General features: G+C 37.7%; 1 protein-coding gene and 1 pseudogene across 6 annotated transcripts; both read right to left on the bottom strand.

Annotated features, from left to right (window-relative positions):
• Positions 1-6,883: 6,883 nt before the first annotated feature.
• LOC101711330 (serine/threonine-protein phosphatase 2A 65 kDa regulatory subunit A beta isoform-like) lies at positions 6,884-33,233 on the bottom strand (annotated as a pseudogene).
• A 51,510-nt stretch (positions 33,234-84,743) lies between these two features.
• Positions 84,744-271,030, bottom strand: Megf10 (multiple EGF like domains 10). 6 transcript variants are annotated; one of them, XM_087180555.1, is made up of 26 exons: positions 263,022-263,124; positions 261,658-261,713; positions 228,774-228,907; positions 212,708-212,809; positions 211,244-211,344; positions 171,435-171,527; positions 150,754-151,000; positions 149,151-149,271; positions 145,165-145,301; positions 138,749-138,961; positions 131,396-131,570; positions 130,003-130,123; positions 129,027-129,190; positions 126,867-126,969; positions 108,066-108,212; positions 106,765-106,899; positions 106,117-106,245; positions 103,851-103,979; positions 101,602-101,730; positions 99,399-99,527; positions 97,116-97,352; positions 95,955-96,082; positions 94,539-94,662; positions 90,954-90,998; positions 89,534-89,740; positions 84,744-88,180 (listed from the first exon to the last, which is right to left on the bottom strand). In XM_087180555.1, exons 1-26 carry the CDS (start codon positions 263,038-263,040, stop codon positions 87,969-87,971), a joined length of 3,537 nt encoding a protein of 1,178 aa, XP_087036681.1. In that variant the 5' UTR covers positions 263,041-263,124; the 3' UTR covers positions 84,744-87,968. The 6 variants fall into 6 exon arrangements, with proteins under 6 accessions (XP_087036681.1, XP_004854504.2, XP_004854506.2 ...); XM_004854447.3 differs by lacking the exons at positions 261,658-261,713; positions 263,022-263,124 and adding exons at positions 245,582-245,731; positions 247,824-248,002; XM_004854449.4 differs by lacking the exons at positions 261,658-261,713; positions 263,022-263,124 and adding an exon at positions 270,337-271,030.
• Between the last annotated feature and the right edge of the window lie 17,328 nt (positions 271,031-288,358).

Raw genomic sequence — 288,358 nt, 5'->3', positions numbered from 1 at the left:
TCCTTTGTTTTATAGAAGCATTTTAATTTGATATAATCTAATTTATTGGTTCTTGATGTTATTTCTTGTGTAATTGGGGTTCTTTCAGATAGTCCTTGCCTACACCTATGTCTTTGCCTACACCTATATGAACAGGAGTCAGTGATAGTGGACATCTTCATTTTGTTCTTGATTTTTTTTTTTTGGGCTTTTTGAGGCAGGGTTTCACTGTGTAGTTCAAGCTGGCTTTGAACTCACTGTATAGCCCAGGCTGGCCTTGAACACATGTGATCTTCCTGCCTCAGCCTCCCAAGTGCTGGGATTGCAGGCATGCACTACCACACCTGGTTGTTCTTGATTTTAGAAGAAAATTTTTCAGCTTTTTCTACTTAATATGATGTTGACAGTAGATTTGTCATAAATGATTTTTATCAGATTGATGTGAGATCCTTCTACACCTATTTTCTTTAGTGTTTCATGAATAAATGTTGGATTTTGTCAAAGACATTTTCTGTGTCTATTGAGATGATTATGTGATTTTTGTCCTTGTTTCCATTTATCAATTTGCATATGTTGAACCATCCTTATATCCTTGGGATAAAGCCTACTTGGTCATAATATAAGACTTTTTAAGTGATTTGTTATATTCTGTTTGCCAGTATCTTGAGGGCTTTTGTGTTATGTTCTTTAGAGAGATTAACTTAGTTTCCTCTTTTTGAGTTTGAGTCCTTGTCTAGTTTTGGAGTCAGGGTAATGATAGCTTCCAGGATTGAGTTTGGGAGTACTCCTTACTTTTCAATTTTAGTAAAAAGTTTGAGGAATATTGACATTATATCTTCCTTGAAATTTTTGTAGAATTCAGTGGTCAATCATCAGGTCCTGGGTTTTTCTTAGTTACTAAGTTTTATATTACTACCTCAATTTCATTGCCTGTGATTGAATTATTCAGAGTTTTTATATGGTTTGCTCAATTTTGGTAATTCATATATATCTGGAATCTAGCCATTTCTTCTGGATTCTCCCATTATTGGAGTACGTGTGTTGAAGCAGTTACTAATAATCTTTGGGGTTAAGGTGGCATCCACTGTGATTTCACATATTTTATTTCTAATTGCATTAATATGGATCTTTCCTTATGTGGGATAAAGTTGGGTAAGCATTTTATTTATTTATTTATTTATTTATTCATTTATTTAGAAGAACCATCTCTTTGAGTCACTGATTCTTGTATAGTTTTTTAGTTTCAATTTCATTAATTGTTTCTCTGATTTTTAAAAATTTCCTTCCTGTAATAGCTTTGGGTTTGAACTATTCTTGGTTTTTTGTGACCTTAGTTAGGGCATATTCAGATTATTTATTTGGGATCATTCTGTTTTTTTCTAATGTAGGTGTTCACAGCTATAGATTTCCTTCTTATGACTGCTTTTGTTGTGTTCCTTAAGTTCTGGTATGTGTACTAACATTATCATTTTATTCTAGGAGCAGTCTAATTCCTTCTGTGATCTATTCAAGAATATATTGTTTATTCTCCATATTTTTGCATAATTTCTGTGATATCTTTTGCCATTGCTTTCTAGTTTCACTGCACTATGATCTAATAATATGCATGGGATAATTTTTTATTCTTTTATATTTAAGCATGTTTTATGGGCTAATGTGTGGTCTATTTTGGAGAAAATCCATGTCCTGCTGAGAATAATGTGTATTCTGTTATTGTTGGGTGAGACACTGTGGAAACATCTATTAAGTCAATTTGTTCAAAGGTATGGTTCAACTCTGATATTTCTTCGCTGATTTTCTGTACAGTTGACCTGTCTATCTATGATAGTGAGATATCCAGATCCTCTACTATTATTGTATTTATGTTTATCAGATCTTTTATGTCTAGTAGTGTTTATTTTATGAAAGTGGGTGTGCCTGTACTTAGTGCATATATATTGTTATCTCTTTCTGTTGTTCTCTTAACAAATAAGTATTGACACTCTTTGACTCTTCTGATCAGTTTTGGCTTGAAATCTACTTTTTCTGAAAAGAAGGCAGCTGCCTGCTTGGGATTGGGCTCTTGGTGCATGGAATATTGTTTGTCATCCTTTGATAATTTTATCTATGGACTTCTGAGTTAAGTTTTGTATGCAACATACTATTGGGTTTTGTTTTTTGATCCAACTTGCTAATATGTATTTTTTGATTGGGGAGTCAAGGCCATTCACGTTAAGAATTATTATTGAAGGGTACTGACTTATTCCTGTCATTGCATTATTTTCCTCTTGCTAAATCCTTTTTGTCCCCTTCTGCTTAAGTGCTCACCCTATCTGGTATGTTCATTCCACTAGAGTTTTTGGCATTGTTGGCTTCGTTGTCTCTTTCTAAGATATCTTTGAAAATTTTTTGGAATGCTCATTTGGTGGTCATGAATCTCTTAAGGTGCTCTTTGTCATGGAAAGACCTTATTTCTCCATCAATTTGATAGATAGTTTTGTAGGATAGATCAGTCTAGGTTGGAAGTTATTTTCTTTTAGGGCTTGAAACACTAAACCACATCTGTCTTGGTCTTTAACGGTTATGTTGTGAAGTATGCTGTAATTCTAATGGGTTTTCCTTTGTAAGTGATTTGGGGATTTTTTTGTCTTTCCCTAATAGCTTTTAAGATGCTCTCCTTGTGTTTGACTTCTGGGATTTTGACTATGATGTGTCATGGATCTTTTTTTCTCTGACTGTGGTTATTTGGGGTTCTATGTACTTACTTGTATGTTAAATTTTTCTCTGTATTTGCAGAACTTTCTGCTATTATTTTTGTAAACAGGTTTTGAATGCCATTTGTACTGTCCTCTGATTTTTCACCAATTCCATTTAATCTAAAATTTATCTTTTCTACATCATCTAGCAGCTGTTGGATTCATTTTTCATCTTCTCATTGATTTTAAGGTATCTCTGAGTATATGATCACCATCATCAACTCTATCTTCCAGTTCTGACATTCTGTCCTCATATTGGTCACTTCTGTTGCTCATACTTTCAAAAGAATTTTTAATCTCTCGAATTTCTGTTTGACATCTTTTCATGGACTCCAGTTCTTTGCTAAACTGGTCATTCATGTTTTGCATCATTTTGTTTAGCTCAACTAGCTTTTAATTAGTGTCTTCTATAAGCTCACTAATAATTTTTATTAAGGCAATTATCTGTATAGTTATATTGTCTTTGAGTTCACTGAACACCTTATTGATCTTTTATTTCCTCTTTTATCACTTTGTATAATTTAGCTGTATGGCTTTTAATTTTCTCTCCCCTAATTCTCTGTGGAGCATCTATGGTGGAGTTGAGAGATTTTGGAAGCACTTTGTTTACTTGTTTTCTCATGTTTCTATTTGTGTGTGTGTGTGTGTGTGTGTGTGTGTGTGTGTGTCTTGAAGCTTATAGGTTGATTATACTAAAAAGACTTTGTTGCTAGTATGAAGATCTCTTTAGTTAGCACGTTTTCCAGTTATGTGCTATGGGCATTGCCTACTACAGGCTAGTGGTGGCCAACCTATGGCACACATTCTGCAGTGGGCCATTTGTTATCATTGAAAGCTCTAAAAGTTTTGCCTCTGTCCCAGGATCTGACTACCTCCATTAATTTGGGGAGGGGAGGGTATAAATGTTATTGGCCCAGCACTCAGTTCTCTTAAAATGAACCACAGTATTGTTGATGACACAAAGACAAACTAAATATTGACATACAGAAAAAGATAATTAATAGCAACAACTATTCACCCTGGCAATAGCAACAAAATCAGCAATGCAAATATAGTCAAATAGAAACTGAATTTTGACATGCTATAAAAACCAATGAAAGCTACCACTATACTATCCTTAACAATAGAAAAGAGATCTGCAATAATAATACAGACACAAAGACAAACCAAATATTGGCATACAACATATATCTACTAAATCCAACAACTACACCTCTATTAACAATAGAAAATAATTCAATAATAATAGCACAAATTCAACTAAATATATAAAGATTAATAAAATCTAATAGTAATACTAATAAAAATGGAAAGGGTGGGAGAGGAGAAAATATTTGAAAAGTAGAGAAAAGGAGTATGAGAAGGAAGAAAAAAGGTGAGATAAAAGATCATATTAAGGAGGAAATGAAAATTAATAGAATTATATAAAAATAACAGAAAAAAACCAAGAGCAAAAAGAGGAAAAAAGAGGGGAAAAAAGGAGAAAAGAAAAAAGAAAAATAGAGGAAAAAACCCCAGCCCTCACAGAAACAATATAGAAAAAGAGAAATGAGTCCAAAAAATTCTTCTGTGTTTTGAATGAATGGTTTCTTTCCAGGTTCTACAGTATTGGTGACCACCGGATATGGGGTAGGAATACTTAGTCACTACTACATTTTGTTTCCATGCTGACATTTTTTTGGTGGGAATACTGAGTCCTTCCTCCTCCTTTACTGCTGGGCATGGTTAGTCAATGACATCTGCTCTATGGCTCTATTCACAAGCCACTCCTGGTTTCCATGTCCCTATGTGTGCCCCAAGTCATTGCTTTTGTGACCTATGTTTACAGCCTGTGGATTTGTGAAGTGCCCTCCGCCATAGGCCCTTTTGTCTCTACACCCAAGGGTGTGGCAACTATTCAAGCCAAGGTATATCCATGACTATGCTGGCAGATGGGGAAAGCAAACAGACTACTGAGTTCTGTGCTAGATGTAGGCAGTGGGAATATGGTAGTGGAAAGGGGTAGGGTCAAGCAGTTTTCTGGACTTAATCCCAGAACTTTCAGACCAAATTCCGTCTGAAAACCACACACAGCCAGTCTGGCTTCTCACCACATAAGGCAGGATCCCCTGTCCTTCCTGGCCCAGGCTTTAACTTCTTAGGGGGTCTATGTCTTGCATGCACCCTCTCTGCAACTGTCTGTTTTGGCAGTCTCCCACTTAGTCATTGTGGTAGGGAGGTCCCAGAAGGCCTAAAGTGTAGTTGTTCTGTAGCTCAGTCTTAAGTGATTAACTCCTTCCCAAATGGCTCTTGATTAAACACTCTCAAAAAATGGCAAATGCTACACTGAATTTCTTTTCCGCCTCTAGCCTAGTGAGAGGAAGGAGTTACTTTCAGAGTAAAATTCCATGCTGATTTTGCAGTTTACAATAACCATGGTCTTTTCTTGAGGCTATTACTGCTGGCCCAGTCCATTATTTCTCCCTGAAGCTACTGACCCTCTCTGGTTTATCTTGTGTTAGTGGAGACAAGTCCCCCTCTCCAGTAACCAGAGTTTGTGATCCAGACTGCTTTGTTCTTTTTTCTGCATTGTATGCATTTTCTCCAGTTTCTCTGTACTTTCTCTTTTCCTGTTGATTTTTTTCTTTATCTCCAGAAATCTACTTTTCTTTTCTTTTTTTCTTTTTTTTTTTTTTACTATGTTGTTGTTTTCTAGGTGTCTCAATTCCAGGTCTTGGAGAGGCTATATATATATATATTTTTGAGATGCAATGTGCATAAATTTATAAGAAAAATATTTAAATTCTCCATGAAATACAAATGTATATATTCCAGGACAGAAAGTATACTGAATTTTCAGGCCAGGGATTTAGCTCAGTAGCATCATGCCTGTCTCGTAAGCACAAGGTCTTGAGTTCATTCCCTGGTACCAAAAAACAAAAACAAAAACAAACAAACAAACAAAAATATATATATACACACACACACACACATCAAAAAAGGTATACAACCCCTTATACATACATCTTCAAGGGCAGTGTGTGATACAATTTAAGAGTGATTGGTAACTTTCATGTCAGCAGGTAAATGGGTGCATTCTAAAGAGAGCACTGGAATGTATTCTTTACATACTGTTAATTTGCTTCAGCAAACCCTTTGGCTTAACCCAATATCTTATATTTCAGAAGAAATTAATGAAATTTTACTGTAAAAGTAAAAAATCAAATGTTTTAAGTAAGATTCCAGTATCACCCACACCAAAAAATTAGCAATGAAACTTAAATTTGGAAAAATACTGTATAAGGTAGCAAGGATAAATGCTAATCTACTGGAAGCAGAGTCAGGTAAAGAATAGGAAATCCACACGATATTATACCAGTGGTCCCTATACTCATTCAAAAGACAAAAGTGCAGTCTTATAATGAAAGTAAAACTTCTGCTTATTAGGCATGGAAGTTAGTTTCTTAGAAGAGACAATTTTTGAAGGCAGTCACAGAGTTAAATTTCAACATAACATGCTAGCTGCAACATACATCAATACTTTTGGCTTGTCAGTGACATGACTACAGTCACAACTGAGTAAATAAAAAATGAAGGTAACCAATACATTAATCCTGAGCTTCCATGTTCCCAGTTCATGTGCGATACTAATGCAGACCGTCTTAATCCAGGAAAATGTCTTTCACTACAGTCATTTCTCAATGTATCTCCCAAGTAGAGAGTTTATAAAATGTTACTCTAAACTATGTACCTTTAATTTTGTAATGATGGAGAGGCACCCAGATATATGTAAGAAGTAAGATAGTCATTCCACTTCATTTACCAGTCCAAACCATCCAGGCTTACCTGGAATATCAAGCAGCTGGCACCTGACTGGACCCAACAGTGAGAATGTAAGAGCCCAGATGGTGCTAGAAAAACATAGGGAGATAATCAAGAGATGACCGCATCAAGTATCAGGAACTGGTCAATAAGAATGGCTTAAATAATTATAACAACAGTGATGAGAAAAAAAAAATCTTGTTCTATGTTTAGAAAGAGTCATGTCAGTGAAATTTTACTTTAAGTGGTTGCCATTTGTTTGGATGCAGTCTTGAAGGTTTCCCATTTTCTCTGCACCCCACTTAAGAAAACATTGACTAGAAATCTGTGACAAGAATTTAGTAAAGATTTCTCCCTCATGTTCCTCATTATGCCAACGCAAGAACACTTACAGCTTCCTGTGCAAAATATTTGACATCCATGTCTTCACTTTGACCTAACTTTTGTCGTACCAGTTTAACTTCCCCCTGCAAAGCATCAGTGTCCAGAAGAGGTTCAATTTTTTGAAGAGATTTAGCCACACTGAAATGAAGATTTGCTACTTGGTCTCCTGCCATTTTTAATACAATGGGTAGCATTTGCTTAGTGGTTATTTCCTGACCACAGGCTTCAGACAGTGCATTAATCCAGAACAAAGTGGTCGTTCTATGCAAGTAATTAGGATCATCTGCCATTACCAACACTTTGGAACTATGGCATTTTGAGCCTACTCTGTACCAAACTTCTGAACTAATTTCTTAAGGTTGTTGGTGGCAGCTTCTCAGATGGCATACACATGGTCCACAAGCCAAGCCATGCATAAAGAATTCAGTTTTTCATCAAAAAATTCCATAAATAGCTGGCCCAGCAGCAATGGCATATACTCAATGATAGCCAGCTGCACCAGTCACTTGGCATCTTCAGCCAGTTCCACTATGGCAGGAAGGAGAGACTGAGAGAGTTGACAGATTCCAATAACTTCATTAACAAAATCCAAATTGGAGATGATATTTAAACGTACTTCAGAATACTCACCCTTTAAGTGAGCTAAAAAAGAGGTAGATGTTCAATAATATTCTCTTTGCCTCAAATGGTAGATAATCCCATAATTACATAAGCTAGAGCTCTTTTGACATGTTGATTGGTGTCAGATACTAATTCCTTTATATATGGCAAAATTTAATTCATGATTATGGTCTCTCTACCTTCAGTAGGCAAGTTCTCACAAAGCTCTTTTACTTTGTGAGCAGCAGCTGCTCAGACTTCATCTTCCAGTCTTTAAGCAGATTCTGAAAGGCAGGGATGAGGTCATTTAAGGTGATTTTAGGACCTACGGATTTCTGGAGCTCTGAAAATTTGTCAGCTACCATATAGTGAACTTGCCAAGATTTATCTTCAGCTGCTTGTTGAAGGGAAGGCATTACCAAGACCTCAAGATCATCCTGAGACAACAATTGGGCAATACTCACACAAGCTTCCACAGCTAGCAGGTGCACTGAGTCCCGTTCATCTGAAGCTAAATTAATGAACAAAGAGATAATTTCAGTTTTCACAGTGTCTAATTCCAAACCTTTGCAAATTCACCTAATCTGGAAGCAACTGCATGCCGTGTGTATCATCTGAGCACAAGAAACCGAAATGCTGTCTAATTTCTGCCTCGACAGCATTTGAAGCCCTGGGATAGCAAATGCTGAACAAACCACATGCAGATGTACCAGAGGAAAACCAAGCCCCACTCTCCAGGAGTTTCACCAGAGGTACAAGATGAGCTTCCCCAGCAACAGGAGTATCGTCCTGAGAGATCTGCCTTAGGGACTCCACAGCCTTGTCTCCAACAACAGTATCTTCCAAAGTCGCTAGACTTTCCAAAGGAAGCAGCAGACAGTAGGCAAAGTCGGGATCTCCCACCAGGCCAGTGAAATTTCCCAGCTGCCCAGAAAGAGCTAACATCTCATCTTCATCATAAATTGTATCTGTAAGGAATGGCAGCGGTTCCCTTGGAGTCCCTTCTACTTCAAGTGCTAGAACAATTGTTGACAACTTTTTAATATTGTTGAGTCAGAGCTGCACGTCCTCCTTGCGGAGCTCGTCGATTAAAGCTGCAATCGGATACAGTGAATCTTCTGCACCCCACCCCCCACCCCCGCTGACCCTGGCCACGCCCGCGATGATGTTCTTCCTCTTCAGGTGAGACACCGCCTTCCGCGGTGCATCCAGGCCCCGCCCCACGCCCAGCTGGAGAGGCTATATTTGGCTGCTAGTCTTTATCATTTTTAATCCTCTGTATAGGTTGAAATTTGATTTTTCTAGAATTGGGTATGTGTGTGTGTTGCCATATAGAATTTTTAAACATTTTTCTAGAGTCAATTTTATTAGACATTTATAATCATTTCATCTATATCAGATGACATTTATGGAAATCCTAGTAAATAGATTTCATTAGAGAGAATTGACATTTTTACAATGCTATGTCTTCTTATCTAAAACTCTATATATCCTGATAGCATTTAATGTCTTAAAAATGTAAATATTGATTTTTTTTCCCTAAGTTTTTCTTATTCTGTTGTTTTTCTTGCCATTGTGAATTATTTTTTCTATTGAGTTTTTAACTGATTATTGTCTGCATATGGGAAGGATATTTATCTTCTCATATTAGTTTTATAACCTGTCACTATTGAACTGCCTTGTTTCCAATAGCTAATGAACTAATTTGATTTACTTACTCATCCTTTACAATAATTTTGCTTTGTGACTCAATTGAGACTTTAAAAAATCAGTTAATCAACTTACCTTTATGTGAAAGTATATTGTTTACTTTTAATCTGGTACATTTCATATTATAATATACATCTGTTATATTTCATATTATATTCTCAGTCTTACTGATTTCTTTTTTCATTATTTTTATTATATAATGTATAATGTTTTGCATATGTATGTATTGTCTGGTATCCAGAGAGTTCATGTCTTTGTTCTGATGGTTATCGTTATAGCTACTATTTTTTATAATATATTTGAATCTGCATATAGCATCTATATAAATGTCAAAAGAGGTGAAATCGGCGTGTGCTCATGACCTTACCTGATTACTACCACCCCATTTTAGTTGATTATATATTCTGTATTACCTATTTTCATATTTTAAATCAAACATTGTGTAACTTGATTTATTAGGTTAATATAATCTAAAAACTCTTCTTAGTTTTCCAGCCTCTATCTCATACCTAATTTGAGAAGCAGAATTAGAGCCTATTACAAGCCCCAAATTGAGTCACTGAAGGAAAGAAATCTGAGCAGGGGAAATGCAAAAGCTATGGGCAAATCTGGGACTTTTATTTTCAGAAATGTTGGGCAAAGAGGAACATGGAAGTAGTATAAGAAACAATGCTTTCTAATTAAATTTGGAGATACAAAATAAAATGGACTTTACTTTTGAGAATGTTCCTGAAAATGTTCTCGGTGGAGTTCATGATGTTAGAACCTATGAAAGTGCTAAGTGAGGCAAACTCCCTGTTCTGAATGTGAGGTTTCTGCTGTTACTATTTAACAAAAATAAGGCTTCTTGTTGTCTGATTAAACATAGTAGTTGAGGATTAAGAGGTAATGTGGGCCTTCTTCATTTATGAATACCAGAATCCTTCTGTCTGGATAAGGGCAAGGTAAACCCCCACAGAACCAGGAACTTCTCTCATCTCAGAAAGTACAGTAGACAGAGTGATATGTTCTACTGTAAGGTTTGTAGATTCAAAACAAATAAGGAGTTAGGACCAATAACTTTCCCACTGTAGAAAAAAAAGTGCTTGTGGGAGGAAAACACAAATTCCTTACATATTTTATCACCACTGCTGTGTTTTGGCTAGAAAAACCAATCAGGCAGCCAAAGATGTAAGAAGATAAAACTAAAATATTAAATTTCATTGTTTCGGTTTTTAGGTCTGAAAAGTTCCTGGCAACTGGAGAGACGACTCCTGCCAAATACTCCCATGATCTGATTTTATCACCAGATTTTATTTCTCTTTAAAAATCAGTAAGAAATCTTAGTGATTTTTGGATTTTAAAGGCACATTTAGCTTTAGAAACCACTAATCTATCTTCCATAGTGACTGAGCCATTTAGATTGCTCAAGGCCATGAATCAGGACTCCTTTTGCCGTCCATCCTCCTCAGCATTTGGTGTTGTCACTATTGTGGATTTTACCATTCTCATAGGAGTACAGTGGTATTCACTGTTGTTTTAATTTTCAGTTCGCTAATAGCATATGATGCTGAGCATCTTTTGTATGTGTATTGGTCATCTATACATCTCCTTTAGTATTGTGTATGATCAGATACTTTGTCCATTTTTAAATTGGATTGTTTTCTCTTTGTTGAATCTTGAGAATTTAATTTTTACGACATATATTGTGTCTTTGAAGCTATTGTTCCGCTTCATCTAGGTTATTAAATTAGTGAGCATAGAGTTGATCATAATATTCCTTTTTTAATCTTTTTAGTATCCATGGAATCAACAGTGATGGCCTCTCTTTCATTTCTGATATTAATTTATCCTGTATCTTTTTAAAAATCTCAGTTGACTGGCTAGAGTTTTATCTTATTAATCTTTTCAAAGAACTTTTAGGTTTATTGATTTTTTTCTATTAATATTTTAAATTTTATTGATTTCTGGTTTGATTTTATTATTTTTTGTATTACTAAGGATTTCACTTGCTCCTCTTTTTCTACTTTTCTAATTTGAAAGCTTAGATTACCAATTTTCAGAGTTTTATTCTTTTCTGGTAAATGCATTTAAAGCTATAAATTTCCCTTTGAAATTTTGCCTTTGCTGCCTTTGCTGCATACCATAAATTTTGATGAATTGCATTTTCATTTAGTTAAAACATTCATATTTCTTGGGAATTCTTTGACCTTAGTGTTACTAGGACTTTTAGTGTTTAATATCAAGTATTTTGGTATTTTCAGGTATCTTTCTATTATTGATTTCTAGTTTAATTCCATTGTAGTCAGAGTATACTTTCTATGATTCCCATTCTTTTAAATTTGCAATTGTGTATTGTATAGCCCAGAATGTGGTCTATCTTGATAAATATTTCATGTAAGCTTATGAAAAAATCTGTATTCTATTGTTGTTTAAATATTCTATATTTGTCAATTAGATTCAATTGATTGATGACACCATTCAATTCAACTGTTCCTTTATAATTTTCTGTTTGCTGAATTACTGAGAGAGGGATGTTGAAGTCTCTAATCATAATAATGGATTCACTTATTTCTCTTTAAAGTTTTATCAGTTTTTGAAGCACATCTTTTGATGTGTTGTAAGTCATACACATTAGAAATTGCTATGTTTTCTTGGGTATATGATGCTTTTAACTTATGCAATGTCCCTCTTTATCCCTGCTAATATTTCTAGCTCTGAGCTCTTCTTTGTGTGACATTAATATAGCTGCTCCAGCTTTCTTCTACTTAGTGTTTGTGTGGTATATCTTTCTGCATCTCTTCACAGGCATCTGATACCTTGTTTTAAAATATTTGAAGTTCAATTCCAGACAGCTCCAATAAAGCAAATATCACAACAGAGAAAGTCACAGGAATTTTTTCATTTGCCAGTGCATATAAAAGTTATGTCTCCATTATGCAATAGCATGTCTAAAAAAGATGTTTGTATCCTAATTAAATCCTCAATTTAAGAACATTCAAGTTGTGAACTTTCACAGATAGGAATGGACCTTGCATTACAAACTTTTGTAGATGCAGTCAAATTGCTGAAGTGGCTCCCATGTCTGCGACATTGTCACAGTTGTGCTGCTGTGTGCTTACTGTATGGTGTAATAGTACACAGTAGTGCAGTGCTCAATCAGGGGCCAGGATGTCCAGAAGCATGAAGAAAAAAAGTGGTGATGTGGAGGGGACTGCTAGGAGGCACAGTACAATAACTATGGAAACAAAAGTGAAATAATTGAGAGATTGGACTGAGGTGAAGAGATGGTAGGTATTGCTTGTTCTTATAACATGAATCATTTAACCATTGGCACAATTCTAAAGAACAAGGACAATATCATGAAATGTGAAGTTTTTTATGCTTTACATTATATTCTGTGTCAAAGGTGTGTAAGACTCACTTTCTCAAACTTAACAAACCAATCCAACTTATGAATGTTCTCTCAGAATGGAACTTGTTTGTAAGTTGTGTTGTTCCTAAAATGTCAGTTATCATCCAAGTCTTCAAAGAGTCATGATCTTTTTGCTGGTGGTGGGTCTTACCTTGATGTTGATGGCTGCTGACTGATCATGGTGAATGGTTGCTGAACTATGGTGGCAGTTTCATAAAACATGGCAAAAGTTTGCCACATCAATAGGCTCTTCCTTTTATGAAAGGTTTCTCTATAAAATGTAATCCTTTTAATGGATTATTATTATTTTTATGCATAGTACGATTCTTTCAAAATTAGAGACATCCTCTCAAATGTTCATGTTACCTTAGCAATTAAGTTTATGTAATATTCTAAGTCCTTTACCATCATTTCATCAGTGTCGATAGTGTCTTCCACTAGAGCAGATTGAGTTTCAAGAACCCACTTTCTTTGCTCACTATAGGAATCAACTCCTCATCTATTAAAATTTTACCATGAGATTACAACAATTCCATCATATTTTTAGGTTCTATTTCTAATTCTGCTTGTTTTGTTATTTCCACCACATCTGTAGTTCTTCCTCTCGTTTAAGTTTTAAAATCTTCAAAGTGATCCGTGGAAATTAAAATCTACTTCTTCCAAACTCTTGTCAATGTTGACCTCTTCCTGGGAATCATGAATGTTCTTAATGATATCTAGAATGGTGAATCTTTCTCAAGAGGTTTTCAATTTACTTTGCCCAGAACCATAAGAGGAATCACCTTTGTGTCACTACAGTCATATGGAATTTCTTTCTTTCCTTTTTTGGTACTGGGGATCAAACTCAGGACCCTGCGCTTGTGAGGCAGGTGGCATCACCAATGAGCTAAATCCCCTACCCAGGGATTTATTTCTTAAATAATAATATTTAAACATCAAAATTGCTCCATGACCCATGAAATGCAGAATAGATATTATGTTAGCAGGCACAAAAGGAACATCGATCTCATTGTACATCTTCATCAGAGCTCCTCAGTGACCAGGCGAATTGTCAATGAGCAGTAGTAATATTTTGAAATGAATCTTTTCTTCTGAGAAATAGCTCTCAACAATAGCTTGAAATATTAATAAACTGTGTTGTTAAAAAATGTGCTATCATTAGGCTTTATTGTTCCTTTTATAGACCACAGAGAGAACAGGTTTGGTATAATTCTAAAGAGCCCTAGGATTTTCTGGTAGTTACTGTAGTCACCTTCATCAGGTGTCCTAGCAAGATCTGGATAGCTTACTGCAGCTTCTACATCAGCACTTGCTGCTTTACCTTGCAGATTTAAATTTTAGAGAGGGTTTCTTTCTTTAAACCTCAAGAATTAATCTCTGCTAGCCTCAAACTTTTCTTCAACTTCCTTACCTCTCTCACCTTTCATAGAATTGAAGAGAGTTAGGGCTTTGCTCTGGGTTAGGCTTTGGCTTAAGGAAAAGTGAGCCATGACTGGTTTAATCTTCTAATCATACCACTAAACCTTTATCCATATCAACATCTAGGATATTTAACTTTCTTATCATTTGTGTGTGCACTGGATGCACATTTAATTTCCTTCAAGAACTTCCCCTTTGCATTCATGACTTGGCAAACTGGTACAAGAAGGCAAGTTTGGGTAAGTGTGGTAATTTCTCATTAAGGTTAATCATTTCTAGCTTTTGACTTAAAGTGAGAGACTTGCCACTCTTCCTTTTGCTGGAACACTTAGAGGGCACTGTAGGGTTATTAAGTTGCCTGATTTCAATGTTCCCATGTCTCAGGGGACCAGGGAACTGGAGGCAAAGGAGCTGGAGGGAGGAATGGCCAGCTGGTGGAGCAGTCAATGCTCACAAATTATCAATCAGTCCACTATTTTATATGGGCAAAATTGATGACACCCCAAACAATTACAATAGTAATATCAAAGACCACTGATCACAGATCACCATAACAGATAGAATGTGTGGAGAGCAAGCTGTGTCCTGCTGTGAGCTATTCCATGGTGTACAGAATAGTAGCTTTTAGGCTAGGCTTTGCCTTGAGTGATTCTATTTTATGAAAAAGCAGTTTTCTCCATTTGAGTGCAAATGCTGAGGCAGAATGACCTGATATCTTGTCTTTGCAAATAGATAAACACAAGGTATGGACATGTTAAACACAAAACAAACAAGCAGCATCCTGGCTGCATAGCATAATCATAAGACACAAACTGATAAATAAATCTTGCTAATAAAAAATTGACACCTGTAAAATTATCAAATTAAATCAGCAACACATGAACACATGACATACCTCAGTTATACTGGAGAAAACTGCCTGCAAAATTATTGGACATGGCAGACCAATTAATGATGCAACCCCCTTTCCTGTGTCATTTAAAAGAAAGGGCACTCAATATATGGTTACCTCAGTGGTAACGACACATCCACCTGTCATCTCATCAGACTACCTGGTGAATACATCACAGGGCTGATAGGTCAGAAACTCAGTTCTCCACTCCCCAGCTTCAGCTCAGCTCAATCTTCCCTCTTGATGTGGCTCACTTAAACTGCCTACCTGCCATCCAGACTTAGGCTTTGAACAACTCTGCCCTCTCAACAGGCCCCATACTTCCTCGAAGAAGCTCCGCCCAGTCTATAAACTTATCCAGCCACCTGAGGTAACTTTCCACATCTCTGTAGACTCTGCCTTGGTTTTCAGTTCTGATTTGAATCCTGCAGCCACTGTTAACCATTTCATAGCCATTCTATAACATACATATTATTAAGTATGATGTGTGATGCAAGTGTTATAGATATTAGTAATTACAATTGGAGAAAGAGAGCCTGTGGTTGTTCAGCTCACTGACAGATTTATTCTGCTAGAAAAGCCTGACAAAATTGATGTAGTTCATGAATCTATAGTTACTCAATAAATTCTGACATTGTGGGAAGGCACAAATGTGTCTGGTCCATGTTACTGACATAGCTTGCTCATGACATAATGATAATGAAAAGTTTGTCATATTGCAAGAATTATAAAAATGTAACACAGTGCATGAGCACACACTATTTGAACAATGATGCTGACAGATCTGCTTTACACAGGATTGTCAGAAACTTTCACTTTACATAAAATGTAGTGTCTGCAAAACATAGAAAGTAGCATGAGATATGCCTGTGCTTTTCATTTCTCCTTATCTTTATGTTTAAAATAGATTTCTTGTAGACAACTTATAGTTGAAGTCTTATTTTTTATCCATTATGATACCTTCAGACCATGATATTCAATGTAATTATTGCTATAATTGGATTAATGTCTTTCATAATTGTTACTATTTTCTAATTATTGTCCTTGTTTTGTCTTTTTTGTCTTCCACTGTTTTTCTATCTTCTGTGATTTTATTTGAACATTTTATATAATTCCATTTTCCCCTTCTCCTGGCATATAAATTATAACTTTACTTAAAAAATGTTTTGTGGTTGTCCTAGAGTTAGTAATTTGCATTAAAATTAATTCACATAACACTATACACTTTACAAATGATATTAATTCCTTTCAGTGGCATATTCCCAATTCTTCCCTCCCATTTCTTACAATGTTGCTATTATTTATTGCAACTATCAATAAGGTATAATCTTGAAATACATTATTTTTCTTTTATTTATGCCATCTGTAATGTTCTTCCTTTTTATATAATTCAGAATTATGACCTGTTATTTTCTTTCTGAAGAACTTTAAATATTTCTTGCTAGACAGGTCACTCGATATAAATTCTCGTGTATAATGTTTATTGAATCTTTCCTTTCTACCTCACTTTTGAAAGGTAATTTTGCTGCTTATACAATTTTGCCTTGGTATGGGTTTGTTGGTTTGTTTCAATGCTTAGAATATTTCACCACTCTCTTCTTGCTTGCATGGTTTCTAAAGAAAACTGTAGTGTAATTCTTAACTTTGATCCTCCACAGGTAGAGTGGTTTCATTTCTTCTGCTTTCATACACAATTTTCTTTTTGTCTTTGATTTTCTATGGTTTGAATATATAGCTGAGTGTAAGGATTTTGTTTGTTTACTTGTTTATGGTGTTTATCCTGTTTTCTGTGCTCTGAGCTCCTAGATCTGTGGTTTAGTGTCTTTCATTCATTTGTGGAATTTTCAGTCATTGTTCCTTCAAATATTATATCTGTTCCTTTCTGTCTTCTGCTAGTATTCCCTTGACATATATGTTATACTTTTGGTAATTGTGTCATAATTCCTGGGTAGTCTGTTCTGTTTTATTCTTTTTGGTGTTTTTTATTTTTTACTTTATAGCTTGGGAAAGTTTTATTGATATATTTTTAATCTTACTGATTTTTTTCTCAGCCAAGTCCAGTCTACTGATGAGTCCATCAAAGGCAATCTCTGTTTCTAGCACAGGGTTTTTCATTTCTAGAATTTCCTTTTGATTCTCTTCTAGTTTACACCTCTCTGTTTACATTACCCATCTTTTCCTTCATGTTGTCCATTTTTTCCATTATAACCCTTATTATATTAATCAGTTATTTCAAATCTGATAATTCCAAAATCTCTGCCAAGTGTGAGTCCTAATTCTTGATCTCTCTCTGTCCAGCCTGTACTTTTCACCTGTTATCATTCTTTGCCATTGTTATGTAAAAACGTGTGTATCCTGACTGATGACAGTTTTTGTGTTGTTTTATGTTTACCTGACTAGAAGTTTAAGGCTTAACTGTGTTTATTGTTTGCAGTAACTCTAGATGTCAGAGGTTAAAATTTTCTCTTGTGTCTTGTTTTCCTCCTCTGTTGTCTTTGGATTTCTGTAGATACTTCTTATATAAGGCCTGAGATTTGCAATTCTTTCTGTTGTAGTCCCTATTTGGGCCCTGTTGATACAGAAATAAGATGTGGGATGAGGAGAATTATTTTAAAGTACCAAAATAACTTTTAGTGAACTTGTGCCCCCAGGTAGGACCAGTGCTTATCAGTTGTAGTTTACTCTTCCTCCACCCTTAATGAGAGAAGGCAAGAAGGAGCTTGAACTGGGTGTTTTCTTCTCCAAGGTTGTTTAGACACTGGTAAAACTCAAAGTGGTTATGTTCTGGTAGAATAGTTTCCCTTGAAAATAGAATGTTCAAGATTATTTCAAAATAGTTATTTTTCCTGCACCTTGCAGGGAGCAAGTGAAAATTTTTCTTTAAGAACTCAGCAGGGGGCCAGGGATTTAGCTCAGCACCATGCCTGCAAGTGCAAGGTCCTGAGTTCGATCCTTGGTACAGGAAAATAACTTAATAGGGTTCATAGAGGTTACACTAATGAAAGTGAGGTAGAGGAAGATAAGACTGGGAGCTTCTAGACTTTTTAGTCTTCAAGATTTTTCACATTATGGGACCAGCAATTCATCAGTTTCAGCTTTATTCCTTATGACTTCTGGGTCTCCAGGGGTGACTTTCTGGTCTTGGCAAGCTGTAATTTTCTCTATTCTCTCCTCTTTCCAATTTTTGGAGTATCTGTTTGCCCTAAAAATTCATCACTTCAGTTCTCTGATGTAAGAACAGTTGTTGAGTTTTAGTTTGTTCAACCTTTTTCTGGTGAGCAGATGAGTGGTATCTTCCAAGCTCCATGCATGTTAGAGCATGTTAGACCACAGCCCCATCTCTTTCCATACGCCAAAACGAGCTTGCCTGAAATAAGTACAATTCTTATTTTTCTGTTCTGATCTCAGGCATTAAGGATTTTGTGAGTTAATATGGTTTCATGAGCACTCTGACCATGATGTTATCAATTCTATGACCTAAACTTGTTGTATATTTACTAATTCCTAACTTCTGATCCAAATATTACGCCTAGATTATACACTTGTCCCAACAACTCCATGAAGTAGATATTATTATTCTTATTATTGTCCCCATCTTATAGCAGCATCACCTGAGGAAGTAAGTAAGTTTCTCAGGTCACAGAATGTATAATGTTGGGAGCAGGCCTCAACTAACTCAGAATAGACTGTGCTTGGCAACCAAGTTGATAAGAGAAGAATAACTAGCATACTTACTGTGAAATACTCTTTATTTCCCTTTTCAATTTTCATGGAATTAAAAAATATTAATGTCTCTTTCCATTAGATTATAGGGTCCACAAGTACAAAGACTTTATTTATTGTTACAGCTCAAGGGTCTGCCTGCTCAATAAATATTTGTTGATTTAATTGAATAAGAGTATCATGACAGTTTACCAATAATTACAAACTTTAAAAGATCATTAAAAGAAAGGTTGATCTCATTTATTAATGAAAATGTCTGCACATTAAATAAACAATGTAAATGAATTTGAAAATGTAACAATTTTAAAAAATATTAAATACCAACATTTACACATTGAGAAGACACTTTCTTTTTGTCAAACATAAATTTGGTGTATTTCGTCAAGTACAAAAATGAGACATTAGATTAAATCATGTTATCCAGTGCTAAGTTCTACTCTTATAGTAATCTGGAAATATTGCATTTTTTTCGCAAATATTCACTGGGGAAGAGAGAATGTATCTTATCAGTTATGATGGTGGGAAGGCAGGACATTCACAGCCACATTTGGATATGCTCAGTTTTTCACCACTGTGGACTCACCACTTAATGTAGGCAGCAATCATTAATACTCATGAGAATTTTTTGACATCTATGTTGGAGATTTATTACTTAATTGAAATTGTTTTTATTGTGTCTGGGAATTTTCTTTTCTGGCCAGGAGAGGGAGTACAAAACTTATTTTTTGTGTTTTGTTTTTTCCTTTATGAGCTTTTATTGTTTTATTTCTATCATTGGCTCTTCATTCTTTTAAAAATTTGTATAGATCGCTCTCCCTCCCTCCCTCCCTCAAAAATAAATTGAAATGCAGTAAATTATCTTCATGTGTCTTCTACCCAATTATAGAGAACAAATTGCTTTTAAGGAATTATTTATTTTAACTGTATAAAATATTTTATCACAGTATTTAGAGAATAATTCATTTTAACTTTACAAAGAATAAGAAGTTATTTTAGAGATTTTGAAAAATTAAAATAAAAAGAATTGTTTTTTCTAAAAAGGCAAAAGAGTATAAATGATCTAAGATAACAAACTCTATAAGCAATATGCTAATGGTGTTTCATTAAAGGTTAAAATCTTTAATCTACTCAGAAAAATGTTTTCCTAGTGTATACACATAACTTCCTTTTAAGTTAAATTACAAATGTATAAGTTTTAGCTCATGAGGAGTTTTTATTTGTAATACCCATTCTAATTATTTTTAATTTCAATTGTTCGTTGATGTGACCTATTTAAAATTCTGTTTTTAAATTTCCAATCATATAAGGATTTTGCTTTTTCATTTATTGATTTCTAATTTATCTCATTGCGGTATAAGAACATTCTCTGTGTCATGTTAGCTCTCTGGTATTCATTGAGACGTGCATCATGGGTTTCTAAGGCTTTCTAATTGTAGTTCCAGCTAGCTGTTTATGTGTGTGTAAAATGGTGTGAATTATGACTCTTTTCGTTGTCTCACAATGTTTCAAAGCCTCGTGGCTTCTCAGTGTGCATCTTTGCTGAGTATTCCATGACAGTATGAGGCAGGTTTTATAAGTATTGGATCGGGGCCGGGATGTAGCTCAGTGGTGCCTCTCCTGCCTGGCAAGTGCAAGGTCCTGAGTTCAATTCCTCGTATGGACAAAAACCAACCAACCAAACAAACAAAAAAACCCAAAACAAAAACAAGCCTTATATCAGTCAATGACTTCAAAACTGAATAAAATAAAACCAGGCCAGGAATTCTTTATGGAATGGTGAAATGATCAAAAAAGAAAAATATCTCTTTAAAGAAAAAGCTGAAGAGGTGTGGTATTTCTCTTCTCCATTCTGAGATGTTGCTAGTGTTACCCACATTTTAATCAAAGCAAGGCACACATTTCAAAAGAACTAATCACAGGGCTAGACAGGTACCCTAAGTGTCCCTAGAATTTGCACACAGGAATTGGTGCTTGACTCCTGAATAAATATTCTGAACTTCAGAGCCTGGCTAATCTGATCTGTCTAGAAATGGACTGCACTTTGTGAGTCTGTTAGAGCAAAAGTGAATACACAGTTCTCTCAAGATTTTATGGATGCTTGAGAAGAAACTCAAGAAGGATGAGGTAACCACACAGAAGGGTGAATTGCTAGGAACAAGTAGCTAAGTTGGAGATTCTGTAAACTGTACATAAAAGCAATAGTAAGGGGTCTCTAAACAAATTTCACACCAATGCCTCTTAAAAGAAAGAGCCAGAATTTTGGGTGTGCATGCAAAGCAAAACTTCATACCACATATTAACCCTTTGAGCCTTGAAAATTGTTCTCCTCTCCTTAATCCACTTTTTATGCCCCTTCTCCTCTCCCCACTAGCAGAAAACACACCTAGCAGAAGAAGGGCAAGTACCAAGAAAAAGAAAAGAAGCCAGTATATTATTGTAAGCTTTTGAACATATGGTATTTGAGTTGGGGAAGGAGAATTATCTAATTTGGTTGAAGGTGCAGAGTTGTTTTTATTGGACTGGACCAGATTTTTCTTTCCTGAAAGTAAATAGAAGAGTTATAAAACTTCTGGAGCTTTCATTCAGGAGAAAAATTCTTAGAAGTTGAAAGATCAGTTTCTCCATGTTCTCTATGACAAACTTGAAACTTTAATATGCCATTTCTAGACCCAAACAAATAAATTTGTATCTTTATAACTACACCAATATATGCGCGCGCGCGCACACACACACACACACACACACACGTACATGCCTAAGATTAATTACATTTAAAAAATACATTATATTGTTCCCAACTTTTGACATTTTCCACTTTTCCTTGAAATTCTCTCCATTTTTCTTTACATAGTTTGAGGCTATCTTGTTATGGATTCAGAATTACGGCTTCCAAGCTTATAATTATTTTGTATGTGTGTGGTATTGGACCCAGAGTCTTCACACTTTTTAAACTGTTTTATCCTCATCCTTATAACTGTTTTATCCTTATCCTTTTTTTATCCTCATCACTTTTTAAACTGTTTTAAAACATTGGGATGGTCTTACTAGGTCCCTAAAGGCTGGGCTAGAACTTGCCAACCTCGTGCCTCTGCCATCCAGAGGGCTGGGATTGCAGCCGTGTGCCCCCATGCCTGGGTTAGCCTTCCTATTCTTAAACCCTACTCCTTAGAAAGAACCTCTTTAAATACTTTAACTTTTTCTTCTAATAATTATCTATGTATCTCTAAATAAAATTTTAATGTTAATTTTTAATTTTTTAAAAAAAAATTCAGACACTGTTTATGTGCTGCTATGGTATTGTCCAGGGACTTTCTCTTTACCATCACTCTGGCATTTCTTTGTTGATTATCTTGCTTTTACTGTCTTGTATAGAGAATAATGGTAAGAATGACACTGTGCATGTTCAGTAAGGTCACAAGTTTTTTCCAAATATTTTTGATGAGCAATTGGTTGAATTTGCAGAAGCAGAACCAGTGGATGCAGAGGGCCAAGAACTGGCCAGTCCCTGTTTCAGGTGCTGGTGATAGTACTAAGCTGAATGGGATTCTTAGAGCAGGAAGATAAGAAACTTGTTGTAAGTAACATATCTGTCAACCAGTGTAGATTCATGGCTGGACAGGAACAAAGAACAAGTAAACTTGGCAAAAATCTTAATGTAAACCATAGAATTATCTTTGAATATTTTAAGGGAAAGTAGAGTCAGCTCTTACTACGTGTATTAATTCATGGAAGGAGCAGTGGTAATGATAATCACAAATGGAAGAAGATCTGAAATTCACATCTGTTGACTTTGGAAAGTACAATGACATTCAGGGGCTGACTTGTCTTAGTGTGTTTCATTGAAATCAATATTAAACAATTTTTCATTTTATGAAGACTATAGTCCATGGTTGAAGGAAATAGCACACACCTTGGCAAGAGAAAGGCAGTCTGTATCATTAACTGGTCTTAGAAAATTCACAAGGTGTATGATACAGGCAGCATTAGTAAACAAGCATGAATAAAATCTCTCAAATGAAATAGTAATTCAACATCAGTGTAAAATCATTTTTATTGAGGAGGGATTAAAATCTGAGAACCTGTTATACTATTGTATTAAACTAAGTTCTGTATATGAATGAAGTTAAAATTTATATTTATTTAGTATAGGTTAGGTTACAATTTTTGTACTATTGCTTTAAATCATGCTTTTAGCAGTTGACAGGACTATATAATTTTACAATTTGTTTTCTTAATCCTATCTAAACTATCTGCGAAGTGATACAGAGAAATAGGTTCATATTGAATTAGAAGCTTTTTAATATGATAGTAGAAAAGATCAATGACAGGTCTAAAATATAGAATAATGAAAAGTTATATTATTTTTCAATTGCTATTTTTCTAACCTTTATTTAAGTGAAAATCTTTTGAAATGTAGAATTTAATGTTGATATAATTTAGATCTTTGTTCAGAAGATTCTTTTCCTTTTTCTCTTCATTTTTGTTACAACTGATTATTAACTAAAAGTGAAACATTATATGAATCGCCTGCGTAGATATTTTCCATTTTTACCAACTGAAAACTTAAGAGGATCAGCAGAGAAACCACCTAACAGTTGAATTTTTTCCTATTTATTTCTACCATATTCACTAACAATAAATTCTAATCACAAATTAATTTTCAAATATTTCTAGTGCTATTAAGTGAATGAATGCCAAACAAAAAGAGAGTAATACATCGTGGAGAAGACACAAAATCTAATCAAGAAATTTTTTGCCAAAGTGTAGGAATGTGATGAAGTGGAAGTTCATTTTAAAGCTAAAGATGTCAAAATTCAACCTGAGGTTTTCCGAAGCTTCTCAGGGAAATCTGTCAACTGGAGGCCTACTAAAACAGTTCTTTCACAGTACTTATAATAAGCTTTATATTTCATACAGTTAAACATTCCATGTTGTTTTGAAGCATGGAATTCAGAATTCCAGAAGACAATGCATAGAAACCAAAAGATCCGTGTGTTTCTAAAGGATTATATTGCTGCCAATGTTTCCCAGACTGTTTATTTATTGTGAGAAACTTAACTTCTTCAAGCTTTTCAGTAATTCACCTCCTTTGTCCATGTCAAGATGAAGTGGCTCTTGTTTCTAACAATGGACTGTTTGATGATTACATCATCAAAGCCACTGGACGCACACAAAGCAAGGAGGCATGTCACACTGTGTGAGTGGCCTTCAGCTGGCCACCATGGCACAATCAGCACTGTGTCCCAGGAGCCCTAAAGCTAGGACCACAGATGATACAGAGATATCAGGCCAGGCCATTCACCAGACTGGAGAATTCACTTCAGCTGCACACCCACTTATGACCTCACCCATAGAACCTACTTTAATTATTGATAGCAGCAAACTATAAACCTGATTCTCAACCCTGCATGAAAGCTGAGTAGAAATAAAAGCAGAGAATGACGGAAAGCATGAGAGAAGACTGTATTAAAGAACTGTTCTTCCCACAGTGAGAATGGTGTATTCTATTTAGAAACAGTTCCTCTGGAGTTTTTGTTTACATGCTTTCTTTCATGAGAATTTGTCAGTTTTAGGCACATTTGAATTTGACATTTTAAGTTAGTAAAATGAGATTTATTTTCCAAAAAACTTTGGCTGTTAATAGGATGAAAAAAGGGGGCACTATTATGTGCTACCTTTTTCACATGTAGAAAAAAATAGCTATTGTATGAAGCACTTCCTCTACACACCATCTGCACAAATCTCTTTTATCAAACTATGTTGTAATTTTGATGCAAATGCTTATGTATTGCATATCTTGTAAACTCCTCATAGGCAAACATGGTGTCTTTCTCATGCATTTTTTTTGACTTTTAAAAATCATTTGCAAATCCAGTATTTGTACGTGGTTAACAAATACCAGTACAGGCACATTTATAATGAAAAACAACTTCTCATTCCCACTCCAGAATGACTATTTCTTCCTACTAGAAAAAAAAACATCATTTAATTTTTTTATTTTATTAGTACATGTTTGCAATTTATGAAATTTACAATCATGTAGGGGAGTGGTGACATGTACATATTATGGCTTATTTCTTTCTCAAAATCCTCTTTCCCTCTCCCCTCCAGTTCTCTTATCCCCTTTTTTGTTGGTATTATTTGTCTTAGATCATGTTATGCAATATAGTATTTACATTAATTGAGGTTATTATGTTCCTGTACGTGGCACATTTTATTCCTCTCATTTCCCCTTTCCCTCTTCCTCACCCCTCACTCTTATTCCCTTGGACCACTTCCCTATTGCAAGAGATACTTCCCTTTGTCACTTTCTATCCATCCTTTATTATTTTTTTGTTTGTACTTTGCTTCATTCATATGAGAGATGCCATATGATATTTAAGCTTGTGTGTCTGGTTTATTTCACTCAACATTATATTTTCCAGGTGCAATCACCTTCCTACAAATGCCTCAAATGTGTCATTCTTTATAGCTGAGTAGTATTCCATTATATATAGATACCACATTTTCTTTATCCAATTGTCTGTTTATGGGTATATAGGCTGCCTCTAAGATTTAGCTATTATTTATTGTGCTGCTATAAACAATACCATGCATGTATCACCATAGTATGATGACTTAAGTTCTTTGGGGAAGATATGTAGTGGGGAGATAGCTGAGTCATATGGAATTTATAACTTCAGTTCTTTTGGAAATCTCCATACTGATTTCCATAATAGTTGTACTAGTTTGCATTCCCACCAACAATGCAGAAGGGCTCCTTTTTCACCACAGCCATGCCAGCATTTGTTATTGTTTGATTTCCTGGTGATTCACATTCTTTCTGCAGTAAAATGAAATCTTAGTATTGTTTTAATTTGCATTTCTCTAATGGCCAGAGATGTTGAATATTTTTTTCATATGTTTATTGATGATTTGTATTTCTTCCTCTGTGAAGCATCTGTTCATTTCTCTTGCCCATTTCTTGACTGGGAGGTCTTTAACTTTAGGTGGCTTAATTTTTTTGAGTTCTTTGCATATTCTAGATATTAGTTCTTTGTCTAAGGAACAGCTAGCAAAATTTTTTCCCATTCTGTAGGTTTTTTCTTCACTCTACTGATTGATTCTTTTGCTGTACAGAAGCTTTTTAGTTTGATATAACCCCATTTATTGAGTCTTGCTGCTATTTCTTGTGTGATTAAGGTTCTATTTATAAAACATCTTTTCCTACACGTATTTCTTCAAGTGTTTTACTTATTTTATCTCCCCGAAGGTTTAATTTTTCTGTTTTAATGTTTTGATCTTTGATCCATTTTGATTTTAACTTAGTATATGGTGAGAGATAATGATCCAGTTTCATTCTTCTACAAACAAATAAACAGTTTTCCCAGCACAGCCTCTTGAATATGATATTTTTTCCCCAACACATGATTTGGAGCCTTTGTCAAAGATCAAATAGCTGAATGTGTCTGGGGAGGTTTCTGTATTCTCAATTCTGTTTCATTGATCCACATGTCTGTTTTTAGCCATTTTTATCACTATTGCTTTGTAGTACAGCTTGAAGTCAGGTATTGCTATGCTGCCTGCTTTGTTCTTATTGCCCAGAATTACTTTTCCTATTCTGCATTTCTTCTGGTTCTACATGAATTTTAGGATTGTTTTCTCTATATCTGTATTATGCTCTTGGTATTTTTATTGCAACTGCATTGAATCTCTATAACAATTCTGGGAGTATGGCCATTTTGACAATATTGGTTCTGCTTATCCGGGAGTAGGGGACATCTTCCAGTTGTCTGATGTCCTCTTCAGTCTCCTTTATCAGAGTACTGTAGTTTTCCTTGTAGAGGACTTTCACTTCCTTGGTTAGGTTAATTCCTAGATATTTCATTTTTTTGGAGCTACTATGAATGGTATTTTCATAATTTCCTTCTCATCCCATACACTGTTGGTATACATAAAAAACTAATGATTTTTGTGTGTTAATCTTCTACCCTGCTACTTTGCTGAAGGTGGTTATTAATTCTAAGAGTATTTTTGGTGGAATTCTTTGGGACTTCTATGTAGAGTATCATGTCATCTGTAAATAATGATAATTTGAGTTCTTTCTTTCCTATATGTATCCTCTTTATTTCTTTCTCTTGCTCTGGCTAATGTTTCAAGTACTTTGTTGAATAGAAGAGGTGAAAGTGGATATCCTTGTCTTATTCCTGATTTTAGGGGCAATGCTTTTAGTTTTTCCCCATTTAGTATGTTACTAGCTATTGGTTTGTCATAAATAGTTTTTATCATATTCAGGTATGATCCTTCTAGACCTATTTACCTATTTTCTTCAAGGTTTTTATCATGAAGAGGTGTTGGAATTTGTCAAAAGCTTTTGCTGTATCTATTGATATGATCATGCGGTTTTTTACACTGCTCCTATTTAAGTGAGTTATTACATTTGACTTACATATGTTGAATGATTCTTGCATCTCTGGGATGAAACCTACTTGATCATGATATACCATCTTTTTGATAATGTGCTCCATTCTATTTGCTAATATCTTGTTGAGGATTTTTACATGTAGGTTCATTAAAGAGACTGGTCAATAATTCTCTTTTATAGTTGAGTCTTTATCTGGTTTTGGCATCAAGGTAATACTGGCTTCCATAACTGAATTTGAGAATACTCTATTCCTTTCAATTTCTTTGAAGAACTTGAGGAGTATTGGTGACATAATATCCTTAAAGGTTTTGTAGAATTCATTAGTAAATTCATCAGGTCATGGGCTTTTTTAACTTAGTAGATTCAATTCTTTATTAATGTGTCAATTTCATTGCTTGTTACTGGGTTGTTAAGCATATTTATGTCTTCTTGGATTAGTTTTGGTAGTTGTATGTGTCTAGGAATTTGTCCATTTCTTCAAAATTTGCTAATTTGTTGGAATATAGTTTTTCTAAGTAGTTAATATCTTCTGGGTTTTGACAGTGTCTGTTGTGATTTTACCTTTTTCATTTCTAATTTCATCAATGTGAGTCTTTTCTCTCTTCTTCTTGGTGAGTTTGGCTAAGAGTTTGTCTATTTTATTTATACTTTCAAAGAACCAGCTCTTTGATTCACTGATTTTTTTTTTTTTTCTCTGGTACCGGGGATCAAAGTTGGGTCCTTGCACTTGCACAGCAGAAGGTGAAACCACTGAGCTCAATCCCCGGCCCAATTCACTGATGTTTTTACACTTTTTTTTAGCCTTAATTTCATTGATTTCTGATCTCATCTTTGTAATTCCTCTCCTTAATTTCTGTTTGGGGCTGGTTTGTTGTTATTTTTCAAGTATCTTGATATTTCCCATAAGGTTATTTGTTTGGGTTTGCTCTGTTTTCTTGATGTGAACATTGATCATGATGAATTTTACTCTTAGAACGGCTTTCATAGTGTCTCAGAGTTTTGTTGACTTATACAGTCATTGTCATTAACTTCCAGAAATTTTTAAATTTCTTCTGTAAGGCAATGATTGTTTAGGAATATGCTGTTAATTTTCAAGGAGCTTTTACCTTTTCTGAAATTTCTTTCGTCATTGATTTCTATTTTCATTGTGGAGTGATTGGATAGTATGGATGGGGTGATTTCAATTCTTGTATATTTACTTAAGCAGGCTTTGTGGACTAGTATGTGATCTACTTTGGAAAAAGAACCATGTGCTGCTGAAAAGAATGTATACTCTGTTGTAGAGGGGTGGAATACTCTGTATGTATCCATTAAGTCCAAATGTTCAAGGGCATGGTTCAGCTCTGCAATTTCTTTATTGGGTTTTTTGTTTAGTTAATCTGTCTCTTTGTGAAAGTGGAGTGTTAAAATCCCCTATCATGATTGGGTTAATATTCATTTGATCTTTTAATTTCAGCAGTTTTTGTTTTATAAATATATGTGCTTCAGTATTCAGTACATATATACTTATCAATATTTTCTCTTCTTGTTGAATTATAGTGATCTACTTTGCCTCTTCTAATCAATTTAACTTAAAGTTTAGCATGTCTGGTATTACATGTCTGCTCTCCCTGCTTGTTTTTGGAATCTTAGTGCATGAAATGTTGTTTCCTATGCTTTAATTTTTAATCCATGAATATTGTTTGAATTAGATGAATTTCTCTTTTTTATCCCATTAAGTTTATTGGTACATTTTTGGTATAAAATACAGTTACATTCAACATTGGGATCTTATACCATGACATGAGTATCTTGGTTCTTGTTTTTTCCCCATTCCTCTGCCCTCCCTTCACCCCCTCCACCCTTCCCTATTTGCAAAGACCTTGTTTCCATTTTTTTCTTTTCTCATATTTTCTTTTCCCTTTTTTCCTTTCCCCTACCTCTCCCACTTCCCCTGCACCTTTAGACCTTTTCTTCCTGTTACACAATATCAATTATACATTTTTTAAATTACAATATCAAGATCTAAGAGACATTATCACAGATTTTACAGAATTTAAAAGGATATAGAAAGCATATTTCAAAAATCTGTTTTGAAATAAATTTGACAACTTTTAAGAAGTACCTTGGAAGACAAATTATGGAAACTAACTCTGGAGGAAATATAAAATTTGAATAGCACCTATTAAAGAAAGTATATTCCTACCTTGAAAACCTACCTATATGACAACAGCAGGCTCATAAACATTTTAACTGATAAATTATATCAAACAAAGCAGAAAAAAGAAGGAACACTTCTCCCCTCATTTAAGGAAATCAACATTGTGCTAATATTAAAACTGAATAAAGATAATAGAAGAAAAAGTATGAACATAGAAATTTGTTTAACAAAACAAACTCTTAGAAGTCAGATCTGGCAGTATGTAGAAAATAGTTTTATTATAGGGATGGCAGTGCTGGTTCAGCATTGGAAGATCCACCCCCAAAAGTCATCATTTTAACAGAGGAAAGGAAAAAGCCATATGATAATGTCAGTAGTTGGAGAAAAAGTATTGGACTAAATTCCACAGCTATTCATGGTAAAAGCTATCAGGAGACTAGAAGTAGAATAGAACCCTCTCAGCAGATTAAAGACATGTACTCCATACTTCCAGTGAGAACACCTTATATGAATGGAGAAGATACAATGCTTTCTCCTTAAGGTGAGGAATGAGGGCAGATATGCTTCCTCTTTATTTGTCCATTAAACTTTGAAACCTAGGCCCCACCAAAATAGTCTGGCAATAAAATGACACAACTAGGATAGGATTGGCACAGCGGAAGCAAAATCTTTATATGTAGACGAAATGATCATCTACAGAGAAAATACTAAGAAATCTCTAGGAGCCCCTACAGCTTGTACTTGAATTTAGCAGGATTAGAAAACACAAGGTATATATAAAAATTCAGATCTGTGTACATTTGCTACAAATGAAGAATTGGATATTGAAATTTAAAAGTTATGCAGGAGTACAAAGAACCTAGAAAAGTTAAAAAAAAAACAGTGTTGGAAGACGTTTAGTACCTAATTTTAAGACTTCTTCTAAAGCTACAGTAATCAAGGCAGTGTCGGTGTAAGGAAAGACATACAGATCATTGGAATAAAACAGAGAATCTAGAAATAGAACCACATATATATGGTCCACTGAGTTTTGAAAGATTATTTAACATTAGCATTTTATAGAATATAAACTCAATTCAAGAGCCGAGGAAGAGATAGTGTTTTCAGCAAATGGCACTAGAACACCTGGTATCATATATAAAAGTTAACCTCAACCCTTTATTTCCATACATGAAAATAACTTGAAGGGATCTATGAACCTAAATATGAAAGCCTAAAAGTATGAAACTTTAAGAGGAAATTATAAGGGAAAATGTTTATGAATTCAGGGTAGGAAAGAACTACCCCGTATACAAAAGACATGATGTATAAAAGAAAAAAATTGATAAATGGGATTCCATCAAAATTTAGAACTTTAAATGACATCATTAAAATGAAAAGTCCTCAAACAGACCATATTTACAATGCATATAACCTATGACCAGAATATAGAAAGAATTCTTAGAGCTCATTAGTAGACAACCCAATTAAAATGTAGACATAAGAAGATTATAAATAGCCAGTATAGCACAAGGAAAGGTGTGCAACTCTAGAATCAGAAAAATACTAATCAGTACAATAACAAGATTGAATTATACACTCATTAGGGAGATGAGGTTAAAAAATTTTAAAAGCCTTGTCATGACTCTTTCTTTTTGTTGGAGTCTCCCCCTTTGCGTTTAATTTGTCACCCCCAATGGATTCATTCTGCTGGGTTTCCTGGGGTTGTGATCCTCATTGTCTTTTCCTAGGGGATTGTCTAAAATTTTTTGGAGCATTGGTTTGGTTTTCATGACGTTCCTGTGGTGCTCTTTATCATGCAAGTATCTTATTTCTCCATCAATTTTGAAAGATAGTTTTGCAGGGAACATCAATGTGGGTTGGAGGCTGTTTTCCTTTAGGGCTTGAAATACATCACTCCAAGCTCTTCTTGCCTTGAGGGTTTGCATTGAGAAGTCTGCTGTGATTCTGATGGGCTTTCGTTTGTATGTGATTTGTTTCTTTCCTCTCACTGCTTGGAGAAGTTTGTTCTTCTGTTAGATTTCTGGAATCCTAACTATTATATGCCTATGTGTAGATTTTTTTTTTTGATCAAGGCTATTTGGAGTCCTATATGCCTCACTTATTTGATCAAGGCTATTTGGAGTCCTATATGCCTCACTTATCTGTATGTCAAGTTCTTTTCCCCTCCTTGGGAAGTTTTTTGCCATTACTTCTGTGAAGAGATTTTTTTATATCATCTGCACTCTCTCCTGTTTCTTCATTGACTCCAATCAGTCTTATGTTATTGTTCTTTGCATCGTCTAGCAGCTGCTGGATTGATTTCTCATGTTCTTTTACAATTTTAAAGCAATTTTTCTTTTCCTGGTCACTAATTGCAATCTTTTCTTCTATATCTGTAATTCTATCCTCACATTGGTTCATTTTGCTGTGCAGACTTTCGATGGAGTTTTTAATCGCCTGGAAATCTGTTTGCATCTGTTTTATGGATTCCATTTGTTTCTTATGTTGGGATTCCATCATGTTCCTCAAATCCTCTATTTTTTTATCTGTGTCCTCTCTAGATTTATTAATCACGTCTTGCACCATGAGCACAATCTTTGCTGTTATCTGAGTAATTATTTCTGATTTCATTTTTCCCAGATCCTCTTTTGTTGCCAGTTCAGAGAGTCCAGGTGGTTGAGTATCAGATTGTTCCATCTCATTTCCCTTTGAGGTTGCTGTAGGTGACTCACAAGTCTGTTTTTGAGGCTTATTTATATGTCTTCTCATTTCCACGGGTGGCGGGGATGCTTTTGGCATCCGCGCAGCTCATCTTCTGTGCCCTAGGAGCTTGGGATGGCAGCAGGGGAGCTTCCTTCCAGGTGCTGGGACCAGCTCAGCTTCTCTGCCCTAAGAGCTTGGGATGGCGGCAGGGGAGCTTCCTTCTGAGTGTGGGGACCGGCTCAGCTTCTGTGCCCTAAGAGCTTGGGATGGCAGTGGGGGAGCTTCCCTCCAGGTGCTGGGACTGGCTCAGCTCCTCTGCCCTAGAAGCTTGGGATGGTGGAGGGGGATCTTCCTTCTGGGTGCTGGGATGGGCTCAGCTTCTCTGCCCTAGGAGCTTGGGATGGCAGCAGGGGAGCTTCCTTCCAGGTTTGGGACCGGCTCACCTTCTCTGCCCTAGGAGCTTGGGATGGTGGCAGGGGAGCTTCCTTCTAGGTCTAGATGAGTTTCCTGAATGCAACAGATTGTTGAATTTTGTCCTTTGATCCAGACTGCCAATCTGTGTCTTTTAATTGGAGAGTTAAGGTCTTTTAACATTGAGAGATATTACTGAAGTATGTTGGTTATTTATTATCTTTGCCTGCCTTTTTTCATCTGTTGGTGTATTGTTTTGTTTTTCTTTTCCTGATTTTTTACTCACTGTTTACCCATTGGCCTCACTAGTTTCCTCTGTGTTTTTAGCTGTGCCCAAGTTGTTGTTTCTGTGGTGAATATTCTTGAGTATTTTCTCTTGAGCTAGTCTTTCTCACCGTAATATCTTTTGAGCTGGCCTTTTTCATTGAAATATTTTATTTCTCCATCAATTTGAAGGATAGCTTTCTTGGGTAAATTAATCTGGGTTGGAAGTTATTTGTTCTTAGGGGTTGAAATATTCCAAGCTCTTCTTTAGCATTTGTGCTGAGAAGTCTGTTGTGACTCTAATTGGTTTACCTTTATGTGTGATTTTTTGTTTTGCTCTGGCTGCCTTTAAAATTCTGGGGTTTTTTCCGGATATTTGTGAATTTAGTGAGAATAAGCCTTGGTGAACTTCTCCTTTCACTTAATTGTTTAGAGTTCTATAAATGTGGCTTACTTGTATTTTAAACTCTTTTCTTACATTTGGAAAATTTTCTTCCATAACTTCTGTAAGCAAATCCATGTGTGGTATCTTCTAGTTTTGCTTTAACTCTGATTAGGCTTAGTTTGGTCTTCTCATCGTCTAGCTGGTGGGTAGTATTTTTTTCTCTTACTTTCTTTTTGGCTTCTTTGACCTCTTTATCGTAATTCACTATTTTGTCCTCAATTTCAGACACTCTCTTTACATTGGTCATTTTTGCACTGTATGAATTCTATGCTTTTTTATTTTAAGTATTTCTTTTTAACTGTATCTTTTTGAGGATTCCATATCCTTGTTGAATCTGTCACTTAAGTTTTGAACTGTTTTATTTAGCTGGCCCAGTTTTTTACCTATTTCTCTGATATTCACCATGGGCATATTGAGTGTAATTGCTGTGAACTTTTGGTTTATTTCTTCTTTGAACTCATCTATTTTCTTCATCCCTTTTAAGAACCTTTCATAGATTTCTGCTATTGATGTTTGTTTTCTTCTCCCTTTGTGACCCCTTGCTCTGCCTTGGGAGAGTTGGAGGGTAGATTTTGGGAGCTTTTATTTCCTTGTTTCTCCATTCTCCTACATCTATCTACTTTTAATTATATATGGCCTACTCTTTTTTCTCCTCTCTTTTTTTGTGGGGAGTTTGTTACTACAGGTTGGTGACTAAAGAAATCAGGAGAGTTTATGGCATATATGGAGATCTTCTAGTAGGATGTTGCACCCCTGTGAATGATTTTCAGCTATGTATATCCAGTGCTAATATTTACTCCTTGTTATTTAAGTGATATTGACTCTGTTGCTATGTTTTGACAAAAGAATTGCTTCTATTTACAATAGCATCCACAAGTTCAATCTTACAACACTTCTATATGACAGTCCTTGCAGTTACTTTCCCCCCTTTTTCTATTCTGTATGCACACTATGACTGTTTATTATTTAAGGTTGCTCTCCAGTGAGGTAGGTGAGGTGGGGTGGGGAGAATGGGAAGTAGTTGTATGAGGAGAGTTAGATACTAAGGGGGAGATTTGAAAGAGAGAATAGTGATAGATGAGAAGAAAAAATTGATGTGGGGATCTGATTTTATTGGAGTACTTTTAGTTGAGTTGAAGGTTTAGTATTAAGAGTTTTCAGAAAAACTTGGGAGGAGGAGTTTATGTGTTTGGAAAAAAGAATTTAAAAATGTTAATAATACTGTCTTGGTGTTTGAGGTGAAGAAGCTAGATAAAGGGCTTCTACAAGGGAGAGAACCTAGACACTGATTAAATCAGAGCCAATGAAAGAACAAATATACAAGTGTAACACCCTAATAAATGGTTGAAACCATAAAAGAACATATCATAACCCCACATTACTAAATTACTCAAGAAACATACAAAAACTTAAATCAATAAGATGTCTGATGGAAACAAAGATCAATTATTTCAATGAGACATTTCATATGTGATTCTCAAATAGTTTCTTTGCCAGAGAGTCTGAGTGCTCACACCCCAATAACTCCCCTGATCCCTCCATCGCAATACTGAAGTTAACTCAGACTCAGCACCTCTTTCTGCCAGGTTGCAGGCATTCTTGCAGTTTGATCCAGTCCAAGTTCTTGGGTTAGGAACTCTTGCTGTCCCCCTCTTGGGTGCGTTGCTGGATTTGGCAGACAGGCTCACTGGCATTAAATTGTCTACAGAGTCAGGATTATTCCTATGCAATCCATTCAACTACAGCAATAACAGGCTGATCCGTTACAGTGGTATTTAACAGGGCTAGTTGAGAAATAACATGCCATGAGATTCCATTTTGGGCCTCTCTTTAGCAGTGGGAACACCACACCAATGTGAGCTTCCAATCCTGTGCAATTCAGGCTTAAGCTGGCATCTGACCACCAGCCCCTGCCTCTCAGCAGCACTCCTCCCAGTCTGCTCTCCAACTGCCAGCAGTCTCTTAAGACTGTGCTTCCCTCATCCTCTCTGGAGCTTGGCAGAATGAATCAGCCAATGGGCTGTTCTGGACCCAGGTTCCAATACCCAGCCTTCCCTACAATGTCATCCCTGTCAGCTACTACTCTGCACAACTGTGTCCTCAAGTGCTTGTACCACAGACACCTACCAACTGTTGACCCTGAAGGGCCACGCAGGAGGCAATGTCTCATGTTTTTCCTGCTGTCTCCAACTGCATAAGATTCTTCTGGTCCCAGGGCAGCTCTCTTGTTCTCTGTGAGCAGAGAAGTTGTTAGTTTTACTTACCCTCCTGGCTGGCAGCTAACCAGCTGCTATCAGTGGTGCCTCAGTGTCTCTTCTGTGGCATGGTCCACCTCCTCTGTATTACTTAATCCTATTTTCTTCTCCTCTGTCAGTTCCCTCATGGTTCTCATGTACCCTTCTCTCATTTCAGTTCCCCTCCAAGCTGTTGTTTTCCAGACTCTGGACACTGTCCTGGAGAAGCTGAGTTGCTGGCACTCACTGCTCTACCATTTTACCCCATCATTTTGTGTGTGTGAATGTTCTTTAGGAAGTTTTCTGTGCATGTACAAATGGTTATGTGCAAATCTCTCTTTATCCATGAAAGATATATTCCAAGACCCCCAATGGCTACCTGAAACCACAGAGGCACAAATTATGGGATGGGCAAAACATACAAAGAAAATAATACGAAAAGTGGAAATTTTGGTGTCAATATGGAGACAATGCCAAATTTAGAGTAGATAAATTAAATAAGACAAGAAAGACAACTTCTATGAATGAAAGATTCGATAAACTTTATCAGAGTATACCATCAGAATTCATAAACCAAAATAACAAGTACAAGAAGAAAAGTGGAGAAACATAATAGTAGTAGTAGACTTTAACTCTTATAGGTCAAATAGACAAGAATAGAAAGGACCTGAAGAAATTAGTTAATAAGATACACTGAACTTTATACTGCGAAAGCAGAGAATACGGCTTGCATTCTGTGCTTGTTATATATATATTTTTGAAATTTTTTTATTAAATTATTTTACTGGTACATTGTAGGTATACAACACAATTACATTTCTCATTGGGAATTGTACCTTTACATAATGCATCTTGGTTATTTTTTCCCCATTCCTAGCCCTCCCTTCAGGCACTCCACCCTTCCCTATTTACGAAGACTTTATTTCCATTTTTTCCATTTCTCATCATTTTTCCTTTCCCCTCTTTCTTTTCCCCTGCCCCTAGCACTACCGCTACCCCTTTGGACCTTTTCTTCCTATTTTACATTATCGATTATTCATTCTAATTATTGGTACATTTTAGGTATACAATATAATGACATTCATCATTGGAAATTTGCACCTTTACATAGTCTCTCTTGGTTCTTATTTTTCACCCTTGCCCAGCCCTCCCTTCAACCCCTCCATTCCTCCCTATTTACAAAGATTTTGTTCCTATTTTTCCATTTTCTCCTATTAATCCCATTCCCTTCTATCCTTTCCCCTAGCCCTCCCGATTCCTTCCCCTTCGCCCCTTTTCTTCCTATTTCACATTACCTATTATACATTTAGTCCTTATTTACATTTTCAGTTTCTCACACCAGAGAAACTATTTGGTATTTACACATGTGTATCCTATTTATTTCACTTAAGAGTATCGCCTCCATGTGCATCCACTTAGCTATAAATGTCTCTAATTGCTCATTTTTTATGGCTGAGTAGTACTCCATTTTATAAAAAAACCCACATTTTCTTTATCCAGTCTCCAGTTGATGAGCATTTGGGCTGTTTCCAAGTTTTAGCTATTACAAACTGTGCCACTATGAACATGGGTGCACATCATTCACTGTGGTATGATTCTTTTAATTCTTTGGGGAAGATCCCCAGCAGTGGAATAGCAGGGTCAAATGGGACTTCCAGTCCTAGTTCTTTGAGGCATCTCCATACTGATTTCCACAGTGCTTGCACCAGTCTACACTCCCACCAGCAGTGGAGCAGGGTTCCTCTTTCCCCACAGCCCCGCCAGCATTTCTTATTGGTTGATTTCATGATAGCAGCCGTTCTTTCTGGAGTGAAGTAGAATCTCAGTGTTGTTTTCATTTGCATCTCTCGAATGACCAGTGATGTTGAACATTTTTTCATGTATTTATTTGCTATTTCTACTTCTTTGTCTGAGAAATGACTGTTCATTTCAGATGCCCATTTTTGGATTGAGTCTTTAAATTTGGGAGGTCTGATCTTTTTAAGTTCTTTATAGATTCGAGATAGTAGACCTTTGTCTGAGGAAGAGCAGGTGAAGATTTTTTCCCACAATGTGGGTTGTCTCTTCACACTGCTGGTGGTTTCTCTTGGTGTGCAGAAGCCTTTTAATAAGAAGAGATCCCATTTGTTGATTGTTTGTGCTAGTTCAGGGGCAACTGAAGTTTTGTTCATAAAATCTTTTCCTACACCGATGTCTTCAAGGGTTCTACCTAACCTCTGTTCCAACTGGTTCAGACTTTCTATTTTAATATTTAGATCTTTAATCCATTTTGATTTTAGTTTAGTGCATGGTGAGAGATATAGGTCTAGTTTTAATCTTTGGCAAGTTGAAGCCCAATTTTTCCAGCACCATTTATTAAAGAGGCTATCTTTCCTCCAGTGAGGGTGCTTGGCTCCTTTGTCGAAGATGAGATGGCTGAGTGTGTCTGGCATTGTTTCTGCATCTTCTAATCTGTTCCCCTGGTCCTCAAGTCTGTTTCTTTGCCAGTACCATGCTGTTTTTATCACAGTAGCTTTGTAGTAGAGTTGCAGGTTGGGGATTGTGATGCACCCTGCCATGTCTCTGTTACCTAGAATTGTTTTTGCTATTCTGGGTCTCTTTTTGTTCCAAATGAATTTTTGCATTGTTTTCTCGAGGTCTATGTAGTATGCTGCTGGGATCTCAATTGAAATTGCATTAAATCTATATAGCAGTTTTGGAAGTATGGCCATTTTCACTATATTAATCCCTCCTACCCAGGAGCAGGGGATGTCTGTCCATTTTCTGATATCATCTTCAATCTCTCTTTTCAGAACGCCATAGTTTTCAGAGAAGAGGTCTTTGATTTCTTTCGTTAGGATGACTCCTAGGTATTTCAGTCTTTTGGATGCTATTGTGAAAGGAATTATTTGCTCTATTTCTCTCTCAATGAGTCTGTCATTGGTGTAGAGGAAAGCTATTGATTTGTGTGTGTTGACGTTGTAACCAGCTCCTTGACTGAATTTGGTTATTAAGTCTAGAAGACTTTTGGTGGAGTTCTTGGGATCTTCTATATAGAGTATCATGTCATCCTCAGATAATGACAGTTTGACTTCTTCATTACCCATCTTTATTCCTTTTATTTCTTTCTCTTGTCTAATTGCCGTGGCTCATGTTTCCAGAACTATATTGAACAAGAGTGGTGATAGTGGACATCCTTGTCTTGTTCCTGATTTGAGTGTGAAGGATTTCAGTTTTTGGCCATTTAGTATGATATTGGCTGTTGGTTTTTCATAGATGGCTTCTATCAGTTTGAGGTAGAGACCATCTATTCCAATTGCTTGTAGGGTTTTTATCATAAATGCATGTTGGATTTTGTCAAATGTTTTTTCTGCATCTATGGAGATAATCATATGGTTTTTGTCCTTGGCTCTGTTGATATAGTGTATTACATTGATTGATTTTCATATATTGAACCATCCCTGCATCCCTGGGATGAATCCCACTTGATCAGGGTGTATGATCTTCTTGATGATCTTCTGCATTCTGTTTGCCAGTATCTTCTTAAGGATTTTTGCATCTATGTTCATTAGTGAGATTGGCCTAGAGTTCTGTTTTTCAGTTGGGTCTTTCTCTGCTTTGGGGATCAAGGTGATGCTTGCTTCCAGGAATGAATTTGGGAGTATTGCTTCCCTTTCAATTTCATTGAAGAGTTTAAACAGTAGTGGCAGCAGTTCCTCTCTAAATGTCTTGTAGAATTCAGCAGTGAAGCCATCAGGGCCCAGCCTTTTCTTAGTTGATAAGTTTTTAATTACATTTTCAATTTCATTGGCTGATATTGGGTTGTTCAGAATTTTTAGGTCTTCTTCATTCAACTTTGGTAATTCATATGTATCTAGGAATCTGTCCATTTCTTCTGTGTTGTCCATCTTATTGTTGTATATGTTCTGGAAGTAGGTATTGATGACCCTCTGTATTTCTGCTGGGTCTGTTGTCATTTCACCCTTTTCATTCCTAATTGCCTGGATTTGGGCCTTTTCTTTCCTTTTTCTGACAAGATTGGCTAAGGGTTTGTCAATTTTGTTGATTCTTTCAAAGAACCAACTCTTGGCTTCATTGATTTTTTTGTATTGTTCTCTTAGTCTCCATTGCATTGATTTCTCCTCTGATCTTTATAATTTCCTCCCTTGTATGAGCTTTGGGGTTGTCCTGCTCTTCTTTTTCTAGAAGCTTGAGGTTCACCATCAGGTTGTTTAATTGGGCTCATTCTGTTTTCCTAATCTGCATTTTCACTGCTATGAATTTCCCTCGTAAGACTGCTTTTATTGTGTCCCATAGATTCCGATATGCTGTATTGTCATTGTCATTTAATTGAAGGAACTATCTGATTTCTTCTTTCATTTCCTCTGTGACCCATTGGTCATTCAGAAGTGTGTTGTTCAATTTCCACGTGTTTATGAAATTTTTTGAGTTTCTTTTGCTATGGATCTCCCATTTCATCGCACTATGGTCTCATAATATACAGGGGATAACTTCAACTCCTTTGCACTTCCTTAAACATGTTCTATGTGTGAGTATGTGGTCTATTTTGGAGAATGACCCATGTGCAGCTGAGAAGAATGTGTGTTCTGATTTTGTGGGGTGGAAGACTCTGTAAACATCTGTTAAGTTCATTTGTTCAAGAGTTCGATTGAGTTCTAGTATTTCAGTACTTATTTTTAGTCTAGTTGATCTATCTATTTGAGACAGTGGGGTGTTGAGGTCCCCCACTACAATTGTATTAGTGCATATATGACTTTTCATGTCCATTAGTATTTGTGTTATATAATTGGGTGCACTAGTGTTTGGTGCATAGATATTTATGATTGTCATCTCTTCCTCTTGGATTCTTCCCTTTACAAGGATGTAATGTCCTTCTTCATGTCTCTTAATCAGTGTTGGTTTGAAATCTACTTGATCTGCCAAGAGGATAGCTACTCCTGCTTTTTTTCGGGTTCCTGTCGCATGGAGTATTGTTTTCTACCCTTTAACTTTCAGTGTATGAGTTTCCTTTTGAATGAAGTGTGTTTCTTGTATGCAGCATATTGTTGGATTTTGCTTCTTGACCCATTCTGCCAGTCTATTTCTTTTGATTGGTGAATTGAGACCATTAGCATTGATGGTTATAACTGAAACGTATTGACTTGTCATTGCCATGACTTTTTCTTTTTGTTGGGCTCTCCCCCTTTACATTTAATTTCTTGTCATGCCAGATGGGTTCATTCTGCTTTGCTTCCTGGGGTTGTGATCCTCAACGTCTGTTCCTAGAATATTGTGTAAAATTCTTTGGAGTGCTGGTTTGGTATTCATGAAGTTCCTAAGGTGCTCTTTGTCATGAAAGTATCTTATTTCTCCATCCATTTTGAAAGATAGTTTTGCAGGGTACGTCAATCTGGGTTGGAGGCTGTTTTCTTTTAGGGCTTGGAATATGTCACTCCAAGCTCTTCTTGCCTTGATGGTTTGTGTTGAGAAGTCTGCTGTGATTCTGATGGGCTTTCGTTTGTATGTGATTTGTTTCTTTTCTCTGACTGCTTGGAGAACTTTGTTCTTCTGCTGTGTTTCTGGAGTCTTAACAATTATATGCCTATGTGTAGATTTTTTTTGATCAAGGCTATTTGGAGTCCCATATGCCTCACTTATCTGTATGTCAAGCTCTTTTCCCCTGCTTGGGAAGTTTTCTGCCATTATTTCTGTGAAGAGAGTTTTTTATGTCATTTCCACTCTCTCCTGTTTCTTCATTGAGCCCAATCAGTCTTATGTTATTCTTCTTTGCATCATCTAGCAGCTGCTGGATGGATTTCTCATGATCCCTTATAATTTTGAAGCAATTTTTCTTTTCCTGGTCACTAATTGCAATCTTATCTTCTATATCTGAAATTCTGTCCTCACACTGGCTCATTCTGCTGTGTAGACTTTCAATGAAGTTTTTCATGTCCTGGAAGTCTATTTGCATCTGTTTTATGGATTCCATTTGTTTCTTATGTTGGGATTCCCTCATGTTCCTCAGCTCCTCTCTAGATTTATTAATCATGTCTTGCACTAGGGGCACAATTTCTCCTGTTATCTGAGAAATTATTTCTGATTTCATTTTGTCCAGATCCTCTTTTGTTGCCGGTTCAGTGGGTCCAGGTGGTTGAGTATCAGAGTGTTCCATCTCATTTCCCTTTGGGGTTGCTGTAGGTGATCTGGAAGTCTGGTTTTGAGACTTATTTACATGTTTTCTCATTTTGACTGGGGCTGGGGGCTGTTAGCACCTGCACGGATTACCTCCTCTGAGCTGGGTGAGGTGGGACAGGGGCCAGGAGCAGCGGTAGGGATGGTGACCCAAAAGCCCTTTCCTGTGGGCTGGGAGCAGTGGGAGGGATGGTGGCTGGCAAGCCCCTTCCTCTGGACCAGGAGAAGTGGGATGGTGTCTCAGAAGCCCCTACCTCTGGGCCGGGAGCATTGGGAGGGATGGTGGCCCAGAAGCCCCTTCCTCTGGACCAGGAGCAGCGGGACAGAAGGTGGCCCAAAAGCCCTTTCCTCTGGGCTGGGAGCAGCAGGAGGGATGGTGACTGGGAAGCCCCTTCCTCTGGACCAGGAGCAGTGGGAAGACGGCTCAGAAGCCCCTACCTCTGTGCCGGGAACAGCGGGACTCAGTACCTTGATCTGGTGGTCTCGTGTTCTCTGCATCTTTGTAGTGTGGAATCATGTGGGTGCCTGTCTGCAGCGGTGTGATTCGGTGTCTTCCTCATGCCTCAGGACCTCGGTATGGTGTGGGCAGACCTGCTGGTCTGCAGCGGGGTGATTTGGCATCTTCTGTCCTTGTTTTATTTTATTAGACTGTAACCACACTTATATTTACAAAATGCCTTACAAGATAATATATATACATGTTTCTAAATGCTCAAAGTCTTCTATCATTTTATAAAATGCATTGATTTAGACAAAATTCCATGTTTTATTTATCAGATTGGAAAAGGTTATATTTTGTAGTACACCGCATTATCAAGGGTATTGGGAAAAGGGAATATCATGTTTTCCATGGAAATAAAATTTAATGAACCCCTTCAAAGTTTGGTTCAGAAATATATTCCAAAATTAAAAGTCATGTTCTTTTTAATCTAGACATCTTATTTTACAAATCGAACATACAATTATACTTATATATAAGTATAGATGTAAGGAAAAAAAATTATGTGAGTGTCCTCTCTGTTTCTCCCCCAAAATATTTTATATTATGTATCTATACCCACTGTTCTTATAATGATGCAACATTATACAATGCCTAAATGATGAGATGAAGTGAGGTGAATAGCATTTTGCTGCTAGATAGGGCTTATTTGAACACAAGGAATGAGATCTTGAAGAGTAGACTACATTACCTAGTGGCATGATACAAAGCCTATTCTAAGCATTGTTTACTTTCCTTTAATAATTTATTTTATAAAGTTTTCATATGAGCCCATGGCCTGCCTCTTCCTTCTGAGTAATGGTAAAAAGTTCCTTTTTGTGAATATGACATATTTACTTAATTGGTCTCTTATGAACAGGCATTTGAATTGTTACCAATTGTTTTGTTTTGGTTTTTTGTATTTTTCCAGAGGAAAAAGCTTTATTCACCACGGAAAATATTTAGATCAAATTTGAAAATTAAAGAACAATGAGGCTGAGTATGAAATATTATTCCAAAAGAATGTTAACTCAAATAACGGTTGCTTCAAATGACATCTTGTATAATATAAATGCTGGGGTTATCCTTCCCTCTTCAGTGGATTCATGAATCTCTGCAGTTCAGTGATTGGTTGGAATGTAAACAGTGCTAGCAGAGTCACTCATTTTATTTCCAGCACTGATCATAGATTGCCACTATAAACTCTTTAATTTTCTCTTGTTTTTCTTAACAGTTGAGGAGTGCAGTTCTCTTTTTAAAAATATTTAAATATATAAAATACAAAGTATTATATAAATAAAACTATAAGCTACCTAAAACTGTATGAAATGATCATCTATTATTCTAATATGCCAGTGGCTTTACCAATTGTTTTTGTTACAAACAGGAACTCAATAAACATCCTTACATCTCTGTCTTAGGTATTTGTCTCTTTGATAAGGGGAACTCTCCCATCAGGAGAAGATGAGAGAGAAAACAAAAACAAAAGCAAAATTGGCACATTTCATTTAATACATTGTCTACATGTTGATGTCTATTGACAGACATGAGTACTACTCTCTTGGTCTTATATTAATATTAAAAAGTTTTATATAAGACATTTTTGTCACTAATGGGAATAAGAAGCCACTGACACCTTGCTCTTTCATTTTGATACAACTAGAACATGCATAGAATAGTACTAAGCCATCCAGAGAGTAAGTTAGCAACAAGCATCAGATGGTTTTCACTTTTGTGTGTCCCTTGATCCAGAAATTCCACTTTCAAACATTTTCCTAAGACGATAATTAAGGAAAAGGGATGTGTAATATAAGACTGTCTTATTAATCCTGAAAAATTACAAGCAATATAAATATCCAAAGAAAAGTAATTAAATAAATTATAATGGTGAATAAATAGAACAAAGTAATAAAATTATTTAAATTATACTATAGAAGAATATTTATAATATCTAATAATAAAGAAAAATGTTCAATAAAAAGATTTCAAAACAATACACATTATGATTTTTGTGTTGGGTGTTTAAGAAGAAAATGCTACTAATGACTGTCTCTGAAAGGTGATTTTGTTTTTCTTTTCTAAATTAAAACAATTCACTACAAATTGCTAAGTAAAAATAAGGTAAATAAAATATTTTAAGAAAATCATGAGTTTAGATTTATAACATATAATGCAGATAAATTATTTTCTCTAATTCTCTTTTTTAATAGTTTATCACCCTCAACAAATGTTTAGCAGTCTTCACAATTGCTTTGAAAGTATGTGCTTTAAACCGTAACTTTTATGAAGCACCCTCTGTTGTAATGTCATGGGAATACAGAATCCATTTCACTTAGCTCTTGGGAGCTATTACCTCCCTCTCAATGGTCTAAGGTTCCATCATCATTGGACCTTGTAATGTCCTTCTTGAGAGTTGAATTAAACTGTTTGTGAAGTTCATGAAATGAGTATCTCTGAAACCTTCTTAGGGAACATCCATTTATGCTTGTTGGGTTATTTTCCTGATGACAAGACTAGTTTCTTAGGTTTAGAGATAAATACTAATTCCCAATAGCATACAATAAAACAGCTGCTGCACATCCACACTGCAACTTTTGTTTTTAAAAAGTTGGTGTTGGAACTATGAAATCAATTGTCCTTTATTAAAAATTTGCAAATAACACAAAGCTAGAAATCTAAGAAACTCTTTCAATTCAAGCTTTTCTTTTAAAGCATCCCATTCAGACATTCATGTTTTTAGCTAGGCTAGAATAAAACTGTGCTCCTGGTAGGAGAGGCTAAGGCTCAAATCAAACTACTGCTTACCTCTTAGTCTTCTGGCTTGGATCCCTGCTGGGTCAGATGGCACTCACCAGATTCCTGGGACACCTCATCAGATTGGGTGAGTGATCCGTGTGGAGCTGACCCTTTGATTGGACATATTGTAAATCCATGGTGGGAGCTGAGGGTCTTCATTCCAACCCTGAAGGACACCTACTTCTTCTTGAGTTTGTACTGAGGCAGAATTCCACTTTTGCGCACACTGTTGGATTCTGAGTGTAGCTTTGATCTAGAGAATTCAAAGCCTTGCAATGAAAATTGCCAAGTTATCATGATCTTGGACTTTTTGCACTTCATACTGGCTACCTCAAAAAACTGTTATGACTGCCAGGGATTTAGCTCAGTGGTTCCAGTGCCTGCTTTGCAAGCGCAAGGTCCGGAGTTCAATTCCCGGTACCAAAAAAGCCCCACAAAACCTGTTATGATACAAAGAAAAAACAAATAGTAAAGCCATACAACATTGTATCTAGGTGAACATGGTAATGTATTACACTCCAGTGAAAGCTTTCAACAGTGGACTACTTGTGAAAAAAGCCCAGCTCCTTCTCATTGATGTGCTGAAGGATTGTGAAAAAACCTTTAGCTTTCAAAAGTGATAAATGACTATACACCATCTTAATTTAAACCATGGACATACATTTTTTTAAAAACTCACAATGCATCACATTATGATGCCAAGTCTAGGCAAAGAATTCTTTGATCACAGAAGTAGAAATGATAGCAAGTATTAAAAAGTAGTGAGACCATTAAACAAGGTATCTGAGAATAATTGCAGAAATAAAGGTTAATAGGACTATCCAGACTTTGTTTCTCTTGGGTTTGTCTTACCTGTTTAAGCAACTATTTGGATGGCTTGATCAGAGATAAATAAAATCACTTACTACTTAAAATAAAAAGTGATTTATCACTCAGAAATGTTTTGACATGAAAAGATCCAGCCATTATTCCATACATGTTTAGATGAGAAAAACAGAAGGAAAAAAATGCAAAGTTGGACAATTTGTGTGAGTTCTAGGCTCATTTAAGCCAAAAAAAACCCAGCAGGCTGACTTAGGCAGTGAAAGAACATCTCTGTACATTTATTTTAATGACTATTTGAATATAGTGAACCTTATTCTTAGGCTGTATAAGTTGAATTTTAATACTTTAGAACTTTTGATGAATTCTGACGCTAGCAGGTACTGAGGAAAGATGGACAGGAGTAACATTTTTCCTGCTGGACTTGCCATTATATTCCAGGAAGTATGGTTACAGGATGAAAGAAAAAGAGTTCAACTTCAAATAGAAGTTCCAAAAAGGCTTGTTTCACATACCTTATTCCATACAGCAAACTAGGTATAAAAATCATTGCACAAATGATAAAAATAAAACTTTTCAAAATATACATTTATTTTATTATTTTAAAAAAACACCTGAAGTGTTAATCACTGGAAATTGCCAGTAATACAGAGTAGAACTCTTAATTCTGGTATTGAACTAAGGAGCAAGGGCTTTTTGCAGATTCAAGAAGAAAGAATTAATCTGGCACTTATTCTGCAATGCAATTTCACACTCATTATTTTTATGCCATCATTTATTTGACTTCAAAGTGATATTTCAGACTTCCAGTTTCTAGGTTGGTATGGAAGGGAGGTTGAAGTTGCCACTCTTTCTTAACATCAAGTAAAAACCTGAACAAACTGAAAAGTCAACTCTTAGATGCTTCAGAGAAATGAAGTCATAGGGCAAACTGCTGCTGCCCAAACAGGAGAGACATGGGCAGAGGGGCATGCCCTACTGGAACAAACCTTTGCCCATGGGTAGAATCCTCCACCGAAACCAGGGTAGAGCCAGGAAAAGCTAAAGTGATTGGCAAGTTGCTGAGGGATTGGTGTGGACAAGTCACAGTTAGGAACTCCAAAAGAACTAGGTAATAAGGAACCCAGTGCTTTTGTGAGTTTCACTTCTGGGAGTTCAACCTGCTCCACACAGTGGCTATGAAAGGGAAAAAAGTCTCTTTTGCTTGTTTCAGGAAGAGAAGAAAAGTAATCATTTTAACATATTCCAGAGCATTCCTGCTTCACTAGGTCTTCCCTCAGAAGAGGACATTTAACCAGCATTTAACTATTTAACCAGCCTAACTTGGTATGGTTTTGTCAGAGTTTAACCTACTTGGGGAACTACCCAACTCCAGGCCCATCTAGCCATCTTGTCCCATCAAGGAGGGAAAAGGAAACTGAGCAATACGAGTGAAATTCACAGCCCAAAGTTGTGGAGCAAGAGGGATTCTCATTCACTGTAGTGAGAATACAAAATGATACTGCCAGTTAGGAAGACTATTTGACAGTTTCTTAGACAACTAAACATGTTCTTATTATATGATCTAGCAACAGATATCTTGGTGTTTATCTAAATGGATTGAAAACATGTCCACACAAAAATTTGCATGCATATGCTTACAGCAACTTTATTTATAATTACCAACACTTGGAAGCAACCAAGATGCCCTTCAGCAGGTGAATGACTAAACTGGTATATAGAGACAATGGACTATTATTATTCAGTGCTGAAAAAAAAAAAGCTATCAAGCCATGAAAGTTATGGATGAAACTTTGATGTATACTGGTAGGTGAAACAAGCCAATTGGAAAAGGGTACATAATGTATGAGCCCAACTATCCAACATTCTTTCTTTTTAAATTAACTTTATTGAGCACCCAGAAGCTCCCCTGCTGCCATCCCAAACTCCTAGGGCAGAGAAGGTGAGCCACTCCCAGCACCCAGAAGGAAGCTCCCCTTCCACCATCTCAAGCTCCTAGGTCAGAGAAGGTGAGCTGTGTGGGCACAAGAAGCACCCCCCTGCCCCGTGGGAATGAGAAGACACGTAAATAAGTCTCAAAAACATACTTATGGATCACCTACAGCAACTCAAAAGGGAAATGAGATGGAACAATCTGATTCTCAACCACCCGGACTCTCTGAACTGGCAACAAAAGAGGACCTGGGAAAAATGAAATCAGAAATAATTACTCAGAAAACAGCAAAGATTGTGCTCATAGCACAAGACATGATTAATAAATCTAGAGAGGACACATATAAAAAAATAGAGGAACTGAGAAACATGATGGAATCCCAACATAGGGAACAAATGGAATCCATAAAACAGAGGCAAACAGATTTCCAGGAGATTAAAAACTCCATCGAAAGTCTGCACAGCAGAATGAACCAATGTGAGGATAGAATTTCACGTATAGAAGATAAGATTGCAATTAGTGACCAGGGAAAGAAAAATTGCTTTAAAATTGTAAAGGAACACGAGAAATCAATCCAGCAGCTGCTAGATGATGCAAAGAAGAATAACATAAGACTGATTGGAGTCAATGAAGAAACAGGAGTGCAGATGACATAAAAAAAAGTTCATAGAAGTAATGGCAGAAAACTTCCAAAGGAGGGGAAAAGAACTTGATATACAGATAAGTAAGTCATATAGGACTCCAAATAGCCTTGATCAAAAAAATCTACACATAGGCATATAGTAGTTAGGATTCCAGAAATCCAACAGAAGAACAAAATTCTACAAGCAGTGAGAGAAAAGAAACAAATCACATACAAAGGAAAGCCCATCAGAATCACAGCAGACTTCTCAATGCAAACCCTCAAGGCAAGAAGAGCTTGGAGTGATGTATTTCAAGCCCTAAAGGAAAACAGCCTCCAACCCACATTGATGTTCCCTGCAAAACTATCTTTCAAAATTGATGGAGAAATAAGATACTTACATGATAAAGAGCACCTCAGGAACTTCATGAATACCAAACCAGCACTCCAAAAACTTTTAGACAATCCCCTAGGAAAAGACAATGAGGATCACAACCCCAGGAAACCCAGCAGAATGAATCCATTGGGCATGACAAATTAAACACAAAGGGGAAGAATCCAACAAATAGAAAGAGTCATGACAAGGCTTTTAAAACTTTTAACTTCATCTCCCTAATGAGTGTATAATTCAATCTTGTTATTGTACTGATTAGTATTTTTCTGATTCTAGAATTGCACACTTTTCCTTGTGCTATACTGGCTATTTATTACCTTCTTATGTCTACTTTTTAATTGAGTTGTCTACTAATGAGCTCTAAGAATTCTTTATATATTCTAGTCATAAGTTATATGCAGCACACCCAACCGAGGTCCTGAGTCACATAGAAGACACCAAATCACCACGCTGCAGACAGGCCGGTCTGCCCATGCCCTACAGAGGTCCTGAGTCACACAGAACATGGCGAATCAGTCCGCTGCAGACAGGCAGGTCTGTACATGCCCTACCAAGGTCCTGAGTCATGCAGAAGACACCGAATCACACCGCTGCAGACAGGCACCCACAGGATTCCACACTACAAAGACGCAGAGGACACGAGACCACCAGATCAAGGTACTGAGTCCCGCTGTTCCCGGCACAGAGGTAGGGGCTTCTGAGCCGTCTTCCCACTGCTCCTGGTCCAGAGGAAGGGGCTTCCCAGTCACCATCCCTCCCGCTGCTCCCAGCCCAGAGGAAAGGGCTTTTGGGCCACCTTCTGTCCCGCTGCTCCTGATCCAGAGGAAGGGGCTTCTGGGCCACCATCCCTCCCAATGCTCCCGGCCCAGAGGTAGGGGCTTCTGAGACACCATCCCACTTCTCCTGGTCCAGAGGAAGGGGCTTGCCAGCCACCATCCCTCCCACTGCTCCCAGCCCACAGGAAAGGGCTTTTGGGTCACCATCCCTACCGCTGCTCCTGGCCCCTGTCCCACCTCACCCAGCTCAGAGGAGGTAATCCGTGCAGGTGCTAACAGCCCCCAGCCCCAGTCAAAATGAGAAAACATGTAAATAAGTCTCAAAACCAGACTTCCAGATCACCTACAGCAACCCCAAAGGGAAATGAGATGGAACACTCTGATACTCAACCACCTGGACCCACTGAACCGGCAACAAAAGAGGATCTGGACAAAATGAAATCAGAAATAATTTCTCAGATAACAGGAGAAATTGTGCCCCTAGTGCAAGACATGATTAATAAATCTAGAGAGGAGCTGAGGAACATGAGGGAATCCCAACATAAGAAACAAATGGAATCCATAAAACAGATGCAAATAGACTTCCAGGACATGAAAAACTTCATTGAAAGTCTACACAGCAGAATGAGCCAGTGTGAGGACAGAATTTCAGATATAGAAGATAAGATTGCAATTAGTGACCAGGAAAAGAAAAATTGCTTCAAAATTATAAGGGATCATGAGAAATCCATCCAGCAGCTGCTAGATGATGCAAAGAAGAATAACATAAGACTGATTGGGCTCAATGAAGAAACAGGAGAGAGTGGAAATGACATAAAAAACTCTCTTCACAGAAATAATGGCAGAAAACTTCCCAAGCAGGGGAAAAGAGCTTGACATACAGATAAGTGAGGCATATGGGACTCCAAATAGCCTTGATCAAAAAAAATCTACACATAGGCATATAATTGTTAAGACTCCAGAAACACAGCAGAAGAACAAAGTTCTCCAAGCAGTCAGAGAAAAGAAACAAATCACATACAAACGAAAGCCCATCAGAATCACAGCAGACTTCTCAACACAAACCATCAAGGCAAGAAGAGCTTGGAGTGACATATTCCAAGCCCTAAAAGAAAACAGCCTCCAACCCAGATTGACGTACCCTGCAAAACTATCTTTCAAAATGGATGGAGAAATAAGATACTTTCATGACAAAGAGCACCTTAGGAACTTCATGAATACCAAACCAGCACTCCAAAGAATTTTACACAATATTCTAGGAACAGACGTTGAGGATCACAACCCCAGGAAGCAAAGCAGAATGAACCCATCTGGCATGACAAGAAATTAAATGTAAAGGGGGAGAGCCCAACAAAAAGAAAAAGTCATGGCAATGACAAGTCAATACGTTTCAGTTATAACCATCAATGCTAATGGTCTCAATTCACCAATCAAAAGAAATAGACTGGCAGAATGGGTCAAGAAGCAAAATCCAACAATATGCTGCATACAAGAAACACACTTCATTCAAAAGGAAACTCATACACTGAAAGTTAAAGGGTAGAAAACAATACTCCATGCGACAGGAACCCGAAAAAAAGCAGGAGTAGCTATCCTCTTGGCAGATCAAGTAGATTTCAAACCAACACTGATTAAGAGACATGAAGAAGGACATTACATCCTTGTAAAGGGAAGAATCCAAGAGGAAGAGATGACAATCATAAATATCTATGCACCAAACACTAGTGCACCCAATTATATAACACAAATACTAATGGACATGAAAAGTCATATATGCACTAATACAATTGTAGTGGGGGACCTCAACACCCCACTGTCTCAAATAGATAGATCAACTAGACTAAAAATAAGTACTGAAATACTAGAACTCAATCGAACTCTTGAACAAATGAACTTAACAGATGTTTACAGAGTCTTCCACCCCACAAAATCAGAACACACATTCTTCTCAGCTGCACATGGGTCATTCTCCAAAATAGACCACATACTCACACATAGAACATGTTTAAGGAAGTGCAAAGGAGTTGAAGTTATCCCCTGTATATTATGAGACCATAGTGCGATGAAATGGGAGATCCATAGCAAAAGAAACTCAAAAAATTTCATAAACACGTGGAAATTGAACAACACACTTCTGAATGACCAATGGGTCACAGAGGAAATGAAAGAAGAAATCAGATAGTTCCTTCAATTAAATGACAATGACAATACAGCATATCGGAATCTATGGGACACAATGAAAGCAGTCTTACGAGGGAAATTCATAGCAGTGAAAATGCAGATTAGGAAAACAGAATGAGCCCAATTAAACAACCTGATGGTGAACCTCAAGCTTCTAGAAAAAGAAGAGCAGGACAACCCCAAAGCTCATACAAGGGAGGAAATTATAAAGATCAGAGGAGAAATCAATGCAATGGAGACTAAGAGAACGATACAAAAAAATCAATGAAGCCAAGAGTTGGTTCTTTGAAAGAATCAACAAAATTGACAAACCTTTAGCCAATCTTGTCAGAAAAAGGAAAGAAAAGGCCCAAATCCAGGCAATTAGGAATGAAAAGGGTGAAATGACAACAGACCCAGCAGAAATACAGAGGGTCATCAATACCTACTTCCAGAACATATACAACAATAAGATGGACAACACAGAAGAAATGGACAGATTCCTAGATACATATGAATTACCAAAGTTGAATGAAGAAGACCTAAAAATTCTGAACAACCCAATATCAGCCAATGAAATTGAAAATGTAATTAAAAACTTATCAACTAAGAAAAGGCTGGGCCCTGATGGCTTCACTGCTGAATTCTACAAGACATTTAGAGAGGAACTGCTGCCACTACTGTTTAAACTCTTCAATGAAATTGAAAGGGAAGCAATACTCCCAAATTCATTCCTGGAAGCAAGCATCACCTTGATCCCCAAAGCAGAGAAAGACCCAACTGAAAAACAGAACTCTAGGCCAATCTCACTAATGAACATAGATGCAAAAATCCTTAAGAAGATACTGGCAAACAGAATGCAGAAGATCATCAAGAAGATCATACACCCTGATCAAGTGGGATTCATCCCAGGGATGCAGGGATGGTTCAATATATGAAAATCAATCAATGTAATACACTATATCAACAGAGCCAAGGACAAAAACCATATGATTATCTCCATAGATGCAGAAAAAACATTTGACAAAATCCAACATGCATTTATGATAAAAACCCTACAAGCAATTGGAATAGATGGTCTCTACCTCAAACTGATAGAAGCCATCTATGAAAAACCAACAGCCAATATCATACTAAATGGCCAAAAACTGAAATCCTTCACACTCAAATCAGGAACAAGACAAGGATGTCCACTATCACCACTCTTGTTCAATATAGTTCTGGAAACATGAGCCACGGCAATTAGACAAGAGAAAGAAATAAAAGGAATAAAGATGGGTAATGAAGAAGTCAAACTGTCATTATCTGAGGATGACATGATACTCTATATAGAAGATCCCAAGAACTCCACCAAAAGTCTTCTAGACTTAATAACCAAATTCAGTCAAGGAGCTGGTTACAACGTCAACACACACAAATCAATAGCTTTCCTCCACACCAATGACAGACTCATTGAGAGAGAAATAGAGCAAATAATTCCTTTCACAATAGCATCCAAAAGACTGAAATACCTAGGAGTCATCCTAACGAAAGAAATCAAAGACCTCTTCTCTGAAAACTATGGCGTTCTGAAAAGAGAGATTGAAGATGATATCAGAAAATGGACAGACATCCCCTGCTCCTGGGTAGGAGGGATTAATATAGTGAAAATGGCCATACTTCCAAAACTGCTATATAGATTTAATGCAATTTCAATTGAGATCCCAGCAGCATACTACATAGACCTCGAGAAAACAATGCAAAAATTCATTTGGAACAAAAAGAGACCCAGAATAGCAAAAACAATTCTAGGTAACAGAGACATGGCAGGGTGCATCACAATCCCCAACCTGCAACTCTACTACAAAGCTACTGTGATAAAAACAGCATGGTACTGGCAAAGAAACAGACTTGAGGACCAGGGGAACAGATTAGAAGATGCAGAAACAATGCCAGACACACTCAGCCATCTCATCTTCGACAAAGGAGCCAAGCACCCTCACTGGAGGAAAGATAGCCTCTTTAATAAATGGTGCTGGAAAAATTGGGCTTCAACTTGCCAAAGATTAAAACTAGACCTATATCTCTCACCATGCACTAAACTAAAATCAAAATGGATTAAAGATCTAAATATTAAAATAGAAAGTCTGAACCAGTTGGAACAGAGGTTAGGTAGAACCCTTGAAGACATCGGTGTAGGAAAAGATTTTATGAACAAAACTTCAGTTGCCCCTGAACTAGCACAAACAATCAACAAATGGGATCTCTTCTTATTAAAAGGCTTCTGCACACCAAGAGAAACCACCAGCAGTGTGAAGAGACAACCCACATTGTGGGAAAAAATCTTCACCTGCTCTTCCTCAGACAAAGGTCTACTATCTCGAATCTATAAAGAACTTAAAAAGATCAGACCTCCCAAATTTAAAGACTCAGTCCAAAAATGGGCATCTGAAATGAACAGTCATTTCTCAGACAAAGAAGTAGAAATAGCAAATAAATACATGAAAAAATGTTCAACATCACTGGTCATTCGAGAGATGCAAATGAAAACAACACTGAGATTCTACTTCACTCCAGAAAGAACGGCTGCTATCATGAAATCAACCAATAAGAAATGCTGGCGGGGCTGTGGGGAAAGAGGAACCCTGCTCCACTGCTGGTGGGAGTGTAGACTGGTGCAAGCACTGTGGAAATCAGTATGGAGATGCCTCAAAGAACTAGGACTGGAAGTCCCATTTGACCCTGCTATTCCACTGCTGGGGATCTTCCCCAAAGAATTAAAAGAATCATACCACAATGAATGATGTGCACCCATGTTCATAGTGGCACAGTTTGTAATAGCTAAAACTTGGAAACAGCCCAAATGCTCATCAACTGGAGACTGGATAAAGAAAATGTGGGTTTTTTTATAAAATGGAGTACTACTCAGCCATAAAAAATGAGCAATTAGAGACATTTATAGCTAAGTGGATGCACATGGAGGCGATACTCTTAAGTGAAATAAATAGGATACACATGTGTAAATACCAAATAGTTTCTCTGGTGTGAGAAACTGAAAATGTAAATAAGGACTAAATGTATAATAGGTAATGTGAAATAGGAAGAAAAGGGGCGAGGGGGAAGGAATCGGGAGGGCTAGGGGAAAGGATAGAAGGGAATGGGATTAATAGGAGAAAATGGAAAAATAGGAACAAAATCTTTGTAAATAGGGAGGAATGGAGGGGTTGAAGGGAGGGCTGGGCAAGGGTGAAAAATAAGAACCAAGAGAGACTATGTAAAGGTGCAAATTTCCAATGATGAATGTCATTATATTGTATACCTAAAATGTACCAATAATTAGAATGAATAATCGATAATGTAAAATAGGAAGAAAAGGTCCAAAGGGGTAGCGGTAGTGCTAGGGGCAGGGGAAAAGAAAGAGGGGAAAGGAAAAATGATGAGAAATGGAAAAAATGGAAATAAAGTCTTCGTAAATAGGGAAGGGTGGAGTGCCTGAAGGGAGGGCTAGGAATGGGGAAAAAATAACCAAGATGCATTATGTAAAGGTACAATTCCCAATGAGAAATGTAATTGTGTTGTATACCTACAATGTACCAGTAAAATAATTTAATAAAAAAAAGTTATATGCATTGTAAATATGGTCTGTTTAAGGACTACTTTTCATTTTAATGATGTCATTTAAAGTTTTAAATTGTGATGGAATCTCATTTATCGATTTTTTGGTCTTTTATACATCATGTCTTTTGTATCCTGGTAGTTGTTGCCTACCCTGAATTCATAAATATTTTCCCTTATAATTTCTGCTTAAAGTTTTATGCTTTTAGGCTTTCATATTTAGGTTCATAGTTCCCTTCATGTTATTTTCTTGTATGGAAATAAAGGGTTGAGGTTAATTTTTTATATATGATACCAGGTGTTCTAGTGCTGTTTGCTGAAAACACTATCTCTTCCTCGACTCTTGAGTTTATATTCTATAAAATGCTAATGTTAAATAATCTTTCAAAACTCAGTGGACCATATATGTGTGGTTCTATTTCTAGATTCTCTGTTTTTTTCCAATGATCTATATGTCTTTCCTTACACCAACACTGCCTTGTTTACTTTAGCTTTAGAGAAAGTCTTAAAATTAGGTACTAAACGTCATTCAACACTGTTTTTTTAAACTATTCTAGGTCCTTTGTACTCCTACATAACTTTTAAATTTCAATATCCAATTCTTCATTTATAGCAAGTATACACAGACCTGAATTTTTATATATACCTTGTGTTTTCTAATCCTGCTACATTCAAGTACAAGCTGTAGGGGCTCCTAGAGATTTCTTAGTATTTTCTCTGTAGATGATCATTTCATCTACATATAAAGATTTTGCTTCTATCTGGCCAGTCCTATCCTAGTTGTGTCATTTTATTGCCAGACTATTTTGGTGGGGCCTAGGTTTCAAAGTTTAATGAACAGATAAAGAGTAAGCATATCTGCCCTTGTTCCTCACCTTAAGGAGAAAGCATTGTATCTTTGCCATTCATATAAGGCATTCTCCCTGGAAGTATGGAGTACATGTCATTAATTTGTTGAGAAGGTTCTGTTCTACTTCTAGTCTCCTGATAGCTTTTACCATGAACAGCTGTAGAATTTAGTCCAATACTTTTTTTCCAACTACTGACAGGATCATATGGCTTTTTCCTTTCCTCTGTTAAAATGATGACTTTTGGGGGTGGATCTTCCAATGTTGAACCAACACTGCCATCCCTATAACAAAACCACTTTCTACATCCTGCCAGATCTGACTTCTAGTAGTTTGTTTTGTTAAACAAATTTCTATCTATGTTCATACTTTTTTCTTCTATTATCTTTATCCAGTTTTAGGATTAGCACAATGTTGATTTCCTTAAATGAGGGGAGAAGTGTTCCTTCTTTTTTCTGCTTTAATTGTTTGATATAATTTATCAGTTAAAATGTATATGAGCCTGCTGTTGTCCTATAGGTAGGTTTTCAAGGTAGGAATATACTTTCTTTAATAGGTGCTATTCAAATTTTATATTTCCTCCAGAGTTAGTTTCCATAATTTGTCTTCCAAGGTACTTCTTAGAAGTTGTCAAATTTATTTCAAAACAGATTTTTGAAATATGCTTTCTATATCCTTTTAAATTCTGTAAAATCTGTGGTAATGTCTCCTAGATTTTGATATTATAATTTAAAAATGTATAATTGATATTGTGTAACAGGAAGAAAAGGTCTAAAGGTGCAGGGGAAGTGGGAGGTGTATGGGAAAGTAAAAAAGGGAAAAGAAAATATGAGAAAAGAAAAAAATGGAAACATGGTCTTTGCAAATAGGGAAGGGTAGAGGGGGTGAAGGGAGGGCAAGGGAAGGGGGAAAAAAATAAGAACCAAGAGACTCATGTAATGGTACAAGATCCCCATGATGACTGTAACTGTATTTTACACCAAAAATGTAACAATAAAATTAATGGAGAAAAATAAATAAATAAATTAATAAATTAATTAATTAATTAACTTTATTGGGCCAGGGATTTAGCTCAGTGGTTTCAACACCTGCTGTGCAAGTGCAAGGACCTGAGTTCGATCCCCGTTTCCAAAAAATAAAAAATAAAAAAATAAATTAACTTTATTGGTACATTTTAAGTATATATTATGATCACATTCATCATTGAAAATTTGTACCTGTACATGATATATCTTAGTTCTTTTTTTTTCCCATTCTTCTTCCCTTCCTTCCACCCTCCACCCCTCTTTATTTACAAAAGCGTTGTTTCCGTTTTTTCCTTCTTTTCTCATATTTTTCCCTTCCCTCCTTTCCCCCATCCCCTCCACCTCCAGTTCCCCTTTGAAGCTTTGCTTCGTATTTCACATTATCTATTATACATTTTGACCCTTATTTACACTTTCAGTTTCTCACACCAGAGAAACTATTCCGTATTTACACATGTGTGTCCTATTTATTTCAAAGTTTCAAAGTTTAATGGACAAATAAAGAGGAAGCATATCTGCCCTCATTCCTCACCTTAAGGAGAAAGCATTGTATCTTCTCCATTCATATAAGGTGTTCTCACTGGAAGTATGGAGTACATGTCTTTAATCTGCTGAGAGGGTTCTATTCTACTTCTAGTCTCCTGATAGCTTTTACCATGAATAGCTGTGGAATTTAGTCTAATACTTTTTCTCCAACCACTGACATTATCATATGGCTTTTTCCTTTCCTCTGTTAAAATGATGACTTTTGGGGGTGGATCTTCCAATGCTGAACCAGCCCTGCCATCCCTATAATAAAACTACTTTCTACATACTGCCAGATCTGACTTCTAAGAGTTTGTTTTGTTAAACAAATTTCTATGTTCATACTTTTTTCTTCTATTATCTTTATTCAGTTTTAATATTAGCACAATGTTGATTTCCTTAAATGAGGGGAGAAGTGTTCCTTCTTTTTTCTGCTTTAATTGTTTGATATAATTTATCAGTTAAAATGTTTATGAGCCTGCTGTTGTCATATAGGTAGATTTTCAAGGTAGGAATATACTTTCTTTAATAGGTGCTATTCAAATTTTATATTTCCTCCAGAGTTAGTTTCCATAATTTGTCCTCCAAGGTACTTCTTAGAAGTTGTCAAATTTATTTCAAAACAGATTTTTGAAATATGCTTTCTATATCCTTTTAAATTCTGTAAAATCTGTGGTAATGTCTTCTAAAAATCTTAATATTGTAATTTAAAAATGTATAACTGATATTGTGTAACAGGAAGAAAAGGTCTAAAAGAGCAGAGTAATTGGGAGGGGTAGGGAAAGGGAAAAAAGGGAAAGGAAAAATATGAGAAGAGGACAAAAACTGGAAACAAGGTCTTTGAAAATAGGGACGGGTGGAGGGGTTGAAGGGAGGGCAAGGGAAGGGGAAAAAAATAAGAACCAAGAGACTCATGTAATGGTACAAGATCCCAATGATGAATGTAACTGTATTTTATACCAAAAATGTACCAATAAAATTAATGGGGGAGAAAAAACTCTGCCAAAAGACTTCTAGACTTAATTGACACATTCAGTAGAGTGGCTGGATACAAGCTGAACACTCAAAAATCAATAGTCTTCTTGTACACAAATAACAGACTCACTGAGAGAGAAATCAGGGAATCAGTTCCTTGCACAACACCATCCAAAAAAATGGTATATCTAGGAATCTATCTAACGAAGGAAGCAAAAGACCTCTACACTGAAAACTACAGCACTCTGAAAAAAGAGATTCAAGAGGATGTAAGAAAATGGAGAGGCATCCCTTGCTCCTGGGTAAGAAGAACCAACATAGTGAAAATGGCCATATTTCCAAAACTGCTATATAGATTTAATGCAATACCCACTGAAATCCCAACATATTTCAGAGAGCTAGAGAAAAAAATACAAAAATTCACTTGGAACCAGAGGAGACCTAGAATAGCAAAAGCAATTCTAGGCAACAGAGACATTGCAGGTGGTATCACAATACCAACTTGAAACTATACTACAAAGCCACTGTGATTAAAAACAGCATAGTACTGGCAAAGAAACAGACCCAAGGATCAGTGGAATAGATTAGAAGATACGGAAAAAACTCCAGACATACTTAGCTACCTCATCTTTGACAAAGGAGCCAAACACCCTCCCTGGAGGAGAGATAGCCTCTTTAATAGATAGTGTTGGAAAAACTGGATTTCAACCTGCCAAAAATTAAAACTAGACCCATATCTATCACCATGCACTAAACTAAGATCAAAGTGGATTAAAGATCTAAATATTAAAACAGAGACACTAAACTTGATGGAAGATGAGTTAGGTAGAACTCTTGAAGACATTGGTATAGTAAAAGATTTTGTGAATAAAACCTCAGTTACCCATGAACTAGCACAAACAATCAATAAGTGGGATCTCTTCTTTTTAAAAAGTTTCTGCATAGCAAGAGAAACACCAACAGTGTAAAGAGACAACCCACAATGTGGGAAAATATTTTTATCACCTGTTCCTCGGACAAAGGTCTACTATCTAGAATATATAAAGAACTTAAACAAATCAGATCTCCCAAATTTAAAGACCTAATTCAAAAATGGTCATCTGAAATGAACAGACATTTCTCAGACAAAGAAGTAGAAATAGCAAATAAACCTATGAAAAACTGTTCAACATCACTGGTCATTCGAGAGATGCAAATGAAACCAAAGCTGAGATACCACCTCAGCCCAGAAAGAATGGCTGCTATCATGAAATCAACCAATAACAAATGCTGGCGGGGCTTTAGGGGAAAGAGGAACCGTGTTCCACTGCTGGTGGGAGTGTAGACTGGTGCAACCACTGTGGAAATCAGTATGGAGATACCTCAAAGAACTAGGATTGGAAGTTCCATGTGACCCAGCTATTCCCCTGCTGGGGATCTTCCCCAAAGAATTAAAAGAATCATACCACAGTGATATGTGTACATTCATGTTCATAGCGGCACAGTTCATAATAGCTAAAACTTGGAAATAGCTCAATTGCCCATCACCGTAGACTGGATAAAGAAAATGTGGGGTTTTTTTTTTTTATAAAATGGCGTACTGTTCTGCCATAAATAATGAGAAACTAGAGATGTTTATAGCTAAGTGGATGCCCATTGAGGTGATACTCTTAGGTGAAATTAATAGGACACATATGTGTAAATACCGACTAGTTTCTCTGATGTGAGAAACTGAAAGTGTAAAAAGTACTAAAAGGTATAATAATGTGAAGTGGGAAAAAAAGAGGGCAAAGAGGAAGGGGAAGTGGGAGGGGTAGGGGAAAGGAAAGAAGGGAATGGAATTAATATGAGAAAATGAAAAAATGGAAACAAGGTCTATGCAAATAGCAAGGGGTGGAGGGGTTGAAGGAAGGGGAGGGGAATGGGAAAAAATAAGAACCAAGAGAGATTATGTAAAGGTGCAAATTCCCAATTATGAATCTCATTATATTCCGTTGTATACCAGTAAAATTAAATTGAAAAATTGATAAATTTTGAGTACTTATCCCTTTTAAAGATATGAATTATTGAACTGTAAGTTTACATAATTTAAATTTATAATGGCTGTATTTAATGACTAGCTCACAAAATTCCAATTTGGCTGTTCATGCTCTGTGAGATGCCTCAGCAAGCCCTTAGGTTACTACAGTCAAAAGTCTCATCATTCAGGGAGGGATAGGGGAACAGTTTACCATCTCTGTCCAGCCACTGACCTTAACTCACACAACAGAGGAACTGCAAAGGAGTTTGGAGCACATTTCTCCTATCTTTCCATTTTATGTCTAGAACAGTGAATTCAGAAAATTTATATGTTCAAGTAGGCATTTATTTACTGAAAAAACTATGAGCTGCATCTCCTTAAATACATGCACATCTGATTTACTCATTTCCTTAGGAAAAGATTACAAGAAGTAGATTAGATTCCCTCTTTCTTAATAGATCCTCATACCAATTGGCCCTGAAGGAGTCTTCATTAATGTCTTTTCTGAGAAATACTGAATTGGAGGGTGATTCAAAGTCCCTAGGCACCATTAAATATATAAACTCTTAGCAGGAGTGTTTATTTATGTATTGCTATTCAGAAAAAAATTCACTTATGCAGAAAGCTATTTAATTGTGTCATTGTTTATTAGTACACATAGATAGTGTTCCTTAACTGTATGATAGAACACACTTAACAAAGATGTCCAGGATGTCCGCCCCACTAATAGAGGCTATTAAAAAGGATAACTGTGTTTGGAAAACTCTTGTTTTGATCATATCATACCTATTTTTAAAAGATTCACTTTAATTTTCCACACACTAATTACTGATAAATAGCAATGACTGTTCTTTATGCTTGATTGTAGCTGCAAATTTATTAAGTAATATCCAAAACATTTCATTTCTATTGCAGGTAGATTTTATTTCTGGCAGAAAACAAGCTGGAGTTAAGTCACTTGCCAAAGATAATTTAAAACACTAGAATGAAAAGCAAGATTTTTCTTGCTTGAAGTATTGAAAGACAGCCTTGACATGCTAAGCTGAAATGTTGATTTTCAAAAATGTATTATTTTAAAAAGTAGAGAAAAAGAGGTAAGGAAGCAAGAAAAAAATGCAAAGGCTCAAAATATTCCTCTCCCCTCCCCCTCCTCTTCCTCCTCTTCCTCCTCCTCCACTTCCTCCTCCTCCTCTTCCTCCTTGTCTCCTCCTCTTCCTCCTCCTCCACGTCCTCCTCCTCTTCCTCCTTGTCTCCTCCTCCTTCTTCTTCTTCTTCTTCTTCTTCTACTTCTTCTTCTTCCTTTTCCTAGAGAAAAGTATATGATTGTGATGAATACCCTTAAAACTAGAAGAGGAACCATGTGGCCATATCAATTACTAGAAAATAAAGTATTATTAAGAGTGCTTTTTTTCTTGCTGAGGTCACTGTCACTGATTCTTCTACAAGCTCACCACCTGACAGATATAAAATAAGTTCCCATTAAATGCTTTCAACTGAATTAACAAATACATGAATATTACGTATTTCATTAAATGCTGTAGATACTTTTAGGGCAAAAGTCCATATTAAGTATTATGAATATTGAAAGGCTACAATGCTATTAAACGAAGCTTAAAAAGTGAGCATACTTTTAAAATATCATCATGTAACTTTGTTCCATACTACAGTACCAATTTCCTTTGTGATTGTTTTTGGTAGGCAAGGATCTCAGAATAATAATATTATCATCACCTTTTGCTTCAAGGAATATTAACAAAATAAAGGTAGCTTTTGCTGGGTATGTGAAGCAGTTATATGATTCCAAGCCATCAGGTATTTCCTTTTCTAGTAATCCACTCTCACAGGAACTCAGTGGTAGCTCTTAAAACCAAAGCTCAAAATTCCAAATTCCACACAATTATCATCAGTTTTATACAAACTAAATGCCAGATGTAGTCTGGAAGTTAGATTTGCATCAACACAAATTTACTTCTGATGTTGGCAACAGTGTATTCTTCAGTGTTCTCATTTTTTAAAGGGGTAATTTTACCTAATCAATTTCTTGCAAAATAACCTACATGGTCCTGCCATGCTTTAAGAAGTTCTAAGCAACTAGAGTCATCAGGTGTGACTCCACATGACTAGAGAAGATGTGAAGACCAAATAAAGTTGATGTTACTTTTTAAAAAAATGGATTCACTGCTTTTACAGTCAAAGCTCTTCTATTGTTTAAAAAAAAAATCAGTTCAGAGACTAAGGGAGAACAAGTTCTCCAAGTGAAACCTCAGAGGAGTCATGAAAACCAGCAAACACTCAGAGAATCAGGGTGTGCCATGACCCAGGGACAGAGCCGGCTTCAGAACTCTGATCTCACAGGTGTGAGCAGCTGTCCCTAGCTTGTGGTGAATTTCTTCTTAACGTTTTTAGTCACAACTGTTCCAAGCATCTTGTCACTTAAAACTTGCTAAAGTGGAGAATGGTGCTTTCACAGACTCATTACTTTGTTGGTTAGAATAGGCAGCACAATAGTATCACTAAGTAGAACATAAAGATGCAGGTTTGACTTCTCTCCCCCAGCCCACAGAGCCTCATTTTATCCTTTCTTGAATTCTCCCCCTTTGTTCTCATCTCACCAAACACAGACCACACTACCTCTTGCAAGTAACATTGCTTTATGATGCAGAGAAAGTGTGCCAATTATATTTAAGGAAGTTTAATCTCAAATTAATGGATAGTCTCAGTCATTAAGTTCCTATATTTATTTATTTTAACTAATTTCTATATACTCTACTCTCTTTATCATCTGTTTTTGCAGTTCTGTAGAAGTGGCTTTTATTGTGTGTACTTCAAATTCTTTGAAGGATTGAAAGGATTGTATTCCAAATCAATAAATCATTTTAAGAATGATGGAAACAAGAGGGAGTGTAGAGTTGAGAGAATTGTGGTAAGATTTCCAGTTTTGACAATTTGTGTTGTCTTGATCAAGATAATTTATTGCATTTGACTCTATTCACCTGAAAAGAAGAAATATGGACACTATTCTTCCTCATAGAATTAGCATAGCATATAAAGGTTGTTATATTTTAAGGCTCAAAATGAATGTGCTACCTACTGGAAAATAACATAAAACAACTTTAAGACAAATTTTTTCTGTTGAAGCTAGAATTTTTAAAAATGATCATTATAGAAGGATCAAGAAAGAAGAGACATGGTGTGATTTTCTAGAATTAACAGAGTAGGGTAAAATGCATTGCTGTATTGACTTGCTGCTCAATGGATTCTTACAGCACAGGGTCACTGAGTATAAGCATGCAAAATCTAAGGTTTCAGTAATCCTCAGTACTGACCTAACCTGTTCAGCTGTAACATGAACTTTCTGAGAAGCTCTGTTTAGATAACTTTACTTTCCACTTTATGAATGGGATATGGTATTTCTAGCCACCAATCACATCAGAGAAATAAGGATGGAAAAGAGGTATGTCTATAGGATAATTTCTGAAAAACACCTATTATACAGTGTTGTATTATTCTTTTTGGAATAATATTGCTATAAAAACAGGAAAAATAGTTTCAATTCAGAGATAAACTTTTATAAATGAAATATTTTAAATTAATAACATTTATTGTTCAGAGAAGTTTTAAGATCATAACAAAAATTGAGAATAAAATATACAATATTCATATATTCACTTTACTCCCAGATAGACATAATCCTCCCCATTGTTGACATTCTCCACCAGAATGATACACTTGATACAATCAGTTAGCTTGTGTGGACACATATTATTACCCAAAATACTTAGTCTATGTTAAGACTCAATCTTAATATTGTACAATCTAGATGTTTTGACAAATGCATAAATGAAATGCACCCACAATTGTAGTATCCTACAGAATACTTTCACTTCCTTAAAATTCTCTGTACTTCATCTATTTAATTCTCCCTCTCTCAAACGTCTGATAACTACTGATCTTTTTTCTAGATACATAGTTTTACCTTTTTTCAGAATGTTGGAATTCTCATTTGACCCAGCCATTCCCCTACTGGGGTATCTTCCCAAAAGAAAAGCATCATGGGCTAGGGATTTAGATCAGTGGTTTCGATGCCTGCTATGCAAGAGCAAGGACCCAAGTTTGATCCCTGATACCCCCCCAAAAAAGAAAAATAGAAAAAAAAGAAAAGCATCACACCACAGAGATATATGACCACCACCCATGTTTATAGCAGTGCAATTTGTAATAGCTAAATCTTGGAAACAGACCAAATGCCTGTCAACTGATGACTGGATAAAGATGTGTTTTTTAATAAAATAGAGTACTACTTAGCCATAATGAATGATAAACTAGTCATTTATAGCTAAATGGATGCATACTGAAGCCATACATTATCATTATATATTATTATTGTCTCCTCTGGTTCCAAGTGAATTTTTGTATTTTTTTCTCTAGCTCTCTGAAATATGTTGGGATTTCAGTGGGCATTGCATTAAATCTATATAGCAGTTTTGGAAATATGGCCATTTTCACTATGTTGGTTCTTCTTACCCAGGAGCAAGGGATGCCTCTCCATTTTCTTACATCCTCTTGAATCTCTTTTTTCAGAGTGCTGTAGTTTTCAGTGTAGAGGTCTTTTGCTTCCTTCGTTAGATAGATTCCTAGATATACCATTTTTTTGGATGGTGTTGTGAAAGGAACTGATTCCCTGATTTCTCTCTCAGTGAGTCTGTTATTTGTGTACAAGAAGACTATTGATTTTTGAGTGTTCAGCTTGTATCCAGCCACTCTACTGAATTTGTCAATTAAGTCTAGAAGTCTTTTGGCAGAGTTTTTTCTCCCCCATTAATTTTATTGGTACATTTTTGGTATAAAATACAGTTACATTCATCATTGGGATCTTGTACCATTACATGAGTCTCTTGGTTCTTATTTTTTTCCCCTTCCCTTGCCCTCCCTTCAACCCCTCCACCCGTCCCTATTTTCAAAGACCTTGTTTCCAGTTTTTGTCCTCTTCTCATATTTTTCCTTTCCCTTTTTTCCCTTTCCCTACCCCTCCCAATTACTCTGCTCTTTTAGACCTTTTCTTCCTGTTACACAATATCAGTTATACATTTTTAAATTACAATATTAAGATTTTTAGGAGACATTACCACAGATTTTACAGAATTTAAAAGGATATAGAAAGCATATTTCAAAAATCTGTTTTGAAATAAATTTGACAACTTCTAAGAAGTACCTTGGAGGACAAATTATGGAAACTAACTCTGGAGGAAATATAAAATTTGAATAGCACCTATTAAAGAAAGTATATTCCTACCTTGAAAATCTACCTATATGACAACAGCAGGCTCATAAACATTTTAACTGATAAATTATATCAAACAATTAAAGCAGAAAAAAGAAGGAACACTTCTCCCCTCATTTAAGGAAATCAACATTGTGCTAATATTAAAACTGAATAAAGATAATAGAAGAAAAAAGTATGAACATAGAAATTTGTTTAACAAAACAAACTCTTAGAAGTCAGATCTGGCAGTATGTAGAAAGTAGTTTTATTATAGGGATGGCAGGGCTGGTTCAGCATTGGAAGATCCACCCCCAAAAGTCATCATTTTAACAGAGGAAAGGAAAAAGCCATATGATAATGTCAGTGGTTGGAGAAAAAGTATTAGACTAAATTCCACAGCTATTCATGGTAAAAGCTATCAGGAGACTAGAAGTAGAATAGAACCCTCTCAGCAGATTAAAGACATGTACTCCATACTTCCAGTGAGAACACCTTATATGAATGGAGAAGATACAATGCTTTCTCCTTAAGGTGAGGAACAAGGGCAGATATGCTTCCTCTTTATTTGTCCATTAAACTTTGAAACCTAGGCCCCACCAAAATAGTCTGGCAATAAAATGACACAACTAGGATAGGATTGGCACAGCAGAAGCAAAATCTTTATATATAGATGAAATGATCATCTACAGAGAAAATACTAAGAAATCTCTAGGAGCCCCTACAGCTTGTACTTGAATGTAGCAGGATTAGAAAACACAAGATATATATAAAAATTCAGGTCTGTGTACATTTGCTATAAATGAAGAATTGGATATTGAAATTTAAAAGTTATGTAGCAGTACAAAGGACCTAGAAAAGTTAAAAAAAACAAAACAAAAACAGTGTTGTAAGACGTTTAGTGCCTAATTTTAAGACTTCTTCTAAAGCTATAGTAATCAAGGCAGTGTTGGTGTAAGGAAAGACATATAGATCATTGGAAAAAAACAATCTAGAAATAGAACCACACATATATGGTCCACTGAGTTTTGAAAGATTATTTAACATTAGCATTTTATAGAATATAAACTCAATTCAAGAGCCGAGGAAGAGATAGTGTTTTCAGCAAATGGCACTAGAACACCTGGTATCCATATATAAAAAATTCACCTCAACCTTTTTTTTCCATACATGAAAATAACTTGAAGGGATCTATGAACCTAAATAAGAAAGCCTAAAAGTATGAACCTTTAAGAAGAAATTATAAGGGAAAATATTTATGAATTCAGGGTAGGCAAAAACTACCTAGGATACAAAAAATATGATGTATAAAAGAAAAAAAATTGATAAATGGGATTCCATTAAAATTTAGAACTTTAAATGACATCATTAAAATGAAAAGTAGTCCTTAAACAGACCATATTTACAATGCATATAACTTATGAGCTGAATATATAAAGAATTCTTAGAGCTCATTAGTAGACAACCCAATTGAAATGTAGGCATAAGAAGATGATAAATAGTATAGCACAAGGAAAAGTGTGCAACTCTAGAATCAGAAAAATACTAATCAGTACAATAACAAGATTGAATTATACACTCATTAGGGAGATGAAGTTAAAAGTTTTAAAAGACTTGTCATGACTCTTTCTTTTTGTTGGATTCTCCCCCTTTGCATTTAATTTGTCACCCCCAATGGATTCATTCTGCTGGGTTTCCTGGGGTTGTGATCCTCATTGTCTTTTCCTAGGGGATTATCTAAAAGTTTTTGGAGTGCTGGTTTGGTATTCATGAAGTTCCTGAGGTGCTCCTTATCATGCAAGTATCTTATTTCTCCATCAATTTTGAAAGATAGTTTTGCAGGGAACATCAATGTGGGTTGGAGGCTGTTTTCCTTTAGAGCTTGAAATACATCACTCCAAGCTCTTCTTGCCTTGAGGGTTTGCATTGAGAAGTCTGCTGTGATTCTGATGGGCTTTCCTTTGTATGTGATTTGTTTCTTTTCTCTCACTGCTTGGAGAAGTTTGTTCTTCTGTTGCATTTCTGGAATCCTAACTATTATATGCCTACGTGTAGATGTTTTTTGATTAAGGCTAGCTGGAGTCCTATATGCCTCACTTATCTGTATGTCAAGTTCTTTTCCCCTCCTTGGGAAGTTTTCTGCCATCACTTCTGTGAACAGTTTCTCTAATGTCATCTGCACTCTCTCCTCTTTCTTCACTGACTCCAATGAGTCTTATGTTATTGTTCTTTGCATCATCTAGCAGCTGCTGGATTGACTTCTCATGTTCCTTTACTAAAGCAATTTTTCTTTTCCTCCTCACTAATTGCAATTTTATCTTCTATATGTGAAATTCTATCATCAAATTGGTTCATTCTGCTGTGCAGACTTTCTATGGAGTTTTTATTTATTTTTTATTTTTTGATGGAATTTTTAATCTCTTGGAAATCTCTTTGTATCTGTTTTATGGATTCCATTTGTTTCCTATGTTGGGATTCCATCATGTTCCTCAGATTCTCTATTTTTTAATCTGTGTCCTCTCTAGATTTATTAATCATGTCTTGCACCATGAGCACAATCTTTGCTGTTATCTGAGTAATTATTTCTGATTTCATTTTTCCCAGATCCTCTTTTGTTGCCAGTTCAGAGAGTCTAGTTGGTTGAGTATCAGATTGTTCCATCTCATTTCCCTTTGGGGTTGCTGTAGGTGATCTGGAAGTCTGTTTTTGAGGCTTGTTTATGTGTTGTCTCATTTCCACGGGGGGGGGATACTTCTGGTGCCCACACGGCTCACCTTCTCTGCGCTAGGAGTTTGGGATGGCGGTGGGGGAGCTTCCTTCCAGGTGCTGGGACCAGCTGAGCTTCTCTGCCCTAGGAGCCTGGGATGGAGGTGGAAGAGCTTCCTTCTGGGTGCTGGGACTGGCTGATCTTCTCTTGGCAGAGTTTTTTGTGTCTTCTATGTAGAGTACAATATCATCAGCAAGTAATGACAGTTTAATTTCTTCCTTTCCTACCTTTATTCCTTTTATTTCTTTCTCTTTTCTAATTGCTGTGGCTAATGTTTCCAGAACTATATTGAACAGGAGTGGTGATAGTGGGCATCCTTGTCTTGTTCCTGATTTTAGCATGAAAGTTTTCAGTTTTTGACCATTTAGTATGATGTTGTCCATTGGTTTTTCATAAATATCCTTAATCAGGTTGAGATACAATCCTTCTATTCCAATTTTCTATAGGGTTTTTATCATGAGTGGGTGTTGGATTTTATTGAAAGCTTTTTCTGCGTCTATTGAGATGATCATATAGTTTTGGTCCTTGGCTCTGTTAATATAGTGTATTACATTTATTGATTTAAGTATGTTGAACCATCCTTGCATCCCTGGGATAAATCTGACTTGGTCAGGGTGTATGATCTTCTTGATGACCCTGGGTATTCTGTTTGCCAGTATCGTGATGAGGATTTTTGCATCTATGTTAATTAGAGAGATTGGCCTGCCGTTCTCTTTTTTGGTTGGATCTTTTCCCTGGTTTTGGAATCAAAGTAATACTTGCTTCCAGGAATGAATTTGGAAGTATTGCTTTCATTTCAATTTCCTTGATGAGTTTAAAGAGTAATGGCAATAGTTTTTCTCTAAATGTCTTGTAGAATTCAGCAGTGAAGCCATCAGGACCTGGGCTTTTCTTTGTAAGTAAATTTTTTATTACATTTTCAACTTCACTCATTGTAATCGGGGTGTTTAGAATTTTTATATCTTCTTCATTTAACTTTGGCAATTCATATGTGTCTAGGAATCTGTCCATTTCTTCTGTGTTTTCCATTTTATTAGAGTACAGGTTCTCAAAGTAGGTATTGATGATTGTCTGGATTTCTGCTGGGTCTGTTGTGACTTCATGTTTGTCATTCTTAATTGCATGGATTTGAGCCTTTTCTTTCCTTTTTCTGATAAGTTTGGCTAAAGGTTTATCAATTTTATTTATTCTTTTGAAAACCAACTCTTTGATTCATTGATTTTTTTGTATCATTCTCTTAGTCTCCATTGCATTGATTTCTGCTCTGATCTTTATAATTTCCTCTCTTGTACGAGGTTTGGGTTTGTCATGCTCTTCTTTCTCTAGAAGATTGAGGTTCAGCATTAGGTTGTTTTATTTGAGCTCTCTCTGTTTTCCTAATATGAGCATTCACTGCTATGAATCTCCCTCATAGAGCTGTTTTCATTGTGTCCCATAGGTTCTCGTATGTTGTACTGGCATTATCATTTCCTTGTAGAAACTGTCTAATTTCTTCTTTAATTTCCTCTGTGACCCATTGATTGTTCAGGAGAGTGTTATTCAATTGCCATGTGTTTGTGGGGGTTTTGCAGTTTCTTATAGTATTGATCTCCAATTTTATTGCACTATGGTCTGATAATATACATGGGGTAACTTCAATTCTTTTGCATTTACTTAAGCATGTCCTATGATCTAGCATGTAGTCTATTTTAGAGAATGACCCATGTGCAGCTGGAAAGACTGTGTATTCTGATTTTCTGGGGTGGAACACTCTATAGACATCTATTAAGTCCATTTGTTCAAATGCTTGGTTCAGTTCTAGAATTTCATTGTTGAATTTTTGTCTAGATGATTTGTCTATTTGTGGCAGTGGGGTATTGAGGTCCCCCACTATAATTGTATTAGTGCTTATTTGGTTTTTTCATGTCCATTAATATTTATTTTGTACAGTTTGGGCCATTCATATTTGGTACAAATATATTTATGATTGTCATCTCTTCCTCTTGGATTGTTCCCTTCACAAGGATGTAGTGATTATTTTTGTTTCTCTTAATTAGTTTTGGTTTGAAATCTACTTTGTCTGCAAGTAAGATTGCTACCCCTGCTTTTTTCTGGGTTCCTAACATGTGGAGAACTGTTTTCCATCCTTTTAATTTCAGTCTATGAATGTATTTTTGAATTAGATGTTTTTCTTATATACAGTATATTGTTGGATTTTGCTTCTTAATCAATTCTGCCAGTCTATTTCTTTTGATTGGTGAATTGAGGCCATTAATATTGATGATTATAATTGATACATATTGACTCATCTTTGTCATGAGGGTTTACTGTTGTTGGCTCTTTTATTTTTTATTTTTCCCCCTTCCCCTGTAGTTTCTTGCCTTGCCTGGTGGTTTCTCTCTGTTGGGCCTCATGGAGTTGGGACCTTTGCTGTCTTTTTCTAGGATATTGTTTAGAATTGTTTGGAGTGCTGGTTTGGTATTTGTGAAATTTCTCAGGTGTTCTTTGTCATGGAAGTATCTAATTTCCCCATAGATTTTGAAAGATAATTTTGCAGGATACAACAGTCTAGGTTGGGAGTTATTTTCTTTTAGAGCTTGAAATACTTCACTCCAGGCTCTCCTTGATTTGAGGGTTTGTGTTGAGAAATCTGCTGTGATTCTGATGGGCTTTCCTTTGTAGGTGATTTGTTTCTTTTCTCTAACTCTTTGTAGGATTTGTTTCTTCTGTTGGATTTTGGGGTCTTGACTATTATATGTCTAGGTGTAGATTTTTTAAATCATGGCTAGATGGACTTCTATATGCCTCACTTATTTGTATGTCAAATTCTCTAACTCTGTCTGGGAAGTTTTCTACTATTACTTTTGTGAACAGGTTTTTTTTTTTGTTTTTTTTTTATGTCATTTGTACTTTCTCCTGCTTTTCCATGGATTCCTAGCAGTCTCATGTTATTCTTCTTTGTATCATCTAGAAGCTGCTGAATTTCTTTTTCATGGCTCCATACTATTTTGAAGAAATCTCTGTTTTCATGGTCACTAACCACAAGCCTGTCTTCTATATCGGATAGTCTATCTTCATATTTGCTAAATCTGCTGCGAATACTTTCAATAGAGTTTTTAATCTCCTGTATATCTGTTTGAATCTGTTTCATGGATTTCATTTCTTTCCCATGTTGGGAGTTCATGATTTCCATTTCTTTCTTATGCTAGGGATTCATGGCTTCCAGCATGTTCCTGAGCTCATCTATTTTTTTTATCTGTTTCTGTTCTACAGTCTCTAATCATATCTTTCACTCTGCTCATCATCTCTGTAGTTATCTGGGAAACTATTTCCATTTTGAATTTTTCTAGAGCCTCATTCATCTGTTTTGTTACTTCCTGTGTTCATTTCAGGGTATCCAGGTGGTTGATTACCATATTTTTCCACCTCATTTCCCACAGAATTTGCCTTTGGTGAGCTGGAAGTCTGTGTTTCTGTCCTGCCAAGGTGTCTTCTCATTTTTAATTCTGCTGTTGGTGTTGTTTTTTGCTTTAATTCCTGGGCTGATATTCAATATTTCTTATTGTGAATATCTTTATTACTTGTGTTTAGAGCCCCTATGGAGTGATTGCTTCTCAGAGATATCTTCCAGGTATAATTGGACTTTTTAGGCTTTGAGTCTCTAATGTCTCTTAGGCAATCTCATTTTCAGTATACCAGGGAGGACAACTGATTAGATTAATCATGACACATTAGCCCAATTGACACAATCTGCATCAACAATAGCATCAAAAACAGTTTAGAAAATGACAATTTTTAGGGCCAGGGGTATAGCTCAGTGGTTTTGCTGCCTGCTGTGCAAGCGCAAGGACCCAAGTTTGATTCCTGGTACCAAAAATAAAAGAGAGAAAAGAAAAGAAAATGACAACTTGTGGTAGCAGTTAATTTGTCACCTTTAACCACGCAAGCTAGATCAAAATCTAGGGTCAACCCAAAATATGTTTGTAGCAAGTAGTACAATTTCCCTTTGGGATAAGGAATTAGGAGGGGTTGGGGAGGGAGGGATACAGAGATGGAGGGAGAAGGAAAGGTTAGAGGTGAGGCTAGAGAACACTGGAAGATCACACAAATTGGGGTTATCTTTTGAAGACAGGAGGAAAAGACATAGTGAAAGAACAGAGACAATTACAGAACAGACTGACAATAGGGAAGCTAGAAATTATATTCACCTTCCTATAAAAGTGACAGTCAAGAGAACAGAGAGAAAAAATTTAGAATGGGGCAGGAACAGGAACAAAGAGGGAGAAAAATATAGAGCCAGAAGGAATATATAGAGAAAGAGAAAGAAAAGAAAGAAAGAAAAAAAATATATATATATATAACAAAACAAACAAACAAAAAAGGTCTCCCTCAGGATATGTCTTTGCTGTCCTGGTAGCAATGTGGGTAGCAGTGTGCAGGTCTAAGTTGATTAGTCTCAACAAGCCAGCTGTAGTCTACTGAGATTCAGGCTGATTTCTGGCTTCAAGGTCCAAGCTGAGGTCCCTGATCTCCTGCAGGATTAAAGTCTGCAAGGTTCTACTGCAGGTTCCAGCAGTCCTCCCCACTAAAGGAGTCCGGGTTTCTATGGGAGGTGCTGATCCCACCAATTTACCAACCACGATGGTCTAGTCTGCTTTTATTGAAGAGATATTCTTCACTTTCCCAGTGTGTTAAATTTTCATTGAGGAGCCTCAGAAAGACCGTCTCTGTTGTTCACTTCTGCTCTATCTTCTGGGGCTCATAATCATGGCCTTTATGTTACCCCTGGCACCTCTGCTGTGCAGATTCAGATACAGCATGGTGCAGCAGGGTCCCACAGGGCAACTGGCATCCATGGGGATGGGTTCTTGTGCAGCTGCTACTATTTAGATTTTTAATACATTTTGATTTTAGTTTAATACATGGTGAGAGATATAGGTCTAGTTTTAATCTTTGGCAAGTTGAAACCCAGTATTTACAGCACCATTTATTAAAGAGGCTATCTTTCCTCCAATGGGGGTGTTTGGCTCCTTTTTTGAAGATGAGGTGGCTGAGTGTGTCTGGAATTGTTTCTGCATCTTCTAGTCTGTTCCATTGGTGCTTGGGTCTGTCAGTACCATGTTTGTTTGTTTTTTTATCACAGTAGCTTTGTAGTATAGTTTCAGGTTGGTGATTGTGATACCCCCTACCTTGTCTTTATTGCCTAGAATTGCTTTTGCTATTCTAGATCTCTTCTTGTTCCAAATGAGTATTTGGATTGTTTTCTCAAGGTTCATGAAGTATGATACTGGAATTTCAATTAGGATTGCACTGAATCTATATAACAGTTGTATAAATATGGCCATTTTCACTATGTTTGTTCTTCCTATCCAGGAGCAAGGGATGTCTTTCCATTTTCTGATATCATCTTCAATCTCTTTTTTCAGAGTGCTCTAGTTTTCAGAGTAGAGGTCTTTGATTGCTTTTGTTAGGTTGATTCCTACGTATTTCAATTTTTTGGATGCTCTTGTGAAAGGAATTGTTTGACCCATTTCTCTCTTAGTGACTCTGTTGTTTGTGTAGAGGAAAGCTATTGATTTTTGTGTGTTGACCTTGTATCCAGCTACTTTACTAAATTTGGTTACTAAGTCTAGAAGACTTTGGTGAAGTTTTTGGGATCTTCTATATAGAGTATCATGTCATCTGCAAATAATGACAATTTGACTTCTTCGTTTCCTATCTTTATTCCTTTTATTTCTTTCTCTTGTCTAATTGATGTGACTAAAAGATTAAAACTAGACCCATGTCTATCACCATGCACTAAACTAAGATAAAAATGGATTAAAGATCTAAATAATAAAACAGAAACACTAAACTTACTGGAAGATAAATTAGGTAGAACTCTTGAAGACATTAGCATAGGAAAAGACTTTATGAGCAAAGCCTCAGTAGCATGGGAACTAGCACAAAGAATTAACAACTGGGATCTCATCTTATTAAAAAGCTTCTGCACTGTAAGAGAAACCACCAACAGAGCTAAGAGACAACCTACAATATGGAAAAAAATTTTTAGCAGCTATACCTCAGACAAAGGACTACTATGTAGAATATATAAAGAACTTAAAAAATCAGACCTCCCCAAATTTAAAGACCCAATTCAAAAATGGCCAATGAAATGGACATTTCTCAGACAAAAAAGTAAAAGCAGCAAATAAATATATGAAAAAATGTTCAACATCACTCATCATTTGAGAGATGCAGATGAAAACAACCCTAAGATTCCACCTCATCCCAGAAAGAATGGCTGCTATCAAGAAATCAACCAACAACAAATGTTGGTAGGATTTTGGGGAGAAGAATCCTTCTTCATTGTTGGTGGGAATGCAGATTGGTGCAACTACTGTGGAAATCAGTATGGAGATACCTCAAAGAACTAGGACTAGAGGTCCCATTTGACCCAACTATTCCCCTGCTGGGTATCTTCCCAAAAGAATTAAAAGAATCATACCACAGCGATATATGTGCACCCATGTTTATAGTGGCAGTTTGTAATAGCTAAAGCTTGGAAACAGCCCAAGTGCCCATCAACTGGAAACTGGATAAAGAAGATGTGGGTTTTTTATAAAATGGAGTACTACTCAGCCATAAAGAGTGAGAAACTAGAGATATTTATAGCTAAATGGATGCATATTGAGGCTATACTCTTAAGTGAAATAAATAGGACACACGTGTAAATATAGAATAGTTTCTCTAGTGTGAGAAACTGAAAGTGTAGATAAGAGTTAAAATGATTAAAACCAATAATTGATAATTTGAAATAGGAAGAAAACATCCAAAGGTTTAGCAGAAGTGGGAGGGGAAGGGGAAAGGAAAGGAGGGAAAGGAAAAATTATAAGAAAAGGAAAGAAATGAAAACAAAGTCTTTGTAAATAGGGAAAGGTGGAGGAGGTGAAGGGAGGACAAGGAATAGGGAAAAAATAAGAACCAAGATACATCATCACAAAATGATAAATGTAAGTGAATTGTATACCTAAAATGTACCAATAAAAGAATTTGAGGAAAAAAAATTATTGCTGTGGCTTATGTTTCCAAAACTGTATTTAACATGAGTGGTGGTAGTGGACATCCTTGTCTGATTTTAGCATGAAACTTTTCAGTTTTTGACCATTTAGTATGATATTGGCTGTTGGTGTTTCATAAATGGCTTTTATCAGATTGAGATAGAGACTGTCTATTCCAATTTTTTGTAAGGTTTTTATCATGAGTGCATGTTGGATTTTGGTGAATGCTTTTTCTGCATTTATTGAGATGATCATATGGTTTTTGTCCTTGGCTCTATTGATAAAGTGTATTACATTGATTGATTTGCATACATTGAACCATCCCTGCATCCCTGGGATGAATCCCACTTGGTCAGGGTATATGACCTTCTTGATGATATTCTGCATTCTATTTACCAGTATTTTATTAAGGATTTTTGCATCTGTGTTCATTAGTGAGACTGGCCTAGAGTTCTCTTTTTTGGTAGGGTCTTTCTCTACTTTGGGGATCAAGGTGATGCTTGCTTTCAGGAATGAATTTGGGAGTATTGCTTCCCTTTCAATTTCACTGAAGAGTTTAAACAGTAGTGGCAGTAGTTCCTCTTTAAATGTCTTATTTCAGTGAAACCATCAGGGCCCAGGCTTTTCTTGGTAAGTTTTTAATTACTTTTTCAATTTCATTGATTGATATTGGGTTGTTTAGAATTTTTAGGTCTTCCTCTTTCAACTTTGGTAATTCATATGTATCTAGGAATCTGTCCATTTCTTCTGTGTTTTCCATCTTATTGACATATAGGTTCTTGAAGTATGTATTGATAATCCTCTGGATTTCTGGTGGATCTGTTGTAATTTTACCCTTTTCATTCCTAATTGCATGGATTTGGGCCTTTTCTTTCCCTTTTTTTGATAAGGCTGGCTAAGGGTTTGTCCATTTTGTTTATTCTTTCAAAGAACCAACTCTTGGGTTCATTGATTTTTGTATGTTCTCTTAGTCTCCATTGCACTGATTTCTGCTCTGATCTTTATAATTTCCTCTCTTGTATGAGCATTGGGTTTGTCCTGCTCTTCTTTTTCTAGGAACCTGAGGCTCAGCATCAGGTTGTTTAGTTGGGCTAGCTCTGTTTTTCCAATATGAGTGTTCACTGCCATGAATTTCCCCCATAAGACTGCTTTCATTGTGTCCCATAGATTCTGATATGTTGTATTGACATTTTCATTTAATTGTAGTAGAAACTGTCTGATTTCTTCTTTACTTTCCTCTGTGATCCATTGGTTATTCAGAAAGGTGTTGTTCAATTTCCATGTGTTTATGAAATTCTTGTGGTTTCTTTTGCTATTGATCTCCGATTTCATCACACTAAGGTCTGATAATGTACTGGGGATGACTTCAATTTCTTTGCACTTAAACGTGTTCTATGAGCAAGTATGTTGTGTGTTTTAGAGAACAACCATTGTATAGCTGAAAAAAATGTGTATTCTGATGTTGTGGGGTGGAACAGTTTGTTAACATCTGTTAAGATTATTTGTTCAAGAGTTTGATTGAATTCTACTATTTCGTTTATTTTTGGTCTAGTTGATCTATCTATTTGTGAGAGGATTGAGGTCCCCCACTACTATTGTATCAGTGCTTATTTGATTTTTTATGTCCATTAATATTTATTTTATATATGTGGGTGCACTAGTGTTTGGCGCATATATATTTGTGATTGTCATCTCTTCCTCTTGGATTGTTCCCTGTAGAAGGATGTAGTGTCCTTCTTTGTCTCTCTTTATCAGTGTTGGTTTGAATTCCACTTGATCTGCAAAGAGGATAGCTACTCCTGCTTTTTTGGGGGTTCCTGTTGCATGGAGTATTGTTTTCCACCCTTTAGCTTTCAGTCTATGAGTTTCTTTTTGAATGAAGTGTGTTTCTTGTATGCAGCATATTATTGGATCTTGCTTCTTGACCCATTCTGCCAGTCTATTTCTTTTGATTGGTGAATTGAAACCATTAACATTGATGGTTATTACTGATATGTATTCAATTATCATTGTCATGACCTTTTCTTTTTGTTGGATTCTCCCCCTCTGCATTTAATTTCTTGTTGTGCCTGATGGGTTCATTCTGCTAGGCTTCCTGGGGTTGTGATCCTCAATGTCTTTTTGTAGGATATTGCTTAAAATTTTTTGGAGTGCTGATTTGGTATTCATGAAATTCCTCAGGTGCTCTTTGTCATGAAAGTATCTTATTTCTCCATCAATTTTGAAAGATAGTTTTGCAGGGTACATCAATCTGGGTTGGAGGCTGTTTTCCTTTAAGGCTTGAAATAGGTCATTCCAAGCTCCTCTTGCCTTGAAGGTTTGTGTTGAGAACTCTACTATGATTCTGATGGGCTCTCCTTTTTATGTGATTTGTTTCTTTTCTCTAATTGCTTGTAGAATTTTGTTCTTCTGTTGGGTTTCTGGAATCTTAACAATTATATGCCTATGTGTCATTTTTTTTTGATCAAGGCTAGTTGAAGTCCTCCAGGCCTCATTTATCTGTATGTCAATTTCTTTTCCCCTGCTTGGGAAGTTTTCTGCCATCACTTCTGTGAACAATTTTTTATGTTGTCTGCACTCTCTCCTGTTTCTTCACTGACTCTGATCATCAGTTGTATGTTATTCTCTGCATTATCTAGCAGCTGCTGGGTTGATTTCTCATGATCCCTTACTATTTTTAAGAATTTTTTCTTTTCCTGGTCACTAATTGCAATCCTCTCTTCTATATCTAAATTCTGTCCTCACATTGGCTCATTCTGCTGCATAAAGTTTCAATGGAATTTTTAATCTCCTGGATATTGTTTGCATCTGGGTTTTAAAAATTTTTTTTTCTTAAATTCTTTTATTGCCACATTTTAGCTATACAATACATTTACATGTATCATTGGGTGTTTGTACCTGTACATGATGTATCTTGGTTCTTAGTTTTTCCCCATTACCTGTGCACCCTTCACCCCCTCCACCTTTCCCTATTTACATAGACTTCATTTCCATTTCTTTTCTTTTCTCATAATTTTTCCTTTCCCCTTCCCATCCCAATACCCCTACCCCTTTGGACATTTTCTTCCAATTTCAAATTACCAATTATTGGCTTTAATCATATGAACTCTTATTTACACTTTCAGTTTCTCACACTAGAGAAACTATTCTACATTTAAACATGTGTGTCCTATTTATTTCACTTAAGTGTATGGCCTCAATATGCATCCATTTAGCTATAAATGTCTCTAGTTTCTCTCTCTTTATGGCTGAGTAGTACTCCATTTTATTAAAAAACCACATCTTCTTTATCCAGTTTCCAGTTGATGGGCACTTGGGCTGTTCCCAAGCTTTAGCTATTACAAACTGCCACTATAAACATGGGTGCACATATATCGCTGTGGTATGATTCTTTTAATTCTTTTGGGAAGATGCCCAGCAGGGGAATAACTGGGTCAAATGGGATCTATGGTTTTGAATTCCATTTGTTTCCTATGTTGTGATTCCATCATGTTCTTCAGCTTCTCTATTTTTTTTATCTGTGTCTGCTCTTGATTTATTAATCATGACACAATCTCTGTTGTTATCTGAGAAATTATTTCTGATTTCCTTTTTTCCAGATCTTCTTTCATTGCCAGTTCAGGGTTTCCAGGTGGTTGAATGTCAGATTGTTCCATCTCATTGTCTTTTGGGGTCACCTTAGGTGATCTGGGCATCTGGTTTTGACATTTATTTACTTGTCTTCTCATTTCAACAGATGCAGCCTGCTGTGCTTTTCTTGAGGCAACTTTTTGCTCATCCAGTGGTCTTCAATTCTTTGTGTGCCACTGAGCGGCCTTTTTTCTGCTGCTCACCAGTATACCAATTCCTTGATTCAGAATAGTTGCCTTCTGGAACACTGAGCTGACCTGTTGTCTGGGTGAGCTTCTGCCTGGATTCTGTGCACAGTTGGGATGGTATCTAGGTGTGCCTCTGGCTAGGGCCTGCCTCCCTATGTAGCTGTTGTCTGGGAGGGCCTTTGGCTGGGTGCTGTGCACCCCAGTCCCTGGTGTCTTGAGTGGGATTGTAGCTAGGGTCTCCATGCACTTACCAATGGTATCGGGGCAAGCCTCTGGCTCTTGCTTGTCCACCTGTGCAGCTCTATTCCAGGCAGGCCCTCAGCTTGGGTCTGTTTCCCCAGGTGGTGGAAGGTCAGGGTGGGGCCTTGGCTGGACCTGCCAGAAACTGGGCTGCTCTGGTCCACATCGCTGCTCACCAGGATCTGCACACACTTACCAATGGTATCAGGGGAGCCTCTGGCTGTTGATTGTGTGCCTATGCAGCTCTTTTCCAGGCAGGCCCTTAGCTTGGGCCTGTTACCCACAGAAGTGGGGGGTTGGGGCAGAGCCCTGGCTGGGATCTGCCTTCAGCTGCACTGCTCTGGTCCGTACTGCTGCTTGCTGGGATCTGTGAGCACTTACTGATGATATGGGACAGGCCTCTGGCTGATGTTTGTGTCCTTGTGCAGCTCTTTTCTGGGCAGCCCTTTGGCTTGGGCTTATGTCAAAATTTATCAATTTAAACTACTTCACTATCTTTTATAATTAGCTATACTCTTGAGATTATTTACAACTACTGTAGTGGAACATAGGATGGTGTTTCTGCACAAGGGTTGGAAATAATATATAATGGTGAGTTACTTAGCATCTCTTCCTAACTCTCCATTCAGTAATGTCATGTTGGAAGCTTGAAATTGCCCAAAGAGGAAGGATTTACATCTTGGGAACAAGCAAGTGTTATAAATCAGTACCTTTTAAAAGTTTTCAGAGATCTGCTTGGAAAAAATTTACCAGTATACTACTGGAGTCACCAGACTGAGACCAAGGAAATGAGGAAGCAGTGGATTTAAGTAAGGAAATCAGAATACCACCACAAAGCTTGTGCCACCACAGATGTCTCTAAAGGACATATTTCACAAGGAATGTTTTTACCTAACTACACCAGTCATGTATTGTCTCTAACCTGAAACAAGTCTGATCCTAATAAGAAGATGGAGAGGGAAGTGAAGTTCAATAGATAGAGTCCTAGACTGAATAAGTAGCTCTAAGAAAGTTAAGGACAAGTAGTTTTGGAAGACCATCTTTAATTTTTGGACCCTATTGCTTGAAGAAAAGCCATTGAAGCATTTCTGAAGAAAGGAACAGAGTTAATGGAGAAAATGCCTTCTCCTGAAATGTATATATTGGTCTCCATAGAAGAGCTAGAAAGTGTTAAACATCTTTTATTACAAGGCATTAAAGACGTGTTCAATGGTAAAACAGATAGTGCTTGAGCACTTGGGAGATTTCATTATTCATTTATTTAGTCAGTCAATATTTAATGAATCCTTGCCATATGCCAGACACTTGAGTATGGCGGTATATCAGCGAACCAAACAGAAAAAAATCTCACCCTCATTGAGGTAACATTCTAGTTAGCAAGACAAACAATGCATAAATTAACAAAACAATGAAATAATATGACTTCAGACAATAAGCCTCGTGAAGACAGTCCAGCAGGGTAGTGGAATATAAGACAGTGGTTCTCTACGACATAAGTGGTCAGGAAAGACTTTTCTCAAGAAGTGATGATAAAGCAACAGCTGAGATGAAAGCTTTCTCCTTTTCTATTGAAGACTTAATTTGACACCCACTCTTCTACCTTCCTTTGCCTCAGAAAAATTGTGTCCTACCTAACCCTACCTCCACTTTATGTTGACCCCATTTTCCATTTACCACATGTACCAGAGTTAGTAGATATTATAGATATACACACTGAAGTTAAATAGTCTCCACTAGTTTCTTAGTTCCAAACGTATTGGCTAGAAAACAGGTCACCCCCATGTGTTGAGGACTTGATGGAAGAGAATTTTAAATGATAATAACTAGAGTCTTGTAAATGTATATATAAGATGAGGGTACTGTTAATTTTTTTCTTTAAAAACAACAATGATTTATTGTATTTTTCTCATACATGTGAAAAATAAAAAAAATTTTGTACCTACAGGTGTATATGTATAATTCAAGCATTATCTTGAGTTAGTAAATTTTATTCACTTTGGGGATATTTGTTAATATCCCTTCTTTTAGATACACAGAAGATTTAGTTAATCTGAAGCAAAAAATACTTCTGAGTATACTCATAACATTATTATATTGGGTCTTATAGGTTTTTGTTTTGTTTTGTTTTGCTTTGCTTTTGATTTTGTTTTTGTTTTTGCTGTGGTGGTGCTGGGAGTCAAACCCATGGTCTCTTGCATGCTAGACACAAGCTCTACCTTTGAGCTACACAGTCCTCAAGCTAGGTTTATAAGCCAACCACACAAAATAGGTACTAAAAAAAGATCTCCTTCTCACTAAAGATCAAATAAACCTTACTACATGACTCCAAACGTTGGAATGTGACGACAAGTGCTAGATCTGTTTTCTTCATAATCCCGTGTGGTGTGCCTTGATTGGAAGAACTCAACCATGGAAGCCAGTGTTGAGCTTCCAAAACTACATGTGATTTATAACAAGTACTGTGTTGACACACTTCAGGTTTGGTCTATAGTCTCCCAACTCTTCACCTTAATTTTAGCATGGTTCTCTTCCAGACCCTTAGATAGCAATGTCTCAAGGTCCTGATCATAGTTGGACCTCTAGAGAGGATAATGTTTCTGTCTGTTCTCGTACTTATCCTAATGTCCAAGATGCAGCTGTACAACTAGCTAAAACCCTTAAAAAAGAAGAAACTCCAACAGTAGTTCAGCAGTATATTCTCTGCTTAGTGGAGTGTTATAATGTTAATAGACTTGAAATTCTGCTCTTAGGTGTTTAAAAATCATTTGTTCCATACAGTTTTACATCATATTCTAATTATCAATTATACCATGGCAGAGTGACCACTCTGTGGCCTACTTGGATTTTCTATTGTTGACAGTTGGTAAAGAAGGCCATATTATCAACATAAGAGGAAGGATAACATGCCATTACCCAAGAGCCATGCAAGGCTTCCACCAATTTTGTCCTTGAATTTTTTTTCACTGATTCTTTAACAGCAATTCAACAAAGTATGATAAATGGTGTTTCTGTATCCCTAGCTTCTTATCCCATGCTAGTCCACCACACTGGCTCCCTCTCCTCTTCTTGAGGCCACTGTCCCTGTCTGGTATAGACTAGCTTGGTCCAGAGATTTGAGGCAGAATGAATGGGGGCTGTTTAGCAATCTAGTGGAAGGTGGCTGTGATGTCCTGGAAGAGATGCAATTTTGCTGCAGCAGAACAACAGGAACCTACCCAACTCTGTTCCACAGTCACTGCTCTTCCTTGCCGTGGCCTCCTCCCCATTCATCCTCCAACCCTGTGCATTCTCTATTTGATCTAATTTTCGTCCCTTTGTAAGCAACCTGCTCATTCTGCTTGTATGATTTTAAATTTGCTTTTCTTTCTTTGTTTTGTTGCTGTTGTTGTTGTTGTTATTGTTGTTGTTGTTGTTTGGTACCAAGGATTGAACTTGGGACCTTGTGCTTTCAAGGCAGGTGGTGGAAAAACTGAACTAAATCCCTGGCCATCTTTTCTGTCTTTCAAGTTCAGAAATTTCATAAAGATGTACTTCCTCCATATTTTTTTCATTAATTTTATTGCATTAATCTAGTATACCTTTTCATATTTAAAAGATCTGAAAGCTCTAGACTCACGTGAAACTTTTATTATTCTTTCATTACTATTTCTCCATTATTCCCTTTTTTTCTTCTCTTGGGTCAATGACTGCTTAATTATTAGTACAGGTGGAACAATTCTTCCTCTTATCCAGGATTTCCATTTTTGAAATTTTATTCCTTATTGTATTTCATCTTCTAAAATATGAATTCAGCCTCAGCAGGAAGTACTGTTTTTGTTTTTCCATTCCTCTAATGAATTTTTAACTGGGAAATATTTATTTTTAGTTCCAGGAAGCCTTCTCCGGTCTTATATCCATTTAAGAAATTTACATCACATTTAATCTAGATTTTCTTCCATTTTCTGCATTAGCTCCACCTCCATAATAGAAAGCCATTGTAGTTTTATGATTTAGTCTCTTATTCTCTATAGACCTCAGTGTTCTCACTGTGTGTCTGTGATCTTTCTCAGCCTCTTCATGCAGATAGTGTGCTGGGTTTCAATACCTCTGCGGATTTCTCTGATTTTTCTGATTTGGATTATTGAAAACTAGCTTACATTATTAGATAATTTTTATAACAGTGATGTTGGCTAACATTTACTAAATTTCTACTACATGCCTGGAACTGAAATAAATATATGTGTATAAAATTATTTAATCTCCACAATATCCTATAAAATAGGTATTATTATTCCCAACACACTAACACATAGAAACCAAAGCCTTGAGAGATTAAGTACTTACCAAATTCATGCAGCTAATAAGATGTTTTATTTCCCTAACTGAATAAACACTTGAAGGCAGCTCATGCCACACTTCTCTGTATCCCCTGCTATACCTGGCATTCATGCCCAACAAATAAACAGCTATCGGGAAAAGAAACAATGTTTTATCTATCTGTGAACCCTGGGACATAGCATTCTAAGTGAATGTTTCAATGATGTTTAATTATTAACAAAAGCATTAACAGACACTGAAATTAAAAAGCAAATCCCCATAAGATAACATGACTTGGCCAAGAATCCATATAGAAATAAAATGTTGCTTCTCTCCTTAAAAACAAGCAATCTGAAGGAAAAGCATACACACCAGCAATTGAATATAACAGTGTTACTGGTTTTCAAATGTATATATAAAATGCTATGAAGCCACACATGACAAAATTATTAATTATCCAGTAGGATCATAAATCTTTTCCTTCATTATTCAACAGTGGAGTCATATGTAGAAATAAGCACTATTTAGAAATTTTTATTAGAAAATTTATTGCATTAATCTACAAACTCATTTGGTGATATAAATGACAATGTAGACTAATACTGGTAAAAGTTCACCATCTTTGGAAAATAGAGATATTCAACACTGAAAGAATTGTTTGCTGTAATCAAATAAATCCTAATGTATTTTGAGTTTTTCCTCTTAAAATATATATATCATGATTTGGTATTATCAAAATGAATCTTCTATTAAACACTGAACTAAAATAAGCAGACCCATTGTTAGGATACCAATACCAACGGGTCTATAAAAGGGCAGCTTGTTGTACAACTGTAGGTAATAAACAAGTGTCTGTCCATATCATGTGATTCACATTTTTATATCTATTTACACTTCTATGACAGAAAGCCTGTAAGACCCAAATATTTTCTAAATATTTAGTTTAAATGTTAAGGACATATTACCCAGAGATAGGAGATTCACTATTTTTAAAAGCGTAATCTTAAAACTCAAGTTTTAAAAGTTTTATTTTAAGTATAAAGTGAACTTATAATAGCAACATGAATTATATTGCTGTGACTCTTGAATATTCTGCTGTTTTACTTGTCCTGGAAATTGTTGATTAAACTGTCCAGTGTAGTTGGAACCTTGCAAACAATATACAACAAAAATACATATATCTGAGACTCTGAACAGTGTGGGATAGAGCAATATCAAAGTTTGGCCAGTCGCTAACTTTTGCAATATTTATGGTTAAAAAAATTCCAATCTACCACTACTGTGACTCACTGAGGTCAAGATGACCAAATTTTCATAACATTGCTTGCATTTCTCACAACATATATTGTACTAATGGATTTGGTTCAGACAGGTTATATTGTCCTATTATAAAATTATATGGTTGATTTTCCTCAAATTGGTTAAACACATTAAACTCTAGGTTAACACTACTATGTGCAATAGGGGAGAAACTAATGTCAAATAATGAATAATTATGAAAGTTTCCATATCATCATATGATTAACCACAGATAACATATCCTTCTCATTAAAGCAAGCACGTGAGTTATCAGTTGGGCAAGATTTGATGATTTATATATAAATACAAATAATTTATAATTTTCTGAGACATCAACTTCTAAAGAAAGAATAATAATTTGGCTCACATTCTTATATGAATGGCTTTTGCTAGGCATCCCTAAACTCATTCAGTGCTTTGACTACTTCTGGATATAAGAGAGAAATTATATAAAAATATCTTTAAAAGTTGCCTTTCAACAAGACCTCTGAAGTATAACACACAGTTTTACAATATTCAAAGTGCTACATGTGTTCCAATGTTTGAAAAGTTCGGAGTCAACTCTGTTAAGTTAGAATTGTCTCACATACAAATGTTTCAGGACATCACTAGCCCTTTGGAGTTCACATCTGTTGTCCAGACTTTTATTGCTGCTACCTTTGCACATGAAGTTGTTTTTTTTTTAAATAAGAGAATAAGAAAAGAAACAGATTTTTAAAACCTATCTCCAGGGAGTAATGGGGACACACCATGGAGCTCTGAAGGGATGCTCCTTTCAAAAGAAAGGGGAAAATGTCTTATTTTGTTTCTTACCTAAAAGGACTCCTGTGGGCACTAACCTACTTGCATCTCATTTGATGCCTATCCCTAGAGTCGAGGGTCAACATAACTATTGGAATAAGTAAATTGTTTCTAAGGTGTGCTCCAGGAAATTACTTATTTATTTGAATTAACTTTAGGGTTCTTAAAAGAAGCAGCCATCATAAGAGCGAGTGTGCTAAGTACATTTGTTGTGCTATCCACCTGACCAAATAAACCATTATGTGTCCAAGTATGTGGCATGAAATAAGTGGATTTCTTAACTCACTAACTGGCAGAGACAATGCCTTATGAACACTACTGGCATGCAATATATTAAAAAATGTTATCGACTCACTCAGATAGAATATCATACAAGGTTTCATGTCTTAAAAGATGGAAGACCACTGTTTTAATTTTTACAATTGCTTCCTTATTCAGCCTCTCAGTCCCTCTGCTTTCTTGGGCAGATCAAAGAAGGAAAACTGGCCTTCTTGTATATCTTGACATTCTTACAAGATAACTACCTTGGAGTGAAAAGTGTAAGTAAGTGTGCACAGGATGAGCATCTGTTCTGATGCACGTGGAATAGTGCAGGCTTAAGCTCACTGCAGGATAACCATTAATCATGTCCTCACTCTAAAAGCGTCCAAGCTTGGATGAACAATTATACGATGACCATAACTTAAGTCTTACGAAGATCCATTTGTAGAGTTCGGTGTTCTCTTTCCTCCTATTTAACCAAGACTCGAGGAACCCAAAGATCAAAAGACATTTTGTTTTGGGATGTTCAGAAGCTTCTCCATTTCAATCATAAGCTATTCATTTATAGTTACAGTGCTATTTTAGTAATGACCAATTTTTAAGTTATATGTTTTCATTTCTTCCCTCTAAAAGAAAAAAATACATTTTAATCAAGCAAAAGATGAATGGCAATAATACAGAAAAAATGAACATACAATAGCTTTTCATTAACAATCCAAACACTACAAAACATAGAATATACAACTTAATGAAAATACAAATTAATGAAAAATGGGGTACATGTCATATTAGCAATGCAAAAGACCAGCTTAAGCATAGTTTCTCTAAATTAACAATTAATAAAAGGAAAGTGCTCCTTTTCGAATATGCACAAAAATATTTAGGTCACTTTTAGGGAAAAATTAATCAAAACTTTCTGCTAATTCTATATTACATCATGTATTACTAATGGTTGACAAAACTGAAGCATCTTCTTGCACATAAAATTTACAACTTTTACTGATCATTACACACTCACTCGATCCAGTCTGTCAAAAATAAAATTATTTCATTTCTAGATTTATGAAATAATTACTGATGTTATGTTTCTCAAATGGTGAATATGCATGATGGGGACAGTGGTCAGAATAATGTCATGGATCCAAAATGGGCCGAGGATCACACAGAAAAAGTCCATCTCTGCCGGTATATTGGTATATTGACTTCTGCAATACTTCTACTATTTCTGAAATAATTCTAATTGTGCGTGTCCTCATTCTAAAAAGCCCTACATTTTAATATTTAAATTTGCTAACCATTTCTAGTGTTTGTTCCATTTATCCAGCATTGCTACCTGACAGAATGTTTCTCCATTCATACAATTCCTACAATTCTGAGTCCAGCTGGAAAATATTAAGCAAAAAGGACTCAACTATATGCGCCTTGTCTTCAATATGTTTAGTGATTTCCATTTTCATGATGCAAATTTCTGATAAACTGCACAATCCTAGGCATAACTATGATGCAAATGAGAAAAAAAATTTAAGTTGTAATTTTCCAAGTAATAATACCAAGGTCCATTGCAACCCATGTCTCTGAAAGAGTTCTGCAAGTTCAAACTTTTAGCCAACATCTTACAATAAGTCATGCTTCACAGGTGCAGTTCTAAAACTAACAACAAACAGGAAATCACAGTGCTATCTCCTTCCAAGCCACCTGTACAAACAGCACCTATAACCAGTGCCAGCCTCAGCTTTGCGCTTTCTGATTCATGTCCAACAATTGCCTACCAAGTTGATTAACATTCACTGAGGAGGCAAACTTGAATGGAGAATAACTGAACTGCAGTTCTGGAAAGGCTTCCAGTGGTCACCCCATCGTTCTTTGGTGTCATTCACTGCTGCTGCTGCTGCTGCTGCTGCTGCTGCTGCTGCTGCTACTGGTGCTGCCACCATCCTCTTGCTTGGGGGAGGATGAACTGTCCCGGACTGGCAATAGGTCATAATGGCAAGGGATGTGACTGTTCTTTGGGAGGTCATATGGATCCTGAGTGAGATGCCCATTATTGCTGAATATTCCTTGGACAACACTCACTGTAGGTTCTGTGATAACCGGGGACATATTAACTTATCAGCAAGGGAAATTTATAAAAAAGTATATGGCATTTCTTATAAATATCAAACACACAAGAGGTACATTTATAAAAATATAAGTCAATACTACTTTTGAAGAAACATAATTCTTTTATAATCATATGGAGTGGCAACTTTGTAGTTGGACCAACTAACACCCCCACACACATGCTGTTCAACACAAAAGGATAACCACATGGTTAGGAGGAAACTGTCATAAACAAAACCCTGGATATGAGCCAATGTTTAAAACCACCTTGAGAACAATCTCATCCAAACCTCTGATTCTGCAAGTGAGAAGACTGAGGTTCTTAAAGGTTAACTCTACCCATGGAAACATTCAACACATTCACAACTTTAGTACTCGAGACTCACTTCCTGACTTGAGTTCCTATTCTGTTATTTATGGGAAAGTTTAAAGGTGTTATTGTTACTGATTTATGAAGAAATAAATTTAGTTCACTGTAGTTCTCATTTTTAAAAAGCCATCTTAACCAGGTGTGGGGTCCAATGTCTATAACCCCAGCACTCGGGAGTTCAAGGCCTGCCTGGGCTATATAGTGAGTTGAAGGTCGGTCTGAACTACATAGTGAGACCCTGTCTCAAAAAAAAAAAAAAAAGCAAACAAACAAAATCGATCTTAATGTTTTAAAGATAAATTGTTTCTTTTTTTTTCAGTGACATGTCTATGACATAAAATTAACTTCTAGTGTTAAATTTGTCACTTAATTTATAAGTTGTAGAGAATTTTTCAAAATAAAAATCATGAATAGCAAGATATTAAGAGAGTTAGTAACAGAGGGAAATTAAAATAGCCCTACTGTCAAGCTCATGGTGGCCGTGGTATATTTTCTTTTCACAATTCATGTTCACAAAGGACAATCAATATAACTATAATTTTAAATTGAATTTTTTTACTAATTGGTATTAGATTTGTCTCTGAGAATATTACAGATATATTAGACAAGTTTGAAATAAAATGTTCCAGTTCTGCTAAGAGCATTATATTAATATTATGAATATGGAGTCACCTGTTTAATCCATTTCAAGCATTTGTTTTGGCCAACTCAATATATAAGCTAATATGGCACATATGCAACTCCACATGTGTGCTAAAATATTTACCAGGGTTATAAAATAAAAGATGGGTGACCACGTGGAAGCTAAGGAAAATTACTTTAAAATTACTAAGTGATATTTTTCTGAAAAATTCATTTGATATTAATTAATATGATCATTATAAATACAGATTAGATCTAAAATATTAGCCATTTAAAAGTGTTCCCCCCCAAATTAGACACTTCTATGGTTAGGAGAACTCACCAATTTCATAGACATTCTTGCTGGCTGAAGCTGAGTTATTGATCTCTGCATATGGGGAATCTCTTCTCGCAGGTGACTTCATCTCCACATAGCCACACTCTGAATTTTTAGGGAGAAGCACAGGTGGGTCTTTAATAGTGGCATATGGGTTTTCTGAACTGCTCAGGGAGCAGTTACTTGAATTATATTCAGAATTCTTCCCCAGATCTGTGAAGAGAGTTGGAGGGAAAAAAAGCAAATGCTTTTTCATGGGCAACATCATTTCTTGGTAATAATTTACTTGGGTAGGTTGCTTCTTTTTCTTTATGGCTAGATTTCTACAACTATCTACTGAAAATAATGCTATACATTTTCTACTTATTTTGGAGGCAATTTGCTGTCAAATTACCCACATGCAAAGTAATTTTAGCTCCTCTCTAAGGGATGTACCAATGAAAACACTATGGATCTGATTTAATTTTGATGATCACACTCAAATATGATTAATCCTATTCAGTTTCACTAATAGAAAATTTACTAATTGAAGCCTTTGAATTTTCAGTCTAGAAACCACCAGTTGATGGCCTCAGGAGCACAAGATGGTTCTACTGTCATGATAAGAAAGGCATTTGTATTGTGACAATTCCCTGTAAAACTTTAGTACCAATAAACTTATCATTTAAACTCATTCTGAAGGACAGACCATCATCACATAATCATCCTTCTCCCCTGTATTGCAGTTTTGATTAACAATGTCCCCTTAGATGCTCATGTGTGCAAAGGTGGGGCTTTGGGAGGGTAATTAAATCACAGGCACTGACTTTAATTACTGGATTAATCCATTGTTGAATTCATAGCTGAATGTGCTGTTAGGAAGGGCCTGGTTAGAGGAAGTAGGTCACTAAGGGAATGCCTTTGATGAATCTCTCTCTCTCTCTCTCTCTCTCTCTCTCTCTCTCTCTCTCTCTCTCCTGCCCCTGCTCTGTTTCTTGAAAGCCATGAGTTAAGCAGCTTTCTTCTACCATACCCCTCTGCCACAACATTCTGCCTCAGAGCTGTTAGAGACCACGGACTGGGACGTCTGAAACCATGAGTCAAATGAAGCCTTTTCTCCATTAAGTTGCAGCTATCAGGTATTTTGTCTCAGTATACGCCATACTCTTCCTATTTTACATTTCTTTCACCATATAAGCCAAGAGTTATTTCCTCCTCAATCTGAAACCTTTGTCTCCAAGACTTTTGCCCTAATAAGATCCACCCATGGTCACTCTCTTGACATCATCAAATGTGTTTTTGTATTGGTGTAGTAGTCACAGACACTGCTGCTACATTACCACAGTCCTGCCACTTGTGCTTGTTTAAAAAGTTATTTCAGTCCCTGAGATAATTTTTTAAATTGTGATTTTATTATACCTATTTCCTCCTCAAATGTATGCCATACCTTTTAAGGATTTTCCTATATAGCTTCTCTCCAGTCTAAAAGCACCTGTGATAAAGGAAGGAAAACACCCATAAGAACTGAAATGAGGAGAAAATCCATCTGATGTTCCAAGATTGTGGATGAGGATCTGCCCATTGCAGAGAACCACCAAAGTTTCTGCTTTCAAGCCTTTATTCCAAATCTCTTATACCAGATGTACTGATGCTTAAAACTAAACTCAAATTCATAGTGAGCATGTGCATATATCATCTGATCATTTACAAGGACTTGCAGAAGGATGATCAGTTCAGGATAAAAGCTGAGGCACAGGGAGAGACAGATCAGTGTACATGGTGCAGTAGAGAAGAACCGGTCAAGACTAGAACTCAGAACTCACTCTCAAGGGCAGCTCTTTCAAGGCTCTGGTGATTTTCAAATTGCTTTCCCAGTAACTACTATTCAGTGGTATTACTGCCTCCTCTATAAGCATGTTCTCTAAAAGCAAGAAGCAGGAAGCCTGCTGATTAACACTTTAGAGCCCAATACAAGCTCTTGACCATTTTTATTCAGCTTTTAACAATTTGACTTTTTCAGGTATGGGAGTGTTTGTGTATGAGCCTACATAGTTAAAATGGGTGGCCTTCTTGTTTTAAAATATCTGCCTTTTATTTGGTGGTAGTGGTGGTGGGGGTGGTCAGAGGAGAAATATTTCTGCTCACATTGGGAAAAATGAAGTAGGTTGGCAATGAGAAAATGCAATCACTTACCGAAGTCAGGAAAGGCACAAACATCTTAAATAAAATAAGCATATAATCATAACTCTTAATATATATAGTGTTATAAATCCATTCATCACAAATTTATAATGTTATCAAGAAAATTACAGGTTATTATGTAGCTCATTTTACACCAACTGGTGTGTAAGTGCTAAATTTCATTGTTTATACTAAATAAGAATCAAGGATTCTGTTGGGGGTGTGTTATGACAAAGAAAAAAAGACAATAGATTAGGAGACAAAGAATTTATTACCCATATGACTTCAGGCCAGATGCTCAACTCTCTGAGTGTCAATTTTCTCATCTCTAAAAAGGGAGTACAAACTGCCTTCTAGCCTTACAATTGTTGACATCATTAAATGAAATAGAGTACTTTTTGTAAACTTCTGAAGCAATCTATAAATGAACGGTGTGTCAACTACTCTACCATTGAATGTGTGACACTACCCACAGCTTCGGCCCAGCGTTTTTGACAATCTTTTAAAGGAATTTTACAGATGTATGTTAATGGCAGAGAGTAATGACTTGTGATGAGCATTGCAAACAAGTATTTGAGATTGTTAAGGAAATGATACCCTCACTCTCATGCATACATTTCTTAGAATTAAACTCAGATTTTGATGGTAATGTTCTTTGGGGAGCACTGAGGAACCATGCTTCAGTGAAGAAAGGAGGTGATGACTTCCTTAAAGCAGGAAAGTGTGTCTGATACCAAATTCTGTGGGACAGGAAACTGGAATACTTTCCTCTCTCAGGAACACTCTCTGGGGTCTGTGTTGTGAAGAGTCTATCCCAGCTCCCAGTTGGTGGGAAAGGTGCAGGGTTATACAGGGATGTGGGATGAGGGGATCGTAGGAAGGAATTAGCCCTATCAAAGAAAGATCTGGCCTTTGCCCTTGGCTCCTGGGAGGTGATCCCTAAATCCTTGGAATATCCTGTCCAATAAATATTTTTGTTTACCCAGGGGCCAAGGGCTGCACCAGACTTCTACCAAAGTGATTTATGGTTGAGAGTTTAGACCATGAAATATCAGCTGTACCTCTGGAGGGGAGAAAATCTGTACTCACTTTTCTATTGAAACAATTCTGTTTCTACAGTAAGAGGCATTCGAGGGCCCAGATGGATTGGCTCTTGTGTCTGGCTGGGGGAATTTGACATTCATGATGCTCACAGAAGAAGCAAAGAGGAGCGATCAGAAGACCAACTTCGAGACCTTGTTTTTCTCCTTTTCTTTTATGAAGTTTTAGATAAGAAAGTTAACCTCTCCAAGTTTTCAGTTTATGCACCTTCTGATTAAGATTAATGGGACAGTCCACCCAACAAAATTGCCAGATTTAGCAAATAAAAACACAGAAAGATCAGTTAAATTTGAAGTTTAACAAAACACAAATAATTTTTAGAGTATGTTTTATGCATTATTTCTGATATATTTATACTAAAATATTTGTTGTTTGTCTGAAATTCAGATTTAACTAGGCTTTCTGGCAACCCTTGCACCAAATAAATGTATTATAAAGGATTTGTTATTAATAAGGTTTGTTATTAATAAGGGGTTTTATTAATATTAATATATATATTAGTTACATCATCAAATTCCTCCCTGTAAATAAAGGTCACATACTTGGAAATGGCACCACATACTCACTGATGTAGCACTGAAGTTCAAGTGTGGACAAGGTACCCCCACCCTTTTTCAGAAGTTCCACATGGTAACAATTATTTTCAGAATAAAATAATGATATCATTTATCTTTTCACTCTAATTCTCTTTTAAGTGTATGGTGGAATGTGAGATCATAGCTGACTGAATGCAAAAGCAGGGAGGTATTTTTTTATAAAGAAAGATATTTTTAAAATTTAAATTATAAAAATGTAAACTAGTGCTACCCTTCCCACTGATTTTTAGGGGAGTTGGAAAATGTGGTTATTTTTCATAACATGTTTTTTGTTATCTTGAATTAGTTTATTATTAATTATTTGAAAATGTTCTCAGCTTTAATTTGTAATATGGTAAATATATGGCTCATATTAACAGAACCATGTTGAGCTATTCAATGATTTTTAAGAACATCAGGGGATCATGACTTAAAAGTTTGAGGACCACTGATCTATATTCCTGTTGATACCTCTATTGCCTCATCCAAAAAAGGAAGTGATGTGACGTGTGATGCCTGATACTGAAAAAAAACAAAGAAGAACTCAAAAGGCTAAGTCAAGAGGATCGCCATGAATTCATGGACAATCTGGATTACATAGTGACTTCAAGGCCAGCTTGACCTATATAGCCAGACTTAGCTTCAAAAACAAAACAAAAACAGAAACACTATATAGCCAGACTTTGCTTCAAAAACAGAAACAAAAAATGAAGAGAATCTCAGTTTGGCATTGTGCTGACAGGGTTCAAACGCCAGCCTAACTTTTAACAGCCCATCAGGTGTGTGCAAGTTACTCAAGCTCTTAATGATTAATCTCTCAACTGTCACATGGAGATGATGATAATTCTAGTACTCTAATACTAGTACCTATTAAGAACAGTACTTGTGGAAATTAAGGAAGTTAAAATGTGTAGAATGAATGTAAGCTACAACCAGGCAGAGATCTTTGTCTCTTAATCCATTCCTGGCAGATAGTAGGAGCTCAATAACTGTTTGTTGAACAGATAAAGCCCTTAGATAGTGGTAAGCCCTGTAGCAAGTGTCAGGTGTGATTTTGCTATTTTGTTTTTCGGTGCATGTTTGCAGTAGACCATGGTGACACAGTTACAGCTCTGTAACCATGCTGGGTGAGGAGAAGGTACAAGTGTGCTCTGGGTCAGGAAGGGAGAACGCACCGAGTTCATTGAAGTAGCCACCATGTTTCCAATCTGCCGGCAGTGTCCCTGTGCAGTCTACAGCTGGGCCTCGCTTCCCAGGATTCATGTTTTTAAGATTCACAAGTAGTTGATTGTTCTTTGACTATTAAAAACACAAATGATAGAATATTTAAGATGAGAATACAGTGTGATTCAGCATTGTGTTACTGTCTGGGGAAATCAACTCCACAGCTCACAGAGGCTGAGCAAGGCGCTCAGGACACTTCCTGGAGGGTAGAAGAATGCAGGTCCCTCAGGCCATCTATACCTTTCATGATCTGAACTTCTTCATTTCACTCTCTTACCTTGTGCCTATTAAACTCTATGCTTATATATATGGAACTTTGAGTTGAAGAAAAATATAAATTCTTTGTCTAAGCTTTCTTATCAAAATCTGTATGATCTAGTGTGAGTCTAAGTAACTCAGCAGTTTTCTGGAGCACCAAAATGAGGGCCAGATGATCTGCTTTTCTTTCCTTCCTGATTAACATGAGAACAAATGGCCTGGTGGATACCAACATCTCTGGATAATATGAAGTGCCATTTAACAATGAGGCACCATAATTAAAATCTTGCTGATTAATTTAATGATAATAGGATTAAGTTAATTAGGTTGGTTTTATTCAAATGGATAGATGGAAAATGGGGAGCCACTCACAGAAAACTGAAAATATAATTGGGGTACACCTGGAAGGGAGAAAGTTGGGGGGTTCAGAGTACTGCGGGGAGGAACTGAGGTGCAGCCCCAGCTGAGTCTCTCACCTGTGTGTGCATCAGTTTCCTCATGTATAAAATGGGAATAGTAACCATTCCTGACTGGCATGAAGATTAAATGATTATATATTTGTAAAGCGATTAGCTTGTTGGCCAGTTTTAACCTACAAAAATAACAGTTTTATATGGCTCAACCTAGATAAGTGCATATTATTCTTGCTGTTACTTAAATACAAATAGGAAAGGGTAATAGAAGACACGTGATCAGAAAAGACAAACTTGGTGGTTTTATATAGGGTTGATTCTGCAACAGCTCTTTTATATTTTTATTAATGTTCCTATGAGATGTTTTTCTAAAATCTCATGTAAAATTAAAAACATTTTACAAGGAGGTATAATGCAAAGGGTATGGATGGTACAGACAGGAAGACTTTGACTCTCACAGCAGCTGTCTCATTCATAGAGGCCAGGGCTTTGGAGTGACCCAAACTCCCTGTTACTCAGATCTTCATCAGTACCCTTGAGATGCTAAGATACACGCACAGTACTGTTTGGAGGAATCAAGTAAGCAATGTATGTAAAGCACCTAGAGCAGCACCTGGCAAACAGCAGCCCTCATCATGTGCTGTCTCTTTGTTTCTCCCCTCCCCACCTTCTAAGGCTTGAGAAATCTCCTCCTACCTTGGCAATGGTCATCCTGTCCCTGTTGTTGACATGAGGAGAGGTGGCACACTGGGTAAGTGTGTGATAACTAGGATTGGTGAAGTAGTGGCTGTTGGCATTTCCACCATTGCTGTGGGGCAGGGTTTCTGCAAGGAGGAAAGGACATGGTTAAGATGGAAGGCTCCCTGAAATCCATGTGGGAAACAGGAAATCAAAATAACAGAACAAACTTTGGAACTACTCCCATATAGCAAGCTTGGGCAACACCTTGTCCTACACAGCTCACTAGCAAAGCTCCTGGGAGCAGCAGGTATCTGCCCTTCTACCTGCCTCCTTGAAAAGTGTGAAAGCATACAGTCTTGGGGGCATCTAAGAGTGGGGTGGCATCCTTTGAAGCTACTTCTACCATAACTGTCCTCTTTAGAAAAGACAACTATTGATTTCTTGGTACAATAATTCTGCACTGCAAATATACAACTATTTAAGTCAGCTATTTTACATATCCCCCCAGATCATAATATTTATAAACATGTAACCAGCCTGAAATCTTTCAGTAATTGTCCCAAAATTTACAAAGATTTTAACTTTTCAAATTCTTCAGTTTCAGTGGTTACTTCTTCAAATGATTGTGTCAAAATCTTTTTTTTTCTTTTATGGGACATGTGACAGAAAGAAAGTTTCAAAAGAGCTTCCTTAAAGGACTTCTTCAATTATTGTCAGTCTCTTATATAAGTTGGGTCCCTTCAGTTGATGACTTGTATTGGCTTAGGAAGAGGCTGGATGGACTGAGGGAAGCACTAAAGACGAGAGACACAAGAAGTTTCTGTCTGTTTCCCTGATATGCTCTGTGACCTTGGAAAACTTGGGAGCTGCTAATCCTTCCCTCCCTCCTCACATATGTCAGAACTTGGCGCATGGCACAGCCTAAAATCCCTAAATACAAAGTAACCTCACAGTGAGGCCACTTTTATAATCCTCACGAAAAATGACAGTGATGATCTTATTATGTTGAGATGTAAAACACATCTCTAACAATTTATACCTTTTCTGAATAAGCAGTACTTCCCTGGAAAATTGATAGAGACAAGGGGCAGCAGAGTCAAACACCCAATTTCAAAGAAAGCAGAATGAAGCCTCACTTTCCAAGGAGTCAAAAGCCTCCTGCAACTCCAGGCTCACCTGAAACGGTGTAATCTGCATTGATGACCCTCATGGCAGGAGTGTAGGTAACTGCTGGCATGCTTGACTCCTTCCCCTTCTGTTTGTGTCTATAAATAATGAACAATGCCAGGAGGAAGAGAACAACAAGGACAAGGATGATGATGCCCGCAATGGCACCAATCTGGTAGGAATCAGCCGGGAGGGCAGTGCTGGTTCGGCTCAAGCTGTTCAGGTTTCCGACTATTACAACACCAGCTAGGATAAAGGAGGAAGAGATTGAGTAAGGATGATAGTGGGCTGGATAAATGTTTGATCTCTATTTACAAAAAATCTCCTGCTGTGATAATGCCTGGATATTACTGGTTCATGAAATGTTAATTTGGAAGCTTTTGGAAATGGAATAGGAAAGAAAAACAAACATTCTACATTTTCAGATGTTCACTTGTCTATTCCCAGAGAAAGGTTTTTCCAAGTCTCAAAAGGACAAGATTTGAGCCTAAGATTCAGCAGTAGAGTTTGCATTCTTTTCACAGATTTTAAATTAAACACTCAGACAGATGACTAATTTGAGATAATTACCTAATTTTTATTTTGCTTTACTTATTATTCAGTACTGAGCTCATACAGGCATAAATCCTAAATATCCAACTGTCTAACTTAATCTTATGTTTATCCTTAGTATTTCTAAGAGTGATTGTCCTACCAAACAAGATAACTCTATTATAAATCTAGTTCATTAGCTCATTCCAATGAGCTTTTAACCTCAGAAGACATAAGAAGTTATTTTTCATGACATTAATATTCCTCCTGAAAATACTTGATATCACCCTACACCCTTATTAATTAAACTCAAAATTCCACTTTCATTAAGTGAAGAAGCTAAAGATACAATAGAGAGTCAAGAAATTAAGCATCTGAATTTTTCCTAAAGCTCTGAAGCTGTGGCTTCATCATCTATAAATGAGGTAAAGACCTCCATATAGCTGCTTTCAGCTCAAATAATGATCTTACGATTTTTAACTGTAGAAGATCTTGTTATAGGGCAGTCTTCCCAGAGACAAGAGAACTGAGGCTATTGTAGTGAGATTACAGTGCATTTGTAATAATTATACAACCACAAAATATAACACCTAATTGTGATTACATTTAAATACAAACAACGAGCATGCAGAACTTATTTTGTGAAAGAATTTAAATGTTGAAATATGATACATGGTTTTGGGGTCAAGATGACTCCACCTACAATACTGTAGAAATTTTCTTAAGCCTTTTACTGCCCACTAGCTTATTGCCATCCCTGGAAGGCAGCTTCAGTCCCAGCAGAAATACTTTTTCAAAGCCTCCATCAACCCCATCTGCAGAATTGCCCAAGTGAGACTATGTATGTTACAAATACTCCCAGTGATTATCCTACTTAAAAACCTACTTAAAGACCAAGGGAGCAAATTTCTTAAAATGTTAAACATTTTAACATACCATATGACTCAATCATTCTGCTCTCAGATATTTACCCAAAAGAAATGAAAGCACACACCATACAAAGATAAGTACACTCTTATTGACAGCAACTTAATCTGTAATAGCCAAAGATGGAAATCCAAATGTCCCCCAACATCTGAATGAGTCACCAAATTATAATATATCCATAATTGGAATAGTTCTTAGCAATAAAAATAACTATTGATTTATAAAACAACATGGGTCAATTTCAAAATAATTGTGCTGACTGAACAAAACAAGACATAAAGGAATACAATATGAATCTATTTATATGGAATTCTAGAAAATGCAAACTAATCTATAGTGACAAAAAGCAGATCAGAGATTACTGGGGCCTAACAGATAGTAGTGGTTGCAAGAGATGTGATGAAACTTACTGGGAGATGAATATTGTCAAATTATGACAAGACATCATGAGCACATGCATATTTTAGATTTTATCAAATTGCATACTTTATGTGTGTTGCATGTTAACTATACATCAATAAAGCTGAAAAAAAATATAAGCTCAGTAGGCAGTTCATGAGTTTTGGAATAAGAAAAATCTATCATCAAAGCTCTGAAAGAGTTCATATACTAGCTATCTGACCTTAGACAAATCACATAACCTCTCTAAACTTCAATTTCTTTATCTGTAGGGCAGCAACACTAAGGCATCCACCTGAAACTAAATAAGCAACCAGTTATGCCATGCAGAATTGTAATGAAGATTACACTAGATCACATACACGAAAATACATCATTTGGATACATGGTGGTCACAAAGGAGAGGCAGCAGTCACTGTACCCTAACACTCTTACCTTGATCACACCGTGCCCCCTTCCATCCTGGGCTGCAGTAACAGGTCCCAGTGATGTGGTCACAGGTGGAGTTGTTCAGACAGTCACATATCTGGCGACAGCCATAGCCGTATGTTCCTGCAGGGCACTCTGGAGAAGGAGATTAAGTAAATATAGTTTCTAAGGCTTGCAGACATGGACCAAGGCTGTTTCTTACTGTTTGCCCCTGCACATTTGGAGGTGAGCCCTTTTGGGGGTTCCTGTTTAGGCAGACTGGTGCTGCCAGGGTGTCCCTCAGCAGCACAGCATTGCCTTCATCGGGACAGGGTTCTCAGCCCACAGTGCACAGGGCTAGAGACTGTGTGGCTCAACATTACAGCTCCTGACACGTTCACAGCTGTACATGCACTTCACTGATGGGTGCAGAGTTTGTCAAATTCCCATGGAACAGGTAAAGATAATCATGAAAAGCAATTTGAGATGACTCCAGTAGGTAAAATTGTTGGCTGGGAGGAAACTAGACTGAAAGTGTCAACCACAGATGTTGCTTTAAGAACATACATAATTTACTATGGGTTCAGGGATGCTCCTAAAGACACATTCTCACTTGGATTATCTGGGAGTAGGTGAAGAGGAGGAGGGTAAGTTTTGTTTACTTTCTAAATAAGAATTTCATTTTCCCTACAATGGTTCAGACTCTGGATTTGCAAGTTGAAGTGTCAGAGACTAAAACAGTAGGGATCTTATGAAATGAGAGTTGTACAGGGATGTCAAAGAATAGCATAGGAATGCTCCATCTAAAAATATTCAACAAAATTCTGGTGTTTTTCATAAAGTGAGCAGCAGAGGGCAACATATTATTATCAGAGTTCTCTGACAAGTGGGGTTTCTGTTTACAAATGAACATTGGGAAAAATCTTCAAAAATACAGACAAATTTGATATTCAGAGAAATCACAGAAGCACTTAAGACATTTTTATTTAAGAAGACCTTAACCAGTCATCTGACATTCAAGTGAAAGTCAGGTTAGAGGCTATTCTGGTTTCTGTGCCCATGTGTATACATTTATACACATACATACATGTAGTACTTATAGGTGCAAGGAGAACTCCGCATGTGGTCATGTGATTCACTTCTGTTTTATAATTAAATGAAACAACAATGCAAAGCTAATTTTGGGATCCGTCTGTCTTGAGCTAATTCCTGTGTGTCACTCTTGGTGTTTTTGCTAGTAGGAAGACTTGCAAAGATATTTAGCACACAAGATTGAGACCACCTGGCTACCCAAGAGCTCTTCGATGCTGGTGGAGTGGAGGGAGAGGCACCTCATTGGCAGTGTCCTGCTGTGATGGTCCACCTTTCAGGCCACACTGCCCACTGATCTTTGCTATACCCTTCTCAAGAGTACACCCTCTGGACGCTTCTCCTGCCTCTATGGCTTGTACCATAAGAAAGTGAGACCCTCATAGCTCACAGTCCTTATTTATTCACTGAAAGAAAGTCACAGAGGAAATCAACAATAAGCTCATCCAAAACACTCATTTTAAGGCTATCCCTGTGAGATACATAGCAGGTGAGTGGAAATGGAAAAACAAGGGTGGATAATTCCAACAGAACGTATTGTCTCTGAATAGGATTTAGGAAAAAAGGTCTTTAAGGTGATTTTGAAGGTTAGGACTAAGGTGAGAAGCTGTTATTGGAAACAGTATAAAAGTTCTATCTAGAAAAGGCTGTCAAAAGGGTGGCAATCTCTGCATGGACTTGGTACCACACCAGCAACTGGTGGTGCTGACTGTGGGCCCCCAGGCCTCCTCCCCACCTAATGCCCTGTTCTCTAGAGTAAATCTGGACTTCCCTCTGCAAAGAAGAAATCTGGACTGTTTCTGAGCAGCCAATTTCCAAAAATGAGAGAAAAGAAAGGAGAGCCAAAAACAACAGAATGGAAAACTTGAATTCTGTCTTCCCTCTGGCATTTACACCTCCTCCACCCAGTGCCCAGCATTTAATTTCTAAGAAGTATCTGGAGAGAAAGACAGCCAGCAGGGACTCCAGAGAGGCAGTTCCCTGGGAGGAAATTCAACTGTGCTAGTAAGTAACCAGCCATCCCCTCACACCACTTGAAAGTTGCAGTAATTCTGCCTTAATATTTCCAGAAATCCAGGAGAGTTGATTTTAAAGGAAAAAAATAGCACCCAGGCTATTGATGTGAGGCTCCCATACTCACTCTGCTCGCAGTGCCTGCCCATGAATCCCGTGCGGCAGGTACACTGCCCAGAGATGTGGTCGCAGTCGGCTCCATTCTGACACTGGCATATCAGTGTACAGTCCTTGCCATAAAACCCCAGAGGGCATCCTGTGCAAAGAGAGGGACAGCAGAAGTCAGAAGGCTGCTGGAGAGAAACACAGTTCCAGCCTCCAACATATGTGTGTGTAAATTTAAAGGATGCTGAGCCATTGGACAGCAAAAGCAAAAGTGCATATCTCAGCTTGTCACAGGGCTTCTTAGAAGTCCAAATATAGGGCCTTGCAAAAAGGTTGTAATTCACAAGCAGGAGGCAGAAGAATTCCATGCTAGTCAGTATAACTGTCACTGGTACCCTAGGGGTAAGACTAGTGTCTTCCAACAAAGCAGCCCATGAAGCCTGGGAACTCTAGGGTATTTTCTTTCATCCTTCATTCAACTACTACAATCCTGGACTCAAATTCCCTAGACTGAAATGAGTACTTTATATTACAATTGTCTGTATGCTTTTGCTTGTAGTAGAGGATGCCTCCAACTCGCTACTAGACTTGTCTGCTGTACCCACTATTAAATTCGATGATATCGTCACCTCCACCAAAGATGTGTGGCAGAGTGCTTACCTAAAAAACAACTCTGCTTCACAGGTGCTTTAAAAAAAGCATAAGTCTTCACACTGCTGGATGATTTCCAAGGCTTAAACCCTGAGGACCCTAGAGCTAAAGATACAAATAAGCTCTGTTGGTTTACACAGGCTAGTAGCTGCTCTGCGAGCAAGTTTCAGGGCTCTCTGGCATAATAAAGCTTGGATAGAGGCTGACTCAATGGTTGTTCCCAAACAGTACACATGCGTTTTATTTTCCTGTTTTCTTATGGTGAAGTTTAAAGAAAGCCCAACTTTTAATAAGCAGAGCCAGAACACAGATACCAGCAAACAATGGCATCCCCAATGACATTTGTTTATTTGGCACTTTCTCTGTGCCAGATTCCTCTCATACATTCTCTCATTTAATCTTTACAGCAGCCCAGAAATGCAGGGACAGACATTCTCATCTTATAGGTAGGAACACAGCCTTGAGTGCCCTAATACACACTAGCAAATGGCAGGAAGGCAGGACCACAATACAAACACAGGGCAGTCTGCCTCCATACCCCATGTGGTTTCCACTTCATCATGTTACGTCCATTTAAAAAGGCTTTCTGTTTGAAGCAAGCCCTAATTTTAGAATTATAAACACTATCTTATAAGTACTTTTCTCTAAGGAGTTATTTAAGGAGTTTTTATTGATATACAACTTCTGGAAAATATGTCATAGACAACCGTTTTCCTTGCCAATTTTCCCTTTCAAATCTTGGTTCAACAGCTACTCTCCCTTCTAGAATTTTCCAAAAGTCTCGCTCAGACTATTCTTTAACTATATCCATTTATTAGTATTAAATAAGAATTCCCTAATTTCTGATCCATTTTTCCTCTTTGGCCCTTTGCTAAAATTTTAAATTATATATTATTAATAATAATATGCATAATACATGTTTCTGTCTGGTCTCAATTATTTAATTAAAAGCAAGAGGGGCAATTTTTCCCCCCAATGATGCTCAGCTGTGGAAAACTTTGCACATTATATCCTATGATGCTAAAACATCATGGAAAAAATGGTTAGGGCAATATGGGTACTAAATGAGAAAAATAACTAGAGCTGTACTTCCCAAAGCATGGTCCTGGGTTGACATTCCCACCAGATGACAGAAATGCAAATCCACAGGTCCCAGCCCAGATCTACTGGATCAGACACTCTAGGAAGGGGAACAGCATTCTCTATATATTGGCTTCTCTAGGTGATTGTGAACCCTGCTGAAGGTTGAGAACCACTGGATTCCATCTTCTCCAGTGGTCCACCTTGTTAGGCAGTGAGTCTTGCTGTCTTCATTACTTTTCTAATCTTTATTATCTTAACCTATGTGCTACTAGAATAAATGATACAGAATTTCATCCATATAAATAGGGTTGAATTAAAAGAGCAAAGAGACAGAAATTATATACCATCATATAGCACTGCTTCCACCTCAGTGTCCCTATACAATCTGGAGACAGAATGCTTGGAAGAAAGTGGGTCTTAACCATTTATAGTAATTCAGATGTCTAGATTGTATAGATGAAGTAATCCACTCCAGAGCCCCTTAGTAAACCCAACTAGTACATGCAAGGTGTGAGGCTGCTTCCTCCCAAGGCTTACTCTGAGTGCAGTAGAGCCCTGTCCAGCCAGGAGTGCATTTACATTCTCCATCGTAGGCACTGCAGAAGGCTCCATTGTGGCAGTTGCAAGTGTGGATGCAGTTTGGGCCCCAATGCACAGGTGGACAGGCTGAAACCACAATAAGCATGGAGAAGTGTGTTAGATTCTGAGGCCAGCACCAGGCAGAGTTCCATCTACCCCTACACATCTCCTTGTATAAGGGAGCAGAGAACATCAGGACAAGAAAGAATACGAAGCTCACAATGTTGTGCAGAAACCCCAAATTCTTTGCTAAAACCCACAAAGCAATTTGATCTCTTCAATGACCATTATCACTGACATACATATTAATTTACAACAATAGAGTTTGTCACTGGAGCAAGAATCATCCCAAGTTTACAGATTCAGTTTTTAAACAAACACACATACAATACCTTCTATGCGTCCAACACTGTTCTGGCGCTAGGCAAATAGATAGTAAAGAACAAGACAAAGTCTAAACTACTTTCTGGATGCTTATATTTTAGTACAGGAGGTCAAACAATCAACTAACCAACTGAAAAAAACAATAATGGTAAATGCTATAGAAAAAAAATTAGTAGATAGGGCAAAGAATGATGGATGCTAAGGTAACTATTTGTATTAGGTCTCACTTGCTATGTTATATTAGTTATGATTATAGAGTGGGAATAAGAATCACAGACTTTTACATTCCCAAAAGGTAAATGTAGAAATGGGGCTTTAAAAAATCATTTTGCCAAGGATACCTATCCCTTTAAATGCACACCTTTAATTTTCAAAGTCTCTTTTCACTTTTCTCTTTTTAAACAGATTGACAATCAGCCAAGAAGAACTATTTAAACGACTGCACAGAGTTCATCAGGGAATCAGTGAGGTCAATGATCCCCGTGAGAAGGAAAGTCTTTTGCCAAATAAATCAACTTCCTCTGGAGTGATTATGGGACAGGCAACACTATTGTCACCATTCATAGTAGTGTTCCCATTTTTGTTCCTTTCAGCACATTTCTTCTCCAAATGAGGAAGTGACCAACTTCCAAAATAAGGACTAATTTTAATAGGAGCAAAGTATATCAATCGTGCAGTGGCCCTAATATTGGGTCTTTTATTTTTCCTCCTCAAATCCTGCCATTTGGTTTTAGTACCTATCCCTTGAGCTGTCCATATGCCAACCTCAATCAGAGACCCTACAACACATGTAGATTTAAGTAGACTGCAGCTATGTCTGAAATGATGTCCCCCAACTAGAGTGAAATGCACCACAGAATTCCTTCTACTAATGCTTCTCCAAAGAGCTACACTTCCCAGGTCAGTGAGCTCTGCCTTCTTACTCCTCACAAATGGACACAGGTTGAACAGATCAAGCAAAACCAAACATTCAGAACAAATCTTCAGAAAAAAATACATCATTTATTAATAAGTACTTGCAGATCGATTATAAATGTGGAGTCTGAATTAAATGGCCAATAAAACACAATGTAAAATCAGTATGTAGTCATTCTTTGTTCTCTTATGTGCTCGATAGGTGGATTAAATAGGAACTGAGCATGTAGTGTGGCTTTTTTTTTTTTTGGTACTGGGACCTTGCACTTGCAAGGCAGGCAATGGAACCACTGAGCTAAATCCCTGGCCCTTAGTGTGGCATTTTTAATGACAGGATCCAGATTCTCCCTGTACAGCACATAGACTATCCATGATCAAAAGCTGAATACTTTTAGAAGTTGTACTGACTCTTTCACAGAATTAAACAAGTGACTTCTGGTCAATGTCATCTTCTCATGACCTGGGTAATTCTAAAAGTCACCTGCACAGTTCCTCAGACAGTCCTGGTCTTATTCAGCAGCACAGCAAGCATCTGCTGTGAACTGCAGGTAGGTGGGCAGTGTGCTCAGGAGACAGAGCAGGTATCTTAGGCTTGCATCATTTAAATTCTATTTCTTAACTCCTCTTATTAACTCTCCAGGTAAATGCACAATGAAGAGGTGGACTTCTAATTATACTTCAATGGATAGTGAATCATTGAAAAGTGAGTCAACAAAATGTTAGTTAGTTAGGTTCTTTCCAACACATTTTGATTTATCCTTAGAATCACTGCAAAGAATGCAACAGAAGGAAAGGAATTTAAAAACTAGAATGCAATTTTTAATTGGTCATATCTCCTTTCTTGATTGTATAAACACTCACACTTTAATCCTAAGGCACTTGAAATCAAAGAATCATGGTTCAGTTGTTCTGCAACAAGACTTACGTTGGGAGCAGTCACTGCCGATCCAACCTGGATAGCACTGACAAGATCTGTCAATGGGGTTACAGGTGCCATTGTTGGTGCAAGTGCAAATTCCTGCACAGTTTTTCCCAAATCTGCCACTGGGACACACTGTGAATAAGCCATAGGTCAGTAGCTCACAATAACAAACCCTCTCTCGAGACCCTAGGCCCTAGGACAGGAAATGACTTCAAAGGTCGCTAGCCCAGTTGCCCCTTTAGTAGCTGCCTCTGCTCAGCAGCACCACTCATCCTACCTGAGCTCATTTTTATAAACCTACAAAGCCAAAGACTCTCATTAAGGATAATTAGTCAGGAGACTTCATCACATTTCTAGAAAGCTGACTGAATGGCTTCTCATTCAGGGAGTCAAAATCCTTCCTCGCATTAATTTTTCATGGGAGGATGTTCCCAAATAAAACTGAAGACTAGCATGCCTCAGAGATAAAGGTCTTGCTGACATGACAAGCCAGCATTTCTAAAGCTCAAAGTCATTTTGGAAGCTGCGCATCTCTCAATCAGGAGCCATCAAGAGCTCATGGGTGAAAACACGTCCTTCAGTAGTCTACAAACAGAGATGGTAGGGCTTGCTCTTCAACATACATTTCTCTAAAATGCTTATGAGCCTTACCTTCATTACAGAGGGCACCTGTGAAGCCAGGCAAGCAGTCACATAGGCCTGTGATGTGGTGGCAGGGCCCGCTGCTGTGGACACAGTGTGGGCATGTCTGGCTGCAGCGATGCCCATAAAAACCAGGGGAGCATACTGAAAGCAGGAGGGAAATCAACAGTTATCTTTCTGAGATGTATTTATCTCATTTCCACATAAAGATCTCATTAAAGTTTTGCAGGAAAAAAACCTTTAAAAAAATGATACTGAGAATTTTCCAAGTATAAAATAAGAATGACAAGAGGAACAAGGGCACTGTTTAATAGGGGAAAGATGCCACTAAAGCCAGGATGAATTCCTGCAGGCCAAGCAGATGTCTTAGTTCTCTTTATTTTCCAATTTGAGGGCCCTAGCCCTATAAATAATTCAAGGATGGGCAGAAGCCAGGGCTCAAATAATTTTTCTTGAATGGATAGAGGAATGAAGAAATTAAAATTTAAATACTAGTAATCTCAAATAAGTACCCCAAAGTTATTTGTTCATCCTTTACTCTTTAGAATCATTTTGGCAATAAACAGATCCACAGTCAAAATTAGATCTTTCCCCCTCCAAATGGTTCAGGTTGATAATTGTGATCGGAAAGTAAATAAGCAAAATGCTACATATTTAGGTGCTTCCCAAGACCTTACTTAGGTTTAAATAAAGGATGACTACATAGAGATCCAAATGGAAAAAGGGGACAATTTAAAAATTAATATAGTGTATTTTATAATTAATCATATATTCTTTTTAAATTGCATTTACTAAAAGACTTAGTCAAATGTTATGGATAATTTCCTAACTCAAGAATTCTATTGACCATATCAACAGTCCCCATTTTTAACTTGGCGATTCTGCTTTCCCCATAGCACTGACTTTGAGACATAGCAGGACATATGATTAGCCTCAAGGTCTGGCTGATGTTGACTTCTGGTAATTGAGGTAAGGACAATGCCAAATTGCTTAATAAAATATTTACAGGTCAGTGGATTTCTAGAACACCATTTGCAAGGTCTAAGGAAGAATCACGTCTTGATGATGGTGCCAATGAGGCAGTGAAGGTATTACTGCAAAGAAGTGGTTAGTCCTGTAGGTTGAAAAAATAAAGTTCTTGGGGAAGCGCTGCGGAGGACAGTTTTGCAAAGGACAGGTGACCTGTCGCCACTTCCTCTAAACTTGGGGCAACAGAACCACTATAAACTAAGGGTGGAACAGAGATCATCATTCTGCCCATGGTGTGTCAGGAAGGGAAGATGGAAATTATTGCCCGATGAAACACTTACTTCTCTGGCAAGTGGTGCCTCGGAATCCAGGTGCACATTCACAGATACCATCATCAGGGGAGCACGAAGCCCCATTTTTACAGTAGCAGGGCAGGGAGCAGTTGGGGCCCCAGCGTCCCTCGGCACACACGCTGTCACAGTGCACACCTGCAATGAGGCACACAGGGCAGGGCTTCCGTGGACGTTCATTGGAAGATGAGGCCCAAGCTCACAATATTAAAACTGAGCACCATGGGCAACAATGAGCAGAGATGACATCAGGTTTAAAATTCAGTTGTCATCTTACACACACTGACACAATATCATTATAACATTAAAATAATACCCAGAGCTATTTTTCTATGCAGCTATGAAGGAGTAAAATACCTCTGCTATATTGATTTTATTTCTTTAATAGCAAGGAGCAACAGGAAAGCCCAAGGGCTCTGTCTATTGAAGGCAAAATTTATCAGAAATAGTATTGATTTCCTTCTTCCCCCTACTCTTTGTTTTCACAGAGAAATGAACATCGTCTACAATGATAAGGCACAGCAGGATGGTTAAACTATTTTATTTACATCAAGAAAATGCTACCCTGGAGTAAATACATACATAAACACAATCTTAAAATATTTTGATGACACACTGTGCAGAACCGAAAGATGTACTAATGTGTCACCAAATTCTTCCTTAAAAATTTAATCTCACATTGGACAGAGATAAGCAGCATAGCACAACTGACATTATTTATAGCTATAGTCTACACTATTGATTATTATGAAACTGTGTATAGGTATTTAATTCTCATTTTGGAAACAAAGAAACTTTAGAATCTGCCATGAATGAACAAACAAATGCCTAAAGGAAACATAAAGAAAAATTGAGGTTGTAAAAAAATTTAAACCAGGTTTTATATGAGGTAAAGGGAAGTCTCTTGTAAATCTGTATTTGAAATACAATGGGCCCTCTTTCTGTCAGTCAAAATTCTTCACAGCTCAAAGAAACGCTCTTCACATTGAAAGGCAATGAGTTATAATTAGTAGTGAAGTAGTGACTGTTGGCTTTAGACCAAATTAAAATATGGTAAGAAGAAGCACACACACTCTCCAGGATTCCAAAGCTAAAAACCAACCACCCAGCACCCAGGATGCAGTGCAGGCCATGGTTTGTCTGACAGCTTTTGCTTAGAAAGTGATTAGGAGAAAAATCACCATGGTTTGAACCTTAATGCTTAATTTGGAAGCTGTCCCTGACTAAAGCATGGATGCAACTAACGGGTACAGGGCCACTTCTGCTGAATAAGAACCCTCTTTTCTCTTTTTATTGTTCCACTTTTCTCCTTCTGAAAGTCTCTCACATGGTATAGGCTACAAAGTAGGCACCAAAGCACCCAGACCTTATCGTGTCCATCTTGAATCAACAACAGACCTATACTTCAGCTCAGATTGCTGACTGGAAAAAGGAGACCAGACATGTTTATAAAACTAACTGGGGTTTAAATGTTCCCTATAAGATAAAATATAGAATTTGGACCTACTATGGAATTTCTTCTTATGTTGACAAATAGATTATATTTCTTTGCAAACATATTTTAGAAAGCTGAAATAAAATTGTAAATTCTAACCTTAGTCTTGCTGATCATTTTACCAACAGCTATATTAGTCAGAAGCATCGAACATACTGAGTAGTTGTCTATTCCAAAAGGAAGCTGTGAACTTAAACTTTCCTTTGTGAATTTAAAGAAAGTGTCAACAAGGGTAACTCACTACAGACTTTACTCTCAATTCAAATTCAGATCCTAAACTTTGACTCCTGTTTAACAGTGGCTAAGATGGATACACTGCTTCATAGCAATCAGACACTCCTGGACATTTTGGTCTGGAGTCCCTCAGTCAAACCTCAATGAGAAGTTTAAAGAGTGGAAAGTGCATAATTATCTGATTAATCTGATAATCATCCTGGAAATTAGTCTTGATTTTTTATGCTTTTTTGGTGGGGTGGAGTTTTGGAGAAATGAGATTTAGCCATTTATGGCAATTTAGTTTATCAGTTACTTGCCAAATGACTACTTCATATCACTCTTAAATTCAGTTAAGAAGAATGGAGTACGCTTCAGCTCAAAAGTATATGCTGTTTTTTATATTATAGGCTATGATTTACGTATAGCTTAGCACTCTCTCAATCACAGCATGTTACAGATAAGATTGGCAATCTGAATAAAGTGATCCTTTATTTCATGTCTGATTCCTCTTCCCTTAAGAGGTTTGACCACCTGGTTAGTATAACCATTAGTCATCATCAACTTTATCAAGGTAATTTTCTCATAAGTAACAAGGCCCACACTATAGCAAGGAGACTGTAGCTAGGACTCAATAGCAAGTTAAGCTTGTTTCATACAATTTACTCACCATTTCTTTTCCAGTCTGGTGGAGAACTCTACAGGTCATCTATCAACCTTCTGTCACCAATAATATAAGCATATTTCAGCAGAACCAGCCTTATTTTCAGATAACTTTTACTTTAGGAATGAAAGAAATCTTTCCTTTGAATGTAAGTTATAAACATTCTATTACCAACACCCGCTTAAAAATTCAAGTTCTTTTCTTTTACTCTATCATCAGTAAAAATGAGCCACCACATCGAAGATATTAATACCTCATCTTCTTGAAGTCAAATATCTGAATGTCTTAGGGGCAAATCTAGGGAAAAGTGGGACGCTGTCTTCCTCCCTCTGCTGCATCTTTTCTCCAACTGCTACTCCTCCTCTCAGACTTCTGAATCATGGAAGGATAAGATAAACCTATTCCTCCTGAGGTGAAAATCCCCTGGAGAATATTAATATTTTAATATAGCACACACTTTTAAAAGTCTAAGAAACAAATATCTAACTGTGACATTTCAGGCAATTAGGCTCATGGAAGGAGTATTGGGTAAGTGCTTCTCTAAGTCACATCTAGGTATAAGGCAGCTGACGTGTCCTTCATGTAAGGACAACCTTGCAGTGAGATGTACCCCAAGCTAACATGTTATAAGTTTGCTTTTAAAGAATTGGGGGAATTTGATGTGCAAGTGTGCACGTGTGTGTGTATTTTATTCCTTAATTATTTGTATTGCTCTCATCACATTCTTTGTCAATTTTGCTAAACTAAGATATCCTTTTGTTTCCTTATTTGTAAAAATACAAAAAAGCGAACTGAAGTCAATGAACATTCAGAGAGTATAGCTAGCTGCTGGCTTACTGATGGAATATTCTCTGAAAAGGGTAACTCCAGGGTGCTAATGGCCCCAGACCAAGTCACCACAAGCTCTGTCTGGGGATCATGGTCAGGGAGGGAGGTAGCTTGCAAAGGAAGGAGGAAGGGTCTGTGTTGAGGGAACAGTGGATGCCAGCCTCAGAGGCTGCATTACTTGGCTTTTCTTTGCTGGGACATAATGCCTGACACCCACAACTAAAAGGAGGAAAGATTTAAGTTAACCCCTAATTTGGCTGGTTCTGTGGCAGGAATATTACGGTAGAAGGGCAAGGTACAGAAAACCCACTTAGTTCATGGTGATCAAGAAGGAGAACAGGGGAAGAGCCCCAGAGAGGAAAGGGTGAGGGACTAAATATAGGTCCCAAGGCCACATCCCCATGATGCACCTAGAAGTTTGCTCCACCAATCTCTGGGGTGGATCCCAAAGCCGATGAAAGTTAATGCTGTGCCCTAACCACCACAGAGGCCCAAACCAGTATACACTTTTCCTTTAGGAATCACAAAAATTGGGTACAATTGAAACTCAAGGGCTGGTAAGAATTGGTAAGATATGTGGGCTTGGCAGCCAAGCAGTGGCTTCAGGGAGAAAAGCCAGAATGTCATATGAGCAGTATTTACCTCCTTCTGGTGGTATGCGGGGCCAAATGCACAAGTTTTCAGAAGGAATGGGTTTGACTGAATTTGTATTTTATAGGAGGACAGAAGATAGTTTGAGGAGGTGAGTCTAGAAGAAAGAAAGTAAATCAAATGGCCACTGGGGTTACCCAAGTGAAAAATAGTAAATGTGACAAGGCATTCAACTGAATCAACGACAGGTAGTGTGTAAGGGAAGATGAGTTGTGAGGGATCCTTATGTTCCTTACCCCACCATATTAGTTAGTTTTCTCGTCACTAAGGTATGATATCTGACACTCACAACTTAAAGAAGAAGATGTTTAATTTGGCCCATGGTCTCAGAGGATTCAGTCCATGGTTGCTGGCTCCAAGGTAGAAACATCATGGTGGAAGGGTATGGTAGAGAAATGATGCTTAGTTCATGATAGCAGGGAATCAGAGCAGAAAATATTGCCAAAGAGGCAAGGGCCAAGGAACAGACATAAACCCCAAGGTCATGATTCCTTGCTTTATCCATACATCCAAAAGTATGCTCCACCAAATTCCCTGGGCAGATTCCAAAGCCAATCAAGTTGACATACCACCCTAATCACCATACCTAGCCCAGGTAATTGATTAATTCTGGCAGCTCTATGAAAGAAATGGAGCCTGTTTTTTGCTTTCCACAGTGGCTAGTACATGGATGGTGTTAAATATTTGTTTAATGAATCAATAAGCAGAGTCCCTCTTCTGTACATGATATTCCAGACCACTTTCCAACTGGATAGAGCAACTAAAACATTCTTAGCTTCCCCGAAGAAGTCTTTGTTCAAGCCAGGAAGCCCAACAAATTTATAATGTGTGTACTTACAACAGTTACTCTTTCTAGGTAATGCCTGCCTTGCTCATTTTTGAGAAGGTATACTTTTAGGAGCTTAGTTCTGTATTTTAAATATTGATTATAAAGCAATAGAATTTTGTGCATCTTCAAGAAATTTCGCTGGAATGTTTTAAAAGAACAGATAAAACTTCAACACAAGTTACTTCAGGAAATAGCTTCCCAAAATATTTGGAAGAAGGGGCAAAACGAGAAGAGGGTAGCTTTAAATTTGCAGCAAACTCTGGTTCAGTGAAGGCATTTTTTCCTGATAAATGTTCTAATGCTGATAAGGAAAGCTGTGAGGGGCTGTTTTTGCCAGGACTGAGGACAAAGAGCTCTTTGATAGCCTTTACAAGTTGCTAGGCAATGGCTGAATGATCGTGATAAACTTCAGCTAAGCAGTTCTAAAGAAATGTTCGTGCATTTAATGCCTGATGCATTACGCCAGTGGCCTCAATGTGAAATCAGCATTCACTGGGCATTTGAGATTGCATGAATGCAGTAAATAAATCATCTAGGGTGTTATTATTTCCCTTCTCAGAGATATAACACCAAATCCTTGTCTTGCTTCATTGTTTCTATTTCTCACATCAGAAATGCAATATTTGGGGGGCATTAGTGAATAAAGGAAATCATTTTAATTCAATGTCTTGATCCTGGGCAACAAGCTGTTAAACATATACTAGAATAAAAAGAAATATTTGTTAATAATTGGCTTTGGTGATGATAGCAGGGAAGAAATACAGCATTGAGTCTTAACACTTTTTCTGCTTGCTAATACACTGACCAGGAAAGCAGCAGCACAGTGTAATGCAATGTAGAGAAGTTACTCACCCAAGTATCCACCTCTGTGCAGTGTGTCTGCCTAGATAGAACATAAGCTCCTGTAAGATGGGGGTTGGTGCCATTTTACTTCTGTGTTCCCAGTACCCAAGGACTATGATGGCATAGAACTTGGGGACACTCAACAAATAGATATTAGATCTTTCTGTTTGGATACTCTAGATTCTCTAAGAAATAATCTGCTTCATATAGGTAACCAGGCTGAGAAAAGTCTTGATCAGTCATGAATTGGAGATGCTTGCATTTGCAACTGCAAGACAAAAGTACTGGGGAGCATCGTCTGGGCCCAGAAAAAAGCAGGCAGAGCAGAATGCTGGATAGAGTAGATGATCTGGGAGCTTTGGCTTTTTGTCTCTTTGGGGGAAAATCAGCATCTATCTGAACCCTCATTTCAGGGATCCAACCTTCTGCTTTTATATGACTCCTTCCCCCAAAACCAGACAGAGACAGACAGCCACTTGAAGACAAACTCTCTACCCCTAAGTACGAAAAAGTGTTAGTGAGTCACGTACATGTGTGGCTGTTTGGCTATAAACATTTAATTAAACTCATTTGACAAAATTATTGCCTCCGACTTGGGTTTGCACACACGTGTCACTGGACGGAAGAGTGGTCTCTCCTAACTGTAATGACTCAGGCCTCACTAAACTGAGGGAAAGATACTTGGGACAAATCAGGCCGGAAGCAGTGGTTCACTTATTCTGCAGGTCATAGTTGGTGTTTGGGAGAATCTTGGAAAGGAGGGTTGTCCTTGTGGGGAAGAGCTGGGCCTCTGCAGACCTAGTTCCACTAGGAAGAGTGGAGAAGCTGGATTATTCTCACCAATCTGCCCACAGGGCTTCTCCTTCCAATTCCTCTCTCTCTCTGGCTGGGCTCAGATGAGAACCCCACCACCTTTTCTATTCTTTCTTCCTTCCTTACCATTATACTGTGTCTTGCTAGCCTCTCTCTTTTCCTCAAGACACCTAGAAGTTGAGTTGATGGCCTAATCTCTTTTCCATCAGTTTCACATTTAACTTTTTTATTCTAGTATAAATGCATGCTTAAGCCTTCACTTCTTTTCTTTTACCAATGGTTATGATGCTTCTGGCCAAGAAATACTTCCTTAGACTGAAGTTCATCAATAACTAGAATAATGAGAGGTAGGGGCTTCTGAGCCACTGCCCCACTGCTCCTGGCCCAGAGGAAGGGGCTTCCAGGCCACCATCCATCCCATTGCTCCCAACTCATAGATAGGGGCTTCTGAGCCACAGTCCCAATGTTCCTTGCCCAGAGGAAGGGGCTTCCTGGCCACCATCCATCCCACCACTCCCAGCCAAGAGGAAGGGGCTTTTGGGCCACCATCCATCCCGCCACTCCTGGCCCAGAGGTAGGGGCTTCTGAGCCACTGCCCCACCTCTCCCAGCTCAGAGGAAATGAAGTGCGTGGGGGCCAACAGCACCCCCTGCCCAGGTCAAAATGAGAAGACACATAAACAAGTCTCAAAACCAGACTTCAAGATCACCTACAGCAACCCCAAAGGGAAATGAAATGGAACACTCTGATACCCAACCACCTGGACCCACTGAACTGGCAATGAAAGAGGATCTACAAAAAAAGGAAATCAGAAATAATTTCTTAGATAATAGGAGAAATTGTGCCCATAGTGCAAGACATGATTAATAAATCTAGAGAGGAGCTGAGGAACATGATGGAATCCCAACATAGGAAACAAATGGAATCCATAAAACAGATGCAAATAGATTTCCAGGAGATGAAAAACTCCATTGAAAGTCTACACAGCAGAATGAGCCAATGTGAGGATAGAATTTCAGATATAGAAGGTAAGATTGCAATTAGTGACCAGGAAAAGAAAAATTGCTTCAAAATTGTAAAGGAACATGAGAAATCAATCCAGCAGCTGCTAGACGATACAAAGAAGAATAACATAAGACTGATTGGAGTCAAAGAAGAAACAGGAGAGTGTAGATGACATAAAAAAAACTCTTCACAGAAGTAATGGCAGAAAACTTCCCAAGCAGGGAAAAAGAACTTGACATGCTGTTAAGTGAGGCATATAGGACTCCAAATACCTTGATCAAAAAAAAATCTACACATAGGCATATAATAGTTAAGATTCCAGACACTCAACAGAAGAACAAAGTCCCGCAAGCAGGTAGAGAAAAGAAACAAATCACATACAAACGAAAGCCCATCAGAATCACAGCAGACTTCTCAACACAAACCATCAAGGCAAGAAGAGCTTGGAGTGGCATATTCCAAGCCCTAAAAGAAAACAGCCTCCAACCTAGATTGATGTACCCTGCAAAGGTATCTTTCAAAATTGATGGAGAAACAAGATACTTTCATGACAAAGAGCACCTTAGGAACTTCATGAATACCAAACCAGCACTCCAAAAAATTTTACACAATATCCTAGGAACAGACATTGAGAATCACAACCCCAGGAAGCACAGCAGAATGATCCCATTGGGCACAACAAGAAATTAAATTTAAGGGGGGAAAACCCAACAAAAAGAAAAAGTTATGACAATGATAAGTCAATAAGTTTCAGTTATAACCATCAATGTTAATGGTCTCAATTCACCAATCAAAAGAAATAGACTGGCAGAATGGGTCAAGAAGCAAAATCCAACAATATGCTGCATACAGGAAACACACTGAATTCAAAAGGAAACTCATACACTGAAAGTTAAAGGGTAGAAAACAATACTCCATGTGACAGGAACCCGAAAAAAAGCAGGAGTAGCTATCCTCTTGGCAGATCAAGTAGATTTAAACCAACACTGATTAAGAGAGACAAAGAAGGACACTACATCCTTGTAAGGGGAAGAATCCAAGAAGAAGAGATGACAATCATGAATATCTATGCACCAAACACTAGTGCACCCAATTATATAACACAAATACTAACGGACATGAAAAGTCATATATGCACTAACACAATTGTAGTGGGGGACCTCAACACCTCATTGTCTCAAATAGATCAACTAGACTAAAAATAAGAACTGAAATACTAGAAATCAATTGAACTCTTGAACAAATGAACTTAACAGATGTTTACAGAGTCTTCCACCCCACAAAATCAGAATACACATTCTTCTCAGCTGCACATGGGTCATTCTCCAAAATAGACCACATACTCACACATAGAACATGTTTAAGGAAGTGCTAAGGAACTGAAGTTATTCCTTGTATATTATCAGACCATAGTGTGATGAAATTGGAGATCCATAGGAAAAGAAACGCAAAAAATTTCATAAGCACGTGGAAATTGAACAACACACTTCTGAATAGCCAATGGGCCACAGAGGAAATGAAAGAAGAAATCAGATAGTTCCTTCAATTAAATGACAATGACAATACAACATATCGCAATATATGGGACACAATGAAAGCAGTCTTATGAGGGAAATTCATAGCAGTGAAAATGCAGATTAGGAAAACAGAATGAGCCCAATTAAACAACCTGATGGTGAACCTCAAGCTTCTAGAAAAAGAAGAGCAGGACAACCCCAAAGCTCATACAAGGAAGGAAATTATAAAGATCAGAACAGAAATCAATGCAATGGAGATCAAGAGAAAGATACAAAAAAATCAATGAAGCCAAGAGTTAGTTCTTCAAAAGAATCAACAAAATGGACAAATCCTTAGACAACCTTATCAGAGAAAAGAAAGAAAAGGCCCAAATCCATGCAATTAGGAATGAAAAGGGTGAAATGACAACAGACCCAGCAGAAATACAGAGGGTCATCAATACCTACTTCCAGAACCTATATGCCAATAAGATGGGAAACACAGAAGAAATGGACAGATTCCTAGATACCTATGAATTACCAAAGTTGAATGAAGAAGACCTAAAAATTCTAAACAACCCAATATCAACCAATGAAATTGAAAATGTAATTAAAAACTTATCAACTAAGAAAAGGCTGGGCCCTGATGGCTTCACTGCTGAATTCTATAAGACATTTAGGGAGGAACTACTGCCGCTACTGTTTAAACTCTTCAATGAAATTGAAAGGGAAGCAGTACTCTCAAATTCATTCCTGAAAGCAAGCATCACCTTGATCCCCAAAGCATAGAAAGACCCAACCAAAAAGGAGAACTACAGGCCAATCCTGCTAATGGAACATAGATGCAAAAATCCTTAATAAGATACTGGCAAATAGAATGCAGAAGATCATCAAGAAGATCATACAGTCTGATCAAGTGGGATTCATCCCAGGGATGCAGGGATGGTTCAATATACAAAAATCAATCAATGTCATACACTATATCAATAGAGCCAAAGACAAAAATCATACGATTATCTCCATAGATGCAGAAAAAGCATTTGACAAAATTCAACATGCCTTTATGATAAAAACCCTACAAAAAATTGGAATAGACGGTCTCTACCTCAAACCGATAAAAGCCATCTATGAAAAACCAACAGCCAGTATCATACTAAATCGTCAAAAACTGAAATCCTTCACACTAAAATCAGGAACAAGACAAGGATGTCCACTATCACCACTCTTTTCAAATATAGTTTTGGAAACATTAGCCACAGCAATTAGAAAAGAGAAAGAAATAAAAGGAATAAAGATAGGAAATGAAGAAATCAAATTATCATTATTTGCAGATGACATGACACTGTATATAGAAGACCCCAAGAACTCCACCAAAAGTCTTCTAGACTTAATAACCAAATTCAGTCAAGTAGCTGGTTACAAGGTCAACACACAAAAATCAATGGCTTTCCTCTACACAAATGACAGACTCACTGAGAGAGAAATAGGGCAAATACTTCCTTTCACAATAGCATCCAAAAAACTGAAATACCTAGGAGTCATCCTAACGAAAGAAATCAAAGACCTCTTCTCTGAAAACTATGGCGTTCTGAAAAGAGAGATTGAAGATGATATCAGAAAATGGACAGACATCCCCTGCTCCTGGGTAGGAAGGATCAATATAGTGAAAATGGCCATACTTCCAAAACTGCTATGTAGATTTAATGCAATTCCAATTGAGATCCCAGCAGCATCCTTCACAGACCTTAAGAAGACAATCTAAAAATTCATTTGGAACAAGAAGAGACCCAGAATAGCAAAAGCAATTCTAGGTAACAGAGACATGGCAGGGAGTATCACAATCCCCAACTTGAAACTATACTACAAAGCCACTGTGATAAAACAGCATGGTACCAGAAAAGAAACAGACCTGAGGACCAGTGGAACAGATTAGAAGATGCAGAAACAATGCCAGACACAGTCAGCCATCTCATCTTCGGTAAAGGAGCCAAATACTCTCACTGGAGGAAAGATAGCCTCTTTAATAAATGGCACTGGAAAAATTGGGGTTCAACTTGCCAAAGATTAAAACTAGGCCTATATCTCTTGCCAGGCACTAAACTAAAATTGAAATGGATTAAAGATCTAAATATTAAAATAGAAACGCTGAACCGGCTGGAACAGAGGTTAGGTAGAACTCTTGAAGACATTGGCATAGGAAAAGATTTTATAAACAGAACCTCAGTTGCCCATGAACTAGCACAAACAATCAACAAGTGGGATCTCTTCTTATTAAAAAGCTTCTGCACAGCAAGAGAAACCACTAACTGAGTGAAGACAAACCTCACAACTTTGGAAAATAATCTTCACCTGCTGTTCCTCAGACAAAGGTCTACTATCTCGAATCTATAAAGAACTTAAAAAGATCAGACCTCCCAAATTTAAAGACCCAATCCAAAAATGGGCATCTGAAATGAACAGACATTTCTCAGACAAAGAAGTAGAAATAGCAAATCAATACATGAAAAAATGTTCAACATCACTGATCATTCGAGAGATGCCAATGAAAACAATGCTGAGATTCCATCTCATCCCAGAAAGAATGGCTGCTATCATGAAATCAACTAATAAAAAATGCTGGCGTGGCTGTGGGGAAAGAGGAACTCTGCTCCACTGCTGGTGAGAGTGTAGACTGGTGCAACCACTGTCAAAATCAGTATGCAGATACCTCAAAGAACTAGCACTGGAAGTCCCATTTGACTCAGCTATTCCTCTGCTGGGTATCTTCCCCAAAGAATTAAAAGAATCATACCACAGTGATAGATGTGCACCCATGTTCATAGCAGCACAATTCGTAATAGCTAAAACTTTGGAACAGCCCAAATGCCCCTCAACTGGAGACTGGATAAAGAAAATGTGGTTTTTTCATAAAATGGAGTACTACTCAGCCATAAAAAATCAGAAATTAGAGACATTTATAGCTAAATAGATGCACATTGAGGTGATACTCTTAAGTGAAATAAATAGGACACACATGTGTAAATTCTGAACAGTTTCTCTAGTGTGAGAAACTGAAAGTGTAAATAAGGACTAAAATGTATAATAGGTAATGTAAAATAGGAAGAAAAGGGGCAAAGAAGGAGGGGAAGTGGGAGAGGAAGGGGAAAGGAAAGAAGGGAATAGAATTAATATGAGAAAATGGAAAATGGAGACAAAATCTTTGTAAATAGGGAGGGAGGGAGGGGTTGAAGGGATGTCTGGGCAAGGGTGAAAAATAAGAACCAAGGGAAACTATGTAAAGGTGCAAATTTCCAATGATGAATGTCATTATATTGTATACCTAAAATGTACCAATGATTAGAATGAATAATCAGTAATGCAAATTAGGAAGAAAAGGTCCAAAGGGGTAGGGGCAGTGGGAGGGGCAAGGGAAAGGCAAAAAGGGAAAGGAAAAATGTTGAGAAATGGAAAAAACGGAAACAAAGTCTTTGTAAATAGGGATGGGTGGAGGGGATGAAGGTAGGGCTAGGAATGAGGAAAAAATAAGAACAAACATGCATCATATAAAGGTACAAGTTCCTAATGAGAAATGTAAATGTGTTGTATTCCTAAAATGTACCAGTAAAAGAATTTAAGTAAAAAATAAACTAGAATAATAAGGTATATATAGAAGATAACACTCTACAGACTGGTAACTTCCACTGCCAGGGCTACTGTGGCAACTTTTAAAATAATTCACAAGGTCAAATAAGGTTGTGCAGGTTGTATACTACCCAAGAGTCCCTATCCAAAAGGCTATGTCATGGCAGACATCCATAGCTCTCACTCAGCATGTTAAAGTGTGCATCCTGGGGATTTCCAAATCTTTTCCAAATTTGTGCAAAAGCTATTTAATGGACTGTCAGGAGCCAAATCCCCCCTTCTCTTCTTCCTCTTCCTCTCCTTCTTCCCCCTCCCCTTCTCATCTACCTTGCAAATCCTCACTCATTAGGTGTGAGCTGGCGACTGGGAATATGGAAGTTAAAGGTTCTCAAGTGACAGTGATCTTAGCCAGGGTCGGAATCCAGGCTACAGATCACATGTGTTCTCAGACAGCTGGAATGAAATCATGATTAGCTGTAATGCTCAGCAAATAGGTGTTCTGGCTAACTCAATTCAGAGCAGAAAGAAGAAATAAACCTCAAATTGTGTTTATCACTTTTAGGAAATACTCTGTAAAGTGTATCATTCTACTACTCTGGAAATACAGTATCCATATACTTATATATATCTATCTATATAAAACTAATTATATTTCATTGACATCTGGAATTTTAAAATAATCATTTTGCCCATCTCCCCCTTTATAGTCATGTATGTGTATGTGTGAGCATGCATATGTGTGCGTTGTGTGTGAGCATGCATGTGTGTGTAGCAGACGTGTAGAGAAAGAGCACCAAACAGACCACGTTCTTAATGGTACTTCATTTCTCCCAATTTTTCTACTGCAATCTGCCTCTTTATGATAAAAGTCTATTGAGTAAAAAATATCAATAAATTAAGGTTTTAAATAACCATATATAATACAAGTGCATGTCCTTTCTTTCAAAGAATAATATGTTTCTTTTAGAAAGAGTCACTGGAATATCAAATGCACCTTTGTTTTGGCTAATTTTCATGATAGTATATTTTGAAGGTTTATTTTATGAGTAGGTAAAAATGGAACTGCCAATTATAGTAGAAATTTTAAAAATCTCACTTCTTTATGAGAAAAGGCCAAACATTAGACAATAGGTGGAGTTCGGCATGGTGATGACCCATACAGTAAGAAAGCAAAACTTTCTTGGTACATCAGGTTAGGCCATGAATTCTCAATGTTGGCATGTTAAATTTCTTATGAAGAGGGACAAGGCTCTCTTTAACTTTCTGGCTCCAACGCCACCTGATCAACAGATAAGCAGTGTATGTAATCCTGTTGATGTGGTCAGGGCCAAAGTCTTGCTGTCTGCAATCCTCTCCAGTCATGCTTAACATGTCACCTAGAGCAATCTCAGCAACAGAGAGAAGAAGAAATAGAATCACTTGCTTCCCTTGGCTTATGTTAATGATTTGACCACAAATCTGGTGTCTAAATAAAAAGCAAAGCCTTCTTTATATTGCAAAAGGTCCTAATAAAGAACTTACTCAACACAAGCTTAGTGATAAAAACTTTATTAGTCTACCCAGTGTTGAGAATGAAATGTCTGGTGTAAGTTTCACACAGAATTTTCTCTTTCCATTTAGAAAAAGAATAAGCCAATTCTTGGTTCAACTAGAGGATGTTTTTGAACGTCTGGAACTTCTTTTTCTCTTCATATGTTTGCTCATCCCATTGTGTTCTGTGAGTGTGGAGGAACAACTTCACAGCTGGCTTAGACACTGACAGATGTTTACACACCAACAGCTCACACAGAAGACTCAGAGACACAAGACATCAGGACAACTGAACTGGGCTAGGAGCAATAAAGATGTACGGGCCATGAGGCATAGCCACAGTGGGCAGTAAGAGATGGAATCCTCTGAGGTAGCAAAGCTTCCTCCCTTTTGGAGAAACAGGCCAGTCACAGATGGGCAGAGGATTACAAGATTACATTGTGTGACAAAGCCACTGCATTCCTGAAGGAGCTTGATAGGTCTAAGGCCAGATGGGATAATTTGTCTTACCCCCTGACCCAGACAGTGGAATGCCACAATTTTCCAGCTGGCTTCAAGCCAAATCATCTCTTGCTTTTCTCATGTGTGCCTTTCATAAGCTGATTCTAAATTATCAAAGCAGGTGGACACTTGAGTAGTGACTGGTGTGTTCAGAGACACCTCATATTCTTTATATATTCATAAGACAAAAGTAGATTTGGTGGAGTATGGCTTCAAAATAAATGATGTGGCCTCTCTTTTAAGGAAGTTTTAAATACCAGAAGGTTAAAAATGCTCTTTTGCTTCACTGTGGTTTTAAGAAATCAGTACTAGTCAGTCCATTTGAGAACTTCAAATTCCCTGGTGAAGTCACACAATCTAATTTAATCCCTGATGTGATTCAGTTTTAGCATTTAGTAATAGAGAGCCAATAGGAATATGGGAAGGTGGAATTTCATACTATGCAGTCAGAATTACACAAGTCAAAAAGGAGCTTGTTTAAAACATCCTACAGTTCAAAAACATCCTACAGTTGAACCAAGAATTGGCTTATTTTTTGTAACAGGAAAGAACAAATTCTGTGTAATACTTACAGAGGACATCATTTCATTCTCAATACTGGATAGACTAATATTTTTTTTTTTTATCAATAAGCTTGTTTTGAGTAAATTCTGTCTGTGGGTGGTTCCTACTGACAGGAAATGAAGTCTCTTGCTCAGCCCTAGCCTGTTTCCCAAAGAAGTTCTCAGGCACTAGAAATCGAGCACATGACAGTCATTTCAGTTGACTTCTGAAAAATCAAAAAGCAAAGAAACTCCACAAATTCTAAAGTACTCACAGAAACATGGAAAAGGTTACTGGTGATGTACTATGTTAGGGATTTGAAGACTTAATATAGTTAAGTTGGCAATATTCCCCACATTGATCTAGAGATTGAATCCCCTTACATTTCTACCTTGCTTCTTATAGAAATTTGTATGTTGATCTGGAAATTCCAGAGATCCTAAATAGTCAAAATAATTCTGAAAAAACTTCCTATGAAGCTACAGTAATCAAAACAGTATGGCGCTAGCATAAGGATAAACATATAGACTAATGAGATAGAATAGAGTCCATAAATAAACCTCAGTATATTTATAGGTGTATTAGTTTGCTTTCCTGTTGCTGAGACACAATGCCTGACATCCTCGAGTTAAAGAAGAAGTTTAATTTGGCTCAGGTCTCAGTAGATTCAGTCTATAACCAGCTGACTCTAGGCAGAAACATCATGATAGGAGGGTGTGACAGAAAAAAAATATTTGATTCATGGTGACTGGAAAGGAAAGCAGTGGGACAGTTCCTGAGCAGAAGAGGTAAGGGACCAGATAGAATATGACCCACCCGGATACACCCAGACACATTTCCAGTAATTTTCAAAAGCTCAAATCCGGCTGTCATCTGAGACTCAAGGTAAACTGTTGGCTGTGAATCTCTGTAAAAATCAAAAACAAGTCACATACAATAGCACAGGGTGAACACTCCCTTTCCAAAATAAAAAAATAGGGAAATAGAAAAGAATAGGACCAAAGCAAGACTGAAACCCAGCAGGGAAAACATTAAGTCTTGTAGCTTCATGTCTGCATCCAGGGAATGTGAGTTCTAAAAGGTTTGGGCAGCCCCATCCCTATCGCCTTGCTGGCTGGCTGCAGCCAACATGGCCTCTCTCATGGGCTATCTATGCTCACAGCCTGTAGCATTCTTTTGCAGGTATTCCATGTTTCTGGTATCTCAGACTTCATTAGATCTCCAATACACTTTTGACTGCATTCCCATAGCTTCACGTACTGCCCTCTCAGGGGATTTTTACCTCATTTCCCAAGCCTTCCTTTGAAATCTGGGTAGACGTCTCCCTGACTCCACAATTCTTGCATTCTGCATGCTGGTAAAATTAGCATCACATGGATGATGCCATGATCTGGCACCAGCACAGGGAGTATCCAGGTCACCATGAATCATGGCTGCAGCAGCTTCTGAGTGCTTGGGTAGCTGACCATGGTAAAATGAAACCCAGGGAACCAAATACTTAAGCAACACTTTTTGAGCAGGGGATCCAAAAGCTCTCTCCTCACATGAGAAGGTTTACACTTTTGCACCTTTGAGACTGCAGTGGGTGGAGTTTTGAGGATTCCTGATTTGCCTTCAAGGAATCTTTCTTGTTCCCAAAGTGTTTGGTTTCTTTTTAATGGTGCCAATCTCTTCAGCACCATACCTACTTTGGCCCCAACTTGAAATATGGTTTCTTCTTGGCCAAAATTTAAGTTTTTCAAATTTTCTCTTCTGCTTTTTGCCTAATATTTATTATAAATTTGGCTAAAAGAAACTTCTTGAGCCTGGAATGTACTGCCAGCATTCCTATCAGGATTCTGGTCCTCTGAGTTCTGATCAGAATCACCCATCATGCTCTGTTTATAATATTCTGGAGCTTCTGTAGTCTATATCTCCAAAACTTTCCAATCTCCCAAGTTTCAAAGGCTTCTGAACCACAAGGTCAAGTATAGTCACACCAATTACTTCACTCCTGGTAGATTTTCTGTATTAGTCAGCTTTGCAATTGCTGAAACACAATGCCCAACACCAACACAATACCCACAATTTAAAAGAGAAGAGGTTTAATTTGATTCATGGTCTCAGAGGAGTCCATGGTCAGCTGACTACAAGGCAGAAACATCATGGCAGAAAAGTGTAGTAGAGCAAAGATGCTTAGTGAAAGGTGGTTTAGTTAAAGGAAGCAGAAGGGAAAGGGCCAGGAACCTATCTATACATAGACCCCAAAGCCATACCTCCATGGCTCACTCAGACATACTCACTCCCCTGGGTGGCTCCCAAACCAATCAGTCTTAACCATCACAATGCACAGCTGATTTTTAACCAGGGTGTCAAGGCAATTCAATAGGGTAAATAATAGTCTTTTCAATAAATGGTGCTAGGGCAACTGTGTATTCACATGAAGAAGAATAAAATAGAGTGGAACCTACTAATCATACAATTAAAAAATCAACTCAAAATGGATCAAACTCCTGAATGTAAAAGCTAAAACTGTAAAAGTTTTAGAAAAAAACATAGGCATAAGTCTTTGTGACTTTTGATTAGGCACTGATTTCTTAGATTTAACAGCAAAAGCACAAATAACGGAACTTAGAAAGTAGATAAAGTGGACTCTATCAGAATAAAAACTTCTTTGCTTCAAGGAGCACCATGAAGAAATCTTTTTAAAAACATCAAAGAATGGAAGAAAATACTTGCAAATCATATATCTGATAAAGAACATTTGTCTAAAATATACAGAGAACTCAACAATAAAATGAAAAATAAAGCAATTAAAATTAGCAAAGAATGTGAAGAGAAATTTCTACAAAGAAGGTATACAGATGGCCAATAAATGCATGGATATGTTCTAAACATCATTAGTCATCAGGGAAATGCAAAGCAAAACTACAATGAGATATCATTTCACACACACTAGGGTGGTTGTAATAAAAAAGACAGATTTGTTTGTGAGGATATAGACAAGCTAGACCTCTCATACATTGCTGGTGGGAATACAAAGTAGTCCTGGAAGAATAACAGTGTTTTTGCTTATGATTTACAGACTTGGAAGATGGCATTAAATGTCCAAGTGAGCCTGTACATCATGAACAAAATCATCATCCTTCTTTTAGGATTACTGTTAGCTTGATAAACTTCCTGGCTAAAATCACAAAACCACATAAATAAGGAAAGCTCCCCTCTCTGTGGTTAGAAAATTTGTGCTCAACCATACTATGAATTTATCATGACTGAAGTATAACTGTAAGAAAAAGAAAGTTTTAAAACTTTTATTTTCAGGGAAGAATGTTTAAATATTTGCATATTTATCATATTAATATTAGTGTTTTGTATTTCTGTCTCACTAGGGTGAAACAAAATAAGCCCTACAGACCTAAGGGTTATTTCAATCTTTTTTCCCTCCTCATTGTTCAAAATATATCACAGACATCTTGCTGAGCTCTTCACAGCTATTCACATTTCTCCCATCTCTCTAGCCTGAACTCTGGCAACTGGACCTAGTGTGCAAGCTCAAGGGAATTGCCCCTGCACAAATCAACAAAAATATCAGCCCTGGGTTACAGATTAAATAAAACTAGCAGTTTGATGACATAGGCAAAAATGTGTACATTTTCTGGAGACTTCACTGTTTCCATTTTTTTTCTTTTTCTGAAAAGTTGACTTGTATGTTTCACAAGCAACAGTGCTAGGTGTTAAGGTGGCGGGTTTCCACTTTGAAGGAGCCACCCTTGGCTCTCACCTGACCATCCGGGGAGGCAACGGCAGTGGCCTGTGGTGGGGTGGCAGCCATCTGCATGGCTGCAGTCACAGCGCTCAGCACAGTTCAGCCCGTATGTGCCATCCTGCAAGGGAGACCACATCAAAGACAACCAGTGAGAACCTGGGCATCCCATGAAGGGAGCCACAAGGGTCATGGCCAGCTATTTCAGATCAGTACCTACTCTCCCAAACTTCTCAGGACACCATCATAATCATTTCTTCTGGTGTCTTCTAGGTTCCTCCACATGCAAGCTCCAGCAGGACAGTGTTTTAAAATTGCTCAAACTCCAGTTTATGCTTGATATAATGGTGCTGGTATGCACATATACACCATATGTAAACACGCCAGTTAATTTAAAAAAACTTTATCATAAGACACAACTCACAAAAAATTTTTCTTTTTTCCTAAAGATTTTTACAACACAGTTCAGTGCTCCCTATAATCCAATCTATTCTTTAGTGGACCCTGACCCATATAAATTCTTATTAATTATAGTTTTAATCAGAGTAAGCTCATTTCCATAAGTTTTCAATGGGATATATTGGCACTATATAGAAAAGTGAAAATTTTTTCTTACTTTTCCCTAATAAATATTTTTCTCTCCAGGAAAAAGTCTGATCACATGAAATGTTCTGATTCAAGATACCAAGTACACGATGTTATATCTTCCTTCCTTTCCCTCTCCTAGATCTTCACGTTTTTCCAGACACTTCAGTGTGGGTGGTCTGACAGAGATGAGACTCTTGGTGCATGTGGTCATTTCATTAATGGAAAAAGAATAAAAGGCTCTGTATTTGCAGGTAAAACCCTGCTCTTTCACTCCAGATCCTGGGAATTGAGACAGTACTTCAAACCTCCCCACACTAGCCAAGCACTAAGGAAAAACATGGATCCATAATTACCAAGTTGAGGGAACAATGGGAACCATCATCAACAAGCAGTGGGTGTTAGATGGCATGATCATTTGTCTAGAACTTATTGAAGTAAGAAATTTTTTAGGCCCCACTATTGTAGGATAGGGCTGCATAGGATTTAGCTCTACCATGATATAGACCTTTAAACAACAGCTTTCACTGATTTACTGACACATCTAAAGTAGGAGAAAGGACAAGGCAGCTCCAGGGGTGCCTTTGTCCACAGCCAGAGAATGAAAGGCGACTTCCAACCCATCTCCAAGTATGGCTAATTTGTTCACTGATCTGCAGAGTGGCAGCAAAGCTAAGGTCTGTCCTGGAGGGCTGGAGGGCACAGAATAGCCTGGTGGGGGAGGGGTCCTCAGTACTTTGGGAAAGAGGTTGTCCTTAATGAGGAGGAAGCCCAGAGAGAGAAAAGCCTCCTTGGAAGTCCATTCTCCAGGGGCCTAGTTCGGGGGTCACATTGGTATCTTGCCATCTGATGATGTCCTGGAGGCAGAAAACATAAGCCACTGAGAGAATGCTTAATGGCTCTAGAGAAAAGATTTTCCATGGAAGAAAGAGCGATGCAAAGGAGGGAAAGAAACCAGCCAAGTGCTTTGCAAAGAGAAATCAGCAGGTTACTACAGAATACACTTCCCATTTGCACCCCCTGTCAGCCTGCAGTAGATATAGGGGAGACTTCTAATAATGTACATCTCCAAAGTAGGTCAAGAAAATGGAGTATTGAACTAGGGAAATAGTAGGAGATTCTCTTGCCTCCAGAGTTATTTACATTAAACTACGCTGTTTCCCAACCTTCTTTCATCACTTCAATGAGCATTTCTGTGACACCAGTCACCACCCCTTTTCAGTCCCTTGCCACTTCTCACCCCAAAGGCTAGGAATTTCCATGATAATGGAAACAAAATATTTGGAAAGTGACAGGCATACATTGGGTGTTTGACCAGTGCTGCTGACTGCCTGCCAGCAAATGATGAGTGTATAAGAAACAGAAAAGTGTTTGACTGGATGAGATAAAAGATAAGAAGGAACATATCCTCACATAGTCTTTATGAGTGACTTCTGTGTCCATCTCTTTTCTAATTCTATGTCCACCTTGGTTCTTCTAATAGCGGCTGAAGTTTGTTCACACTCAGCTACTTTAAATCAGGAAAACTGCAAAAAAGAAATCAACCCCACTGCACCAGCTCCTCCCAGGCCTTCCCAGCTAGAGCAGGCTTACCTGGCAGGGAAATTCACACTTCTGTCCACGCCATCCAGGGGCACACGTGCAAGTTCCATCCAGGGTGTTGCAAGCTCCCCCATTAAGACACTGGCAGGTTAAATTACAGCCAAAGCCCCATGTGCCACTGGGGCAGCTGATGGAGCAGTCCACACCGTGCCAGCCTGCACAACAGGAATGCCAGAGCATGTGAGAAGCAAAGGTAGCTGGGAGTCTGTGAGCCTTTCCAAACCATGTTTCACTTTGGAAACATCTTGGGGATGCACAACAGTGCCTCCCAGCCAGGCTCCAGCAGCACAGAGCCTTGGCTCTGCCACAGAAGGCCATCATCAGAAATAAACAAAAGGCACCCCTGAAGACCCCAAAAGTTGTGTGTGCTGTTTCATCTGCCAAGGATGCCAACACTGAGAGGCACCACTGGGCTACTGGGCAAAGAGACACAGAATGGGGGCAACTTTAATGTGCGGTGATGCATATGGTGGAATGCTGAATATTGCTCACAGTGAGAACACTGGAATATTTATATGGAAGAAGAGGGAAGCTTGTGCTTTAAAGAACATCCTATCTTTGATGCAGGACCCCATTAACCATGGGCAATGTGTATCCAAGGTCCTGGCTTCATTTATGGATGGACACTTTCTGGGCCTCACAGACAATCTGTGCTTGGCTGCATTTCTTGCCATGACTCCAGGCCAGTCAGTTCAAGGACACAGACACATGTCTTCTTGCCTACTCTTCCCCAAAGCATGAATTCACAGACTTCTAAAGCTGGCAGGAACTTCAGAGATCATCTGATGTGAGCCTTTTTCCTTGATGTATGAAAACATCAGAGCCCATATGGATAGCATAAGGGGCTTGCTGAGGTCTGGCACTGACTTTTGGTGGAGCAGGTACTAGAACCTTATCGAGTCCTTCCTATGACTTGAGGAGACAAGAGAACTCGAATCAAATAAATGATGCATTCACCCACTCTTACCTGCCTTGCAAGTACAAGAACCATCCACAGGAGAACAGACTGCCTCATTTTTACAGCCACAGTGAGAGGAACAGTTTATCCCATAGGTTCCAGGAAGGCATGGGGAAGAGCAGTCATTTCCCTAGACAAGCACAAATAGCAAAATGCAGCCAATTTTGCCAACTGCAATCAGGCCAAATAAACAAAAATATATCTTGGCAATGCTGATTATGCTTCCGCTCTAATTTTAACACACTGTATCTTTTTAAAGTTGCTATAACATCACCACTGAACACATTTTAGAGATTCAAGGGTAATACTAGCTGGTTTATGTTTAGGATAGAGTATTAAATGGGACCCAAAAAACCTACTGCCTTCAGAGCAGAAATAAAATTGACTCAGACAAGCCAATATATTAAAATAGATTGTAGCTATAAAATTATTGTGGATAAATAATAGGCATAGACATGATTATACATTAATTTCCAATACTTCCTAGACTTTCCTGTATAATATGTAATATTATTAGTGGGTGAAACAAAACAACAAAATGCACAATTAGTCAGCAGTATGATTCAATTTATTCAATAATGAGCATTGAACACAGAATTGGACTACCAAAGGCAATTGGAGGGCATCTCTTTTCAAAAAAAGAGTGGGGGTGGACGGACACTTTTCAAAACAAAGGTTAATAGAAAGGCTCAGCAAAAGGACTGTGACATAGGTTAAGAAACCCTATAAAGATACCCTCAGCTCTGTGATTTTATGATCCCCCAGTACAACATTAAGTGCTCTGGAATAATCATCAACATTCTTCAAAGTTCAATGTTATCTTCTTTAGAAAGGAAGGAAATAATTCAAGAGCAACGCATTTTCCTTTAAAAGATCCCTACCTATAGTTAAAAAATCCTAGAAATGGTAGATGAAATTCTGCTTTATTAGCATACAGGCATATTTGTAGTGCCTTGATTCTCAAAGGGACCTAAAAACTATGTGTAACTAACAGTAGAATCTACATAATAAATGCTAACTTGATGTATGATATGTCTTTAAATTTCATGGAATTAAAACAATAACTGTTGATAATAATAACTAATCTACTTGGGAAAGTAACTTCTTTATTCCCTATAAAAGACATTAAAATAATTGCTAAAGGAATAATTAGAATATGTCATACTTCCTGATGTATTCTTATATTTAAAATTAATGATACATTTATAGTTTTACCAGCTTTCCCACTCTTCACTCAAAGGCCATTACTTATATCTCTATTAATATTTTTCTCTTTATAATTCTTCTCATTAAGGATGTGAATGATTTGAGCACATTTACTGCACTTTACAGCAGGTCTTAAGCTGTGGTACTGATATGCTCCCTCTTACACCCTCCTGCCTGCACAAAGCAAGTCACTCACTTTGAATCCTGGGGCACAGGTGCACTTTCCAGTCACACTGTCACAGTCAGCCCCATTTTGGCAGCTGCAGATCTGCTGGCAAGCTTCCCCATAGAATCCAGGAGAGCAAGTCTCATTACAGTAGAGTCCCGACCAGCCTGGCTTGCAGGCACACTCTCCAGACATGGGGTGACAGCTGAGAGACACGGATGAAAGGAACAAGTCATTCTGGGGCAAACATGACACCCAAGGCCTGTGCAAATGTTGCTTTAGCCACGATCACTAAATGTGTGGGTAATTCCATGCAAAATCAACTTCATTCCCAGGCTTGGTATCATTTAATTAATTGGCTAAAACCTGATTGATACTGCAGAAGTGTATGAAATCAGCATCATGCTCTTGCATGATGAGTACTATAACCATATGGAAATGCTTTTCAATTTTTGCTTTTGTCGGAAATGCTTTTTAATTTTCTTGAATCAAAAGCACTAATTCAAAAAGAATCCAATTCTATGAGAAGCACTAAACTCTATCCAATGAAAATACCACATCATTAACTGCTATGAGCCCAGAAAACTCCAAAAGCAGTGACTGCTTGTCTCCTCAGCTCTCTCTACCTGGTAGCACAGCAGCTGTTGTTACCTGAAACAGCAGCCGCATTCAGGGACCAGGCAGCCAGCTGTTGCTCCATAGCAAATGGACACATCAGCTGTGCTAAGATGCATGTGTGAGGAAGTTGACACAATAGGGCACTCTGTGGCATGCTGGCTCAAAACACATGTGCTTTTCACCACAGGAAAACCTTAACAATCAAACTAGCTCTGCTGACAATTGGAAAACTCTTTGAGGATCTTTGACTCATGGAGTTAAAACCTCCCTCCTGACCAGGGTCAACAGCAAAAATCTGCTGTTGTATCCAGATATTTGCTAAATGAACCCCAATCAGAGGACAGTTCACAGATTCTATGCTTTTGGAAAGAATGATTACCTAGGAGAGATGAACACTGTAATTCTAGTCTCCCTACCTGAACAACCTCCATTGAAGGCATACAACCTCCTGGGCCTGATGTTCTAGTCTGTCCAGAGAGGATCTCCACCATGCCACATAATCCCCCTTTTACTTTTTTTACTTCTTTTCTTTCTCCTTTTCTTTTTCAGAAAAAACTCTACAGGCTGGATGGTTTGTTCTTCATTTTCATAAATTTATTTAAATATACCTTTAGATTCCTACTACAACTAGGTTGTCAAAGGCAAAATCTGTTATGGCATACATCTAGATATCCCCCCAAAGCCTCACTCACTCATAGGTGGGCCTCTTCAGAGGTGGCTGGATTGTGGAGAGCGAAGGGTTGAAACAACCCTGAGCCTTTTGAGATTCTTGAGTCAGATAAGAACATAATGACTGCTGGACAAGAAAGCAACATTCCCGGAATTGTAAAAATATAATTCACCTTTTCCCTGTAAAAATAATTAGTCACCTGGTCACGAGGGGAGGAAGGGAGGGAGGCTGTGGGTGATGAAGGAGGATATATAAAAGGCTCAATAAAATGGGAAGGAGAAGGCCCTCGCTCTCTCCTCTCCTTTTCTTTTCTCCCGAATTTGTGTTGTTTTTCTTAATCCTCACCCCTCTCCTCAGGTACTGTTCGACTAATGACGGCTGGCTCCATCACTGGATCCAATTTATGTGAATGTGGATTAAGGGTGTATGAATATGGATTAAGGGTGTGATAACTAAATTATTCCACTGACTGGTTTAGCATAGGTCTGGGTGTAGATAATGGGAAGGCTACCCTAGGTGTGGGTAGCACCATTCAAAAGGCTTGTACTCTGGAAGGGATAAAAGGGAAAGGGAGGCTTGCTGCTGTGGCTTCTCTGGTGCTTCCTGCCTGCCCTGCCATTGACTGATCCTCCTCTGCTATGTCCATCTGCCACACCACCCTACCTTGGAGTTGGCCTACTATGGACTGAAACCTCTACAAACTGTGAGCTAAAATAAATCTTTCTTCTTTTAATTTTGAGTGTCAGGTATTTTGTCTCAGCAATGACAGAAGTAACTAAGACAGCATCCATCACAATCATACTTATGAAACATGGTATGAAGAAATATAGAAGTACAATTCTGCGATTGAAATACTGTCCTGAGTGTCAAAGGTTTAGATTCAGAAGACAAGGGTTGGAGTCTCAGATCTACTTAGATCTACTCTGTTTTTGTGCTTTGATAATTGCTTATCCTCAAGTAGGCATCTGGCATCCCTATGGTATCTCAAGTTTAACATGAAAAGAAAAATCAGCCCTTTAGGCTGGGGATGTAGCACAGAGATAGAGCACTTACCTGGCATGCACAAGGCCCTGGGTTTGATTACCAGCACAAAATACAAAATAGAACAAAACTGAGACCTACTTCTTCCCTTCATTTATCACTCAGTATCCTCACTGATCATCTGTATTTCTGTACATGGTACCACCCTTCACTTTGTTTACCCAGGAAAATTATTCCTGAAAACTCCTTCAGCTTTACCTGCCATATTGAATCCATCACTAGGACTTAAATGTTCTATCTCTAAAACACATTTTGACTCTATCTACATCTCTCCATCTTTACTATTACATCCTACTCTGTGCCACGAAAGCTATCCCCCTAATTCCTCAAAAACTCTGCAATTTTTCTCCTGAAGCCATGCATGTCTCATTTCCTAAAGAGTAAATCAGATCATATCATTCTCCTTAAAACTCTTCAAAGTTTTACTTTACACTTAGAATAAAATCTATAGTGTGTGTTCTAGATGGTAAGACTATGATTGTGTAAAATGGGACATTTTTAAGAGTGAAGAGGGAGCTATTAATACTTTAGAATAACAGGCTTAAGCAGCCTGTCCTTGCAAAACCAGATACATGGTCACTCTAAATATAGCCCACATGGCCTCGGCATCTGGCCACTGACTCTTCTCTACCTCTCTTTTCATCATTATCCTCTATTTATATGCTTGACCACAATGTATTTCTTTTAGTTTGCAAAAGCATTAAGTGTTACCCACTGAAGGGCCTCCACGTGGGCTTTTCCATTTTTCTAGCAGGCAATGTCCTGACTCCTTGTCTATCTCTCTTCACCTTGCCTTTCCACTCTCAGCTTGGACATCTGTTCTTCAGAGACATTCTCTGACTACCCAAATTTTAATTAGTTTTCTCCTGTTCTCTTTCACTGCACCTGATCTGCTTCCTCTTCTCACTTGTCATAATCCCTAATCCTATGTTTACTTTTGCAGTCCTTTAATATCTTTCTTCTGCTCTAAAATATGAATTCTATGAGGGAAAGAATTAAGTCTTCATGTGGGAGGCTCATAGTAAAGACTGATGGAATGAATAACTGACAAAGGCACAGCTGATGTTTAGTGGATCTGACTCCAGATCTAGTTTTCACACGTTAATCTCTTCCTGATACCTCTCAAAGATGATCTTTCAAGCAATGCTAAATGATAATCAGTACATCTGCATGAGTCTTGGCTTAAAGGGAATCAGCACTAATTGCAGGAATCACTCAGTTATATTCGTGTTGTTACAGTTGGTGAAGATGCAGACCAGCAGCTAGTATTTATAAAGCACTGAGTAAGTGCAAGTGCAGTGGGAATATTCCAAGTGCATTATCAGATTCAGTCCTCATAACACCCTAAAGCATGGGCACAGAAAGGGTAAGATTTATTCAAAGTCTCACACAGATAGTGGCAAAATCAAACTTGAACCGAGGTCTGCTTTTACACCCAAGAAAAAGGAAGTTTGCTAGCAGCAAAGGAGTACTAGATATTAAAGAGAACTGCTAAAATTTAAGAGTTAGCACCAGTATCATGTCAGCAGGATTATGCAAAACAACGAGGATAAATTTAAATTTCCTTTGGGAAAGCCCTATATTTGAAAAAAAGAAAAGAAAATATTTCAAGTAATAGGTTGAAGTAGTTTACATTATGTTAACATACTATAAAAGAAAGGACATTTTTGGTAGAAAATATTGCTTTACACTTAAAAGTAGAAAATAATATTCATGATGCAGGCATATATGTGTTAAGCAAAATAGATAATCTGGGGATAGTGAACTCAACTGAGAGAGCAGCAGTCAGGGAAACTGATATTTGATAGCCCCCTCCCCAGTGAGTGGTAGTGCACACTGGTTCGCAGATTGATTGACACCAAAATTAGCATTCTGCAATTTGTAATTAGATGTAGGAAGCCAGAGCACTTTGGAGGCATTTGATGGGTTCTCATGCATGCAACTTAATTGGTAATGAGATTTACATGTTGATGTAGGAGCAGCAGTCTGGATGTTGAAGGATGATATATTCAATACCTGTTTTCTATCTAAAGAACAGATTGCATATAGGAAAATAGGATTTTACACATAGGGGAATGCTTGTTATTTTATACACCCATGGAACTAGATATACATTTTCTAGGTATTTTTAAATTTGATGACTAAATTATTACAAGTTATTATATACAATAATAATATGCAATAATGACTAGAACCGGATGAGTCATTGAGCTTCCTTTTAGTCATTTCCTAAATGTTATTAATGCTCAAATGCAGTGGTAATTAGGTGGCATTTGCAAAGAGGCACATCCTGACTGCCAGCAGCTACTGAATGTCCTTATTAACAAGAGCTAATATATATATGCCATATGGAATTTAATTAAATATCAAATTTTATTTTCTTGCTCAAAATCATTTGCACTATAAAAGGTAATTTTCAGTAGAAAAGCTCAGGTCATGATGAAATGTGTTTAAACTCAAAAATAGTTCTAAAATTTAAAATACTAATACTATGTGTAAATATATTTAAACTCCTTTCAACTCAACAATAGATCACAAAGTAAAAATGATAACAAATTCTTTGCAACTCCTCCCATAAAGAGGTGGAGCATATTAAATCTGGACTTAGTTGTGCGACTTGCTTTGTCTTACCAACAAAAATTGCAGCTATGGCACACCAAAGGCTTGAAGGTGTTTTCATGCTGGCACTAGCCCTGTCTGTTGCTGCTTTTAGAAAACCATCCTGATGTAAAGAAGCCCAGCACAGTGTGCTAGATGCTGGATATACATAGCTCAGGCACATCCATCACCCAGCTAAACATTAGATATGCACATAAGGCTATCCAGGACCAATCAGCCTCCATTTGGTCTGCCAGCTGAACACAGGGAGAACAGCAGAAGACTCACCAAGCTGAGCCTGGCACAAATAGCCAAGTAAAAAAAATCAGCTAGTAAGTGTGCTTTATGGCACTATATTTGATATAAATTGTTTTTCATGATGTGGTAAAAGCTAATTAATACAAACCCCTACCCAAATATACAGTTGTAATACATGTCAATGTGCACATTCATATAACTCAAAATTTACCTAAAGGTAATATAAACTATTAATTTACATTGTATTAGTTATCTCATTAATTAAAATGAAATATAAAAGTATAATGAAATATAAAGTACAGTGAAAAGCTTTAGGGATAAATATATATCATGAATTATGTAATAGGAGAGCTCCACTTGCTTGCTTACATTACAAATGAGTAAGTTAAAGCTTTGAATTAAAAAAAAAATTCTGTCTGGTTCAAAGGGACACTGTCTTTCCAGGAATTTTATATGGAAGTTCAAGATACAGTACAAGAATTCCTGGGTGGTCAAGATATAAAAGTTAATGGATGGTGCTGACTATGAACCCAACCAGGTAGAGTCATAAAATCAATATTCAACTTATTTTAACAGAAATTTGTAAAAGCTAGTCTTTAAAAATAGCTTTCACACTATATTTAATCTTCTGATATCTGACATACATTATTAGACATATTTTATTGTTATTTTGATCTATGTGACTGTCAAGTAATCTTATGTGCTTCTTTATGAGAGCATGCATATTTAACTACATTGTACCTATTTCAAAATTATCACAGTATTGGTATTAAGTAATTCTCTACCTGCATCTTGCCACTACTAACATAGTATACAATTTCAACAAAGCTGACTGCTTCTCCAATTTTTCTCATGGCAGAAACCTTTCTACAGGTTTATCACTGCATTTGATTTAGCTGTGTGTACATACAACAAAGCACTACACGGGCATAGTGTGCTCTTAGCTATTGCTACACAAGGCTTACTTTTTTTTTTTTTGCAACAAGCCTTGTGCTACCGGAAAGGAAGCCACATTTACAATTTGTCTCTAATCCTGCTAGCTCCTTAAATATTGGAGAATTGAAACAAAATCGTGCAGAAGCTATTCACTTTTATTCCCCTAAATGTTTACCTAAACTTACTGTGTTGAGGATGGTAATATTTTCCAATAAAGAAACCCAAAACTTTACTAAAGTGGCTGAAAAAATCACCTGTATCACAGGGAACATATACTTGTTGACATGTACCACTAAACTACATCCCAGAATACACACACCACACACAAACACAAAACAAAGTCCACTTTTTCCTTCGTAACAATAGCTTGAAGAAGAGACCAAGGACATGCTTCTGTTTACTTTTAATTTTTGCACATTTGGGATTTCATGTGGCCGTGAGTTATCCTTCAGATGTATAAAGGAAGTAACATCTGTGCTGAATGCAAAGAATAGTAATTCTAGCAACATCTGAACCTCTATATAATGTACTACATTTTTGTCAAATTCAGCTTTTCCAGAAGTCTTTAAATAAGGCCAGGAATTCTAAGTTACGTGTATCTGGTGTTTGGAGGAGGGAAACAAAGTGACAGGGTGGGAAGATATTTTCAGCAGACAAGGTACAGTAAGGTGGGTGGGACTGTGGTTTCCTGTTCTCAAATTCTTTGAGAGAGTTTTGAGCTAAAAGACCCCTTGGGGCTCTATGTCAGAGTAATCAGTCCTGAAAAGATATTTCACGTGACGGCCACATGTGAAACACTTTCACAAAACTTTCACTGATCCACTTCCTCTCTGTAGCCCTTTTTCCTTCCACAGATGTGTTGTCAAGTAAAAGATATTGCAGTAAAAATATTTTATGGTATTTTTATATTCTAAACTTGGCTTAACCCCTTGTCTTTCCATTCCATCTTTGCTTCTAAGGGAGTGTCACAGAATCCCTCTCCTAGGGAAAAGTTGTCCTAAACTCAGCAAACTTAATCTTTATCAGGTGCCACTAATAGATAAAAGAATTTCATATCCACCAACAGCCATTTAACAATTCTAGTACTTCTGACCTGGACCATCACTCACTAATTCCTTTGGTATAATTATTCCTGTTCAGGATATCCCAAGGGAAGGAAGTGTCTTGCGGTGTAAAACTCTGTGGCTCCCTCTTACCAAATCCTGGACACTAAGATTAAAACTTTAATGGGACACATTCTTCGAGGAGCAGCCAACACTCACCTCTGAGTGTTCTCCAGGTGGCAGGGGCACTGCTTGTCACATCTGATGCCATAGAGACCCTCTGGACAGAGGCGCGCTTCACAGAGCTCGCCAGCAAAGCCGGCCTCGCAGAGGCACGTGCCGCTCACATGGTAGCACTTCCCTCCGTTGACACACCGGCAGGTTTCTGCACAGTGAACGCCATAGGTCCCAACAGGGCACTCATCTTGGCACCTATTGGCAAGAGTCGGGAACAGAAGACAGATCAGCCAGTGCCATGTAAAAATAAATGGTGGGTTCAAAATGGTTTTATTGTGAACCATAAAACTGCATTTTAAACTTCATATTGTTTAGTGATTGTCCCATTACAGGTGGAAAACCATTGAGATGAATTATTCTAGCTATTTGTTAGCAACAGCAGAGGAATAAATACCAAAACACAATAAAATTGTAAGCTTAGGACATGAAGAATGCTTCACACTTAGTGTTTGCCAAAGGCATATATAGCACTTCAGGAGATGCCAAGAAAAGGAGAAAAAAAATTGTCCATACATTTGTCCCATAATTAGGAAATTTTAAAGGTTACTTTTCCCCATTTTCAGTAGAAAACTTTGTGCCCATTTGAAACCGAAATTTAATCTCCTGGCTTCGCATTAATTATTCTCAACCATGACTCTTCTCTTTTCAAAGTTCAATAGTAATCACTCCCTCTCATTTAGAAAGCTATGTAACTAACTAGTAAAGTCCTCTTCAGATTTGGGGAATTCTGAGCTACTGACATTAGATGTCTTCTAGTTCACCTGGTAAGGTCTTGCCAGTAAATTATAGGAAGGGTTGGAGTTTCCTAGAACAAAATTTGGCAAAAGGTATGTCATCTTCTGTTGTGAAGAAGGTCTGCAGAATGGCAAGAAAAAAATATCAAACCTCACAAATTTATTTTTCTTAAAAATAGCATTAGAACTCTGTCCCAGAGGAAGGACATGCTCCAGGTGAGGTGAATGAGGTGGGAAGCCGAGTTGCTTTGGGAAATCCTGATAGAAAAGAGAAAATTATCTCTCACTACTCTGTGGAAAGCTCAAACAGTCCCTGGGCTCACCAATCTTCTTCTTCACAAGGGGAGGTGATGGGCTCCTTGCAGCAGCAGGAGAGCTTTCTGCCAAGGAGAGAGAGAGAGAGGGATGGGGGTGCATCTAGCTGAGTACTCATCACAAGTAGGGTACACTTTGTCTCAGCAGCAACTTCCCATGTGGCTCTCAAGTCATTCCAGACAGAGTGCAAAACACAGGTCAGCATTAAATTTTTCAGATCTGTGTTATGTGAGCAGCAAGGTGTGCTAACAAATTTGAGTATACTTAACAAAACAGCGAAGAAACATACTTAAAAGAAACAGCTTTTCACAAAGCTTTTCATATTTTAATGAGAAGGTACGATGGCTGCCAATACTAGGATTCTAGTGTAGAGGACAAATCTTGGAAATCCTTTGATAGTTTTCTGGTTAAACCTGGCCCTTGAATATATTGAATGTGATGGAGCCAAGAAAAGGGCCTCCTACGTGCTTTATTTCATAGATTCTAGACAGATCTTCAGGTGCATTGTCCATAGAAAAAGTCTTCAAACACTAAACCATGAGAGAAATCCTAGGGCAATAGAGCTAAAAGCATAAAATCAAATGCATGTGTTAGAGTTATACATGAATACACTTATTTTGGGGCCACAATATTTTTTAAAGGTCCTCATTATTTTCAACCTGTAGGAAGCTTTAATAAGCCAAGACTTCTAGTTTATTCCTTAAAGATGTAAAGTTTTTGTTTTTTGGGGTTTTTTTGGTACCGGGGATCGAACTCAGGTCCTTGTGTTCGCACAGCAGGCAGCGAAACCGCTGAGCTAAATCCCTGGCCCCAAAGACATGAAGTTTTAAAGATAGAAATACTGAGGTACAATGATTCTGACCTCAGTATGGGTTCTGCTGAAGGCAGGCAAGACAACCTTACAAGCTGTGTTCTTGGATTTCCTTCCCGGTCGGTACAAAAAGAAAAATATAAACAAAGTAAAGTAACACCACTTTCTCTTAAATGGATTTGGAAATAAATCCAAATGTTAAGCTTCAGACTGTTTTCATAGTTTTGACTCAGTAAAAAACACTCTAAATGTGGTCTAGATGGGAAGTCTGAGAAAGTATCTGTCACAAAATTACAGAGAACAGAGTGCATATTTTATTATATCTTGGCAAAGTCTTCCTATTCTCTGGAAAACCAAAAGTCATAATAGCCAGCCCTGACCCATATTTACCTTTCTAATCTATAATTGAACATACTTAGTTTGTATTATAAATGTAAAATGAAAAATACTTTAAATTTTACTTCCTAAAGCAGTCATTATGTCAGCTTGGTTCTTTTTTTGTGGGTGTTGCACTTGTAAGACAATCTTGTTAATAATAGTTATATCTATTTCCATCTCCCAGACCAAAATGGTAGGATGTCTTTCTGGAAATACATATTTTCCACCTTTTAAAAAATTACTGTTTTAATTGTGCAGATTTATGGAATGTAGTGTGATACTTTCATACATGTATGCAGAACATTTTCTACTTTGAAAACAAACGTAATCACTGTGTAGCCTATGATTGGCTTCTTGTCATTTCCTTTATCTTTGGGAAGCATCATTTCCCAACATATTTTATGTCCTTAAATGCTGGATTTGTAACCCTCAAGTGGAACAAGGAAAGTGATCTCAGGAATCAGTGAAAGAGAACATATATTTTCTTAAGAGATATGGCAGAGAAACTAATAAAGACAGAATAAGTATTGGCCATAGTAGAAATACAGCAATTTAGAACTTCAATTTAAAAAAAAATTCAAATAATAACCTGGAATTAGAAAAATGGATAAATATTGAGTAGAGATTAAGAGAACACAACACCAATCCCTAAATCACTGAGGTTACAGACTTGTTTTAATACCAATTTGGTTATTACGTTAAGGACGTGAGCAAGTGTATAAGACATGGCAGCTTCCTCTTTCACCTTTGTCCTTTTAAGCATGTCCCTCCCTACAGAGACCAGAATAGTGGGGACAAATCATGTTCTTCTGTAAACCTGGATTGAATGGGCCAGCTGTCTGCCTTTCTAACATCTGGAACTGTTGCTCCAGAAAAATATAAATGGAAGTGGAAAGGAGCCAACTTTTCCAGGGTCCTAGAGACAGAAAAGAGTTCCTCTGTTGAACACCAATGCTGCACTCCCTGCATGCCAGTCTGTATGTAATTTCTGACTTTACCTCCTTCGCTCACATACATCTTCACTCTCAGGGAAACAGGGAACAGAGGCATGGCAGGGAAGTCTCAGGGTTCACCTTAACAAGTTCCACCATCAGTTCCCAGATCCCTTCACCCCTTCATCCAACACTGAGCACCCATTCCCTGCACAGACCCACACTAGGCCATCAAAGGCCTCGGAATAATACTGGGAAAATGTCATCAACACTAGCAATGCTTTTGTGACATCTTCAAAAGAACTCTGTAAGGATCTGGAACCCATCCCTCTTCACTCTTATTTGGCTGCACCACATTACCTTTTCTCACCATGATATCCCCTTGAGCTTCCCGCAAAACCCAGAACGCTATTGGTCAGCCCACGTGCAACTCGGCCAGCCTGCAAGAAGCCCGCATTGTTTGGCTTCCCTGCGGCTGGCAGGGCTGTTTCCACATCCTGGAAATGTTTTATGGCAGCTGTCTGTGGTGGTATCTCCTCCTTGGGCAGCACCAGTCTGTCCTGATTTCAGAGATCAAGTTATACTGACTTCTCAAGAAAAGCGAAAGAACAAGTTAAGACCTCAGACTTCAAGGTATCCTCCTCGACATCTCCTGCCACAAACTGCCCATAGCTACTCATTGTTTTTCTTTCATGGTGACAAATGTGTGTGTTGTCACTCTGTGTGGGTATGTATGCTAACTCCAGAACCCAGCTGGGGTAACAACTGAAAAGAAGAATCATGTCATCATCATCATTGATGGATCAGAAAACAGCAGTTACAAGAGCAATAATTCAAGAAGAAAGTTTCCTTGTTCACCTTCTCTTTCTCTACCTTTTTAACCTCCTTGCTTGAAATCTAAAATTTACCTGAAAATTAGCAATTGCTCCCTATACTCCACAGAAGATGAATATGAACTTACTGTCCTTGTAAGTCTGTTGTTTTTTGTGTTGGCTTTAACTTGAAACTTAATCCCTAAAGGGCAATAAAATAGTTATATTGAAATCTTTATAGCCCAATAATTGAACATAAATCATTATTTTGGATTCTGCATGGTCTCATGCCTCTCCTGTCTTGACTTATTTTTCTGTTATAAGATGTTACTTGGATCCTGAAATCATCTAACAATCTTGTCTACCCAAAACACAACCAAAATTAGGAAGTTGGTCAAAAAACATTCTGAGTAGCCCATTTGCATTTATAAAAAATATACTAAATGTGTTACTAACACATATCAAAAAATTAAAAGAAAATATACAATTGTAATAGCAAAACATAAGAAAGCCTCTAACAAAATTAATTAGGTATTACTAATAAAAGTTCTTAATAAAAAATATGGACAAAAACTACATAAACACAAAGAAAACACTTTACCAATAATCAGTAATGAATATGAAATTATACTGAAGCCATGTTCAATAAAATATAGACCTGTATTTGTTAACACTGATTCAGAGGTTTAAATTAATGCAATAATTCAAGAAAATGAAATGATCATTATAAATATTAAAAAGCAGACTACCATCTTTGTCTATAGATGATTTGATTGTATAAATAAATAATATCTACTAAAATAACAATAATAACTAAAAAGGTCTTTAGAGTGGCTAGAAAAAGTAAATATTAAAAGTTTTCTTTATCTAGAAATACCCAACTAGAATCTGAAGTAGAACTTTAAAAACTTAAGTTCAGTGTCTACATGGGGAAAAAAACCCACAATATCTTATTAAAACTCATAGGAGGGCCAGGGATTTAGCTCAGTGGTTTCGCCGCCTGCTGTGCAAGCCCAAGGACCCGAGTTGGATCTCCGGTACCAAAAAAAAAAGTCATAGGAAGGGGCTGGGGATTTAGCTCAGTAGTTCCAGAGCCTGCCTGGCAAGCGCAAGGTCCCGAGTTCGATCCCAAGTACAAAAAAAAAAAAGTCATAGGAAGAAATTGAGGAAAAAAGGTGAAAGGAATTTTTATTCATAGATGAGTTCATAAATACTTACTCAAATGATAAACACATTATTTGTAGCTCATAGAAATCACTCAGCTGTAATAGCTATATGTATAAGTTCCAGTACTGCTTTGAAAGCATTAATGTACTAACTTATTTATTCCATATCACAATGCCAGAGGAAAATATGATTACAGATGTTTCTAAGGACATGTTGGCCTAAAATAGATCCCCAAATCTTTGTTCTTAATCATTATACCCTTCTGCCTCTGGAGTCTTTTCTCTCATTCTACACACACATTCAATGAGCTTGAGTATCCACTCTTCCAGGATGTAACAGATTAAGAGCAAATTAGAAGTAGGGTGAGCAGACCTCTCTGAAGTACAGTGGACGCCTGACTTAAGAACAAGGGCTGGTTGTAACTCAAGTTGGTCAACTGAAGGCTCAGGCTCCTCTACACAGCCTTCAAAGTCACTCTCCTGTATACAGGCTGATCTGTGTCTTTAGAGACACACTGACTCAGGATTTCACAATCCCACACAGAACCAGATGTTGCAATGTTCCTTCCAGCGCAAGTGGCTGGCATTTGGGTCATAACTCAAGACTCTGGTTCTAAATTAAAACTAAAATTCCAGTCCTAACTCAATTTGTTCATATGTCAGGCAAGTCATAACTCCAGACTCCACTGCAACAGTTTCTAATATAGGAAGTGATAAAAAATGGCATAAGAACTACAAAAACACAATACCCTGTTACCCCATCTCATGTGGATCAGGGAGCCCTGAAGTCCCAGAGGATCTCAAGCAATTATCACCACACAACATAATATAACATAATGACTAACATCCTTACCAGAAGTGAAATCATAAGAAGCTAACTTTATGCTTTTAAAAATACCTAGGTCCACATTCCATTTTAAAACCAATCTATCCAAAAACACTTAAAATGGGAATGACAATCCTAACCACTCAAAATTTCAGAATAACACACCTATTACGGTTCTGAAGAGCAAACATTTTATGGGGTTTTTTCTCAGTGCTTCCTGTGTTATCTTCACCATGGCTGTCTGTGATTCAGTTCTATATAATGAATTAGAATATAATTTTTCAAACAAAGGGACACTTCATAGGTGCTTCTGGAACACTATGTACAATTACAGACACAAGACATTGAAGGTTCTCCCAAAGCCCTCCAAGCTTTTCTCTCATATCATTAAAAATGGTCAGAAAAACACCAGAGCATCCCTCACCGTTCTCCTGTGTATCCTGGACTGCAATGACATTGGCCTGTGGCAGCGTCACATGTCCCTCCATTATGGCACTGACATTCTTGGGAACAGTTCTTTCCAAAGCGACCCTCTGGGCAAGGCTGACCACAGACTGTGCCCTGCATTCAAAGAGACTTGGAAAATTAGATGGGCCTCCAGCCAGAAAAGGACCGAAGGAAGGAGAAGAAAAGAGAGGACACAGAAAGGGAAGGAGGGGATAGAGAAAGGGCTGCAAGAAAATTAGATTAAGAGAATTTTAGAACACAAACACTGTTCATCATCTTAAAAATGTTAGAAATTTTAGATGGACTTATTTCCTTTGTAAGTCCAAATCTCAAGATACATTCAAATACAGCAAAATAGTAATCTTGAGAAAAACTAAAAACTGATGCATAAAATACAGTTACATCTAATCATTATGGCAACCTAAGGAATTTATAAATCCTCCTAAGTGTTCTTCCTGTGTCTTAGATGCACAGTAAGTCAACAATACTTATTGAGTGTCCATTACATAAATGGCAACATCTGGTGCAAATGGAATATCCAAATCTTTTACCACATGTTCTAGAGAAAAAAACGTATTATCATTGGCTTTATTTCTTAAAATATACCATAAAATAAGATTAAAATTTTGTGTACCAGAGTTAACAACATTGACTAAGAAATACTCTATAGGAATGAACCAGACATTTATTTCACAAGAAAAAGACGTATTCTCAGTAGGTTCATTAAGTACTTCTGAGCTAAGATCAATAAGAAAGCTTATTTCCCAGGGGAAAAAATCAAGAGAGTAATTTGGATATTTCTCCTCATCTGAGAGGCTGTCCATCCTTTCTAGCTGTCATTATATTCATCACAATCCTATGTGGATAAGAATAAGACAGTTTACCAAGAAGTCAATGAAATACTCTACTATTTTCTACTTCACTAAGCTACATAACTTGTAGTTTGGGTTTATTGGAGTTATAATTACTGGAGCATTTATTTGAGGTATTTATTGGATTATAATTAGAGCAAACAACATATTCTACAAAACAGGGATTTTTCTAATGCTTTTAACTATCAGAAAAGCATTGTCCTCCTTCTGTCTAAAACACAGCAGACTATTAGCACTCTGAAATTGGAGGCTAGCAAACACCAGATGGTTTTGTAAATGTTTATTCTGGATAGCATAAGAAAATACATTTCTGTAACTACTGGCTACCCACAAAGGCAGTTGGTGTGCTAATTAAGTCTCCTCTGGTGGTTCCTACCTATCTATAAACAGGGAAAGTTCGTCCACAGACTCTTGGAACTGAAAAAGCCTTTGAGAGATCATTCAAATTACAGCTTAATGGAGAATCATCTATGTGCCAGAAACAATACTAAGCACTGTGAATTAGAAGATAAGGACACAGTTCCTGCTTAGTTCACAAGGTAGTGAGGGGGACAAGTATAAAAGCAGCTCTAATTCCTCCTTTACTTACTTAGTGTAAGGTGAAGGTGACAACTTGATGAGGATCAGCACATACTGAGCTGTGTTTTCATGTAAATTTTCACTCTCAGGACTTGTTTCTAACTACCCATAATGGTTCCATGCAAACTCAGGGATGCAGTTGAAATGTTATTTATGAACAAGGACTAATGCGAGCAAGCATCTTTAAAGAGACATCATTTCTATTAGTTGAAGTATCCCTGTGTGTATTTATCTAACAAGAATACATGTTCATCTTTGAAAAAACACCTAAAATGATAGCACAAATATAATGTAATAAGGGACAAGGGTAAGTTGCAAGCTCATCCACACAGAGGAGAAAAAATGGTCTCAATCATTCAGTGCAAAACCTCTGTGAAGGTAGGAGCCCAGCACCCTGAGGACGTGGTGGGTGGCAGGCTCCATGGACCCAGGGAGGGTCCTTCTGTCTACTTACTGCTCTCATGGTCCAGGCCCGTTATTTTACATCAGGACCATTCCATCTGAGAAGAAAAAAAGCTGCAACCTGAAGAAGAGGCAACTCACATACAGCCTGAAGAAGAGACCCCTAGGAGTAGAACACCTGCAGCTCCTCATCTAATCTCTGACACTGCCAGGCCAGCCAATCTTTCCCTTTTGAAGGACCAACCAAGGACCTGTTCTGGAAAAAGGCTGAATATAGGAAATGAAAGAAATAGAAAAGTCAAAGATAGTCTAGTATTTCTACCTTGGGTAACCAAGTGTTGAATTTCATTCAGATAGAAAAGAAAGTTGGATGTGGTGGGGCACACCTGTAACCCCAGCACTCTGGGAGGCTATGGCAGGAGGATTCAGGCTTAAGCCCAGCCCAGGCAATCGAGCAACTTAGCAAAACCCTGTCTCAAAGTCAAAACCTAAATAAATAAAGACTGGGGCTGTAACTCAGCAGGAAAACCCTGGGTTCAATCTCCAGTACCACAAAATTAAAAAGTGATAGAAGAAGAATGGCTGTAAGAAAGGCTTAGGCATATGACAAGTTTGGCTTTGTCAACATTAACTTTTCTGGGCCTGGTAGAATGAGTTCAGTGCTTCTTCAGTAATCCTCAGGTGCTCAATAAAGGGCTGTTTCCCTTTGACTCCAATGTCTTGTGGAATTTCTTCATGTTTTGCTTCTGGGGTCAGACTTCAGCCAATTTACCATTTCTGACCCTCACCGTAGGTATTCACTGTATACTTGCCTCAGTGGTCCTGACACCTTGAACTCTACCATACTTCCCAAGACTATCCTTGGGAAGTAGACTCCAGGTCTCCTTTGTTCCAGATCCACAATAAACAGAAATTCCAGGCCACTTTACCTCCACATCTGGCTATGGAGACTCCACTTAGGCACAGCTCAGAGAGATAGTGTCTTTGTGTCTCTTGGTCATCAAGGTTGTGGTGTCTATTGAATGGTGACAAATACACATCTGAGCTCAGAACAGGTAAGACCAAGATTTGGCAAAATCAGCAGATGGTTGCACAAGTTATAGAACTGCATGAAAACCTAGGGAAGGTTTATAGTGAGAAAAGAGAAGAAAGATAGGGCAGAAACCTAGGAAATGCCATAATAAAGTGGCACACAGAAGAAAGAGGTTTAGGAAAAGAAATCTGTAGTAAGAGAAGTAAGAGAGAAGGTTATTAGAGGGGTGAAACATGAAGGTTAAGGAAAGGAGGTGAGTGATGGACAGAGTCACAACCGTAGAGAAGTGAAGCAGAGTAAAAACAGAAGAGTCCTCAGAGGGTCTGGCCAGTAAGAAGTCACTTGTCACCTTAGAAACTGATAGAGATGGGAGATAATGAACCAAATTGCTCTTTTAACTAGACTGTTAATAAAGAAAATGGACATTGATCATTCACTGTTCTGCACAAACCAACTCAGAGAGATAAGAAGCAATATTATTTCCTGGTTCCAGGTAAGCCTAATTAGTAAATGCTTTGACATTGTATATTCCACGCAGTGGAAGAGCACTGAGCCTATGAAATTGTTACATGAAGAAAAGGTGTTATGGCGAAATTTGGGAAATGTAATGACCTATAGCTTCCTCCTGTATTATCACACTAAGGTCTCTGAGAACGTGGCTTACTTCTGTGCACCTCCAGATTTGTATGATTGGATAAAGTTTTTCACATAACATTTAATCTGGTGACAATTGTTCTCAAAAAATAATAGCAACCAATGGACATAATTATGAAAATGGTTATTAAATAATTCCAGTGTTTATCAGCTCTGCCACCATTTTATCATTAGGGAAAAATGTAGGACAGATGGCCACTCTGTTCCATGAGGATTCTCCACACACTTCAAGTCCAGGACTAAATCATTCTGGTTTCTCTGGACACAGGATTTCAGTTTTAAAATGGCTATGTATTTCCAATTTTCCAATCTTTTAACTGTCATTGCTGCTCTCTTTTGTACAAAATTCTTCACATGGTATTCACTTGAGTGACCTGGAGTGCATGACTCAAGGAGTGGAGGAGGGATGGGAGGGAAGCTTACCATCCATCCAGAAGGGCAGGAGCATTCTCCGGTGACGTGGTGACACACTCCTCTGTTTTGGCAGGGGCATCTCTGCTCACACTGTGGTCCATGTTTGCCAGGGGGGCAAAGATCCTCACAGCTGAGGGATTAAAGTGTGACAAAGGACACCATTATTTACCCAATCACATGATCCTCAGGTTCACAGACACAACAGCACCCAGAGTCCTAAAATAGACAGGATTTCCTCATTCAATGATTAATTAACATCCAGGGCATTTATCACATTGGCTACAAATGTCTTGGGGGGGGGGGTCACCCAGGCTGTCCCTTTGTTTGGGTACCTTCTAAGGAAAGAATTTCAGTTTGAAGAACATCTGTCCTATCTGAGAGCACCCTTTAAAAAAATGGCCAAATCACCACATTGGTGGCAAGAACTTTGTACATAACCCTTATAAAGCACTTGTGCCACAGTTAAGTCTGCTTTTCTTTGTGTTTGTTCTAATTTCAAAGAAAATCAAAACATTTGCAAATTACCCCCTTGGTGCACGTATTTGTCATAATCAATTTTCAGCACTTCTTCAGACTGACAAGCCTCCATTCCTGTCACCCCTATGTCATGTGGACTGTCTTCTCTAAGCCTTTGTCTCTTTTGCTCTCCTGTGAAATCGCTCCAAGTTTCCCACAGCCCTATTCAATTGTGGCCTCTTTGAAAACCCATAAAAAACAATATTAACAATTAAACAGTTTGAGACGATGATCATCCATTCTTTTGAAAACAAGGCATTCTAAGCTAATTCAGTTTTTTCTTTAGCTCTACTTTATGGACATTAACACTGTTGGCAGGAAGTACTTACCTAATCAGCTGCATTTTTTCAAGTTTCAGTTCTGTGATTTATAATTATAATTTTCCCAGAAAGGGAATAAGATTTTTCTATCTCTTTTTTTTTTTTTTTTGGTAAATTCTGCTTCTTATTCTGTTTGCTAATAGAAGCAAATTGAAGAATCCCTTTCCCACAAGATAAGCAAATGGGGATCGAGTAGCTGCTTCAAAGTTCTCCAGAAAAAATTAAAACCTATTTATTTGCACACTTCCTGCACATATTTGCTATATATATCTTGATACTCACAAAGCAACATACATAACCCTGGGCATTAAGTAACCCAGTTAATCTTTGTAATCTTATATGGACTGTTTATAACATCTTCCTTTTCTACGATACTAACCCACCCTTCTTTATCCAGCAAATTAATTGTCACAGAGAGCAGGACAATCTGGTCCATGAGCAGCCAGCAGGAGAAAATGAATATAATGGTGGTAGATTCAAAGCGGAACTGAAATCTGCCACAAAAACCTTTGGTGTCATCCACACAGCATCCTGACTTTTCTACCTGGTGAGCTGGCCCTTGCATTCTGACCAGGTTCTGACAGTTGAGGGCTAAACAGCAGGAGGACCTTGGGGCCATCACTGCTCGGCTCCCTGTCTGTTTAGAGTCCATGCCCACCAGTTGCTATTCAGGCTGCAATAAAAATAGAGGCACAAGGAATATGGTGGTGGCAGTGGCATGATTGAGAGGGTAGGTGGGCTCTGTCTCACTGCTTAGCAGCATGGCAGTCACTTACAAGGCCCCGGTGTATCCTGGTGAGCACCGGCATTCCCCCGTGATATGGTCGCAGGTGGCTCCGTTCTGGCACTGGCATCTCTGGTGACAGTCATTACCATAGCTGCCCTGCTCACAGCGGTCCTCACAACGCCAGCCCCGGAAGCCTGCAGCACAGTGGCACGCCCCTGTGATGGGGTTGCACAGAGCCCCATTCTTGCACTGGCACCTGCTGCTGCAGTGAGGCCCCCAGTGATCACCATCACATGCTGAGGTGGGGAGAGAAACAGAGGGTGGTATCAGAGAATGGTATGGATTGTGGAAAGCTCTTCAGAGTCAGCTTTCCTCTCCCCTTGGAGGGAATGGCAAGGGGACCCCGCATCGCCATTCCTCAGCCCAGCTCCAGGCTCTGGCACTAACCCACAGCAGTGCTTCAGATTGGTGCTTAGCACCCACTGGGCCACATATTGTGATTCCACTGCTGAGGCTGAGAACCACACTTTTCAGCTCCAAGCTGGTGCTCAGCCCATTTCCTGCACCTAGAGGATGGAGTGTGATGGGGCTGGCATAATGAATGGAGGAGAGAAGGGTACAAGAGTATAGTGGGGAAAGACACTGGCCAGGCAGCTGGGAATGATCAGCTCATTCAGGGCATTTCATGCACGCTAAGGGTTTTAGATCACATCCTATGGACAAGAGATTGGGAATAAAAGATTTTAACCAAGGAGAGAAGGTACAAATTTGCCTCCAACTATGTTTGAGAGAGATAGAGCAGGAAGAACAGCAATAGTTCAGGTCAATGCAGGGGTCTGAACCCAACCAATGACAGTAAGGAGGGAGAGGGGACCCAGAGGGAGGGCTACTGGGAAGCCAACTTACCCTGCTGCTGTCAAGAAAACTGTTGATCTGCTTTCAAGGTATTGTCAAAATATGTGTGATTGGTAAACTCAAGTCCCTCCCAAAGAAAAGACAAGAAATCTGGGCACTGTGGTGCATGCCTGTAATCCCAGCCCTCGGGAGGCTGAGGCAGGAGGATCACTGTGAGTTGGAGGCCAGCCTGGGCTACATAGTGAGTTCAAGACCAGTCTGAATACACAGCAAGACCCTCTCTCTCTCTCAAAAAAAGAAAAACATAAAAGACAAGAAAACACTGGTCAAGTATCTTTAAATATAGTGACCTATTTCAGAAATAGGACAAACTCAAAACTGAAAATGAACAGCAAATCAAAAGATAATAGGCACATGAAACCAGGCAGGACAAAGTCATAAAATAACACATTAAAAATGTATTGGCAGCTTTGAAGAAAAGACAGAATGACTGCAAGGCAAAGGACAATGAGCAAGAAAGGAGGAGAAGACAAGAAAAAAATCTCAATCTCGAACATTCTAAAAAATTGCAATGGGTGTCAATAAACAAACCTACTCAATGTGTAGTGTCCAGCCAGTGTTGTATTTATTTATTAACTAGATGATTTTAAAAGATCAATAGGGAAGACACACTCCACGGAGAAGTCGTAAAATAAATTGTTTTTATGACTTAAAAATTCCATTTTATAAAAATTTTTTAATTTCAAAAGACTTAGAATAAACTCTTGTAAAAAAATAACTGGGTACACAGTAAACAACTCATTAGAAGTGCTAGATCTGTCTTCCAATATTAGAATCTACTTTCGATTTCATAATGTTGAAAAGTTTAAATAAATAATTCTGTTTTTAATCAGCATGGCTTTGGTCTCATTAGTATTTTAATAAACATACAGTAACACAACTTAAAACAATAAGACAGATTTGTTGAGCCTAAAGCAGATCAAGAAAGCAATTATCTAAGAATTCACAATCTTCTTTCACAGAATAAGATTAGGTGGTAATTCCAAAATGAGATTTAAGCCTCATTGTTATTCATATCAATTATTTCTTTTATTGCCTAAGGATATGGACACGGAGCTGCTTTTCAAAAAAAAAATTGTAACTCTTTTAATCTAGGATCTTAAAAGGAAAAAAAATCATTTAAAAAAGTTACATGGTATGTACATTTAGATCTTCGCAGCTATTACAGACACAAAAATTTATCCTTTTTTTTTCTTTAGGGTTCCAAAGTAAATTATGCAGTTTTTTGTAACCTGTACCCTGGTTAATAATCCTCAAGAGTAAAGAAAATCACCATTCCACCTAAAACAAATCTGTTACCCATAACTGAATCTTGTTCCCCTTGCCTTCCTCATAGTTTAGTCAACCTAATTCATTACAATCTTCTGTATTATAAAGGATCTTATTCTTGGTACACAAGTACAACATTGACCCTGTTCTTTTCTAAACTAAATATTGTACCTACAATACTTTTACTTATTTTTCCAAAAGTTATTCATTTTCATTCATCTTTTCTGAACCCTCTCCAAAGTTTCCATATCCCTTTGTTCAAGTTCAAGAAGCCTTCGACAATGAATTAAATACCTGCCTGTGTTCCATGTTTAAAAGAAATTAGTCGATTGACAAAAAGACTAATAAAATTACCTTAATAAAGATGTCAAGATAGTGTCAAAAATACAAAATTGTGGTAGGTCAGTATAGAGTTTCCCCCCACTCCCACCCTGACACGACTAGGCCTTGAGCATGTACGTTTCATGGAGTCTGTTTTATAACAACAGGGGAGTAGCAGAAAGAACAAGCAGAGGCACTGAGGGCCAGGACTGGCCATGCTCCTTCATGACCCTTTTCTACATTCCATTCAACAACTGCCCAGAAAAGCAGTCAAGGAGAGACCAGCTCTATTTTGCAGGGTTAGACAAAAACAAAACAAAACAAAACAACAGCAGCAACAACAACAACAAAAACCAGAAAAACTTTAAGACATCTCATGATAAGAATAGCACACACTGATAATTATTAGCGTAGGAAAAGGGGTTTCAGCCTTTACAGGAAATATTATCATGCCTGCCGACATGGTTAATTTCCTGGCTATATCTAAGCACTTTGGCATGCTTTGAAGTGATAGCTTCCCTGCTTTGGGCCATATTTTCTTAAAAGGCCACTGATACACAGATCTCACAATGCAAATACTCTTGCATCAACACGGGCTATTCTGATACATATATATGAATGACACAGAAGCCTGTGTTGAATTCAGGCACCACTGTGACTTCCTTTCCTTTCTTCATTTGTTAGAGTTAAACTACTTTAACACATCCATTCTTAGGTGTATCCCAGGGTGTTACACAATCTACAGTACAGAAAAAAATCAGCTTTTGTCCTGAATCCCCACAGGTTCTAGGTATGCTGAGTTTGTCTAGACAAAGAAGCAGATTTTGTTCCTTAAGTTAATGAAAAATTTGACCAATTATCCTCAATTCAAGTACCATATTCGATTGGTTTAGAAAGAGTGTAAACACAAACCATCTGACATCTTTTAATTAACTTTTAAATCTCAAGGGGCAAGAGTTTTACTCCACAAGAGAAAGTGACTGGTTAGTCACTTCCACTGCTGATTTAGAAAAACAGCTAACAAGCAAATAACTTGAGTATCCTAGGAGGAAAAAAAAGTTGAGCTTAAGTTGAAAGGACCCTAAATGCTAGTGAGTGAATGGTGACTCATTTTCAGCTTCTAGTTTCAGCTCTCAATGTACCAACAGCTGGAAATAGGCTCTCAGATGCAATATGCCCTGATTCATGCAATGTTTTAAGAGACAACTTAATGAGGGTTTCAGACAGGCACAGACAGCTTGCTCTAAAATAGGCACTCATAATAACTTTGAAATAAAAGGAATTTTAAATTGTGTAATATCAGAAGTACATAATCTATGCTCCAGCTCTTAGTAAAAATTAGCAAAGCACTAGATCTTGCCAAAACAATGAACTCATGCTGGAACTTCATGCTGCAACCATAAGTTACATTAATGGGCTGGGTAATGTAATTCATTCAGTTTAAATTTAGTAAATACCTGTCATGTGCCAGACATAGTGCCAGACCTGGAGTTCAAAGTAGACCAGAAGAGCACTCATTTCTAGAGGGTGTTAGTTCCATGAGACAGATATTAAGTCAGTAGGAACTAAAATACTGTGTAATAAGTAATAAGGGAAGGGTATGGGATAGGTACAATGGGAAACAGAGAAATAATAATTAACAAATATCAAGGTATCAGAAAAAGTTCCCCAGCTAAAGTATGTGTAAGCTAAGACCTTGAAGCAGAGTGTACCATGTTTAGATAAATGGTAGAGTATTTTAAAATAGGAAGTCAAGGTGTGAGAGGGATGGAATCTGCGGGAGGTATTTAATTCAGAAAGAATGATACATACAATAGCCAAAGACTCCATGAATCCCATCTTCTATGCAATTGCACTAAGACCCTTCTCATGGCCCTAGAACTACACACAGAATTAGGTAGAGATAGACAGTAGACCTTTCCCCTCTCTTCATCAGTCCTCCCAGTCTTCCAAAAGCAACCAGGAATCGCTTGTTCTTCAGGTACATTTCTGAGATCTAATCAAAGATGCTCTCTGAAAACTGAATAATCTATTTTCATATCATTCACTTCACACTTAGATCACAGTTTTTATGTACATTTGCCTGTCTCGTATCTCCTAAATGAAAATGAAATGCATAGATGGTAAGACACACTGATAGTCTTTCTTGATCTTAGTAGTTGTGAACAAATTTCATATAAACACATTGTAATGGTCACCTGGTTAACAATGACAGTTAGATGCTTTCTTTTCTCTTTCTTTTTTTTGGAGTACCAGGGATTGAACTCAGGACGTTGCACTTATGAGGCAGTCGCAGTGCTACTGAGCTAAATCTCCAGCCTCAGATGCTTTCTGATTTCATGGATGTTAAAACTTGGTAAACCTGTGCTTGTTAAGTCATGAGTAGGATATAATAATGATGAGGCTGAGATACCTTTCTCATAATGTAGAAACCAACATTCTTATACAGTACTGCTGAAGAGTAAATTACTTTTTTACCATATCTTTTTTAGAGATCATTCTTGTAAAATGTACCAAAACCCTCTTATCCATAATTTTTTTAAAATAAATAAGTATATATGTGATTAAGGATAATAAATAAATACTTAACTCACTAATAACATTTGTGTGCCCACAGATCCTATTCTAAACACTAGAGCTGGATTAATTCTGAATGATTCTATGGAATCTGTTGTCCTTATTTTATAGATGAAGAAATTGAGATTTAGTTGATTTGATTAAAATCACACAGGTAGTAAGGGGTTAAGCACAGATTGCCTGTCTCTAGAGTCTGTGCTCTAAACCACTATATTTAAGTCCCTCTAGAGCTATAAGGATGTTTATCTCAGCACTGTTTAAAATAACAAAAACTTAGAAACAACTTTATTTTCTAGTAATAGAGAACTGGTTAAAAAAATTGTATAATCATGCAATGTAAGATAATGCACTATTAAAAGTCATATTATAGAAGAATATTTTAAAAATTGGAAGAATGTTTGTTTTTTGTTTTTTGGGGGGTTTTTTTGGTACCGGGGATTGAACTTGGGTCCTTGCGCTTGCGCAGCAGGCGGCAAAACCACTGAGCTAAATCCCCGGCCCTGGAAGAATGTTTGTAATATCATATCTGTCAAAAGAAGATTGAAAACCACTATGCACCACATTATACAATGTTAGTAGTATATTAAAATGAGCCAGGTGAAACTGTCATTAATTGAAATAAAATATGGCCAAATATCAGCAATTGCATATGGATGACCCTATATCTGGGGCCACGAGAGAAGAGAGGAGAATAAGAAAGATGGAGAGACCAGAACATTGAGGCCGCAGAGTAAAACGGTACCATCAGCTCTCTCTGCGTCCGGAGATTATGCAGGATTTTTCCTTTAATTCATTTGGTTGAACCAGATTTTCTAAAATTTCTACTATAAATAATATCCTTTTGGCAGTAAGAGAAAGACAAGAAATAAGCTATCTGTTAAAAAAATTTTTGTATGTGCTCCACATTTGTCATGAAAGGTTCTGTGCTCCATGCTTTACACACCTCTTTCTAGTCTCATGGCAATTTGATACGTATTTTTATCACATTTTGCACACAACAGATATTAAGGATTAGAACATTCAGGTAAAATGTCCAAAAACATTCAATTAATAAGTGTTGGCACCAGCCTGATTCAAGCCTAAAGCCTTTCCCACACAAAAAAGCAAGCTCTTTTCATGAGGCATTCTGCAACTGAGGGACCAACAGTATGTGTTTTGGGTAAATAGAATATCTCTCAGTTACAGTTTCATCTAACACAACCAATCAAAGCAGAGCAGAAAATGATAACAATTCACTTAACAAGGCTTTGAGGTTAATCAAACATTTAATATTTAGGAATAGTGAGAACAGAAAATTGTCTCCATAGTGCGAACATAGAACATTCCTCAAAGGAAAAAAATAAAATTAAGGAGATGGTCAGATTTAAAGAGCTTCTATAAGCTGACAATGACTTTTTGTGAACAGAAAAATCTAGAAAGATCACCATGAAAAGAGTATTAATGTCACTGGTGCCAGGAGTACACAGGTCTGAAAACTGGGCCCACGTACATAGCTGGTTCATGGCTACCACTCAAGAAATGTTTGGTAAATGAATGAAAGTGATTGTGAATGTGGAAAGCTAAAACTTTCACAAGCATAGAAATCAATAAAACCATTATTAAAAATTTAGGTACATTCTCTTTTTCTAACCTACTTCAAACTCTCATTTCAATTTTCATGAAAGGGAAATGGAAATGGTGGTATGTGGATGTGTGTATATGATAAGATATACTGAGTTTCTAACATGCACCAGTCTTCATATTAGGGACATTATGAAACTATTTTATTTAAAGCTTGCAATAATTTAATGAGCTAGGTATAATGGTTCCAACATTTCCATGTGCACAATGGACTCAGCCGGTCAAAGTCACTTAGCATTCAAGTGGCAAAAGCAAGACATCAACCTAAACTTGTGAGTGTATTGCTGCCAAAGCTATTATCTTCTCTCATACTATGCTGACCTTCCCAAGCAAGTGGTAGTCATCAATTACAACACCAGAATCAATGCAGATTAACAGTTTCTGCTGATTTTCAAAAGGGAAGATTCTAGAACAAAAGTCTCACAGATATTTATCTGAGAAATAATATTTGTTTGCCTACGATGGTAGTTCCCAGGCCCTAAAGTGTTAGCAGCTGGTTCATCACAACAGTTTTGATAAGAGATACCCCAATATGTCCAAGGTCACATATGTGTTGACAAAAAAGCAAACAGTAGGAAAAGTCTGTGATCAGAGATGTTGTCTTGGTGTAGAGAACAGACAATGAAAGGAGCACAATCAGAGATAAACACAAAATTGAGAGTTCTCTGGAGAAAGGAATAAGGGCATATTAATATATTGTCTCATCTGAGAACTCTTTCTGGTGGAATGCAGGGAGGAAAGGAATAGACACCAAATGATCCCACCAACTAGATTTTGCCTGGTTATCTGTGCCCATGGTTCACCAAATAAGACCACAGAAATAACCTTAATATAAATTTTGCACTATCAGATATTTCTTTAAGACAACTAGCTCAGATTATACAGCAATAGAGGTTTCCAGCTCTGTGTACTTATATTACACCTAAGCATCCTTAGATGAACTGTAAAGGTCAGGATTTTTAAAAAATACTTAATATCACTGGGATGTAACTGTAAAATTATGTGAGGGTCAACAACCCTGATGATGATACATTTTTACCAGATACTTACAGAATGAAAACATACTGAATCTTAGAACTCAAGTTTACTGTGAGGAAAGAAATGTCAGCTCATAATTAATACATAACTAATCTCACCAGGGCTGCTGTTGGAAGTAACTGAGGCTATAAGTGCCCTTAACATATACAGTAAATGTCAAGTATCTGTGAGGACACATCACAGTCAGCATACTGACCTGGAAATCTATTTTTACATGAAGTTTGGCTGTGGATGTTCTCCTAAAGAGGTATTAATAGAGAAGAAAATTCAACCCTTCATCTTCTAACATACAGGCAAATCACAAGTAAGTCACTTTCAAGAAAATATTTCTACAGGGTGAATGTATTTTAAAGAGACAAAATAATTTTCTACTGTCTCAAAAGATAGAAAAACAGGGTTCCTCTTGAAATGCACACCCTGTCTTCTTAAGCCTAAATTCCCAAGGGTCTTTTATCTCCCTGTGATTTCATTCCTTGTGCTTCAGGCTAACAAGGCTGTGGTGTGTCTTTCCCTTTGTTAACATAGAAGAAAAGATTCTTATTCAAAACATCAAGAGCTTTAAAAGTAAAACAGCTTTGTAAAGCTTCTCCATCCATGAAGAAGAACAATAAGAGCATATTTTCTAGATCCCCTGAAAATATTAAAACTCCATGTCCTTCACATGTCAAAAAGCTCTCTCAGAGCTAACAGAGTGCCAACAATCATGACCCCATGCTGTTCAGATTAACTTTATTCAGTGATTGAGAATCTTTATGCTTCTTTAAAATGTTTGTGAAATGAATTTTCAAAGTATGAACTGTTACTTAACAATTTCAGTGTTGGTTTAAGAAAAGGATGTGAAACACTTATACTTCAGTACACCTAAATATAAATGTTGATGTCTCCAAATGAGAGAATATCAGTGACTCTATTCCTGGTACAGAAAAATCTCAAGAATATAAACTCTAGGCTGGGATTAAGGAAGGATTTGGAGGCATTACACATATTCACTGAGGTCAAGGGGATAATAACAACCTTGGGAGCTGTTACAAGATGACTTATTTTATAAGACTTAACATATTGTCATTCTTTTGCTTTATTCTTTTATTGAAATGTTATCAAGCACCTTCTGTGGCTACTAAGTTCTATTCATTGACCACATACTATTTGCTTCTGACTAATGTACTGTCGGTAAGATTATTTATTGGAAGAGCCTCGCTCACAAGATTTGTCACCTGAGAGTTTGCTCAGTGTTAGAGTATAAGGGATGCTGAAGACAGAGATGACCTATGTCCATTGTGCCCTTATTCAAAGAGAGCTTCCAAGAAGAAGTGGTGTTTGAGGTGATACTGAAGGGTAAGTATCCAGGACCACAATTGTACAAATACCATCTGCACTTTGAACATGAGCAAGAGGCTGAGAGAAGGAAACTAAATGATTTATCTAAAATCCCACAGTAAGAAAACAAGGCCCAGAACTGGTGATTTAAAAACTAATATCATTTTTTTGAGAAAAATGTGATTTGAAATAACTTGTTGTCTGAATTTCTTTGCCTAGTTTCTTTTTGTTCATGTCCCATTTGGGTACAAATTAACAGCTAAGTTCTATATCATTATACAGAATCTTCACCTTGAGAAGGAAAGTTTAGATGGCAAAATTATTAAGCATTCACCATTCAAGTAAAGGCTAACTTTTAAACACTTTTCTTAATCATGGAGCCACCATTTTAAAAGTCATGCCTCTCATATGAGTAATATCCTTGATCTTTATATTACAATCTTCTCTCTCCTGAGGGACAGGAGCTCCTAGACCCACATTTTCCTCAAAGTTCATGAAAAACACATCTGATGCCTAAAATTTTTTCACAGCTGCCAGTTTATGGGCAAGGAATCTTCCAGTAAGACCCCAAAGATGACTGTATGTACACTGCAATAGCCAAGGTGAATCCTTAAATCCCAGAAGCCTGTTCTGTCTATGGAAAAGGCTTCACCTCTTGCCTTTTCTCTAGAAAGACTTTGGCCACTTCCCCCTTCACTACTGCAGATGCTCTGCCTGTTGGTGTACAACCTTCAGTTCCTTTCATTAAGCTGAAAGCACCTTGAACGAAGAGACAGAGTGTTACTCATCTCTCATATATCATTTTTATATCCATTACGGCTCCTGGCACCTTTATGCCTTCATTTCTTCCATCTACAAATATTTACTGAATCTTACTGCATGCCCATTACTGTACTAGACATTAAATGACAGCAAAGCAGCAGTGAATAAAACAGATACAATCCAGGTTTTTAATGGGACTTACATTCTGGAGGAAAAGACAGACCCAAAACACTAAAACTACACAAGTAATCAAATCAAGTATTTTTAGAGTGCCATAAAATAATTAAAAAGGAGACATGTCAGAGAATAACAGAGGATACTATTTGTAGATAGAAGTCAGAAAAAATCTCTCCATGATGGTGGCACTTAGGCTGAGCTCCAACTGACCTAAGGAAGTCATCATTTAAGGTTCCAATGAGAAGAGTATTCTAGGCAAAGGAAATACCAAGTGCAGAGGCAGAAATGAAGCCGTTGTCTTACACAAAGGAAGGCAGAGTCCAAGCAGTGTTATACCCTGAGAAATTGTGGATACAGAGGAATCGGGAAACCGGGAGGAACAGATCCTACAGGCAGATCATGGAGTTTATTCTAACCGTACTGGGAAGTGCTGGGAAAAGAAGCACCATGCTTTGAAGCACATTTTTACAAGAACACTCTGGTCTCAATACAGATAGTTGACTCTTGGGGGATCCAAAAAAGGATCAGGTAAAGCAACAAGGAGACTGTGACAATCATCAGTGAAAAGAGAATGGTGGACTGGATTACAGTGGCAACAGCAAGGACAGTGAGAAGAGATTAGATCTGGTTATACTTTAGAGTTAAACCAATAAAGTTTTGTGATAAATGAATATTCAACAAAGTTAAAAAATCAATAAATGATGTGGAGTGGAATAGAACACCATGACAGTCTGGGCTTGTCTTTCCAGCCACTGCCTATGAATTCACTAGCACGAGTAATGTGAATGTCTATAGTATTCTACCTCTGCCAGAAGCAGTATAGACCAGACATGAGTTCATCTGTAACAGATATACATGACCGGAAGTTGAAAATAATGCAACAAAGCAAAAACACTACTTCAACAGGCTTTCTCTTTAGAGAACCTCCTGGCAAGAAGGTTTGTCAAAAAAAGCCTCCCGCTAAAGCAGGGTGCTGGGTCCTACGGGACAAATGAGAGGTCCACCAAGAGCTACCCCATCTATTGCCTGGTAAAAGTCAGGGCTGTGTGCAAAAGAGAGTGGTGGAAGTTAGGATCTTCACACAACAATTGCAAACATCACTTCCTTGCCATGATCATGCTGCCAGGTATTTCACACTGAATCCTCACAGGCATATGAAGTACATACTCTTACTCTTATTTTAAACATGAGAAAAGTAAGCCACAGGAAAAACGAGCAGCTAGGATGCAGGCAATTCATTCCAGGGAGTGGCTTGGGGGTGGGGGTGGGAGTTCTCTGCCCCTCCAGGGAATGGCCAGGAATTGTCCTGATTTCAGACTCCTGCCCTAACTTCAATCAAACCATAGGGACAGTCCAGCAGTGACACTGCCTTGGAGCAGTTCTGGTGAACTGTTCTGATGAACTGTTCTGAGTTCAGCCTTCCTACCTATCATTAGCATCTGCCCCCCACCCCAGTGAACTCAAATAATCTCCTTTTACTCTTGATGCTCCATCAAGCTGATTTCTAAAGTCAGAAGGGCGATGGGCATGTTGACAGCTAGCGTGGGGGCTGGGCTCCCAGGGCCTTCTCTTCTCAGACAACATCAATTGCACTATTGTGTCTGGGCAATAGATGTATATTGCAGACCTTGCTAGAGAATGTACCAGTTTTTTGTGCCTTACAATTTCCGAAGACCCTGCAGGCAAATTCCTATTACTTACTGGGGTGTTGCACAGCACGCTTGCTCCATACAAAATGTTACCAGCGCTCCTTATGCTGCACTGCACTAGAAAGTGTGGGAGATGGTCTTGCCTCCTAGGCATACTTTTTCTACATGCAAGTACCAGAAATGCTGTTAGTGACTGAATAAAACCCCAGCTTGGATTTTTCTAAAATAAAATTAATTTCTAGTCCTGCCTCTATTTGATACTAATGTCAAAAGCACAGAGCCTGGGGGGCAAGCATTTGAACATGATTTGCTGGTTACTAACTGATTTGGGACTTTCCCTTTTGTGCCCTATAGCCACGGGAGAAATAAATTCCTCAATAGCTGCTTAGAAAATTATAAATAGGCTTATGTAGGTTAAGAAAACAAATATAGTATTACTACTCATATAAATTGGTAGAGTTTCTAACACAAAGAAAAACAGGTCTCAGGAATTACATATACATATTCATTAAGGGAACTCATACATAGAATCATTTGCTCAAAACAGATCATAAATATAATCTGGCCCAACATTCTTAAAATTACAAATTAGGGAAGTCCATGGGGCCATTATAAATTCATCATCTCTAACACCTCTCAGAGGATTTAATACTTGTTCAGTGTTGCCCACCCATGCCTCCTGCTTTTCTTCCCCTCATTTTGCTGAGATCAGTTACTTTCACCAGGCCTCTCCAACTCTAGGAGACAGCACCAATTGTGATTAAAGCTACCGGCTCTGAATGAGAGGAGAGTCTGGTTCCATCATTTACTAGATATATAAACTCAGCCAAGTTCTTTTTTTTTTTTTGGTGCCGGGGATCAAAATCATGACCTTGCACTTGCAAGGCAGGCACAATGCCACTGAGCTAAATCCCTGGCCCCTAAGTTCATTTTTCTACTACACCTCACTTTCCTCGTCTGCAGCCTAGGAATTCTACCTATCTCATAGCAGTAGCTTTAAATAGTTGTGAGGATTAAATCTCATAGTTGTGAACATTAAATGAGGCAATTTCTGTATTCTTCCAATGATGCTTGGCAAATACGAAGTGCTCAATAAAGATAAATTATTATCATCAGCAATATGACTCATCTTCTTCTCACCTTAGTATCAGCAGATTTCCTCTCTCCTGCCCATTTACCAAGAAGAAAGATCAGCAATGACAAACTCCCTCAGGTTCTCCTCGCAGTCGCCCACCAGCACCCTGGAAACCCATCTGTGTCTGCTCTGGCTACTCCCTCCTCCACTCTCCTTCCTCAGCGTCTCATCCTCCCGCTTCTGTCGGGGAGTACTTCTTGCTAACACTTCCATCAGCACCTGAGATCCCACCTCATCTCCCAACTGTCTTCTCGGGAGCAACAAAGCTCAGTTAAATGGCCCCCTCTCTCAAATGAGTCTCTTTCTTTTTTCCCTCTTTTCTTTCCTCATCCTCTAAGCCTCTAAGTCATTTTCATCTTAAAAATTAAAAAAGCAAATGAACAAAAACTTTTTCTTCACCCTACATTTACTTCTTATATTTACTTCCTTATTTCTTTGCTCACTCTCCTTGGTTTCTCAGAGAAGTTTCTGGAGACTTCATCGCTAGTTTATCATCTTCTTTTTATTAATTCCCACCCCATAGCAATCTGCTTTCTAGTCCAGCATTATATGTCACCTTTCCTGCCTTCATCTATTCAGAAACCCTCTCACTACCATACCCAACCCTATTTAGCTTTCCTTGTTCTACTCCCTTTTCTACTGGTGCTGTTCTCTACCTCATACCTTCTGTCTGCCTATATCCCAAGCTGTAAGCTTGGGAGACTGGCAGCCATTCCACATTTGTTTCTGTTCTCCAGCATCCTCTGCATATAGTAATCACTCCATGAAAGTTCACAAAGTGAACACATGAATGACCTACTCAGAATGCTACAAAACCAAGCAGTTCTTTCAATCTAATTAAATGGAGTAAACGTTTTCTGTGCTCCAACCTCATGCCAGGCACAATGGAGGTTAAAGAGATTAATAACACATGGTGCCTGCACTCCAGTGTTTATTATCCAGCAAGGGGAGAGAGGAATCAAGGACTGGTGCTTGGACAGCTAGACTGATGAGGGCAAGAACAGAGGGGGGTGGGGAAGGAGACAAATAAAATAGATTAATGTCATTCACTCACATAGGCAAAGGTACACATTCAGTTGCCAATAAAAGTAAAATATGTGTGTGCTTTTTCAAAAAATCATTTTAATCAAATTTAGAAAGAAGCAATATGTCTGAGTCTAGTCAAATAAATCATGATTTCATTCCAGGAGAACAAACATTATACAGTTAGTTCTCTGACATACCTGTTTTTCAATACCAAGGATACACTGAGACCTGGGATCACAAGTACACCTCATAGGCAAGAGCCCTCCCACTGTCATGGTGAAAAGTCATGTCAGCTCTCAAAGGGGGACCTTCATAAAACCATGGGTTTAAAAGTGTCAGTCTTTTAATCCCCCATATAATTTAGGAAGAAAAGAAGTTAACTGTGTATAATAGTTATTAATTTATTGCCATCTGGCCATCTCAGACACTTAAAGTCAATAAAAAGATTGCTCTTCTGGCTAGAGGGAATGATTCTGATTATCAAGGGGGCAAATGGATTACTTCTACACAGATAGGAAAAGAAAACTATGTTTGGAACCCAAGGGTCCTGTAGAGTAAGCCCTGCTGTTTCCATGACCAGCAGTAAAGATTAATAGAAAATATCAACAACCAAAAAAAAAAAAAAAAAAGGCAGGGCAACTCAAACCTTTTGGGAATAAAGCTTTGAGTCACTCCACCAGAAGAACCTCAAGTAAGTGAGTATCTGACTCAGGACAGGGGAAATGCAGACTAGGGAGTGAAAGAAAGAAGCCACAGAAATTCTAATGAGAGCTTTGTGACCAATTGCAGAGAAGAAGTATTTAGTAGCTTTTAAAATTTTTCTATTTGCCTCTTATATGCATGTGTTTATATTTGTTTGCTGTTTTCTCTTTTCCCATTTCTTTCCATTTTTAATCTAATTTATATACAAGTTGGACATTAACTTTAGTATCTAGGAAACAGAACATTCAGTAGAACTGTGATTAAATTTGAAAAAAAGTAGTATAACTAGCAGTGGTTACCACAATTGTTCTTTTTTTTTATCAATTATTCATTTTAATCATTGGTACATTTTAGGTATACACTATAATGACATTCATCATTGGAAATTTACACCTTTACATAATCTCTCTTGGTTCTTATTTTTCACCTTTCCCCTGCCCTCCCTTCAACCTCTCCATTCCTCCCTATTTACAAAGACTTTGTTTCCATTTTTCCATTTTCTCATATTAATTCCATTCCCTTCTTTCCTTCCCCTACCCCTACCACTTCCCCTTCCCTTTGGCCCATTGTCTTCCTATTTCACATTATCTATTATACCTTTTAGTCCTTATTTACACTTTCAGTTTCTCACACTAGAGAAACTATTCAATATTTACACGTGTGTCCTATTTATTTCACTTAAGAGTATCACCTCAATGTGCATCCATTTAGCTATAAATGTCTCTAATTTCTCATTCTTTATGGCTGAGGAGTACTCCATTTTATTGTTTTTAAAAAACACATTTTCTTTATCCAGTTTCCAGTTGATGGGCATTTGGGCTGTTTCCAAGTTTTAGCTATTACAAATTATGCTGCTATGAACATGGGTGCACATATATCACTGTGGTATAATTCTTTTAATTCTTTGGGGGAGATATCCAGCAAAGGAATAGCTGGGTCAAGTGGGACTTCCAGTGCTAGTTCTTTGAGGTGTCTCCATACTGATTTCCACAGTGGTTGCACCAGTCCACACTCCCACCAGCAGTGGAGCAGGGTTCCTCTTTCCCCACAGCCCCACCAGCATATGTTATTGGTTGATTTCATGATAACAGCCATTCTTTCTGGAATGAGATGGAATCTCAGCACTGTTTTCATTTGCACCTCTCGAATGACCAGTGATGTTGAACATTTTTTCATTTTTATTTGCTATTTCTACTTCTTTGTCTGAGAAATGTCTGTTCATTTCAGATGCTCATTTTCAGATTGGGTCTTTAAATTTAGGAGGTCTGCTCTTTTTAAGTTCTTTATAGATTCGAGATAGTAGGCCTTTGTCTACGAACAGCAGGTGAAGATTTTTTCCCATATTGTGGGTTGTCTCTCCACACTTGTTGGTGATTTCTCTTGCTGTGCAGAAGCTTTTTAATAAGAAGAGACCCCACTTGTTGATTGTTCTTGCTAGTTCACAGGCAAAACTGAGGCTTTGTTCATAAAATCTTTTCCTACACCAATGTCTTCAAGAGTTCTACCTAACTTCTGTTGCAGCTGGTTTAATATTTAGATCTTTAATCCATTATGATTTTAGTTTAGTGCATGGTGAGAGATATAGGTCTAGTTTTAATTTTTGGCAAGTTGAAACCCAATTTTTCCAGCACCATTTATTAAAGAGGCTATCTTTCCTCCAGAAGGTGTTCGGCTCCTTTATCAAAGATGAGATGGCTGAGGGCGTCTGACATTGTTTCTGCATCTTCTAATCTGTTCCACTAGTCCTCAGGTCTGTTTCTTTGCCAGTACCATGCTGTTTTTATCATGTCTTTGTAGCATAGTTTCAAGTTGGGGGATTGTGATACCCTCTGCCATGTCTCTGTTACCTAGAATTGCTTTAGCTATTCTGAGTCTCTTCTTGTTCCAAATGAATTTTTAAATTGTTTTCTCAAGGTCCCTGAAGTATGGTGCTGTAATTTCAATTGGGATTGCATTGAATCTACATAGCAGTTTTGGAAGTATGGCCATTTTCACTATATTGATCCTTCCTACCCAGGAGCAAGGGATGTCTGTCCATTTTCTGATATCATCTTCAGTCTCTCTTTTCAGAGTGCTATCATTTTCAGAGAAGAGGTCTTTGATTTCTTTCATTATGTTGATTTCTAGGTATTCAGTTTTTTGGATGCTAACCACAATTGTATCTTTATTTGGGGATAAGAGTGAAAACACCTTCACCTGTAAAATGGACAGATATACATACTGGGTAGAAATATAGACCTGTTTTGTTAACATATAGGAACTCAAATGTTTGTGGAAGAATGCATGTGGCAGCAGAGTAACCAAAGGGGTGGACTGTAACAATTATCAATTTATTGTCTCCTGGTTCTAAATTTATCCTTCCCTGCCTCTACAAAAATGGATATGGGCCCTTTTAATATTTTTTCTTTGCCAGCTGGTTGAATGTCAAGCATGCTGTGCAGAGAGTACTATAAAGACACAGCAAAAGGAAGTGTATTCCAGCTTGGTTCCAGTATACTTGTTCAGTAGATGCTCCTAAAGTGTAGGTAGAAGGTAATGACTTCTCTAGTACCTGCTCCCAGAACATCTGCAGATTTTCCAATGCCCTCTTTCTGCAGCACAAGGGGTTCTCCAGCCTCAAGCTGTTGTAGCATGGCCAGTGTTGGTAGCATCTACATCCTGCAGTACACCGTGGCTAGCTATAACCACTGGCCAACAGCTCCCCTTTCTGTGTAGCAGAATACCTCTGGTGAGACATATCTCCATGAACAGCTTTCTCACAAGTCCTACAGGACCACATTCTAGCAATTCTGGATAGTATGTTCTTCTACAACAATGCTGCGGCAGTCCCTCCGACACTTAGTAAGGTGTTATTATGCTTTCTCCAACAAGATCTGGACCACACCTCTCTGGATTTCCTCTTTGGACATTCTGTCTTGGTCCTGGGGTAGTGGCTTTTCCTTATATCTGCTATTCTTATAATCTTTAGAATTCAATCTACCTCTTAATGGCCAGTCCTTCATCACTCTAATTTCCTGTTATATTTAATACTGTAATTACTTTTATTAAACTTTTTCCTTTCAACTTACTATGTATTTCAGTAGCAAAAATACACCTCACACCAAGAGCTTGGGTTCTAAATATCATTCTCCAAAAAAGGAACCAGGGCTCCCTGGAGAAAAGGGCCATTCAAGGGCTAAAGCAAGAAGAAATCCAAGATGAGTATCTTATAGTACCAGAAAATAAGGAAGTACCCAAGATCAAAACGATGAAACACCACAAAAAGACAGAATATCCAAAACTAGAACAATTTGGGCAACAAAATAAATAATGTAATATTGTCATATAACTCAAAATATCAAATAAGTATTTATGATTTAAAATGATACAAATTATTGGATAAATGAGGAAGAAGAAACAAATTTTTTTTTACAGAATGATTCCAAATAATACAGGTAAATACTCCTTCCTCAAACATACAGATTTTAATGGCTGCCCTTCACCCCTGAGGGTAGGCTAGACTTAGGGACTTGCTTCTGTAGATAATGTAGGGAAAGAAAAAAATAGTAACATCACATGGAGAAACCTGGCAAACACTACTTTAAGCAAGTGATGACACCATGTATGATGTCATGTGAAAATCTTGATATGATGCAATGAGCAAGGCACTTAGCTGGGAAGTCATCCTGTCACAACAAACACCCAGACACACACATCCTTGGACATTCTACAGGATACCTGGCCAATGCACTTCTGGAAAAACAAGGAAAGACAGAAATTGCCACAGAAAGAGGAGACTGGGAAGACATGACAAAAGAATGTAGTATGGTGCCCTGGATTAAACACTAGAACATAAGAAGGGCATTACTGGAAAAACTGGTGAAATGTAAGTATCATCTGGAATTTTTAATATTAATGTGCAAATCTCAGTTTCTTAATTTTGACAAACTAGGTAAATTAGGAAACAGGAAATTAGGTGTGAATGTATGGGAACTTTGTACTATCTTTGCAACTTTCTGTAAATCTCAAATTGTTCCAAAATGAAAACTATGCTAAAAAAGTTTCTGTAGTTTTTGTCTCCTGGTTGTGCCTCCAATGATACAAAAAGCCAGAGTAATTATCAAAACAATCATTTTATAGATCTAACATACTGTACCAAATTTATGTATAGCATTAACCAGAGAACAGAGGAAATAGAATCTTTATAAAGTAAGTTGTTTTAACATTGCCACATACTAGATTACTGTAATGGCACACATTTTGTTTGCAGAATCATCTGGCTAAGCATACACAAATTCATTAATTTTCTAGTTAGGGTAACTGCCACAGACAAAACCCAGGAAGAAAAACCCAGTGTGTGGTTCAGCTCAGAACAGCACTTTCTTTTGTGCTTAAAAAGATATCAGAAATGGTTTCCTCTGAACATCTCTAAAGAATTAAGACATCAGTTCATGCTTATTTATGCTCTGTCCATTATAAAACTGAATTATAGAGAATATCCTTACAGTTGCCTAATTATCATTTTCCAGCATTAAAGCAATATATATTCTCATAATTCTAGAGTCTATGTTCAAAAGTCTATAAACTCTAAAATAAAGTAATAGTTTACTTCCTAGAAGGTCCAAATCAGCTCTAGAGAGACTAAAACACATGTAGGCTTTTGTTTTGCACACACTCTCCTGTCTGACCTTTTAGCTTGAAGTAGGCTGTAGTTTTTAGAAAACAATGTATGAATAAAATTGAAATTCCAGTGTTCTTGCCCCAAATTAGTAACAAACCTTATTTTTTCAAATGAAGAATATATCCACTTTTCCTTTTCCCACTACTTTATAATAATGTTATTTTTCTTCAAAATATCTAGGCAAAACTGATTTTTAAGCTGGAAAAGTTAATGAAAGCAGTTGGTCAGAAGAGGGACCCCAGCCAAATCCCATATCCCAGCCATTCTGCCTCAATGGCATGGGAACAGAATGTCCAATCTCTGCCTGCTTTCCAACAGGAGCAAAACAAACCCTGCAGGACAGTTATCCACTGGAATTTAGAAGCCTTTCAGGAGCGCACACACACACACACACACACACACACACACACACACCCTACCCTACCTAAGGTACAATAAAGAGGCCTTTCAGACAAAGTGTTCTGTACAGACAGCACAAGAGCTTCCTCCTGAGATGCTCAGGGAGAGAGCCAAGAGATCACAAGTTCAAAACAAGTAGTCTTCACAAGGTCAAGAGTAATCTTCCCAGGTCCAAAGTAGGCAAGTAAAAGTCTTAAAACCAGTTTATCTTGACAGCTTAACATACTTTCAGACTAGTCTCAGAACATTATTTGGTAGAAATGAAGTCAAATTTGTGCTGTCATGGGAACCTGCTAATTTTTTAAAACTATTATAAAGTAACATTTTGCGCACTACATTTTGCTGCATTTCCATTTTCTCTCACATTTTTCAAAGCAACAAAAAAGGAAGAAGTAGATACAATTATGCATGCAGCAATTAGTTAAAAAGATGACTTAAATTTTAACACTGAAATTTAGGAAAGTAACTGTACTTCATGACATTCCAACATTTAATCTTTATGATAATGGATACAGGATTAAAGGTACAGTCTTTTATAGTCAAAATATCATCATCTTAGAATTCTAATTCTAGAATAATGAAGACAAATTATATGCTACATTATGGTTTCATTTAACAAGTATCAAAATGTTTGTGAATTTTCATTTATAATGTATCTCCCCAATGTTATCTGAGGACATATGCACTCTTTCCTTCTCAGAATATAGAGACAAATGATACGTTAATACCAAAAAAATACCTATTTTGCTTCTGAGTTAAAATCAACAGGTGGAAAATTTTCATCACCAACAAAATATGGTAGATTAACCAAGTTAAAAGCTGAAGTTAGAATACAACCAAAACTGACTTCTATAAGTAAGGAATCTAAATTCTGGACCCTACTCTAGAAAATGGCACTCATATTCACAGAAGTATGAGTAGCAAATTAATGAAATCTCCATCTTTCCAAGTATTTTTTTAATTCTGTATGTAATACATGTACAGATTAGTTCTGTATGTAATACATGTGCAGATTTAAAAGGAACTGTGTGGATGGGTTGGATGTGGAATCCAGACCATGCTTTGCTTGGGGTGAAGAGGTGAACTGTGGCTCAGGATAATGGGCAGACAAGGTCTATGCAGCACAAACATCCCAAGACAGACAACAGCAGGTGGACACTTACCACTGGAGCAGTTGGTCCCACCCCAGCCAGGCTCACACTGACAGGTGTTTGGAGCGATGCAGCGACCATGGACACATTTATCAGCACAGTGAGCTGTCAGGGAGAAAATCAATCAAGTAAAGAAAGTTGGCACAAGAAAAAGAAATCAACAACACAGCTGTTGCACATCCTAGGCTCAAGTATCACTTAAAAACAACATGCATGGTTGATAATTTTCTTCAATCCACTTCTCAGCCCTCTTACAGTCTGTTGTATAACCAAACAATTCCCTCTCTTATTTTGATATCTCCAAATAAATTCCTCCAGTTCTACTGTTTAATTCTATGACATGCTAAATTAGGAGAAATTTAGGCAAGGAAAATTGCCTAAATTCACTTTTTAAAAAATTATCAATTGGGCCGGGGATTCAGCTCAGTGGTTCCTTCTCTTGCTTTACAAGCGCAAGGACCTGAGTTCGATCCCTGGTACCAAAAAAAAAATAAAAAAATTATCAATGAATATCAATATGTTTTCTTTTTCTTTTCTTTTCCTTTCTTTTCTTTTCTTTTTTTTTTTTGAGAGGAGACTATGCAATGAAACAAAGCACAAAGCAACATATTGGGACTCCAGAATGACAAAGTGGACTGAGGGATAATTCCCTTTATTCCCTTTACAGTCACCAGAAAAAATAGTCACCTTTCTATGTGAACACACTATTCATAACTACGACACAGAAGAATTGCATACCCTTTTTTGTTTAAGGGAATATTTGAAAAATGTCACCCAGATCTCTGGGAAATACTGAATCTCAATCCTCTTTCACTAGTGACTATCTCAGGTGTGAACCAATGTGTGGAGGAAAGGAAGCATCACTGGACACGAGCGGACAGACATCTGAGGACTGGCTCCCAGAGCAGAGTTCAGCTGGCTGACGAAAAAGGGCACCAAAAATACACCGTGCTAAACATTAGGAAGGTCTTCCACACTAGTGCCTCTCACATTGGTTACACACCCTTTAAAATACTTGGGTATTTCAGTACTGTAACTGTAAGAGCAACTTGCAAGAATTCAGATAGAGTCAAACAGTTAAAAATTTTACTTAAGGAGAGGTAAGGTACCCTGTACTTTAGACCTATTTTATAATTAACTTATTATTACAAAAGCAAAATAGGTTTACTTCCCCAACATATAAAATATCCATAAGTTAAATGAATCTTATCTTTAGTTCTACCAACTAGTAACGTTCTTGTGGATGTTGAACCTTTCAGAGTTTTCTCCTATATATTTTTCTCTTAAAAAAGAATAATCATAATTTTCAAATTGCTTTTCTGCTTCATTAAGCAGAAAAAATATTTCCATGTCATCGAATATTTCCTAATACATTTTACCCATAATCGTATGTACAGTGTACACACTTAGTATATATCTACTTCTATATGTATGATATTAAAATGATATTCACTTCTAAGATCTTGATCTTGAACATAAAGAGATACAAGGGAAAGGCATTTCAGATGAAGAAAAAGCAACTGGTAAAAAGGATAACAGAAAAGGGAAATAAATGAAAATGAGAAATTCTGTTTGGTTGTGACGTTTGGAGCAATAGGAAAGGTACAAAAAGACCTTGAAAAACAAGTTAAAATGTTACTGCTTTATCCTGAAAATTAGGTAGGAATAGTCTAATGAAAAATATAAATGTGCTACAAGAAGCCATCAGGTTGAGGACACCACAGAAAAATAAAATGACTGTAAATTACAGGAAATACGAGTTTACTTGCTGTCACCTGAATAATTCTTCAGCACCCCAGTAATTTGGTGAAGGACCCTGGAAAGTTTGGAATTGTGCTCAAAATAACGAGTTCTAAGGAAATACTTGGTGTCCTTGTTATATTTGATTCAGACAATTATAAATTTGATTGTAATTTAAAGCAGAACCTGCTTATAACACATGAACACATGGTCCCTACAATATGCTGACTTAACCTGCAAAGTCCTTACACGTCCACCTCAAGGTTCAATGCCTTCCATCACTGCACGTATATTTCAATTTGTAGATGGCATTCATTTGTAAGGCCATAGCTCTCTGTTGTATCTTTAAAATTTAGGTATGCACACATGTAAAGCCACCAAACTACCAAACTATTTGTGCAAGGCCCAGAGAAATGTCACACAGTCACAGTTGGGGTTTAACAGTGCAGGACTGCCCCAGACACCGTATTACACTGTGTCACATGACAACATGTGCATGAGGGACTCTCACCTCAGAGAGTGACCAGCCCACTTAAACCTGTCAGCACTAGAGGGCTTTATCTCACTTGTCTCATGTACTGATGGCATCTAAGTGTGAAATATAGTTAGTGATCACTTTAGCAATTTCTCCTCCTTCCAGGTACTGAGTTGTTTAAAATTCTGTTTGCAAATCTTTAGAAGTTTTAGAAATTAGATACTGTGTATCTTTAATGTAAAACAAGACTGCTTTAATAGTGTGCATTTAAATCAAAACAGAAATTGGAAGTGGTGGATAATGAAAGAAGAGCCATCCATAGCTTCAAATTTCAAATTTTTGTGTGTATTTAACAATGTAGCTCTCACCAATTAATTTCATTATAAGGAAATATTATAAAGTTAATTTATTAAGGTAATTTTATATTAATAAATTTTTTCTTTATTTGTTTTTAAATCTTAGGAACCCATATAAGAGTCCATATGACAAAAGACTTAATTCTACTATTCGAGAATTTGAAAAGCTCTGGGTTCCTGAATAGCTGGACTTGATGGAAGCAACCTGGGTTTTGTGTCTGTCTGGGATGGGGCTGGCTGGGGAAGATGTTCAGAATACTCTCCAGAGAGGCCTCAAATTTCTGTTCTCCCTTTCTTCTCTTGCCTTTCATTTTGTCTTCATCTTTCTTTTCATTTTATAGTAGTCATCTTCTCTTTTTCTGCCACGAACTACTTCCTTGATATGCACAGTTACCAAAGAGACTTCAGATTAAAATTTTATTTTAGTTGGTTGTGTTACCTTTTAACCACAGGTGACCTCAAATGATTTCCACTAACCCACCTGAGTCAACTGGTAAGAAAGGTAAGACTGAACAAACAAGCATAGCACCTTTGCTCCACTAGAGATAATGTTTATTGAAACAGCTAAATAAATCCATAAGGTAAACATAGGTTCCAGAGGGTTAGGAATCAGAACTGCATATGCTTAGACCTCAATCTAGAGTTTTTTGTTGCTCTTCTGTTGCTAATTCTGGAAGAGGATAATAATTTCTATCTGCAGAATTAAAGAAAACCTGCTTTAGAATGCTTTGAGATCATTGAATAATCATGCAAACGTTCTCATGTTTGGTTGCTGATAGTGCAAACTTTGCATTTTTATGAAAGGAATTTTGAGAAGTCCAGTCAATTACAACAAATGAAATAAATCCTGTGATTGTAATTTTTAAATCTGAATTAGATTTATAAAAATCTTGAGCTAACATCTGACCAAAGCCTGAAACTAAATGTGGATTGATTGATCATTAGCAGAAAATAGATTCATCTGAAAGCTAATTAGGAATTGAAAGAGGAATCTGTTTTCCTAATCATTTCTTTTTCCTTAAAGTTCAAGGCAATAGAATCATCTTTGAGCATTGAATTGTAAAGTCAAATGATGACCTAAATGATGAGAAATATCATTGGGTTGGACTTGCAAGTAAAGAACACAAAATTCTACTTCCTAGATGTGGGAGTTTCACACAGCTTTGGACTCTGTACTCCAGGTGCCATCTTTGCTCCATGCTATTTTCCACCATCTCTGGATTGTCTGTACCCTGCCATAGCCTTTACCCAGTACCCACACTGATGATCAGGTTCTAATAGAAGCAACAGAGAAGAATGGAGCAAGCTACAGCTCTCTTCATGTTCTCTGAGGTCCCAACTCACCATTCTGCAGAAACACCAACTATCACATGTGTGGTGTCACGAACCCTGTCTGGAAGATCAGCTGCACCAGATCCCCACTCAGCCTGGTCTTTCCTCCTTCACCTTTAGGTGCCACCAACTCTAGGTGCTAAGCTTCCATGACTAACAAACTCCAGGGGAAATCAAGGTGGGTTAAATATAGAAAATAGTCATATACAAAATGCCAAAGTGAGCTCGAAAAGAACACAGGAGCAGACATTCACCTTAGTATATGCTCAACAACTTAGATCTCAGAAGGTAGAAAGACCCTTTCTACATGTAGCTGTCCCGTCCGTGGGAGCAGAGAGTAGTTTTATTCCTTATCCACATCCTTTCTTCCAATTGTCTTTTTAAATAAAGACTATTGAAATTAATACTACCTCAGCAAAAATGGCTTATCCAATATTATTTGTTTTCCCACCTATCTTTAAGAAAATCATTAAATATTTTATTCTAAGTTCTCCATTTTTTGAGGCCAAATACAAGGTGAATCTTGACCCACAATTAATACTCTGCTGTAGACACATAAAGCTGCAAGGGGCAGCCAAGGCATCTTCTCCCTTAAGAAGTAGAAGGAAGAGCTGGGGATTTAGCTCAGTGGTTTCTCTGCCTGCTGTGCAAGTGCAAGGACCAGAGTTTGATCCCCAGTACCAGAAAAAAAAAGCAAAAAAAAAAAAAAAAAAAAAGCAGGAAGAAGAGACACTGATGAGAAGAACAGGCCATGTTTTTTGAAGTAAAAGCTGTGGACAGTCTGTCTGCCTGGTGGACAGGTGAGGACTGACACCATGACCCTGGAATCTTCTCTAATTAGGCTCCTGTTTCAGCCTTAGTTCCTAAATCCATTTAAATCCCATTACCAGTGACATGGGCTTCATTCCTTTCACTTGTAAATACTTGGCTTTATCACTGAGAGCCATTAACTACCAAATTGTTTTCTCTTCTGCCACATAGATTTCCCTTTGTACTTACACTTAAGATGGAAAAGAAGGTAAGAGGAAGAATAGGCACCCTAAATACTCCTTTGTAACCAAATTATAATCTCTAAAGATGATGCATACCTATGTCTTAAAGAATATGATATAATAAATTCATTTAAATTAATTTGGAAAATGTCTTTAGGGCCAAAGTATCTCTTGGAAATAACTGCCCAATGGAAACAAATTTCCAGCTAATCCATCTTCCCTCGGATGTTTATTCTGATATTATAAATAAAATTGCTACCACAAGGTTCACTGCAGACAGGAATCACTTGTTTTCATATTTCTAAGTGTTACATTGCAGCCTACTCTTTACCTTTGTTTATAAAAGGGAAAAGAAATTCCCTTTTCCTCAGTATAATGTTAACTGATATACCATGCACATTGCTAGACACTACTGTGATTAAAGGAATCTCTTAGGAACTCTCAGTCTGTAGAAGAAATCAGATGACCACCAAACCCAACATACAGAGCAAAATGCAGGACTAATAACAGAGGTATAAGCAAAATTCTGTAAGAGCACATTGACTCACTCTACTTATATGAGATGCCCAAAGAGGCAACTCTTTTACACAGAAAGTATATTAGTTAGGTTTCTAGGGCTAGGGAAATGTAAGGAGATGGCTAATTAGCACAGGATTTTCTTAATAATGAAAATGTTTGAAAATTGATCACGTGATGCTGTACAATTCTAAATACACTAAATCATTGAATGATATAATTTAAATTGTTGAACTGTACAATATATGAATTATATCTCAAAAATTGTCATAAAAATACTCTGGGAGTTGAGAGAAGGGAGTTCCAGCTGGAGTGAGATCAAGAGGATCTCATGAAAAACAGAACATCTGAGGTTAGGAAGTCACACCTTTATGACAAAGTTTCAGAGAAGAGTGGGCTGCAGTAGTCACATCAAGCTCCATAGTCCTTGTACCGCACCCCCAAAATTGCATGACTTATTGTTTGGGGTCAGGGGCTCTAACCCCACAGCCACCAGTGGTCCACATGCAAGATGTACATGGATAAGTGATCAGGCATAGAAAGAGTAAGAGAATACTAGGCACCTAGGAGTTTGCATGTAGTAAACATAATGGGGGAAGCCATATCTAATATGCTCTTCCTTTTTTCCTGATGAAACTTTCATATTTCGGGCCATGGTTGTACATGTTCGTAGTATATAATGGTTACATTTCCTGTGTGGAGTTGGTACATGCACATAACATATCTTAATTCCTCTTTTCATCCCCTTTCTCTCCTCTCATTCCCCTTCCCTGCATTTTTTGATTCCCTTCCCATTTGGGAAAGGTCTATCTCCCTAATCCCTATTATCTATCTTTCATTTTGCTCTTTATTTATAATTTGGGTTCCTTATGTAAGAGAACCATATGATATTTAAACTTTGTGTGTCTGATTTATTTCACTTAATATTACAGTCTCAAGGTGCATCTGTTTTCCTACACATGACTCAAGTTTATTTTTCTTTATGGCAAAGTAGTACTCTGCAGTGTGTAAAACACATTTTCTTTATCCATTCATTTGTTGATGGACATACAGGCTGCTTCCAAAATTTTATGAATTGTGCTGCTATAAACATGGGTATAGAGACAAGTACAAAAAACTATTAGGAACAATGTCTTTGGAAGACACTGTTAAGTGTTCAATAAATTTGATAATCTAGATGAACTGGAGAAATTGTGAAAGCTTACCCTAGTAGAAATAAATAATATGAATGGACTTACACATTTTAATACAATTAAATTATAGTTAAAAACATTCCATTAAAGAAAATCGCAGTTCTAGAGGACTTCAATAGTGAATTTTATCAAACATTAAAGAAAGAAATAATACTAATTACATAAAAATTCTTCTGAAAAATTGAAGAAGAGGGAATACTCAACTAAAGAGACCAAAATTACCCTAATGCTGAAAACAGCCAAAGATATTTACAGTAAAAGAAAACCACAAACAAGTATCTTTCATTAAGATAGAGGCAAAGATCAACCAAAATTTTAGTGAATTAAATCCAACAATAAATATATAAAAGGGATTAAATTTCATGACCTCATGGGTTTTATCACTGGAATACAAGGTTGGTTTAAAATTTAAAAATCAGCCAATGTATCTCAGCATTTTAACAAACTAAAACAAACCAAAGCATATAATTTCCTCAAAAGGAATTAGGATGTTTTATGCACATGTATCAATTCCTCAAAATTAATGTAATCATGTACTGCAAACATCTACTAATAAATATTTCAAAATTAAATTTAGAAAAGCATTTAGCAAAATCCAATATCCATTTCTGATAAAAGTTCTCTGCAAACTAGAAATGGAAAAGTTTCCTCAACCTGACAAAGAACAAATATGAAAAATCTACTACTAATATTATACTCAAAGATAAAAAAAAATGAATGTTTTCCCTAAGATTTGGAACAAGGCTGCCTGTTTTTATAATTTCTATTCAGCATTATACTGCAGGTAGTAGTGAGAGTAATAAGGCAAGAAAAAGAAATAGCATTTTTCCATATTGGAAAAGAAGACGTAAAACTGCCTTAATTTACAGACTATGTGAACATATGTAATTATTTTGAAAACCTGATGGAATCTACCAAAAAATGCTACTAAAAATAACATGAGACCTTAACAAAGTTTCAAATAAAAATAATATACATAAACTCAATTATACTTCTTTATATAAGCAATAAACAATCAAAAATTAAACTTTAGCCTAGGGCAGTGAAGCTCAGCCAGTCCCAGCACCTGGAAGGAAGCTCCCCCGCTGCCATCCCAAGCTCCTAGGGCAGAGAAGGTGAGCTGTGCAGGTGCCAAAAGCACCCAACACCCGTGGAAATGAGAAGACACATAAACAAGCCTCAAAAACAGACTTCCAGATCACCTACAGCAACCCCAAAGGGAAACGAGATGGAACACTCTGATACTCAACCAGCTGGACTCTCTGAACTGGCAACAAAGGAGGATCTGGGAAAAATGAAATCAGAAATAATTACTCAGATAACAGCAAAGGTTTTGCTCATGGTGCAAGACATGATTAATAAATCTAGAGAGACCCCCGCTGCAGACAGGCAGGTCTGTGCACGCCCTGCCGAGGTTCTGAGTCAAGCGGAAGACACCGAATCCCCCCACTGCAGACAGGCAGCCACCTGATTCCACATTACCAAGGCGCAGAGGACGCCAGATCACCAGACCAAGGTACTGAGTCCCACTGTTCCTGGCCCAGAGGTAGGGGCTTCTAAGCCGTTGTGCCACTGCTCCTGGTCCAGAGGAAGGGGCTTCCCGGTCAACATTCCTCGCACTGCTCCCAGCCCAGAGGAAAGGGCTTTTGGGCCACCTTCTGTCCCGCTGCTCCTGGACCAGAGGAAGGGGTTTCCCAGCCACCATCCCTCCGGCTGCTCCCAGCCCACAGGAAAGTAATTTTGGGTCACCATCCCTACCGCTGCTCCCGGCCCCTGTCCCACCTCACCCAGCACAGAGGAGGTAATCCGTGCAGTCACTAACAGCCCCCCACCCCAGGCAATATGAGAAAACACATAAATAAGTCTTAAAACCAGACTTCCAGATCTCCTACAGCAACCCCAAAGGGAAATGAGATGGAACACTCTGATACTCAACCACCTGGACCCACTGAACTGGCAACAAAAGGGGATCTGGAAAAAATGAAATCAGAAATAATTTCTCAGATAACAGGAGAAATTGTGCCCCTAGTGCAAGACATGATTAATAAATCTAGAGAGGAGCTGAGGAACATGAGGGAATCCCAACATAAGAAACAAATGGAATCCATAAAACAGATGCAAATAGACTTCCAGGACATGAAAAACTCCATTGAAAGTCTACACAGCACAATGAGCCAATGTGATGACAGAATTTCAGATATAGAAGATAAGATTGCAATTAATGACCAGGAAAAGAAAAATTGCTTCAAAATTATAAGGGATCATGAGAAATCAATCCAGCAGCTGCTAGATGATGCAAAAAAGATTAACGTAAGACTGATTGGAATCAATGAAGAAACAGGAGAGAGTGCAGATGACATAAAAAAAATCTCTTCACAGAAATAATGGCAGAAAACTTCCCAAGCAGGGGAAAAGAGCTTGACATACAGATAAGTGAGGCATATAGGACTCCAAATAGCCTTGAACAAAAAAAGTCTACACATAGGCATATAACTGTTAAGATTCCAGAAACACAAGAGAAGAACAAAGTTCTCCAAACAGTCAGAGAAAAGAAACAAATCACATACAAACGAAAGCCCATCAGAATCACAGCAGACTTCTCAACACAAACCCTCAAGGCAAGAAGAACTTGGAGTAACATATTCCAAGCCCTAAAAGAAAACCGCCTCCAACCCAGATTGATGTACCCTGCAAAACTATCTTTCAAAATGGATGGAGAAATAAGATACTTTCATGACAAAGAGCACCTTAGGAACTTCGTGAATACCAAACCAGCACTCCAAAGAATTTTACACAATAGCCTAGGAACAGATGTTGAGGATCACAACCCCAGGAAGCAAAGCAGAATGAACCCATCTGGCATGACAAGAAATTAAATGGAAAGGGGGAGAACACAACAAAAAGAAAAAGTCATGGCAATGACAAGTCAATATGTTTCAGTTATAACCATCAACATTAATGGTCTCAATTCACCACTCAAAAGAAATAGACTGGCAGAATGGGTCAAGAAGCAAAATCCAACAATATGCTGCATACAAGAAACACACATAATTCAAAAGGAAACTCATACACTGAAAGTTAAAGGGTGGAAAACAATACTGCATGTGACAGGAACCCAAAGAAAAGCAGGAGTAGCTATCCTCTTGGCAGATCAAGTAGATTTCAAACCAACACTAATTAAGAGAGATGAAGAAGGAAACTACATCCTTGTAAAGGGAAGAATCCAAGAGGAAGAGATGACAATCATAAATATCTATGCACCAAACACTAGTGCACCCAACTATATAAAACAAATACTAACGGACATGAAAAGTCATATATGCACTAATACAAATGTACTGGGGGACCTCAACACCCCACTGTCACAAATAGAGAGATCAACTAGACTAAAAATAAGTAATGAAATACTAGAACTCAATTGAACTCTTGAACAAATGAATTTAACAGATGTTTACAGAGTCTTCCACCCCAAAAAATCAGAACACACATTCTTCTCAGCTGCACATGGGTCATTCTCAAAAATAGACTACATCCTCACACACAGAACATGTTTAAGTAAGTGCAAAGGAACTGAAGTTATCCCCTGTATATTATCAGACCATAGTGCAATGAAATTGGAGATCCAGAGCAAAAGAAACAAAAAATTTCATAAACACATGGAAAGTGAACAACACACTTCTGAATAACCAATGGGTCACAGAGGAAATTACAGAAGAAATCAGACAGTTCCTTCAATTAAATGCCAATGACAATACAACATATCGGAATTTATGGGACACAATAAAAGCAGTCTTACGAGGGAAATTCATAGCAGTGAAAACGCATATTAGGAAAACAGAACAATCCCAATTAAACAACCTGATGTTGAACCTCAAGCTTCTAGAAAAAGAAGAGCAGGACAACCCCAAAGCTCATACAAGGGAGGAAATTATAAAGATCAGAGGAGAAATCAATGCAATGGAGACTAAGAGAACAATACAAAAAATTCAATGAAGCCAAGAGTTGTTTCTGTGAAAGAATTAACAAAACTGACAAACCTTTAGCCAACCTTTTCAGAAAAAGGAAAGAAAAGGACCAAATCCATGCAATTAGGAATGAAAAGGGTGAAATGACAACAGACCCAGCAGAAATCCAGAGGATCATCAATACCTACTTCCAGAACCTATACGCCAGTAAGATGGACAACACAGAAGAAATGGACAGATTCCTAGATACATATGAATTACCAAAGTTGAACGAAGAAGACCTAAGAATTCTGAACAACCCAATATCAACCAATGAAATTGAAAATGTAATTAAAAACTTATCACCTAAGAAAAGCCCGGGCCCTGATGGCTTCACTGCTGAATTCTATAAGACATTTAGGGAGGAACTGCTGCCACTACTGTTTAAACTCTTCAATGAAATTGAAAGGGAAGCAATACTCCCAAATTCATTCCTGGAAGCAAGCATCACCTTGATCCCCAAAGCAGAGAAAGGCCCAACTGAAAAAGAGAACTATAAGCCAATCTCACTAATGAACATAGATGCAAAAATCCTTAATAAGATACTGGCAAACAGAATGCAGATCATCAAGAAGATCATACACCCTGATCAAGTGGGATTCATCACAGGGATGCAGGGATGGTTCAATATACGAAAAGCAATCAATGTAATACACTATATCAATAGAGCCAATGACAAAAATCATATGATTATCTCCATAGATGCAGAAAAAGCATTTGACAAAATCCAACATGCATTTATGATAAAAACCCTACAAAAAATTGGAATAGATGGTCTCTACCTCAAACTGATAGAAGCCATCTATGAAAAACCAACAGCCAATATCATACTAAATGGTCAAAAACTGAAATCCTTCACAGTAAAATCAGGAACAAGACAAGGATGTCCACTATCACCACTCTTGTTCAATATAGTTCTGGAAACATTAGCCACGGCAATTAGACAAGAGAAAGAAATAAAAGGTATAAAGATAGGAAATGAAGAAGTCAAATTGTCATTATTTGCAGATGACATGATACTCTATATAGAAGACCCCAAGAACTCCACCAAAAGTCTTCTAGACATAATAACCAAATTCAGTCAAGTAGCTGGTTACAAGGTCAACACATAAAAATCAATAGCTTTCCTCTACACCAATGACAGACTCACTGAGAGAGAAATAGGGCAAATAATTCCTTTCACAATAGCATCCAAAAAACTGAAATACCTAGGAATCATCCTAACAAAAGAAATCCAAGACCTCTTCTCCGAAAACTATGGCACTCTGAAAAGAGAGATTGAAGATGATATCAGAAAATGGACAGACATCCCCTGCTCCTGGGTAGGAAGGATTAATATAGTGAAAATGGCCATACTTCCAAAACTGCTATATAGATTTAATGCAATTCCAAGTGAGATCCCACCAGCATACTTCATGGACCTCAAGAAAACAATGCAAAAATTCATTTAGAACAAGAAGAGACCCAGAATAGCAAAAGCAATTCTAGGTAACAGAGACATGGCAGGGGGTATCACAATCCCCAACCTGCAACTCTACTACAAAGCTACTGAGATAAAAACAGCATGGTACTGGCAAAGAAACAGACTTGAGGACCAGGGGAACAGATTAGAAGATGCAGAAACAATGACAGACACACTCAGTCATTTCATCTTAGACAAAGGAGCCAAACACCCTCACTGGAGGAAAGATAGCCTCTTTAATAAATGGTGCTGGAAAAATTGGGCTTCAACTTGCCAAAGATTAAAACTAGACCTGTATCTCTCACCATGCACTAAACTAAAATCAAAATGGATTAAAGATCTAAATATTAAATAGAAACTCTGAACCAGTTGGAACAGAGGGTAGGTAGAACCCTTGAAGGCATCGGTGTAGGAAAAGATTTTATGAACAAAACCTCAGTTGCCTGTGAACTAGCACAAACAATCAACAAATGGGATCTCTTCTTATTAAAAAGCTTCTGCACAGCAAGAGAAACCACCAGCAGTGTGAAGAGACAACCCACAATGTGGGAAAAAATCTTCACCTGCTCTTCCTCAGACAAAGGTCTACTATCTCGAATCTATAAAGAACTTGAAAAGATCAGACCTCCCAAATTTAAAGACCCAATCCAAAAATGGGCATCTGAAATGAACAGACATTTCTCACACAAAGAAGTAGAAATAGCAAATAAATACAGGAAAAAATGTTCAACGTCACTGGTCATTCGAGAGATGCAAATGAAAACAACACTGAGATTCCACTTCACTCCAGAAAGAATGGCTACTATCATGAAATCAACCAATAACAAATGCTGGTGGGGCTGTGGGGAAAGAGGAACCCTGCTCCACTGCTGATGGGAGTGTAGACTGGTGCAACCACTGTGGAAATCAGTATGGAGATACCTCAAAGAACTAGAACTGGAAATCCCATTTGACCCTGCTATTCCACTGCTGGGGATTTTCCCCAAAGAATTAAAAGAATCATACCACAGTGATAGATGTGCACCCATGTTCATAGCAGCACAGTTTGTAATAGCTAAAACTTGGAAACAGCCCAAATGCCCCTCAACTGGAGACTGGATAAAGAAAATGTGGTTTTTTTATAAAATGGAATACTACTCAGCCATAAAAAATGAGAAATTAGAGACATTTATAGCTAAGTGGATGCACATGGAGGCAATACTCTTAAGTGAAATAAATAGGACACAGATGTGTAAATACTGAATAGTTTCTCTGGTGTGAGAAACTGAAAGTGTAAATAAGGACTAAATGTATAATAGGTCATGTGAAATAGGAAGAAAAGGGGCAAAGGGGAAGGAAGTGGGAGGGCTAAGGGAAAGGATAGAAGGGAATGGGATTAATAGGAGAAAATGGAAAAATAGGAACAAAATCTTTGTAAATAGGGAGGGCTGGAGGGGTTGAAGGGAGGGCTGGGCAAAGGTGAAAAACAAGAACCAAGAGAGACTATGTAAAGGTGAAAATTTCCAATGATGAATGTCATTATATTGTATACCTAATATGTACCAATGATTAGAATGAATAATCGATAATGTAAAATAGGAAGAAAAGGTCCAAAGGGGTAGGGGTAGTCGGAGGCATGGGAAAGGAAAGAAGGGAAATGAGAACATGATGAGAAATGGAAAAAATAGAAATAAAGTCTTTGTAAATAGGGAAGGGTGGAGGGCGTGAAGGGAGGGCTAGGAATGGGGAAAAAATAAGAACCAAGATGCATTATATAAAGGTACAATTCCCAATGAGAAATGTAATTGTGTTGTATACCTACAATGTACCAATAAAAGAATTTAATACAATAAACAAATAAATAAATAAATAAATCTAGAGAGGACACAGATAATAAGATAGAGGATCTGAGGAACATGATGGAATCCCAACATAGGAAACAAATGGAATCCATAAAACAGATGCAAACAGATTTCCAAGAGATTAAAAACTCCTTCGAAAGTCTGCAGAGCAGAATGAACCACTGTGAGGATAGAATTTCACATATAGAAGATAAGATTGCAATTAGTGAACTGGAAAAGAAAAATTGCTTTAAAATTGTAAGGGAACATGAGAAATCAATCCAGCAGCTGCTAGATGATGCAAAGAAGAATAACATAAGACTGATTGGAGTCAATGAAGAAACAGGAGAGAGTGCAGATGACATAAAAATCTCTTCACAGAAGTGATGGCAGAAAACTTCCCAAGAAGGGGAAAAGAACTTGATATACAGATAAGTGAGGCATATAGGACTCCAGCTAGGCTTAGTCAAAAAAAATCTACACATAGGCATATAATAGTTAGGATTCCAGAAATCCAACAGAAGAATAAAATTCTCCAAGCAGTGAGAGAAAAGAAACAAATCACATACAAAGGAAAGCCCATCAGAATCACAGCAGACTTCTCAATGCAAACCCTCAAGGCAAGAAGAGCTTGGAGTGATGTATTTCAAGCCCTAAAGGAAAACAGCCTCCAACCCACATTGATGTTCCCTGCAAAACTATCTTTCAAACTTGATGGAGAAATAAGATACTTTCATGATAAAGAGCTCCTCAAGAACTTCATGAATACCAAACCCGCACCCCAAAAAATTTTAGACAATACCCTAGGAAAAGACAATGAGGACCACAACACCAGGAAACCCAGCAGAATGAATCTATTGGGCATGGACAAATTAAACGCAAAGTAGGAGAATCCAACAAAAAGAAAAAGTCATGACAAGGCTTTTAAAATTTTTTAACCTCATCTCCCTAATGAGTGTATAATTCAATCTTATTATTGTGCTGATCAGTATTTTTCTCATTCTAGAGTTGCACACCTTTCCTTGTGCTATACTGGCTATTTATCATCTTCTTATGTCTACATTTTAATTGGGTTGTCTATTAATGAGCTCTAAGAATTCTTTATATATTCTGCTCATAGGTTATATGCATTGTAAATATGGTCTGTTTGAGGACTACTTTTCATTTTAATGATTTCATTTAAAGTTCTAAATATTGATGGAATCTCATTTATCCATTTTTTTCTTTTATACATCATGTCTTTTTTATACGGGGTAGTTCTTTCCTACCCTGAATTCATAAACATTTTCCCTTATAATTTCCTCTTAAAGGTTCATACTTTTAGGCTTTCATATTTAGGTTCATAGATCCCTTCAAGTTATTTTCATGTATGGAAATAAAGGGTTGAGGTTAACTTTTATATATGATACCAGGTGTTCTAGTGCCATTTGCTGAAAACACTATCTCTTCCTCGGCTCTTGAATTGAGTTTATATTCTATAAAATGCTAATGTTAAATAATCTTTCAAAACTCAGTGGACTACATATGTGTGGTTCTATTTCTAGATTCTCTGTTTTATTCCAATGATCTATATGTCTTTCCTTACACCAACACTGCCTTGATTACTGTAGCTTTAGAAGAAGTCTTAAAATTAGGTACTAAACGTCTTCCAACACTGTTTTTGTTTTTGTTTTTGGCTTTTTTTGGGTCCTTTGTACTCCTACATAACTTTTAAATTTCAATATCCAATTCTTCATTTATAGCAAGTATACACAGACCTGAATTTTTATATATATCTTGTGTTTTCTAATCCTGCTACATTCAAGTACAAGTTCTAGGGGCTCCTAGAGATTTCTTAGTATTTTCTCTGTAGATGATCATTTCATCTACATATAAAGATTTTGCTCCTGCCATGCCAATCCTATCCTAGTTGTGTCATTTTATTGCCAAACTATTTTGGTTTAGACCTATGTTTCAAAGTCTAATGGACAGATGAAGAGTAGGCATATATGTCCTTGTTCCCCACTTTAGGGAGAAAGCATTGTATCGTCTCCATTCATAGGAGTTTTTGTTGGAAGTATGGAGTACATGTCTTTGATCTGTTGAGAAGGTTCTGTTCTACTTCTAGTCTGCTGATAGCTTTTACCATGAACAGCTGTAGAATTTAGTCTAATACTTTTTCTCCAACTAATGACAGGATCATATGGCTTTCTCCTTTCCTCTGTTAAAATGATTACTTTTGGGGTGGATCTTCCAAAGCTGAACCAACACTGCCATCTGTATAATAAAACCACTTTCTACACACTGCCAAAAAAAAATTAAACTTTAAAAACCACTTACAATAACATCAAAAATATGTAATATTTAGAGATAAATATAACCAGATATGTGAAAGATGTGTGCACTAAAAACTAGCAACATTGCTGAGAATTAAAGAAAAACTGAATAAAACCATCAGCCAACTTGAACTATTTGGTATTTATAAAACACAACACCTAACCACAGAATAATACACTTATTTAAGATATTAAATACTAAGGCAGACCACTTATTAGTCAGATGATTCAACATTATTATCAGATTTCCTCCAGATAGATCTATAGATTCAATGCAATACTAATCAAAATCCCAGAAGCTTTTTCTAAGAATCTGACAAGCTGATTTAAAATTCATATGTGAATCCAAAGTACCTGGAATAGTTAAAACAACTTTATAAAAGAAAAACAAACTTGGAGGACTAATGGTACATGATTTCAAGATTTATTCTAAAGATACTGTAATCAAAACATTATAAACACAGACAAATAGATCAATGAAACAGAATAGTGAATCTAGAAAAAAAATCACACAACACAGACAACTGCTTTTTGATAAAAGAACAAAAGCAGCTCAGGGAAGAAAGAAGTCTTAACAATGCTGAGAAAATTGTATATCCATAGGGCAAATAAACTTAAGTATATATTCTCACAACTCATACAAAATTAACTCAAAATGAATCAAAGATCTTAATTTTTAAAACGTGAAACTTTAAAAACTCTATTAAAAAAAAAGTAGTGAAAAAAACCTTTGTGACCTTTGAGTTGGGTAAAGAATTCCTATATTTGGAACCAAAAACATAATCTTCAAGAGAACAAGTTAATAAATTTGTCCATCAAAATTATAAACTTCTGCTCTTCAAAAACACCATTAAGGGAATGAAAAGATAAATCACATACTAGAAAAAATGTTTTCAATAAACCAATCTGTTAAACAATTTGTATCTAGAATATATAAAGAACATCCAAGAAACAGCGAACAATGAAAAGCTCTATAATGAAGAGAAAGAAAGAAAGAGAGAGAGAGAGAGAAAGAAAGAAAGAAAGAAAGAAAGAAAGAAAGAAAGAAAGAAAGAGCAAAGGATTTTAACACTTCACCAAAGAAGATATACTAAGGGCAAATAAGCTCATGAGAAAATGCTCACCATCATTAGTCACTACAACATTGTAAATTAAAATCACAATAAGGTATAATAGTACATCTACTTGGATACATCTATACAGCTACTTGAATGACTGTAAAAGACTGACAATAGCAAGTGTTGGCAAGGATTTGGAGAAATTGGAACTGTCATACATTACCAAGGAGAATGTAAAATGGGGAACCATTTTGGAAAAGTTTGGCAGTTCTTAAAACATTGACAGACATTGAGTTACTTAACAGTTTTTAGTTATCATAAGTAAAGCAGCTCTGAACATCTTTGTCTAAATGCCAAATGACTTAGCCATCCCATTGCAAGTATTACCCAAAATAAATAAGAAATATGTGCATATACAGGCTTGTACATAAGTTTTCAGGGCAACTCTTTTGCAATCAAAAACTTGAAATAATCCAGATGTGTATATATATATATATTTATATATAAATATATACATATATATGTGTATATATATATGAATAAATAAATTGTGGTATATATACCTAATAGAATATTATTCAGAAATAAAAAGGAATGGACTAATGACGCACAGGACAATGTGGATGAATCTCAAAAATGATTATGTCAGTGTAAAAGTATACAGTATGATTCCAGGTGCATAAAGCATTAATCTAGAAGAGAGGAAATCAAATCAGTAGTTGTCTAAGGAAGAAGGGGAGGGGAGAAGTGGATGAAAGGAATGACAGCGAGGTTGTGAGGAAGTGCTTGTATGTGATAAGTTCACTATAGTGATCGAGGTAAGAAATTCATGGTTGTGTATATCAATTCTTAGCAAACTGTACATTGAAATATGTACGTCTTATGTTGTATCAATTTTATTGCAATAAATCTGTTTCAAAAGCACTATAATGTAAGGAGAACTTCCAGAGAAGAGCAAAGAGCTCTCTATATGTACAAAATAAGGGCAGAGAAAAAATAAATTGAGCTAACATTAAAATACTACACAACTTTGCAATTTCATTAAGAGTCTGTAGCTAATGAGTAATGAACTCTCCAAATGCCTGGGAAGGCTTTGGCTTTAGACTCTCTCAAGAAATATATTTGGGGAAGTGATAGTATTAAAAAGATGACAATCTGACGTTCTACAAAGCTTTTCCTCTATAAACTAAATAACTTGTACTGGACAAAATACAGTCTGTGTTGAATAGGCCATTGTAATGGATCCCACACAAGGGATTGAAATACCATCTGTGGAGCACATAATCCTATTCATTTATTTGAAAATGGAAAGATTTTTAGTTTAATTCTACACTTATATAGGCATTTCTGTTTTGGCCACAACTCTCTCATTGAGTCTGTTTAGGCTGAATAAGATTTAAATAACATAAGTAACATGATCCTAATGAACCACAGTTTCAAAACAGTAACAAACACTAGAATAAACTCTGGTCTAAGTAGAAATTCCTAACAACTCAGCCTACAAAAGTCTGATAATAAAACTGCAAATTGATTCAGTTTGAGAAGGATGTAAAAATTGTCCACATGCTGTTTAGAGATGAGACCAGGAGGAAGGTTCTTCCATCTGGGACAAATTATTCTCTCCTGGTCCTGACATGTGTGAGTCTACAAAGAAAGCATGATGATTCCACAGGAAGTATTATGCCAGGCCCGTCTGTTTTTAGAATGGCATTTCTCTTGGTCTGACCACTCTCAGAGGAGCCATAGGATTCTTCCAAAACTGTTCTTTCCCACAAGCATGTTTTCCACCACATGGCATTTCCCCCCCACTTGCCCTGTTTCATTTTGCTGACACTTCTTTCCAGACACTTTGCTCCCAATTATCCAATACATCAGAGCCACATGTCAATAATAAAGTCAGACGTTGGGAAAGCTGAGGGGGAAGTGAGGTCATATTTGAGGTTATCACTTTCCCACTTAATCTTCTTGCCCTTTTCCCTCCTTAATGCTGGCCCCTGGACACATCTTTTGGGATTCAGGTGCCCTCATGCTCTTTGCATGATCCTTTCATGTCTAGACCAGCTTGAGAATAAATGAAGTCCTCCATGCCCACGGGCCACTGACTGATAACAACAGCTAAGGTTATTTCCCTTGACTAGAATCTTTGTATTTCATTTTAGAAGCCTTATGCCAAATGTTTAAAGTAAGCCATAGAACTTCTTCAAAAGGGAAAGAGAAAGCAAGATACAAGAACTTTGCTACTAAAATGTCCCACCAAAAAACAGAGTACAAACTCAAATGCCCAAGGGGCCAGATGGATGGACTATTTAAAGGAGCACTGCATGTCAGGTAGATCCTGGGAGGTTCAGAGGGCATTTGCTCACTAAAGCTGCAGCTGCCTTCAGGCTCCTGTCTACTGTCACAGAGTAATGTCAAGCCAGTGTTTCCAATACACAAATATAAAACTTAAAACTGAGAAACTACTAGAAAAACACATAAGGAAAATACTTCAAGATATAGGCACAGGCAACAACTTTCTGAATAGGATTCCAATAGCTCAAGAACTAATAGAAAGAACAGACAAATGGAATTACATCAAATTAAAAAGCATCTACATAGCAAAGGAAACAACAGAGTGAAGAGACAGCCTATAGAATGGGAAAAAATCTTTGCCAGCTGCTCTTCTGACTGAGGATTAATATCTAGACTATCTAAAGAATTCAAAAATCTGAACTCCAAAAGAACAAGTAATACAATCAAAAAATGGGCAAATGAAGTAAACTGATACTTCTCAAAGGAAGAAGTACAAATGGCCAATAACCATATGAAAAAATATGTAACAGCTTTGGCCATCAGAGGAAGGCCAATCAAAACTATGTTGAAAGTCCATCTCACCCCAGTCAGAATAGCTATCGTCAAAAACACAAAAAACAAAACAAAACAAAAGAGATGGGCATGGTGGTGCACACCTGTAATCTCAGCACTTGGAAAGCTGAGGCAGGAGAATCACTGTGAGTTCAAGGCCAGCCTGGGCTACATAGTGAGACTCTGTTTCAAAAAACAAACAAACAAAAAACAATAAGTGCTGGAAAGGAAAAAGGAACTTACACACTGGTAGAAATGTAATTTAGTACAGTGTGTTTGTCAGCTTTTCCATTACTGGACAAAATAACTGACACCCACAGCAAAAAGGAGAAGCTTATTTGGCTCCTGTTAAGAGGATTTAGTCCATGGTCAGCAGGAACACCATGGTAGACACCTGGTAGAGAAAGCTGCTTAACCCTTTGCAGCCAGGAAGCAGAATAGGAGGGGAACAGTACCAGAGAGTGAGGGGTGAGAGACCACACATAAATCCCATGGTCACTTGTCCATAACCCACCCAGACACACCCAGAAGTGTGCTTCACTAATCTCTCAGGTTGCTCTCAAACCTATTAAGTTGAGAATCCAACTTACCTATCACATACAACCATTATGAAAATCGTATGGAAGTTCCCACAAAAAAGTGAAAACTGGAACCTGGAATGATATATCTCCCTCCCTGACTCCTCCCTTCTCTCTCTGCTTCTTGGACACCATGATGTGAGGAGCTTCCCTCTGTGGCGGCCCTTTCACTATGCGATTTCTGCATTGGAGCCTGCCAACCATGGACTAAAACGTCTACAAAATTGTAAGCAAATATAAACCTCTCCTTTAAATTACAGATATTGGGTACTGTGTCTCAGTGAAGAGAAAATGACCAAAATACCAACTAACCAGATTCTGAAGATTGGTTGTTCCATCATATTATTTATGTGTAGAGGGGTGAGGGGAGGAAGGAATTCATGATCAAATAAGTCTGAGACATACTGAAGTCATTCGAAGAACTTTTGATAGGCTAAAGTAATCTTCAAGAAAGGGAACCCAACATATGACACTTCCCAAACTAATTTGATAATACAACAATGAATTCTGCAGGGTGACCATTCTATAGCTCATGCTGGGGGTATGCAATCATCGATACCATCTAGGATCCAACTTTCTAGATATCTACTCTCCAGAAATCAACAAATGGGTTACACCTGTGGTGGTACATTTCATTTTATATCCCTCAATTCCAGGCCAAACACAAACTATCCCAATTATTATTTTTAAACTCAAACATCCATTAGTCTGGCCTCCACATATTCCCATGTTCCATAACTGCCTTTGCCAGTCCAGTGTGCTCAACTGGCCAGGGAGGTCTGCCTTGAGATACTGCCTTCTGTGACTTAATAAATGCAGAAGTTGTTCTCCTAGGTAGAAATTTTTTTTTGAGATCTAGCTGATTTTTTCTCAAGTCCTTTTAGAATTATTTATCAAGAAAAAAGTAGGTCTGGAACCTGGGCTATCACTGCAGCTGAAGCGTGAATGCAGCATCAATTGTATGACACAACTGCCCCCCGCCCCTGCCCCAGTCATCTCGATGTGTGGCCTGGGTGGATGCCCTAGGTTTACCACTGGATTAGCTGTAAAAATGCTTGGCAGTCACCATCCCAGACTAAAAAACTGTAAGTCTGTCACCACCTGGTCATGTCAATGTTTTGGATTGTTCATTTAGATCAAAATGTATTTTCTCCATTATTTTTAAATTACGTTGCCCTAAAAATATTTGAACCATGTTACAATAAAAATGGCTTTTCAGTTCTGGGTTTTTATATTAGCTGTTGTCTGTTCCTTCAGGGGCATTGCATAAAGTATTAGATCTGTAAAAATCCTACCTGTATTGCAAGACTACAATTTCAGGAACTCACTTCCCATGAATAAGGCAAGGATTTTTCATCATTTCCCTCTGTCTGGTCTCCATGGGACTCTTAAAGTCAGACTTTCTTAAGCAAAAAACAGACAGCCAACATGATTTCCATCTGATTAAATGGAGGCTATCTTGAATTATAGTGAATTTTAAAAATTAAACTCATAGTTTCTACATATAAAATTCTAAGTAGTGAACAAGTGTTGGCAGCCAGTAAAACAACAAAGGCTTCCTGAATTATTTATTAAATCCTGTCTTCACTACTGGTTGTCTAATAACCAAAGCTAGAAAGCAAAAGTTTCAGTTCCAAAAGATGTGTGGGAAAACTGGCGTGTCTGTTGGTACTGTGTGTGCACAAAGGGCTTTTCCCTCCATTTACTAGTAGGTGCCTCTGAGTCAAGTCAGACTCTATAGCAACTGAGTACAGTATCCCTATGGAAACATGAAAAAATCCACTGCCGGTGGCAGGAAGGGCATCCTGAGTAGGTAGACCAAGGGACACAGCTTTTGTCAGCTCAGGGTCTCAGGCTAGCCTCACAGAATGCTCATTTTTATCTCTTCTCAAAAGAGTCTGCTTAAAAGAATATATAGACTAAGGCTTTTTTGGAAATATTTGATAAGATCACAACTTTATTATTAAACAAGTCTCTGAGAGTAAAAAAAAACACAAAAAAACCCAGAGCAAAAGGCTCTGGCTGCCTTGATCTTCAAAGAGACATTTGCTCCTTTCCTTCAGCCCTGTTTTTGCCCCTGAAATCCACCAGAGAAGCCCAGCTCTCACTGAAACAACTCTCTGCCAAAGACTGAAACTCCCCAGACCAATATAAGGCATCTTACTCTGCACTTCAGCAATTTGTTTGGAAAAAAAAAAAAGAAGTTTTCGTCAGGAAAAGATTAAAATGTCACAAAGCCTGGATAAAGAATGAAATGCATCCCTTACATAATCACCAAGGGCAGGGACCACCTCAGCTCATCCTAAAGCCTTGCCCAGGTTGCCAATCCCAGACCCTCCTGAAGCTGACACTGAGGCAAAACAGGACTGTGGAAAATCCCTGCCCATCCCCTCTGTAAAACTGTGGATTACATGAACCCGAGTCATTTTGACAAATATTCCAGTTGACAAAGAGGAAGCTAATTTTCCTGGGGACAATAGTGATATCAGTGAATGTAACTTCTCTGTTCAATGGTGAAGCTAGGCATAAAGGAGCCTCTTCAGCCAGGTGAATGACTTAGCAGCCACAAAGCTCCTTCACTTCAAAGATCCAAAATGCTTTCAAATGTCAGCCTCTTACAGGGAAGACAGACGTGGGGCACTTGGACCACCCACTGCCACTCTGAGTCATTCTGTACCATTCTGCTTTTCCTCTCTTAGCTCAGACATGGCCTTCAAATTGTTCTGAACACAGTGTTTCAGGCATCCACTTCCAAGAGGTAAAACATCCTCTCTCAGAAAGGAGACTCATAAAAATGTTCCAATATAAAAGAGAAGAAACAGGGAAAGGTATATGAGTTATATGCCAAATATCCAAATGTGGCTCTCTGAAGTCCTGCCTCTGTGACACTTCTGTCTCCTGGAAGAAAGTGTCCCGGGTTAAGTGAGCTGCAGACATCTGTAAGCACTTGCTTGACATCTGTGTTTTAGACCCACTGCTTTCTGAAGAATGATATTCAAACAAGAAGAGAGGTTATGTATGGAATTATTTTTCATATAAACACCAAACAGTTCCTGATCCTTATTTGCCTACAACCAGTTCGGTTTTACATAAAGTTGGCCAACCTAAAAATCAGCTGTGAATATTTATTCACTACTCTGAAAATCAATTGTCACACTCCTCTCTGCTAGGAACAGGAAATTATATACAATTCGGTGTGTGGGAGTAAAGGTTTCTTATATACAGTTCCAAAGTTTTCTCAACAAATGCCAGAGACAGGCAGGGCACATCCATGGGAACTCATCTTTCATCATCGAGCTGGCCTGCAAACTGGAGTGGGTGACTCAGTCCCCAAACCTCTCTGCTCTGTCCTCCTTGTAAGCCACACAACCTGGATACCCAGTAGAGCCTCAACTCCAAGTTAGCATTTGACCTCCGCCTAACAAAAATGGGATACAAGAGTTAAGTGTACCCCAAAGGAAACAGTCATCAGAATGGTCTCTTCCTTTGCAACAGTATCCAGCTGTGGAAGACAAGGCATCTGGGCAAAGGGAATGGAAGCTGGATTTGAGAAGGAACCTCTGACCATTCTTTTTGTCTATTCATGATTTTCCTGCAAGCCGTCCTTTTTACAATGATCTGCTTTGTCTGCCATCAACCAAGATGAAGCCAAGAACATCTAAATGAAAATGTATGGCTGGCCTTGTGGGATTTACCAATCCTTCCTACAGGGGGTAGCTGCCAACTTCCCACTCTGCTGCCCTTCCTGTGAGTTTCTCCATGTCCTCTGTAACCATATCTAGAGGCAACTTCCAACTTGTGAAAAGTCAGCTTTCAAAGATAGGTTTGAAAATTAGTTTTCTGTACCTCTAAACACATTTTCCTGAAGTTATAACATTGTACATAATGGTTAGGTCCCTAAACCAGCCCCCAAAACCCATTTGTTCCAAAATGTTCTTCAACCACCACAGCACTATGGGGACCATGACTCTCCACTCCTTCCCACTTTACTTTGGCCAAGAGCTCTCCTCACTGCCATGATATCAGAGGTTACTCCTCTCTCAGCACTGGAAGAAGATGAGTCTGTCCTGCTTTAGATCAGCCTGGATCTGTAAAGAGTTGAAGTCTTGGGAAAGGAGGTCCTGGTGAACTTTGAGGTGCAGACAGAATAGGAGCCCATGGGATCGATTAGGGTGAGGGACTTGAAAGGACCTGAAACTTGCAGGGTTGACCCCTGGGAATTTGTGAGTCCCAGTCTCATATGTTTCCTTTACTAGCCCCCACGCAGTCTCTCTTTCCTTTTCCACTGTCACCTGTTGTGTCTAAGCAGTCTTTCTGTGGATTTCTAAAGTACAAAATATTCTCACTTTAGCTTTCATCCTGCTCCTGTCCTTTAAATCAAAATACAAATGACTAATAAGCATAAATTTTAGAGCATCACTTATAATTAAAGAAATACAAAATAAAACAAGATACTATTTTTCATCAAATAGGTTGAAAGCAATAGTAATATCTAGTGTTAATGGGCATGTGGGGAAACAGACAGGGAATTTGTATAAAAATACATTAACATGTGCCTCAGATGGTCACAGTCTCCCAAAATCTATTATTCTCTTCCCACAGAAATATTTTACTCACATGCCTTTGCAGCTTGGTGAGGCCTTGTGACTAAGTTCTGACCAACAGGATACAAGAGAAAATGGACTGTGATGACCTCTAGGAACATTAGGAGATAGTAGACAACATTTGCCTCTTTATCCCACCTCTTCCATCTGCTGCTTGGCACCAAGAATGATGTGTAGTGTATGTACATTTTGTCCCAGAAGTTCTACTTAAAATAATTTGTCTTACAGTTCACTCGTGTACAAAGAGATATATATAAAGTGATGCTCACTGTGGCCACTGAACTATTTAAGTCATTACCATTAGGATACATGAACACTGTGAATTCAACCATAAAAACGATGAAATTATTAGTCATATAAATTAATGGTTATTTTGTTAGGCATAATTTACTTACAAGGAATTATATCTACAATATGATACAAATGAACAAAACAGTTTACCAAAAATATGAATGGACAAATTCTATAAATGTTTTTGTGATTTAAAGAAGTGAAAAAAATTTATAAAGCTGGACACCACGATGATAGGACAATGAGTGATATTTTTCCTCTCTGTTTTTCAATTTTGTGCAAAGAAAAAAAATGGTTTCAGGGACAAATAATTTTTAGCAATTTTTTAAAAGATACAATGAATGTTTTACTTCTTTTTAAATTTAATTTTATTGATACATTTTAGGTATACAAAATAATGACATTCATCATTGGAAATTTGCACCTTTACATAATCTCTCTTGGTTCTTATTTTTTCCCCCTTCCCCTGCCCTTCATTCAACCTCTCCACCCCTCCCTATTTACAAAGACTTTGTTTCCATTTTTCATTTTTTAGTATTAATTCCATTCCCTTCTTTCCTTTCCCCTACCCCTCCCACTTCCCCTTTCCCTTGGCCCCTTTCTTAATATTTCACATTATCTATTATATCTTTTAGTCCTTATTTACACTTTCAGTTTCTCACAATAGAGAAACTATTTGGTATTTACAAATGTGTGTCCTATTTATTTCACTTAAGGGCATTTCCCCAATGTGCATCCATTTAGCTATAAATATCTCTAATTTCTCATTTTTTACAGCTGAGTAGTACTCCATTTTATATTTTTAAAAAACACATTTTCTTTATCCAGTCACCAGTTGATGAGCATTTGGGCTGCTTCCAAGTTTTAGCTATTACAAATTGTGCTGGTATGAACGTGGGTGCACATATATCACTGTGGTACGATTCTTTTAATTCTTTGGGGAAGATACACAGCAGGGGAATAGCTGGGTCAAATGGGACTTCCAGTCCTAGTTCTTTGAGGTATCTCCATACTGATTTCCACAGTGGTTGCACCAGTCTACACTCCCACCAGCAGTGGAGCAGGGTTCCTCTTTCCCCACAGCCCTGCCAGTATTTGTTATTGGTTGATTTCATGATAGCAGCCATTCTTTCTGGGGTGAGGTGGAATCTCAGGGTTGTTTTCATTTGCATCGCTAGAATGACCAGGGATGTTGAACATTTTTTCATATGTTTCTTTGCCATTTCTACTTCTATGTCTGAGAAATGTCTGTTCATTTCAGATGCCCATTTTTGGATTGGGTCTTTAAATTTGGGAGGTCTGATTTTTTAAGTTCTTTATAGATTCAAGATAATAGGCCTTTGTTTGAGGAAGAGCAGGTGAAAATTTTTTCCCGCATTGTGAGTTGTGTCTTCACTCTGTTAGTGGTTTCTCTTGCTGTGCAGAAGCTTTTCAATAGAAGAGATCCCACTTGTTCATGGTTTGTGCTAGTTGACAGGCAACTGAGGATTGTTCATAAAATCTTTTCCTACACCAATGTCTTCAAGAGTTCTACCTAACCTCTGTTCCAGCTGGTTCAGCATTTCTGTTTTAATATATAGATCTTTAATTCCATTTTAATTTTAGTTTAGTGCATGGTGAGAGATATAGGTCTAGTTTTAAGCTTTGGAAAATTGAAACCCAATTTTTCCAGCACTATTAAAGAGGCTATCTTTCCTTCAGAGCATATTTGGCCCCTTTGTGGAAGATGAGGTGGCTGAGTGTTTCTGGGGTTGTTTCTGCATCTTCTAATCTGTTCCACTGTGCCTCAGGTCTGTTTCATTGCCAGTACCATGCTGTTTTTATCACAGTAGGTTTATAGTATAGTTTCAAGGTGGGGGATGTGATACCCCCTGTCATGTCTCTGATACCTAGAATTGCTTTTGCTATTCTGGGTCTCTTCTTATTTCAAATGAATGTTTGGATTGTTTTCTGAAGGTCTATGAAGAATGCTGCTGGGATCTCAATTGGAATTGCATTAAATCTATATAGCAGTTCTGGAAATATGGCCATTTTCACTATGTTGATTCTTCTGACCCAGGAGCAAGGGATGTCTTTCCATTTTCTGATATTGTCTTCAATAACTTTTCAGAGTGCTAAGTTTTTCAGAAGAGAGGTCTTTGATTTCTTTTGTTAGGTTGATTCCTAGGTATTACATTTTTTGGGGGATGCAATTGCAAAAGGAATTGCTTGCCCTATTTCTCTCTCAGTGAGTCTGTTGTTCATGTACAGGAAAGCTATTGATTTTTGTGTGTTGCACTTACATTAAACTGCTTTATTGAATTTGGTTATTACATCTAGAAGACTTTTGGTGGAGTTCTTGGGGTCTTCTATATACAGTATCATGTCATCTGCAAATAATGACAATTTGACTTCATTTACTACTTTTATTCCTTTTATTTCTTTCTCTTGTCTAATTGCCATGGCTAATGTTTCCAAACTATATTGAACAGGAGTGGTGATAGTGGACATCCTTGTCTTGTTCCTGATTTGAGTGTGAAGGATTTCAGTTTTTGGCTATTTAGTATGATATTGTCTGTTGGTTTTTTATAGATGGCTTTTATCAGATTGAGGTAGAGAATGTCTATTCCAATTTTTTGTAGTGTTTTTATCATAAATGCATGTTGGATTTTGTCAAATGCTTTTTCTGCATCTATTGAAATGATCATATGGTTTTTGTTCTTGGCTCTATTGATATAGTGTATTACATTTATTGATTTGTGTATGTTGAACCATCCGTGCATCCCTGGGATGAATCCCACTTGGTCAGGGTGTATGATCTTCTTGATGATCTTCTGCATTCTATTTGGCAGTATCTTATTAAGGATTTTTGCATCTAGGTTCATTGGTGAGATTGGCCTAGAGTTCTGTTTTTTGGTTGGGTCTTTTTCTGCTTTGGGGATCAAGGTGATGCTTGCTTCCAGGAATGAATTTGGAAGTATTGCTTCCCTTTCAATTTCATTGAAGAGTTTAAACATTAGTGGCAGTAGTTCCTCTCTAAAAGTTTTGCAGAATTCAGCAGTGAAGCTAACAGGGCCCGGGCTTTTCTTAATTGGTAAGTTTTTAATAATGTTTTCAATTTCAATGATTGATATTGGGTCCTTTATAATTTTTAGGTCTTCATTCAACTTTGGTAATTCATAGGTATCTAGGAATCTGTCCATTTCTTCTGTGTTTCCATCTTATTGGCATATAGGTTCTGGAAGTAGGTATTGATGATCCTCTGGATTTCTGCTGGGTCTGTTGTCATTTCACCCTTTTCATTCCTAATTGCATGGATTTGGGCCTTTTCTTTCCTTTTTCTGATAAGGTTGTCTAAGGGTTTGTCAATTTTGTTGATTCTTTTGAAGAACCAACTCTTGGCTTCATTGAGTTTTTGTATCATTCTCTTAGTCTCCATTGCATTGATTTCTGCCCTGATCTTTATAATTTCCTCCTTTCTATGGGCTTTGGGTTTGTCCTGGTCTTCTTTCCCTAGAAGCTTGAGGTTCAGCATCATGTTGTTTAATTGGGCTTGCTCTGTTTTCCTAATAGGAGTATTCACTGCTATGAATTTCCCTCATAAGATTGCTTTCATTGTGTTCCATAGATTCCAATATGTTGTGCTGTCAATGTCATTAATTGAAGGAACTGTCTGATTTCTTCTTTAATTTCTTCTGTGACCCATTGGTTATTCAGAAGTGTGTTGTTCAATTTCCATGTGTTTATGACGTTTTTGTGGTTTCTTTTGCTATAGATCTCCAATTTCATAGCACTGTGGTCTGATAATATAGAGGGGATAACTTGAATTCTTTTGCACTTAAACACTTTTTATGAGCGAGTATGTGGTCTGTTTTGACCCATTTGCAGCTAAGAAGAATGTGTATTCTGATTTTTGGGGGTGGAACACTCTATAAACGTCTGTTAAGTTCATTTGTTCAAGAATTCGATTGAGTTCTAGTATTTCATTACTTATTTTTAGTCTAGTTGGTCTATATATTTGTGACAGTGGGGTATTGAGGTCCCCCACGACAATTGTATTAGTGCATATATGACTTTTCATGTCCATTTGTATTTGTTTTATATAGTTGGGTGCACTAGTGTTTGGTGCATAGATGTTTATGACTGTCATCTCTTCCTGTTGGATTGTTCCCTTTACAAGGATGTAGTGTCCTTCTTTGTCTCTATTAATCAGTATTAGTTTGAAATCCACTTAACTGCACAGAGGATAGCTACTCCTTCTTTTTATCGGGTTCCTGTCATGTGGAGTATTGTTTTACACTCTTTAACTTTCAGTCTGTGAGTTTCTTTTTGAATTAAGTGTGTTTCTTGTATGCAGCATATTGTTGGATTTTGCTTCTTGACCCATTCTGCCAGTCTATTTCTTTTGATTGGTGAATTGGGACCATTAGCATTGATTGTTATAACTGATATGTATTGACTTATGATTGTCATGACTTTTTCTTTTTGTTGGATTCTCCTCTTTTGCATTTAATTTCTCATCTTTCCCAATGGATTCATTCTGCTGGGTTTCCTGGGGTTGTGATCTTCATTGGCTTTTCCTAGGACATTGTCTAAAATTTTTTGGAGTGCTGGTTTGGTATTCATGAAGTTCCTAAGGTGCTCTTTATCATGAAAGTATCTTATTCTCCATTAATTTTGAAAAATAGTTTCACAGGGTACATCAATCTAGGTTGGAGGCTGTTTTCTTTTAGGGCTTCAGATAGGTCCCTCCAGGCTCTTCTTGCCTTGAGAGTTTGTATTGAGAAGTCTGCTGTCATTCTGATGGGCTTTCCTTTGTATGTGATTTGTTTCTTTTCTTTAACTACTTGTAGAACTTTGTTCTTCTGTTGTGTTTCTGGAATCTTAACAATTATATGCCTATGTGTAGATTTTTTTTGATCAAGGCTATTTGGAGTCCTATATGCCTCACATATCTGTATGTCAAGCTCTTTTCCCCTGCTTGGGAAGTTTTCTGCCATTATTTCTGTGAAGAGATTTTTTATGTCATCTCCACTCTCTCCTGTTTCTTCTTTGAGCCCAATCAGTCTTATGTTATTCTTCTTTGCATAATCTAGCAGCTGCTGGATTGATTTCTCATGTTCCCTTATAATTTTGAAGCAATTTTTCTTTTCCTGGTCACTAATTGCAATCTTATCTTCTATATCTGAAATTCTGTCCTCACACTGGCTCATTCTGCTGCGTAGACTTTTGATGGAGTTTTTAATGTTCTAGAAATCTGTTTGCCTCTGTTTTATGTATTCCATTTGTTCCCTATGTTGGAATTCCATCATGTTTCTCAGGTCCTCTCTAGATTTATTAATCATGTCTTGCATTGTGGGCACAATCTCTGCTGTTATCTGAGAAATTATTTCTGATTTCTTTTGTTCCAGAACCTCTTTTGTTGCCAGTTGAGGGAGTCCGGGTGGTTGAGTATCAGAGTGTTTCATCTCATTTCACTTTCGTGTTGCTCTGGTGATCTGGAAGTCTGGTTTTGAGACTTGTTCATGCATCTTCTGATTTCAGCAGAGGAGAGGGGTTTCTGTGGCTTACCTCCTCTTTGCTGGGAATAGTGATTTGGCAGCCTGGAAGCCTCCTCCTCTGCTCTGGGAGTGGTGGTACAGCAGCTCAGAAGCCTCCTACTCTGCCTGTTTTACTTCTAATAAAGAAAGTGACACAGTCCAGCAGGGAGAGATCAAAGGCTCACTCCCTTCTTCCACCAGCTGTACTGCAACACTGAGCCCCAGTCTCATTCATCATCCTCTGATATGCTGTCTTCTTAGGAAGGAAGGAAGGGAGGGAAAAAAGGAGCAAGAGAAGGAGGAAAGAAGGAAAGGGGAAGGAAGGTGAAGGGAGTGGGGAGGGGGAGGGGGAGAAGGAAGGGAACAGAGGAAGGAAAGAAGGAGGAAGGAGGGAAGGAAGAAAAGTGAAGGAATGAAAGAAGGAAGGGGATGTGACCTGAGAAAAACAGGAGGAAACAGACACAACAAATAATCGTGGAACACCACATTTAGGCCTGTTCGTGCTCCACATCTTTTCATCTGAGGAAGAAAGTCAGAATTTTAAATTAGAGAACCATGTGGAGTCTTAGGCAAGCAGAAAGCTGGGGACAATGAGAGGATGGGCAGTGTCCATAGATGGCTGATATTTGTGGAGGAAATTAATATCCTGCAGAAAGAGCCAGGCAGCTGCCAGGCTGTAACTTTGTACTACACATGGGATGAGCCCAAGGCCAGATGGAAGAGGACAAAATGACCTTAGAGGGTGTGATTTCACTTTCAAAATAGCCAGGAGGCTTACAAAATGCAACTGATATCATTTTAACATTTACAAGAGATATATGGCTATAAAAAGATAAGAATTATGTGAAAAGAATATATGATTGTGTCAATTTTCATGGATGTTAGGCAGTAAAAGTACATTCATAGAGCTTAACAAAGATAAGCAAAATTCAATCAACTAACATAACCAACTGGGTTGGAGTTCTAACATAACTGGAAACATATTAATAAAGAATATGTCTTCAATCTAATGAATATAGGACAGTCTATCTAGAATAGATAATGAGTTCAGTATGCCTCCAATAAGATACTATGCAAGGACTATGTTCTCTAGCATTGAAAAAAAAAAAAACCTTCAGCAAACAATTCAAAGAAATATTATGCAGCCTTTAAAAAGAAGGAAATCCTGACATATGCTACAACAAAGATAAACCTCAAGGACATTGTGCTAGGGGAAATAAGCCTGTCACAAAAAGTCAAACCCTGTACCATTCCACCTATATGAAGTATTTAAAGTAGAGAAAATCATAGGAACAGAAAATAGAAAGGTGAGTGTCAAGCACTTGGGGATGGAGAAGAAAGAAAAAAAAATTAAATTGGTACAGAGTTTCGATTTTGAACAACAAAAGAGTTCCAAAGACCTGTTGCACCATGCAAATGTCTTTAACACTGCTAAACTGTGTACATCTAAGATGGCTAAAATGGAAACTGAATGATACTTTTAACACAACAAAAATAAATGCCAATAAAAGTCACCAAAATGAAAACAAGTCACCAAAATTAAAAAGTAAAAAAAAAAAATATGAGATGGTATGATTGTTTAGAAAATAACTGTTTTTAATTAAGTACATAAATGCATAAGAAAATTCAAATGTACAGTTCATATATTTTAGTTTTAAGAGGATATTTATAATATTTAGGAGCCTGTAATGCTGTAACACCAGTACTCTGGGAGGCTGAAGCAGAAGAGCCATAAGTTTCAGCCCAGCCAGGGCAACTTAGTGACTTAGTGAGATCTTGTCTCAAAGTTTTAAAAATAAAATAATAAAAAAGCACTGCAAGTGTATCTCAGTGCAAAGGCCCTAGATTCACTCCCCAGTACTGCAAGAAAAAGAGTCTGCATACTAAAAAGTCTACCTTTTAATTTCAGTTTTTAAATATGTAGTGGAGCAACTGATGTAAAATGCTATTTTAAAATTAAAATCCTAAAAATACAATATTATAATGTTTAAGAAAACTTAAGATTTCATCTTATTTATAATTAAACTTATTAGATTTACAAAATTATTTAAATGTACATAAAGGTTTGTCAGTTTAGAAGCTGAGTTACTTAAAATGAAAATCAAACTTTCAAATCAAATTCCATTTTTAAAACTTCAAGGTGTTTAAGTTTGTAAAACATTAATAAAAGGACTCCATGTGTTTGTTAACATTTGTTAGATAGATAAAAGATCTGAAGCTGAATTTTGCTTAAAAACAGCTAGGTTTTAGATTTATTACCACTCTAAATCAAATATTAATTTTTAAATTCAAAGCAAATTTCTCAACAGGCTTTTCTGTGTTGTACCAGCACACAGGTGTGGGCTCATGCTCACAACACACAACACAGACGTGCCCAGACTGCACACTTAACAAACACTAAATAGCAATTAACAAACCACACATTTAACAAATACTAAATAACACTTAATGTATCTGACTTGTATCAAAATTTATTGCCTTTGTAGTCTGAGGAAAAAAATTTAAAATATGTTTATATAAAATAAATTCCACATTTGAACTTGATTGCATTTCTAATTTAAAATAGCTACAGATATTAAATGGAGAATCAGGGGGAAAAAGTGGACTTTTTCACTTCAAGGACATTCTCTGACTAGAAAGAAAGACTTGATCATATTAATTACCTCTAATCATAGTAATCACAATCACATGATTAAATAAATTAACTGTGATATAGAGTTTCAGTTCAGCAAGTCAGATGGATATGCATAAGAATTGCCATGGAATTTCTTTTAATTTCATGGGCTAATATTTATGTGACTTTAGTACAGTAGAGGAATTCTGGAGTATTTTTAACTAAAACTCAAAACCTTAATGGTTTTAATGCCATTAAAACCTAAGAGGGAACTTTCACTTTCTGTTAGTCCGATTGTACACGCAAGCCTTTGCATTTTTCAAAGCACTTTCATAAATCTTATTTAATCCTAATAACAACCCTACAGCATTAATTCATATTAAACCCCTTTTTACAGATAAGAAAGTAAAGGTTGTAGAAATTAAATCTACTACCCAAGGATACTAGACATAGGGTAGCTTCCAGATTTGAATCTATGTTTAATCTGTTTCCTCTTCTTTGATAATCTGATCCACACTTTATTTTCTTGGAAGCCAGACAAGGAGAAGTAATAAATGTAACAGTTATCTTTGGATAACAACACATTGACCATGACTCATATTTAGTGAGTATATCGAAAGAGAAGACTAGTATCTAGAAGTTTTGCAACCACAAATTTAAAATAATCACATTTCTTGTATGTGATTCCCTGTATGCCTAATATAACTATTGTTCACATATGTGTTAGGATTGATAGAAGCATGCAAAAATATAGGCTAATTCTAAATCATCTCATGAAGATCCATTGAAAACAGCAATGTATACAACGTGAATATTTATTATAAAAACTGGTGTTTGTTCATAAAAAATATTGAATGTTTAACTCAACATTTATTTAGGTGCAAGGATCTGAGATTCTGCAAGATGTGGTGGTGTACCAGGTACACAAGAGGCTAAGGCAGGAGGATCACAATTTAATCAAATTCTGTCTCAAAATAAAACTGAAAAATCTCTTTCAATGTAGCTCAGTTCTCAAGTTCTCCCTGGGTTCAACCCCCATTACAGTGTGCAAAAGAAAACCCTGAGATTTTAGTCAATATCACTTTTATAAGGGATCAGTTTTTGACATATATCTGTGCATTCACACAAATGTATACAATTCACACATATATACACAAATACACAAACATGCACATATACAAATACATTAAAACCATTTCATTTTCCTAGGTATTTCTTTATTAACATTTAAAATTCCCCAAAACAAAGTCTTAAATGCATTTAAATTCTTTCTTAACTCAGATCAAGCAAAAATACTAATCCAAGCATGAACAAATTTAGAGTTTAAAATAAATTTATGCACACTGTAAGACCCCATCAAAAAAATCACATATTTTTTCATGTCCTAGTCATATTTTCCTCAGGAAAAAGGCTTCTCACCATGCTATTTCCCAGTCTCTGTTTTGGTTCTCCCTGCTTAGTGTGGAGCATTGATCTCTGGGAAGAATGGCTTGTTATTCAACATGTGGTCTCTAGACCTGCAGCTTCTGCACAGCCTGAGAATTCACCAGAAAGATACAGCAGAACCCCTGAACTGGAGTCTGCCCTGTAAAGCATCTCAGCCACTCTGCCTGTGCATTCCAAACAGAAGCAGAGCTGTTCTTTTCTTTGTGCTACATAAACAAGAAAACCAGGGTTCTTCTCCAAAAATCCCCACAGATGACAGCATACAGTGACATCTGAGGGACATCTGCTGCCTCTGCTGTACACAAACACGAAATGAGAGCCACATCCCGAGACAGCTTCCATGCAGATCTCCATGAAGGAATAACTGCAGGCCACTCCAGTCCAAAATGTATGAAGTGAGAATTTTCAGTATTCTCTGAGCTCCAGTACTTATTCATGGTACCTTGAAAGTACTGGAAAAGAGAGAAGATCTGCCACAGCTCCCTTTCGAGATTTCTAAGAGGTGAACCATCATGCAGTAGCAACCCCCATCCCCAAGACCTGCCCACTGCATCAATGAGGTTAGCACACAGTCTCCTGGTCCACATAGATCTAACCATGTCTGTGGTCTGCTTACTTATTTTCTCTAAAGTTCTTTGTTTTCAGGCACCTTTTAAAAATCCAATTTCAAAAGAAAAAGTGTTCACTACCTTTAGTCACTTTAAAAGAGAGAATTAAACATAAAGCATGCACAATTGAACTTGTGAAGAAATTCAATTTCTTAACTTTGTTTTACAGGGGCAAAATTATCTAATAATTTTTATCTCTAACATCATGTAACCACAATGCTGCTAGGAAATTCTGGAAAAAATACAATATGGACAAGAGTTGGATAGTATCTGGTTCATAAATTGCTCTTTTCTTTTCTTTTTCTATTTTATTTAGATGAGGTATCATCATTTTCTATTCAGAATATCAGTGCCATCGCCTACCACCAACCACTGACCGATCAGACTGGAAAAGGCATTTAATGTCTCAAAGCCTCAGTCTCCAATAAATCAGATATAATTATGCCTGTGTCATAGTGGTGTTTTAGAAATTTAATGAGGTAATGTATGTGCCTGGTACATAGAAAACACTCAATAAAGTTAACTGTTACTTTGTTGTCTTAAACACATTTTTAAAAAAACACAGGGCAAACTCTATGGAGGCAGTACATATGTCTAGCTCAGATATGTATATAATTGCTACAGCCCAGCCTACTGGTTTTTACATTGTAAGTACCCAATCAATGCAAGTTAAGTTCAATTACATTGGCCCAGGGTTTTAGCTCAGTACCATACTTGCCTGGCAAGCACAAGGTCCTGAGTTTGATTCCCAGTACCGGGGGGAAAAAAAAGTTCAGTTACATTAAACCCACTGTGTGGAATCTGATTTTCCTTATGAATAGGAAGAAATAGAAAACTGCATTTCTCCTCAAGCAGGAGTCACTGGAGTCTTCATGTTAGTGCCCTCCTCTGGTGGCCTCCACACACTGACCTCACAGTTCTGAGACACCTTCGCCCTGGCGAGCCTGCCCAGATGTTCCTTGAAGCTGACTCTGAACTAGCTGTCAACTCTGCAGAACTATTCCTGAAGCTTAGAGATAATGATTCTCCAGCATACGTGGCCTTGACAATTTCCTGATAAAGAGCTAATTTAATACTTATGAACTAGGCTGGGCGGAGGTCTATAATTCCAGCACTGGGGAGCTTGAGGCAGGAGAATCACCTTGAATTTGAAGCCAGCCTGAGCTACATAATGAGAGTCTGTATACAAAATAAATAAATAAATAAAATAAATAAAAAATAAATAAACCTTGTAAAATGTTCTAATCTCTGAAGGACAGAGGGAGAAACAAAAGTGCAGATTGCCAATGGATGACAGGATGGAGGGCCAGCCAGGTCCTCACAGAACAGGGTGAAGGGTCACCAGGGAGCTGGCAGGCCCTGGCCAAGTCTCCAGCACAGCCCTGTGCAGTTGTGACCTTCTGGTGGGGGTACTGGGAGGGTTGAGGGATTACTGCCTGCTCTACTGACGGAGCTACTTCAGCTACCTAAACGAAACTATTTTCAAATACAGGTATTTTTATGAAAACATCCTTTTTTTCCTTCCAGATAAACTGAGAACCAAAAAATTAAACTAAAATGGGGACTGATTCCTGTATTTCCATTCCTTTCAGTAACTGGAAACAGTTAAAAATGATGATTGTGTTATCTGTCTGGCAGCAAAATGTGCCTGAAGAGGAGATCTTGAAAGTAGAGCCCAGAATCGTATGTCCTCTCTTCCTTCTCTGTCCACAAGGCTGCCCTGCTAGTGCCTGCTGTGGAAAGCACAAAGAGTTCTGCAAGGTATTTCGGGAACAAGAAGTAAGACAAGAAGTCAGTCTGTCCCTGGGGATTCAGCCCTCAAATAAGACATCACAGCCTAGCAATGCAAAATACCCTTCAAGAGACCAAACAGCTCCCAGGCCAATGAGAGAAGACAGGAAGCTGATTAAACATATTAACACATCTAAAGAAAAAATGTTTCAGTCTCCTGGGGCAGCTGGTCAGCTAAGAAGGCCCAGAAAAAGAAGAATTTTAGAGGCAAATATAAAAGGTGTCCATCTAAGAGCTCTGGAGGACACTTTGCCACTTGTCTAATGAAAAAGAAAAGTTTATTTTTATCAAAACAGTTTCAGGTAGACAGTGTGAACTTGCCTAACTTTCTGAGAAGGGCTGCACATTGAATAAAACAACAGAGGTTGTTAGCTCTGGAGAGCTGAGGCCCTGAAACCCTGAAGCCCTCTCTCTAACCTGCCCCATGTGAGTCCGTTCTCTCCTCATTAGCTTGCCATTAAAATCTAGCTTCCCATGTGCCTGCCTCCAAGGAGAGAAGGACATCCCAGAAGACAAAGGCCTGAGCACCTCTCCAAGCTCTCCGTAAACAATGAGAGAGTAGCCTGGCTTTCTATATAAGTCCTGTGCTCTGGATTATTAACAAACCATTCTGGGAGACAAATGTCCTCTCTTGGTGTCTTGACAATGGTTCTTATGAGGCTGAACCTGCTAATGGTACCCACATCCATGAGCAAATAGCTAGACAGGCAGCCAGGACTCCCCACTCTCAGCCCTGTGCTCTAGGCTGTCTGTATTCATCTGAGAGTTCCCATCAGATTGGACCACTGAGATAAGTTCGTGATTATTCTCTAAGATGTTTGATTATAAACAAGTAATTTTTCTTATTCAGCATCATTATTAATCAAAGACATGCAAATTAAGAAAAAATTACCAAAAGGAAAACTGGCACAGGGTAAAAGTGAAGAGGAATTCTCATTTGTTGCTGATGTGGCTATAAATTGGAAACATTTCAGAAGTTTTAGAACTGCATACATCTTTGGCCCAGCAATTCTACTTCCAAAAATTTGGCTTTACTTTATTAAATATATGGACATTTATTTAATCACAATGATGCTTCTGGAGTAGTTCATAATAGATGCAACTTGAAAATCATGTAAAATATTCAACTGCTGAGATTGGTTAAAAATACCTATACTGTCATAATAGAACTGTATTGACATATTCAGTATATTACGAAAGTGTATTAACTAACCAAGAAAGCTATTCACAATGTATTTCAATTTTCTTCTCTTTGCTTGGTTACATATTCTATTTTTCTATGAATATTTATTATCAGACATAGCCCTGGCTCTGAACCAAAGTTGAGGAGCTGCCTCTATCTACATGAAGAATGACAGAATGTAAAGGTTGGAAGGAAATTGAGACATGTGCTGATACAAATCCTCTCTCTAAGAGACAACAAAGGGGCTTTAAAGATACAAAGGATTCATCTGAGTCCACCAGTTGTATAAGCTCTGCTCCTCCTGTTTCCTCCAAACTTCAGCACAACCTTGCCTCTGTACTAACAAAACATCAGTGTCACAACTCAGAAGCTAAAGTGCCCCTCTGGCTGCATGTTGAACCAAAACACTTGAATAAAATAGTTTTGAATGATCACTCATCTGAGTGACCTAGGTACATAATGAGAAAACTCAACTGCAAACTGCCTCCCATAAGATAGTCTAGAACTTTCTAAAGTGTGCCATAAAGCACTAAATTTCTCTCAAGACCTCTCAGAATGAACTGGTGAGAAGGTGAGTAGAAAGAAGAGGGAAAATGACAATAAAAATGAAGTCCGACTTTGTGACCTAGACTCACTGTCATTTCTTGATGTGAAAACTCTACACTCAATGAGCCCCACCATTCTGTGCACCAGAAAAGAACATGCTGGACTCTTAGAAGTTAACTCGTGTCTTCTGCAGGAAAGCTATGTCTCCGTTCTCTTTTGTGACTTCGGTCTGCTAACTTTCGACCAATTTTCAATGAGGCATTTAATGAAGAATTGCAGTTAACATGGCCACATCTGGCCTCAAATCATCTCCCTGTAACCGCTGTTTTTTCTTCAAGCAGCATTCATTTGGAGAGTTTGGACAGGACAGGAGGACAAAGTTAATGTTTCCCTCATGGCACAAGTCAAGAAAGTAGCAGCCAAGAGTGAAAGGGAGTGTTCCAAGAGGCACCATCTCCCCAAGCCTCCATCTTCACTGTCAAACCAGCACTAGATAAAACAAGTGCACCTCAAAGGGATGAAGGTCTTACTTACGGACACACATGTCCCTGCTTTCGTAAAATCCAGGACAACACTGGGATTTGCGCCTATACATAGTTTTTTCCCCATGTCGATAGGCTGTCCGATAACTGATTCTATGTAAAGGGAAAAAAATCACATTGTTAGTTCTTTTGACTGATAATTTGATCAGAAATAATTTTTATTTTAGTAGAAATGGGGGATTACTAACTATAATAAAGGCATGCAAAGCAAAGTACTTCAAAATAATTAATAAATATGGAATATATGTCTTGACCAATACTATGCTAACTCTCAGCAATGTGCGGCTAATATTGAGTTCCTAATAAAGTCAACCCATACTGATGGTGGTGAACCTATGGCACTCATGCTGCGCAGGCTATCTGCTATGACTGAAAGCTCTAAAAGGTTTGCCATCACTGGCCTATACTTTATTGTTCATGATTTTCCTTCTTCACTTACCTCAAAATAACTTGCAAAGTATTGATTTTCCTGTGTGATCCCTACCTAAGCATGGTTCACTTACCTATGTCTAAAGGAAGAATTCAGAGAATGTCTTTTAAAATCTCAGTCCGGAGTCATTCCACTATAAAATCAGAAGACTAATAGATGCTTTTCCATTTAAAGCATCACTCATTCACTGATTCACATATATATGTTTAAGCACTGACTGTATTTCAGGTACGGAGGAAATAGTAAGCAAAATGATACCAAATTCTTAGCCTCAAAAAAACTTACTTTTTATGGAGGAAGACAGATCTTGTAGAATTTGTTTAATAAAGACATATTAAGCAAACAGATAATAAAATAGCTTGCAGTGACTATGATAAAGAAAACTAAAGTCTGAGTCAAGGAATAAAATGTGACAGGGAAGGAATGCTAGTTTAGATAGAGTGGTCTGGGTTAGCTTGTGTGAAGAAATGACATTGAGCACAGCATCATTCCATGCAGAATACATCAGCAGGTGCCACATTCAACCCATAACTCACTACTACAAATTTATAAATACTTTAATAATAAAATTAGAGTATTAAGGTCTGCCTCTCTGTAAGCTAATAATATTTTGATTTTGTCTCTATGTTTACATCTATAGAGTAATATATACAGCTTGTTTTACTTAAGGGTCAAATTTAAGCACAAATGGTGTTCAATTAGAAACATTCTGAGACAGGGGTTTCTTTCTATTTGGTGATATCCATATTCAACAGGATCTTTCCCAATCAAACACAGAAGCTGGGTGAAATACTGGTAACTGAGTGATGAAGAGCTGACATTTCCTCTGTCATTCAATTATAAGCTCCTACAGGGCACAGGCTGCCTCTCTGCCATCCTGTGTCTCCAGTGATCTGCAGCAAGACTGGGACGGTAGCAAGCCCTCAGTACAATTCATTGCATGTCTGTTCTCCAGTAATTGATCTCTGCTTATATCAGACTCCACTCCCAGGTAGCCAAACTACTGGACATATCTGGTTCCCTTACCTGTGCCGAGTGCATTTAAACCAGTTCAGGATGTCAGTGCAGCTGGTGTAATAAATCTGATCAAAGGGATGTGGGTATGACTCTTGCACAGTCACTGAGTAGCTGAAAGAAAAAGAAAAGGAAGGAATCCATATTTGTCTCTTTTACATTAATGATATAGGAAATGGAAAATAAAGGAACCACTTTTTTTTACGTTAACAATACAATGCACACTTAAAAAACAATTATAGGCTAAATTATCTCCATTTGAAATTCCATACTAACTTTTCAGAAAATATCTATGTTTTCATTAAGTTTTGATTTGAACCATAGCCCCAAAAGACCAACACTAATAATATACTTAAAAGACAAAGGTTTATACTCTGAATTTCTTTTTTTATTAGTATATGTTTGTATGCTATAAATTTCAAATGAAATTTTCTTTTATTGTTCATGATAAGCCCTAAACTTTACCAATTTAAAAACATATAGCTATATTTTTCTGTATTTAATTCCCTCCTCTTGTCCTGGGGATACAGGTATAACAAAGACCTTCACAAAAGTTGGTGTTCTAAGTCTGCATGAAGATAATAAGGTTAATTACAAAGAATTTACAATGGAATATATTTTGCTACTGCTTTTAAAAGATCAGAAAGAACATATTTCTCTGGTGGAAATTGGGACTAATTTGCTTTCATGTTCTGGTCCAGTTTCTCAGGCAGTAGACAAATATATACAACATCTAAAAAAAAACTACAAAGAAGTCTTCAAATCTATTCTAAATATGTGACTGAGACAACTAGCATAAATAATCATACTAGCAGCTTGCTGCTACTTAAACATTGTTTTCCCACACATTTTCAATAACAGATTCTTCTTAGAGAGTAAAAACATGCAACCCAATGGGCCCAAGAATGTGAAACATCCATGAAATATAAGGAACATTCAATTCCATACTTCTTTTTTTCAAATGTTTTTATTAGTACATGTTTGTAATGCATAATGATTGAATTCCTCCTGGAGAACTTGTACATGTACATAACACATCTTAATTCTTTTTTCATCCCCTCCCCCCCTACTTCTGGTTACCTTTTCCTTTTGCAAAAGATCTATCTCCCTATTTCCTATTATCTATCTTTTATTTTGCTCTGTATATTTTGGGTTTCTCATTTAAGATAAACCGTACAATATTTAAGCTTGTGTGTCTGATTTATTTCCTTCACCATTATGGTCTCAAGGTATTATTACAATCCTCAAGAGGTTAATGTCTGCCTACAAGAAAATCTGGAGAATTTCCTTTGCTGAACAATTTATTCTGTCTGCACTAAGTCTCTTAAAGATTTCTATTAAAATCTCTACTTTACACTAACAAAGAAAATGGACCATAATCACTGACTCACTTGCAGCCAATCAATAGCCCAAGTTCATTAATAGGAGTAATCAGTTAGAAAAGGAACAGAAAGAATGAGACTGAAATTTTAAAATGAAGAATTCAGGTTAAACATAGGACAGAATCTGCTGATTTGCAAAGCTCTATGATGCTGACCTCTTGATGACTTTTCTTTCTGCAGCTGGTTTCTGGTAGTTTTCATATAATTAGCCTTCAATCCAGAGATACATTAAATAATCATACCATTTAAATTTATATGTATTCCATTCTTTGTGATATTACAACTTGATTTCTAGGTATTCCCCTTAAATGTTAAGCAGAAGAAGAATCCTTTTTTAAGGATTCTCCTTTAAAAAAAGATCACTGGACTAGAAGAAGGTAAGGTTATAATCCTGGTCTGACACTGAGTGAGTGACTGTCATTAGATAACCTCACCTCCCTGGGTTTTGATCATCACATCTTAAAAGAACAGGTCAGAGACTGTGTTCATGATCCTTTCACTTTTGGCATTCTGTTTTCTAACATACATTTTAGGTAAATGTTTCCACCCCAGCAGATGATGTCTGTTGCTACTCCTATGAGCATAACACTACTTTTCACAAACACATCCCTTACTTTTCTACTGTAAATTTTTATTTTAGTATAATAGTAGCCAGCTGTGCATCTCAGTAGCTTTCCCTGAGGGATTCAGGAACCAATCTTTGTGTTTAGTCACTTGGTACTATGAATAATGAGATGTGTGCACATGTGCAAAAGTATCAAACTGGGGTTTTCACCAACATGATGCTCCATCTAGTAGGTTTTCTGTATGTTTACCTGAGCATCACAGAGGGTAAAATACACTCAGAGCACTCTAGGAATTTTTTTTAAGTTTTCTTTTGATTTTTCCAGTATTAGTAGCCCAATTCAGTACAATGGCATATGAAAAACTAGATTTGGAAGTTTTGGAGGTGGTCAAAAGTGAATCATCAGATTATTCATGCAGGATGATGAAGATGATCTATTATGGTAAAATATATGTTTTCATAACAGAAGCGTAGTGTGGGTGGATGATGATGATGATGATGATGACAATGACTTTGACTTTGGCCATGTGAGCCAAAGTTTCTGTGACAGTGAAATGGAGCAAGAATCAACTGATACTGACACAGGGAATCCACATTTCTTTGATACAGATGACAAAACAGCAATGTAACTGCATATTTGACTAATTGAAATCTTTTTTTTTTTTGGTACCAGGGATCGAGCTTGCGCAACAGGCGGCAAAACCACTGAGCTAAATCCCCAGCCCTGAAATCTTGCGAAATGGTCACGCAACCAAATGGAATGATCCAGTGTTAGAACCTGGTCCAAAAATATAGTGAGGGTCTTGGCAGGGGTGAAACCTATTAGACAAAATGCCAGCACTGCAATTCAATGTTGGAAATTGTAACACATGAAATGTTACAAGATGTTGTGAAATACACAAAGGCTGAAATACAAGTAAAACATTCTGTATGCACAAATAGGCATATTCAAAACTGTTATTATGACACCTGTCTAGCTGAATTGAAAGCATTCATAGGTCTGCTATAGTTAGCAGGAATTTCTTTTTTTTTTTTGTATTAAATTCTTTTATTGGTACATTGTAGGTATACAACACAATTACATTTCTCATTGGGAATTGTACCTTTACATAATGCATCTTGGTTCTTATTTTTTCCCTATTCCTAGCCCTCCCTTCACGCCCTCCACCCTCCCCTATTTACAAAGACTTTGTTTCCATTTTTTCCATTTCTCATCATTTTTCCTTTCCCTTCTTTCCTTTCCCCTACCCTTCCCACTACCCCTACCCCTTTGGACCTTTTATTCCTATTTTGCATTATCAATTATTCATTCTGATCATTGGTACATTTTAGGTATACAATATAATGACATTCATCATTGGAAATTTGCACCTTTACATAGTCTCTCTTGGTTCTTATTTTTCACCCTTGCCCAGCCCTCCCTTCAACCCCTCCAGTCCTCCCTATTTACAAAGATTTTGTTCCTATTTTTCCATTTTCTCATATTAATCCCATTCCCTTCTATCCTTGCCCCTAGCCCTCCCACTTCCTTCCCCTTTGCCCCTTTTCTTCCTATTTCACATGACCTATTATACATTTAGTCCTTATTTACACTTTCAGTTTCTCACACCAGAGAAACTATTCAGTGCTTACACATGTGTGTCCTATTTATTTCCCTTAAGAGTATTGCCTCAATGTGCATCCACTTAGCTATAAATGTCTCTAATTTCTCATTTTTTATGGCTGAGTAGTACTCCATTTTATAAAAAAAAAACACACATTTTCTTTATCCAGTCTCCAGTTGATGGGCATTTGGGCTGTTTCCAAGTTTTAGCTATTACAAACTGCACTGCTATGAACATGGGCGCACATCTATCACTGTGGTATGATTCTTTTAATTCTTTGGGGAAAATCCCCAGCAGTGGAATAGCGGGGTCAAATGGGACTTCCAGTCCTAGTTCTTTGAGGCATCTCCATACTGATTTCCACAGTGCTTGCACCAGTCTACACTCCCACCAGCAGTGGAGCAGGGTTCCTCTTTCCCCACAGCCCCGCCAGCATTTGTTATTGGTTGATTTCATGATAGCAGCCATTCTTACTGGAGTGAAGTGGAATCTCAGTGTTGTTTTCATTTGCATCTCTCGAATGACCAGTGATGTTGAACATTTTTTCATGTATTTACTTGCTCTTTCTACTTCTTTGTCTGAGAAATGTCTGTTCATTTCAGATGCCCATTTTTGGATTGGATCTTTAAATTTAGGGGGTCTGATCTTTTTAAGTTCTTTATAGATTCGAGATAGTAGACCTTTGTCTGAGGAAGAGCAGGTAAAGATATTTTTCCCACATTGTGGGTTGTCTCTTCACACTGCTGGTGGTTTCTCTTGCTGCGCAGAAGCCTTTTAATAAGAAGAGATCCCATTTGTTGATTGTTTGTGTTAGTTCACGGGCAACTGAGGTTTTGTTTGTTCATAAAATCTTTTCCTACACCAATGTCTTCAAGGGTTCTACCTAACCTCTCTTCCAACTGGTTCAGGCTTTCTATTTTAATACTTAGATCTTTAATCCATTTTGATTTTAGTTTAGTGCATGGTGAGAGATACAGGTCTAGTTTTAATCTTTGGCAAGTTGAAGCCCAATTTTTCCAGCACCATTTATTAAAGAGGCTATCTTTCCTCCAGTGAGGGTGTTTGGCGCCTTTGTCTAAGATGAAATGGCTGAGTGTGTCTGGGGTTGTTTCTGCATCTTCTAATCTGTTTCACTGGTCCTCAAGCCTGTTTCTTTGCCAGTACCATGCTGTTTTTATCTCAGTAGCTTTGTAGTAGAGTTGCAGGTTGGGGATTGTGATACCCCCTGCCATGTCTCTGTTACCTAGAATTGCTTTTGCTATTCTGGGTCTCTTCTTGTTCCAAATGAATTTTTGGATTGGTTTCTTAAGGTCTATGAAGTATGCTGCTGGGATCTCAATTGGAATTGCATTAAATCTATATAGCAGTTTTGGAAGTATGGCCATTTTCACTATATTAATCCTTCCTACCCGGGAGCAGGGGATGTCTGTCCATTTTCTGATATCATCTTCAATCTCTCTTTTCAGAGTGCATTGGTTTTCAGAGAGGAGGTCTTGGATTTCTTTCATTAGGATGATTCCTAGGTACTTCAGTTTTTTGGATGCTATTGTGAAAGGAATTATTTGCCCTATTTCTCTCTCAATGAGTCTGTCATTTGTGTAGAGGAAAGCTGTTGATTTTTGTGTGTTGACCTTATAACTGGCTACTTGACTGAATTTGGTTATTATGTCTAGAAGACTTTTGGTAGAGTTCTTGGGGTCTTCTATATAGAGTATCATGTCATCTGCAAATAATGACAATTTGACTTCTTCATTTCCTATCTTTATACCTTTTATTTCTTTCTCTTGTCTAATTGCCATGGCTAATGTTTCCAGAACTATATTGAACAAGAGTGGTGATAGTGGACATCCTTGTCTTGTTCCTGATTTTAGTGTGAAGGACTTCAGTTTGTGACCATTTAGTATGATATTGGCTGTTGGTTTTTCATAGATGGCTTCTATCAGTTTGAGGTAGAGACCATCTATTCCAATTTTTTGTAGGGTTTTTATCATAAATGCATGTTGGATTTTGTCAAATGCTTTTTCTGCATCTATGGAGATAATCATATGGTTTTTGTCCTTGGCTCTATTAATATAGTGTATTACATTAATTGATTTTCATATATTGAACCATCCCTGCATCCCTGGAATGAATCCCACTTGATCAGGGTGTATGATCTTCTTGATGATCTTCTGCATTCTGTTTGCCAGTATCTTATTAAGGATTTTTGCATCTATGTTCATTAGTGAGATTGGCCTAGAGTTCTGTTTTTCAGTTGGGTCTTTTTCTGCTTTGGGGATCAAGGTGATGCTTGCTTCCAGGAATGAATTTGGGAGTATTGCTTCCCTTTCAATTTCATTGAAGAGTTTAAACAGTAGTGGCAGCAGTTCCTCCCTAAATGTCTTGTAGAATTCAGCAGTGAAGCCATCAGGGCCCGGGCTTTTCTTAGTTGATACGTTTTTAATTACATTTTCAATTTCATTGGTTGATATTGGGTTGTTCAGAATTCTTAGGTCTTCTTCGTTCAACTTTGGTAATTCATATGTATCTAGGAATCTGTCCATTTCTTCTGTGTTGTCCATCTTACTGGCGTATAGGTTCTCAAAGTAGGTATTGATGATCCTCTGGATTTCTGCTGGGTCTGTTGTCATTTCACCCTTTTCATTCCTAACTGCATGGATTTGGTCCTTTTCTTTCCTTTTTCTGACAAGGTTGGCTAAAGGTTTGTCAATTTTGTTGATTCTTTCGAAGAACCAACTCTTGGCTTCATTGATTTTTTTGTATCATTCTCTTAGTCTCCATTGCATTGATTTCTCCTCTGATCTTTATAATTTCTTCCCTTGTATGAGCTTTGGGGTTGTCCTGCTCTTCTTTTTCTAGAAGCTTGAGGTTCAGCATCAGGTTGTTTAATTGGGCTCATTCTGTTTTCCTAATATGCGTTTTCACTGCTATGAATTTCCCTCATAAGACTGCTTTCATTGTGTCCCATAAATTCCGATATGTTGTATTGTCATTGTCATTTAATTGAAGGAACTGTCTGATTTCTTCTGTAATTTCCTCTGTGACCCATTGGTTATTCAGAAGTGTGTTGTTCACTTTCCATGTGTTTATGAAATTTTTTGAGTTTCTTTTGCTATGGATCTCCAATTTCATTACACTATGGTCTGATAATATACAGGGGATAACTTCAGTTCCTTTGCACTTACTTAAACATGTTCTGTGTGTGAGGATGTAGTCTATTTTTGAGAATGACCCATGTGCAGCTGAGAAGAATGTGTGTTCTGATTTTTGGGGGTGGAAGACTCTGTAAACATCTGTTAAGTTCATTTGTTCAAGAGTTCAATTGAGTTCGAGTATTTCATTACTTATTTTTAGTCTAGTTGATCTATCTATTTATGACAGTGGGGTGTAGAGGTCCCCCACTACAATTGCATTAGTGCATATATGACTTTTCATGTCTGTTAATATTTGTGTTATATAATTGGGTGCACTACTGTTTGGAGCATAGATATTTATGATTGTCATCTCTTCCTGTTGGATTATTCCCTTTACAAGGATGTAGTGTCCTTCTTCGTCTCTCTTAATCAGTGTTGGTTTGAAGTCTACTTGATCTGCCAAGAGGATAGCTACTCCTGCCTTTTATTGGGTTCCTGTCACATGGAGTATTGTTTTCTACCCTTTAACTTTCAGTCTATGAGTTTCAGTTTGAATTAAGTGTGTTTCTTGTATACAGAATATTGTTGGATTTTGCTTCTTGACCCATTCTGCCAGTCTATTTCTTTTGATTGGTGAATTGAGACTATTAACGATGATGGTTATAACTGAAACGTATTGACTTGTCATTGCCATGACTTTTTCTTTTTGTTGGGTTCTCCTCCTTTACATTTAATTTCTTGTCATGCCAGATGGGTTCATTCTGCTTTGCTTCCTGGGACTGTGATCCTCAATGTCTGTTCCTAGGATATTGTGTAAAATTCTTTGTAGTGTTGGTTTGGTATTCACAAAGTTCCTAAGGTGCTCTTTGTCATGAAAGTATCTTATTTCTCCATCCATTTTGAAAGATAGTTTTGCAGGGTACATCAATCTGGGTTGGAGGCTGTTTTCTTTTAGGGCTTGGAATATGTCACTCCAAGCTCCTCTTGCCTTGAGGGTTTGTGTTGAGAAGTCAGCTGTGATTCTGATGGGCTGTCCTTTGTATGTGATTTGTTTCTTTTCTCTGACTGCTTGGAGAACTTTGTTCTTCTGTTGTGTTTCTGGAGTCTTAACAATTATATGCCTATGTGTAGATTTTTTTGATCAAGGCTATTTGGAGTCCTATATGCCTCACTTATCTGTATGGCAAACTCTTTTCCCCTGCTTGGGAAGTTTTCTGCCATTATTTCTGTGAAGAGATTTTTTATGTCATCTCCACTCTCTCCTGTTTCTTCTTTGAGCCCAATCAGTCTTATGTTATTCTTCTTTGCATCATCTAGCAGCTGCTGGATTGATTTCTCATGATCCCTTATAATTTTGAAGCAATTTTTCTTTTCCTGGTCACTAATTGCAATCTTATCTTCTATATCTGAAATTCTGTCATCACATTGGCTCATTCTGCTGTGTAGACTTTCAATGGAGTTTTTCATGTCCTGGAAATCTATTTGCATCTGTTTTATGGATTCCATTTGTTTCTTATGTTGGGATTCCCTCATGTTCCTCAGCTCCTCTCTAGATTTATTAATCATGTCTTGCACTAGGGGCACAATTTCTCCTGTTATCTGAGAAATTATTTCTGATTTCATTTTTTCCAGATCACCTTTTGTTGCCAGTTCAGTGGGTCCAGGTGGTTGAGTATCAGAGTGTTCCATCTCATTTCCCTTTGGGGTTGCTGTAGGTGATCTGGAAGTCTGGTTTTGAGACTTATTTACATGTTTTCTCATTTCGAGTGGGGCGGGGGTCTGTTAGCTCCGGCACAGATTACCTCCTGTGCTGGGTGAGGTGGGACAGGAGCCAGGAGCAGCGGGAGGGATGGTGACCCAAAATTACTTTCCTGTGGGCTGGGAGCAGCGGGAGGGATGGTGGCCAGGAAACCCCTTCCTCTGGACCAGGAGCAGTGGGATGGTGGCTCAGAAGCCCCTACCTCTGGGCCGGGAACAGCGGGACTCAGTACCTTGGTCTGGTGGTCTGGTGTCCTCTGTGTCTTTGTAGTGTGGAACCAGGTGGCTGCCTGTGTGCAGCAGGGTGACTCAGCATCTTCCGTGTGACTCAGGACCTCGGCAGGGCGTGCACAGACCTGCCTGTCCGCAGCGGGCTGATTCGGCATGTTCTGTGCACCTCAGGCCCTCGGCAGGGCAAGGGCAGACCTGGGAGCAGGGATTTCTCATGATAATTGCAGGAATGTAAAAGACTTATGGAAAAAGCGAAGAGTCAAAATATGGCATAAAAATCTACGCCTTTTAGATCCAAAGACTTACTGTGCTTTCAATTTAGAAATGTATCCTGGAACTCAGCCATCAGGTCCTTATTCATATAGTAATAAACCAAATGATGTTGTGAACAGACTTACTGCTCCCATCTCCAAAACTAATTGGAATGTGACATTCAACAATTGGTTTACCCGTTTCCAATTGATGTTAAATTTGCTAACCGAGCACAAGTTGACCAGTGCAGGAACTGTATGCAGGAACAAAGCAGAATTTCCAAATAAAATGTTGCAATTTCAAAACAGAGAGCTGCATAGTATAATCTTTGGATTTCAGAAAGATTTACATTGGCCTCATATATGGAAAAGAAAAACAAACTGATACTGCTGATGTCAACATTGCACCATGATGGAAATATTGATAGGGAAACCTCGACAAAACAGAAGCCTAACATGGAAACTTTCTACACCAAAACCAAAGGTGGAGTACATGTTGTTGATGAGTTATGCAGCATCTATGATATCACTCAAAACATAAAGCACTGGCCAATGGTTGTGTTTTACTTGAGCCTAAACATGTGTGGCATAGTTTGATAGTTTACAAAGAGAATAACAAGCTCAAAATGTCACAGAAAATTTTCTTACAGGATTAGGACTGAAACTCATAAGAGATCATTTTAAAGGTTTCTGCCTGGGGAACTATGCAAAAAAATTGTGGAGCACACTGGTGAGCTGACAGGTGAATAGGCAGGTGCAGCATCACAAAGACCTATTCAAACAACAGGAAAACTAGAAAGATGTTAACTGTGCCCTGCAAAAAAAGAAGGGGCGAGGGCAGGGGAAGGGGGAAAAATAAGAACCAAGAGAGATTATGTAAATGTGCAAATTTCCAATGATGAATGTAATTATATTGTATACCTAAAATGTACCAAGAAAATAAAAACTAAAAAAAAAAAAGAAGAGAAAACAAAACATACATGCTGTCAATGTAAGCGATATTTGTGTATGGAATGGGAAATTTTCATTTGTGAAGAGTGCCTTGGGTGTGACAACTGATGCAAAGATTATTTTTGTTGTAGAGTTCTATTGGTATTTTCATTGTAGTTCACATAGGTTTTTTTCTGGTGTTATCTTTTAGGTTTTGTAAGCAAGTAAACAGCTGATGTGAAAATGCTGATGTCTATTCTAAGTACTCATTATGCATTTGATATTTAGCAAAGTAACCATTAACAAATAAATCTTGTTCAAATCCATTTGATGTGGGTCAGAAACTGATTCCATACCCAACATTAAACATATTTTCATTAATTTCTAGCAACCATGAAGATTCCTCAAATTAGAGGAAATGTTAAACTACATGAATTTCCTCTTCTTGCCAATTCATTTGTTGTTCACCAGTAACACACATTTACATGATGCCTCTCTGGCTCAGGACATGAGAAAGCTCTTGTCCATAGAAGAGAAATCAAAACATTTAGGATTCCAATTCCACAAATATTTATTGAGCAACTTCTGTGTATTTTCTCTCTTCAGAGAGTTCTCAATCTGAGAGAAACCAACACATAAATGCTCAATGTAAATGGCATAGCTTTCATGGAGAAATATATAAATTGGGGAAAATAAGACATAAAAATGTACTATATTTTGAGGATTTCTCCTCAATCTTGACTCACTTCATTGTCATTAAAATTATTTTCATACTAAAATCTGATCTAGAATTGAGTAAATGTAAATTATTGTACATATTGATTCAAATTCCAAGGCCTCCACTTTCATGGAAGAAGGGCCCTAAGCCTTTTCAAATCAATTTTTTTTCTTATCTGTGATTTTTTTATACATTTTTTTCTTTTTGGGGCGGGGTTGGTACTGAGGATCAAACTCAGGACTTTGCGCTTGCCAGCCAGGTGCCGCACCACTGAACTACATTCCTGGCCCCGTTTCTTTTTTTCTTTTTCTATATAGTCACTCCCTCTCTTCCTCCCTCCCTCATTCTCCCTGTCCCTCTCCCTCTCTGTCTATTTTGAAAGGTATTATAAATCATACCACAAAATTTATCAAACAAATATTTTAAAGAGAGAGAATTCTGTAACTTTTACTAACCATCAAGAGTTTTTTACTGTGCTCCTTTGTAGCCTTTAGCTGTGTTTTGCTTTTAGTTTGAGGGTTTTGAAAAATGTTTATATTATAATCATGCCATGCATATATTTAACAGTACAACAGAAGCATTTTTCCATGTTAGTAAACAGTCTTCACATTATGACTGCCAAATATTCCATGACTGCACCTGACTTGTTCAATGTCCAGCTACCATTAGACAACCAGGTTGTCACTTTTTTTCAGGAGCCCACTAGCATTTGCATCATGAAGGGAAATGTCTCTAAAACTGGGCCTGCATCCTCTGATCTTCATCGCTGCTGATTTGACCAGTGCTTGCCTTGCTGGCTGAACTGAATTAGCTCCTCAGCTAACAGTCCAGACTCGACACTCAGCTGCAGCTGCTCCTGAGCTGCGGTGTGGAAAGGCACCTTCTCCACTGTCTGGCCCACTGTGGCTTTCATGGCAAGTGAGAAACACTGAGTTTCCAGTACTAGTGAATCAGCGGGACCCACAGACACATATCCTGACCCTTGTTCCCTCTCAAATGTCACCATAACACATGAGGAGCCTCTGAGGAAGGCAGTGAGGAGCAAACTGCAGTATAAAAGGAATCCGATCTAGTTTTGCACTATTTTCAGCACTGGGGTGCAAAACTTATTTCCTCTTGTTTGTTTCATCTTCTCAAACACAATGAAAACATATCATCATCATGATTTTAACCTAATAAGTATTATCCAGGAGAAACCCCAGCAAGATTTAATTTAAGGTCAAAGAACATGGTAGGGAAGAGGGAAGCCATCATTACTTGGACACATTCCAAAGTGGTTAATTACATTTTATCTGCCTAAATTATCTTGTTACTTTAATCAGATATGATAATAATCATCATTTCTTATCTCTGCTTGCTTCAGGACTGCTGATTCAATTACTAGCACTTCTGTATTACTAATTGAAGATTTAGGCAAAGAGCAGTTTCTCTTCTTTTGTGTCTTCTTGAGAAGAATCCCCACTAGGTGGAAATGTGCAAACTCACAGAGAAAAGAGATGGGGAGGAGGAAATTGACAGAATTGTTCATTTACAAAAGGATGCTGTGTGGGATTCCTTTAATCACTAACACCCCTTTTGTATTTTTAATGGTTTAGGTTGCTTTCATTTCATTTTAGACACAAATTTTTAAAATTAAAGTTGCTGCATTAAAACAAGACAATTTTATTTGAAAATAAATATTCAGATAGTGGTGAGGATGCAGCTAGAAGTCACTGATAGAAGTATTTTGTTTGGCGCTTGTCAAATTTGACAAAGACAAAACCTCAGGATCTTGTTACAATGGGTTCTGACTCAGCAGAGCTAGGCTGGGGCCTGGGTCACAAGGTCATGATGCAGCTCCACACACCGCACTGGGCAGTGAGCCTCTGGGTGATTCTCTGAACTACAAGGCACAGGTGGTTTTTAATATAAACAGAGCCCACAACTAGCCCTGCTCAAGCCTATTACCAAGAATTACTTGTTTGGAGCTATTCTCCCTCTCCCTATTCCAATTCAAAACTGTTTCAGGTTTTGAAAATGCAGAGCCTATCATGTGCACCTTTATTCAATCATTTTAATTTACCTTCCTACACTTTTCCCATTCTTATCAAAACAGTTCCACTTTCTTTGACCTTTTAAGTAGGAATTAAAGTAAAACATTAAAGTAAAAATTTATCAATAAGACCCTAGCTGTCAATCCTTCTTTCTAGTAGTACACAGAAAAAAATCACTTCCCTTGCCCTTAATGAGTATTTTAGGGCTTACTCTAGTCATTTGGGTAATTGTGGACTGATACTAGGTTTAGAGATTATTGTGCCCTTTGTCTGTCCCTCTCTCTCTTCGTGCCACACCCCTCCCACCATGGGCATCTGTATTTGGTCACTTCACTCACTCTCAGAAGGTGGGTTCACTCCTTCAACGACTGACCACATGCCACAAGCAAGGCAGTGTTCCAGACAGTGGTCATTATCAGCAGTGAATAAAACACTCCAATCCTAGTTGACAGCTGTGGCCAAATGTTGAACAAGGAATCAGATCAAAAGCTGTACTTAAAAGTGAATGCTGGACTATCCGAAGACTTGGATTTTTTTTTTCCTCTTAATAGTCTTCCCCCCAAAGAGTTCATGTGTTATACCTCATCATACTGGACATTCCCAAACCTATATACCCAAACACTTCAGGGCCTATGTTTCACACTGATTTTAGGATACAGCATAACAAAACCAAACTGACCCTCTTCCCTCTCAAATCAACCCTCTTTCATTTTTTCATATGTGTAGGACATTTGTATTTTTTCACACAGCAGGATCTAAATTCCTGTGGCACTCCTTCACATCTTGGAGTCAATATATTATCACAATCTGTTGATTTCTATTTCAGAACATCTCAAAAACTTTAGTTTGTTTCTCCCATCCCAAAGTTAATATCTCCCAAGAAGTTGAAATACCAATGGGCTCTCCTTTTTCTAAATTTGATACTCATTCACATCTTCAATGATTTATTTTTATAATTATAATAAATATTTACTATATTCTTTTTTGTTGAAATGTCATAAGTGCGGTGTTGTAAAGTTTATAAAGGTAATTAATGCGAGGTCCCTCACCTTAATTCTATATAAAATAGTTTCTACCACAAATTATATATATGAAACTTTATTCTATACACCTATTTTCATGATATGTGTTAAATTTTCATGATATATGTTATGGTTAGATTTTAACTGTCCCCCAAAAGTCTCATGTGTTCAGAGGTAGGGCTTTTGGAAGGTGGTTAGAACATGAGGGTACTACTTTCTGAATGGACTATTAGAAAATGGACCAAGTTAAAGGAAGTAGATTACTGGGTGTTGCCATTGTCCCTGGTACCTCTCTCTCTCCCTCTTTCTTTATGGCTCTTCCATCTCTGCTTTCCAGCTGCCACAAGATGAGCAGCTTTCTTCTGCCATGCTCGGAGAAAAGAGCAATGGAGCCCACTGACCATAGACTAAAACCTCTCAAAACATAAACCAAAATAAATCTTTCCTTCTTTAAGAGGTGTATATCAGATATTTTGTTGGCAGTGATGAAAGGGTGACTAAGATAGAAAATTGGTACCAGGAGTGAGGCTGAAGCTGCAATGAAGACACTAGGAAGTGGATATGCTAGGATTGTGGAGTATGTGTTGAGGAAAGCTACAGTACAGACAGAGCCAGCCCAAGAGAGAAGTTATGGGGCTGCAACCAGAAAGACTATAGAGAGAGGGCTGCCCAAGCTCTTCAGTGCTCACATAACACCAAGTGCCAGGGGGCAGACATGGAGCTAGAGATCCTAATGTCTGCCATGTTGGCTTTTGGTCTTGCTTGGGTCCAATTCTTTTCTATGCCCCAAATTTGTCCATTTTGGAATGGGAATGTTTACCCTGGTCCATTGTTTCTTGAGAGTACATAATTTGTTTTTGATTTTTACAGGGGCTCAGAGCTAAATGTTTGCCTTGAGTCCCAAAGGAAACATTAAATTTGAATTTTTAAGTAATGATGGAACTATCAAGACTTTGGCTACTCTTAGACATGGGCTGAATGCATTTTGTATAATATGATGGGTTTCACCCCTTTGGAGGCCAGGGACAAAACACTATAGTTTAGCTCTAAAATCTCAATGTATAGCAATATATAACACCACTGATTGAGCAGGTAATTCTGTTCTTGTTACCCTGATTGTAATATTCCTAATGAGATAAGGACAAGCTCTCATAAAAAATATAGTGCCATGAAAAAGGAATCCCTATACCCCTTGAATAACACCCCTGCTGTACTAGAGAGCCTCTGGACTTTGTGCATCCTAACAAAGGGTGACAACAGTTATAATAATATGTACTCTGTGATTTGCTAATCATGGTGGTGAGGATGATACAAAAACGTGGCCAAGTTTGGGGTAGTTATACTTACATGTATTAAAAATGCATATTACTCTCTAGTATAAGGTGTGATTGAAAAATAAGGTGAATGTTTAATTTTTCTTTTTTATTATTACAGTGAAAGATACTGTGCCATTAATTGCCCTCAAAATACTCCCCCCCTAAATTTTAACACTCTTATCCCATAATTATCACCACTTTCTGAAACAGTTCTGGAAGTGTTCTTTCATGAGTATCTTTAGCTGCTCTGTAGTAGCTGCCCTGGTGTCCTAAATCAATTAAAAACATTTACCTTTCATGGCTATTTTCATTATGGAGAAAAGCCAGAAGTCACACAGTGTCAGATTCAATGAATAAGGGAAATGAGGACCACATCATAATGTTTTTACAAGCTTGCCTATCTGTAGGATAGCAATTGACAGCAGCATTCACCATATTTTTGAACCCATTCTTGAAGACACTCACATGATATATCCTTCATATGATATATCTAATCTTATCTTTTTCCAATACTATACTTGGATTTGTTTCTGTTGGACACAGTCCTTACCGGTTCACATGGGACTGATTTCAAACTACCTTCCATTTCTAGAACACCTCCCAACAATTGCTATCCATTTACCTTCCTGAGTTCTTCAAGAACATCTCAGGGGATGCCGCCTACATAGAGCATCACCCATTCCCCTTAAAATAAGGTCACCCTTTTCAAGCTACCTACACCACACTGCTTTTAGCCCATACATTTCAACACTTTATTTTATTACTCCATGCTGCCTCCCACTGCTCTCTCATTGTCCCCCAAAATAGATCTAGCTCCTCAAAGCTACTACAAATAGATTCACAGCAGGGACTAAACCTTAGAAAGCTCATTGTAATTGAACTATTAATGATTTCCCTGGATCTTACAATTGCATCTGTGTTAGAATCAGTTATATAGTTTTTGCACATAATATATATTCTATTACACCAAGGTGAATAGCATTACTCAATTTATTAGAAATACCTGACGATTTTTGCAGAAAAGTAATTTCACAATATCTTTTCAGACTCTAATTTTATACATCAGATTGATGATAATCATATATAAAAGAACTCATGGACAATTATTCCTCAGGCTGTTGTCAGAAGGATTACCTTTCCCAGTGGCTACACACATTGGGGTCTTCAAGATTCAGAGGTGATACCGTCCCAATCCAGTGGCATAACAATAGACAGATAAAGCCCAGGCATGAGTTCAAAGAAACAACCATTTTTTCCTGAAGAACAACCTACAAGAAAAAAATTAAATTTGCATTAAAATCAGTCAAACAGAATTCTTTTCAGTAGAGCAATCACTCAGCACCAGTGGTCAGTAGGGTTAAAATATGCATATTTAAATAACTGGTCACCAGATTTTATGGTCCAGGAAAAAGAGGTATTTCTTATGTTGTACAGGGTGCCTACCATTCTGTAAATTGCTGAAATGTGCAGATCATCCTTAATTATCACCACAACAAAAGCCCTTCTCAACCATGCCCCCTGACATTAAAGGAATCTACCAGAACAACTCAGGGTAATGCAGGCTTTCAGATTCTCTCACCAGGCACATTTCACTCTGGAAGAAGAGGGTCCAAAGAGGAATCTGGCCTCGTTTGTCCAGAGAATAAATGATGACACAGAAGCTCCTTTGACTTTACAGAGAGACACCTCGGGCAACAAACTGGGATTCATTCAATGTTCACAGTACTGCATGCCTACTTGATTCTAGTCGCTACAAAATATATATATATATAAAATATAGAACTAGCCCCTTTCCCTGCCCATTAAGCTGCCTACAATTTAGTCATCATAACTTAAATGTAGTACCTTGGTTTCTTCATCTTCTGAATAAAAACAAAAGCCACTATCCTACATTGGTTTCTAAAAAATATACATGTAGAAAAGTGTGAAGCTGGGAGAGAGGGTCAGAGATACATTTAGGAAACTCAAATTAATTCATGATAAGAGAGAGGAGAGATGGAGAAAGACACTGGGGCAGATCAGAGTAAACCTCATCCAAGGACAATAGAGAGTTACCTGAGAGCACAGAGTGAAGACCACTGTGGCTGCAGAGGAGACTAACAAGAAGACCAGGAAAAACACAACTAGGGGTGAACTAGAAAACAGAACTTGGTTGGCAGGGAGTAGAGTGACTCTGGGAGCTTTTCTTCTGACAGGACTTGTCAACTGAGTGTAGGACTACAGGGGAAGAAAGATTTCAGTTTAACTGCTGGGAGAAACGGTCAGCCCTTCAATGAGATGGGAAGCACAAAAGTTCTCCTGTAGATTTGGGAAACTTTGAGTTCTGCTTTAGATATAAGGAGTGATTGGAAAAATATGGTGAGTGTTTAAATTTTTAAAAAAAATTTTATAGTAAAGACACTGACAAGAATAATGGGATAAGTGTATTCAAAGTGAGGGGGAGTATCTGGAAGGAGATTAATAGCAATGTCTCTTTTACTGTAATTAACTTTTTAATTGAAACAGTCACTTTGTTTTATGATTGCCCCTCATTGATCCAAAATTTATGGCAATTTCCATCAAATAAAAACATCACAGGGTGTTCTTATCCATCTTATTCACAGAATCTGGCATTGTGTGACTTCTAGCTCTTTCCTAAAGTCAAAATGACTATAAAAGGTAAACATTTTGAATCAATTCAAGTATGAGGGCAGCCACAACATAACTAAAGACATTTATGAAGGATAACTTCCAGAACTGCTTCAGAAAGTGGCAAGAATGATGAGACAAGTGTATTTGAAGTTAAAGGAAATAATTTGAAGGTGATTAATGGCAATGTGGCATATTGTAATATATCTATATGTATACATATATATATATGAATATATATACTTTTCTTTGATACCAGGGATCAAACTCAGGACCTTGCAAGGCAGGTGGCAGAACCACTGAGCTAAATTCCCAGCCCTGTAATATATTTTTAAAAATTTGAACATTTACCATAATTTTTTAATCACACTTCAGATATCAAGTTTGAGGTTTCTCTGAGGCACTCGAATGAAGCCTTCTACAAACCTTTATTGAGTTCCTACTATATGCCAAATATTGCATCAGGCAGGAGTTGTATAGCAGTTGAAATAGCACGGGAATTACACACATTGCTTCACCTCCTGGAATTTAGGGCTTATTAAAAAAGAAAAAGTTTAATTGCCTTCCTATATCATCAAATCACTACACAAATGGACATGAAATTAGATCCATTTACTAATTACAAAGCAAATAAGCATTAACCTGTTTTGAAACTAGCAATAATGGGCCACATTATTTGACCAAAAAAGTTATTTTCTGGGTGAGAGCTGGCATTTACACTAATTTTCTCCCTCCTGAGATTATTAGTTTTTATCACTTGAGAATCAAATGTATTGAATAATAACTTTGTAGTTTGAAAAAATAAGAGTATCTTAAAACAAATAAATAATAAATAACAATAACAGCAAAAAAACAGGATATAGTGTATCCTATAAATTCAGGATTACAGATGAAGGAAATACTAAATTCCTCAAAATCAGAATTGTTTAGAAGGACAAGTATTTTAAGTACACATAACTCCAACATATAAAACATAAATAGCAAACTATGACTTGTAGATTAATTCAAAGTATTTTTATTTCTCACAGGTTCATGATATGAAGTTGTGAAATCTGAAGTTTAATATAATGTAACTAAAGAAGCTATTCTGTTTAACAGGAGCACATAAAAAAATGATGATAATGATAATAATAACAGTAGCTAACATTCCCTGCCTAATTACTATGTGCTAAATACATTACGTGAACTATTTAATCCTCATAGCAATTCATCCAAAAAGTAGGGATTTTTGTTGGCCCCATTTTACAGCTGAAGATAGAGAAGATTCAGCTAGTATTTCCCTCATCTGACAGAAAAAGAAAGCTTTAATGTTGTAATATGTTTAATATATTGTAACAAGTAAGCAAAGCAAATATCTCTCTGTGTCATAGCTTTTCTTTGTCAGGATAAGTATTTCACTTCAATGAAAGGTGAAATATATATATATTAGTTTTCTTTCATTCTGTCCTACAAATTAAAAAGAAGGCTGGGAGGCAATAATCTGCCATCTACTCATAAGCAATTACACTAAATTGGGGAGTTTATTTCCTGAGTCACCATCTCAAATCAAACCATCCATTTACCAATTAGAAATGTTTAGTCTGTAAAGCTAGAAATTGCCACAAGAGAATCAAATTGCCAAGAAAAAGAAAGAAGTTGTGCATTCTCTTTTAATGTAAAAATCATGACACTGATGTTCAGTTTCTTTTCATGCTTTGCACTGATGCGTTCCCCTGTGAATGGAAAGAGCAGGAAAATGGCAGAATTTGGTCACCTCCTCATTGCTTTAAAAATGCAGCATTCAGAAATAGTGAACTGCACTGCTAAGTTGCAGAGGCATTTGTGGAAGAGAAAATATCAGCACACTAGTGTGAGTGTGTGTGTGTGTATGATTATTCATATAAAATGCTTTGATGTCTTCACCCCAAAGCATTTTACTAATTTAAATTAGAAATTAACTGAATTCTGGAATATTCTGTATTAGAGACTAAAATGACAAAAAGTGAAAAGAATTGCTAGATCAAAATGCAGGGATCATGCAAACTTACATAAGCTAGTTAAACCTGAGAAAATACTGCAAATGTTATATATAGTGGAGAGAGAAGACTTTCACAACATGCTAATAAACTATAAATAACTGTAACAATGATACATTTCATTATATTCAGAAATGTGAACTGTCTTTTTGTTTCAGCTTGTTTAATGAAGGCATTGCTATGCAATCCAAATAAGCAAATTGATAGGACACAGCATGTACCCTTCCCATATTTTATTTGTTTTTTCTATATGTTTTGAGGAGCATGTGTGGGTTCCCTTGATGCCTGTCCTGAAGGAGAAAAGGTCCAATACACTTTTCTTCTTTCTTTCTGCTATGCTGTTATCCTATCTACATTATAGCTTTACCCTTTCGAGTACAAATTAAAACAAAATACAATTGTTAAGAAATAGCATTATTTCAATTGACAAAGGCAATATATTGCTGATTTACTTCATTAAAATAGATATCTTGAATATATTCAAAACTCTAAGTTGGGTATTAAACTGCTCTCACCTACCCAGTCTTCATCTTCAAATAACTTTCCTTAGGATTCCATTTAACAAAATTTTACATGTAAAAAAATTATTCATTTGCATGAACCCCCTAGTGCAAACTTGATTGCGTCCCAGATCATTCACTTAATTATCATGGAAAAATCAAAACAGAAAATCAGTACCACTGATTAGCATTGCTAAAGAGCTCCTATTAAGAAGACGAAATACAGCCTGTGGAGTTAACTCTTCCTATTTCAAGGCTCCACTCAGAAGGTAGGTTTTGCTTATTCTGCCGAAAAAGTCCCGATAAATAACCAGGTTGAATAAAATACTTACAATGGATGCCTCTGAGCTCTAATAATAGACAGTGGCTTCTTTTTCTGTGTGTTAAGGAGAAATAGATGAAAGGGCATTGAGTTGCTCATTTATTTTTACAATGAAGAGGGATAAATAATTCTAGACAATTATTTTTGGCTCTAAAGTCTATTATCTTTCTAGAATCATTGAGTATACACATAGGAATAACTTGGGTGCCCTCATCCAGTTTTTCTCAAGCCTACAGACCTTCAAATTAAAACTGATGTCTCAATTAAGAACAGCTGCTTTTACACAATCAATTTTCCTCCCTGGGTACCAAGAATCACTTATTTCATTTGTTCACTCTGATATAGGAGAAATATAACTCCCAATGTGCCAGCCATCAGATATGCCAAGTCCATGTCCCCCGAATATGAAAGAATGAATTCCAAAGAACTATAAAGGATAAGAGTAGGAAAGGTTTATTGAGAGATACCTCCTGAAAGACAGGAAGGGTCCTGAAAGTGGGTGGCCGCTGAGGTCCTTTATCAGCGGTAATTTATACAGCAAAGTCACAATATGGGTACAATGGGGTCAAATTACAGGTACAGTCAACCTATAGGATTACAAGTATAGCCGCTTAGCAAATATTGATCCAGTTGGGAAACTAGTCACATAGCAAGGATACATGGAAAGAACAAAGGCATTCTTGGGAAGGGGTGGGTCTGATGCTCTAGTCATCCGCTTGGGTGGCCGATGCCTAGCTGGACTTCCTGGACCAAGTGGTGCTAATTACAATATAATCTCAAGTTATTGTTTGTCCCTTAGAGAGACAGGCAGGCCTGGTCAGTGCATCTTGATCTTGAGACCTGGCCTTCCTCAGAGGCACCTCCAGTCACAATTCTGATGTCTTTATGTTTGTGATGACTTCCTTGAGATCCCAGTCCCTCTCTGACTTTGCATTAATTTCTATTTAACTTAAAAATCTATAATACCTCTATCACATCACATATAAAGAAAGTGTCACTTCTCACACTACTCAGGAAGGACAGAAAGCAATGTATTGTGTTCTTTCTGAGGCTCTGAATCTGTGAACAGCATGAACAGTTCAGTTTCAATCTATTAATAATGTCAGGTTAGTAAATTGGTGGTTGCCCTGAGAACAACCTCATATGAGGGCTTCAGTGGAAACACAACATTGCTAATATAAGGAATCCTTAAGGTACTGTTATGGGTTCTTTTCTCACCATCTAAAGTGCACTGGTCAGCTTTGTGTTAGTCAACCTAGAAAGAGAAGAGTTTTACTTTGTCTCATGATTTTAGAGGTTTTACTCAACAACCAGTTTGTCCTGTCACTTTGGGGCTATGGTAGAGAAGAATGTTCAACTCCTCCTGGCCAGGCATGTAAGAAAGAGAAGGAGCCCAATCACACTGTCTCCTTCAAGGGGATGCCTTGTGTTATGGTTTAGCCCTAAGAAGTCCCCCCAAAGTCTCATGTATTCAGAGGTGGGGCTTTTGGACATGATTATGTCATGGGCATGCTACGCTTATCATGGATTAATCAGAGGATGTGTTCCTGGCTAAATATGCTGTTAGGAGGTGGGGCCTGGCTGGAGGTGGGTCACTGGTGGTGTGACCTGAAAGGCTGTATTCTTGATCCTGGCTCCTCCCTTCTCTCTGCTTCCTGGCTGCCCTAAGAAATTTTCATTTCCCATGCCCTTCCACCATGCTGTTTCTTCCTTGGGGCCACTAATCATGGACTGAAACTTTTGGAACCATGAACCAAAATAAAGCTCTCTCCTTTTAAATCAAGGGTGTTGAGTATTTTGTCCTAACAACAGGAAAGCTCACCAAGACACCCAGCCCCATGACCTAAAATCTCCTAGCAAGCCCCATTTCTTAAAGATTCTACTACCCCTCAACAGAGAACAAGCCTTCAAAACATAGACACTGGAGAACATCTAAGATACAAACTATGGCACAAGCCTAGTTATTCTAACATTATATTCCATTGCCTACACATCACTATTTAATTCAAGCAATACAGGCACAATATGGATTTTATTTAGGGACCTCATGTCATTTTCCTTACATCAAATCTCACAACAAAAGTATTCGAAATAAATTAAATTATTGTAATGGCAGTCTTATAGTATTTCCAGAAAGCTTCTAAGAATATAAGCTAAGAGTATAGTCACTAACATTAATAAAAGAAAAAAATACCCTCAAGTCCTATTTTATAAATTTATAATAGTTTTATAAATAAGCCCCTCACCCTAAACCCCCACACATTAGCATCATGTGAGGGTTTAATCATGATTCTTTGGCATTTCACATCATTCTTTGGCATTTCACATCAAACAAAACCTGGGCAAGGCACAGATGATCCCAGGCCCTGAGCTACTTTCAGGGAGTTCACAACCTTATACAGAAAACAGACATGAGCTCACCATTTCAATTCATGATGCATACCATGATTAAAACCAAAATAAACTGCTCTGGGAACACAGGCACATGGCCTCATCTACTTAATCAGCCAAACCCACAGTCATTCTGTATATGGTACTGAGGGATAGCTGGTGGAAGGCCCTAACTGATAAATAAGGCAATTTAGAAGTGACTTGCTAGGACTTTAAAAGGAACAGAAATCAATATGATATGTGAAAGTGCAAGAAAGAGGTCAATTGACCAAAGATTTTAAAACAGAAAAAGGACTGGAAATCCTTGAGTGGCACTTCATGCATGTAATCTCACTGACTCTATGGAGATCTATTATCCCAACATGGTAACACAGAGATTAAACATCTCACCTGAAGTCAGACAACTAAGCCAGAGCTGAGATTTGAACAAGCCTGCCCAGTAGCTACAATGCCTGTGACCTATACTTGGCATTACACCTGGCTCAAAGGAGGCTTTGAGGAATTGAAAACTCTAGGTGGGGTGACAAGGCAAAGACAATGGTATAAGGCAAAGATGAAGGCAGAAGCCAAGGTGGAGAGGAAAACGTTTCAGGTAGAGGATAGTGGACCAGGCATGATGTGGAAAGACCTCCACAGTGTGGCAGCCTAAGGGATAAGAAATAAGCAAGAATTCAATGGAAAAAAGAATTAGTAGAATCGAAAGAATGGGAATTAGGCTTGATATCTGCAAAAGCTATTTTTGGATCTAAAATATTTTGAATCCCAGTTTTCTAGGCTCAGTCTATCTCATAGTAGGTAAACAAAATGCATCACTTCTTTATTAGAAAAAGAAACATCAAATACTATTTCTCATTCCAGAATCTTGTAAATAAAATCACATTTATTTTCTCAAACTTCTCATGATTTAATATACTTCAATGACATTCCCATTGATTCTTTTCAACCTTAAGCATCCTAATTTTCTGGACCTAAACACCAAGAAAACAGAAAAAGCCCTCTTACCCTCTTTAGAAAATTTGTTCTTTCTTTCTTTTCATCAGCTATGCTCTAATATCTACAATTATACTCTATTGTTGCAGCCAGTCTCCAAGATGCCTTTAATGGTCCCTGACTGTGTAACTTCTTTCACATTGAATAGAAAGCAAACTTGTGTAATCAATAGGATTTAGCAGAAGTGACAAGAGTATAACTTTTAAACCTAGGTCATAAAGACACTGTGGTTTCATCTTGCTTGGATCTTCTTTCTGTGGAAAGCTAGCTGCCATGTCATCAGGACACGCAAGTAGCCCTAGACAGAGGATGACAAAGTGAGGAACTGGAGCACCCCGCCAAGAGCCACATGGATGATCTATCTTGAAACTAGACCCTCCACCTATTGTCAAGGCTTCAGACAACTGTGGCCCAGTCAACATACTGACTACAACCTCAGAATACCCTGGACCAGAACCACCAGCTAAGCTACTCTCAATTCTTGGCCTACAGAAACTGTGAGGTAATAGATGTTTGTTGTTTCATGCCAATAAGTTGTTAGATAATGTTATCCAGCAATAGAAAATCAGCATGACTGTATTTAAGTATTTCTATACCAAAATTACATTGGTTTATGTCCAAAATACCTCTCAATAGGGCTGGGGATTTAGCTCAGTGGTTTCGCCACCTGCTGTGCAAGTGCAAGGACCCAAGTTCAATCCCCGGTACCAAAAGAAAACAAAAAAACCTCTCAATAATGGCCATCATTTTGTTGGCATCCTGAGTACATAGAAGAGACCACCTGAAATAACTCTGAAATCTTGACCTTACATTCTAACTCCTGGCAAGAGTTCATCATCTAATCACAGTTCATTCTTCTGTGCCTCAATGCATGATCTCACTAATGTCTGTGTTTTGAGGTACATCTACTGTTTTTTCACACAAAGCAGGGTCCCAGATTATCATGTCATTTATCTTTAACCATTTATCATGTGTTTATCCAGAAGAATTAACCTACTTTGTGCAGAAGAACTATACTACCTCAAAATAACTTTCAGAGTTCATTATGTATTCTGTGCTACATGTTATTTATAAAACATTAAAGATTGCATTTCAAGCTCTTCTTTGAGTTACTTTTTCATCCACAAATGTTCCTTTTATTTTCCTGCATTTGAACTTGTTTTCCATGATTATGATATAATTATTAGTGTATGAAAATTTAAATAGCATATTAGTTTATGAACATTTAAATAGTAACAGTCTTTAACCACCTACCAGTCCAATTATTTAAATATAAGAAAACCAAAAATTGCATTTTTTGATTAATTTTTATAAGATAATATAGGAAATATAAAAATGACAATTTTATCAAATTTATGCACTACAGAAATTGACTGGTTAAAAAGACACCTGCCCAGGTGACCCTCAGGATAGTAAGGAAACAAACATGCTGGGTGAGTGACACTCAGACTGTTAAGTGGTTAATACCTCACTTTCAGCAATGGACAGATCATCCAGACAAAACAAAAAAAAAAGCCAACAAAGAAACAGGCAAGCTAAACTGTGTTCTAGCCCAAATGGAGCTAAAACACATTTATAGAACACTTCACCCAACAGCTGCAAAATATACATTCTTCTCAACAGCATGTGGAGCATCCTCTAGGGTAGATCATATGGCAGGCCATAAAACAAGTTTCAAAAAATTTTTGAAAACTGAAATCAGGGGCTGGGGATATGGCATAGTGATAAAGCTCTTGCCTAGCATGTATAAGGCTCTGGGTTTGATCCTCAATACTTCAAAAAAGTTTGAAAGTGTAGACTATCATTTCTGGGCATAATGCAATCAAACTAGAAACCAAACACAAGAAAAAAATCTGGGAACAATGCAAATTTATGTAAATTAAACTAATTCTTGAATACCAGTGGATCAACAAAGAAATTAAGAAAGGAATTAAAGAATCTCATGAAACTAATAAAATAGAAATCCAACATACCAAAACATATGGAACACAGCACAAGCATACTAAGAGGGACATTTATAACAATCATTGGAGACATCAAAAAATAAAAAAGTCTCAAACAACCTATCACTGCCTCTCAAAGAAATTGAAAAATAAGAACAAAACAAACCCAAAACTAGTAGAAGAAAAGAAATAATAAAAATGAGATAAAGATCAAAAAGAATGCAAAAGACCAATGAAACAAAAATCTAGTTCTTGAAAGGATAAAATTAAAAGACCCTTAGCTAGACTAAGAGGGAAAAAAAAAGAAAATTCAAATAAATAAAATCAGAGATGAAAAAGAAGTCATTATAATTAACACCATAGAAATACAAAAGATTAGTACAGGTTATCATAAACAAATATATGCCAAAAAAATTTGATAACCTAGAAAAAAGTGAACAATTTATGAACACATGCATGCAACTTACCAAAATTAAACCATAAACAAATGAAAAACCCAAACAGACCAATAATACATAAGATTTGATCAGTAACAAAAAGTCTCCCATCAAAGAAATACCTAAAACCAGATGATTTCACTGTTGAACTCTACCAAACATTTTAATAAGAGCTAATACCAATTATTAAATTATTCCAAAAAGAGAAAGAAAGGAATTCTTCCAAACTCATTTCATTCAGCCAACATTACTCAGATACCAAAACCAGACAAGGATACAACACAAAAAGATAGCTACAGGCCAAAATCTTTGGTAAACATAGTTTGCAAACCAAATCCAAAAATACATTAAAAAGATTATTCACTTTCAAAATATTCAAATCAAGAAATGTGATATACTACATGAGAAAAATATACCACATCAACAGAATGGACAAAAACCATGTGATCATCTAAGCAGATGTAGAAAAAGCATTTAGTAAAATTAAACATCCATTTATGATGAAAATTCTCCACAAATTAGGTATAAAAGGAACTTTTTAAATTAATAAAAGACTGAGAGCTAATACAATATTGAAATAATGGTTGAAGTTTTTTAACTTAAAATCCTGATTATGACAAGCACTTTTACCACTTTTATTCAACAATATTGGAAGTCCTAGCCAGACCAATTAGTCAAGAGAAAGAAATAAAAGACAAACAAAGTTTTGTAAAGAGAAAGGGGAAAAAGGATTGAAGGGAAAGGAGGAGAATGGGTTAAAAAAAAGAATTAAGATACAATATGTACAGGTACAAATTCTCTATGATGAATGTGATCATTATGTATGTCAAAAGTATTCCAATAAAATTAATTTTTTAAAAAATTAAAAAGGAAGAAGTAAAACTGTCACTGTAGATGACATAATCTTATATATAGAAAATCCCAAAGTCTCTACCAAAAAACTATTATAACTAATAAACAAATTCAGCAAATTTGCAGGATACAAAATCAACATATAAAAATCAGTAGCACTGTTATATGACAATAGCCAAATATCTGAAATAGAAATCAAGAAAGCAGTCTCCTTTACAGTATCTACCAAAAAAGGAAATTAAATATCTAAAAATAAATGTAACCAAGGAGATGAAAGTTATACAATGTTTACAATGAAAATTAAAAAACACTGATGTAATAAATTGAAGATAAAAGATAGGTTACAAGAATCAATATTGTTAAAATGTCCATACTACCTAAAGCTATTTACAAATTCAATGGAATCTCTATAAAAATACCAATGACATTCTTCACAGAACAAAAAAAAAATTCTAAAATTTATATGAAATGACAAAAAAATAACCAAAGTTAGCTTGAGCAAAAAGAACAAAGCAGGAGGCATTGCACTGCCTGACATGTTGCAAAACTTAGTAATCAAAAGAGCATGGTGCTGCATAAAAATAGGTGCATAGACCAGTGGAACAAAATAAAGAGCCTAGAGGTACACCCACACACCTACAGCCAACAAAATTTTGACAAAAGTGCTAAGAGCACACACTGGAGAAAGAAAAATCTTATCAATAAATGGTCTTAGGAAAATTGGACATCCACATGCAAAAGAATACAGCTATACCCTGTCTCTCATCGGTTACAAAAAAAAACCTAAAATAAAGACTTAAATGTAAAACCTGAAATTATGAAACTGCTAGAAGAATGCAGAGGAAATTCTTGAGGGCATTATAATGGGTAAGGATTTTTTTGATTAAGACCCCCTCAAAATGGAAACAAAAGCAAAAATAGACAAGGTTACCTCAAACTAAAAATCTTCACAACAAAGGAAAGAATCAGCAGAATGTAGTGACAACCTACAGAATGGGAGAAAATATTTGCACCCTACACATCAGCCAAGAGGTCAACATCCAGAATAAATAAAGAACTCCAAAATCTCAATAACAAAAAATGAACAACTCGGGCCAGGGATTTGGCTCAGTGGTTTCGCCACCTGCCACGCAAGCGCAAGGACCCTAGTTCGATCCCCAGTACCAAAAAAAAAAAATGAACAACTCAAATATGTACTATTTTTTGCATCAGCTTTAAAGTTCTTAATTTATTTTTTTAACTTTTTATTTTGAAATAATTCCAAGTTTACCTGAGACTTACAAAAATAAAGAATACCCATCCATACATATTTATGTGCAATATATAAAGATATTTCCAACAATTTGAGAGTAATTTTGTATGCATCATGCCCCTTTACATTCAAATATTTCAGTGTGCATTTCCTAAGAATAATGCTGCTGGAATATATAGTGATGGTAACCTCAGTGTGGAAATTAAGCATTGATGCAATAATACCACCTAACCTATAGACCTAATTAAAATGTCATTAATTGTTCTAATAACATAACTATTTTGACAATTTTTCATATGGAAACTTTTCAAAGTCTTTGCTAATGAATAAACTTTTTTATTTCAATTGGCAAACATTAGTGAAGGTCATCTTTACAACCTCATGTAAGAGTAGGATCATGTAGATGACAATGACAAGGCAATGTAGAATATGATTAGGTCAAAACAGGGCTACCAAGTAAGTATGAAAGTTTAAAAATTATTTCTCACTGGTGAGTACATGAAGCAAAAGAGATTACAAACAAAGGAACCAGGAGCAAAGGAAGGAGAAAGCAGCTCCTCAAAGAGAAGGCAAATAGGCAGGATTACTTGAAATGCCAAGTAGAAACATAGATGAGTCAAAGAGGAAGTTTAGAACCAGGTCAGGAATAGAGATGGACATCATGGTTTAACATTTCCTCAAGACAAACTCAAACACTTCCTGAAATCTCAGGTGCTCCAAGAGTGGACAGATTTAAGAAAAATGGACTAGAAAATGGAACTTGATCAATCCAGGAGGAAAAGGATTTATGGCTTTATTTTTTCTAACTTCAACCAAAAATGCTTCTTGTTGAAAATTCACAATTGACCAATCCCCTGACTCAATATGAACAGCAAAAATATCTAGTCACAAAAGAAAGCCATTTATTTTGAAAAGAAAAATAATCAAAGTATAATAAGGAGAAAGGATAGCAAATATAATTCTTTGATGTGCAGTAGGATGCTGAGTGTCACCAGAATCTTTCGTCTTTCTTGAACACAGTGCAGGGAGGACAGGGACAATGATAGGAAGCCCAAGTGTGTGCACGAACATCCTTCCTAACGGTACACACAGTGATAGTAGGAAGGATGACAACAGGCCGTCTGCCCCCATCACTGGCATGGCAAGGGGCATCTACATGTCACCTGCTCACCTAGCTCTGGATCATTAAACTAATCTTCACTTACTGAGATTCTCACTATTAGGTCTCAGCTGAGCAATTCAAGTCATCTGTCTTTCCTCAAAGATAATTTCTTAGGGAAGAAAACCCTGCAGAGGAACAAAGACCTTAGGAGGAAAAGAATTTCTGTAGAAGCTAGATTTTAGAAAATCTTTCTGACAATTGACATATTCAGGTCCTATGAGACAGACAGGGCCACATACACAGGTGCATATACACACAGCATTCTTCTAATGGTTATATTACTTAGGTTTTTAATATTCATTTGGCTCCTGAAAGTTCCCAAATCATCACATATATCTTGGCTTTTACAGAGCTTTTGTGCCAAGAAACAGTAGAACAGAAATGTCCGAGTTGAAGGCCTTAATGAATGTCATTTTATGGACGAAATAATTGAAGCCCCCAATTAAGCTGAGTAATCATGATTCCAGAGCTAGTTTGTGAGTTGTCCAACACAAGTAGCCAGAATTCGGGTCCATCAACTTCCATCAAATCACCTTTCCATCAGGTAAGACCCTCATAGTCTTTCTAAAACAATAGTTTATCTGTGTGTTGTACCAACAAATGTTTCTTGAAATGCAAATTCATTAAAAGTGTAATTCTCCAAGCGACTAAGCTACTTACTGGTCAAAACTGAGAATGTGAATTAGAAAGTACATAAATTATTTCCACGTTTATGCTCTACAGATGTCTCAAATGACTCAGCTGCCCTCTTTCACAGTGGATGCAGTTCTCAACCACTAATCTAGACCAGGATGTGGAGTGACCACAAGTATCCCTTGCAGTGTGCACTACCCAAAAAAAAAAGCTTTTATCCTTATGGTTTTAAGACCCCATGGTCAAAGTTTTGAAGATTTGAGACAACACATAAGGAAACTGCTGAGAAAGTACAAACAGACAAAAGAACATAATTATTCAAAGCTGCATTCAGTCAGGACATTCAGGAGAAAACACTTGAGCAGTTTCCTCTCCCACCTCCACTTCCTCACCAAACACATATATATGCAAATATAAAAAGCCACAACCCAAATCCCAACTTTATGGCTCTTAAACTAGGGCTTTGTTTTACTAGACAATCTGAGACATGCTGAATCAGCAACACCACTTCCTGTGGTATCTAGACAGATCTTTTATTCATCCAAGAAATGACCCTGACCGACCCTGAGTAAGAGTTGGAGAACAATATCATATTGATAGGAAAAGTAAAAGCCGTTATCCTTCATTTCCATTATCCATAATTCTTTTTTTCTGACTGCCCTATGACTCCTGATTTGTCCTTTGCCATTTGTAGTGACATCCACAATCTGGAAGCATGGGGGCAGATAGTACAGTAATGGGGTAATTTCTGGTCTGGCTCATGATAGAACTGATTTCTGGCAGGCCACTAAATCCCTCTCTGCTTTATTTTCCTTTCAGAAACATAAGCCAGGAAAGCAGCTTTAGTGGCAAGCAAACTTACAGTGAGAGTTATATTTCCCCTTTACCTTTCTTATTAACTTCTTGAATGCCTATTGACTTTTGTGTGAAGACAGCTTTCAGCAGGAAGGTGGTCCAATACTCTAATTTTACAGATATGATGCTGTGGTCTAGAGAAATTCTTTCTGTGCACAAGGTCACAAACCTATTTCTGACTAGCTTCTCCTTAGGGTGACATTAAGCCAATATTCAAGATGCTATCAGTTTGTCTTGCCCAATAATATGAATTGCTACACACAAAGATAATAAAGATACAATTGAATTTTTCTGTGGTTCATGCTGCTCTTAGTAGAGTACACATATAAAAATAATAGGTACTAGCATGCTTATAAAAGTTTAACACTTGAGACTTAAGGCAACTTGTGAATGCTCATTTTCATTCCTAAGATAAGGAGCTGAGAGTGAATTATATTTACTCAATTTATGATCAAAGGGTCCAATAAAACACAGGCCTGGAAGTAGATTTGCTAATAGCCATGTGAAAGTTGATGGACCAGAAGCTGACACTTCGCAATAGCTCCAGAGCAATGATGGCATTTTGGTTCTCTGTGGTACCCTTGGTACCTAGAATAGCATGAGATGGAGAGAATAAATAAATAAATGAATCTAAAGAACAAAAGCATAGAGAAGAGTCAAGAATGTGGAGTTGAACAAAACATTTAATAAAATAAAAACTAAGGAAAGATTTTGAACAAGATTTGAAGTTGTGAATTGTACAAATAAAAGTTTGTCCAAATGTGTATTTAAAGTCACAGATTTTCAGAAGTTGGCATTTTTTAAGATACTGTAATATTTCAATCCCTGGTACAAAAAAAACCTGTAACCTAGCCATGCATTCCCATAAACTTTAAAATACTTCTCTTTTTTATTTTATGGGAAGGACTTTGAGTTAGTTTGTTTGAAATTAGACATAGTATTATAATTTTCACAGGCTAATTGGTATTCTTGTATCTCCTCCATCATTCTCAGCTAATTATGCTTGATCTATTTGTTAAAATTATTTTTCATGATCATATTTTTCATGCTCAAGTCAATCTTCCAATGGCAAAATTGTTGGGGAGTTCTTATCTCTTACTTCATGTATATGAGCTCTGTATATTCTAGGATGACTTTACAACTTTTAAAAAACATTATTATTTAGCCATTTCAGCCATTTTCCAAAGTTCTATGTATGGCTGCCTCATCTTAAACTCTTCATCACTTTTGTGTGTGTGTGGTACAGAGGATTAGCTGAACCCAGATTGAACCAGGCCCTTTGCATTGAGCTATATCCTCCACCTTTTAACTTTTTTATTTTGAGACCAATTTCATATTTAAGCAAAAATGTCTATCGAGAATGAGGAATGAGCTCTTTTCCACTGACTATTTCTGAAAAAGTAACTAAATTTTTATGCCTTAGTTTGACTTCTTATTGTGAAGATTAAGCAGCTATCCCACCCCATAAACTGGGTGGCTGAAGAACAACAAAAATGTATTTCTGAGAGTTCAAGAAGCTGGGAAGTCTAAGATGAGGATGCTGGCACATTCACATCTGGTAAGGGCCTGTGCTCGTGGATGGTGCCTTCTAGCTGTGTCTTCATGTGAGGAAAGGGACCAGAATTCTCTGGGGTTTCTAATCCCATTCACTGATCACTTTACTGATAGTGAGGTTTTAAAACCAGTGCCTAGAAATACAACTTTGTCTAGTTTTTCTATTTAATCAATTCATCCTTTTTACCTGTCAACTTCCAAATCCCAGTGTTTCAAAGAACATAAATCAGAGCACTACACTCCTTGATTTAAAAGGTTTTGAGAGCTGGACTTTGAGGTCAAGTTCAAATTCATGTTTGAGACTAAAGATGATCTAAGTGCACCTCATCACCTAGCAAAATCTCATGTGAGCATATCACTTGAACAATCCTCAGGTCTTAAATATCCCCAAATATCACAGGTCTTTACCATGTCTTTGCCATGCTGTTCCTTCTGCTTGGAATGTACTTAACTCTGGTCAACTTGATCCATACTCATTCTTCAAAGATCGAATGTCCCTTCCTCCTAGCGGGGCTCCCAGGCTGACATGACATCCCTCTTCCTTGCTCGTGTAACACCCTAGAACATACTGACAGTAGGTGATATGTTCATTTTCAGAGTACTAACAAACACTGCTTGATTTGCTATTTTTGTGCCACTAACTAATGAACTCCTTAATGTCAGAACAGTAAATTGCTCATCTCAGTGTTCCTGCTACATAAGGAATATCCAATAATATTTCAGAACTACTGATTAACTGAGTGAATGAAAGAATGAATGAATGAGTGAATGAATGAGTAAATGAGTGAATGAATGAAAGACCCACAGGATAAATAAAGCTCAGAATATGTAAATCAGTTTTTCTGGGTCCAAATGCTTTCCCCAATATAAAACGAAAGGTAAAGATTATCCTAATTAATGGCTACACTATACAACTTCAGTGGAAAATCTTGGAGTAGAAATAAAATAACTGCAATACTAGTTGGTTATAAACATATTAAAAAAAATGAAAGCTTTACTTAAAAAAACACTTGTTTTATTTAGAGAAAAATGTATGTCGTCTCTAAAGAGAACCAGGCACTTCCAAGAGCTTAATTACTTCTAAATCATGCTGTAAATTTCTTTTAAAGCTTAAGCCTTTCTTCTCATTGGTATTCCTTTATTCTCAATAAGTGGTTTATGTAAACATAGCTATATTTGTTCTGATTCCTATAGCCCTGGTATTCGTCTGAGTTGTGAGTAAGATGAAGTGACCATGGGCATACACTTGGGAGAGGCTAAGGGAGCATCCAGGAGGGTCTCAGAGTGAGGGAATGGAAATAATATTTTCCTGTGGGAAATAACAAAGACAAAATACACAGGTGGGCAATGGGACCAATTTCTCAATGGCAGCCTTTTGCTATGCTAAGAACGTTTTTGAAATGCTGCATCTCCATTGCTAGAAAGCCTAATTTTCAGGTCCAGCCTGAGTGGGCTGGTACAGGGACCAGGAAAACAATGTCCAGGAGCACCCTAGATTGAACCCTCAAGAATTAGCAGATTGTTGTAGTCCACGAAGTACTGGTCTGTTTGCTTCAGCATGTTTATGAAGTATTATGTAAATCTAATTTAGAAAAAGGACAGATTTTTATTACAAAGTAATCAAGAACCTATGCTAGAAATATAGACAGAAAGGAAAAGAAAATGACTCATATTCATAAGGCCTAATTTTGAGAATTATGGTCTTTGCTCAAAGTCACATTGTGACTATCAATAAAAGAATATTTTGATGGGTCTCAAATATACATAAGCAATTGTACCTACCCAGATTCCTTTATGCAAAAGTGGGCACAAATGCACACCAAATTTAATATTAACAAAAAAGAAAAAGTTGTAATGTTAACATCCAAATAATTAATTTTCATAGAGGAAAAACTTAGGCAAATTCTGATAACTCTTTAACAACAACTGAACAAAGGAAGCTAAAGGCATCTGAACTAAAACTGTGAATTCTGAACTCAGCAGGGCCACAGGCTTTGTAGCCCCTGACATTTCTCTATTCTCTTTCACTCTTGTCCTTATTAAATGTTATTTCCTTTTTGCCTTTATTATAAATTATCTTCCTCAACTCATATATATATATATATATATATATATATATATATAATTTCAAAATCTCTAATTGCAACACCTCCACTTTATTGTACATACTGGAAACTACAGGTAACTACATATGTGACCCCATCACATTGGGTGCATTCATTTCCTTCTCATAAAGAAGCAGGTGACATAAACTATATTACTGTCATTTATTCAAGGTTTTAAACTTCCTCATCATTTAATTTAAAAAGGGAAAATAAAATAAAATGGATTTAATATACAAAAAGACTACCTCAAATGAAGATTCTATGGAGGATGGAAATAGTTTCCTGCCTGGAATATATTTTTCCTACCCTGCTAATTTGACAAAGTCTATGGTTCATTTCTATGATTCCCTCAGGTAACATGTAAGCTTCCCTAACTGTTTGCATATTAAATTATAATATAAGCTTCCTGTCAACTTATTTCTCTCTTTGCAATAAGGTACTCTTCCATTCATATCTGCTTAACAGTGTGTTCACAGCAAAAGTAAAATTATTTCCAGATCTTTTTACTATAAATTACATAAAAATCCCCAATGGAATCAACTCACCAAAGCTTTCATTTGATTGATATATGTTATTTGGGGTTACTGGTCATCTTTTGACCAATCCCATCTCCTCAACTACATCGTAAGATCCTTGAAAATAAATCCCTTGACTCATTTCCCATTCCACTTCTCCTTGGTTTCAACTTCTTTCTCCAACTGTAAGAATTTAACAGATGTTCAATAAATGGTTGCAGAATTAGATCAAGACGAGGTACTATGAGGTCATAAAGCATCATCATCATATCAGGCAATGAGAGGTTGAGGGTAGTCAAGGGTCATATCCTGTGAGTTGCAGACAGTTAACATGAATCCAAAGAAATGTAAAGAGAAATAAATAACTGTGGGGATATTCATAATAAGAAAACAGATGCCCAGCTGAGAGCCCAGGTAATTTTGGAAAGTAATCTGTGACATGATCAATTCTACCAGGAGGTGGCGCTTGAGGCCAGAGTCACTCTTGGTTGGCCAAATGTCCAATTTATCTTAAAGTGAACCTAAAAACTTATTCTCTTCAACAATGAAACTGGAACTAAACATAAGCTCTATCAACACAGAAGATCTTGCTATTATTAAAAAAAACATAAGGACACTATTCTAGATTTTATTTAAAGAAAAGTTTTGCTCTTCTAGAAACCAAGTAACTCTGAAGACAGTATCTTTGCCTGAACCATAGGTCTTGTCTACTGTACCTAAGAGTTTTTACTTTTAGATTTAAGCTGGATAGAGAAAATAATTTCTTAAAATGGATTTCACTGTAGTGAAGTCTGAACATTGCTGATTTATATTTAGCAAGAAACATGTTTGATATCAATGAAGGAAAATGTCTAAATGAATAAAGGTGGTGAAAATTGAATTATAGTGCTCACTTCGGCAGCACATATACTAAAAATTGAATTATAAATACTAGGTTTCATATGAGTAAACAAATATGAAGTGTCATTAAGGTTAGTATTGTCCTTATATGTACATGTGTACATGTGTGTGTACAAATGTAAAATATAGTTTACTTCTTCAGGATGTTTATGCTTTATTAATACAACTATTGAAATTAAATCTTAGTTCTGCTCTGAGTTACCTATTTCATGGGCCAGGTTCAGAGAGAGAAAATTAAGAATCTAGTCAACCAGAAATTATCTTGGACATATCTCAAAAACTCAAAATTGCATCTGGAAACAAGGTAATAAATAAACAATTTTATGAAATGGATGCATGACCACACTGGATTAGAAACAAAACAAAATCATATCAATGATACAAATGTGCCTTCCAAACCCACACCGTCCAATAGAACCACATCAAGCCCTGTCAGAAAGGAGCAGAGCACTCGGCTCTTTTCTGAGAGCGCCCTAGTCACATAGAACCAGCTCTTAGCCACCCAAGAAGAATTCAAGGCAAAGTTTCTGTCTATCCCAACTCATTAAATTATTAGTTTCCTTTAATGATAGCTAGACTCATGTTCAGCATTTAAACAATAAAATAAAACAAAATTAGTAAAGACTTTTGCTTTAGAAATAGCACATAGACAGATCTTTTCAGATGTAATTAATTCTTCCAAGGTAGTTTATCTTATTAAAATATGGTCATTTACTGTGGTTTCAGATTATCCAAAAATTTCCCTAAGATTGAAAGCCAAAGATAATTTCTTGCTATAAGCAATCTAATTTGAAGGTAAGAGAATCAGGGAGAATTTTATATTCAAACAAGCACATAAAAGGTACAATTATTTCTAGCCAAGGTTCTTATAGGAATCTGGCTGTGTCCAGGAATCAGCATATGACTTGGAACCAGAAAGCAAAGCCCAGAAAGGTCATAACTGTCCCAACCAGAAAGACTTAACCTTCTTGCAGTGGCATCTGTGACTGATGAGGACTTTAGAAGACAGCCCTTGTACACACATGATTTCTGACAACACTGATTATATGATTGGAGATTTAATGATGCACTTTGTTATTTTCTGAAATAAAAATGAAAAAACAGAGACAGAGTTCTTCAGGCTTAATTACCACATCTGTTATTAGGCACTTTACCATGATTGACTGGAGTGTATGTTAGACACAGTGCCAAAAAGCCTCCCCATAAAAGCAGCTTCCCATTCACTGCCTGAATGGCATCAGCCTCTGTTACATCCAGGATTTCCATGGAAAACAAGCAAGCCTGGTGCCCATAGTCTCTGCCAGCTAAAGACACTTTTTCTTGGTGCCAGTTAAAATGGATGCAGAGCCTAGGTTGCTTGCTCTGACTTCTGCCCCTCTCTGACCTCTCTTTCTCTCAGGCTCACCCATATGTCCCTGGAGCCCAGGATAAAGAAGTGCATCTGGAGAGAAGGAGCAAAGAGGAGTCAGGAGAGGCTGAGTGGAGTTAAGATGGGATGCTGCAGGTTAAATGCATTTTCTAGCTGCTGAGGAAATTATGACTTTTAAAAGTATATACAACACCAAGAAACTGGTTTCTCTGAAGACCTAATCCCTTAGGCTCTATTAACAAAGACGATTATTTCTGAAGACCAAAAACCACATGAGATTTCAGGAATCTAAATGTTGCTTGCCTATTAGCAAAATACTGCCATCATTCCTCACTGTCAGAAAAACTACTCCATGATTTCTTTGAATCTACCATGCAGACAAGTGGAAGATTTACTAATTTATCTACAGTTCATCTTCAAAGGGTTTCCTGTGTATAATGTGCCATCATTCAACATTTTAAAAGTGCAGAAATCTGAACACCCACAGCTCTGTGTATCCCTAAATCAAGTTCCTGTACAAGCAGCAGCATGGGGACAATTATTGGCACTCAAAACCACTCTTCAGACCAGAAGTAAAGCATAAAAGCCACAGCAAACGACCTCCCATCTGCATACGTGCTGGGTAGAGAAACAAATACTCACCTAACCCAACCCTGGATGTCTAGAGCAAACAGCAGTCCCACAGCTCAGAAATACATGGTGCAACATAAGTAATAAGAAAGACTAAAATATACTCACAACTTAAATACATTCTTCAAGAATCATTAGGTATAAAGAATGTCCTTGAAGCACTCTCTGTATTTAATTTCTCCTCCACATGAGACTGTATACATTTATGATGTACTGCCCATTTATTTATTTTTATCCAAAGCAGCACCTACAGTGTTTTGAATATGTGGCTGCTACTAGTGGAGATTTTGTACACACAAGGTAATTGAGAAATAGCATTGAGTGAAGCACAAGAAATTGGCAAGTAGGGAAGGGGTTTTCTAATTAGGAGGGTCTTCCCAATGCTTAATAAAAATAAAAGGAATATAGTGTTTTCTAAAAGAAATAAGCATTTACAAAAGGGATCATACACTTTGTGACAATGCAGACATGGAAGAGCCTTTTCTGCGTGGGAGATGGGGACTGGTGATCTGGCCCGAGGATCAGTCTCTTCAGTCTTTCTAGTAGCCTGAAGGAAAGGGAAGGCTTTAGGAAATAGGTTGCAACCCTCCCAGATGGATGACATTCCAGCTTAGTACGGCATGCTTTCTACAGGCCACAATTGCCAAAAGCGCCCCCATATTCCTCAGACTTTCTGAAGTCTGCCCTTTCTATCCTCAGCCACTACAATAAAAATGATTGAGGATATTTTCAACATAAGCCTTTCCCTCACTCTCTTTTTCCTCTTTATCTATAAATGAGCCTTTGGGATCCCCTTGAGAAGAGCAGAAGAGGACACAAGAGCACAGTGAAACAGAAATCAACCAATTCTGAAATAATATAAAGCTCATTCTCCATACAAGTGCAAAAGAGACATCTCAAAGCAAAATTCCCTTAGAAGAATTTTTACCATGGATTTTGTGGTGTTACAAAGGAAGGAACTATATTTTTAAAATATTTAAACATAAGTTGTCAATAATTCCTTGGACATGATGGCAAAAGTACAGGCAATGATGAAGAAAAAAACAAATAAACTGGACTTCATCAAAACTCAAAATTTTTGTGCATCAATAGATGCCATCAATGGAATGTAAAGATAACCCACAGTATAGGAAAAATACTTGTAAATCGTGTATATGAGACAGAATTGGTATTCAGAGTATTAAAAAAACCACTTATAACTCAACAAACAAAATGAACGACCTAATTAAAAATGCCAAATGACTTGTGTAGACATTTTTAAGAGTTTATTTTTTAATTTTATAGGATTTTTAGTATAAGTGTACATCATTAGTTTTTTGCAAAAGATTATATAAAAGATTATTATATAACATTTTATGTGCACACTGTTTCATTTCTTTATTATATTTTTTAAAGAAAAAGCAGAACACTTAAAAACAAAGTGCCAATTTTTTTACTTCTCTCCTTTGCAGTAATTCAATTCAGTGTTGTTGCTCATAGGGTGGCTGGCTACCAGGGCCAGGGGCCAGGGGAATGAAGAGATGTTGGTCAAAGAGTATAAACTTTCACTTTTGAGTAAATTTGGAAGATTTAAGGTGCTAAGCAGCAACTACAGTTATAACACTGTATCATATACTTGAAATTTGCTAAGGGAGTACATCTTAAACATTCTCACCAAAAATTTTTAAAAAGCAACTATGTGAATTGATGTGCTAATTAATCTCATTTTTAATCTCACTTTGATAATCACTTCACAATGTATACATATAAAATCATCATGTTGTACAGTTTAAATACATTCAATTTTATGTGTCAGTTATGCCTCAATAAAGCTGAAAAATGCATATAATTTATGTCACATTCAGAAAGAAATTATTTTTGGATTTCAATATATATTTGATATAGCTATTTCTTTTAAAAAGATATACTAAAGACCAATAGGCACATGAAAAGATGCTCAACGCCACTGATTGTCAAGGAATTATGAGCAAAGTTAATGAGATGTCAATTCATACCCATTTGGATGCCTATCCCCCACCCCCACCCCAAGGAAAAGACAAAATCATAAGTGTTGGTAAGGATGTGGAAAAATTAGAACCTTTGTATATTACTGCTGAGAATCTAAAATAGAGTGGCTACTGTGGAAAGCAAGGTGGTAGCTCCTCACACACAAAAAAAACCAACAACAACAACAAAACCACGGAATTATCACATAATGTAGTAAACACCCCGAAAGAATTGAAAGCAGGGATTTGAACAAATATTTGTACACAAATGTTCACAGACTCATTATTCACAATATTCAAAGCGAAAAAATAACACAAATTTCCACTAATGGATAAATGGATAAGCAAAACGTAGTGTGGGCATAAAATGGAATAATATTCATCCTTAAAAATGAAGAAAACTCTGGAGAAGCTACAACAGGGATGAACTTTGAGGTACTCAAGTACCAGTCTTCAAAGATCAGATACTACTAGATTACACTTGAAGGCATACCTAAAGTAGTCAAACTCAGAGAAAGAAAACAGAATGGTGGTTACCTGGGGCTTGTGAGAGGGGAGGAGGAGATGCTATTTAATGGATACAGAGTTTCAATTTGAGATAATAAAAAAGTTTTGGAGAGGGATGGTGGTGATGGTTGCATAAAATTCTTAAAATGCCACAGATCCATACTATTTTTAGAAAAAAAACACTAAAAGTATTAAATAAGCCTAATACTCAAAAGATCAGAAAAAGAAAGAAAGAGAGAAAGAAAGAAAAGAAAGGAAGACAGGCTGAAAGAAAGTAGAACTAAGAAAGAAAATAAATAAATCTAAAAGCAAGCCAAGTTGTAAGGAGTAAGTTGTGGAAGTCTGCCCAAAAGGTAGAGACTCCCTTTCACTCTCCATCTGCACTATGAAGACAGACATTCACATTCCATGGATTGCACATATCACACAGGGATTGGTGTGATCCATTGGCTAGAACCTGAGAATAGAGGAGGGAAAATAGAACTGCAGCTAGATACCTAGTTCCCTGGCTCTCTCCTCTCAGGATCTTACCTCTCCACTTCTAGAGAGTTCTGACAGATGGCAGTCTCTCTAGAACCCAGACACAGAAACCAAAAAAGCCACTTAGCTTCCTCTTAAATTTTAGCTAACAGACAGTGAAAGGCATCAGATGTTTCCAAGCCAAGGCGCCATGTCAGAATTCCAGCTCTCAACTACAGCCTGCCGGAATTCATATTCTGACCTGATGGTGGAACTTGGAAGATCTTAGGAGTCTGGACCTGTTTATGCTCCTTACTTTCTCAGAAAACTTCTAAGGATTCTGAGGCTTTAGAGGAGCTTGTGTTCCTCAATTTCAATTTTCAGTTCCTCAGTTTGGATTTTCTGGATGAAAACAAAGTAACTTTGCTTTCAGGTTTCCTGTTTTTGCCCTTCCATAACTGCTGATAAAGTTAGGGTTACCAAAAAATGCTTCACTTTGGGTGTAGAATGCAGATCCCAGGCACTCTGGCAGGTCTGTACTCCCTCAGACCATCAGACCAGTTGTTATTTATAATACCTATAGGGAGAAAAGAGCTTAAAGGATCAAGTCAGGCTGCAGTTTCCAACAAAGCAGGCCACAGCTGTACAAGGGATTCTGAGCAACTGCTCCATGAAGACAGCAAAACTTCTGTTTTCCTGCAGGGTCTGCTCAGGTCATGGCATGTGGCATGGATTAGAGTCCTGGGTCTCTACTAGCCAGTGGGGCTGGTCCTGGGTTTACACACCACACTCCAGAACTAAGCCCCACACCCCACCTGACACACCCTTTTCAGGGTTTTTACAAATGTTTAAAAGCCAACAATTTATTTTTCTAAAAAACAATATATGAAGTTTTAAAAAGAATTCATTTTTATACATTTTCCCCAAGATCCGTTATAGTGAAATGAAAGATATTATGTCCATCATGGATAGAAGATTTGGATTTGTTCTGAAGTTAGCTCAATTTTGAGCCTGAGTGAAAGGTCTACTTAACAGGAAAGGGTTCCACAGAGATACTTTGACTGTGCCCTAACTGTGAGGCCAACAGAGAAAACAGTTTCCCCATAACTTGTCTCAGCTTCTCCAAAGCACAGAATGGGTAGAAAAGGGGCTCTGTAAGACCCACAGTTGACCCTTCTCCAGCTAGTGTCAGCTCTGTGGCCAGACGTGGTGGCCCACTCAGGCAAAACTGGGCTATACTCTAGGTACTGCCTGCAGAGTGCCCTCAGCTGCCCCATTCCCACTCTCCCTCACCTGCACCAGGCCCCAGGGCTCCTTAGTCAAGTTCATGGAGCTGGGGATGGCCTTAAAATGAAGCACAGCAGAACTTTCTTAGGAATGCAAGGGAAAGAACTAGAAATCAAGGTGGCTCTTCGGGCATTGAGTGTGCTCTTCCCACTATTCTGGGTTATCCAACTAAGCTCTAGGGGGCAAGTATGCTTCCCTCACTCTGAAACCATTTTCCTGTTTCATTCAAGGCCACACCAAAACAAAACAAAACAATTTAATGGATTAGTGACATCAGCCTTGAGAGCTGCAACATGGTCAATGTTTTTCATTGCACTAGGATTAGAAAAAGAAAACATTGCCTCAAATTGATGCAGTTCTAAAGTGGGGAACTATGCTCATGAGCAATCCTGGAATTTCAAACTTGGGTGATTTCATTGTCTCCCGCAATTCAGCATGAAGTACATTTAAGATAGAATTTAAAGAGAAACATCTAAAAGTGAACCTGTGCTTGCATAGCTTTGTTTCATCTGGACTTATCTCCACAAGTTCCTCTCTGGGCCTTCACCAATGAGCCCGAGGCACAGAGCTGACAGCCTGCAGGCATCTTTACTCCCCCTGGCTGCTCTGCTGCCAACAACTGCTGGGCCCAAATCAATGGAAAGTGAGGTCACTGCAAATGGCTTTTTCTTCTCGGGCTTAGTGTTCAGAGCCAGGCAGTGAGGCCCAGTCACCTCTCTACATCTGAAAGAATGCACCGGGATGAAGCCCTGCAGAGCTTCCCACTGCTTACTCTTGGGGTTTAGTTCTGCGTGGGCCATTGTTTGTGATGGACCTAACACCTAGACAGAAACTGAGAAGCTGCTTGTATCTTAAAGAATTGGTGCTTAGGACTCAATGACAACACTCACCCAACTTCCACAGCCCCTTCTTCACTCACTAACAATCGTTCTGAAAGACTGTGTGTCAAGAACGGATTGCCATCCTTCTCAGGGACGTATTTACTATCACAGGAAACAAAAAGGGGCTGGTCAGCCCCTAACCCATAAAACAGCACCATCTGCCTTAGTGCCAGTGAATGAATCCATACACTACCCTGGACCAACTGCATGGTCTCAGTTTTGCAAATAGCACAACTTGACTAGGAAATGCAAGCTCCTCTTCCAAATTCTCCAGCTAGGAAGGACATTCCACACATTAAGCTATTAGAAATCCTTCGTGGATGGAGAGTTACTATATCTGCCTATCATGCCTGGAAAATCCAGAAAGGTGAAAGGCCTACCTTTTAGGGAGAGGGCTACACATGTACACAAGCTTGAAATTCCAAAAGCCAACTGCTGAAAGTGATCACTTTCAGAAGGTAGTGGACTTCATAACAACACAACATCCTCAACCAAAGACAGTCGCATTGGAGGGAATAACGGGTCTAGAAGGTAAGTTTACAGGATGATCATGATCATAAAAATCAAGTTCCTCAGCAGTTCTGCGCTTCAGAGAAGCCTTCTGAACAGTCCCTGGGAACTACACAAACAAAACTACAAAGCATCATTTATATACTTCCTGGAAAGAAAAGCAAAGGAGGTTTTTGCTGTTGTCATTTTGTTTTTTCCTGGCTCTAGCTTGGCAGAATGCCACAATACAACAATTTCTTTCTCCTCTTCTCTCTGCTCTCTCTCTCTCCTCTCCCCCACCCCGCCCCACCTCTCTCTCTCTCTCTCTCGGTGCCTTTGCTCCAGGTTGGCTTTTACCACAACCACAATAAAAGAAAAACATCTAACTCTGCTGCACCAAGGAACTCACTACACCGGAATCCTTGGCTGGGCCTGGTGCAAGCTCACCCTTCTAGAAGGACCATTCCTCCTCCTCAGTGCAAGGAGGCCCCCAGCCCCTCCTCTTACTAGGTGCAGAGCTGGCTGGATGGTCGGGGTTCTTGGGTTACTGCTGCTTATTCTTCTCTCACCTCTCACCAGGAGCAGTCTGGCTTCATTCTATGAAAGAACAGCTATGAAAGAAGCCAACTGTTCCGGAACTCAAAGTCCAAAGTGTAAGCTGCCCAAGCTCTTCCTCTACCTCATACCCTTCCAAAAACAGTTCCCACTGGCTTATGACTATGTCACTCTTCATCAGCACCCACACTAATTTTGTTTGTTTGTTTGTTTTTCAGTTTTGAGTTTTAAATCAAACAAGGATGCAATCTTTTGGTCTTATTAGTGTGTGGTAGGAGAAAAGTCAAGGTCATCCATGTAAATGGGTATAGGACTGTGAGGTAAGTTCACTCTTTCATGTTATTCATATGTTCCCACAGTTCTGAATAATCTTGAAATTATTCAGGACCACAAAAACATTAATGTTTTTGTCTATTGGTATTAGTCTGTTAACAATAAACTGCCACAGACTGGCTGGCTTTTCTCACAGTTCCGGAGGCTAGAAGTCAAAGATCAAGGTGCCAGCCAGCTTGGTATCTGGTGAGGGCTCTCTTCCTGGCATGCAAGTGGCTGCTATCTTGCTATGGCCTCATATGGCCTCATATGGCCTCATTTCTTCTTATTAGGAAACCAGCAAATTAGGTTCCACTCTCAACTCCATTTAATCTTTATTACCTCTTCACAGGCTTAACTTAGGTCCAGGGTTAGAGCTTTACCACTAGAGTTTAGGGCAGAAGAGGGACATAACTCTTTCCATTATGCTTGAGCTCTGAAGACTAGAAAGAAAAATATGTAAGATTCTCTATGCCCCGGAACTTACATTGTAGGATCAATTTATCCTAAAGAGAGTAGGATTTAAAAAGTTTATGCAGTCTCCTCCCACAAGCTGCAGGCTTCCTCCTAGATGCACTCCAAGATGCACCTTCCGTTGAGGTGCTGGCCATCCACCCCCATTCATGGAAAAGGACAGAGAGCTGAACTGGCCTGTGGTACTTGTGCACACAAGGACGTTACATCTGAACTGCGACTGTGTCTCCAGAGGGAGACTAGAAAGGCCAAGATCTGGGGCACTGACAACACTCCGCATCACCAGACTCCCCAAACCTAAAGGGCAGCATCTCCCAGGCCAGTATGACCACAAGATTTCTTGATTCAAAGAGTAGAAGTAACATTATCTGGAAATTTCTGTCCAAGCCAAGATCAAGAAGATTCTGGTATATTAGTGAGAAGAGTGTTGCTGTTACCTGAATTCTAAAGCCACGGTTTGTACGTTGGTTAATTCCACAAGTTCATAACGAGCATAGTAGGGCATATTAAAGAGAGCTTGGATCTGATCTGAGATACAACATACAGAGATTATGGAACAGATTCATTGGATTAAAAACACAAGTGACTTAGACAAATCCTTGGGAAGAAATTAATCATGTGCAAATAAACCACAAGTAAAATTTATGGAGCATTTTCTATATGCCAGGTCCTAAATCCTTTTCACTTATCATCTCATTTAATCGTCACAGCAACTCTATGAAAATCTGGTATATTATCCAGAGCTAACTGATGAAGAAACTGAAGTATAGGTAACTATACTTTTAAGGGCATACATCTAATAAATGATGAAATGAGCCAAGATTCAAATCCAAAAAGCCTGGTCCTACAACCTGTACTCTAAACCACTGCATTAGAGCATATCCACACCTTCACATCTCAGCTACATTTGTCCACTGGACATAGCACTAGATACCTGAAATGCATATTAGAATGTAAATTCTAGAGGCAGGGAACTGAAGTATTGCCCTGACCCTAGCACAGAAGATCACATGGACTGTCATAAATACTTGATAAATATTTACTGACTAAATAAATAATAGATTGTATTAGATCTAGTGAAATTACTGCCATAGTCTCTTTATTGTCTTCCTCATTTTCATTTCATTTTCCAATCCTATCATCAAGATAAAACTTTGCTTTCTACTGCCAGATGAATTTAAATATTGGCAGACAATTTCCAAAGACTTCCCCACTTGGCTCCAAGCCACACTTCCAAACTTATTTCTTAATACTCCACTATACACACACTCCACTCTGGTCATCCCTGCCTGCCTCTGCCCTCACAGGCCTCCAGTGCTTTCTACCAACGGGTCCTCTCTCCTTCCTCTCCTATCACATGAACCTCACTCAGCTTTCAAAGTCCCATTTCTTCTAGGAAGATTTCTCTGACACCAAGACCAGGGATCTATTTCTTTTGAGATTGGGTTCACCTGGAACATATTCTCTGCTTCTTCCTACTTTCCTGTCTTCATAAGCAGATTGGTAATGTGTGGAAGAGAGGGGCCGTGTCTTGTCATTTTGTGGCATTTTCTCCAACCTACAGTAAGGGCTTGTCTCATAGCAGACACATAATGAGCATAGATCGATTGATCTATGCAGATACATCTTATGTAAATGCAAATATTTGCTGATCTTTAAAAAATAAAGGTAGGTATTGTTTAAATTGAGATAAAATTAATCATTTTAATTATGTTGTGCAACCATCACCACTGTCTATCACTATTAATATCTAGTTCTAGGACATTTCCATCACTGCAAAAGGATTCCATCATCCTGAAAGGAAACTAAGTGCCCATCAGTCATGCCCCATTTCTCTCTCCTCCAAGGCCAGTGCTGCCACTGATCTTTCTTTCTGTATGGAGCTACCTCTTCCAGGTATTTCAGGTAAAAGGAATCATATACTAAGTGGCCTTTTGTGTCTAGCTTTTTTCATTCAGCATACATTTTCAAGATTCATCCACACTGTAACATGTAGCATATTTTCTTCCTTTTAATAGTGGAAATATTATATTGTGCAAATGCACCACATTTTGTTTATCTATTCATCAGCAGATAGGCAGGTGGACTGTTCCCACTCTCAAAAAGTAGTTATGGCAATTGTGAATAATGCTTCAATGGACATTTGTGCACAAGATTTTATTTTAACTCCTGTTTTTAACTTTGTTATTATTTTACTATGGGATAACAAATTCCTTTACTAGCTGCCTCATCTAATTCAAGATAAGTAACTTTTCTTCTAATAAAATACTACCTTCATTTAAAAAAGTATGCACATGAGTAAATTTAACTTTCTATATTCCAGAATGTTTGCATTTTTCTATTCTCTATATTTTGTATCAGTGACTATATTTTTAAATTATGTCCTTGAGAGAATCTTATTTAAGCACTTGAATGAATCATTCATAAGAAGCAAAAGCAGACTGGATTTCTAGCAGTGTTAATTATTCTTCCCCATTTCAACATTATCTGGTGTTAAATAATGTCAAATAGTATTTATTGAGAGCTTATATGTGCCTACCACTATGTTAATGCAACACTATTTCACTGACACACTATTATTATTTCATAGATGATGAAAAGAGGCTTAAAGAATTTCAGTAGTCTGTCCAAGTCCACAAAACTTTAAAGAGTAGAGATGGGATCCCATCCCAGACTGTCACATTTCATACAGTAAACAAATGACAAGGTCAAGAATAGACTTAGTCCATCCAAAGCTCTCTTTTAACCCACAACTATAATCACATGTGTTTGTGTAAATCAACATTTAATCTTTAAATCCACTACCCCAAAAGGAGTATACAGAATGGGTGCTCAGACCTCTCACAAATGTTATAAGCTTATTTCAAAGCCAAGGGCCCCATACTCTTGGAAAATAAATTGCTCCTGTTTTCTCTATTTGAGTCTAACAACTCCATGTTACAGAAGCATGGGATGTTCAGTAAGTACAGGGACCCACACCGGTACAATCTGCACAGCCCCACACTGATGAGTGACAAGGGTCCTCTAAATAGAAAAGAGCCACAGGCTACTCTGGCACCGGAAACACTACTTGGCTCCTAGACCTCTTGCACCTTCACAGGTAGTGCTGCAGGAGCTCGCTGTGGAGCTTAGCAAGTGAGAGCTGAAGTAAGTAAAAGAGATGAGGCAAAGAATCCACACCTCATATCACTGTATTCCCATAAGAAAAATGAAAAAAAAAATCGGAAGCATTCCAATATAAGAATTTAGGAGAGAGCTCACTGAAAGATTCAGAAAGATATCTACGACCTATAGAGTCATTTCCTGTTTTTTCCTGGCAGAGAACAATGAACAGGAGGAGGGTGGAAAGCGAGACTGAGATTCATTGCTTGGCCAACTCAGAGGGGCGCTCTTTTTTTAGGTTCTGAAGAGTGGGGTACTGCTAACACAGTCAGCCTTAGTCATCTAACTGGCTGCCTAGAAGAGGCAACAACTGCCCATTATGATGCTTGGCCATTGCCTTCCAACCCTTGGCTCTTCTGGCTACGTACTGAAGTAAGAGTGAACTGATGGGTATTTAAAGCTCCTAGAGGATCCCAATGTGGCAGGTGGGATCCCCAGAGTTTATGTGGCAGTTGGGATCCCCAGAGTTTATGTGGCAGTTGGCATCCCCAGAGTTTACCATTTCCCATTACAGGTAGAGCATTAATTCTACATTGAACTTTTAATTGAAGTATAAAATACATTCAGAAAAGAGCCACCAATCAAAATTGAACTGCTCAATAATTTTTTATAGGCTGAATCCACCCATACAACTAGTACTTGATTACATATAACAAGCCATCATCCCAGAAAGCTTTCAGGGGCAGAGCTTTAATTCTCACAGAAAATCAAGTCCAAGCAAGCACCCTAATGCCTAAAAAGCACGTAGTATTACTGTGCCACCTGGGACATGAACAACAAGAAAAGACAATGTGTAACTTTCCCATTTTTTTTTTCCAACCTATGCAAAACTTCAAATGTAGCATGGTACTTACCCTCATAGCACCAAGGGGTAAGACTTTCTGAATCACACAGAGCCAAATGAGCAGGCCTAATGACAATGAGTTGACAATCAGTAAACTAATCACGGGAGTGTTTATTTAACACAAACTTTTTGCCACCTGTGAAGTCACCTCTTCCTTTTTTCCACTTCAAAGACATCTATACCAAATATCCATTTAATAAAGGATAAACAAACTTCAAGGGAGGGGGCAATGGAAAGGTAATGACAAAAGTGTATCCACTTAGCTCTCTGCAATGCACTTACATCTCCTTTTTTAATGGATTTACAATGATAATCTATAATCAAGGTACAAGGATAGACTTAATTACAAGAAGCTCTAAGTAACTTCAAGCAAATTATATATCATCCTTGCTGGTGTACAAACCAACTTGAGTAAAACACTCCCAGTCAGGAAACCTCTTATCACAAAGACAAAAGGATTCCTATTGGTCAATGAGCACCCGCTGCCTGAACACTTCAATGAACTCTCCAGACCCCATTACCTCCAGGAAAGGCTTTCCCTATTCTGCTTCCCTCAAGTCCAAAATATGTGCCTAATGTTTTAAAAAAGAAAAGAAAAGCCACCTACAAATATCCACAGGAACTAGGGACTAAGTCTCCCTGTGAAAGAAACCCAGAGGCAAAGTCTGAATGAAAGACATATTTTTCATAAAGGGAGTAATCAGGCTAAAAGAACAATCCTGCATCCTTTGCAAAGGCCATGACCTTGAATTTGAATCTTCTTCCAACACAAAGAATGTATGCAATTACTGAGTTCAGGATTAGCTCGTCACAGGAAGTTTGCCTCTTTCTCTACAGAGCTGGAATTCAATTGTAAAAGTTGGGATGCAGAGTGGTATCTAAATGGCATCTAGAGACTCCCCCAGCCTCATAACTGTCCAAACATATCAATAACTTTTAAATGAACTTAAATATATTGCAAAAATTCTTAGCTTCAAGGATGCTCACTAAGTATAAATTTGGAAGGGACTTATTAATACTTCACACACACAGTGACCATTACCCAGAGCAAAGAATTTTTCTCTGAGGCCATTGGCCTTGATTTAGGCAGGCTTTCAGATAAGATACCTGTTTTTACGAGCCTGCAGGAAGGATGCTGAGATGTGTGCTTTTCCCTATCACAGACAGAAGAAGATATTTTTTCACTTTGAAAAATCAATAATAAGACTCTGCAATCAGAAAAGTCAGTGGCACATAGTAGAAAACAGTTCCTCCTTGTCCAAAGATCCACTGGCATTCTAACAGACTTGTTTTCCTAACACCGGGTCTGCAGCTCCAAAACCAGCAGATTAATGAAGCTCCCAAGGAATTACCTTTTCCCTGCCCAAATCCTACCTCTGACACATTGCTGCATGCAGTTTATCTGCAGAAGGCCTTGACCTCCTTTCTTTGTCTCTCTGATTCAAGTGTGTCTGTTTCCTTGAGTCTACCAAGCTCAGTGGGATGGCTGGCCTGAGTGGAGTGACGCATCAGCCAACCCTGGAACAATGAGCCTCTTTCTCTGGCTGTCACATGAACAGCGTTGTGTTTCAGCCATTGTCCCTGCAAGTAGGGAGGAAAGGCAAGGGATCTCATAGGCCAGATATTCTCCACGACCCTCTCTGACCAAGTCACTAAAAGTTTTGAAGGGGGCACTATAACCCTAACCAGGATTCTTACACGTCCCTGAGCCCCACCAAACACCTACTGAACCAACGTCCAGAAAAGGGCCAGTATTTTCAGGTGATTCTCACCTCAAAAATTTGAAAACACTGGCTAAACAGATACCTCAAGAATTTCCTACCTTACTAAAGGCCTGACTTTGCACACCTGTTTGAGGGATGAACTGGAGGTAAGGAGAATATTGAAAGGGCTCCATACCACAATGACCAAATCTTTCTATGGAAGGTAAAATCACTTGAGGAAAAGGGTGAAAAATGTTGAAAAAATCAAGATATGTGGGAAAAGAGACAGGAAAGTTTTTAAAAGCTAATGGCTGCTCAGAAGTTAGTGGACTTTGGAAGGGAGGTGAAGGGCAGGTGCAGGGAGAGTAGGAGGAAGCACTGGAGCAGTCTGGTAGAGGTTGAGGTCTTCAGAGAAGGACAGATGACGAGAAAGTGCCAACGGAAGGAAGAGCTTTGAAAAAACAAGTATGTTTTACATTTAAGTTTTAAGATTGGAACTTTTCCATAGTCTCAAACCTTAGAGTGAACTACTCAAAGCCACATGTTTGGCGGCATTTTACAAAGTGGAGGGATCAAGTGACACCGATGATTGGGTGGGTGGCTCTATGCTAAAAGAGACAGTATAGTAGTATGGTAAAATAATCTTTAAACTTCTTAAAGATTAATATAAATTTAGAGCCCAAAGACACTAGAAAAAAAATGAGCCCTGTCCTCATACTTAAGGATTTTCATTTTTCTGGAAGGAATAACATACCTTCTCATGGTGATAGGATGGGGGACCCTTGCCAATTTTTATTTGAATCGCAGTAAGATGCCCAAACCACATCTGATTTATATAACACAATAATGACTATATAATATGAAGAGTTTCATCAATGCATCCAGAGCTAGGGGGACAGGCAGAGTCCAGTCCCATGACCCCATGTGTTTGCTGGGCCCATTCCCCTGCCTCAGATGCCCCATCCATTCAAATCCTCTTGGCCACAGTGCCAGGGCACCTGCTTTGAGGAGCTCACAGAGCACCTCTCAGAACTGTTCACCTGACCTTTACTACATCCAGCCTTACCTGACTAGGTGTTAATTTTTCATCTAGACTTTATTGTTTGCTTGTTTGTTTGTTTGCTGATACAAGGTCTTTCTGTGTTCCAGGCTCCTCTTGAACTCACTATGTAGCCTAGGCTGGCCTTGAGGTCTTGGTGATCCTCCTGCCTCAGCCTCCTGAGCACTGGGATTACAGGTATGCACCGTCACACCCAACTAGACTTTTTTTTAAAAGGCAAGAACTTTTTAGTAATTACCCATAGTATTTATTGCTATGCTCTATACACCTAATAAATATCTGGTGAAACAAAAATAAACAAACTAAATCTTTCTTTTTTTTTCTTTGCAGTGCTGAGGATCGAACTCAGGGGTGAACATTTACCACTGAATTATTTCCCCAATCACTTGCACTGTTTTATTTTGAGACAGGTGTTCAGCACATTGCCCAAGCTGGCTTCAAACTTGTGATCCTTGTGCAACAGGCTCTGCATAGCTGGAAATACAAGCACATATCGCTATACCTGGCTCCAGTTACTTTTTTGAAGAACCAGAGTCACATCTTGTCATCAATTCCTCATCCAAATTTTTTAAAACAGGAAAGTACCCTCCTCAAGATATCAATGCAGATGGGGATTTACATTTCTCTTGTTAGTTTTGATTCCAGGATTTAATCTCCTGGACTCAAAACAAAGGTTTCATAGTTCTATTTCATTCCATGAGAAACAAGCTAAATTTATGTACTTTGATTTTAAATTTGTGATCCGTAATTACTTTTTTAAATACAAACAGAAGTGTTTACCAGAAATGTGATAGGAACCACCTGTGGAAGCTGTTTTCCAAAAGTCAAATCTGTGCCACTCGTGTGGGCTGGGCAGGATGTTAATGGCAAGGTGCATGGTCAGCCCCTACGGGGAGGGGGGAACCTCCTTGTTCCCTGAGATGTTAATGTCCCACACATGCACCTATCAAGCTTTCCATACTGAAATACTATTTTCTTTGTCTTAGAAGTGGAGAGAGTATGATTTATTACCCTCTGAGTAGGAAATTGAGGTGGTTAAAATGCTTTACATAGTTTCTTTATCTAGGAGAATAAATCATTATGAATGAAACAGGAGAGGAAATCAGTAGAAATGAACAGTGATAATAACAGGATATATTAACACATTCACACTTTCACGCTAGCTAATGGCACTGAGCATGCATCACTGGGTAACATCTACACAGCCACTTGTGGTTCTACCAAGAAAGTCCCAGAAAATAAAGTAATATTGGTTTGTATATTATTTTTTCCTCATAGCTACAACCCCATCCCTTTATCATTTTGTATTCTGAGTCAGGTGTAGCTAAGTTGCTAAATTGCCCAGACTAGGCATGAACTTTTGATCTTCCTGCCTCAGCCTCCTAGGGTACTGAGATTACAAGCCCATGTCTCTGTGCCCAGCTGAAAAATTTTACTTTAGAAACAGAATTGAAAAGGACAAATCAGCAAAATTCAATGAATCTTACATTAATTCTATTTTTTTTTTTTTTTTGGTACCAGGGATCAAACTAGGGTCCTTGTGCTTTTGAGGCAGGTGGCGGCACCACTGAGCTAAATCCTTGGCCCTCTTACATTAATTCTTAAAACTAAGCTATGGTTTAAAACTAAATACTGAGTACATACCCTCGAGAACCTGAGAGCACAGGCAGCCCTTAATGTTGCTGTGTTTGGAGCCCAACCATCTGGATTTTGTGCTGCATTTATTGATGCAACCTCCCTGCCCTGTGAGACAGAGACTCTCGTAGAGCAGCTGATGAATGGACATTTCTTCTTGTTTGTTTGGTGGCGGAGCTGTCCATGAGTCAATAGCTCAATTTTGGTACTGGCAGCATTTTTGTCATTATTCTAGAAACCATTCATTTACTCAAATGTTTTTGCAAATTTTCAGTATTACAAAAAAAAAAAAAAAAAGAATGGGAAATGAAAAAATTCGAAGCCTAATCGTAATCAGATGAAATTTTTTTTATGGTAGACTTCATTTAAATCACAGGAAAATGGAAGTTATTAGACATCAAAATTGGCAAACCATTAGTCTGAATCACACATTTATTGAATGTGAATAGATCAACTGTTGTTTAAATGAGAAGGAAATAATCATACTTATAGAAAGCTTAAAGAAAGAAAAATTAAAGGAGTATACACTGAAGGCTGTGCCTATGTGACAAAGAATTAGTGGAGATTTTGCAATGTAGTGGGCTTTCTAGAGCCAGCACTTTGTATGACATACAGCTTCTGCATGATCTTCAGGTGTACTTTCAGAAATGCATCCTTTCAGGAAAGTAGAAAACATAGTGTTCAACCAGTCACCATGTTTCTGATCAAATACAAAAACACACACATAAAACTGAAAAAGCACAAAAGCAAAGGTGGTTATTTTTACTGGCATTGACACTTCCATTCCAGTGCCCTCACACTGTCATTTACAACCAAAACTACCCTGAAGTACAAGCACAGCTCTTCATCATGGTTCCTGCTGGAATATTGAACATGTAATATTAATTCAGTGGTATTTGGTGTTTCAGACCCCACTTGGAATGATCTACCATGTCTTTTTTCCACTCCAGGCTATGAATACTGTAGAGCAGTGGTGGCAAGCCTAGGTGGCATATAGGTTATTTGTTTTTCTTTTAAGACAGAAGATGTTAATGTATGAGTTGTTTTTTCTAAACTAAAACCTCAGTATTCAGGTTTAATTGCAGTGTTGGAACTTTGTGATAATAAGTGGGTTTTGGGTTGCAATTTGGGCACTCATCTCTGAAAGGTTCACCATCACTGTTGTAGAGTATGTGAAACCAATTAACAATTTCTCTACTGGCTTCTCCACTACTCTCAATAGCTGCATAGTGACCGCCCCAAACACTGTGCATTGAAAAAATAAACTACTGTTCCTTCATTCATTTTTTCCCCACATTCTCCAGCCATTTTGGTAAGGGCTTCCAATAGAGAAGAAAAGAGGGTCAAAGACATTTCCAGCAGAGGGAATGGCATATACAACTAGGTCATGAAGGAATGAAAGGGCACAATATATTTGGGGAACAGTAACAAGATGAAGTTTTGTGCTGGCCAAAGGGCTGGGGAAGAGGAAGTAAGGAAACAATCCACAGAAGACAGGGCAAAAGTGATCTGGTGTATCATGAGAAAGAGGACTGGCTTCACACCATAAGCCAAATTTCTCCAAATATGACCTGAGATCCACCTCAAGAAGGTGCACTTGGAATGTGCAGACTTCTGGCCCTTACAGATGAAGTGCTGGATCTGTTTTTTCAACAAGTATGTTCAGCATCTAGAGATCTGCCAAAGTTCTTTAAACAAGAAAACTCCATGATCAGATTCATATTTCAGAAATAGGCTATCACTAAGCAGACAATTGAGAACAAGGCAAATCCATTGCTGCTAAATGAGCATGTGACTTGGCTTTGCACTAGAACCACCTGGGGACTTATGAAAATGCAGACTTCACACCTCATCCAAGACATACTGCATCTGAGTCAAGGTGGAAGGGGCTAGGATTTATATTAGATTGAACCATATAAAATTGCCACTTTTTAGCTTTAAAAAATGGTCAAGTACTAACAATTTCTTCTATTTCAATCTAATATTTTTAGCAAACATCCTCCATGCTTCTGAACTGCACCAGAATTTGAAAAGAGCTGATGAAGTACAAGTAGAGATAAATGTTTTCTCTTTTTAGTAAACTATCGTTACTTACACTGATTAATGTGCAAAGATGGAAGTTTCATAATTTATGTAAACAAATGCTAAAAGAAAAAAGGGGAGGTCAAAAACAGCCACCAATGAGGTAAAGCAACCAATCTAAGGATTTTGGAGTCAGCAGGAACACTAAGGATCGTCCAGCTTTCCCCTCACCTTCCAGTACAGGTTTATACATGAGGAAACTCATACCTAAATGGAGAAGCAAGGTGTTTGAGGTCATGCTGAATATTTTATTAAATTCTTCAACAATATGTGCTGTTACATGCCTTTTAACAGGTACCAAAATCACTGTAGCTAGAAAGTGTTTGGGATTTAATTTATAGGATGCAAGTGTCACATGAAGGAAGCCCTAACATGCTTGAAATAAAGTAGGGAGGTCATAAAGCAAAAACTTACGCACATTCCTTTGTAAAATGTAACCAGAGAACTTAAATAATCCAAAAGTTAGAACAGCTTGAAATGTAATAGATGCTTAATACATATTTATGAATGAATGAATGAATGGTTGGCCTCTAAAAATAAGTTAAAGGAGGTATATTAATGCAAAGTGTTTCCAAGGAAGTAGCTTGTGAACTGAGTATAGATTTCCAAACTTTTAACCTGTTCTAAGCACTCTTTTGTGAATCCCGGCCCTGCCATAGGCCCTTTTTTCTACGTTGACTGTGTCCAAACGAAAAGCAACATAAAGATCACATCTGAGCTAAGTTTAATAATTCATCATGTATGAAGCTCACACATGAGCAATCTTCAAAGCTCACCCAAACAGGAATAAACTAACAGTGATAGGTAATAAAAGTTACATTATAGCAATGCTATAGTTACTGCTAGCTCCATAATAAAATCATAGTAATAACTAGTACTTGCCTACTATGTGGCAGGCTAGGGCTTTATGTGCATTAATACATTAAAGCCTCTCAACAATGCTCAAGATAAGCACTATCATTACCAGGCTGATTTTATAGATGGGGATAAAGAATTTAAGCAACACAAAAACCACAACTGGAAAGCAGCAGAGTGGAGAGTTGAACCCATGTGTCCTGACACCCAGTACTTATCAACAGAGCTCTTCAACCTTTCTGGCAAAACAAAAAGCAGCCCGCAACCTGACATCTTGGAGCACTCACATCGAGAATGGGGCATTTCTGCATAATGTCATTTGGCCTCTTTTCATCCATAAGGTCTGAAGCATTCTTTTTTTATTTTGGAAGACCATGCATAAAATGAGACCCATGATGCAATGAAGTAAAGCAAGAAGAACTGAGAAGGTTTGTCATTCTTGCCTTGGCACAGCACAATTATTACTACAGAAGAACAGAAAGAGCAGTTAATTTGGGCTAATAAAATCGAAACCTTTGACTTTCACTGAAGTATGTGGGTCTTCTCTTCATGTGAGGATATTTTTGAAAGCCATGAAAATATCACCATATTTTATTTATTCATTGGTATCATTAAGGAAAATAAAGACAAAATATTTTCCTAAACCAGGGCAGAAAAAGCCCTAGATCAAAGGAATTTAGGAGAAAAAGACTAACATGTGAGATAAATCTTTCTTAAGTAACTATGGCTTGGAGAACTGTCCCTTCCACATTCCCAGAGGAGTCAAGCATTCAGACAAGGACCCTCTAGTCTAAACCACCCACCCTGTAGCCCTGGCACCCCTAAAGAATGCTAAGGATGTAGGAAGGGGGAGCGTGCAAGCCTGAGGAGTTAACTGCACACACTAAATATCAAATGCTAGAGAAAGAAAAGTTTAGAAAACAAGTCAAGATCCCAGAGAAGCGAAGCAGATCTGAAAGGAAGGACCCAGCTGAAACTGCTTTTCATTCTCGGACTCGCCTTAAATCTCCCTACCTCCAGCTATGTCACAGTTCAACATGGAACAAATACTGCACGGGCAAGGCAATGCAAGGGTAGAAATTAACGCAAAATAGCATGCATAGTGGAGGTGTCTTTCCAGCAAAAATATTCCAAGAATTCCCTACACAGTCCCAAGTAACATAAACAAATACAAACCATAACATTAAACCTGTGAGACAGGCACAAACAACCCAGACTGAGCCCATCTCGCCCAACCTCCACCTGCACCCAAGGTCTCTGCCCAAGGGATCTAAGCGCCCCTCCGCGCGTAAGAAGCCTGGCAGAGCCCAGCCAAATTCAACAGTCCCCAGCGTTGAGTTTCTCTAACTCTTACCCAGATTCAGAGATCTTGAAATTCGCAATGCAACCCTGTCTTCCCCCAACGCCAGCCAAGACAGAAAGTCTTTTCTAAACAGCGCGGTTAGCCTCCAAGCAGCGTCCGGAGGAGAGCGGCACTTGGGAGCCTTCGCTTGGGCGATGGGGGCGCGGGAAAGTTGGCAGTTCGCATGCGTCTCCAGCTCCCAGTCTTGCGGCCCGGAAAGTACTTGTTGGCTGCAAACTTGAACAAGGTTTTCCCTGTGTGGCCTGAGATGTCGCTGGAGGAGGAGAGTAACCAGAGTCCCGCCGGGGTGCAAGCGGTGGTCTCGCCGCAGATGCGGGGCAGGGGCGGCCGGGGAACGGCGGGGTTGGCGGGGTGCGTGGGGAGCGCTCGGGGTCCCCACTACGCCCCGCTGGCTCGTGCGCGACGCCCGCACCCCAGTCGCAGGTTGCGGGGTCTGAGCGCCGTCCACAGCCTGGGCTGATCCCAGAGTCCGGATCACGGAGTGGGCAGACCTAGGTCAGCGCACAGGGACGGGGTGGCGGCGGCGGAGGTGCCCACCCGCGTCCTGACCCACGGCCAGCGTGAAACCCTTGCCAAAGTCCCCAGAAGAAGTGAGACGATTTGGGGGACCGGGACAGCGCCCCCGTGGCCAACTGGAGTGGACAGCGCGTCTCCAGTGGAGTCAAGCGGTTAAGCGAGAGAACGGGTCCCCGCGGCGGCAGAGCGGCCTAGCGGGCGCACCGGGCTGAGGCGGGGGCCGATCTCAGAGGGCGGGGAGACCCCCCACCCCCGGGACGCTCGGAGCCCGGGCCCCGTAGCCCCCAACCCGCGCCGCCCCGATTCCCGGGCGAATGGCTCCCCCTGCTGACTCCGAGCAGGCGGCGAGAAGGGCAGGCTCCGCCTGAGCGTTGGGCGGAACGTGAGTCCTCGATGGTCCACCAGCCTCTTCCAGACCCAGAAGGATCCAAACCTGTCCAATTGCTAGAAAGCTCCTTCTTATATCAATTCTACCCACCCTCAAACAACAACAAGAACTGTTCAAAAGTTGCACAAGATAATCCTCTGCTAGGCTTCTCTTCCTCACAGCGCTGTGAATTCTTTCTTTTTAGAGAAATCCAAGTGCCTGTTCGCCCCTAGCCTGGAACAGCTCCTGGCAAACAGTCAGGGCCGCGCATTATGTCTGAGTGAATGCCTGACAGGAATGAGCGAACTCATTCACGGTCTGCACAGAAAGTGACGGGTTTCAGCCCCCTCCTTTCTCTCCCCTGGAAACACGTGGGGAAAGGGGTTTCGTTCATTAGCTGTCGGTGTACCAGGCATCAGAGTCCTTCTCTGGCAGCAGCACTCCGTTTCTCTCGGGGACCACCCTGCCACATGCACGGAGCACGGCCTGGGCAGGAAGCTCAGTGAGGATGGTCCAGCTCCGACCTGTTCTGAAGTGGACCCTGACCTGGCCGGCCCCTCAGACTCTTCCTCCCAGGAATCTGCTTTAATCAGTGCAGTGTAAGGACAAATCAACCTGGAGCGGATTGAGCCATAGGACTTTTTTCTAGAGATAATTTCTTTATGCCATTTATTGTCAACGATAACATGCTTTGGAGAACTGTTGTTCCACTTTCCTTTGAATGTTTTAGTCAACTTTATTAAGACATAATTTACGTTCAATACATTGCACTCATATTAAGTGCACAGTTTGATGAGTTTTGAACAAGATACATACCTGTTTAGCCACTACCACAATAATAAAGAATTCATTATTCAGCTCCTCTTTGAAGTCAACCCCCACTTCACTTTACTTCCCCAGCCCTTTTTAATTTTTTTTAAATTTTGAGACAGGATCTCACTAAGTTGTCCAGGTTGGGCTCAAATTTGTGATCTTCCTGCCCCAGCCTCCCAGAGTTCTGGGATTAGAGGCATATACTACTTTGTTGTTTCTCTTATCTCATAGAAGGGAACCAGCAGTTCATAGTGAGATGTGTTTAGTCATTTTCCAAGGTGGCTGTATTGTTCTTTTATTCCCACCAGCAATGCACGTATTTGCTATATTTTTATTTTAACCATTCTGTAGATTATATAGAGGCATCTCGTTGAAGTTTTTATGTCCTTCTCCTTAATGACTAATAATGGTGACTGTCAGAGATGTTTACTATCGTTTCATGTGCTTTTCTTGCCTTTTTCTCTTTGATAAAGTATCCACAGTTTTGCTCAATTTTTAATTAAGACATTTGTATTCTTGTTGTTGGTTTACAGGAGTCCTTAAGACTTTTTTATTTTTGAGAGGAGAAAGTCAGGCCTTTAATAATTATAATAAAAAATAATTTTAAAACAGCTTACAAACAGCAATGCAACATTTCCTCCTCCTCAAAGTGATGGATTAACAGCTGGTAGAGGACTTTTGTCACATATGTGTATAGCAAATACATCTTTTTCTTGCTTTTCAATTTCTTAATGTTGTCTTTCAAACAGTAGTATTTTTAATTTTGATGAAGTCTTTTTTATCAATTTTTTCTTTTATGGTTTTGCTTGTCATAACTAAATATCTTTGCTTTTCCCAAAAATCATGAAGATTTTATCCTATGTCTTCTTACAGAATTTCATAGTTTGAACTGTTATATTTGGGTCTATAACACATTCTGAGTTAATTTTTGTATACGATATGCAGTAAAGGCTGAGGTTTATTACTGGTCACATGGATATCCAGATTGGGCCCTTTTCGTCATTGAATGGTTTTAGCATCTTTCCTGAAAAGCAATTGTCTACATGCAAATGACTCTGTTGCTTGACTCACTGTTCCTTTTATTTGTCTATAGTTCTACTCTTGTGCCAATACTAGACTGTCTTGATTACTTAACTTTATAATAAAATTCTAACAGATAAAGTAAGCCTTCCAATTTTGCTATCTTTATTTTTTTCTCAAAATTACTTAGCTCTTCTACTTTTTTAAAGATTGGTTTGGTTTATATATTCCATATGATTTTTAAAATTATCTTGTCAATGTTTATAAAACTCACTTTTGAAGTTGAAAGTGCCTTGAATTAATTGATCAATTTCTTTCATACAGTTAATTTGCTTATCGTTTTCCATTGATCAACTTACAGAGAATTAACATATGAACAAAATTGAATCGTCCAATCTGTGTATATATTATATCTCTCCATTAATTTATGTACTCTTTAATTTCTGTCAGAAATATTTTATAGTTTTCAGGGTAGCAATTTTACACAGATATTTTGAAAATTATCTCTAAGTACTTTTTAAAATTTTATGCTATTGAAAATGAAATTATTTTTAAAATTTGGATTCCAATTGTTCATTGCTAGGAAAGGAAAATACAGTAGAATTTTGTATAGTATGCTTCCACTCTGTAACCTAGCTAAATTTATTTATTAGTTCCAGCAGCAATTGCTTTTTTTTTTTTTTTTTAAGATTCTGTACATGCAAATCAATACAGTTTTATTTTCTTTATTTTTTTTCCCTTGTTGCACTGGATAGGGTACTCAGTACAATGTTGAATAAAAGTGGTAAGAAATAATATCTTAGCACTGTTGCTCACCTTAGGTCAAAAGCAACCACTATCCAAAAGTAGAATGTTGTAAGGTTTTTCTAGTTGTTGTTGTTTGTTTTGGTTTGATTATTATTATTATTATTATTATTATTTTTTTTTTGGTCCTGGGGATGGAATTTAGGACCTTGTGCTTGCCAGGCAGGTGTGGCACCAGTAAGCTACATTCCCCGGCCCTATTATAAGTTTGGTGTTTTTTTGTATTGAATTTTTTTATTGGTAAATTGTAGGTATACAACACAATTACATTTCTCATCAGGAATTGTACCTTTACATAATGCATCTTGGTTCTTATCTTTTCCCCATTCCTAGCCCTCCCTTCACGCCCTCCACCCTTCCCTATTTACAAAGACTTTATTTCCATTTTTTCCATTTCTCATCATTTTTCCTTTCCCTTCTTTCCTTTCCCCTACCCCTCCCACTACCCCTACACCTTTGGACCTTTTCTTCCTATTTTGCATTATTGATTATTCATTCTAATCATTGGTACATTTTAGGTATACAATATAATGACATTCATCGTTGGAAATTTGCACCTTTACATAATCTCCCTTGGTTCTTATTTTTCACCCTTGCCCAGCCCTCCCTTCAACCCCTCCAGTCCTCCCAATTTACAAAGATTTTGTTCCTATTTTTCCATTTTCTCATATTAATCCCATTCCCTTCTATCCTTTCCCCTAGCCCTCCCACTTCCTTCCCCTTTGCCCCTTTTCTTCCTATTTCACATGACCTATTATACATTTAGTCCTTATTTACACTTTCAGTTTCACACACCAGAGAAACTATTCGGTATTTAGACATGTGTGTCCTATTTCTTTCACTTAAGAGTATTGCCTCAATGTGCATCCACTTAGCTATAAATGTCTCTAATTTCTCATTTTTTATGGCTGAGTAGTACTCCATTTTATAAAAAAAAAAAAACACACATTTTCTTTATCCAGTCTCCAGTTGATGGGCATTTGGGCTGTTTCCAAGTTTTAGCTATTACAAACTGTGCTGCTATGAACATGGGTGCACATCTATCACTGTGGTATGATTCTTTTAATTCTTTGGGGAAGATCCCCAGCAGGGGAATAGCTGGGTCAAATGGGACTTCCAGTCCTAGTTCTTTGAGGTATCTCCATACTGATTTCCACAGTGCTTGCACCAGTCTACACTCCCACCAGCAGTGGAGCAGTGTTCCTCTTTCCCCACAGCCCCGCCAGCATTTGTTATTGGTTGATTTCATGATAGCAACCATTCTTTCTGGAGTGAGTGGAATCTCAGTGTTGTTTTCATTTGCATCTCTCGAATGATCAGTGATGTTGAACATTTTTTCATGTATTTATTTGCTGTTTCTACTTCTTTGTCTGAGAAATGTCTGCTCATTGCAGATGCCCATTTTCAGACTGAGTCTTTAAATTTGGGAGGTCTGATCATTTTAAGTTCTTTATAGATTTGAGATAGTAGACCTTTGTCTGAGGAAGAGCAGATGAAGATTTTTTCCCCCATTGTGGGTTGTCTCTTCACACTGCTGGTGGTTTCTCTTGGTGTGCAGAAGCCTTTTAATAAGAAGAGATCCCATTTGTTGATTGTTTGTGCTAGTTCACGGGCAACTGAGGTTTTGTTCATAAAATCTTTTCCTACACAGATGTCTTCAAGAGTTCTACCTAACCTCTGTTCCAACTGGTTCAGAGTTTCTATTTTAATATTTAGATCTTTAATCCACTTTGATTTTAGTTTAGTGCATGGTGAGAGATACAGGTCTAGTTTCAATCTTTGGCAAGTTGAAGCCCAATTTTTCCAGCACCATTTATTAAAGAGGCTATCTTTCCTCCAGTAAGGGTGCTTGGCTCCTTTGTCAAAGATGAGATGGCTGAGTGTGTCTGGCATTGTTTCTGCATCTTCTAATCTGTTCCACTGGTCCTCAAGTCTGTTTCTTTGCCAGTACCATGCTGTTTTTATCACAGTAGCTCTGTAGTAGAGTTGCAGGTTGGGGATTGTGATACCCCCTGCCATGTCTCTGTTACCTAGAATTGTTTTTGCTATTCTGGGTCTCTTCTTGCTCCAAATGAATTTTTGGATTGGTTTCTCGAGGTCTATGAAGTATGCTGCTGGAATCTCAATTGGAATTGCATTAAATCTATATAGCAGTTTTGGGAGTATGGTCATTTTCACTATATTAATCCTTCCTACCCAGGAGCAGGAGATGTCTGTCCATTTTCTGATATCATCTTCAATCTCTCTTTTCAGAGTGCCATAGTTTTCAGAGAAGAGGTCTTTGATTTCTTTCATTAGGATGATTCCTAGGTATTTCAGTTTTTTGGATGCTATTGTGAAAGGAAGTATTTGCCCTATTTCTCTCTCAGTGAGTCTGTCATTGGTGTAGAGGAAAGGTATTGCTTTTTGTGTGTTCACTTGTAACCAGCTACTTGACTGAATTTGGTTATTAAGTCTAGAAGACTTTTGGTGGAGTTCTTGGGGTCGTCTATATAGAGTATCATGTCATCTGCAAATAATGACAATTTGACTTCTTCATTACCTATCTTTATTCCTTTTATTTCTTTCTCTTGTCTAATTGCCGTTGCTCATGTTTCCAGAACTATATTGAACAAGAGTGGTGATAGTGAACATCCTTGTCTTGTTCCTGATTTTAGTGTGAAGGATTTCAGTTTGTGACCATTTAGTATGATAGATGGCTTCTATCAATTTGAGGTAGAGACCATCTATTCCAATTTTTTGTAGGGTTTTTATCATAAATGCATGTTGGATTTTGTCAAATGCTTTTTCTGCATCTATGGAGATAATCACATGGTTTTTGTCCTTGGCTTTATTGATATAGTGCATTACATTGATTGATTTTTGTATATTGAACCATCCCTGCATCCCTGGGATGAATCCCACTTGATCAGGATGTATGATCTTCTTGATGATCTTCTGCATTCTGTTTGCCAGTATCTTATTAAGGATTTTTGCATCTATGTTCATTAGTGAGATTGGCCTATAGTTCTCCTTTTCGGTTGGGTTTTTCTCTGCTTTGGGGATGAAGGTGATGCTTGCTTCCAGGAATGAATTTGGGAGTATTGCTTCCCTTTCAATTTCACTGAAGAGTTTCAACAGTAGTGGCAGCAGTTCCTCTCTAAATGTCTTGTAGAATTCAGCAGTGAAGCCATCAGGGCCCGGGCTTTTCTTAGTTGATATGTTTTTAATTACATTTTCAATTTCATTGATTGATATTGGGTTGTTCAGAATTTTTAGGTCTTCTTCATTCAACTTTGGTAATTCATATGGATCTAGGAATCTGTCCATTTCTTCTGTGTTGTCCATCTTACTGGCGTATAGGTTCTCAAAGTAGGTATTGATGATCCTCTGTATTTCTGCTGGGTCTGTTGTCATTTCACCCTTCTCATTCCTAATTGCATGGATTTGGCCCTTTTCTTTCCTTTTTCTGACAAGGTTGGCTAAAGGTTTGTCAATTTTGTTGATTCTTTCAAAGAACCAACTCTTGGCTTCATTGATTTTTTTGTATCATTCTCTTAGTCTCCATTGCATTGATTTCTCCTCTGATCTTTATAATTTCTTCCCTTGTATGAGCTTTGGGGTTGTCCTCCTCTTCTTTTTCTAGAATTTTGAGGTTCAACATCAGGTTGTTTAATTGGGCTCATTCTGTTTTCCTAATATGCATATTCACTGCTTTGAATTTCCCTCATAAGACTGCTTTCATTGTATCCCATAGATTCCGATATGTTGTATGTCATTGTCAATTAATTGAAGGAACTGTCTGATTTCTTCTTTAATTTCCTCTGTGACCCATTGATTATTCAGAAGTGTGCGGTTCAATTTCCAAGTGTTTATGAAATTTTTTGAGTTTCTTTTGCTACGGAACTCCAATTTCATTGCACTATGGTCTGATAATATACAGGGGATAACTTCAATTCCTTTGCACTTACTTAAACATGTTCCATGTGTGAGGATGTGGTCTATTTTGGAGAATGACCCATGTGCAGCTAAGAAGAATGTGTATTCTGATTTTGTGGGGTGGAACACTCTGCAAACATCTGTTCAGTTAATTTGTTCAAGAGTTCGATTGAGTTCTAGTATTTCATTACTTATTTTTAGTCTAGTTGATTTATCTATTTGTGACAGTGGGGTGTTGAGGTCCCTCACTACATTTGTATTAGTGCATATATGACTTTTCATGTCCTTTAGTATTTGTTTTATATAGTTGGGTGCACTAGTGTTTGGTGCATAGATATTTATGATTGTCATCTCTTCCTCTTGGATTGTTCCCTTTACAAGGATGTAGTGTCCTTCTTCAGCTCTCTTCATCAGTGTTGGTTTGAAATCTACTTGATCTGCCAAGAGGATAGCTACTCCTGCTTTTTTTTTTGGTTCCTGTTGCCTGCAGTATTGTTTTCCACCCTTTAACTTTCAGTCTATGAGTTTCTTTTTGAATGAAGTGTGTTTCTGGTATGCAGCATATTGTTGGATTTTGGTTCTTGACCCATTCTGCCAGTCTATTTCTTTTGATTGGTGAAATGAGACCATTAACGTTGATGGTTATAACTGAAATGTATTGACTTGTCATTGCCATGACTTTTTCTTTTTGTTGGGTTCTCCCCCTTTACATTTAATTTCTTGTCATGCCAGATGGGTTCATTCTGCTTTGCTTCCTGGGGTTGTGATCCTCAATGTCTGTTCCTAGGATATTGTGTAAAATTCTTTGGAGTGCTGGTTAGGTATTCATGAAGTTCCTAAGGTGCTCTTTGTCATGAAAGTATCTTATTTCTCCATCCATTTTGAAAGATAGTTTTGCAGGGTACATCAATCTGGGTTGGAGGCTGTTTTCTCTTAGGGCTTGGAATATGTCACTCCAAGTTCTTCTTGCCTTGATGGTTTGTGTTGAGACGTCTGCTGTGATTCTGATGGGCTTTCCTTTGTATGTAATTTGTTTCTTTTCTCTGACTGCTTGGAGAACTTTGTTCTTCTGTTGTGTTTCTGGAATCTTAACAATTATATGCCTATGTGTAGATTTTTTTTGATCAAGGCTATTTGGAGTCCTATATGCCTCACTTATCTGTATGTCAAGCTCTTTTCCCCTGCTTGGGAAGTTTTCTGCCATTATTTCTGTGAAGAGAGTTTTTGTGTCATCGCCACTCTCTCCTGTTTCTTCTTTGAGCCCAATCAGTCTTATGTTATTCTTTTTTGCATCATCTAGCAGCTGCTGGATTGATTTCTCATGTTCCCTTATAATTTTGAAGCAATTTTTCTTTTCCTGGTCACTAATTGCAATCTTATCTTCTATATCTGAAATTCTGTCCTCACACTGGCTCATTCTGCTGTGTAGACTTTCAGTGGAATTTTTGATCTCCTGGAAATCTATTTGCATCTGTTTTATGGATTCCATTTGTTTCTTATGTTGGGATTCCATCATGTTCCTCAGCTCCTCTCTAGATTTATTAATCATGTCTTGCACTCAGAGCACAATTTCTCCTGTTATCTGAGAAATTATTTCTGATTTCATTTTTTCCAGATCCCCTTTTGTTGCCAATTCAGTGGGTCCAGGTGGTTGAGTATCAGAGTGTTCCATCTCATTTCCCTTTGAGGTTGCTGTAGGTGATCTGGAAGTCTGGTTTTGAGAATTATTTACGTGTTTTCTCATTTTGACTGGGGTCGGGGGCTACTAGCACCTGCGCAGATTACCTCCTCTTAGCTGGGTGAGGTGGGACAGGAGCTGGGAGCAGCGGTAGGGATGGTGACCCAAAAGCCCTTTCCTGTGAGCTGGGAGCAGCAGGAGGGATGGTGACCAGGAAGCCCCTTCCTCTGGACCAGGAGCAGAGGGACGATGGCTCAGAAGCCCCTACCTCTGTGCCGGGAACAGCGGGACTCAGTACCTTGGTCTGGTGGTCTGGTGTCCTCTGCGTCTTTGTAGTGTGGAATCATGTGGGTGCCTGTCTGCAGCAGTGTGATTCGGTGTCTTCCGCGCGACTCAGGACCTCGGTAGGGTGTGTACAGACCTGCCTGTCTGCAGCGGGCTGATTCGGCATGTGTTCCGCATGACTGGGGACCTAGGTAGGGTGTGGACAGACCTGCCTGTCTGCAGCAGGGTGATTCGGCGTGTTCTGTGCAACTCAGGACCTAGGTAGGGCATGGGCAGACCTGCCTGTCTGCAGCAGGCTGATTCGGGGTGTGTTCCACACGACTCCCTATTATAAGTTTTATAAACACCTTTTATTGATTGAGAACATTCCTTTCATTCATGTTTTGCCATGAATGACTTTTGAATTTTGTCAGACGTTTTCTGCAACAATTGAAGTTACTGAATTTTTTTCCTTCCTAGTATTAGTTGATTGAATTAATTTTGAACCTTCTTTGAATTATTAATTGTATTAAAACTAAAGACTGGCCATTTGAGTAGGGGTTTTTTTAAAAAAAATGGATGAACAGCTGACTAAACAAAAAGATCATAAGAAAATAAAAATACAGACCAATATTTGTCCCTAATATACTACAGAAATCCTGAACAAAATGTTAGCAAACAAAATTCAAGAGAATTTGGATACATTCCAGATACAAATATGGCAGAAGGTTAATAATGTTTACTTCATCAGTCCTAACAATGACAAGAAGTATGTATCATTATTTCTGTTTTGCAGATAAGAAAAGGAAGCCTCAGAGAGATGGATGAACTCACCTATGATCACGAAGATAGTGTGTGTATGTGTAGGGGGTGATCTTAGGTCTGACTTCAAAGCTTACCTGTCTCCATCCCTTCACCCTTCTCAAAACTACATTGATCTATTCTGGTCTTCTGATTGCCTGCCATGGTTCTTCAAAGTTCACCAGTGTGCTCTGTTTAAAACTTTTTCTCTGTGGACATTGAAAATCTGCTTTATAGTGTTTGATTTTTCTTCGAATGAATCATTGCTCAGGAGACTTAGAAGCTCTTGGGCAAATAAAGTTTCATTTCTCCTCACAACACAAATGTAGGCAAGACTGGATGGGCTGTATCATTAATCAAGGATGGGAGAATTGGAAGAGTAGAGGTTCTTGGCCCATGAGTGTCCACACAGATTTCTTCATTTCAGTCTCCCCCTTGTTCTAGATTTTCTTTACACTCCATTCCCAACCATGATGCTTGTCCACCTTTTTGAAAATGTGAGTCACTTTTTAAAGTATTGAAAAACAGGAGGCAGGAGAAAGTAATGAATGAGGAAATCATTTTTGTACCACGTGACCCTATTCTAGGAGTTAGGGGTATCTTTTTATCTCCTTCACACATCATGTTTCCACAAACGTGAGGAAATTCTGGTGTTCTTACAAAGAGGTCCAACAATGGGATTCCAAACCGAGCTACTTATTTCCCCTAACTCAGTGTTTCTCGGGGAAATGAAAACCTTTTTGAATGTGGTATTAGTAAGAAGAATATTTAGCATAATGACCAAACACATTCATATATATATAAATATGATTAGAACAAGTTTCATAAGACAACTGTTATTATTCACAATGTTCTCTGCCATTTTCTATACCAGTCCTTGCATTTTAAGGTGAGAGTTAATTAGCTAGGGAGTTTTAAAAATGTGAGATTCTGTTTTGGTGTCTGGGATGGGGTCTGCATTTGTGAGTCTTCTAGGGGAACACTTCTGTGTCTGGGATATTTTCTTTCATTTTATTTAAATGTTACATTCCTTTTACAAATTTTGAACATACCTAGCAATTTGTAAGAGCATTGCTGGTGTGTTTCTTGGTGTAGCACCATACTTGGGGCAGCTCTGGCATTCATACCACTCCTGTCTAGAATATTCTTGTAGAAGTGGACCTCCTTGGGAACAGTGTCATGCTTGGACATGGTTTTAAAAAAACAGTCTCCATCTCCCATATACAAGACCAAAAATTGAGGCAGATAAAGAGGATATCTTCTTGACATCATTTTTTTCTAATTGCAATATTTGATGCAATGAATAAATCTATTGCAGTTTCAATTCTAAGCATTTTGCATACTGAGAATTTTTTATAACTGTATGTGAAAAGAAGTTTACAGAAGATTATTGGAAGTGACTGTGTGATACATATCAGAAAAAAATTTCTGTGGTCCATCTCCTTTAGTCCTCAATATGAATCCTTGCTGTGTTTGTCAGAGTGCTTGTTTTCAAGTAACAGAGGCCAAGTCTGACTAACCTAAGGAAAACAAAACTGGAAATGTTAATGAGAGATTCCAGAAGAGTGGCAGCTGTGAGAACAAAGTTGAAAATAACCAAGCACCTCTCTAGAGGACCAGGAAGGAGGAATCAAAGCCATGGTCTCTAAGCAAAAAATATCCTGACTGGGCTTCCTCCACTGAGATTAATGAACTTGAACCATTTCTTTCCTTAGTCCTCACATCATGCTCTTAAGATCAAAGTCACAGAAAAGAACATCTATTTGGCTGAACTTGAGTTTCACATTCCCTCCTGTCCGTCCTGGGAAAACAGGAAGAATTGGGCCTTTCAGACTTCCATAGAGGGATGACAGACAATTCCTCAAGAGCATAGAAAAATGAGGAGATGAAATGTTTAGAAAGTAAGTCAGGATACCACTGGGGAAAAGAAATGAATGTTAAGACATCAGTAAGCTACTGGACAAAGCTCTGTGAAGCAGCCAGGGCTCTTGCTGCCAGCATAGCAGGATGGTGAATAGGATTTTCTCAGGGAACTGCAGCTATCATATCAGAGCTAAGGAGTACAAATGTTCCATAGTCTAAATGGGGAAGACAAACCTTTGCAGAACTTAATAAAAGCATCAGAAAAGTAGCTCTGATTGCACCAATAAGCCCTTCCCTCCCCATCCCAACTCCTCTAGGGAAAAAACTGAGTACTTCTAGAAGTGTTATCAGAATTTCTATCATGGGGAAGTCATCCCCCAAGTGGTGTCTTTTCCTTCCCAATATGAGAGTGAAGGGGAATATTGTTCCCTCCTGATGATGTTAAGTAAGGATAGAGGGAGAGGCAAGAAAAATGATCACAGAGATGAGGAGAGCTACCAAGAGGTGGAAGCCATCATCTCCACCCTTAGCTGGACTTCTGCTTATGCATAGCAGGCAGATCTCTCTCTCTCTCTCTCTCTCTCTCTCTCTCTCTCTCTCTCTCTCTCTCTCTCTCTCTCTCTCTCTCTCTTTCTGTGTGTGTGTGTGTGTGTGTGTGTGTGCGCGCGCATTTGAATAGGAGGACAGAAATTGAACAAAGACAACAGTGGGAAACTTCTATTCCCCCTGTTAGGTGAAGCATGAGCATGAGTTTTCTTAGGGTGGAACAGACACCACTGGAGGTATCGGGCTGAAGTAATCTTATTGTTATTGCCATTCTGAGAAGATTGCCTGCTAGTAGAGGAGCATAACCAAGGGGCAGAAACCGAAGGAGCAGGGAAGGGAAGTGCAGAAGAATACAGGTTGTGATGTGTCTTTCCTATCAGAGGCCTGTGCAACTGAGCCCCCGGAGGGGCCTTCTGAAAAGTCCACCCATGCCCTACTCATCTGCATAGGTGGGACTGACCATTTTGTGTAGACCAAGCAAGCAATGTCAGTCTCTTCCCTCATCCCTCCTCCAGGACCTCCACAGAAAAGATAGACCCCAAAGATGAAGGAAGATAAGGGAATGAGGAGAAAAGCAAAGCACACATAATTCCCCAGGGCAGGGCCCTCTGCACCATTGGTCAAACCTGGGCCAGAGTGAAAGGAAGAGTGAAAGTGGAAAGAAGATGAGATTCAAGCTATAAACTGGATCCCATTGGAATTGGCTTTTAAAAACTTGAAAGTGGGCTGGGGATTTAGCTCAGTGGTTTCACCACCTGCTGCGCAAGTGCAAGGACCCAAGTTCAATCCCCAGTACCAAAAAAAAACAAAAAACCTAAAAGTGTCAGGAATACTGCAGGAACATCCCAAGATGTTAAGGAGACAGAAAACAACTCTACATCAAACCATGCTTGAAAATAATGTAGAGAAATAAAAAGGCTTCCTGTTAGCATCCTACTAAGTGCAGATTCCCCAGGAAACTGGCTACATAGCCAAAGAAACTGACTTTGAGTAGTTTAAGCAAAAAAATGAAAAAGGAATTTATTAAGAATTTATTGGAAGTTCCATGTAACACCAGGAAGAAGACTGGAGGACTAGGTTAGGAAGGTGCACAGGGACAGAGTGAGGTTCTGCACCCAGAGCTAAAAAAATCACTTCTTGGAAATCACTGCTTGGTCTGGGAAGCCCCACCCACCATCTGAGTCAGATGCTGCAGTCCTCAACTTCAGCACCTCCAGCTCAGGACACCGACTCTGACAATGGGAGGCTGCTACCTCCACTACACTGCCAGAAAGAATTCTTTATTGTCCAAGATCCTAACCCAGGGTCTGCAGTAGATGTACGTGATTGGCTGAGCCTCAGTCATGTGTCTGGTGCCCTGTTACAAAGGAGGCTGAAGAAGCAAATATTGTCCATTGTTGTCTCATTCCTGCAAGAAAGTTTCTTCTCATCAAGTCTGATAAGCAAAGTTTCTATAAGGCTATACAGTGCTGTTGGCAAAAAGAGGAAAATGCATTCCTACTGGCAACATTAGCAAAAGTCTTTCCTCTCTCCAGTAGTTACAGGTCACTGTCAGGGATCAGGGGCAAAGCACACCTGGGTTCAGATCTACCTCCCTCTCGGCTAGGAGCCTGTGTGCAGTACACAAATTGAACAACTGTCTGCAGTAACCCTGTTCATAAAGTGAGTGTTTCTCAAATATAAAAGATGATGCAGCTGAAACAGATACATACTAGGGAGAAAGACACTGGCAGATGGTGAATACACAGCTTAATGAAGACCCAATAAAGAAATGCTGTTATGAAACCAAAATAGGTGAAAAAAAGCCAGAAAAAATTTGGACTTTAACACATAGTGTGAGACTTAACCACCATCATGAAGTGCCTCTGTCTTTGCATCATGTGTGGAATTTGGCTGCTGTTGGATGAATAGAGGTCTTGGTGGTATTACAAAGAGTGAGCACATCTGAATTGTATAATAGTCAATATATAATTACATAATATGTGCTGTCAATTTAAAAATAAACACTGGTAAGTTATTACTTTTCTCATTCTGGAAATAATAGAAACAGAAATAAAAGCAGATTGATCAGATCATTTGATGTTGACTAATCAGAGGGCAAAGTAGGTTTGATTCAATTAAATGATTTGGCCATACCATCATCCTGCATCAGGTCAATGCCACTGTGCATATGTATTACACAGTCAGGTGCTTCTGGACTGGGTGACTTCACAGGTGCTAGACCTGAAGTTTGTTCCTACAGTGAAATGGAGTCTGAAAGTCTGTTGGGAAAGGGCTCAAGACAGAATGGAAGGAACAGCACCAGTGAAGAGGTAAAGAAAGCAGAACTGAAAGGAAGTGTAGACTACCTGCAGTGGGCCCTCCAGAGTTGGCCTGAATCAAGGCATAGGCACGCACTTCTTATAGCCCCCTTGTGAAAGAGTTACTGGATGTGGGCTGCACCCAGGGAAAGAGCATAACCTTGGGGCTTCCACTGGGACACTGCAATTAAGGGACTCAGCTAAGAGTCATCTATAGCCAACAACCTTTGCAGCCAGGGAAATGTTTGTGGTATCCACCACAGGCTCCAAATACCTCTCCAGTTTCACCTCTTGCTGTTCTCCTCTTTCTCTCTGACCCAGACCCTTTCTCCTGGCTTTTCTTCAAGCACACCAGACTCATTCACACGTTAAAGCTCTTGCTGTTTTCTGCCTACAATGTGTGGCTTACTCCTTGACCTCTTGCTAGCCTTATTTGTCTTCTTGGGGAGCATTCCTCCTCAATACTGCCCACTTGGCTTCCCAGCACACCTGAGCCCCTTTCCAAGACCTACTTTCTCTTTTTGTATCCCCTTTTCACCTTCTGATGTCATACACAATTTAACTATTCATTATGTGTATTGTTTGATATCTGTCTTTCCCCTACTAGAACATAAGTTTCTCAAAGGCTAGGATCTTTATCTCTTTTGTTTACCAATGCATCTCAATCCTGAGAGATAACCTGGTGCATAGTAATTCTCCAATACAATGAATATATTTTAAATGAGTTTTACAGCTCAGTAGAGAGTTTTTTATTTTCCACTTGAAAATTATCTTTTCTAAGTAGGGAATTATTTTTAAGATCAGAGTCTTCTGAACATGAATTTATTTAATTCACTTAATACATTTGCCCAAACCTCAGAGTTGCCGGAATCTCTCAGTAGAAGCAGGTTTATCTCTCAGATTATGATCATTATGTCACTCCTGCTATAAAAACAAAGAAACGGAGGAGGAGCTGCAGATAAAGAATTAATTAATCAAGGCTTTAACTTTTCTTGAAAGCCAGGGAATTTATATCAGACTGCTTTGCTATTTACCTAACATTATCCCCTGGAATATCAATATTATATCCTGAGATTTACAGGCTTCTATAGCCATGATGTGTACACACAGGTGAAGAGTCAGTCTTTCCTTACACATCTTGTACATTTACTTCAGGGCCTCACATTCTGGAGTATTAGTTACATTAAAATAGTGGGAGATTATTTTACTAAAATACAGTGCCTCTTCGTCACTTTCACAATGCACTAAGAAAAGGACAGCTGTATTTATAGTCTGTACCGAGGTAAATGAGGGAATTCATGAAGCCTCTGCCAGGTTTCTCTGGTGATCCAGCCCTGTTCGCCAGCTCTGGCAGGCTTTGGACTGGTTAACCCATCAGTTGGGAAGCTCTACTAAATCAGATGAAGTCAGAAGAAGTTAATTCTTACCAGATGATGCCTGAAACCATTTCTACATGACAAACATGGTTTATATCTTCAAATCACCTCACAAATACATTTTTCTATAACATAGTCTGCTCTCAGTGTTTCAAGTCAACAATGCCTTCAATTTTAAAAATAAACATTTAGCCAGGGATTTAGCTCAGTGGTTCCACCGCCTGCCTCGAAAGCCCAAGGACCCAAGTTTGATCCCTGGTACCAAAAATAAATCAACAAATAAAAAATAAAAATAAACATTTGAATATTGTAGGACAGTTCCTCGCTTTTCCATTGGACTTGTGTGTTTACACACATTCCACTCTATAAATTCTTCCATCTCTTACATTGCAGAGTCTAGGAGTCCAAGAAGTATTTTCTTCCTCTGATGCTCCAGCCAGCAGAGTTCTGGAGGCATGTGTAGGTTCCATCTTAGAGATAAACTCACACCTTGCTTGAAAGAACACAGAAAGCATTTCTCTTCTTTCACTGGCAGAAGTAGAAGGTATAACATGGACTCCCAGATGCGAATTTCTGCAGGAGCTTCTGTCTCAGCCCTTCCACCTATCCTGGGGCTACATAAGATGAGTAGGAGCTCTGTGTCCCTGACACTGGGAAACAGAGATACACCCAAAAGTCAGTGGTACTTACTGGTTGGACCTCCTTTTGCTCTTGATTATGTAAGCACCTGATGCTCTGCTTGGAACACCTAGGTGTTTTTTGTGTTTTTGTCTAAGTCACCACTGAAACACTTTTCTTAGGAAAAAGACAGAGCAGCTCCACTTTTTGATGAAAGACAATAAACGCACATACAGCTTCACCTTTCATTTCACGGTAAAGATACATTAGCCCAAGGTGAACACGCCCCAGCTTAGTCCTGTCTATTTAGCAGGATGTAAGGGTGTCTTCTCAGGTCTCAGTAGAGACTCGTTCTTGGAGTTTTCCACTAAATTACCAACAACCATGGTTTCTGTTCTTGTTATCTTAGATAAGGATAAATCAAAGGATATAAAAATTGTTATTTCTGTTTCTGTGCTACCCAAAACACATAGCCAGAAGGATTTGATTTCCTATATAAAATTAAAGGTTCTTTCTAGGAAACAAAAAAGTGGTGAAAGAATTTAAAGAAGCAAACAAAATATTCACTCCCACTTAGCTGCTTAAAATAAAAGTAATCTTGATCTCATACATTACTCCCAAACAAATAGATAAAAAAATCTAATAAGTAAAAGAAATAACTCATAAAAAATATTAGAAGATAATCTCAGTGACTTGTTTGAGAAAAAATTTTCAAAGTGTAACACCAAAGGCAAAACCCATTTTTTAAGATAGGTTTTTAAAATCTTTTCAATTTAGAGGTTTTAAAATACATCAAAATTAGAAACAATAACACCTACCGCCTGGATTTTAAAGTTGTATTGTGTCATAATTGCTTCACCCCTCTCTCTATGTTTTATTCTACCATTTCAGAGTAAATTTAAAATATCAAGACAGTTCACTTCTAAGTGCTTTGGTTTGGATCTCCAAAAACTTAGAATATTCTCTTACAAAACAACAACACCTTTGTCTCCTAACAAAATGACCATAACTCCAAAACATTTTCTAACAATTTTCAAATTTCCTTTTTGGAACAATAGAATGTTTTTACCTGTTTCTCTTCAGTCAACGAAGCAGCAATCCATGTATTGTTATCTCTCTTGAACTTTCT

Source organism: Heterocephalus glaber, unplaced genomic scaffold (genome assembly GCF_053883595.1).
Source record: "Heterocephalus glaber isolate CG9 unplaced genomic scaffold, H.glaber_assembly_v1.0 deba00001463, whole genome shotgun sequence".
NCBI classification, from domain to species: domain Eukaryota; kingdom Metazoa; phylum Chordata; class Mammalia; order Rodentia; family Bathyergidae; genus Heterocephalus; species Heterocephalus glaber.
The sequence above is the reverse complement of the archived record's forward strand: the minus strand, read 5'-3'. Positions and strand labels throughout refer to the sequence as shown.

Excerpts from the sequence above, each read along its gene's own strand:
- Megf10 (XM_087180555.1), bottom strand. Across the intron at positions 212,810-228,773 it reads GTGTGTAGCCACTGGGAAAG|CTACTCAGTGACTGTGCAAG; the intron begins GTAATCCTTCTG and ends TTTTTCTTTCAG. Across the intron at positions 96,083-97,115 it reads TGCAGATTACACCGTTTCAG|AAACCCTGCCCCACAGCAAT; the intron begins GTGAGCCTGGAG and ends TCCTCCTTGCAG.